At 39.9% G+C, this 249,752-nt stretch overlaps 10 protein-coding genes across 13 annotated transcripts; 5 read left to right on the forward strand and 5 right to left on the reverse strand.

The window, feature by feature from the left end:
- Positions 1-14,325: 14,325 nt before the first annotated feature.
- plg (plasminogen) lies at positions 14,326-37,572 on the forward strand. The gene is made up of 20 exons (XM_049590072.1): positions 14,326-14,392; positions 14,607-14,727; positions 17,169-17,304; positions 17,402-17,508; positions 17,809-17,923; positions 18,016-18,155; positions 20,008-20,128; positions 21,221-21,339; positions 22,904-23,066; positions 23,183-23,307; positions 23,413-23,572; positions 23,705-23,889; positions 23,974-24,122; positions 24,263-24,356; positions 32,523-32,637; positions 33,344-33,418; positions 33,518-33,658; positions 34,942-35,048; positions 35,807-35,952; positions 37,150-37,572. The coding sequence occupies exons 2-20, from the start codon at positions 14,679-14,681 to the stop codon at positions 37,309-37,311; spliced, it is 2,409 nt and encodes an 802-aa protein (XP_049446029.1). The 5' UTR covers positions 14,326-14,392; positions 14,607-14,678; the 3' UTR covers positions 37,312-37,572.
- On the reverse strand, positions 37,570-50,272 carry LOC125897045 (solute carrier family 22 member 2-like). Its single transcript, XM_049590073.1, has 12 exons — positions 49,668-50,272; positions 47,992-48,039; positions 47,721-47,824; positions 47,147-47,301; positions 45,198-45,366; positions 43,380-43,491; positions 43,127-43,227; positions 42,842-43,056; positions 39,775-39,883; positions 39,560-39,672; positions 39,116-39,215; positions 37,570-37,739 (listed from the first exon to the last, which is right to left on the reverse strand). The coding sequence occupies exons 1-12, from the start codon at positions 50,076-50,078 to the stop codon at positions 37,652-37,654; spliced, it is 1,725 nt and encodes a 574-aa protein (XP_049446030.1). The 5' UTR covers positions 50,079-50,272; the 3' UTR covers positions 37,570-37,651.
- A 1,098-nt stretch (positions 50,273-51,370) lies between these two features.
- LOC125897451 (solute carrier family 22 member 2-like) lies at positions 51,371-58,375 on the reverse strand. Its single transcript, XM_049590785.1, has 11 exons — positions 57,856-58,375; positions 57,174-57,277; positions 56,891-57,045; positions 56,611-56,779; positions 56,346-56,460; positions 55,706-55,806; positions 55,227-55,441; positions 55,036-55,144; positions 54,049-54,161; positions 52,285-52,384; positions 51,371-51,787 (listed from the first exon to the last, which is right to left on the reverse strand). The coding sequence occupies exons 1-11, from the start codon at positions 58,255-58,257 to the stop codon at positions 51,694-51,696; spliced, it is 1,677 nt and encodes a 558-aa protein (XP_049446742.1). The 5' UTR covers positions 58,258-58,375; the 3' UTR covers positions 51,371-51,693.
- Positions 58,376-60,234: 1,859 nt separating this feature from the next.
- On the reverse strand, positions 60,235-116,889 carry igf2r (insulin-like growth factor 2 receptor). Of its 2 annotated transcripts, XM_049589352.1 has the most exons (51): positions 116,668-116,889; positions 112,935-113,074; positions 104,491-104,609; positions 101,332-101,430; positions 100,119-100,251; positions 99,691-99,802; positions 99,311-99,416; positions 99,043-99,202; positions 97,448-97,637; positions 95,038-95,141; positions 94,382-94,546; positions 94,097-94,240; positions 93,668-93,823; positions 93,415-93,552; positions 92,638-92,788; positions 91,051-91,219; positions 90,784-90,899; positions 90,439-90,592; positions 90,030-90,206; positions 89,837-89,932; positions 89,582-89,683; positions 88,421-88,583; positions 88,097-88,273; positions 87,865-88,002; positions 87,472-87,650; positions 86,502-86,589; positions 85,981-86,184; positions 85,763-85,893; positions 85,071-85,174; positions 83,081-83,214; positions 82,685-82,881; positions 81,011-81,137; positions 80,707-80,838; positions 78,198-78,357; positions 76,527-76,635; positions 74,498-74,579; positions 74,031-74,164; positions 73,699-73,848; positions 73,429-73,593; positions 73,098-73,308; positions 71,920-72,072; positions 71,334-71,568; positions 70,733-70,869; positions 67,959-68,076; positions 67,371-67,517; positions 67,013-67,197; positions 65,695-65,881; positions 65,447-65,596; positions 65,278-65,347; positions 64,828-65,112; positions 60,235-64,752 (listed from the first exon to the last, which is right to left on the reverse strand). In XM_049589352.1, exons 1-51 carry the CDS (start codon positions 116,799-116,801, stop codon positions 64,594-64,596), a joined length of 7,476 nt encoding a protein of 2,491 aa, XP_049445309.1. In that variant the 5' UTR covers positions 116,802-116,889; the 3' UTR covers positions 60,235-64,593. The 2 variants fall into 2 exon arrangements, with proteins under 2 accessions (XP_049445309.1, XP_049445310.1); XM_049589353.1 differs by lacking the exon at positions 71,920-72,072.
- A 3,543-nt stretch (positions 116,890-120,432) lies between these two features.
- On the forward strand, positions 120,433-130,046 carry LOC125896634 (hatching enzyme 1.2-like). Its single transcript, XM_049589355.1, has 12 exons — positions 120,433-120,551; positions 120,632-120,685; positions 120,761-120,814; positions 120,901-120,951; positions 121,031-121,084; positions 121,162-121,208; positions 121,816-121,885; positions 122,990-123,104; positions 123,546-123,718; positions 129,082-129,163; positions 129,343-129,464; positions 129,574-130,046. The coding sequence occupies exons 1-12, from the start codon at positions 120,515-120,517 to the stop codon at positions 129,600-129,602; spliced, it is 888 nt and encodes a 295-aa protein (XP_049445312.1). The 5' UTR covers positions 120,433-120,514; the 3' UTR covers positions 129,603-130,046.
- A 396-nt stretch (positions 130,047-130,442) lies between these two features.
- ttll2 (tubulin tyrosine ligase-like family, member 2) lies at positions 130,443-135,689 on the forward strand. Its single transcript, XM_049589217.1, has 4 exons — positions 130,443-130,592; positions 131,329-131,563; positions 133,085-134,439; positions 135,119-135,689. Exons 2-4 carry the CDS (start codon positions 131,342-131,344, stop codon positions 135,423-135,425), a joined length of 1,884 nt encoding a protein of 627 aa, XP_049445174.1. The 5' UTR covers positions 130,443-130,592; positions 131,329-131,341; the 3' UTR covers positions 135,426-135,689.
- A 6-nt stretch (positions 135,690-135,695) lies between these two features.
- si:ch211-140l13.3 (uncharacterized) lies at positions 135,696-186,499 on the reverse strand. Of its 3 annotated transcripts, XM_049589213.1 has the most exons (15): positions 186,324-186,499; positions 183,444-183,799; positions 182,358-182,454; positions 166,174-166,250; positions 163,418-163,499; positions 153,405-153,531; positions 151,531-151,627; positions 149,495-150,905; positions 147,752-147,851; positions 147,003-147,132; positions 141,559-141,762; positions 138,678-138,818; positions 138,510-138,594; positions 137,550-137,670; positions 135,696-136,350 (listed from the first exon to the last, which is right to left on the reverse strand). In XM_049589213.1, the coding sequence occupies exons 2-15, from the start codon at positions 183,732-183,734 to the stop codon at positions 136,161-136,163; spliced, it is 3,153 nt and encodes a 1,050-aa protein (XP_049445170.1). In that variant the 5' UTR covers positions 183,735-183,799; positions 186,324-186,499; the 3' UTR covers positions 135,696-136,160. The 3 variants fall into 3 exon arrangements, 2 of the variants coding, with proteins under 2 accessions (XP_049445170.1, XP_049445171.1); XM_049589214.1 differs by lacking the exons at positions 183,444-183,799; positions 186,324-186,499 and having other exon boundaries at positions 166,146-166,250; positions 182,358-182,374; XR_007450290.1 differs by lacking the exons at positions 135,696-136,350; positions 137,550-137,670; positions 138,510-138,594 and adding an exon at positions 140,493-140,563 and having other exon boundaries at positions 138,771-138,818.
- gpr31 (G protein-coupled receptor 31) lies at positions 155,785-162,686 on the forward strand. Its single transcript, XM_049589215.1, has 2 exons — positions 155,785-156,656; positions 159,127-162,686. Exons 1-2 carry the CDS (start codon positions 156,081-156,083, stop codon positions 159,586-159,588), a joined length of 1,038 nt encoding a protein of 345 aa, XP_049445172.1. The 5' UTR covers positions 155,785-156,080; the 3' UTR covers positions 159,589-162,686.
- Positions 175,178-180,820, forward strand: LOC125896573 (12-(S)-hydroxy-5,8,10,14-eicosatetraenoic acid receptor-like). The gene is made up of 3 exons (XM_049589216.1): positions 175,178-175,510; positions 177,693-178,098; positions 178,800-180,820. Exons 1-3 carry the CDS (start codon positions 175,356-175,358, stop codon positions 179,265-179,267), a joined length of 1,029 nt encoding a protein of 342 aa, XP_049445173.1. The 5' UTR covers positions 175,178-175,355; the 3' UTR covers positions 179,268-180,820.
- A 3,479-nt stretch (positions 186,500-189,978) lies between the features above and the next one.
- Positions 189,979-243,372, reverse strand: msra (methionine sulfoxide reductase A). Its single transcript, XM_049589218.1, has 6 exons — positions 243,108-243,372; positions 220,645-220,713; positions 217,728-217,847; positions 210,848-210,952; positions 207,208-207,314; positions 189,979-191,533 (listed from the first exon to the last, which is right to left on the reverse strand). The coding sequence occupies exons 1-6, from the start codon at positions 243,241-243,243 to the stop codon at positions 191,369-191,371; spliced, it is 702 nt and encodes a 233-aa protein (XP_049445175.1). The 5' UTR covers positions 243,244-243,372; the 3' UTR covers positions 189,979-191,368.
- Between the last annotated feature and the right edge of the window lie 6,380 nt (positions 243,373-249,752).

The following is a 249,752-nucleotide window of genomic DNA, read 5'->3' on the forward strand; positions in this document are numbered from 1 at the left end:
CTAGACATTGACAAATACCTCACCCACGTGTCAAAGATGTTTGAAATTGAGCTGACAGTGTTCATTTTAGTTTTAAAATATGATTGGATGATTCCAGTGTCATAATGTTTTGCTGGGTTACTCTATACATGCGTCATCTATTTCCTGTCTGTCCTGACAGAGGGATCCCTTCTCAGATGTTCTTCTTGAGATGTCTTTCATTTGAGGCATAATGGAAAATGTTGCCGTTGCTACAGTAACAATATAACATAAAGTCCAGCTAGTTGCCAGGCTAATTTATACAATGAAAAATGCCATAGGTTTCGGCTAATAAAGTTAGCTTGTTGTATTTTTGGGAAAAATGTGTCCAGCAAAAGACGAGTGTTTTGTTTGTTAATCTTGTGGGTTATGATGAAGCCAACTTGAAAAGAAAAGTGTCTCTAGTAAGCCATGTTTAATGTGTGTTTTAGGTGTGTTTTGAGTCAATCAAACTTCACAACACCTCACAGAAACTTCAGCACTGACTAGTGTTTTGGAGGTGTAACTGCAGAGCAACACAGACATACCACCGTATTAATATATTATGTATTAAGGGGATGTCCTCAGGTTGACAAGTTGTGACTAGTCATATGCCTTACCTTCAGGGGGAACAATAGTTTAGAACATACAGGACAGGTATGAATCAGAAAGTGCAACTAAACTGGAACTCCTGAAAAGTGCAAATGTTGTTGCATTAACTGAGATCATTGGACGTCAGTGAGTTATCAAAATGATATCAGAGTAACTGCACTTTCTCGATGTGGACAACAGTAATCCTTTAAAAAACAAAACAAAATTACAACAACAAAACGCCACTGTATTTGACACTTTGAAGTTGTCTCCTACTATTTGATTCCCAATCCAGACACTGTTAATAATTGCTTCCCCTTGTAAATATATGGACCTCAAAACTGTTCTGAAATACAAAATAACGGAATTTTAAACATGTTATTAAAAATGTAATTAATCGCAATCAGCTACTGAAATTCCGCAACTGATGGCGATATAAAAAAATAATTGTTTGCTATGTAAAGATATAGTGGAGTAATGGCGTCCTGACCAGAGAATGAAGTCACACTACTCTGTGTGTGAACTCCGAGCTCCTTTATTTGTTGTTGTGGTAGACGGTCCGACCGCGCATGCACTGCACTCATAGCAGTTACCACTAAGGTTGGCGACTTCCGACTTCCTTCCGACTGGACTACAGTTTTTCTCTTTTTACTTGTCAAAACAAATCTTTTCTGAATCGTCTTCAAATAATCACGAATGCTGCTGCTAGGCTGTTAACCAGGTCCAAGAGGTCAACCCACATCACTTCCATTTTAGCTTCTTTACACTGGCCTCCCTTACAGGTTAAGGATTCACGTTAAGATACTTGTTCTCACATGTATAGAGCCCTCCACGGCCAGGCACCTGAATACATCAGTGATCTCCTTCATCTATATATTGTCAGTAGGTCCCTTAGGTCTTCCGAACAGGACCTACTGGCTGTCCTCCGCTCCAGACGCAAAACAAAAGGTGACCGTGCCTTTGGAGTAGTGGCTCCAACACTATGGAACTCTCTTGCATTAGGTTTATGGTCTGCAGTGTCTTAAGCAGTTTTTGAAAAACAACTAAAGACCCATCCCTTCAAAATGGCCTTCGTCCCACTCTAAATTGTCTAGTGCTTGTTTCCCAGTTGTCTGATTGCTTAATTGTATTTTGTGAAGCACTTTGTGAATTTCATTTCTGTGAAAGGGGCTATATCAAGTAAATTTAATTATCATTCATAGTCACAGCGAGTTGAGTTCTGAATTCTTGCGTTTAGGATTCATTTTGCAGGAAGCCAAACTTAATGCGGCTCTGATGTGGCAGTGAGACAATGAACAGCGAACTCTAAGGCCGCATGGCAAGGAGACAAAATGTATTTGCTTAATGTGAATCCTTGTGCCAAGGTAAGTAAAACTCTGCCGCTACCAATGAAAACTACTGTACAGATGGAGAATTACTGAATGTAAATTTATATTGCGGAAAAATTCCCACCAGAGATAGCAATAAAAATGGGTTTGCTTTGATAAAATTCACCTCTTTAAAACTTCATCTGGAGCTTTTGATCATGGGTTACAATGTAAAGCTTTGTGCTCTGCTGTGCGATACAGTAAAAACCTTCAGATAAAGCAAGAGGGGGTCAAGTTTAAATGATTTCATCAAAGATATGTGTTCCCAAGGTCAGGAATGAACCTCCATGCTAATCATACGGGTAGTTTTATGAAGATATACATGTTACAACACATATTATTACTAATTGTCTTTATATACAAATGTGTAACTCAATCACAAACTCAAGTTCTCTTACTTTTTATAAGTCATCGCAGAGGCAGAGAGTTGACTTGAGACATGGCAGTTTCCATTTTATATCTTTATTTCAATCGCAGCTCAGACATATTGTGATTACAGAGGACAGTTGATGGTGCTCGTATTGAAAAAAAAACCTGTCGATATAATAAAAACCTGTGTTAAGATCAAGGTTTCATCATGTTTTTGCCCTCACTTTGCAAGCTTTTATCAGCTATTATTTACTTGTTTTTCTACATAAACTGCTTCGATCAATTTTTTTTTACTGTCTTTTTCATCTCTGCCAATAAACAGGACAAAAGAGAAAAGAGCAAGCCCTCTCAAAATAGTCTTCATTCCTTTGATGAATAAAACTAATACAGTTTTTATATGTGGTCACCAGTTAATCTTGTCAATGCAGTTCGTATTACTACAACTAATAAAGCATTGAGTGCATGTTGACTTTTTTGTTTGACCTTTCTTTAAAAAGGATATTCTACGGAAACTGAAATGTTTTTTGTTTTTTTTTCTTCAAGGGAATTCTAGCCAAAGCATAATTACACAAACCACTGTAAAACCAACAGTTATAGAAGGTAAAAGAGTTTTATAAAAAGATAAACACAAAAGACACTTAAACACATCCTGCTGTAACATGCAGTGTACATGAATTAAAAATAATTCATTTTTTATCACACAAAGAATGACGCAGTTGCAGAAAGCAGCTATTCTCCCTTTTTTTTTAGCAGAGAAAGAGATCTCTGAATTGATGTCTGACAGCGGGATATTGATTGAGCAGCGAACCTTGAACGCCACAGAGCCCACACCTCTCACTCGCCATCTCCTGTGTGGAGTATTGTTGTGGTCCCACTTTACAGAGCAGACTGACCTTCAACTTAAAGGAACATAGAACAAAACCAATACACTGAGTCTCTCAGTGAAACAATAACGTGGGTTATTATCGCTCAGAGCATCAAGGAAAAAAATAATTGGTTCTCTTGCGTCTGGTTTTGTTTAAATGCTATTGAAACTGAAGTCCTTTGAAAGTCCATTTAAGAGATTTTACATTTAATAAAATTGTCTAATCAGAGTTTAAAGACCCTGATGAACAAAATGTGTATTTGCAGGCCAATTTAGAATCGGGTAGGGCCACATATCAAGCAAATGGATTCACACACAAATACTGTAGATTTACATACAATTATTTTGTAACATAAGCTTTGATATATATGTCACTATCAACCCTATGTCAAAAATAATTTGGCTACGCATATTGTGTTTTATTCACATTGAAGAATCTGCGGTTTGGTCTCCTACCTCGGTTTTGAGGAAAAAACTATACCTTTAGAATTGATCAGTTATCATTTATCGTTGTTATGAGATGTGCTGGGTTTTATCAGTGACAGCTTACTTCTGTGGCATAAAAACTTAAAGGGGAACACAACCCATACTGGGAATTCTAATACGTTACTTAAATGGGCAATACTAGTACTTAACACTAACTAGTAGGTTGAGAACGCTGTAACTATCCCATTAAATGTCCACTGCCATTGTGAGCAGTTCCATTAGGTTTTATTTTCACTTTCCTTACATTTAGGCACCAGTACTATGTGCTTAGGTTTAGAAAAAACATGAGTTGGCTTTAAGTAAGTACACTCATTACTAGGGATGGGTATCGTTAAGACTGTAACGGTACTGCTACTCTTACCGATACTGCTTATCGATCCGGTATTTTAACGGTACTCTTATCAATACTTTTTGAGGAAGAAAAAAACAAATTAAGATCATAAATTGCTTTATTTTCTCAATTTCTCACCATGTCAAGAAAAGAAGAGATAGGACAGTCACCATGCCGCTTTCCCCCTTATGCCGGCAATTTCACACAGCCGGCGGCATATGATATGTATCTCATGTCAATCACAGTCTGTCTCTAAACTTATGCCAGATAACGTTTCACAATTAGCACTTCTAAATATCAGGTCTCTGGCTGGCAAATCCTTCTTAATCAATGATTTTATTAACAAGCACAAACTTGATTTTATGTTTTTATCTGAAACTTGGCTAGGTCAGGAAAATAGTGCAGCAGTTTTGATTGAGACAACTTTTATTGTTTTAAATGGTGTCTTGTTGCTTTTAATGTCTCTGTAAAGCACTTTGAATTACCTTGTGTTGAATTGTGCTATACAAATAAACTTGTCTTGCCTTGCCTTGCCTTAACTCCATGTGTTGGCTGCTAGCATAATGTTACAAACCTGGACTGGACGTAAATGAACTAGCTGTGCTAGGGCAGTCAAACACTGTACATCTTTCTGTCTGAATATGATGCACTTTCGCAAGGTGTTTTGACAAATTACTAGTGTTGCCGCCCTTACAAGCAAAACATTCGTCACACTTGTGACAACACGCTGTGTCTCCATCAACTCTTGTAATGTAAAGCTACACTTTTGACTGTTTGGCTCTCTCCGCCATCGTTATCTATCTAAAGGTAGGCTACGAGCTTGATTTAGTGTATGCGCTGCCCCCCCCCACCCCCCACCCCCGCTCTCCACTCACACACAGCAGGCAGCCAGGGTGAGCGAGACAGATCGCTCGTCTTCAGGGAGAATAGCGAAAATTATGATGCAATGACGGATAATTGATGGAGTTGGTGAGATAAAGGTGATAAACACTGCCTTTTGGTTTCGCACGAAGCCCAGACTCCTGGGTTTGGTTGACCCTAATCACCTACATATGTGGACTTTGTCATTCTAAATACCAATGTTACATCAGCTGACTTCCTCCGTCGCCATATAAAAATAAACACAAACATTCAATGTGCTGATAATGGAGTTCTGAACCTGCTCATTGGAGCAGTAGGACCCTGCTAGCCCATGTCTACGAGGCTGTTTATCACTAATAACACCCATTTAATCAAGTGATGTTTGAAATGGTTGCAGTAGCCTGTCAGTACATACACCAGCACCTTTTCCCCAGCCAGGTGCCAGATTGTCAATGTTGCCTAGAAGCCTCTGCTACCCTGAACTGGTATCTGTGCCCGCCTTCATTGTTATCCTGTTCACCAACAGACTCTCGCGTTCCATTTTAAATCGGGGTTGAAACAAATTAGCTGTTGCTGCCATTCCACGCAGCCCTGAAGGGTCGTCTCCATGAGCTGGTCTCCTCCTGCTCTCTCTGACAGGTCAGCACAAGCTAACACAGCAGCAGTGGCTAACATCCAACAGCGAGCCATTAAACAGTCCCAACAAACTCACACCAACAGTGAAACAGATTGACTCTGTTGTTAAACTTATTAATAACCTTTGGGAGATGTTAGCTGTTTGATGCTAAAAGTTAGCCATGTCACCTAGAGTGTGACTCTGTTCCAGGTGCAGAGCTCACAGTTAGGCAGCAGTAGTCTCATGATAAACAGAGAGTGAGTGGCTAAGTGAATCAATACACTGCATGCAGCTCTACAATGAAATGAGATTTTACCCGTTTTAAATAGTCAAATTTAAGTAAAGGTCGTGCAGAATTCAGAGATTGGCAAAATTCTTCTAACTACTCTCCTCCCTCCTCACTCCTCCTGATGCATTTTAGGCATTGAGACATCCCTTAAGATCGCTGAAATCGCCATCCGAGTCACAAGCAGGAGGATGGGGGGCCAAAAATTCACAAATGAGAAAAGCTCTAAAATTCACATGAGGCCTCATATGCACTTGGTTTTAACATGATCTTGTTACCTCAATTGTGCCTGCGTTGTGTGCGGATTTTAATATGCAAATTAGTTGGGCAGGGCTGGCAGACTTCATAGCTTGTTTGCAAAATGAAAGCACTGAGCTTCCAATTGAAATGCATTTAAAAGGTAGGCCGCTAAGCACTACACAAGTGGATGTCCAGTATTTCTGGAGCCTGTTTCAGTTGACAACATACTCACTGGTCAAGATTTACTACCAGTGGACATACTTATAACTAGATTCAAAGTTCATTTTGCAGTTTACTGTTTAAGTACCTCAAAGAGCCACACAAACGGTCTCCTTAAAACCTTTTATTATAGTTCTGTGATGCATCATTTCATCTCTCTTCAGTGACTACAACATAAATGCTTTCATTACATTTTAAATAGAATCGACCAATGCCAACCTCTATCACACAGACATTTTTTCTTTTTCTGCTTTTTTTTATTTTTATCAAATTATGATTTCAATTTTGAACAGAATTTAGCACCTGAACTTTGAAGAAGGCAGAACAAACGTAAATATATAAAATATTATTTTGCTCTCACAATAGTAACACTGAAATTGCAGAGGTACTCCCGAGTCCCTTGAACCATCTGACCCATTATATTGTATCATGCTGTATGATAGCCATTTATTACCATTGCCTATACAGCACAAATCATCCACCAAGACTGAACAGTCTACTGTAATTGCGGATATCATCATCAATAGCTCTATTATACTTTACATCCTTGACACTCGTTCATCCATTTGTCCTCACTTTCTTTTCACATGCAGTAACAATGGGATGTCTTTTATCAGTGTAATCATCCTCTCTCCCATTTACTAATGTGTTTAACCAACACAGCTCCTTGAGTTGGTCATCAATAGCACCCTCTGCAGGCTATTACTAGGTATTACATGGGTTGTCATTTGTTCAGATTTAGCTCAGGGAAACCAGTGTGGGAGCACTGTAGTTTTTTTTATTGTTGAAGTAAGACTGAGCATGGCAGGTGACAGATACATGACAGAACATTAAGTCCATGTAGTGTAAAGCTTGTCTTTCTCTTGTAGGGCAAAAGTGCAAGAAAGGGGTTGATACAGTGCAGAGGATCATGTTTGGGTGTGGTGCATTTGTGGTTTGTTGGGAAAGGAGCATTTAGTGGGAATGTGTGCGTGTATGAGGCCATTAGATTTCATATTACAAAGAGAAAAAACATTCTTATGCAATATAACTAAATATAATACTCATAATGTTGTAAGTACTTACTAAAATGATAAATACAAAGAACCTGACAGATTCAGGAAGAGGTGGACTAGGTGGAGAGGAGGTGGGACAGTATAGTGGATTAAGTCCCTAGGCATTTGGTGTATCCCCACAGTGGAACAGGGCATGAAGCAGGTCATGCATTTTCTTTTCTTTTTTAAATTGTCTTTATGGAGCAGTGTCCTGTTTTCCAATATGAACTTCAAATCCTTTTGATTATTATTTAATTTGTCCAGCAAAGAATTTATAACAATGATAAATCTATAGAGAATTATCACCCAACTCTACTGTTCCTCTCAGGTCATTGGCATGTTTAGGCAGCTGAGTCACCAGAAGAAAATGCTCTCATTGTATATTTGTGTAAATAATGAATATGTTAGATACGTATCATATCAACATTTCTAAGATGACTTTTGTCATCAGGAGGTGATGGTGAGGAGGACGGTAGATGACATGTCACCTAGAAGTGACGCCTGCCAAGCTGCAAACCACTGTGTACCACTGTTAGAACTCAACAACACCAGCTGTTTTTTAGCAACTCTTCCTGGTGTATCTGCTGGTGTTTGTGGCACCGAACCTGGGTGTTGTTAGCGGCATATAACAGAGTTTCCCAGTGGCATGTGAGCCAATGCCAAACCTGGATAATTTTCACTGACACATCACAGCATTTCCTAGTGGCGTTTGAATCATGGAACTTGTGTGTTTTTGGCAGCACAGTGGGGCGTTTCCAAGACGTGTTTGTGGCGTCGAACCTAGGAGGGTTTTTTTTTTAACCAACACACTGCATTTCCCAGTGGCAAATGAGCCTCTGTACCTGGGTGTTTTTAACTTCCTTGTCCCTGCACGGGTGTATTAAGCCAAAATATCATCTTTTCCCAGCATAACCAAGTGATTTATGTGCGTAAACCCTAACCACACCTATATCACAGCACTGATAAAAAACATTAAGTTGCAACATATACTCTGCAAAATAATGTTTAGCTGTAACATATACATGGTTTGCAAAAACGTACTACATGACCATTTTTTCTGGTGACTGGCTTTGTTCCAGCCACTTTTAGCTCATTGTTTTGATTTCCCAGCCAAAAACTTAAGTTTCTATAGTGTTGTCTTTCAGCTACAACAGGCAGCTGTTTTCTGAAGCCAACTCATCAATTTGAGTTACAAAACACGGTAGACGAAATTAAGTGTTCCGTCAAACTGCATGTCAATGTTTTGTGCACATTACTTGTATTAGGTTGTAATCACAAGTTGCTGTTCACATAGAGTAACCTAGATTATTTATAAAAGTTCTTTATTAGCATTAGTCTGATAAAGCAATATTCTAGTAGTTTTAGGGGATACAGCCTACTGATACAGCAAGAAGTCAAAATTATTTTGTAATACAAAGCTTCAAACTGTTATTAATGAGTTGCTTAAATGCTCTGAGCAACTAGAATTACAGCCTCATGGTTATATGCCTCCGCAAACCAGTTAAGTTGCACTTGCAGTTTACATCCATGTCTGTGAGAATATGGATGCTTCGCACATCACTAATTCAGTATCTGACCAAATATCTCCCCTTCTGTTCCTGAGTTCTGACGTTGAGTAACGGCCAAAAAAGCATTTTTGTAGAAAATTACGATGTTACAGTAAAGTTGACCTTTGGGACATAAAATGTCATCACTTCATCATTTTATCCTTTTAGACATGTGTGTGAAGTTTTGTCAAAGCTAGAAAATGAATTCTTGAGTTATGGCAAAAAAACATTTTTTATGAGGTCACACTAACCTTAAACTTTGACCACCAAATTCTAATTTTAATTTTTAATTTTATATATTTTATTTATCCCCCTGAGGAGAAATTCAATTTTTTCACTCCGTTATCAATTACACACAGGTCCGAAATACACACATGCACAAACAGGACCTATACATGCACTGAGAGGCCATTTACACGTTGCCGGCTATTTTCATAAATGGACATTTCACCGTCTCCGTTTTCAAAAAGATCTTCGTTTACACTTACCCGTGTATATATACACAAGAGCACGCCAAACCTGTAGGTGGCAGTGTAATGAGAAGCTCAAGCCTTCCATGTATCCATTGTCACCATAGCAACATAGGTCTCACTTTTGACACAGGCGCAAGTTACGGCGCATACTGTGACGTCGGCTGCCTATAACTCCGTTTATCTCCGTTTATCTCAGTTTACATGCAAACGCGCAACCGGAGTTTTCCAAAATCTCCACTCTGGCCGAAGTTTTTAGAAAGACTCGTTTTCAGAGGAGGAATCTCCGTTTGCGTGTAAACGAAGGGCACAAACGAAGGAAGATGTCTCCGTTTATCAAAATCACCGTGTACGTGTAAATGGCCTCTTAGTGGAGATATGTCAGAGTTCCGCCAACCCGCAACCCCCGAGCAGTTAGGGATTCATTGCCTTGCTCAAGGGCACCTCGGCAGTGCCCAGGAGGTGAGCTGGCACCTCTCCAGCTACCAGCCCACGCTCCATATTTGGTTGGACCGGGACTTGAACAGGCAACTCTCCAATTCCCAACCCAGGTCCCTATGGACTGAGTTACTGCCGACCCAATTTACTCTTAAGTCTAAGTGGACGTTTGTGCCAACTTTGAGGAAATTCTCTAAAGCCTTTCTAAAGATATCGCATTGACGAGCATGGGATGGATGCAAGGTCACAGTGACCTTCACATTTGACCAAAAATTTTTAATCTGTTTATTGTTAAAGGGAAATTTCGGTTTATTTCAACCTGTCTCCTATCGTCCTAAATTTGTTTCAAGTGACTAGTGACATAAAATTAATAGTTAGCATGTTAGCCGTTAGCCTAGATACAGCCGGGGCGCATAGTAGCGTCAGACCTGTTAAAACGTAAGTGAACGGGCATACTTTAGTCCACTAAACAAGCTTTTTTTCCCACAAAGACCGCCTCATATCATTAGGATAAATGTCAGAGAACATATAGAAAACGACACGTAAACGTGTTGTCTTACCTTACCGGTGTGCTGCCATGTTTGTTTACCATCTAGCTCTGCTTTCCAAAGCGCGGCCGAAATATATCTCGCAAGCTCTAGATAAAGCCCAGCTGGATACTACTCCAGGTGGAGATGTCTCGTCCTCAGTCACATCCAGACCTTGAAAATAAGGCTGCAACTGGTCCCATTCCTTGCAGCAGAGGCATTCCTCTTCTGTGGGCACTGGGGCACAGCATTCACAGGTACACCACCAGTCTCCAGAGCTAAAGCCTTGCAGCAGCCATTCCTCCTCTCTTGTCCTCTACCTGTTGCGCCTCTCTCTCTCTCCTCCTCCGTTCTTCAATTTCACGAAGCTCTTCATCAGTGTATTGTGGCTCAAATAAATAAGGGCAGCCATCAAACTCTGCGAAATCAAATTCCTCCTCCAAAAAGTTGAAGTCTGGCAAAAAAATCAGCCATTATTCTATAAATCTTTCATAAAATAAATGAATAAACTTTTCAGGCTACTGTCCGGTTCTGCCTTCCAGCTGTTGCTGCTTGTTCTCGCGAGATTTCAGGCACGGTATGAGATCGTTGCTTGTTCTCGCAATATTTTGGCCACGCTTTGGAAAGCGGAGCTAGATGGTAAACAAACATGGCACCACACCGGTAAGGTAAGACAACACGTTTACGTCATTTTCTATATGTTCTCTGACATTTATCTTAACGATATGAGGTTTGTTTAGTGGACTAACTTTGCACTTGAAGGTTGCCCGCATGCACAGCTAACATGCTAACTATTATTTTTATGTCACTAGTCATTTGAAACAAATTTAGGACGATAGGAGACAGGTTGAAATAAACCGAAATTTCCCTTTGGTGGATGTTTGTGCCAAAGCTGAAGAATTCCATCAAGGTGTTCTTGAGATATCACCTTCCCAAGAATGGAACAGACGAACCGAGATAGATGTATCTATGTACAGACAACCCACAAATATAATGCCTCAGGCCACGACTGTCACCAGCGCAGAGACATAATAAAATAAAACACATATTCTCTGTAGTGTCCATATGTTTCCACAATACAACTTCAAGCTCATGAACAAACCACAGTCGGACTTCCTAAACTGGGAAATGGGACCATTCGAGGAGCATAATTTTCTGCTGACAAGTTCACCATATCAACTAAAAGGTGATGCATGTGTCAATGTTGTGTTCACGAGTGGCCAAAAGACTCAGTTCTTTCAGGTGTAAAATCTTCATCAGTGTACTGTTATCGTTTTTAATTTCTAATTATTTTTTTTGCTAATTCACAAATTACTATGGAGACGAAGTAAATACCCCATCCACCTACCAGCCTAAAGTAAAGTAAAGTAAAGTAAGTAAAAGCAGACACTGTCCCAAAAGCTACTTAACTGAAAAAATCAGGTTTAAATTGAGAATGAGGGGAATCACTGTAGTTGTCACTGATTTAATTTGGATTGTACATCTGTGTACATGATATGTGGAGCATAACAGTCACAGATGTGATACCAGTAACAACAATGTTCATATATTGAAAGCCAATCCCAACATGTAGATTGACGACCAAAAGCTTATCAAGTTTTTACCATCAGGGTCCAAAAACTCTGGATCGGCTTTTTTGGTATCATTTAAGTCCTCTCTGAAGACTTAAATTTATAAACTTACATTTGTAAACTGATTTTAGTTTTGGAAGTAGGTGGAATTGAACCCTGTACTCTCATATTGTGGGCCTGTGATTAACAAGGATGGCCTACACATGTCTCAAGACAAAATCGAAGCAGTGGTTAAGGCACCACCACCTAAGAATATTTCCCAGCTCAGAGCTTATCTTGGACTGGTGACTTATTACCACAAGCTTATCCACACTTGCTTATCCTATCTACAGTCTTGCAACCTCTGAATGCACTGTTACACACAGGAACAAAATGGAAATTGACCGAAAGCTTTGAGCAGGCCTTTCAAGAGACTAAAAGACTCATTACACCAGAAGAGGTGCTAGCACACATTGACCCACCCTTACCAATCCGACTAGCATGTGATGCCCAGGCTCCCACGCTCCCAGATGGCTCAGATAGACCAATAGCATTCGCCTCCAGAATGTTCCCTTTCTTGTCAAAAGTGTATGACATAACCGTGAAGGGATGGCCAGCCTATGGTAATGCACTGTAATGCAGCATTTTCATCACGAAAAGAGATGTTGTTAGTGTGTTATAATTCCGTCCAAGCTACATACCAGAGTGCTGAAGGAACTGCATAAGGGCCACCTGGGCACAGCGAAGATGAAAAGTCTGGCCCCTGCCTATGTGTGGTGGCCCGGAATTGATAAACAAATCGAGGACTTGACCAAGAATTGTTCAGGATGCCAAAATATCCAGCATGCACCACCATCAGCTCCTCTTCATCCATGGGAGTGGCCGTCATCACCATGGCGATGAGTACACATCGACTTTGCGGGGCCATTCATGAACTGTTTTTAATCGCCGTCAATGCACACTTGAAATTGCCAGAGGTTGTTAAAATGAAAACAACCACTTCTGAAAAGACTATAGCAGTTCTGAGAAGCATGTTTGCAAGGAATGGCATACCAGAACAGATCTGTACAGACAACAGAAGACAGTTTGTATCCGAGGAAGTTTCATGAAAAACAATGGAATAAAGCACTTTACCTCTGCTCCTCACCATCGATCCACAAACGGCTTGGCAGAGAGATTTGTGCAGACGTTCAAGAAAGCCATTAAAGCAATGGACAATGAAAATCGTCCGCTAGAGCACAAGATAGACAACTTTCTCCTTGCCTATGGTAATGCAACGCATGCAACCACTAGGCAGACTCCAACAACGCTATATCTGAACATCAAATGGGCTAATGGCAATGCAGTATGGAGAAACACTCTGTATTGACATAATAATCTGCACTGTGTAAATGCATACAATATGTGTGGAATTCATTAAAATGTTATGTTTACAGAAGGTGTAGCTTACATGTTGTTTTACAGTCACATTGTCTGGTTTGAGAGCTACAATATTCACTCAGGATTTTTTGCAACATTATTGGACTCCATGTTTTGAAACTAATTAAATAAAACTAAAGAAGAGAACTATAAAAAACATTTGCAGCTATTTTTTGTAATATTCAGTATCATTATTATAGCAAGTGATTACATGTAATTTTTTCTGTGGTAGTAATTTAAAAAAAAAGCACTTTTTTTCTCCTTTTGTCATTAGTCGCAATTTTTGTCATTTGCAGCAATTTCCCACAATAAAAATCACATAAAAATGCCGCAATTTTTATAGCAATTTATTTATTTTTTTATTTTTTAACAAAATTGGCCGCAAAGTTTTTTTACTGCAAGATCCTGGAGGGACTGAAATAGAAATACTAAAACACAGACATAATCTATTAAATGTTAATGTGCTGTATTCAAATTAAATAAACACTAATACCTAAAATAACGTGTCAACAAAAATGTTCTAGAATCAATATAAAACAAGTACTCATAGTGCAGAAAAATCAAATAGCCTCCTTAAGGAGCTTATAAACACAGAAAACTCTTATCATTAGGTTATTTAAGAATTTAAGCAAAACAGCCCTAAAATTTAAGTGGGTTTTTTTTTTTAGAAAGACATTGGCATGATTTTCTAGAATTGAGCAGTAGTAACTCTGTCCTAACACACACTGAACAGTCTAAAGTAGGTTGTTTGGTAATCACATGTTTGCAGTTGAGGACATTGGTCTCTTTTAGCTGAAGATTAACTATATATATTGATTTCATTTAATCTAGATCACATAGTATTCATCAGTAGAATGAGAATCAAGTCTGCATTAGATTTTAACATTATAAGACACATAGACACATATATTACCACTAAAGAACATGCAACCATTTGCTAATGTTATAAGTTTTATCGTTTCACAGGACATACAAGCATGCTCTGGTTGAAGTGATGAAGAGAAAAAATTGAATTGTTGATCAGAAACAAAAGGTCACTTGATATCAAAAGAGGTCAAAGCTCATAAGCAGCCTAATAAAATGCACTGGAGCTGCTGAAAAGATCCACATCAGTTCGAGAGGTCTGTGGGTGGCTCTCTCCCTGCTCCCCAACTGAAGGTGTCTCCTAACCGAAACAAGGTACGAATTAAACAGATGGTACACTTGAAAATACTCAGTAATATTCAACACATAATGGAGAGGATGATACACTGTGATATTGTTGTGTAACATTAAGCGTTCCAAAATTTCCCATAAACAAGGTTTTTGACCCGTTGCTCTTTTGCCGTCCTTGTCAAGCCAATGATTGACTAATGATTGAGCGGTCCTATTTATCTTTCCGACATGCTAAAAGGAGCCCAATAACAAACCAGGAGGTACCTCTGTGACTTTGTCGACTATGAGCTGCTAGTATAAGGGCCTCACCATGGACCTGTACAAACTAGCTTTCCTTTTGGGGGCCCTGATCTGCACTGGTAAGATATAATGGCACCTCTGAATGATAAATATGAATACTTCTACTATAACTGTCATTAAATATTCAAAAGTAAGACAATATTTTGCGTCACTGTTCTCATCAGGAAAACCCAGCCCAAATTGATTTTCATCATGTAATCAAGCCAACGTAATCAATTATTATTACTTTTTTTTAACATGCAATAATTGGTGCAATTATTCGACTGTGCAATCTTCTTAACACCTCTTTAATGTATGTAATTATTCAGCCTACAATGCACATTAATGTACATGCTTATGTCAATTCTTATTCTTATCTTTATTCTGTTGATGTATATATTGTAGTAACCATTATAGCACAGTACATATTTTATATTTCTGAAGGTAGCACAGTTTACATACAGTGTTATGTAGCACAACTCATATATCTGTATATTTTTAAACACCCAGCACAGTGAAGATACATATTTTATTATTAACATCTTAAACACCATTGTTAACACTGTAGCATGGTGCACATTTTTGTTTCTATTTTATAGTATTTTATTACTTTATATTTACAGACTTCTATTTCATACTACTATTCTTACTTCTTATAATTCTCTATTCTGTACATCAGAGCAACTGTGACAAATCACAATTTCCCCTCAGAGATTAATAAAGTATTTCAGATTCTGAAGCCAGGATGTATTGAGACAAGACTGGATATACATTAAACACATCTTGTTCACCTTTGATGTGTATACACTTAGTTTACAGTTTAGAGGCAGCTCCAAACAATGGGAAGCAGAGAGGCTGAATATCATCTAGCTAAAAGCAAATTTTGTCTCCCATCTGGATCCAGAATTTTTTTGCAACGTTTATAAAAGCAGGTCTGACGGCGTTCTGTTGGACCACTTGAGTCACCTTTTAAATTTTTAGAAGAACCCTCAGGGCTTGATATCAGATCTTCAGGGAGCAGTTCTACATTTTGTGAAATACACTGAAAACTTTGAGTTAAATAAGATTAATATCATTCATATCTGAAGCTACAGCTAGGAGATGGTTAGCCTAGCTTAGCTTTAAAATAGGAAGCAGGGCAACAGAGCTACCCTGCTGCACTTTGTATTTGAATGAGAAACAATGTGTAAGTGAGCTTCAGAGGTGCTGATAGGCACTTTTTTTTAACCTTTAGGCAGAGCCGGGCTAGCTGTTTCCTCCAGCTTACAGTTTTTGTGCTAAGCTTAGCTAACCTGCTGCTAGTGTAGCTTCATATTTAGGGCACAGACATCAAAGTCATATCAATCTTCTCATCTCACCCTCAGCAAGAAACTGAATATAAGTATCTCCCAAAACGTAAAATTATTCCTTAAATCTTCTGCATAAATTCTTAATGTTCTTTTACTACAACTGTTTTAATGCTCACTCATTCTATTTTATGTGTCATACCATGTCATTTTACAAGTTAGGCCACCAAGATAACTTCCAAATGTCTACTTAAATACTTCCCTGCTTCTGTGCTGGTGTGAACAGCCTTCAGGGTGAAATGCACAAGTTCACTGAATCCTCTTACATAATTCAAAGTCCTTGACCCTCAGACTGATGCACTTCAGAGCACAGACCTGCATGTAATAAATCCCAGAAAAAGTTTTAACAACTTTTCAAAATCAACAATTTAAAGAAAAAACAACACTTAGCCTGTAGTGAAGTGCTTTAGTGTTTTCTTACCATGTTGTGTATTTGATATGTATGACCTATAAGTGGACAGTTAGTCACTGTCACAATATTGGTCAACTCAGTCAACTTAGTAAACACTGGTTTTTCCCGGCACACTGTTACAAATAAGATAACTCAATTTCCAACTATTACTCAATTCCCGTTCATGTAACACCTCATCAGCAATTCATTCTCGCATTCATTTCATTATAAAATCTAATGCTGGCAAAATTATTAAAACATCAGTTTCTAACAACAAAACTAAGTCGACTTGTGATAGTAAATCTGAAGGCTTTTAAACATTTAATTACTTGAATCAGAAATTAATGCGGAAAACAGCAGATTAAATTACTGAACATGGAAAATCATTTAATTATCTCTTCTATCAGGTAAATTATATATGCATATTGTTAACATATGAATGAATATATGTAGGTAGTGTGTATACCTATTTGTGGTTTTATGTAGTTTTTCTTTTTATCTTTGACCCTTTATTTCATTTCAAATGTTAAATATCTGGTGAATAACTTGTGCTCTCAATTGCATCTCTCCAGTCCAAGATAGTGAAATACAGTTACAGTTATGTAACCTTGTATTACTTTACTCATTTAATTATTTCAATTATTTGAAATTAAATTATCTATTTCTTTTTTTTTTACAATTCCTCCTTTATTTCACACAACAGTCTTTCATATAAGTGATCGTGACATTTACTACTATTTAACCTCATATAGGAATTCATTTGTATTTTTGTCTGTGATTTCAGTGAGTGGTACTGAGCAGGACGGATACGCCAAAACTGAAGGAGCATGGATCCTCTCGCTGCAGAGGCGAACGTATTCGGCAAACACTGTGGCTGACTGTGCCGCCAAATGTGATGCTGAAACGTCCTTCACATGCAGGTAAGTACACAATTTGAAATTATTCTGTTTACATCACAATTTAGCCTTTACATTTAAGGCTCAGCATCCTGACCTGACACCTATTGTGTTTTCACAGGTCTTTCATATATAATGAAAAGGACCAAGAGTGTTACACAGCAGGAGCAAACTCTAAAACAGAGATTATCCTGCGCAGAAGCAGCACAGCGTTATATGAAAAAAAAAGCAAGTCCTTTTGTTTTTTTTCTGTCACATATGTGGCCTAAAGTCTTTTTTTTTTTGGTTTTGGTTTTGGTTTCCTTTGTTTGTTTCCTATGAATTTAGGAGAAAGCTCTACAAGAGTGCACATACTGTTCTCCAGTTTAGATTCTACATGATTTAGTGTCCATTACATTGTGGTTAATGTTTAGCCTTTGCTGCGTGATCAGTGATGTTTGGACCGTATCTGCAAACACAGTGAAGTGATTGAATGATCAAACATGCAATGCTGATAGTGTCCTCTGGTGTATATTTTGTTGTGTCCAGTATACCTCCTGGAGTGTGTAAATGGAATAGGAACAGATTACAGAGGAACAAAGTCCAAAACAAAAACAGGAAAGATATGTCAGAGATGGGAAGCAAAATACCCACACAGGCCCAAGTATGTATTCACGCATCATCACGTTACTCTATGCAGCTCATCGTATCCTTTCATATCTGTTCATCTAAATTTTCTCAATGTGTCTGCTGCAGCATGAGACCAGGGTTATATCCCCTAGCAGACCTTGAGTCTAACTTCTGCAGAAACCCTGATTCAGACAGCGGGGGACCCTGGTGTTACACCACTGACTCCAACACCCGCTGGGAACACTGCAATGTACCCAGCTGCACTGGTAAGACTTATTTATGTTGTATTTTTCTCATTTTTGCGTGTTTGTGTGTGATATCAATGATGTCAAGGCACAAATACAATACACCATTTCTGTGCCGTGAATCCACGGTTTTCCCTGCCTATCTAAGACAAAGGTGGACCGCCTGGGTGATTCTGGCCGCCGCCTTGGTTAAAGTGTGTGTGTGTGTGTGTGTGTGTGTGTGTGTGTGTGTGTGTGCATGGGGGGTGTTCAGATGTAGCGTCTTTCGCGCGCACAAACCCATTACTTTCAATGTAGACACGCGTTATGTGCGCTGACAACCCAAAGCGATGCCATAGCGGCACGCATTGGGCTCGACGTGCTTGTTTTTCGTCCGGCGCACAGCTCCATGGACCCGCTTCTCCCTCCGGTGTTGTGTCAGATCCCGGTTCCCCCTCGGGCTGTGTCTCTCCTACTGTTTCCCACGGAGCTCTCCCCGGTTTGAAAGGCAGAGGAAGCCTGTATGTGGAAAGACGTCACCTCTGAGATGTAGAATGTGTATTATAGAAGAGAAACACACATTTCAGGACCGCTGACTTGTATCATCAGAACATCCATGTCCTGTGATTTTCGGCCTCCTTTCATATTTAATAGAGGGGGGCGCTATAGAGTGTGCCAGGGCTGACGTCAAAACCCAGAAGTTTAGCATCGCGCTGGTTCCCGGAAGAGAAAGTGAATGTGATTTTTGCATTGCGTTTTGGATTATGTCAGAAAATAAGCTCTGTGGCTAACACAAGTTTATGATACTTACAGGTTTTGTTCAGCAAATAATCTTCACATATGAACACCTTCCATACCGCATTTGAAGCTTAAATGCGATCGCCAAAAGTAAAAAGCTAACGTTAGGCTTTAACGGACTACATGACTACTCCACGGTCGCATGACTCTTGATGTCACCGCCACTAAGCTTTCAACTGATTTCGGCCGCTTTATTTTAAAAACATTGTATAATGGGGAAATCGGACTGTTTAAGCTAAATAAGAAGCTGTAACGGCGGACTGCCAGCAGTCTCGCCTGTTCAGGGGTGATGACGTTTAATGTCCCCCACAGGGTTTGTAGTCATATTGAGCAACTTGTTAGCAACCGCCTTTTTTATGACACGTAAAAGCTTCAAAATTCACAAGTAGGGTATTTACTGATTGTTTATGTTATGTTTTATGTCATAGAACAAAACCTGAAACTCGCTTAAGCTTTTGTTAACCTCAGACCTTACTTGAGGCATTTTACCAAAATCCCATTCAAAAAACGTATTGACTTTTAGACGAGAGTGCTAAAAGCGCTAACGGAGTTCCGGGTTTACTGGCACACTCTATACCTGACAGTAATTTTCTCAGCTGTTAGGATGTGCCTGCTGTAAAGGGTAAATATAATCACAGAAGGCTGAAAATCACATGACATGTCTGTTCTGATTTAGACTCACAAGTCAGTCTTTAGACGCTTTGCTTAACTAAAGACTGATGTCTTTCTCCCTGATTTTGTGTTTAGATGGGCAGATACAATTTCAGAGTTTAAAAAAACTCCCTACGTTGCAGAACCAACAGTAAATCCGCAGGGTGGTCCTTTGGTGGCTCGCTGAACTCTTGTGCTCGTAAACATAGTCTGACTGTGTTAAAAGTTTTAAATTGTAAGTCCTTCATTTCCACAATATTGTGGACTGAGCACACGTTTGATAACTCTCTATTCTCCTACAGTAATTACAAACTGTTTCACCTTCTAATTTGAGTGTGAGTTATTCTGAAGTGTAACATTCCGTGTTTAAAGTGTGCTCACAAGTTTTGACAGTCGACCAATACAGCAGAGAAATAGTGATCAATTGATGCTTGCTCCTTTACAGAGGACTGTATACACTGCAGTGGTGAGGACTACAGAGGGAAAATATCCACTACAGAAAACGGATTCACCTGCCAACGCTGGGACTCCCAGCAACCTCACAACCACGGCTACATCCCCAGCGCGTAAGACTACAAAACAGCACATCAATCTATTCATCAAGCACAAGCAGGATTTGAAGGGATACTTTGCCAATTTTCAACTAGCTCTGTATCATCACAACGTGGCTAGTCTGTGTAAATAAACTACAGTAATCTTCCCTCCATCTTACTAGCGCCCAGATCTCCCTGCGCATCTCTCAGGTCAAATCTGCAGGATGATGCAGAACAAAAGGCTCTAGGCCTGTTGCTCGAACTACAAATTGTACTTGTTCACATGGTAAAGGTTTTCCCTGCAGGTTTTCTCCCATAAATCTTTTTATTTCAACCCATCCCACAACTTCCCCAAACTTAACCACGAAATCACTTTTTGGCAGAAAGCCCTCTTTGCAAACATCTCCTAACCTTTGTTGTGTGCCCGCCACCATGGACACTAAAAGCGGATCAAGAGAGAAAGCAGTAACCACCATCCCCAAACTCAGACACTGAAAACTAGGAGTGCTGAGTAATTATAATCAAAGATTCTTTGTTGCCTATTTATCGCCTAAAATGGCTTAAGAAACATATTTTAGTGCACTGTCTGGCTGTATTATGACAATTTGTGAATAGGAAGTGGCCACCATATTGTTTCTGGTATTGTAAAGACAGAATGACAAAACTAAGCAGTACTGAAAAATATGATTGTAAGATTCTGTTAGTGGATTGCCTGTTTCTTGCCTTAAATGTTTTCAGAAACATATTTCAGCTTACCATTTAACTATAAATCAAGATCATTTGTTACCAGCTGGCTGTCATATTGTTTCCTGTGTCAAAACAACAAGCTGGCATTGCATAATCTGCAAGCCTTTATTGGGCTGGTACGGCGCCTCTGGTTTTCTGCCTCTTGTGCAAGAGTAAATCCTTCAGCCCTTTTCCTCTGTTTTCCATTTCAAAAGTATTTGCATCTTTCTAGAGCATAGTCAGCCTAGTTTTATGAAAAGAGAATCCTTCCAGCAGTGAAATACTTCTTTAATATATAATAAATAAATGTATTCAGGAAATAAAACATTTTCTAGAAGCTAGACATTTTGTGCTAATTATTTATTCTACTGTTCCAATCATTATTTATGCTTCCTCTAGTCTTCCAGAGAAGTATCTTGAGGAGAACTATTGCAGAAACCCCGATGGAGACCCCAAACCATGGTGCTTCACCACCAGCCCATCCAAACGATGGGACTTCTGCAACATATCCCGCTGCAGTAAGTCCTTCTAAGTTTTCATTACTTCTGCCATTTCCCATTTAGGTGCTATGTAAGCAGCCATGCAGTGCATTTTGGTAGCTCCACATTACGTTTTGAGAGACAGGGTCACGTTGGAGCTCCTCATTTGTATAAAGTTGAGGTCTAGACCATGCAAATAAGAGGTGTCCTGCGCAGCTCACCACCTCTGGAAACTCCCAAAAATGTTCAAACTAACGGTTTACTGATCTAAAATGAAGACCGATTCAGCAACTGCATGGCTTTATTCTCACCTCAAATGTTTTCAGATACACATTTTGGTGAACTATTTTTGGAATAAAAGAGAAACATGAGCTGGTGTGTTAGTCTGGTTTAAAAGTTCAGACGGGCCATGAGTGAGAAGGTTCATCGATCCACCCATGAGCTTCAAGTGCTGGGAAGTGGTACGACCCCTTACATCCAAAGATGCCCCTGTGGCAATTCGATTTTCTCCAAAACCGTGGGGTGCAGTGTATGACAGACTCTCATCTACAGCATGGTTCTCCATTTCCTCTGCCCATCCACATCCACATAGTTAGACAATGCAGGATACGCACAGACATGTGAAAACCCACCATACTGGACCCCATGTGAAGGGGCATGTCTGATGGTATGACATCACTCTGCCCGTGTGGGCTCTTGTGACAAATGCCTGAAGGATAAATTAGGCATTATACCTGCACAAGCTTCCTTCACTGAGAGTCAGGATCTGAGTCATATTATTCACACATAAGAGTAAACGTGTAAAAATGTGTCTTAGCTGTGCAAATGCAGAACTACGAGGAAATGTAACTGCTAGATGCTTTATCAAGCAACATGGCAAATATAATGGCAGCTTTTAAGAATTTAAAAAGAGGTCGTATGACCACATATCCACAATGAACAATACTAATTAATATTAAATAATTAATACAAATTTGTGTTTTTACACTTTTCTTTTTCAGTCTCATTATTTTTTCATTATTCAACCTTTACTATTAAAAGACCCACTATTGGCCAAAAAAAGAAAAGAAATCTGTCTGGAACTACAAAACATCTTTGAATAAAGGTAACAGCCTATTAAGTGTAAATCAGCCCATCAACATTACAAATAGGTCTTAAAGAGCATTCATTAATCTGATTTACTACAAGGCAGCTACTCTGCACTTACCTTGTGCAGTATAATCCACGTCTTCCCAACCACATGCATCTTTGCAAAAACCTTAGTATTTAAAACTACACTGAAAGTAAAACTTATGGAGTTTTTTTGATGAAAATGCATGTGTTTGGAAAGTACTGAGTATACAACTGAATAAATGAGACTTGGATTATACTGCACGAGTTGTGTGAGAGTCTGTAAATGGATGTTCTGATAGAGTTTGCTGATCAATCAATATATTTTCCATGGTGGCATGCGAGACAAAGTTTTCTTGACAAATTCAAGGTAACAGGGCACGACTACCTAAATGTTCAATTTGCAGGTGAAATATTCCTTTAAAACGCTGCTGCTACTTCACTTGTTTCTAACTGAGTTCTGTATTTAATCCATTTCATCTTCTGCACTCAGCATCCGAGGCTCCCACCATCGTCCCAGAGTTGACCTGTGCCACCAGTGAAGGTGGAGCGTATAGAGGCACGATTGCTGTGACTGAATCTGGCAAAACCTGCCAGAGCTGGTCAGCTCAGACACCACACAAACACAACCGCACGCCAGAGAACTACCCCTGCAAGTAAGAGCTACTGTAACAGGAAAATGCAGTTTTCCTTTAAAGAGGGACTGATGGGATGCTGCCTTTACTGTTGGGTTTACCTGTTTTCATCATCATCACTGTCTGTTGTTTGTCAGAGGCCTGGAAAACAACTACTGTCGTAACCCAGACAATGAGAGGATGCCCTGGTGTTACACCACTGACGATGGAACTCGCTGGGAGTACTGCAAGGTGCCGAGCTGTGGGGATGCAGCCGGACCAGGTATAACATGATCAGAGAAGTTGATTTCTTATTACAATAATGACAGCGGTATTGAAGGTAGAAAGTATAACTGACTCATAAATTATTTGCTGTCTCTTGCTGCAGATGAGCCAGTGATCCCCCCAGAGGAGGAGGACTGCTATGAGGGGGATGGGACAAATTACCGTGGCATAACATCAGAGACAATCAGTGGAAAAAAATGTCAAAGCTGGGGCTCCATGACTCCTCACAGCCACAAAAAAACTCCACAGAACTTCCCTAAAGCGTGAGATTCAAATGGCAATAACAAGCCAGCATCGGTGGCTCCTTTCCTGGTTTAATTCTAGGAATAAAACATAAAACCGTGTAGGTTATTGGTTCCTGCCGTCCTGAAGTTCCAGGTTTTCTCTTTCAACAGGGACCTCAGGAGGAATCTGTGCAGAAACCCTGACGGAGACCGAGCTCCCTGGTGTTACACCACAGACCCCAGTGTCCGCTGGGAGTACTGCAACTTGGAGAAATGCCCCACCACTCCTTCAGTAGGCGCAACCACAACGAAACCTCCAAATCCCTCCACCCCCACCCGGACCCCACCAGAGAAAGGTAAATGATTAAACTTTTTAAATATGTACTTTATTTTGTTTTATCCCTCATTCACCAACTTGTTTTCCTCTGTTGCTGAGTTAGACTGCAAGATTGGAAATGGAGTTACGTACCGTGGTCCAACCTCTATCACTATTCTGGGCGTGACCTGCCAGGCCTGGAATGCTCAGAGCCCTCACCAACACAACAGCTTCACTCCACAATCTCACCCCACCAAGGGTCTGGAAGGAAATGTAAGTGTGTTTGTGCTCCTGTATGAACATTCTGTGCTGAAGACTTTTGAAGTGGTGATATTTCGTTTTCAATTTCATGATGCTAGTAAGTAATTATATGTTTCAAGTTAAATGATTCTCTCCTTGTGTGTCAACATCAGAGCTGCAGAAACCCAGATGGCGATGTGAACGGACCGTGGTGCTACACTACAGACAGGAACAAGAAATGGGACTACTGTCAGATCCCCGACTGCGGTATGTCAACAATATTTGTATGCAGGACATCACAGTTGGATACGAAACTCTTTAACCACATTACAATAATTCAAAAAAAAATTCACATACCATAGAACTAACATGCTGAGCCTTAATACTAAATGTATGCATGTTAACATTCTAGTTGTAATGACGGTATGATCCACTATGTAGCTGAAACAGTAAGTCATAAAATTGATTAGAAAACAGAAAAGCAATTGGCCAGTATTTTGATAATATGTTAATCTTTGTGAAAATGCCATAAATTCATTTCTTAATGAATTTAAGAAATTCATTGCACAGCACATGTTGTACTGATGAAATGTGTGGTTTGGTCTAGGCCCTAATTAACGACTAACAACAGCTTGGTTGACAATCAATATGAAAAGGATGCTGGTCAGTAAACCAAGCCCCCAGGAACAGCAGAGGGCTGTTACAATTACAACTTCCATATAATATTTTTAAATTTATCAACACTCAAAAGGATACTCTGTACTACTACTGCACATGCTCAATGGGGTCCACTATCAGTAAGGTCTTTATTATTATGGATCCCATTATTTTTCTTGGAAAAGCAGTGGGACTGTGCCTCACACTCACAGTGTGTTTACCTGCATAGTTAAGTGGAGCTATGGTTATAGCTCAACTAGGCTATTTAACTGGACTACTGTCCTTGTCCTGGTATACAAGCACGGCTGGGGAATGGATTAATTGACTCAAGTATGTCTCACTCGATAGGTGCCCCCCTTTCTTGTTAGTATTGGACCTTTCTCCATTTGACCTGACCAGACCAAACAATCGACAAACAAGTTTGCTATGTTTAGCTAGTGGCAAAAAGTATTGTAAAATATTTAACTCTTTTAGCTGACACAGCATGAACTGTGTCTCCTCATCCGTCCAAAATTGCCCAGCGCTAAATGAATGACGCCATGTTGTTCCTAACTTCTTCTGTTACGCATTTAATGCTATTCGATTTCTGGGGTCAAAGTCCAGGACAGAAACTGTGGAGCATGCACCAAGCGCCTTGGCCAGTTTGGAAACACTTGCCTGTATACATGCTGGATTATTTCAACTCCCAATCACATTATCTGGGTGTGTTAGTCAGACTTTGAGAAAAAACAATTTAGTATGATTTCAGTTGGACTAACATGTTTATGTGTATTTTAAATGTCTGTTTTTGGTCGGACTAACATAATAAATGGATTTTCCTAATGTCCTGTAAACATACTAACTGATGCGTCGGGGTTGGAGGCAGTTAGGGCAAAGAGGTCATGGTTAGTGCTAGTACTAGCAGATCACAGCACTTGCCAAGCAAAGAAGGGGGATCTAGAATAACGAGGAAGATCCAGGTAATTTTGTATCCGAAAGTCAAACTTTTTTGCTGCCACGGAAAGTTGCCACTGAGCAACTTTAATAGGAATGACACCCCCGACGCCGTATTGAGTTCTCTTTGTACAACCATGGAGTGAAGTCACTGAGCTTTCTGCCATGGCTCCACTCATCCTGAAGTGTTGCCCACTCAAGTGATGTTATGATGGTAAATAGAACATCTTAAGGTTTTGGGGAATAAGTTAAACAAAATAAGCAATTTGAAAAAAATCATCTTTGGCACCGAGAAATTGTGACTGGCAATTTTCATTATCTTCTGACACGTTTTCTTCAGGCTTATCAGTTAATCAAAAAGATATGATTAACAGAATATGGAAATAATCATTAGTTGCAGCTATTAAGTATTTTAGTAATCGAGTATTCTACTGAGTAATCCATTGATTGGGTAATCAGATAAGAAATACTCTTGCTTTATTAAATAACAACAATAAAAATTCATTCATTTTCCCTAACCACTTATCCTGTTAGGGGTTACTGGAGGCTGGAGCCTGTCACAGCGGGGTACACCCTGGACAGGTCGCCAGACTATCACAGGGCTGACACATAGGCCCTGTTTAGACGACAACGGTTTCAGAAAAAAACGGAAAAGTCTGTCCTTTGTGTTTTAAAAAACTTCTGCGTTTATATGACGATGTTATTGAAACGATCCCCGTTCACACGGAGCCGAAAAATCTACTGGAAAGCTGTAGTAGGCAGACGCCATGTGCCTGCGCTGAAGCGCCTTCCTCTACAACGTGGTGATTATAAACCAAAACAAAGAAGACACAACGGCGAAAGCATGCACAGATAACTTTGTCTGGATGGACGACGAGGTGGAGTTGCTACAGTAACAGATCTACAATTCAAATCAACAGGGTGAGCAGCACAAACAGAGCTCGGCATTGTTGTTGTGACAGTCGGCATGCCTGGTGACTGGAACCGTAATGCGCATGTGCGAAAAGTCTCCGTTTTCAGAGGAACTGCATGTTGCAAGTTTACATGACAACAGAAACGGTGCCGTTTCCAAAAAGTTGCACTCTGGAACACATTTTTAAAACGTTGCATTTTCAGGCACCCAAAACGCTGCTGTCGTGTAAACGATTGGCCAAAACGCAACTAAAGTTTACCGTTTTCGGTTGAAATCATATGAACGGGGCCATAGAGACAGACAACCATTCACACTCACATTCACACCTACGGCCAGTTTAGAGTCCCCAGTTAGCCTGCATGTCTTTGGATTGTGGGAGGAAGCCGGAGTACCCAGAGAAAACCCACACTGACACAGGGAGAACATGCAAACTCAACACAGAAGGGCCCCCCCACACTGGGTTTCAAACCAGAAACCCTGAGGCTGTGAGGCAACAATTTTAATTGCTTTAAATGTGTCTGGTAATAAGGCTCAATTTGCTACTTTTAGATTGGGGGGGGGGACATGTTATGCATCACTGTGGCGGAAGTAGGCCTGTTAGTGTTCTTGTGTGTATGTAACTATCCCAATAACAACATGAATGGAACACAGGCTTTTAGAAAGTGACTACTGCATTTAATTTCCTGTGTTTTGTTCCTGAGTTTGCTAACATTAGGCTTTGCTCAAGAATTAAAACACACAAAATAAATTCCTGCATTTAATTTATGAAAGCCTAACCAGCTGCCACATTAACTTATATTCTCAAAAATGGAAATGATTTTCTACCAGCTGTGTCGCCGCAGTGCAGGCAGTTTGTACAGATGAATGGTGGCTGGCTGTCCTCCATGTTGCTCGAAGCTCTCCCGCTCATTCGCTGGCGGGTCACCGGGTCTTAAGTCTTCTAGTGGACTTTAGCGTTGGATGAGGGGAGCTGCGGCCCTGGCAGCCTGGAGGGTTGTCCAAGGCGTTGTCAGTTGAAACTGCACTGCGCTGTATAATTTGCCATAAACAAGGTATATGCTTTTGGAGCTCTCATCTCAACTAGCAATCATATTGCTATGCTTACAGTTAATGTTACCTTCTGTCGGCCGACTCCCTTGACCCATTGCTCTCCCTTGGTATGCTGAAATGTCAACGCCATTTTGTTGTAGTAAGCTAGCTCAGCTTTACAACAGAGGCACTGTACAGAGTTTTCGTTTTGTTTCAGTTTGAACTGAACCCAAGCTATGATGCTGTTTACTCTGGTCTGTCGCTTCTCTTCCCTCTCTCCAATTAAATCTGCGCCGTCTTCACCTCACCTGTCCACAGTCGTCATCCGTGCTTCATCTTCTTCCTTTTTTTAACGGCAGCTTCCCGGGTGTTACACTACCGCCATCTGTGGAGTTACTTAACTCCTACAACGTCCAATTAAATTCTCTTCACCAGTCCTTCTTAGTAGGAAGCTGACCAGGCATCTCATGCTTTGTCCACCACCCCCAAAGCTCAATATATCCTTAATTCTTCTTCTTTGCTCTCCTTTTCTTCCACCATGTCCTTCCTCTCTTTTACATAATCTTCATATAATTAGTATGCTCTACTGTCTTTTTATATTTGATATTTATTTCGAATGTGTAAGAACAAAACTATCAAAAAAAGGACATGGACATACAAACAAGCAGACAGACAGAAATAAATTAGTATTAACTTATTACTGTAACTTACTGTCAGTGTCTAGTTACTTGGATTTACACATTCAAAGAGTAGTGGGAGGAAGTATAAACTTATTAAATCCCACCCCCAGTCATTGAGTGAAATGACACAGACAGCTTCCTTATAGATAAACCTATACCTAAGACTTTTCTAAATATACCATTGTTATTACCTTTGAAATTTGTCACACAAAAATAACTCGTGTATGAGTATATAATAGTAGTCTTACAAAAACACATCTTAGTGTATAATATAAATTATCCATGACTTACAAGTATAAACCAGTCCAAACGTATGATTTATAATACTACTGGCATTGCCTACAAGCTGGTTGGATGTTTCCCCATAGCATGAAGCGTACTCTTGAGCTGACCTCTTCTCATCCTGGTGATGACTGTCTTTTCTTTCTCATTTCCCTCTCAACTTCCCCCACTACTAACTTTACTTTGAATAGAGTATCTTCCTCTGACTTCCTGATCCCAGTGCTGCTGGCATGCTTTATTGATCTCTCTCCATACAATGCCGTTACCTTCTGATTTTAATAGCTTATTATTTGTGTCCATGACTTCTTTTTTCATAGTCTGCTTGGCAATTCTGTCAACCCTGTCACTTCCCACAGTGCCTACGTGAGCAGGAACCCACATAAATATGACCTCAGTGCCCTGTCTTCGTATTCTGCCATGTACTATTGTAGCTTCATACATGAAATCTTGACGTTACTGTTAATGCCTGACATGTTGCTCCTACTCACTCTGCTGTGTTCAACCAGTTTGACATGGTTTCTCTCTCCTTTCTAAGTAACATTGTTAAATCCTTAAAGCCTACAAATTGCCCAGTGGATATTGTCCCTCGCAAGGTGCTGAAAATGGTTTTTAACACTGTGGGGCCTAGTCTACTTTTTCTTATTAACAGTTGTCTTGGACTAGGAACTGTCCCAGCCTCCTTTAAACATGCTGTGGTCAGGCCCCTTCTTAAAAAGCCTAATCTTGACCCCTCAGTGATGTCAAATTTTAGACCTGTTTCCCATTTGCCCTTTCTTTCCAAGGTTTTAGAAAAAGTTGTTTTTAATCAATTACAGTCATTTCTGGAAAACAACTCAGTCCTTGAGAAGTTCCAGTCTGGGTTTAGGTCTCATCGCGGCACTGAGTCTGCGCTGTTAAGTACAACATATTGCACGGGCAGTGGATGCAAATCTCCGGTTGTGCTAGTGTTGACCTCTCAGCTGCCTTTGACACGGTGGACCCTCAGTCCTCCTGTCACGCCTGTGTGATTATGTTGGCATTCTACAGCACTGAAGTGGTTTGAATCATACTTATCCGGCAGAACCTTCTCTGTTATGGTTGGTGACTTGTCCTCTTCAAGTGCTCCTCTCTCCTGTATCCCACAGACAATTGGCCCTATTCTTTTTCTTTGTATATGTTGCCTCTTGGGTCAATTATAGCCAGGAACAACCTCTCCTTTCATTGTTATGCAGATGATCTGCAAATTTATCTGCCAGTGAAGCCAAACAGTCAAAGTGCGCAGAGTTCTTTGCTTTCCTGTGTGGCTGAAATTAAGCAGTGGTTGGCCCAGAATTTTCTTCACCTTAATGATGGTAAAACAGAGTGCATCATGTTTGGGGACACAGGGACGGCTGGCTTTGGAACCTTGTTTCCAACACTCAGTCAAAATGTCAGAAATCTGGGAGTGTTTTTGACTCAGACCTTCAATTCGACAAACAAATAAACAGTGTTGTCCGAACTAGTTTTTTCCAGCTTCGTCTCCTGGCCACAGTTAAAATGTTTTTAAGTCACCGCAACCTTGAAATGGCCATCCATGCTCTTATAAGCTCTAGACTGGATTACTGTAATGCTCTCTATGTTGGTGTCTCCCAGGCTTCTCTTGGTCGCCTCCAGCTGGTGCAAAATGCTGCGGCCCGTCTTTTAACCAGCACTAACAGACGAGAGCACATCACTCCTGTTCTTAAATCCCTTCACTGGCTTCCGTCAGTACAGGATTGATTTTAAAATTTTAATGTTTGTTTTAAAGCTAGTCATGGTCTAGCCCCAGTGTACTTAACTGAGCTTTTAACTGTTCGGAACCTGGTAGAGCTGATCGTCAAACCAACTTTTGCTGGAAGTGCCCAGGTCAAAATACAAACACTGGGGTGATCAAGCCTTTTCCATCGCTGCTCCCAGGCTTTGGAATAAGCTCCCTGTTGAAATGCGTTTCATTTCTGACCTGGGCCTTTTCAAATCTAGACTGAAGACATATTTATTTAGGATGGCTTTTAATACCCAGTAGTGTGGTGACTCTTTTACTTTTACTCTGTTTTACTTTATTTTATTGTATTTTATTGCTCCTATTGCTTTTATTATTTTCATTGCTTTTATTGTTTTTATTGTTGTTATTGCATCTATTTATTTTTAATTGTTTTATTTATTGCTTCTTTTGCACCTATTGTAAAGCACTTTGGTTCACCAAAAGGGTTGTTGTAAAGGGCTGTATAAATAAAGAACATTTACATTTACATTTACATGTACAGAGCAAAGACTGAATCACTGCAAACTGTAATTTGTCTTAGATTGTTTCTTTCAACTCATTCTAATGCCATCAACATGGCATACAGCTCAACTGTGTACACACTCAGGCAGTATGATGTTCGTCTCCAGATCTCTATTTTGTAACTGGGAACTACCACTGCAGAGCCTGTATTCGCTGTATCTAGGTCCTTTAACCCATCTGTAAAAACCTGCACGTAATCTTTATACTTTTTCCTGATATTTGTAAAACACACTAGATCAGCATTCTTGTTTTGTTCCCCCTTAATTTATCTCCATATCAACCACCACTGCCTCCATCATCCATACATTTTTCAAGATTTCAAGATTCTGCCTCTCATCTTTAAGATGCTTCATGATCAAGCCCTTTCCCACCTGTCTGAACTCCTTCATATCTACACACTCTCCTGTGCCCTTAGATCCTCTTCTGCAATCCAGCTCACATTACCATCTGCCTGCTTGACCAACACATTATCACTCCGACCTCGTCACATATTGATGCTTGTTGCTGGACTTTCCACGTCCAGATACGATGTGAAAGGTACCCTGGGTGCGTTGGTTGTTGATATTCTGGGACACCGTGTCAAGTTCTGCATTGTCTTCTTTCAATATACACTTCCGTTTTCACAGCAAATTTAATGTTTACACACAGTCTCTTTCAAAATAAATGCACAATGTCTGTACAACACCGCCAATTGACGATTGACAATTGATTGCTTTTTTTCTCTTTAACAACAAACATACGTGGTTAGGTTTGGGAAAAAGAACAGGCTTTTGCTTTAGAATCTTACAGGAAGCAAACACCGCTCTCTTGGGTGAAAGTCTGTGTTTGTTGAACCTATCCACCACCTCTCCCGCCTGCCCCAGTCGGATTTTCACCTCCTTAACTTTCGTCCTTGTCCCGCCCTGTTCCCCCTGATGACGCCGAGCGCAATTAAACTATAGTGGCAACAGGCCGCGTATCATGCTGACGTTAAAGGATGTCTTTTTTTGTTGGTTTCTGACATCACAAGTCACTGCCCAAGCGCCGGATTTCCACGACCTCAGAGTGAGACCAGGCTTGTTTGACTACCATGGGTTCTAGAGTCTTCAGCCATTCTGCCCACTGCCTCTTGAGCTCTCCCCCTTACAACATTCGCAATATCAACTCCCTTTCCATTTTCAAATCCCATCTGAAAACACACCTTTTCAAGCTGACATATTCAGTCGGATTAATGGAGACACGCATATGGTGACCTGCACTGTTGATGATTTTATACCTGATATTTGATATTATGCCTGTCTGCTTTTTTCTGGGGGGGTTTTTGTCAACTTTTATTGTATAAAACAGAATTGTTTGATTTTATGATCTATGGTTACATTGCTGCTTGTTTTTTTAACTGTGTCCTGTAAGGAGTCCTTGAGTGCTGCTGCATCTCCTGTCCAACCAAAAAATTTTTTTGCTCCCTTATTTTTTTTCCATCTAGCCTACAACACTCTTTTAGTTGGGTGACTTTTTCCATGTCCCCTCAGATTTTGTCATCTGTCCAAAACACAGTGGGCTGTATACAGTTGGATTAAACAGGGTCCATGTCATTGGTGATATGATACCAGTTCAACCCAATTTAATATTTGTGTTTTGCTTCTCTGGTGAGAATTCATGACTGTGAACTTTCTTTGTAGCTGGACTGGACTGTGGGACCCCGGTTGTCAAACCAAAGCGCTGTTTCGGTCGGATCGTGGGAGGATGCGTGTCTAAACCTCACTCGTGGCCCTGGCAAATCAGCCTCAGGACCAAGTGAGTAGAACAAGGGACTTACAACATATATGCAAAGTAAGATAAAAGTATTGGTAATGGGTTCCAGAGGTCACAGAGATAACCAGCATTGTCTCTAAAAGATAATCACCCAGCGATGCTGGAAAACCTAGACAATCACAACTTGGGGAACTGGTTAAATTTTTTTTTTTGGTTCATTTTTTTAGCACCTGAATTATTTTTTCTTTGAGGGGGCTGGAAATTTCAGAACAGCAGTAAATACCTTCAGATGACCTTCTGGGTTTTTCATACATCACCGGTTAATTATATTCTAGAAAAATGGATGGTTACCCTGTGTCCCTGCACAGACTGGTGGCTAACAATGACCAATATTTTGATAATGGGACTGTGGTATAATATATTTAATCTGCAAATTAAGGCTCATATTTCCCCAAGCATGATCCTCATTTATTCATATTGTTAAAATCCAAAAAAGGACCATGCACCAAATTACCAAACTAAGTGAAAAGACTGTTTAAACTGCACCAATTATAATTTTGCTTAAGCAGGAATGTGTATTCTCTTGTGATCCAACAGCCTGTTACAGCTACAGTACTGCCTTGAAATTAAAAAAAATCTCAAGGGGTTTATCTTTAAATATTGAAATAATAATTGATATTTTAAAAGGCCATATAATACCTTCTTCTGCCCTACTCTTAAATACATTCTGTGTGTCTCTTTCTACCAGTACGGGAATTCATTTCTGTGGAGGAACTCTGATTCACCCTCAGTGGGTCCTTACTGCTGCACACTGCCTGGAGAGGTCAGAGAGAAGATAAAAAAACAAAAAAAAACATCTAAAGACTAAACCTTAATAACCACCATAAGATTTGTGCATATATTAATGTGTTGTGTACTGTAGGTCCAAACGGCCGGCAGCCTACAAGATACTCCTGGGTGTCCACACGGAGAGAGCCACTGAGCCGTCGAAACAGGAGAGGAACCTGGAGAAACTGATACTGGGACCCAACGGAGCCGACATCGCCCTGCTCAAACTGCAGAGGTGAGACTGATCATCCTACTACCACTACTAATACTCGGCCAAAATAATGATACTGATACAACTATCCTTTCTGTTCTCTATTACTACCCAGTGGTGAAAAGTAATTTATTACATTTACTCAAGTACTGTACTCAAGTATAATTTTGCAGTACTAATACTTTACTTAAGCTTTTCCATTTTCTGCAACTTCTACCTCTACTCCACTACATTACATAGACAAATATTGTAATTTATACTCCACTGCATTTGTTTGATAACTTTGGTTACTTTTATTATTATCAACAAATAGATGATTATAGGTTAAAGGGACAGTTCATGTAAAAATCAAAAAGTGCTATTTATCAATGGAAATTGTTTTGGTGTGAGCTGTAGAGTGTTGGAGATATCAGCCGTAGAGATGCCCACAGCATATGTAAAGCTCTGAGTAGCCCTGCACTGACATGTTCAACTTTTCTGTATTTATCAGACTGAATATTTACAGAAGAAGGCAAAGATATCTGTCGGCTGTGACTGGTTTGAAACGTGACTCCTGTCTGACTGCTGAGCGTGGCCTCTTCCCGTGTTTGTCCTTTCAAATTAAATTCCTACATGGTCTAGTCATATAGGTTTTGATTTATTTTGACAAGGGGCAGCTCCTGATAGAGCTTCATGTTTGTTTGTTTGTTTGTTTGTTTTTTCTGCGACTAAGCAGCCAAAGAAATCTTGCAGTCTAATGATCTTTCTAGTCGACTAATGTTCAGTCAACTATTAGGGGGCAGTCCTACTTTCTACTGAACTAAACCCACCAATGCATCACTACATAGATGGAACCATGCAAGATGTAAACATAAATGGCATCAAGCTCAGCCGAGGAAGCGCTGTCTTAGTGGTGCTAGGTTAGCTAGCAGCAGATGTGCGCATCAGGCTGTACGGTGATAGGATTGGCAATTCACACCGAAACAATCTAGAGTGAAAGATAGCACTACAGATAGGAGGAAAGATATGCATTTTTGATTTTAGGGTGAACTGTCCCTTAATGAAGTATTGTAACAATTCAAATTAGCCCCAGATGCAACATAAACATGATGTAGCCTACATTTTAATACATCATATGACCCAATAATATGATATTCATTACTCTTTTAATGCTTATACTTTTGTTCTTTTGTTATATGAGTAACATTGTGAATTTGTATACTTGAAACAGAACATTTCTCTGTAGTATTCATATTTTTAAGTAGAAGATCTAAGTACTTATTTCAACACTGGTGTGTGTGTGTGTGTGTGTGTGTGTGTGTTTTCAGCCCTGCAATAATAAATGACAAAGTCCTGCCAGCTTGTCTGCCAGACAAGGACTTCATTGTTCCCAGTGGAACCGAATGTTATGTGACCGGATGGGGTGAAACTCAAGGTACAGTATGTCATGTGTATGTGTGTATCTTGTACAGCTATCTTTGTGGGAAACTGTTTAAGTTTTGGAGTGAGGTCGTTTTTAAAAGTGACTTTGGTTTTGACGTCTTGAATTTGGCATTTTGGCCATGCTATGTTGGATTTTTGAAGATGAGAATGTGAAACTGAGGAGGAGCGAGGGGTGGATCTGACTCATAGACTTTGGTGACGCATATAAACATGTTAATTTCTGCTGTAAAGTTGGGCATTTTAACATGGGAGTTTATGAGGATTGACTGGCTCAATCCAGCCAGCCTTAAGTGGCCATTTGAGGAACTGCAGTTTTTGGTACTTGCGCATTGGCTTCATCTTTCAGGCCCTGAAGTTACTGCTTGGTTTTAAGGGAATTTTTAGAGAAAGCATTGTGTTAAAAAGATCCTCACTATGTTAAAAAAAACTATGCATTCTTTATTTATACGAACTTTATTGCTTAAAGTCTAAAATAAATTAAAAAAAAAAAATAAAAATAAAACAACAGTATTTTTCTAAAAAGTCATGGTAAAAACTCAAGTGACTCTTCAAGTCGCTTGAAAGATTCTTTATGGCAAAGTGCCAAAGGTAACAAAAATACAAGAATTATCCACTGTTAAAGACAAATAATCAGATATGATCCCATATTCAAGGCAAAGTTAACATTTTAATACAATTTAAGATAACAGATTACAGATAAACTATATTCAGAAACCAGAATGTGGATAACTTTGTGGAGGTGCGTTGCAGGTACCGGAGGTGCAGGTGTCCTGAAGGAAACTGGTTTCCCTGTGATCGAGAACAAGATCTGTAATCGTCCATCATACCTCAACGGCAGAGTCAAAGACCACGAGATGTGTGCCGGAAACATTGAGGGAGGAACAGACAGCTGCCAGGTATGAAAAATTCAAAAGAACTGGGAAACATTTTAGAAAACTCTGTAGCGTGGGGTGTTGCTGTTTGCCACAGTGTCTTTGGTGATATGGTAACACTTTATTTTAAAGGTATGTCATTTTTTAATAACTCACTTCACTGGAAAGAAATATGTAATTTAATCTGAGAGGAATTCATTGGAAGTTCACCACCTGAGAACTGTGTCTATCTTTATAAAAAGTGCCAGTGATAGGAATGTCAGCTGAACATGCAAATATGTTACATTTGTTTGCAGGTGAATATGTATTTCATCATTTATGAAGAATAAAGTTTGCAATGGATTATCATCTCTGCTTGAGGATAGCAAATCTCCAACCAAACTGTCAAACTGAATTGTCGGTAATGTAGGCACCTTGTTTTGACAAGGAAGAAGACTAAGAAAGATGATTTCTCTAGATCTGCTTTTTTTTTCCTTTTAACTATTCATTGTGAGACCAACAATGTGAAAGGAGCGCAATGCTCAACTCCTGATGTAGTTATTTCTTTAATGACGTTGTATGCTCTAATTAATACAAAATTAATTCTGTTAAGAAAACTTTCAAGTATTAGGATATAACAGATCTGAAAAATGAAGTTTTACCATAATTAAAATCTAATTATTTAGAAGTAAAATCATTCAATCAAAATGTTGATTACAACTTTCCATTTCAGTATTTAGTTGTACTTATTTAAAAACTCATGGCCATGGGTCCACTGATACAATTACTGGCAGTCCCACTGGCTCCCCCATTGAAAATATTGTCGGAAGCCGACATTGCTGTCTTCGAGGGGTTGTGGCGCACTCAATTTTAAAGCGAGCTATTAATTATAAACCAGCTACTGAACTCCTGAAATTCAGTTATAACTTTTGGTTTTGGTGTGTCATTCTAAAATTTTCAGTGGCCCAACCTGGCCACCCCTGGAAAAAAATTCTGGGGGTGCCACTGGTGCATGCAAGTGGCTCCTTACCAAGCTCAGCAGTTCATTACTAAAAAGTTGTTGGAACAAATAACGATGATACCCCAAAGGGTAATACAGGACCTACGTTAGATACATCTTTTAGAAATACATCTTGAATTGTGTACTTCAATGATCTAAAACTCTCCTTCCTTCCTGTTTTGCTGGTGCTCTTTTCCACTCTCATTTTGTACCAAAAACCATCATATTTTGTCTCCCTGCAGGGTGACAGCGGTGGTCCTCTGGTGTGTAATGCCCAGAACAGGTTTGTCCTGCAGGGTGTGACATCATGGGGTCTGGGATGCGCCAATGCCATGAAACCTGGCGTCTACGCCCGAGTCTCCAAGTTCGTTGACTGGATCGACAGAACCATCAAAGCCAATTAAAAAGTATCATCCATCTTGAACAATTACAGTAGCTTCAGTCACAGAAAGTGACGGTTCATTGTGCTTTTTGCAGATAATTTAATAAGTGTGTACTGTTCTGCTCCAAAATGACAACCTAAGTTTGTTGCCTGGTGTTATCTGCTGTCAACAGGTGTTTTGTTTCTTGTGGTGGAAGCACAATAAGCAGATCGTTTTCCTGGTTTCTGGATGTAAAGGTGTGTTTTCTGTAAAAGCTGAAAAATAAAACTTAATGCAAAGGAAGTTGGAAAGTCATGCTTTATAGAAAATGTATTTAAAAACACCTAGGCTAAGGTCAAATCAATACTAGCATGCACACAAGTCACACAGTCCTTGGTTTCTTGTTGTTTCTGAGGTCTGATTTTAAAAGGTTATTCATTTGTTGGTTCTCCACGACATCCTCCTTTTTCCTAGAAACAAAAACATACATATTCTGTTTTTAGTAAATAGAAAACACTTTCTGCATTAATTTCTGCAGATCACATTAAGAATTAAAATATTTTACAGGTTAATTTATCATTAAAGGTTCTGTATACGACATTCAGAATATTAATTTATCAACAAACAACTATTTGCATTGCAATGGCATCCTGAGCAGGGCTGACGTCATGTTCCCTCTGTATGTATTTCGGGCTTCTCCATTTTTTGTTGTAGAACAGGGATACTCAACTGGCTTTGCCCGGGGGCCACTTCTACAAAATCACAAGAAGCCAAGGGGTCAGTGAATAAACAAACATTTTTTTGCTAAGAATGTTTGCTTTCCTCAGATATCTTTGCCAAGAGGCAAAGCCAGTCCTTGCAGCCCTACAAAGGTCAGGTGTACGCAGAGGTGTTTCCAGGATTTGAGGACACTGGGATGCTTTGGGTGCTGCAGCAACCTCTGTTTTTGGGTCGACAGCAGCCATGATGGCATTTTGTGTTAACTCGTGCTGCAATGTAGCCTATCTGCAACCTCTCAAATAAGAAAGAATGGATTCTTAGGAGACGTAACTGACACATTTCAAAATGACTTCATTCAACAGGACACCTGCACTATACACAGTGAGACTGTATCCCTTGCAGTCCAAACTATGGACTCTCATCTGATGGTAGGCTACCATGGATGCCAGTAGCCAAATGAAACAATATTCATTGACGATGCAATACTGTATGTAGATGAAAACATAAACATTTCGCAGTGGCATATTGTTTATTGTCCCTATGGTGTTAAGACCACAGACAGCATACGAGCAGTCTGCATAGTCCAGCCGCACTGGTATATGTTAGTTAAGTTTCTATACGCAAGCTTATAAACATCCTTGCTGCAATAAAATAATGCCACTGTACAAAATTATTTTCAACTAATATTCTTTTTTAAGACTTACTTAAATTATTCTTGAAGTCATTCAGTTTATTTCAATTTACTTTCATTATGAATTAGAAAATAATGAACTCTGTCAGCACTGTTGCCATTGTTAGCACTGCTAGCTACTAGCCACTGGCTCAGCTCCGTTCAGTTTTAGAGATGTGTCCAGCCAATCCCGTCTCAGATGTTGAATCATCGATACATTCTGAATGTCGTATAAATCTCAGTTAAAATTTTATCATAGTCAGATAAGCTTTCTAACACTTATTGGTAATCATAACACATTTATTGGCATCTCATTCCCTTGCAATTTTACTCCAAAATTAGGCATCAGTTAATTTATTAAATGACAACTGTGATGAATTGTTGGTACTTCCGTCGATTATTAATACTAATAAGAGAAATAATACAATCTATTTACCAGCTTGCAAGATTTCTCACCTATAAGGAAACTCAACATCATCAATGGTTTCAGGTAAAGGAACTCCTCTGGTTTCAGGCAGCAACAACACCAAACTTCCAGCTACCACCGCAATCACTCCTGTATGAAATAAAACAGTGACTGAATTAGTTGAAGATGGAAAAAAAAGACATCTACTATCTTTGGGCTTCATTAGTCAATATTATAACATACGTAACTAGTGGCTTTATCTCAATGTGTAGCACTGCAACATGTAAAAGCAGAAAGGTGGAAATCTTCACAAAAAGACAACAACAACTGAAACGCAACTAAAATCAAGCATTGTATCCCAGAAAGGAACAATGGCAGCATTACAAGTTAACAAAAATAAATTTCATCAGTTTAATAAATCATCAATGTAAGTGTACTTCTACAAAAATAAATCAGCAGAAGTCGAGGATTCGGCTGATTGTGTCACAACCTACCGAAGATGATGAGTGGCAGCTCCAGCCAGATTTCAGCCAGTCTGTAGAGCATGAAGGGACATATGATGCCTCCGATATCGCACAGAGTCGAGCAAATTGACACTCCCAGGCTCCTAAATCCAGTCAATCCAATCAAACAAACATTTGCAGTTACATTGTGTATTTTACAGTGTTATTGCGTCATGAATATGTAAGATAAGATAATCCGACCTCACCTGACAAACGTTGGGTAGAGCTCAGTGTTAACAAATACAACCAACTGGAAGGCAATGGTAATCCCCAACCGACCGATGCAGGCCACCACCGTCCTTAACCAGACCAAACCTGAGGCACAAAGACAAAAATGCGCTTATTTACAGTTTATACTACTCTTTAGATAGAACATCTGGGCTGAGGCATAAGTATGACATTTATTAGATGACACAGAGGGTCTATCTTATTATGCTTATATCACTGAGAATGAGACATCATTCCTTGAAGTCTATGATTCAGTCTATAATGCATTTTCTTGATAGTGAGCCTGTTTTCTTACAAACAAATGATCAAGTGACAGTGTTTATGTCACAATGGGCACTTTTCATCTGCCGTACATGCCATCTCCTCAGCCCGTTCAGTAATTTTCCACTCATCCCGCCTCATCACCACACCTACCTGCCAGTCTATCGCCTGTCCACACATTTACCACTCCTGCTGGTCTACCATGGTGGATGCCTGCTTCATAGACACTTCTTGCTAGATTGTTCTTCGCCTCCATGCAATAATTTCCAGTGTTCTTCTCCCGACTGCTTCCTGGTTATCAACCCTGCGTGTCCCTGACTCTCCTGCTTCGTCTGCTCCCCGGTAAACCACTCTGCCTTTCGTTCTCAACCACAAGCTCTGCCTCTGCCTTCCTGGTTCCTGTTCGTCTGTTTCATGCAGCTGTCCAGAAACACACCAGGAGCCTATCCCAGCTGACATTGGGCGAGAGGCGGGGTACACCCTGGACATGTCGTCAGACTATCAAAGACAGACAACCATTCACACTCACATTCACACCTACAGCCAATTTAGAGTCACCAATTAACCTGCATGTCTTTGGACTGTAGGAGGAAGCCAGAGCACCTGGAGAAAACCCACACTGACACAAGGAGAACATATAAACTCTGTGTACAAGGGCTCCCCCAACCCAGGGATTGAATCCCCCACCCCAAGTTCAAACCTGGAGCCCTCTTGCTGTGAGGCGACAATGCCAACCACTGCACCACTGTGTGTTTTAAACAGCTATCTATGCAGATTACACTTTGCTAAATGCAACAAAAAAGACACCATGATGTGCGTGTCCGATAGAGTGTGGATTAATACATTATATAAGCGTATCTGTTCTGTAAGACGTCAGACATCAAAAATGCCTCTAAAAACCCTTTCAGCAAGGATCAGCCATAACAGACGTAATCTAATGTAGCAGTAGGTCACTAGGCCAGAGACCAATCAGGGGAGACAGGAAATGGAGGAGGGGCTAATTGGCAGCAGATGTGACTGCAGGCTTCACTCTCCTCAGATTCTTTGTGTGCAATCCACTTGGCTGTGACTGTTTGATTCCCTGTGGCTCCGGTAAGCTGGACTTTTGGGGGGTTTTAGCATTGTTTTATAATCATGTTAAGGGTGACCATATTTTGATTTCCAAAAAAGAGGACACTCGGCCAGGCCACGAGATAGCCTACTTAAATGATACTCGCAGTTTACTCAAAGATGCCTTATTTTAATATATTTAAAGTTTATATGTATGGATAGAAAATTAAGTTATATTACAAAATAATATCTCTCAAAGACAGAAATTCAGATAGGCCCCTATAGACAGGGGACACATACACACACTAGAGTGTGGCTACCCGATCCAAGCCTGACGGGTCCCGACGGCAGGCCTACCCGACGGGTCGGGCCGGGTTTGGTCAAAAATGTATAAGTTGTATTCGGGCTTGGGTCGGATTCGGTCAGCTTTCAGTGAAAATGTAGTGTAAAAATAAATAAAATCCTATTGTCTGTCCTGTTTATTGCTTGGGCACTGTTATTTACGTGACAACACCTGAACATAACACACACACACACATTGGCTGTTTGTTTCTACCTCTCCCCTCGCTGGAAGTCTCGGACCTCCAGCCGCCCGCCTCCGCCTTGATTAAATGCTGAAAATAAAATAAAAGAGGGAGACAAGTTTTCCTATTTTATCTTGTTATATTTCTCCCTCTCCTCTCGCTGGAAGCGTCGGACCTCCCGCCTCCCGCTCCCATCTCAAACATGGAGATCTCCCTCTCCGCAGCTGAGCACCCACGGCACACGCCCGGCCTGTTAAATTGCCTGTAACCATAACAACTGTGTGACACAAACTCAGTGCTTTAGTAATTAATTAATGTCGGGCTCGGTTCAGGTTCGGACAGAGATATGCGGCCCGTGCCGCACTCTAACACACACACACACACACACACACGTAAAACCAGACATTATCATCAATTTATAAAAAAAACCCAAACGGGACGTGAAAAGTGGACATGTCCGGGCAAAAGAGGACGTTTGGTCAGCCTAAGTTAGCATTTTAATTGTTAGGGTACTGTAGGGGTGCATGCACCCTGAGGTATTTGTATTTTAATGATCTTAATACTGGGTCTGCCGTAACTTGTTTGTAGGAAAAATGACTGAAAAGTTGACTCATACACAAAGGTATGTAAAACATGCAGTATTTAAACATTGTAAGGTGCCCTACAAACTAAATCAACAGTGTTTTGTTTGTTTCTAGGCATAGCACTGACTGCCGTTTATTTTAGTTTAGTATTACGTGTTTTAGCCCTATTGATTTTATTGTTTTTATTGTTTAGCATAGGATTGAAGTTTGTTTAGTTTTAGAGTTTTAACATTCTGTCTTCTTGTGTTTCTAGTGCTGCAGCTGGTGGCGTCCTCCATTCACCGGTGTGGTTGGGGTGCTAGAAGTTCATTCTAGATGGTGATATGGTTTGTGGTTGCACATCTTTATTAGTGTGGTGTTTTCTTTGAAGTGTGTCAGGTTTATATTTCTTTTGAATACATAGTATACTCCCAGTGCCCTAGCAGTGAGTGGTTGGTTTCCCAGCCTTAGTATGACTGTCTGTCCTGTTGTCCTTTCTTGCCTGTGTTCTTAAAGTTTAGTTATTGAAAAATAAATGGCATGTTTATGACCCACACTGACTGTTGCAGCCTCTTTGTTGAAGCCCTGTGTGCTAGTTCTCCTTAAAGGTTACACTAAGAAGAAGAAGAAGAAGAAGTTGTTCTCACTTTCAGGAATGGCGGCAGATATGAAACAGGCGGCTCCAGCTACAATGTTGGAAGAGGCGAAGGGAATGCGCCTGCCAATGCGCTCAATAGTGAAGAGGATGAAAAAGGCAGCAGGGAACTCCACCAGGGAAGATATGAGGAAGTCGATGTAGACGTTTCCTCCATCCAGCCCCACCCGCATGATGAGGCCTTGATATACAAATGCAATGGTGAACCTAAAGAGATGGAGACAAGAAGATTCAACATCTACATTTAGGGTAATCTGTGATTTTTAATGAGTCTCACCAGTTGAACATGAGGATTAAAGTGTGTTTTCTCATAGTTGGAGTTCTGACCAGGTCCAGCAAAGAGGCAGAGGAGGATTCACCCTCATCCTCAGTCAGCGTCTGAAACGAGTAATCATGATCCAGTTGTGACATTAACATGGAATCTCACTACAAATTATTTAACTCAGTGGACCACAGAATGATGCTGAAAAGAAGTAGTCATTTCCTCTCAGGAGAATTAAGATGTTAAGCAAACGACTGAATCAATTTACCTCAAAGCTCTTGAGTGTCCTCTTGTTTTCCTTAGCTATAGCTTTAGTGATCTCCAAAGCTTTGGAAGAATTCTTCTGAGAGATGAGCCACCTTGGAGACTCTGGGACAAACCTGAAATGCAAAAAGTTTGACAGATATAAAAATCTAAGCAGCTGTTCACCAAAACATCTGCTTGTAATGGCTGACCTGAGCTTGGTCTCTTTCTTAGTCAAATGTGTTTCTTGTTGTGAAACAGGGTTGTCAAGTTTTCTTTAAAAATAACTTTTAGATATTATATGATTTTATTAAATAGCAAACAGCAAAGAAAAGAGAGGAAATGAGCGGCAGAAAGGGATGGGAACAGACATTGAATACCTGACCCGAGCCCGACAGGACACAGCGGGACCCATTGAAACCCACTGGGTTTGGACAAGGAATTACAAATAGTGCTCGGGTTCTCCCCAGTTGACATGGTGCTTCATGCTTTGCTTTCCAGTTAATATCCTTGCCCACTGACACCTTTCTTGCTATGTTGTCTTTCAGTTTGTTGTCATAGTGACACAAGGAAATGAACTCAGCAAGGCTGGACGCTCCAATGCTGCTGTTGAAACATGCAGAGTGTTTTCCTTACATCAGCTGCATTGAGCTCATGTTGGGTTTGGACATAAAAAAAAAACCCAGAATGTCTATCGTCTTGGGTCTTGGCTAAGTTACTACTTTCTTGGAACCAGGTTGGTTCAGACAGAAATATGCAGAACAAGCCACACTTAAATGGTGAACAGAATGCAACAAATGCATATCCTTCCTGAGTCATCCAACAGTTTACCAGAACTCCCTTGAGGCTCATCGTAAGTACTTCTCCATAGTCTCCCAAGAACTCCTACCACACCCAGGTTTTCGCTTTGGCGACTGCTGTAGCCTCAGCCCATCTGGCTTACCTGACTGCTGCCTCACAAGACCCCTGGGCCATCCAAGTCCAAAAGCCTTCCTTCTTCAGCTTGACAGCTTCCTTCAAAACTGGTGTTCACTAGTGGGTTCTTAGGTTGTTGCAATTACAGGCACTAGTGACCTTCCAGCCACAACTTTTAGCAGCTGCCTCCACAACGGAGTTTTTGAACATGGTCCACTTGGATTCCACATCCACAACCTTCCCCAGGATGCATGAGACATTCTTCCACAGGTGGAATATGAAGACAGAAAGGGTGTTCTGGTACATGTGCACCTACCTCTGGTACGAATACACTATGCTTGAACATGGTGTTTGTTATGGCCAATACATTATTAGCACAGAAGTCCAGTAACATAACATCACTTAGATCAGGCAAACCCTTCCTCACTCAACCCCCTCTAGATTTCTCCATTGTTGCCCATGAGAACATTGAAGTCCCCCAGCAGAACTGTAGTCCCTAGATCGTCTCCAGAACGGCACCCAGAGACTCCAAGAAGTTTGATGCATAAGCACAAACAATTGTCAGAGAATTCCTCTCAGCAACTCTGAGACACATAGAGAGAACCCCCTCATCCTCAGTTAGAACTCCAATACAGTGGCACACAGGCAGGGGCTGGTGAGTATCCCCACAACCACCTGGCAGCTTTCACCCTAAGTCTGGTCCCTGTCCTGGTACCACTCTGTCTTGGGAGACCCTACCAGGATCTTTTACCCCCAACAACACAGCTCCCAGAGTTTCAAGGACACGCAAACCACGACTCTGGGTATTGTAATATGTTTGAGTAAAACATAAAAAAGTGCAAGAGACAAGACATTGACTTCCACCAAATATATAGCCACTCCTTCCTAAACAGATACAAAACAGGAAAAACAACATAAAAGTCTTTACCAGAAGTAGGACAGGAAGAGGATCTGAGGTGCAGTGATGGCAACCTGCAGCCAGCGCCAGTCAGTGATGAAGTATGCGAGCAGGGGGAGGATAAGGAGGCCGCAACTGAAGAACATCTGGTAAACAATTCCCACCATCCTTCTGTACTCCACTCCAACAATCTCTGTGACTGACAGAAAAACAGGAAACATTCAAATTGAGTGTATTTTACTAAAAAAGAAAGCAGGCAAAGAGTGGACATAGATCTCTGCAAAAGTTGTATAGGGAAATATATGACCTGTATTTACCTCTGTCAAGGGCTGGTACCATTTGATTAAATCCTGTACATTTCTACATTTTTATATTATACACATGTAGAGACTTAAGATTGGTTAATATATGGCTGAGGTTAGGTAACTGACAGGTGCTATTTGGAGTGTTTGTTACAAAACAGAGCATGGACAAGACCAGGGACACTCAACTTGCTTTGTTTGGGGGCCAACCATGTGAAATGACAGGGTGCAAGAGGTCAGTTAATAAACAAACATTTTTTGCTGTCGATGTTTGCTGCCTCACTAGTCTTTGCCAAGAGGCAAATCCAGTCGCAACAGCCCCACATAGGTCAGGTGTACGCAAGGGTGTTTCTAGGAACTGAGGACATTCAGGGTTTGGCGTGCACCTCTGTTGGTGGGTCCAGGATCCTCCTCTGGCACTTTTCTTTTTGATAAACAAGCTTTATTTTGATGCTTTTGATGCACTCTTGCACATTATTTAGATTCAAATACATTATTTATACACACTCTTACCAAAAAATTTCAGTGTGAATCAGTTTGTTCTCATTGTGAATTAGAAAATGATTGACGGGCCAGATTTGGCCTGCAGGCTGTAAGTTGAGTATCACTGGACTAGAATGAAATGGGAGAAATCAAAATCTTAGTATTTGACTTTGTAAGAGCTAACTGCAACAACTGCAGTATGACTGAACATCACAGTCTGTTCATAATGTTTTTATCATCAAGCCAGTTACTTAGTTACAGTAAATGTAGTCATTAGCCCTGTTTCCACCGAGCAGTACGGTACGGTTCAGTTCAGTTCAGTACGCTTTTTTTCCATTTCCACTGTGAAAAGTTGTGGATAGTACTAATGGAACCGTTCCATACCGTCCCAATTTTTGGTCCCCCCTCTGTTGGTACTAAAAGGTGGAGCTGTGAACACTGCAGTCTGTTGATTGGTCAATAGCGGATGGTCACTCTGCTCAGGGCTGAGTTGTGGCACTGTTCATACCATTATTAGTAGACTAACTATAAAATGAAAGGATGTTTTGCTGCCTCTCACAGCAGCTGGAGTCGGAGAAAAAAACAACTTAATTCACTGGGCCGACTGCCAGCAACTTTTAGGGCGGAACGTTCACTTGTAATGTTACTCAATGCATGAGTGACTCCATCAGCACACCTTAAATTTCACTGTGACATCTTTGACTGTCACTTTAGTTTTTATATTACAAACACTTTTAGTAATGAGTGGATCTTTCTCACTCTGAGAAAAAAAAAGTGCTGTGGAGCGTAGTTCCTGTGGGCTCCGGCAACACTAAACCCCTGATCTTGCCTGACAAGGACTAAATGCACAAAGCTGCTATTTTTTAAATATCCCATGGAGAGAGACTTTCACTGCAGCCTGTTTTATTTTGTTCTGAAAATATCAGCGTGCAGCCTCGTTCTGGAGACAATAAACGAGGTGCAGACTGATAAAGGAGGAAATACAGTGAGTGCTGGACGGAGCAGTGAGTGACAACAACCCCACCCACGCTGAAGGGTCCTGTTAGTGGTGAGAAAGGCTAGGGTCTAGGTACCATGTCTGAAGTGTTACTTTTGGCTCCAAAGGTACCATACTGAAAGTGTTTGGTGGAAATGGGGCTGTAGAGATGCTTCAGAGGAAAATTGGTTTTAGTTAACATAAAAAGGCATCATTACGCAGCACATATGAAGCCATCCAGCCTCCTTTGGATGAAAAGCCAAGGATGGTCCTAAACACCAGGATGGTGATGTAGTTTGGAGCCATAGCCATCGCAAGCCCTGCAATCACATTCAGTAGGGTCGACACCAGGAGACTGACCTTCCTGCCAAACCTGAAGAAAGAAAGACATTAGGCGAGGTTTTCTTTCAAAATAAGAGGCTTGATTGAACATATCTTTCTGACTAAAAATACGTGATTTTAACATCATGGCCACAGTTTTATACATGTGGTACCTGTTCGCTACATTTCATGTTTAGTTTGAACATATGATGGAAAGCTTTAACATACGAAACAGAAACAGCATGTCAGTGGTCTAACATAAGCATCGGCGTGCCATAGAGACAACCAGTCATCTAAATTTGTTTGCAGTGAACTAATCCTACTTATGAGACGAATACAGCTTTTTTAAAATATTAAATGCAGCAACTCTGACAAAACAAAACGGTTTTCTGCAAGATACAGCTAAAGTCAGTACTGATGAAGGTGTATTTGTGGCAAATATGGAAGAAAAAAGATAAATCAGGGCCTCACCTGTCAGCCAAGAAACCAAAAGCAAAACTGCCAACAAGGAAGCCCACATTGAGAACAGACTGGTACATGTCCACAAACCATCCATCTGAACACACCAGGTTAAACTAAGACCCAAAGGAAAAAGGTTACATGTCTCTATATAATATATGCTCAATTATAGATTTAATTGATGAGCATTGAGAAATAGTCAGTGATTTGTATTGCTTTAGTTTTTTCGTTACCGAAATCCACCCTGTTTTTAGGCATGAATGCGTCAGATTTCTCTTCTCACCTCTGTGACAAAGGACTTCCTGCCTTCATAATCATACTCCCAGCCGTTCTTAGAAGACAAAAACAAAACATCGCATTTAACACAGCTGGTGAAAGGACTCTTACACATGAGCCTTAGAATAGAGCCATCATGATCTGACCTAATGCTCCTTCTCATGTGTGGTTCTTTACAAAAATGAACTGCAACTCTGCAAACCCTTTGATTTATGCCCTTGACTTTCTGAGAAGCTGTGCACAACACTGCCAGAGAGTTTTGTACTCATCACAAGGCCAACAAAGTACTGAATTTTACCACATGAAAGCAACAAGTACATCTTTACATAACTTCAGGGTCACGGGAGTAGACTTAACTTTTAACAGAATGAAAACCAAATCCTTGAAATGTGCTGCTTTTAAGAAATAGTTTGACATTTTGGGGGGTTTGCTTTCTTGTTGAGAGTTAGATGTGAAAATCGATTATTTCTGTTGTAAGTAAGCTAGAGTTAGCTTTGCTCAGCAGAGCGACTTGAAACTGGGAGAAACAGCTACCCTGACTCCTTCCAAGCTAAGAGTATCCACCTACCTGTCTGTACAAAAACTAAAGTGTGAACATGATAAGTCAGTCAGACAGTCAGACAGTTTTGCATTGTCTAAACGATACAGTAAATGAACTCCATTTTGATTTCTGCTGTCTTTATTGTGAACTGAGTGACACTTTGTTCAGAAAGGTGGGGATAGGGATTAAGATGATGCACAAAGACTGAGATGGCTGTTCACGTATAAAAACATATAAATAAGCCAGTTATCTGGAGAGAGTCTGGGAGAAGAGAACACAGCTTTTCATGAAGATAATCCGTAGATATTCAATAGAGCCTAATGTGAACAGTTCTTTTCAGATACTGTCAGGTCCAGGAGACCCAGGGTGGTAATCACCTATTTAATATTACCTTTTTATGACATAGTATATAGTACGACTTTGTGGTCAGAGTAAGGGGGCCAGGGGTAGGAAGTAGGGAAGGGGCCATTGCACCTCCACTTTACATCCCGGGGCCCACATTTGTTGCGCTTGCATATGTATGTTACATAGCAGTGGCTTGTAATTCCATGTGGGATGGGCTGAATGTTGGGCATGACACACACAGGGGCATTGTATTAGAGGGGAAAAGTGGGCCCCAATGGGAGGTGGGCCCCCAGAAACTGCTCATGCATGGGGCCCAGAATTTGGTTCTGCTGTCACTGAAATAAACAACATAAATGTATGACTTTATGAGGGGTTACAAGGCTTCTCTGGAGTCCCCACTAGTTGCCTGGTAACAGCTAATGGTCATGAAAGAATCTGGCACATAAGGGACTGTTCTTTACTTACAGGACAGGGTGGCTGGGGTGTGACTTTGTTAAGAGCTTACTCAGCCTCTACACCCTGTCCCCCTCATAAATAACGAACAGTCCCTGACCCCCACATTTTTTTTCCCACTTCAGTTTTTTGCACAGGTTAAACAAACAAGATATGACCAATTAATAATTAGCGTTATATCTGGACACAGCCAAGTCACCCTTGTTTCCAGTCGCCTCATCTACACAAAATGAATATTTCCCAAACCCCCCCAAAATTACTGGTTCTTTAACCGTTTTCAGTCCCTAAATAAAATCAGGAATGAAGCTGTAATCATGTATCCCAGGTGCCATCTGGGGTCTCACCTTGCATGCTGTAACTGGGAGCTCACTCAGGTCCAGTTCCTGTGTATCACATGTGACTGTTGTGTTCCAGTCCACCACGTACTGCTCACAGCTGCTGTGCTGCAGCACTCCGGAGCTGTTCACCAGAGGCACCGTCAGCCTGCGACTGTCCGCCAGGCTCCAGTTACAGGCCTGCCTCGCCTCCACCACAGCAGGGTCCCGACACCAGTGATCGGGGGCGAAGCCCTGAAACACGATACTGGCGTACACACATCCAAAAGGTACTGACCACACACATATCAAAAAAAAGATACGTTTCTGAGAACGGCCGAAATTCCCAGCCTCTTCCAGGAGGTCATCAAAGGTCGTCATTGCTGCTGTGATCCAAGTTAGAAAAAAAAAACAGGTCAGACTTTGCACTATCCACAGCATAGAATAATGCAGAATGCCAGCAGTCAGCTTTCCAGATGTTGACACTCCACCCTGTTGAAAATATTTGCAGCTGCTGTAGAGTAGAATGAAAAAAACTTGTTAGTTTTTAATAGACCTAAACAAAATAGCAGAGCAGTGATACAACAGCCGAATGAAGCCGAACTGAGCCGCAGCCAAAACTGTTTCTATTTGTGAAGTGTATCCAAAGTTATGTAACAGTGTAACTCTGTCTTGAAGGCAAGGCAGTGGTGTTGGAGGCAGTATTTACATGACTTGGAGTGAACTCTCCAAGCCCCCCAGGTCTGTTGCATTGTGCAGCATTGTGTGACTCCTAGTGGCAGGATGAAAGAAGACACAGCAGTGCACCAGGGCTGTCTCATTTTTCTACTTACAAAAACCTCATCAGAATCGCATAGATGCTGCACCGATCCTTACATCATCAGGTGACCTATTCTATACATCAAGCCTGGAAACAGACAAACAACAAAGGTCCCTATATGACACAGCCAAAGCAAAAGAATGCAATATTTAGAGCATGTGCATTTGTCTCCCCCAGTCAAAGCATGAAAGTAGAAATAAAAATGCATTACAATTCACCTGAATGCAAGAATTTAATTGTTTGACAGTTCAACTTTTCTCTAGTGGACCCCCAGACCTCCTGTTTGATATGCTTCCCCTCCCCTAGTGTTGAGTGAAACCTACGCCCTTGAGTCACTGGAAATAAAATGTATATGTCACTGCAGTTGGTGTTTGTCTTTCTGGTTAAGGTTAGGATTAAACCACACTTGCTGTTACTGTTGTAAGCGTGGACCACCATCAATCAAATATTAGTACAGTGATATTCAATTTACAGGCCAAATCTGGGCCATGGCAGGGTGCTGGCTGGCCTGCAGACCATTTCCTTATTCACAAAAACAAAAATTGATTCACACTCAAATTTTCTTGTACTTTGAGTGTAAATAAGGTGCAAGAGTGCATAAAAAAAGAGCTTGTTTATCAAAAAGAGCACCAGGAGAGGATCCCACAGACCCCCCGATAGAGGTCCGGGTTAAGCCCTGAATGTCCTCAAATCCTAAAAACGCCCCTGGGTTCACTTGATCTGTGCAAGTGTGTTGCAACTGGATTTGCCTCTTGGCAAAGACAAGTTAGAGCAGCCAATATCGACAGCAAAAAATGTTTGTTCATTGACTCAACCCTTTCCTTCTTGCCCCCCCTGGGGCAAAGCAAGTCCAGTATCCCTGTACTAGGGTTACAACTTTAAGCTGGGAAAAATGTTTCATAAAAAAATAAATAAACACCTGGAGTCCAAGTTGTGTTCAAAGAAAACTCTTTAATAATTTAATAATACATTTCTATAATAATTCTGATGATATCCTAACACTTGAGTCCACACACCCACTCTCTGTACACACATTTTACTAAGTCATCCAATGTCATTCATTACTGAGGCTTAACACAGAAACTTAACAGCTGCAGTTCATTCTCTGTGGGTCACAGACAGACACCAAAAACTTTGACAAAGCTCATTAAAAAACAAAAATCAAAGATAGGACTTGGTGTATCTACAAGCAACAATGCACACAATATAAATAAATACTTTGGTCACAGAGGGAGATTAAACAGTTGCTGGTTCTTTGTTGGTTGTGACGTCGTCGTTGGGCAGCAGGTTGTCCAGCTGCTGGCTGTTCAGTGCGGCTTTCTCTTTCACTCTGAACACACAAAACACACACACACAGTTACATGATGTACAATAGGTACAAACTTGAGTCTAATATAGAGCTGCGAGGGTTAATCGAGTAGTCAATCAACTGAAAATTGACTGACAACTTTCTTGATAATTGATTGTCCGTCAAGTGCAAGTGTTCAAATGCTAAGATTTGCTGCTTTTCTAGGTCATGTGTGACATTAAACCGAAAGTCTTTAGGTAAAAGCTGAATTATAACAAGCATTTTTCACTGTTTTTTGACATTTAGTAGACAAAAGATTAATCAATAAGTGAAGGAAATAATCTTCATGTCAGGCCGAATCTAATATACTGGCACAACATGAGAAAAATAAGCCATTATCGTCAGCATAGTGTGTCATATCCAGAATATGTATATACAGGTGTACATAGAAACAAAGACAGAAGTTTGTGCCTAAATGTGTCTTGTAAAGAATTTCATTATTTCATTTCTTGCTGCATGATTCAGCGGAGGATACTCACTTTTCTGGGAACTCGATGTCATTGATGGTGTCAGGTAGCGGCACACCTCTGGTCTCAGGAAGCAGCAGCACCAAACCACCGGCCAGGAAAGCCAAAGTGCCTGCACATCACAATCAATATATTCCTAACTAAATGAACTTTGAACTTTTACAACAGCACTGGAATAAAAGAGTTAAGTCTATTTCTGATTTGCCAGACCAGTCCAACTGAATCTGCATTTGTTTTTACATTCTGGCAAATTAAAATGAAGCCTACATCAGCAACCTCTGCCAACGGCGTCACAATGCGCTAACTCCCACTTGTTTTGCATTAGTAACAAGCAATATGAAAACATGATTAACACAATATTTTTGTTTGTGTGTTTATAAACTGTGTAATGAAGCCACCAGTGTTTGACAGGCTGTGAACAGAGGCCGACAACATGAAGGAGATCAAATTTTCAGTAGAGGTGGGAGAGGGGACAGAGCGATGTATGCTGTGTTTGTTTACTAGAAAGTTTGTGTGTTTTTTGGGGTGACGAAACAAGACATAGAAAAGCTAGTCTCTCAACATTTTGGATTTGAAGCCAACAAAAAGGGTGCCCTAACTGGCTGCAAGTGATGTGGTGCGCCATTTTGAGATGAATATTTGTCAGACGCCCTGTTTTTATTTATTCCTGACGCTCCCTTTGAAGGCACCGCAATCTACAGAGTGGGTTTTCTCCGGGTGCTCCGGTTTCCTCCCACAGTCCAAAGACACGCTGGTTGGGTTAATTGGTGACTCTAAATGTGAATGTGGGCGTGAATGGTTGTCTGTGATAGTCTGACAACCTGTCCAGGGTGTACCTCACCTTTCACTCAATGTCAGCTGGGATAGGCTATAGTCACCATGCTATCCTTAACAGAATTAGTGGTTACTGAAAATAAATGAATGAATTCAAGTGTCTGGTGAGCGAAATGACAACAACCAACTTGCTCTTGGTTATAATATGTCGTCTCTCAACCATCTTTAAGTGGTTATGTCTCCGGTCTGATCTCAAGCCAACAGCTCATATTTACATGGTTTGTTGTCATGACAAAACAGAGGTGCATATTTAACAGATTCAGTGTTGACAGAGAGCTTCGTTGTTGAGTGATGTGACATGAAAGTCTGAGGCTTGTTTGTTGTTGGGACAGTGTCAAGTGTGACACCTGGTCAAATACGGTGTACAGGTCCAGAATGGTGTCAAAACCGGTTTGAAGATTTTTACATCAGCCCAACCCTACTGAACAACACTGGTCCCAAATGGTATGTAACACGAGGTAAAAGCAGACTGATGCCTAGTTAGGACTGGATTTATTTCTCTAGGGGAGGTGGGGTGATTTTAGTATAACCTAAACTTCTCAGTGATTTAAAGCCAGTGATGGGAGTAATTTCTCATCAATTGAAGAGCTGCTTTTAATAAGCTTGTGTGAAACTCTACTTTTGCGTGAAAATGGAGTAGGTCGAGACCTTTCCAGCAATACAGATGGTCAGAAATGCGTTTGGTTGACTGATTAGTGTGGTTTCTGTGGCAGCTTTTAGGCATTTCGTCAAAATATGACAGTCGCTTTTGATGATCAGAACTAGAGCTAGATTAATAAATTGTCTAGGCTGAAATATTCATTGATATTAGCTCATTGCAGATACATCAGGAACAAAAAAGTCAAAAAGTTGATTTTCTTAGACTACAAAATGTCCTGTTTAGTTTTATCTACAATCTCTCTGATGATTGATGTTCTCACTTTGTAATAAAATAAAACCCACCAAAGATGATGAGAGGCAGCTCCAGCCAGATGACAGCCAGTCTGTAGAGCAGGAAGGGGGCGACAATGCCTCCGACATCACACAGAGTAGAGCAAACTGACACTCCCAGGTTCCTACAGGCAAAAGTAAACAACCGGTTATTCATTATGCATATTTGCACATATAGTAAATTTACTTTTCTAAACACTGTGTTGGGAAGATCCTCAAACACTCAAGATGAATTTTTCATTTTTATTGTTTGTTTTGTTTTGAAAATGCAGTCTCGGGGTCATGTCCGCACGAGGTTGTAAAACTCGTCACACACACAAAAAAACAAAACTCCTGGATGGTTGAAAAATGAAAGCTTTCATATTCTAGTGCAGTCACAGTTTGGTCTGAGGGTGTCAACAGTGCTAACAGACCAACTGTCACCTATGCATATTACATACTAACATCAATTTTAGCATAAGTCCAAGTGTTGTTGTACAAATGAGGCTATTTTAGATATTTATTTGGCACTTTGGTCCAAAGAAACCAACAATAAGTGTGCTCAACTTGTGTAGAAACCAAGCAGCAACCTCTAAGGCTGAAAAATTAGCTAACGTTGAAGTGCTAAAAACTACAGTTCCTCAAATGGCCACTTGAGGCTGGCTCCAAAAGCGAGTCAATCATCATAGACCTCCCTGTTGAAATGCTCAACTTAACAGCAGAAATAAACATGTTTACAGCCTGGTACAAAAACCGGTTCGGATCTCTATAGCTAATTTAACTTCATGACAACTGCAAGGGGACTAACTTTTTATGTTACTCACCCGTTTACATTTTATTAAGGCTTAAAGTAACGCAGCTAACTCAAGTCACTGCACCCTGTAATCTAAATATGGTCACATTTCCTCCAAAGATGGCGACGGACAAAATGCCAAACTCGTAGCTTTATGGTAGCTATGTCCATTATTCTATACAGTCTATGGTAGAAACATGACATTTTGGGAATTGCAAGTGCCTTACCTGACAAATGTTGGGTAGAGCTCAGTGTTCACAAACACCACCATCTCAAAGGCCATGGTGATGCCCAGCCGACCGATGCAGGCCACCACTGTCTTAAACCAGAACATACCTGCAAGGAAAGAAAGAACATTTAATCTGATGATATCTGAATGGCTTAGTTCCCCATCTCCACCTTTACCCTAAAAACTTACTGTCAGGGATGAGGGCGGTGATAAAGCAGGCGGCTCCAGCTACGATGTTGGCGGTGGCGAAGGGAATGCGCCTGCCGATACGTTCAATGGTGAAGAGGATGAGGAAGGCAGCAGGGAACTCCACCAAGCCGGAGATGAGGAAGTCGATGTAGACGTTTCCTCCCAGAATACCCAGCCTCATGATCAAACCCTGGTAGACCACAGCGCTGGTGAACCTGGAAGAGATGGAGGGAGGATGGTACATGTGCGCCAAGGATGGATCGTTAGATTTAAGAGTCTTTTATTACAGAGCTTTATTTCAACATACCTGCCTAAAATAGTTGTTACTACTTTGATGAACTTAAAACTGAACTTAATCTGAAGCAGATACCAACAGCAGTTAACTAATAAGGTTCGCTTTCTTTCATGAAATGAGACTTTAATTTCCAATACTATAGTTTCACTTTAGCAGTCTAACTACAAAAATAAAACATATGCACCAGTTGTAGCTGAGGATGAAAGTGTGTTTTCTCATTTTTGGAGTTCTGATCAGGTCCATGAAGGAGGCAGTGCAGGATTCGGCATTATCATCTGTCAGAGTCTGCAGGATCAAACACACATCATGAGTAATGCCACTAATAAAAATAAATAAATAAATAATATCCTGCTTTCCTCTTATTATTTCAAATGTGTCACAAGTCACATCAGTAAAGCTTTAATTCTGTCATGCATTTACATGTAACTGCTGCACATGTGAAACAGGAAAAAATGCTGTGATTTCACTTTTTTTTTTATATTTTACAGATTATTTTTGGCCATATATTAAGTTGGTTTTTTTTTAGATATTTTATGGATTTTTTTTTATATTTTACTTATTAAAAATTTACAGATAAATTTGGGAGGAAAGGAAGCTGTAAAATAAATAAATAAATAAATTGAATAAAATCAAGTGATGGGTAAAGTGTCTTTTATCTACAGGAAGTGTGTTGAGGCTTCAAATACTGTTACTGCATTTACGGCAGCAATAACAAAGTGTGTGTCCTTTCCTAAACTTTATTTTAACAGATGTATAAGTTTTGTCTGTAACTGCCCTGGTGAACTGGACAAAGTCTGGTTTCTCATTGTGTGTTTATTTGTTACCTCGATGTTCTTGGACAGCGTCATCTTGTTCTCTTTGGCCATGGCCTCAGTGATCTCCACAGCTTTGGACTTTTTATTCTGAGAGAGAAGCCATCTTGGAGACTCTGGGATAAACCTGCAAATACAAAACTTTTATGAAGCTATGACAACAATCTATATCTTGTATTGGCACATAAACATAGCAGAAGAGTGCTTCTGAATCTTCTAAAATGGTGGTTCACTTCCTGTGTGAAGCATAAATATAAGCATGAAGAGTGTTTCCTACCAGTAGTAGGACAGGAAGATGATGTAGGGGATGGTGATGGCGACCTGCAGCCAGCGCCAGTCGGTGATATAGTAGGCAAGCAGAGGGAGGATGAGGATGCCGACGCTGAAGAACATCTGGTAAATGACTCCCACTGTGCGTCTGTACTCAACTCCCACGATCTCTGTGACTGAGAGAGAAGAAGTAAAATAATGCCTGAGATGTGTTTGCAGCTTCTTTAACTTTGCCAACAAAGTCACAGCTGTAAATCTTCGCTGTAAGGTTTGATGTTTGTTCTTACTCAGCACGTATCCGGCCACCCAGCCTCCTTTCACTCCGAACCCATAGAGAGTTCTGAAAACCAGAAGAGACACGTAGTCTGGAGCCACTGCCACCAGGATTCCTGCAATCCCATTCAACAGGTTGGACATCAGGAAGCTCATCTTTCTACCAAACCTGAAGACAAAGACACAAACGTGTCATTTCGACACAAAAACATGGAAAAATAGGGTCCAGATTGGAGGGTATCAAAGAGAAAGTTAAATTAAGACAAGAAACCAGATTAAAACAAATCATAACCTTACCTGTCAGCCAAGTAACCAATGGCGATACTCCCAACCAGGAAGCCCACGTTGAGAGTGGCTTGGTACATATCCACCAACCAACTGTCTGAACACACCAGGTCAAACTGGTACAACAAACAAACAAACAAAGTCAATCATAAAATTTATTGGTCGCTTATTATTTTTCTTGGAAACTCTTAAAACAATTAAAATACTTTCTTATAGAGAGAAAGTTAGGAATTGATTGCATGTTAGAAAGTGACTTTTTTGGTGTTTTTTAAGCTCCTGATTTCCTCTACATGGATCTAAGGTTGAACAGGAGGGAATAGGTAGTTCTACACCAAGAAACAGTTGAAGAACATGGCTCCTTCTGAACCACGAGTTATTGTTTAGACATTTCTGGATTAAATAAACAAGATTCAACATGCTAATTTGTGAGTTTTAGAGGTGCTGGTGGGCGACTTTTTGAACTTAGGAGATCTCCAGGCTAGCTGTTTCCCACTAGTTCCTCTCTTTATGCTAAGCTTATAATCTTCTAGTGGGTCTTCTCGTCTAACTCTCGGACACAAAGCAAATAAGCCTAGTTAAAAGAAATGTTAAACTATTCCTTTAAAGTGACACATAGAGTACAATAAATGTTCTTCTAAAAAAATGCTACACTCCCACTAAGAAGCTGTATTCTTCCATGCTGCCTCAAACTTACCTCGGTAACAAAGGACTGTCTTCCCTCGTAATCGTACTCCCATCCTTCTCTGCAGGCCGTTGTAGGAGTTTTGCTGAGGTCCAGCTCCTCTGTGTCACAAGTGAGTGCTGTGGCGTTCCAGTCCACCACGTACTGCTCACAGGTGCTCTGCTGCATCACTCCGGAGCTGTTGACCAGAGGCACCGTCAGTCTGCGACTGTCTGCCAGGCTCCAGCCGCATGACTGCCTCATGTCCACCACGGCCGAGTCTCGACACCAGTGATCCGGGGTGAAACCCTGGAACACGATGCCGACATACACACCGGCCCAGGGCATGGACACCATGCAGAGCAGGGCGAAGATCCGCTTCTGAGAGCGGCCGAATTTCCCTGTTTCTTCCAGGATGTCATCGAAGGTGGTCATGGCTGCGGAGGTGTTTGTCTCTCGCTCAAAAACTGACAGAAAACTGACCAATTCACACACTGTACAGATTTGTCAGTGTGTAAGCTGAGCCTCCGTCTGCAGACTGACCACTAATGCCTGTCCTCTGGGTTTTTAACAGAACACGCAGGAGCAAAGGTCCACAGAAAGAGGTCATTGCCTTACGAGTATTGCAGTGGATCATTAAAAAAAATCTTTACCATCACTTTTTCAGACGTCAGACCACTGATGCCTCCAATGGACCGCCCAGGGCTTCATTATCATACTGACACCAACATGAACACATGGACACATCTGTGCAGCCTGTGTCTCTGCATCTCATGCACCTGTACATGTCATGCGTCAGTAATGCTGTTAATCAGTCAACAATTAAATGGAGTCTCTGGAAGTCTGTTAGACATGAGGATGTCAGATCTGGCTGGTAGTTTTTGATTGTGAGGAGCCAGGAAATTAATCATGTTCGTGTCAACATGCAAAGTGACATGGACATGATCCCAGTCCAAACACATGGTCCATGTAATACGACTGTTCAGTGAAGGACAGTGCTGTTTTATGTCTCAGGTCATATCTTGGAAAATCTGAACACATTTGACAAATAAAGTCATTCAAACACGTCTACTTCAAGTCTTATTCCCATTAGAACAGGTCCTAGTCAAGCCTCAAGTTATTTCAAACAAGTCCAAGTCAGTCACTGCTCATTTAAGTTCAAGTCCAGTTTTGTTTCATTCTACAAGTCACAGTCAGGTCTTAAATCCATCAAGATGAGCACAAGTCAAATCTCAAGTCCTCACAGATGAGTCCTTTGAGACTTTGATGAGTTTCAAGCTCATCAAGACAAGTGCAAGTCAAGTCTGAGGTCCTTCGAAACAGGGCCAGGTCAAGTTTTAAGTCCATAACGATGCATCCAAGTCTTGTTGCAACATCTTTGAAACAAAGTGAGTCTCAAGTCCATTGAGATGCATCCCAGTCATTTTACAATGTCTTTGAGACAGGCTGAGTCTCAAGTCTATTGAGAGAGGTTCAAGTCATGATGCAACTTTCCCAAGACAAGTCTCAAGTCCACTGAGACACATCTAAGTCATGCGGCAACTTATCCAAGACAAGGCAGGTCTCAAATCCATCCAGACACGTCCAAGTCATTTTGCAACTTCCTCAAGACAAGTCAAGTGTCAAGACCATTGAGATGTGTCCAAGTCTTATAGCAACTTCTTCAAGATGAGTCAAGTCTCAGGTCTACTGAGATGCGTCCAAGTCATGTTGCAACTTACCCGAGACAAGGCACGTTTAAAGTCCATTGAGATACGTCCAAGTCATGTTGCAACTTATCTGAAGACAAGTCAAGTCTCAAGTCCACTGAGACTCATCTAAATCATGCTGCAACTAATTTGAGACAAGGCGAGAGTCATGTCCATTTAGACGCATCCAAGTCATGTTGCAACTTATCCGAAACAAAATAAGTCTCAAGTCCATTAAGACATGTCCAAGTCATGATGCAACCTATCCGGAACAAAGCGAGAGTCATGTCCATTGGGACGAGTCCAATTAATGTTGCAACTTTCACAAGACAAATTGAGTCTCATGTCCATTGAGAAGCATCCAAGTCATGTTGCAACTTCTTCGACACAGGTCAAAGTCTCAAGTCTTTGTAAACAAGTTCATGTAAAGTCTTTCGTCCAGACAAGTCAGAATCATATATCGTCCTTCAAGACAATTCAGTCTTCTCTGAAGTCCAATGAGACAAGTCCAAGTTATGTCTGGTCCTTCTACACAATTCTAAATTCTCAAATGTTTGCGACAAGTCCAAGTTAAGGCTGTTAACTGTGTGGGGCAACTGTTGAATACAGTTTTTATTTATTGAACTTCATTTTCAGTCTCGAGGTCTCGAGTCGAGTCGAGTCTCAGGTCCTCATTTTCTCCATTTCCTCTTTCCTACAAGTCAGAGTACGTGAACCACAGCAGTGATAAACAGCAGATCTTATTTATTCAAATAATGCAATATTTTTTACATCAAGGTTTTTTTTTTAAATAGGAAAACAGGCAAAGAGCTGAAAAACATATCAGACAACATAACTTACACCAACTGAAACATAATAATGATCTCCCATAGTACTGAATCATCCCTGAAAACTTCTTGTGCTTTTTTAGTCACAATACTAACCCGACAAAAAAAGCACAAGAATGTCCATTCGTATCTTCATACAGACGAGTAGGTTCAGTACAGTACCATGCAGATAAGCCACACAAACTTTTGGTTGCTAACTACAGCAGAAACAGACTTTATGCAATGATGGGAGAAAAGAACTTCACATACTAAACGGTAGCATCTGCTTCTGTGTAATGAGGAGTGCTACGACGTCTCCTCAGGAGAGATGAGTTGATTACAAAGTGCCAAACACAGATAGATGTAGTTCAAATCTCCTTCTAACAGGATCGGGAAGTAAAAAGCTGAACGAATGTTTAAAATTAATTTTCATAAAAGTCTGTCAACAACAGGCTCGATTTCATCTCAACTCTTGCTGGATTTGTGATGATACTTCAATAATGGATATGGATTCTTGAAATTTCATTTGTGATTGCACTAATTTAAATGTTCTTTGGAAACCTGCCCTGCATACTGTGTATGAACACCTTGTTCTTTATGCTCTCAAAGGCGGATTTCATATTAAGTCGCTTCAGAATTTCAGATCAGTATCTTAGTGATATGGTTAATCCTCAAAGACCAGATTACGTGATAAATGAGATTTTAAATAAGATGTGTTCAGTGCTTAGATTCTTGATCTTTCCGGAGTCTGACGATTTGACGCAAAACATGCTTCTAATAACAGGATAACAAGTTTCTAAACACCCACAGGAAAGGGACCAGAGCATGATGTTCTCTGCTTGTAAATCATTATGGCACTCATTCATACAAAATACTTATGTTTCCAATTTCAAGACTTTATCCGTTTGTTATTTTTAATCTGTGATTTGGGTGACATCCTACAAAAACTTGTTTAACAATTTTTGTGTACAAAGCTTCAGAAATACCCTGAATGGTGACCCTTCTTTATGACTGGTGAGAGCTTTTATCATCACGTTTTGTCAATAACTTTAGTTTCTGTGGAGTAAATACTGAGAAAACCCAAAAGTGAATCAACCGTCATTCCCCTTCATGCCGTACATAATGTAATTAATGTACATAATGCAATAAATATTAATAGTGTGTGAGCGCACTGTGTTTTTTATTACAAATCAATTCATTATGTCAGTTCATTAACAGGTGCTCTCCCAAGGTTGTACATTCACCAAAAGTAAGTTTGGAAGTAATCTGTGGAACTTTAAGATTCTTCTTTTAGTTTGTGAGAATAACGTGTAAACGACAAACCTCGAAAATGTTCCATTCAAAATTTACGGATATAAGTAAATGAATGATCTGCAACTAATGAGTATTTTCATTATCAGTTAATGTATTGATCATTGTGTGATGTTTTCAAACTGCCTGTTTTCACCAACCAACAGTCTAAAAACCCAAACGTGTTTTATTTGCAACGATATGAAACAGAGAAAATCTTTACATTTGAGAGGCTGAAAACAGAAAATATATGGGATTTCTGCTCGATGATCAACTTCAACGATTAACGATGACTAATATTTTTAATGTTCTGTTTATTGAGCTTGAACGCTGTCTGCTCGCTACTCATTCCTCAAACTTGGACTGAAAAGTTAAACAAAGAAAGCCCTGAACTCCAGGCTGACTCACTCCCCCTCTGTGGCTTTCAATCACATCTCATAGTCAAATGAACTTCTTGGTCGACAACTAAGGAATCTGATGTGAGAAGTAGTTAAAAGCTTAAGAAAAAGCTAGTAAGTGGACCTTGAGTTAAGATTTTTTTTTTGTTAAATCACTATGTTAAAGGTCAAGAATGAACTTAAATGCTCATCTTAATTAATCTATGGAAAATAAATTCTTTTTTTTTTTTTTTTTGGATAAAGTTATTATCTGGCATCAAAAATTCTGTCATCAGTTTCCCCAGTGTGAGAATTTGTTAGATTCCTCTACATTTTTTGAGTTTCAGACTGCTCTGACAAAAGACATTTGAAGACGTCACCTTGGACTTTAAGAGCTTGTGATGAGTATTCTTCACATTGTATTGTACGATCCAGTGGTTCTCAACCAGGGGACCAGAGACTCCCAGAGGTCCTTGACAGAATTCCAGGTGGCTATTTTCACTTTTCAATTGATTGTAAAACTGAGTCCAGTGTGAATAAGAGTCAGTTTGATAATTCTGATCATAGATTTTACCTTCTCCATGGTCATCCCCTGAACTGTAGTGTCACCTAGGAAGTCTCACTTAAGGGGTCCTTCACATGAAAAAGGTTGAGAACCACTGGTCTAATCTATAATGAAAATAACTGTCATTAGCAGCCTGAAAAACACACCTAATATGTTGTTAACTGGTATGAAAACCAGAGAAGAATTACCTCAAAGAGCACAGACAGGTCCATCATGTGCAGTTAAAGTCACAGGAGCTAGAGTTTGACTTGTTCTGACTGGAACCATGAGAATGAAATGCCACCAAAACTATGCTGCTGTAAATGTTCGACTATTTGTGAGTTTGTAAATTCATACGTCTGCTTTCTAATTGTGTAAACTAAAAACTTCACATCAACAACTTCTTCTCTGGCTGGGACCAAAGAAAAGAACCTGCAAGTAGGACGGCACACACGTACTCTGTGTTTATACTGTGTAGGCTTACTCATCTCACTGTCAGTTTGATTTCACTCATGAAAGAATCATCACTGATAATCTCTGTTAAAACACTAGTTTGATTATTAAGCAGAAAATATGTTAAATGTAAGTCACCTGCCTGTTTCCTTGACACTTTAATGCTCATTTCTTTTCTTATCATCACATGCATTTGGCCAAAAAAACAAAGCCTGATTTCGGCACTACAAAAACTTGGCTTTACCGAGTTAAAACTTCACTTTTGATGCGGCATCATCCACAGTCACAGACCTGAATACCTAAACTGAGCCTTTAATGTACGAGAGCGTGCAAGCGGAAACACAAAATTCCCAATTTCCATACATTAGTGCCAGCGGTGGCTGTAGAAATATGGCTTTGGAGGGAGAGGAGGAGGAGGGTGGGGGGCGGGGCTTCAGAAACCAACCTAAACTAACATCTCACTTTCAACCTCCGTCCTCATCAACCGTCCATTCACACTTAAGGCCATCTCTATTTTCTCACAGAGCAGAGATTCGCACAGATAATCAGCACAGACACCCGTTTAAATAATAATAAAAACAAAACGTGTGAGCAATTCACCAGTGAAGACAACAAACAAACAAAACGTCCGTATTATAGAACATTATCCTCTATGTACAATGTCTCTGATCAAAACAAGACAAACAAATCAATCTGTCGCCGGACATGATTCATCGATGAAAACGCGAAGTGAGTTCATCGTCAGGAAGGCATCGTGCTTTCTTTTTGAGGGGAAAGAAAGAGAAACATCTGCTATTATAGCAACTGTAAACAGCAAGAAAAAGACAAACAGGTGTCTTCATTCCCTTTAGAAACAACACAAGCCGACACCTTCACTGCCCACGTCCAGGGAACTGAACCAGTTCCTCCTTTTTTTAAACTCTTTGATAGCCGTTATTCGCCCAAATACTTGTTTCACTATTGAGCTACTTGACTTACAATCTCACCACAGTTATGAAATACAGTCCTGGACATTAAAATCAAAACCAAGAATCGACTCCAAAAGTAGCTTTTCTTCTCACTGTGTGCAATGAGACATGTAGTATTATTCTCGGTTAATCAATGCTACAGTAAAGTGCTAAAGCAATGGCACAACTTTTCAAAAACTCAAAAAGAAAATAAAAATATTTCATTTACATATTTTCACTGACATGTCTCATTGAGCCAGAACGTCAAGAAAGATGAGTTCAATGCCTCTGGGGTTGATTTTAGAGTCTATATTAGATAAATGTGGAAAGACTGATAGAGAAGTAACTTAGTTCATTTCAGAATTATGACAGAAAATATGAGAAAATAGGGCGCAGGTCAAAAACAGCCTGCAGAACACTTTAAATAATCAGCTATCAATAAATAAGAAACCATGTGCTAACATCAACAGTCTGTAGACAGTGGACTGGATAGAGTCTGAGGCCGAGTAAAGGTACAGTCCAACAAAAAAATCCCAAAGAGAGGAAATGGTTTCTGCTTTCAATATGTTGTTGGTACTTCATTGTTGTTGTTATGGAGACATTCACTGAGAAAGAAGAGTTCAGATTGGTCGTGGGGGGAGGAGGAGCGGGACGGAGGAAGTGACATCACACCCTGAGGAGGTCCTCGTCACTGTCGTCCTCGTCCTGTTTCCTATTGGCTGCCGTGTTGTTACCTTCATTGAGGCCTGAGGAGCGAGGTTTGCTGCTCTTCCTCTTCTTTTCTGACTCGTCCAGGAGGCCGACCAGGTCCTCGTCGCTCTCCTCCTGAAATGAGGGAAGTCTGTGAGGTTCTGAACACCACGTTTGAAACACCTGGACAGATGCTGAGACGATGCTCACCTGAAGGAAGGGGCTGCGATGGGCCGTGGAGTGCCTGGAGAGCGCAGAGGATTTGACCACTCGCACCCCCGGGACGCTCAGCACCTCGTCCTCGCTGTCGTCCTCCTGCTCATCCAGCGAGAACGAGCGCAGGCCGTCCGTGTTCACCGGCTTGGTTGTGATGTGACCATTGCCGTGGTTGCTCTTCCCTCGGTGGGAGGACGAGGCAGTGGATGTGGGAGGGGCTTCAAGCTCCTCCATCAGCCACTCCATCTCTTCTTCTCCCCCTTCTTCGTCCATGTTGACCTGATTGGATAAAATAATACAGAGTCAGGAAAGGCAAGCGGAAGAGGAGATTTTCTGGACGCAGCATCCTTCGAAAGCAATCAACAAAGTAGCTGGCTGGAACAGCGTGTTTATCCAGAGTGTGAAAACAGAGTCAAAACTGATTCATTCATTAGACCAACACACCTTTGAGTATTTATAGGAGACTTGGTTTCCTCTCCTGCAGCAGCCGGCAACCTTCTGAATCACCAGCTCTCTGTGGGAGATGAGAGATGGGCAAAAACAGTTCAGACAGGCATTTGTGAAAATTCAACTTTCTTTAAACCTGACATTTGTTTGACGCTCTTGGTCTCACCTCCTCTCCCTCTTGTGGAGCAGGAGCCCCAGCAGACAGACAGACAGACCCACCAACAAGAGGGTCAACATCACCTCCACCGCCTGACTTCGCCTCGAGAGAACTGAAGCCTCGCCGTTGTCCTCGTCGTATGACTGTGTATCAACAGTTCTGCAAGACAATCAGGAAGGAAATCTTCAATATATTCTTAAATCTGCCTTTGCTGTCTGGAGTAAAAACTTAATTCCAGTGTAAAAGGTTTTACTCACATGAGACCACACACAGCGTCCGTGTGCCACACAAACAGATACTGGCATTCATCTGTCTCCAGCATAAACTCAGGGATGCCGATGCCTGCCAAAGGGCTGCAGTGGAACATGATGGTGGACGACACTGTTGTGGTCCTCTCCCGCCCACACGCCGAGTCCGAGGGCACCATCACATCCAGGTTTCCTCCTGATGAGAAAGCAGAGACGTTGTCAACATGCTTTTGCTAAGTTAACACTAAACACTATCTCTCAAGTTAACGTGATCATTAATGGTATGTTAGTAAGAGCATGTTTAGCACTGAGCACACATATAAATGGTTGCATATGAGCACGCTCAGTAACACTATAATTCACTAATAATTAAAATAATAATAAGAACTTCCTCTGAATTTACAGTCACATATGTTTACAGGAAACTATGGGACCCGTACAATAAAGTGTTACTAGACTCTTGTACATACTTGTGCAGGTATTTAACATGACGACAGGATTCTAATTATTTGGTTTTGTACACATCATTTCATGAGCTTAATTGTTGTAGAGGTCACCTGGTGGAAATTTTGACCAGATGAAACGAGTCCAAACTGACACAAGAGATATCCGAAAACTTCTACACAGATCTATGCAGTGTTTTACTTTACACTGTTAGCAACCAATGCTGAGGTTAGCATAACAAGTGGATTGATGTGCAAGTCTGTCACACTATGACGAGGGCAAATGCAGCAGTAGCGCTGGAAAACCCGCCCGCAGGTTCCCTGTCAGCTACAACAGCACCGAAGAGAGTTGTGTAGAAGATGAGGATGGTGTGTCGGCGTTCCACTGTTGTCGGGAACGTGAATGGAAACACATCCAACGTGTTAATGCACATTCTATAGCATCACCCAGAGGTGCCGATCCCCAGGATGATAACTCTGGCTGCTTTGAATGTTTAAATACAGCCAAGGTGGAACTAACTGAAACACTATAATAATCTAAACTCTATATCATAGGAGATGTTTTGCAGTTTCACAGCCTTTTGTGACTTGTTGCCTTTTGGAAATTGTTTGTTCAGTGCTCAAACAGTGTTGTACAGAAGTGTTTAAATGTTCCCTCAGTCCCTGGCAGGAGGATTCTCTCGGTCTTTGACATTTGCACTACTGTCCGTTCAAAATAAATAAAGGGACAGTAGTGCAAATGCCCGTTCAAAATAAATGAAATACAAACATGTTTTTATGCGTTTTGTTTTTTCCCCAACTACACCAAATCCTGACTCCTAAACCAGGTTATGAATCGAACCGTGACTTTTGTATACCACCTACTAAATATAGCAGTAAATTACCTTTGATGTAGTACTTGGCCTTGCTGGAGGAGCCAATCCTGCGTCTGTAGGGTGCGTTAAGTTTGACCTGGCAGATGTTGGCACCGAGACAGGTGGGCAGGGAGTTGTTGGTGATGCCTGACAACTGGATGTGGTAGATGTACCGATCGCCGTTGGTACGGATGTCTCCAGACGCCTGATGGTGGCTGAGAGGAGGAGGGTAAAAACAAGGGTCAACAGACCGACATAGGTAGAAAATGAAAAGGAGAAGTTCTCATTTGTGCAACAATGTGAGAAATTCATCAGTTACATGAAGAAGAGCGTACTGGGAGCAGGGAATAAGCCACAGGTGGACAGCTGGAGAGTGTGCTTGTGTTACCTGAAGTAGACCTCTCCAAGACTGAGCTTGACTCCAGTGTCAGGAACCTGTATTGTCCCATTCTCCATCACCACCTCACGCTGCTTCACCGCACATGCCAACCGAGTCTCCCAGCCAATCACAAACTCACATGAAGCCTTATCCACACTGTCGTGCAGACACAGATGGAGATGAGATGCTCTTAGCAAGGTGGCACATTGAATAGTTCAGAAAGCAACATTTAAGACTGAAAAAATATGACAAAGCAAACATTAAGGGACCAGTTCAAGCAAGTCATTTTGTGTTTAGTAAAGTACATCAACTTTGAAAAGTACATATTTTATAGAAACTGCTTTTCTGTGAATAACAACAAGTCTGCTGAGAAATGTTTGGCAGTGCGCCTCAAACAACGCCGTAACAAGAGAAAGATTAACTTAAGACAAACACTGTGTTTTGTCATTAACTGGCGTTAGAAGTCCCTGAACTATAAAGTAAATGAGTGTTACTCCAGAATGTAGTTTATTGATCAATTTACACATGGTAGTTAAGTCATGACAACAAAAGCTGTGAATGACGCAGATTTTGAACATGTACCGTGGTGTGTGTTACCTGATGAGAGCTGGGTGTCCCACAGTGGTGCCGCAGCTCAGCTGGATCACAGTCTTGGCCTTCACGCCGTTACCACAGACATCTTCACCAGATGAGTAATTGACAAAGATCTTTCCATCTGCAGAGGCAGTTTGAGACTGTGATCAATAACTTTCTATTGCACAAAATCAAACCCACAGCTGTGACAGTCACTAGTAAGAGAAAACAAGAGCTTACATAAGTGCTGCAACCTCACTGGGGCGGAAGGAAACAAAAAATATCACCTCCTTTCCATTTAAGAGGGTCTGACATTAACGGTTGCCCAAATGCCTGGGGTAAGTAAAAATAGCTGGCGGGCCAGCAGACCCTGCACAGACATGCCCGATTGGGCAAGCAGCACCGACTCGGACACGCACACATATGCCGGACAGCCTCTCAGTCCTTACCCGCTAATGTTAGGTCATGTACAACACAGGTACCACACAGAAACTTTTACAAAGGGTCACAATGTGCTTCTAGTGACTGTCAAATCGCCAGCGAAAGTTGTTTTAAATGTGGACATGGAGAGCATGCTGCCTGCTCTCATGGGACAAAGATCCTCTGAGAAGAAAGACAGATCACTCTGCTCTGCCGCCAGGAACAAACTGGGAGGCAAAGATCCTGTCTGAGGAAGAGGGTTCACTTTGCTGCAGCGTTCACCAAAACGTGTTTGTATTTTCTTTTAATAAATTGAACACACATTAAAGAACACACAAGACAAACAATACAATAAACACTGTCTAATTAAATGAAGGAAGAGGATTTTTTTTTTTTTTTTTGCCATTTTGCCTTTAATGGACAGGACAGGTAAGTGTGAAAGGGGGCGAGAGAGAGAGGGGGATGACATGCAGCAAAGGGCCACAAGCTAGATTCGAACCTGGGCCGCTGCGGCAACAGCCTTGTACATGGGGCGCCTGCTCTACCACTAAGCCACCAACGCCCCGGAAGAGGATTTTTTTTAAAGTCAAATAAAATATTGGGGATTTATGTAAAAATATACATAGAGACATATAAATAATTATATAATTGAAGATATGTAGGCTATGTTAGGTGAATACTCCTGTCAGTGACCTTGACCACTGGCACTGGCAAAAGAACTGGAGTTGGTCCCCTGACGCTGCACTGCGGCTGCCCACTGCTCCCAGTGTATACAGTAGGATGGGTCAAATGCAGAGGTCAAATGTATGTAATGTGCTGAGAAAGGACAAGAAAGAATCTTCTTCTAATAATAATTTCTTAATAACTAGGAGATAACAAAAGAATAAAGAGATTTCAAAGACTTAAAAAAATAAGGGACATGAATCAAAACAACAAGAAATGAGATATATCCCCAGTCATGCACACCCAGTTTTAATAAACTCAGTATTGTTTTTCAACACATATATTGTTTTGTCTTCATTCAGTGTAATTAGCACATACTGTTATTGCGCCACTGGTTTTGGCCGTGATGCCCCAATAAATTTGTATTTATCAAAGGCCAAAGTGAATTTGCCCTAAAAATATCTTAATTCCAGGCCTGGAATCGTGTATTTCCTCTCCTGTTTCTGTCCTCAGAGGGGCCAGTTGCAGTGTGCTGCTTTTTTATGTGCTGCTGCCTCCATCGGCTGAGCGTCTCTGTTGACGTAAGATATACGTCATGAGCGAAAATATGCACCACACAGCCAGAAAAAGAACCTCTTAGGCAGGGCAAGTAAGAATTTAGATGGGGCAAATAGATTTGAGAAGTACTTGCCCGGCATGGCAAGTAGGAAAAAACCTTAACGTCGGACCCTGATTTAATATACACTGTACATCTAACTATTAATTTAAATTTGACTCTGTTTACCTCAAAGCCTGCACTGATTTCTGTTTAAATCAGTGGTTCCCAACCTTCCCAACCGTCAAGGGAAACCTTTTCTATCATTGAGTAAACTTATGACCCCTGACTAAGTGACATGTTTAATGGATATTTCAAATTATATTCAATGCATAACAAAAACAGTACAGAAAAACTGATCAACTGTACAATTAACCTAAATTGTGAACGCAATATTTGCAGGAAATTTGTGTAAAACAAGAGATTTTGACGCAATGTAAGGCAGATTATTTCCAGTGCATTTTGCATCAGAGAGAAGTTTTCATGATATTTTTAGGAATCTTTAATATGATCCTCTGTCTGTCTTATGTTTTTTTTTTCTCTCACCACCATGCATACTTAATAGGGTTTCCCCCCAACAAATTCAGTGTCTATTTCTCCCTGACGCTCATAAGAAGAACATAGCTGTGTTCAAGTCTTCACTGTGCCCTTATCTTGTGAGATTTTTTCAAGTTTATTTCTTAAATAATAATCTAGACTTTAAAAATAACAGTTTAATTTAGTTTTCTTCGCAGAAATTAATAAAATGCTGAAATATAGGCCCGCTGTAAATTTTGTTTTTAAGTTGTTTTTTTTTACATCCCTTAAAAACTTGAAGGCCTCATGACCACCCATAATCCTTAGTGACTATAGAGGGCATTGGGCCTCCCTGTTTGGGACCCCAGGTTGGGAACCAGTGGTTCAAATCAGAGTCAGTATTCAGTTGCATTAGTATAGAACATTAGCAGTAAAATATGAAATGCATCCCCATTTGCTTTTGTTCAATTCCACTGGCATCAAAACTGTAAAATATATAGAAATGTTGACCCTAGGATATCAGAACCTTCAAGGAGATATCACTACTCGCCCTCAAAAAGACCAACATTAAGCAGACTGAAACGTGTATGACTTGGTTACCCACCAGTGTAGCTCATTTTCTGAGTATAAACTCGGCCCAGGATCTGGGTCACTCCTGCTGCTGAGCGTCGGCACACGGTTGCTTCTTCAGAACAACCTGTTAATCCACCGTGGATACCCTGACACAGGTTAATGAAGTATCTGAGGACACAGACACAGGAAAGAGTGTCATATCTCAATAAAATCAGGACACAAGAAGTAAAGGATCAAGTGCTTCAGATGGCCTTGCAAAACAAATTTTTAACTGTTCAGCAGAATGTGTTATAGGTACAAAGTAGTACTGCAATTATTAAATTAAGAAACTTTTATGCCTAAAAACCATGATAAAAGATTTGACCTGTGACCCCAAAAATGTTAATTCAGTTAGTTTCGTGTCTTTGTATATAAAGTAAAACCTCTCGATAAGATCCTCATGAATCCTCGCATTTTTTAACTATTTGCACGAACAAAACAAAACAAAAAACACTGAACAAATGTATTAATCTACATCCTATATGCCTCCTCCTACATTTTTCTGTATCAATGAGTATAAAAATCAATTTATGCACTATAAGGAGGAGATAGACATGGAGACATAGCCCATCCATGACTGAAGCCAGACTTACGAATCTCCTTGGTGGCGGAACTTCCACGGCTCAGTGAGGGACGACAGGGTTCGGAGGTCGAAGGTCTGATGCTGGCTGACCAGCTTACACTCCATCTTCACCGGTGGACAAACAGCGCTGGTACGCCACTGAAAAGTGGCTGAGCAACCCTCTGTCTCTGAGAGCAGCTGCGGAGTGCCGTGGCCCGCAGACTGGTCGCAAGTAAACAATATGGAGGACTGACGCGTTCCAGATGCTGGAAGAGAGAGAGGAAAGGCAGCATGGTTTTAGAAGAGAGGTAATAAATGCAAGACAACAAATTATTTTGAAAGGTTTGAACAAATGATAAAAAAGCCCAAGTTTTAGCATCAATAATGCACACAGGTGCTTTGAAACACATTGACAAAATGAAGCCAGCAACTGTCTGCCTGCTCTACACCACACAGATCAATGCTTGAGTCCTGAACTTCCAAAAAATCAGCTGTTTAAAGCATGAATGACAGATGTGATCTCAGTGCATGTGACTGGAGTTCACAGTGATGATTTTGTTGTATCACGCCTTCTCTCTGTGTCTTCATCTCCCTCTCCCCTGCCAAAAAGCGGTCACCTTCACTGCAGAATCCCCACTTCTTGTCCGTGTCATAGTTTGCAGTGGTGGCACACCACTTCCTGCCATCTGTCCTTTCATCTTTGGTGCACTCTGTGTATGACTTCTTCATGAATGTGAAGGGGAACACACACACCTCGCCCTCATTTGTCACTGGAGCACACAAACAAACACATAAACTACTTGTTTTCCAAGAAGTTTGATCTTACGTCATTATTATGATCCATTTTACTTCTGAGAGTCTAGAGCAATGTGTAGGTAATATCTTATTATTGTTGAAATAAAAATCTGAGCATACTGAAATATTGGTGATTGAGGATTAGGATTATTTTTTTAAACCTGGACCCTATTTTCACTTTTGGAAATTTGACCAGCAGTGACAAAACAGGCTGCAGCAAAAGGTTAGTAGACAGTTGCACACCATTAATTTACATCCAATAAAAGTGTTTGTTTTTGCCACTGACAGGCTCAGACTGTTATTGAAAGTGTCTGAAAACATTATTGAAAGCATTCCTAGAGATAGACCTTTTAGTTAAAAAATAAGATCCATTTTCTCTAACCAGAAACAGCCCAAAAGTCTCCACTGCCACACACACCAAACTCCATTTAATAAAGCAGTAATTTAATCATCATAATGCACATTTCATTTAAAGTTATCAGAAACAAAATAAAACTCACAAAAAACATTTCAGTTCATCTTTCCGATGTTTGAACAATCGTTATCTCTGGCTTGAGTGAAATAAACCCTTAATTCACACAGTTAGATGTGAAAATATGCCGCCCCTATACATGCTAAAATTACTGTTTTTTCAAATGTAGTCTAGTGGGTTTAGTGCTGATGATTTGGGGCCTGTGTCTAGTTAAACAAAAAGGATCTTACTCTTTAAAAAAAAAAGGCTGACCTCTGTAGGGATGCTTTCCGTAAGTTGTTAGACACTAAAAGTAATAATTTGAGCATGTCAGTGGCAAAAACAAGCACTTCCAGTTGATGTAAACTGACAGTAGATAATTACCCAGAGTGGTTACTTTGCAGCCTGTTTAACACTGCTGGCAGCTGCAGCAGCAGTCTCGCTCAATACTGGACCAATTTCAAAAATGGTTGTTCCAATTAGTCACTGAAAAAGATCCAAGGTCCAAAGCCTGAACCCAGGCCATAAACATGGTAAGTTTAGACCTACCTGGTGGACAGGGATCTCCCCCACCATACTGCATCAGTACGGCCTCCTCGTCGTGTTTGAAGTCCATCGTCATGGCCTTGCTGATGCCAAAGGATGAGGCCGACTTGTCTGAACCGGAACCAGACACCCGGCACACTGTGCTGTTCTTACAGGCCGGATCTGTCACTGAGCTGCAGACGTTGATGAAGTAGGTGCTGGAGCCCGCTGGTACCTAACATTTAGAGACTTAAAATTAGTATATTTTCTTTACTGTTGACCCAGAGTCTGTGTACCCTGGCTGAAAAATACCTGAAAAACTAAACACAACAACAAGCCTGTGGACGGAGCTCACCTGGACTTCACCAGAGAGGGTCGACAGGTCAAAGGTGTACTGGAGCTGGGCGTCAGTGAGCTTGCAACTGCTGGCGTTGGTGTGGGTAGCATCTGAACAGACTAAAGGAGTCGCCCACTCAAACAAATAGACACATCCCTGCAGCCTCAGCATTTGTGGAGAGCCCTGGATGAAGATATGAAAGGTTGCAGCTTTGTTAGAAAAACAGGTTGAAGTAACGGTGCATGTGTAAGTATTCTTATCATAAAGGATGTCAAAGTGCTGACTGACCAGCTCCAGGCCTCTCTGGCAGGTGAAGATGATGGTCGAAGTGTAGTTCTGTGCTGGATCGGCCGCACACTTTGTAGAGCTGTAGTAAGTGATGGACACTTCCCCAGTTGCTCTATTGATCTCAGGGCCGCTGGTAGTTCGCCCAATGTCCTTTAAGAGACACAGAGACAAAATTGGACTTTGGACATTGGACTTTTATACACGACCACCGTCCAAAATCAGTCAAACAATATGAAAGTGAGGTCAAAGTAAATGGACCTGTATCCGCCTTGTCTGACAATAACGTGAAAGAAAATGTGTGTGTCTGTGGGTGTGGTTTTGGAGTGTCTTACCACAGGCGGTCCATTATCAGGATCTATACAGACAGCAGCTCCAGGAGGGCAGGTGACCCCGGGGATGGGGTTTAGAGGCTGACAGATGTTGATGTAGAAGTCTGGAAATTCGTCAGTTTGGTCCACTGCCTCATCTGAATGGAAGACAGATACATGACAACAGTAAATCTGACTATTGTGCCTCATAAATGATGCAAGTGACTGAAAATCTAAGCTGACACGATGCACATTGTGCTGCACTTGTTCTCTGTGAATTTGATAACAGATTTAGAGCTCCATCACTGCATGCAAAAATTAAATTTCCTTAATTAGTCTCTTGAGGGGAAATTCAAGTTTTTCACTCTATTGTTATTTTACAGATTACACACACGGGCCTAAAATGTAGACACATGCACAAACAGGACCTAAACACATGCATTACTGGACAGATGTCAGACCAAGGGCACCTCAGCCCATAGCCCACTGACCTGTTGCTGTGTAGTATCCACTGACATGAATCAGAGGAGTCAGGTCTATAACAGCAGAGCCGTTCTGGACTGAACACTTTACCTGAAAAAAATTATACAAAAAGGAAAAAAAAAATGTGGGTGGCACATCTTCTAGAGTAACAGTTGTGGTGTCAAAATTTTGATTCTCAATTGAAAAATTAATCAAAATGAGCTTTTGATTTTGATCACCAAACCCAGAAGCAGGATTGGCACAATCAGAAACAACACAGTGTAGCTTTGTGGTAGCCTGCAGCTGCACTTTTCTAGGAACAATGGCCACTGCCAAAGTCGGAGATGACGGAAAACAACAGAACTGGAAAATCTCTCTCCTTCCCTGAGGTCAGCAGTTTCCACGTGAGTTATGTAAACAACAAATGCGTTGTTGACAGAAAAACTACAGTCTGCAGGCTACACAGATGAAGTTATGTAGCTTTTTGCAGGTGAGAAAATTCACCTGGTGTTGTAAAGGGCTCTTCTTTTTGATTGTGTGTTAAACAGTTTGGTCAATCGACTTGTTAAATAAATTATTGTTATTATAATTTAAGTAAATTATTTAAAATTGACTATATGAGCTCACTGTGGTACATTCCAAGAGGAATATGGCTGTTATATCACACTTTATACCATGTAGCCTATCTGTTTAAAGAACAATTTGAAAATGTAAATGAGAGCTGCCAGGGCAGAAAACCAATGATCTGTTGATTTTTAGGAATCAAGACTCAATAATCTGACAACAGAGTGCTACAGGAATAAGCTCTAAAACCTGGAAATCAGTTAGCATGTTAGCACTCCAGGATCCCTCGTCTCAAAGTCAATGGGTTTTGTTTTTGGTTAGATGCCTGAAATAAGGTCTGTGGTTACCACAAGCTATAGAGACTTTCATGTTTTGTTCTACAGCACAAAATACATCATGATATACCACAACTGATAATGTTTTAAAGATTATTTTTTCCAGGCTTTTGCCTTTAATGTACAGGACAGAGTGAAATGGTGTGAGAGAGAGAGCGGACCGCTGCAGCGAGGCATCGCCTCTGTACATGGGGCGCTGGCACTATGCACTATGCTACCGACGCCCCAACTCATAAATTTTTAAGTCTTAATGTGTCCCAAAAAAGATAGTTGCTTGCAAGTGTCTAAGTGAGAAAGTTTGTTTGTTACAGCGATTGTTTAATGCAATAATCCAAAATCCAGTGGAAATATCCCACTGGCTTTTTGTTGAGGGAACCAGAGCAATGCTAACTTCCATGTTGGCTCCGCTCAGCGCTCTATGGCAAAGCCTCCAGTAGTGAAACAAAATGTTTAAATCAAAAACTGAATTGGATCCAGACCTTAAAATCAAAAGTAAAATTGAATCGTGACACCCCTAAGTAACAGTCGTAGTCATTAGACTTCAGAAAGCCAAACTCTAAGCAGAGGAATTCAACCATTTTTATTCTATACAATGGCTGCAGAAAGTTTCCTCTGAATATTTTCTTCTTTTGATCCTCAGTTTTCAGAATTATTCTGAAAGTAGTGAGAAGATCCTACGCTTTCTACAGCACCACATAATTTCATGCCACATTCCTGTCTCCTTATAAGTATTCTGTTACCCTTGAGAAGCCTCTAGAAAGGCATTGTCATTCACCTACAGACTGCACTCAACTGGAATTAAATTTGCTCTGTCAAATGGCCAATTAAGTGCCAATATGCTAAGGAATGCTCCATATTTTTCATTTTGCTGTGTGGAAATAACTTAATATAAAAGTCACACTTCTATAAAGTCTCCTGTTATTATTTACTTTGATGAAAACCTAATAACACCACAACAATCTGTATGATTGTTCTGTAGTTACCCATGATGAAATTAGATTTTATGGAATTCACAACTTAACATTTGAGTGAATTTAATAATGAAGGCACATTCCTTCTCTTACAGCGCTGGGTGGGACAAGAGTTACCCAAAATTTTCTTTATGATGCAGGCAGGTTGTACTGAGAGTCACAGTACTACTTACTTAAAATATACTTACCGGCTCTTCGCAGACCAGGGGTGTGTGGAAAGAGAAGAAGTGTGTGCAAGTCTCAGCGTTGGAGGCGATGAGGACTGGCTCTGGCGGGGCCGAGCCCATGGAAGGTGGCCTGCACAAACACAATATTCAGATCATAGCTAAAAATGTTTTAGTGTTGACATGACTTGACATGATATTTAACTCAAAATATAGTCCAAATGTTTCATTTTTCTGGGAAAAAAACTAAATGTGAGTGAAAATATGAAGAAAAAGAAAATGACAGACTTTTCCCACTTCCAGGCTGTTAACTTCTTTTTCCAAAACATATGCAATTTGTTGGATGCACTATTCAAAGCTACTCACACTGAGTGAAGACATTTATTAAACTGCCATTCACGTGTTTTTGTTTTTCGTTATGAAGGTAACGGAAATATATCTATGTGTATGCGAAACACTACATCTAAAACCCAACAGAAGATTTTAAGAAATGTCAAACAGCAGACTTGAATAAAGTGAGTGGAGTGCAGTATTCATTAGTGTTTTTAAAGTTTTCAGTCATCTGCACCTGAACAGCAACACAGGTGTGGTTGTTCAACGTTCTTTGAAGAGGAAAGGGGACTGCAAACAATGGCACTGTGTTAACCTTACGTGGTGTGTGTTTTATAGTTGTTTAAAAAGGAGTTGTATGCGACATTCAGAGCATATCTCAGAGCATGATTCAGAGTCTGAGCCCATATTGTCTCCACAGGGCTCACAACACTGAGGTGACTGAGCCAGCAGCTTGCAACTAAGATAATCTTTAACCAAATTTAAGACTGATTTTCTTATTCAAGCACTGCAGGTTAAGTATAAAGGTGAATCCTATAAGTATGTGGTCTCGTGCAAACATAGGTTTTATGTAGGAATACTGTTATTAGATTGATTTATGTTAATATACATTTGCCAACAGGTAAATGCAAATATAAAGTAAAAAGACAGTATTAGCATCTGTGATAGGTTTAAAGATTTGTAACATCTTTAACGCAGAAGAGATTGACTAATTTTGACAAAAAGACATTAAAAGATGGAAAAATGAAATTTGGTAACATGTTTATGGTAATTAAGACCTCACAAAATATAATTCAAGACTATTTAATGACTTTAAAGGACTAATTTATACAACTGAATTCAAGACATTTAAAGACTTTTTAAAAACCTGCAGACACCCTGGCTAACAGTGCTAACAGTATGAACAGTGCTAACAGCAACAACAGTGTTAAGACGGAGGGAACAGGGGGGTGGGCGCTATGCTTCTATGACACTACCCTTCCGCCACTGTAGGTCAGTACAGCGTTATCCCAGGTAACTGTATTGGTGCAGTGCAGAGGGGCAGCCATTAGCTAGTTAGTGGGATACACACAAAAGGACGGACCATCTTCCAGAACAAAAAACAGAGAAGCTCAGACTACAACACGCACAGGGGGAGCGTGACTTCATCCTCTGCTCAGGACACCATTACCCCACTATATCTATACATAGCAAATATTGGTTTGCTGCTGTATTAATGCTCTTAATGTCACATACAGCTCCTTTATCTCCCTGAGCGCTGAGAGCTTTTCGTTCATATGAGAAGCAGGAGAAGAAAACAAAAATGTAAACAATAACCAAAAAAAAGAGGAAATCTAACAAGGGCACGGGAAAGCGAAGAAGTACCTGCAGATGAAGTTGATGATGCTGCTGTGTTTAAAGGTGGGGTTTGCTTTGCAGGGACTTCCTCCTTCATACGTCAGCTCCAGAACGTGATCCTTGTACGAAAGTTTCCTGCTCACCTGACCGCCGCTCACCGCAGTCGTGGCATCCTTAATACACACAGCTACAAGATAAAATGCAAACAAAAATTTGAGAATTTTTTACGTACCTAACTGCACAAATACAGCTGTATTTTTTTTTTTTTTTAAGATATTTTTTGGGGCTTTTTTTTTTATTTTATATATATATATATATATATATATTAGCCTTTTAAAGGGATAGTGCACCCAAAAATGAAAATTCAGCCATTATTTACTCACCCATATGCCGAGCACAGAGAAGTAGTCAGAGCTACAGGCTACAGTGAGGCTAAAAACAGAGTTCATATGACGTTTTTCAAAACAACTTTTTATGTTGCGACTGCAGCACACTTGGATCACTACGGATGAGCAGTATGGAGGTACTTTGTGGATTCAATTTTGTGTTCTTGGACGTTAGTCTGGGGTGCCGTCTACCATTAGGTGTGCTAGCTGCTCCACCCGCCGATCTCTGCAAGGGATGTGAGGACGCTAAAACTTCACCAGGGCCTCCATCGGCATATGGGTGAGTAGATAACGGCTGAATTTTCATTTTTGGGTGCACTATCCCTTTAATGTATAGGACAGACAAGCGTGAAGGGGGGAGAGAGAGAGAGGGAGTGACATGCAGCAAAGGGCCACAGGCTGGAGTCGAACCTGGGCCGCTGCGGCAACAGCCTTGTACATGGGGCGCCTGCTCTACCACTAAGCCACCAACGCCCCTACAGCTGTATTTAATACTTAAAATATAGTTTTTTTTTTAGGTAGATCGCAACATGGAAACATCTTCTTTCTAGAACCTAAATTAACAATTGCATTCAAGTGAGGCTGCGTTTTCGTTTGCAAGTTATTATGTCTTACGGGTTTCTGATTCATTCATGAGCCAGTCAACAAGAATGAGCTGAGAAACCCAGATATTTTATGAAAATTTAAGCAGTGAATATTATAAAAAATAAACTGAAAACTAATAGTGAACAGTTAAATATATTTCATGGCAATTAAATACAATTTAACTTTTGATATAAAATTGTAACTCATGAAGTATATATATAGTATATTATCAAGCACAGTAAGTTTTCACAAGGAATTTTTATAACATCCACCCTTCATATTTTCTCATCAACAACTACAGCACACTCATTTTAAATAATTAAAAAATCAAGCATATCCATCCTAATAACTGTTCATCACTGTTTATTTTAATGCAGGCTGAACATTTATAAACAGCCTTGGCCAATGCTGCAACATCTACTACAGCCCTGGTTAAATATCATTTAATCATTTGACAAGTACTGGCATTTCAGGTCTCTTATTATGTCCCAAACAGCGCTGACGCATGTGAGTGTTACATAAATTGCACAAATGACTGAGCAAGACTAAACAGTAACCAGGAGAGCAGTGAATGAATTCTTAATGGAGCCCTCTCCTCATTTGCTGTTATGGTTAGAAAATATTGTTCTAAGATAAATTAGTTTACTGGAATCTGCCAAGCTTTTGGAGGAATTACAGGCAACAGGAAATAAGCAACAGATTTTTTTTTCTGTAGCTTTTTTCCAGTGTCACCTCTGACTGAGCATACTGCAGGAGATCTATAAGCTTAAAAGATCTGTTGTTAATTTTTTTTAGTCTGTTTGGCATCACTAGTACAAAAAAAGTGATAAAATCAGTTCTGTACAGGTAGAATCAGGAATAAACAGATGCACGAATGCAAATCTGTTCTTCATGTTCGCACAAAATGGGAGAACTGGATTTCAAAGAATAATATATACATATATTAACATATTTTTAAACATCTGCATCCCTGTCAAATAAAGTGTTTCACTAGTTTGTGAAACCACCTCTGAAAATGAACTAAGCTGGAAACTGGACCACCCCATACACTACAGAGGGATGAGTTAAGTTTGATAACGTCATGTCAACTCTGACTAGTTAAAGGTTGATCTGATTGCTTGCAAAGTGATTTTTGTGTCCGCACAACTGAAGATGCTGAAAATGCAAGCAAGTGACCTGTGAGCCCCCGAGTGTCAGCTGGCTTTGCATGTCTGTCGTGTCCCAACAACACCTCTATGAAGATATTTCTCAAATTATTAAGAGGGTATGAAGCACACAGCAGAGTTGTGTACATGTTATGTTTCATAATTTATACATGAAACATTATAAAACATGAAACTGAAGGATATTTCAATTTCAGGCTGATTCATCCAGAAATATGTTGACCAAATATCATAGCATAGTGAATATATGCTCATATCAATGCCATTAAATTAATGCAAGCAAGTTTTTACCATCTTGCTGTTTGAGCAAAGAATGAAAGAAGAGGAGTGTTGATTCTTTGCATCACTGGCTCAATAATTAACACCTGAACGATGACTTGGTCACCCAGTGATTGGACGTACCGCTGTCAGCGCTGCATCCAGTGTTGGTCACGTTTCCACAGATGTTCATGCGGAACATCTTCCTGTGATCGTGGTGATCGTACACAGTGTAACCGCCTTCCTTTGTCAGGACGTTGAGATCAAACAAATGACCTGTGGGAGAGGAGAGCCATTTCACAAACTCTTACAAATACTCTTAGAAATACAAATACAACTGCTCTAGTAATGTAGTTTTTATTGTCACCAGAAAGTACAACTATAAGAGCATACTGACAACAGGTATGTATAGATACAATGTGTACAGAACTGTTTTTGAATGTCTAACCTGTAGCTGGGTTTGTGACCCTGCAGTTGTCGTGCTGGGTGCTGTCTAGAGGGCAAGCAGCAGCTGTTAACCAAAGGAAGGTGTACACACAGTTCTCGATGGCAGAGATCAGAGTAGGCCGGGAGTCCTGGATAGGAGTAAGGAACACACATGTTTATCATTTGTCTATATCTCCCGGCTGGTCTTAACACAAGAAAATATGTATATGCCCAGTTATAGGTTCAATTATAACTCAGGCCCTGTCTACACGTACACAAATATTTTTGAAAATGATTATTTTCCCCCTCTGCATGACAGTGGCAGTGGCTCAGTCCATGGGGACTTAGCTTGGGAACTGGAGGTTCGCCAGCTCAAGTCCCGCTAGACCAAGTATGGAGTGTGGACTGATAGCTGGAGAGATGCCAGTTCACCTCCTGTAGATGTGCAAGCGAACTGCCAAGGTGCTCTTGCGCAAGGTACTGAACTTGTAACTGCTCAGGGCACGGTGCTGTGGCAAGCCATGTCCCTGCATTTGATGCATTTGCCAGCGTGTGTGTTTGTTAAATATACATAAAGTAAGGTTGGGCAATGTGGAGAAAAATTCATATTTCAGTATTTGCAGGCTGAATGGCGATACACGATATATATCTCCATGTTTGGTTTTAAATGCTGGGAAATTATTCTTATTTATCAGAGAGGCTGAGGGAATGAGGGATCGAGAGACACTTTGTTGGTGTTATATACATTTTGTATATGAAACGTCTGTGTTGTCATATTTCATGTTTTTAAACGCATCTGTCACCTGCATCCAGACTCGGTCTGAATGTCACACATTACACTACAGCTGACCTGACAAAATCAAGCAGCTCTGTCTCCCACACATGCAGCTCATCACTGGGCTGCACATGTACTGCTGTAATTCATTCACCTTACAGACTGATTTAGCGTAACATGTGCATCATATATTATACAGACATCTCACTGTAGACTAATTAACAGACAGATTAAACAGACGAGGGGCTCTGTGTCTCTTAGTGTTGCTGGAGAACATGTGAGTGAGTGAGTGACTGAGTGACTGAGTGAGTGAATGAGGCGGAGCTGTGCGCACAGTGTGAGAGAGGAGATGCACACTGGCGTTTCAAAAGAACGTCGTTAAGTAACACAACTTCGTCCTATATCAATATAAATGGTTATAAATTGTTTAAACCTATATCTTGCTTGAAAATATATTGATGTATTGTACCTAGTCGTTATAACGCCCAGCCCTACATGACAGCAGAATGAAAAATGAATTTCCCCAAGGTGAGAATAAAGCATGTTATCAATATCATTATGATCTTGGTGTTACAAAATCTCATATCTTGTTCACACTAAAACATAAAAACGACTCTACGCTGACCAGTGCTAGCTCAACGCTGTTGAACTCACTTAGATATGAGGACAAAGGAGCTCACTCAAAGATTCAAGTGACACTTAACGTTTAGTTAACTAAAACTCAGTTTGCGAGAGGCCAAAAAGTGAAGGAAAATATCCGTTTTCAAAAATATCTGTATACACGTAGACAGGGCCTGAGACCTGCACTGTCAAGATGTTGTGTAGAGCACAACTTTTTAAACAACTCTTCAGACTTTAGGATACATATCTCAGTCCAACCTGTACATATATACTGTGTCTTTTAAAAGTGTTTTCCATTACCACTTTGTCTCTGTTACACTTGAAGCGGATGATGCTGCTCCTGTTGCGTCGTCCATCAGGACACAGCTGGCCGCTGGTGTACTGCAGCTTCAGGACATTTCTGTCCCACGTAGGACCAGACTCCACCTGACCCAGACTCACATATTCCTCTCCAAACTTCACACAGGACGCTGCACTGGAGGGACACTTCCATGAACCTATGACAAAGTCAGCAGAGGGTCAGCTCTGAACTTTCATTAGATATATTGTCAAGGACGTAAAGATGGATAACAGTTTCAAATTCAGTTTCAAATGCTCTCTTGCAACTTGAATTCTGATTAATCAGAGTTGGATGCTACAGTATTACTGTTTACTTAACTGAATAAAGAACACAAGTGCTCAAGCATGGACACTGACCTCCCTGCTGCACCAGCGACCTGCAGACGTTGATGTAAAATCGGTTCTTCTTGTCTTCAGTAGAGGTCTCCACCTCCCAGTTTGAAGAGTCCATAGCCAGAGGTGAGAGGTCGTACGAGTGGCCCTGACCATCACTGAGGACACAACACACATAAAGAGGGTAAACACTCTCTAAATATTTCTGAACAGCTGTTAATTATGTTATAGTAACCAGTGTTCTCCTTGGATTGACTGCCACCTACTACCTACTACCACCTACCACAACACCAAAGTCCCCTCTCAAATTATATACCTATGCATTACTTTTCAAAATCCACATGAACCACTCGTCACATCGGCATAAATCAGATCCTCTGCACAAAAAGAAAATACGTAACTTTAAAAGCTGGTTTGCCTTTTACTTCCACCATTTCCTTCTTCCAAAACAGTGGTGAACAAACCAGGAGCAAATGCTACGAGTTGAGTTTTCATTAAATTATGACTACAAATAAATCAGGATACACAAGGACAAATTGCCTCCTAGATCACTGTGAGCAGTTGCTCACCAGTGCAGGGTTCTCTCTGCATAAAATGCACCTGGGCTAACGTTACATTACATCACTTCTAGCAAACTTTCTGGAGAGCAATGAGGGCAAAACAGCATCACTGGTCTGTTTTAACCAAATATACCAATAACAAATACACCTCTCTCTCTCTCTTCTGCTTTGCTCTGTGTGTGTGGAGCAGTGGTGCGTTGATATTTGGCCTTATTTTTGGCATTAAGATTTTTTTTTTTGGCCTGGCCAGGGTTTTCTATTTCCCTAGAAAATTTACAAGAAATTTTCTAGGGAAATTTCTTGTAAATTTCTTGAAATTTCTTGAACTGCTTTAAGGTTGGCCATTACATTCTAATTGTTGTCCGTTTAGATACAAGTACTTTCCAGCAGTTGATCTTACTGTAACTGTGATGCACGGGGCAAGACATGCAAAAAAAATATTGATTCATGACCTGTGATTCCTATTTACTACTTAGTAATTCATGTTTTCCAGGTGTCTGCGGTCACTCATGAAGCTAAGCAGAAATAATGTAACTTTTAATCAACTAAAATCTAGAAATTATTTATTTAACCAGAACACTAAAAAACAAGATGGATCCTTGTAAACTTCCCTGTAGGATGTCGACTGTCATATTTAAGGGTCATTTTACCTACTCTGTCTAATGCTACAGTAGCTCACCAGTTCAAACCACTCATCTAACATATAGCTAAGTGTGTAGTAGACAGCTATCGACTAGTGTACAGGTACGCTTAAAGGGAAAGACTTTGGGGAAATGAGAAACACCTGGATGAGAAGTGTGCTGTTACGACTGCTGTCGTAATTTCTTTTTGTTTGTGTTTTGCTGCATATGTTCTCTGTGCGTATTGTTTTCTGTATGCAAATAGGTGTGTGCCATAGCCCGACGGTGATTGGTGGATTGGATCTGTCCTCGTTTGTGATTGGCTGCAGCTGAGGGCGTTCGGTTTTTAAAGGACCAAGATGGCACCTGCTTCGAGCTAGCAGGCAGACCCCAACTTCCTCCTCTCCCAACCGGCCACAGATATTGTTGTTGTAGTAAATCGTTATTGTGTTAAAGACTGTTAAATCGTAGGGGTGGACCGCCAGTTTTGTTACCCTTTTTTCTCCTGTTTATTTAGTTAGGGAGGTAAGCTTTTTGTCATTTGTTTTTTTTATTTGTTTGGTTAGGTTATTTACTTACTCCCTGGGCAGGATTGTTTTTGTTTGTTATTTTGGCCTTAGTCCACCTTGAAGCTATTATTTCAGTTAATTGTTATTTAAACATTGTAAATAAATTCGTACTATTGATCGTTCCGCACGACTTTTTCATTGTGGCTACTTGGGACTTGGGGAAGATGGGGGCCTTTCATGTCATGTCCCAGACACCCCTAGACTGGGCATAACAGTGCATAAAAAAGGAGAAGGAGGAAGAAAAAATAAGATAGAAGATTGTTACTTGTAAGAGCAGCTGGTGGTTTTGACTGGAACACAGGCCAAAGCGGTGGGCCAGTTGAACATGTAGGTACAGTCTGGAGTCTCCTTGATGAACTCTGGTGTTCCCTTGACAAGAAAATCAACACAACACACAATTAGTTCGAATCCCTAAAGTGCTTGTGTGCAATTCTGCACTTTATTTTAAGAAATGAGTCTGAAATTTTGGGGAAAGACACAAATTTTATGTCAAACTCGGAATCAGACAAGAAGCTTCAAAAAAGTACTTCCAACTTCCACCAAAGCCTTATTGTTTTGTCTGGTTAGGGATCAAACTAGTCACCAATAATCATCTCCAATAGCTTCGGGCCACAAATGCACCTAAAACTACACTGATGCAAAGATTTGGATCTGCTAGATTAAATATCAAAGCAATAAAACAGCCATTTTTGCAAACATTACTGTTCCCACTGAAATTGCACCTCATATTGCACTACATCTGTCAAAATAATCTCAACGTGATTTATTTCACATGCAGCCCTACAAAGGTCCTACAAAATTACAGCTTTATTTTACTTATTGCCTGTTGAGCAAACTTCTCTTGAGGTCTAAGTCGACAATCAACACTGGCAGAATTTATTACGTGTTCATTTTTCACAACCCAGTAAGATCTGCAGGATCAGCTGGTTTCAGTCTGTGTGTATGTGTAAAGCTCACAGGGTGCCTGTCAGGGCGGCAGGAGAAGTAGATCTCAGTGGACCGGTTGTATATCTTATGACAGCTCTCTCCATTTGTGTAGTTCAGGATGAGCTGGTCTCCCACATAACTCAGAACCTGGTTTGCCAATCCTACAAACACAAACATGAATGATGACACAATACAAACAACATTAAATATCTGAATATTCGCGCTGGTTTTGGTTGTTTCTTCTCTACCTGCAATCTTCTGATTTACACCATCCACCTGGCAGGAGGAGACAATGCCTGTGTCTTTGTGGGTGCAGATGCCTCTCTGGAGCCCCCCACAGACCGACAGGTGGTAGATGTACTTATCATTCCTGACGGGGTAATCTTGACCCTTCAGAGAGCTCAGGTTGAACTCGTAGCCACTCTTGGGGTCACGCACCCGGCAGTTGTCACCTGAGAGGACAAGTTTGGACAATGACCAAAGAGGCACATGTACTTGTCTCTCCTTCATCAGTCAATATTAATGGTTAGCACTGTCCTTTATTCAAACGTCATAATGGTCTCTGATACAATGGATTACATGATGACATCACCACAGCAGCTGTTTGATCTGATCTTAATAATTTCAGTATTTTAATCAAATTCCAAACTTGTCACATGTCAATCATCAGTGTGTTATTAGTACAGATTATCAAAAAGCAGCAGTTTTAATCTTAAAACATTGATATCAACAATTCTTGTCACTTTGTCACACACACGCGTGCTTTTACCTTGAGACTTCCTGATGGGGCAGGCCTCAGACGTCCTCCAGATGAAGACGTACTCACAACCATCTTCCCGGTCAAACATGGGGTCGCCCTAGAAAAAGGCACGTGTACACAAAGAAATCTAAGCGCCACTTTGTCAGTGATTCTACTAGTTAGTTGCATGTAACTCCAGGCTTCCTGGAAAATGCAAACAGTAAACTTAAGAGAAAATGTAACTGTGCTTGGCACCGATGCTTACAGGGGAGCTACTATTCTTTACCTAATTTTCTTCTATTCTTATCCCTTCTTTGATTTTTTTTTTACCTTCTTATTACTGCAAGTGTTAACATTACATACCTGGCTACATGTAGCTACATGCTAACGTCAGGGAAATACGTAAACTTGTTTTACAATGGTGTAAATTTCCCTCTGATTTTAGATCATATTCCTGCCGGAATATGTCTGGCTCTGTTTAAAAGCTTTTATTTGTGATTTTTCACGACCAATCAGAGCAGACTGGGCTTTTTCAGAGGGAGGGCTTAAAGAGACAGGCGCTAAAACAGAGCGTCTCAGACAGAGGGTGAATACAGGTGTTCCAGCACAGACAGTATGAGGAAAAATAAGGTGAACATTTAAGCATGTAAACATGTTCAAGTAGAAACCCACAATACAGGTATGGACCTGAAAATGAGGATAATAGGTCCTCTCTAAACCAAAATGCATCTGCTTGCATGAGCTGGGCTAAGGACAGGTAACTGGTACATAAATTAAGCAACATGACTTAAACAAACTGATACAAAATTTTGTTTTAAGAAAATAATAATTATCACCTTTAAAGTGCATGTAACGTACTGGCATGTTTGTATCAAAGAAGATCATCTTGTGATGGTGTGACCACGGGTAAGTTTGTGATAACTACCTAAATGTATCTTAACTCCCCTGGAAACAGTTCACCGCTGATAAAACTGGGAGAGGGTGGAGCTTTAATACTCACTGGTTTGTCGTCACACTGGAAGATGATGCGTGTTGAGTAGCGAGATGTTGATCCACACCGGTCTCCGTTTTGGTACACGATGCTAATTGAGCCGTCCTCTGCAGCCTGCGGGCTGGACTGGACGTAACCCAGGTTAAAACTCTTCCCATCAATCACACCACATGAACCCAAAGGACCCACTGGAGAGAAGAAAAGAACGTATTATTACAGGACAAAATTCTAGATAATTTCCCTTCGATTTTAATTTCACTCTGACTTTGTGGTTTGATATGCTGCATGTTGTTTTATTGTAGTGTTTATATTGTCTTCTTAATCAAAGGAGCCTTGTAAACCTCCTAAAATGTGTGTAAGTGTGGGTGCACTGGGTGGGGAAACATGGATGAGCATACCAACCTGGACAGTCTTTCAGAGTAGGGAGGGGTTTGCAGACGCTGATATAAAAGCTGCGTGACTTGACAGCATCTGTATGTATGGCGGTCCAGGGGCTGTCCCGGATCAGGTTCCTCAGGTCATACTCGTTACCATGGGAATCTAGATTTAACAAAAATATATTTACACAAACAAGTAAAATAAGAGGTGTTTAAGGGTTCTCGTGTAAGGCCAGTGCTTGTGTGTGTGTCCATACCAATGATCTGGCAGTCCACTGGTGCAGGGATGCAGGCCAGGGCAGTGGAGAACTCAAAGAGGACGTTGTGGACGACATGGTTGGTTAAAGAGCTCAAGTCCTCTCGAAGCAGTTTTAATGAGCCGGGGTGAGAGTCTGGGTCACACACGAAGTTAATGGTGAAGGTATCCCGAGTTGCTGATGAAGGGAAAACATTGTAATGAAAACATGGCATAAGGTGCAGACTGGAGGAAATGTTTAAAAGTTCGTAGAAGTCTGAAGTTAAACCACAGCTGATCAGAGTAAAGTGAACCAGTCGGTGTGAAAACATGACACTCTCAGTACCTGTGGGATCGTCCAGGGTTCCCTTATATGTTAGGCTAAGCAGGCCATCAGTGGAGTATTGGAGGGTCTTCTCCACCCCCACTGGGCTGATGGGTTTGCCGTCTTCCAGCTCACAGCCAGCCACGCCCTGCCCGCATTCTGCCACATCTGAGCAGATATTTACCTACAGGGTGGTGAGAGGAAGGTAGAAAAGGACACAACTTGTTTTTGCTTCAAACTATGAAAAGCTTTTTAAAAGCTTTAGAGCTGAAACAATTTGCCAATTCAACAATTTGTTGCTTGAAAGAAAGTTAATCAGAAATTATTTTGATAATCTACTCCCCCTCCGTGCTTTACAAAATGGCTATATAAGAAATCTGGTACTCCCTCATCAAGTTTTTTTTTTTTTCTTTAAATCTGAGGACCCTTTATCGTACATATCAAAAAGGTAAGGAGTCAAGCAGACTAACTGCTTCCCTGCACTGGACTGTACACTGTGCTTGTATCTGCAGGACGCTATGTCTCCTTTGGACCTTCCCTGACCATCCATGGTCTTTACCCCATAGATGCCATCTTTCAGCCTCAACCTTCCTGTGGATATTGTACAAACTGAGGCATAATTGTTCTTTCTTTCCTTAAGCTGACAGTGTGTTATCCTTTATCTGATGTTTGCTTCTCATTATTATTATTATCATTACTACTACTACTACTATCATTATTTTCTTTTTTTGTTGTCATCTTTTTTCCCTTCTCTGTCCTGTATTTCTTATGTCCGTGTTTGTGTATTATTAAAATGTTAAAAAGCTAGAAATAAAATCTATAATATGAATTATCAAATAATCATTTAAGTCATTTTTCAAAGAAAACAGCAACATTTTTCTAAACATTTTTAATTATTTATTTTTTTTTAAATTTTTTTTAAAAATATTTGTCACCTTGTCTTATATTATCGTAAACACTGTACACAGAACAATCAACCTGGGCTCTTTGCAAACTGGGATGAGCTTTTTTTAATAATTGAAAGATTTATCTCTAATTAAAGTAACTGTTAGTTGCAGTCTAAATTAAATTGTACACTGGCCATCACACGTCTGGCAGCAACACAGGTCATATCAGAGCTGATTAAAATGCATTCAAACATCACATGAGAGCTGCAGAGTGCTATCACTGTGTCTGTCTTACCAGGAAGTCCTTGCCATTCCCACTTGTCTTATATCCAGTCTTGGAGGCCAAAAGCTGAAGGTTGAACTCAAAGCCAGTGTTGGGGTCCACCACAGCACAGCTCTGAGACACAAAGACAGGTTACAGATTTTTAATCTTTCCAAATATCATATTATCTTAATCATATCAGTTTCACAGTGTAACATCTTTCTGTTTTGGTGTATTATCAGTGTGCATTAATGAGATGAGAAAATATTGTAGTATAGCTGAACTCACATTGGTCTCTGTGGTTTTGATGGCACAGGCTGCCCTGGTGTACCACTCAAAGGTGGTAGTACAGTTCTGGTACAGCAGGAACTGCAGGGGCATTGACTGCACAGTGTGGAACACAAACACAGTCACATCTCAGGTACATGACAAACATCAACAAGCCGCGCTCCACTTCACTGTGTAAGCTGCACCGACTCACCTGAGTTCCTCTGGAGCAGATCAGGTGGATAAGTGTTGTGTACGTGAGCTTCTGGCCGTCTGATATGCATTCAGAGCCGTCTGTGAACTCCAGCAGCAGGTGGTCCCGCCCCTCAATTATCGGCCCCCGCTTGGAAATACCCATGTTGCTGACTGACACAACTTCCTTCGGAGAGCCCTGAGGACAGAGGGGAAGGAAACAGCTCCTGAACATCATTTGAGCGTCAATATAGTCAGCATTCATTAGTAAAAGGTTGTGGTTGTAACATGTCTAAAATGATTTTGGTTTAGCATTTTAAAAAGTGCACTATGGAAGATTTATATGTAAAAATACAACACAAAACGTTCTTATAAGCTTCTTTTTAAGTTAAGGTGCTATTTTTCACACTTTGTTTCTAGCTGTTACAGACCTGATCAGATATGTACTTCATCTGGCAAACAGCCGCGTTGCGATCGCAGCCTGCTACAGCGTTGATAGGCCGGCATATGTTGATGTAGTACTTCTTTAGGTTCATGGGGTCGGATAGATCCATGGTCTGCCAGTTCCTACTTGAGCGTGACAAACTGGAGGCAGAAGAATATAATAAGGTGAGGTGGTTAGTTACAGTAACGTCCCATGCTGGACTGCACCAGTCTTGTTTGGTCTTTTACTCTTGAATTTGCCCTTCTAAGTCCCGCCTCTTTTCTCTCTATGCTCCAGTAAGAGTTGAGCAAACCTGGAACCTGGCAGAACCTAATATGCTTCCATGAATTACCTTGACAAGTCGTACTGCTCGAGAGTGTTGGGGTCTGTTACCAAACACTCATGAGGCCTTTCAGGACATGCGTAGGATGTATACCAGCGGAAGTTATACGTGTATTTGTCCTCAATCTAGATTTAGAAAATAATACAAGATTAGAGTTACAGGTCATACCAGTGAGGTACAAAATGTGCCTTAAACGGAGGCTAACCAAAGACTAAAGAAAATGTAGTATAAAACAACAACTACAGTATATCAGCAACATCCAGAGACACGGTTTACCTGGAACTCGGGGTATCCAGCTCCGGCTTCTGGGTCACAGAGGAAGGAGATGAGTGTGGATCTGAGAGTGCGTTCTTTGTTGTGGTACTGGGAGCCGTTACTGTACATCAGCTGGATCAGGCCATCGTAGTACGACAGACGGGAGTTTGCCTCCCCAAGACTCCATGAACTGAAGTGGCGGATGGAAGAAGTTGTCATGTCCTTGATTAACTTTACGTTACCCTTTTTTCATTTTACAGTATATACATTAGATTTAAGGTGATGCTTTTAATTCTAACACTTTGACATCTGTTTAAAATTAAAAAGAGGCCTGATATCTTTTGTTTTTGTGTCACTTATTTACCTTGTCATTTGTTCAATATCTCAAACTTCCATAAAACAGAGTACAATACAGATGTAAAATCTGGCATAAATGTGAATAATCCTCTACAAATGCTCCTCAATAAATCACAACCATTGTAAGCCTGATTGTGGCAGTAAGAATTTAGGTACAAAAAGTCATAAATCAAAAACCACCAATTTGAATTTAACAAAAACTTGTACTCCTCTAAAGGTATTTTTGACAAAACAGTTCTGGGAACTCGCTGAGAGGAGCTGCACACTGGAGAGCACCATGGAGAACTAAGAGCTTTTTTTATCTGTTAGCATTCACATCACCAACGGGAACTCTGAAGTGACGTAAGCCCGCTATTACTGTGATCAATTGTACTTTGTTTGACTTGTCAAAACTGCATTGCATTTCCACTGATGCACATATGCTCATTAGAGCCTGGACTTCATGGTCAGTCCATTTTTTTGTGTTTTCTTCCATTTTTTTTGTTAATAACTGCTGTCTGTTGTTTACATGGGTTTTTAAAAATGGTGGCTGCTGGTGCTGCATTGGCTCATGTGTTCAACCCATCAATGCACACTTCACATCACTCCAGTTTCCTGTTGAGCTGGCAGAGTACCTTCTAAGAATTCTAAGAATTATGATTGTTCCTAGTTCTTGTGGTCCAGACACACTGAAAAGTGAGGTTCTTAGAACTACGAAAATTTCCTCTGGTCTGAAAACGCCTTATTTTTCATATTTCCTGTGCAAATTTCACAGCTGAGATCCATTTCAGTGGAATATAGTAGTGACCAAATCTAGACAGAATTGCATTTCCTGTCCTTTTTTACCTGTTAAAGAAAATAACATATTTAAAGGGGACATTGATGCATGTGATGATGACTTTTAAAATCCTAGAAAAACTGTATATATTTACTTAAACTTAATAGTCTATTTTTTTTATTCATTTGAATGAATGTATGCTGTATGTAAACTTAGTAACGGTCCAGTACTTGGTAATTGATATAATTGTTCTGTGTTCAAGTTGTTCACTTTCCTTTGTATTTGAAAAGAAAAAAGAAATCCTAGAAAAATACATAAAAACATAAAAACAACATGGCTACCTGTGACAAGTTACACCGTTTTTTGAGCACATCATGGAGACTTCTGGATTGAGTCAGCTGATTGGTGATAACCTGTGTTGACACTTTAACTTACATGGTTGTGATTTACTGCAGAAATGTGTGAGTGTGCTCCTGCTTGCAGCTCCCTCTTACCTCTTTTCGACCTGGCATGCTCCGGCCTTGTCAGGACAGCCAGCAACAGTGACAGGACCACAGACGTTGATGTAGTAGTCATAGCTGCCGCTGGTCAGGTTGTAGAAGCCACCCTTTGGTTTGGTGAGTGGTGACAAGTCAAAAGAGAACCCTGTGGAGCACCAGAGGTCAGTAAGCAAAGCATTTGCTGTGATGAGATAATGGTTCATTCAAACAGCACAGAACTGTAAACGCAACAGGACAGATCATGAAGCAACCACTAGATGGCAGCACAAGAAGCCCCTTTGATGATTCACATGTATCAGCTCTCATGTGACATGAGCGTGTGACCTGCAGAGGTTAAATTGCCTGCCCCACCAGGTGGTAGAGCTGAGAGTTGAAACAACCACCGAGGAAGTTCAGTTGACTTAATTTGCTGTGATTGTAATAAATGTTTTAAAACCAAAAGAGGAATTCATGATTTGAGCAAGTACGGTTTCCTGGTTGCAATCTGTAGGTTTGGACACCTTGTATTGCCAGCATGTAACCTCGCTTTGACAGCAGAGTGACAGCAGTTTAGACTGTAGCAAAGTAACATCAGGCTACACCCAGTGCGGTCTATGTGGTTTTTTAGCTGACAAAAAAACCTTAACTGGCAGACAGCAGAGATATGTTGTATGCCTTAATTGTTTTTCCACTGATACACATTCACCACTAACCCTGCTGCTTTCTTGCCCAAGTAAAACAGTCATCAGTCAGAAACCACATTGATCAAACTCGTGTGTTTGCATGACGTACCAGCCTGAGGGTCCTCCACCTTGCAGTTGTCCCCCTGTGTCTTGGAGAGGACGCAGGCGGCAGCAGTGTACCACTCCAACTCGTAGACACATTCATCGGACGAAATGCTACGAAGGACGGGAGCGCTCTCAAGATCTCCTGCAAAGAGGGCAGGAAGAAGAAATGTTAAGAAAGACATCCCAGTCAGACAGAAATCAGAGACAAAAGACAAAGAATAAAAATGTTAGAGAAATATATTTATTGTTCAGCCTACCTGTTTTACACTTTAGGGTCAAGATAGTTTGGATCCTCGTTTTCTTATTCTTGCAAAAACTCCCCTCAGTGTACACCAATCTGATGTCATTTCCTATTTTGGTCTTCTGGGGAGATGAGAGGAAGCTGCCCAGGCTGATGGCCCCATGTTGTTTATCTGAAAGAAAGAGACACAACCAATAAACTACACTGGCCACATTTATTGCAATAAAGGAATATGATAGCGATCCACTGCAAAAGTATGGCTCTGTAATGTGTTTTTAATGGGTGAAACCATTAATGATGACTAAATGTTGAAGAATCAGGGCCAAAAAGCACTCATAAACCACCACTTACATCCCCATCACTGATTTTTTTGTGGGGAAAAAACCTGAAATAGTCTCAATCCATTAGTCTTTAGAAATCACCCATCTTTTTTTGAGACTCTTACCTACTGCACAGATGGAGGCATTCACTGGGCAGCCAGCAGCATCTCCTGTCTGGATGACTTTGTGACAGACGTTCAGGTAGAAACGGAAGTCCTGCTTTGTAGATTTAGCATCCACCACCTCCCAGTTCTCACCGACGTCTGACTCTGGTGCAGCAGAGACACAAAGGAAGGTGAAGCTTCAGCAATAAACGTTCAGTCACAACAGCATGGGAAACAAGCTATACTGAGTAATTATGACAACAACTGACGGCTTTCTTCGAGACAAATTTTGACATTTAAACTCACCGGGGTATTTTGTAAGGGGTGAAAGGTCGTAGTGTTTGTGACCATTGGTGACTCGACACAGCAGATCCTCCTTCTCCTTGACGCAGGCGAAGGCCGTCTCCCAGTCAAAATAATAAGTGCAGTCTGTCTCCCCTGAGAAAACTGGAGTCCCTCGCCCACCGTTAGCTGCAGAAAAATGAGGCAAACTGTGAATTATGGATGAACTGTGACGTGATTACAACTGTCTAACAATTCTGAAAACAAAGGGGTGAAAATGCACAAATCATTGAGTTACCTCATGAGTAACTGAATTTAAAAATGTGTAAATTTGGGTGAGAGATTCAAGAAACTCCAAATGGTGACAAATACAATATGTTGTACATATAATGTACATAATACACTACATTTTGGAAATGCGGAATCAGAGAAATGACATTAATTGTGTCCTTGTGATTCATCTTAATCTCACGGACACACTGCGCATCATGCACAGTACAACTTGTATGAACAAAACATTTACTAGGAGGACAATCTCATGACAGCAACCTATCTTCTTGCTGTCTGTAATTCTTTAAACTGCTATGAGGTGATGCCAGAGTAAAGAAAATGTTAAAATTAAATATAAAACAAAGGAATGTTTAAAAGAAATAAATGAAAAATTGGCTTCTGTGTCTTACATGCATTCTTGTTGCACTCAAAATTGATGATGGTCATTCTCTGAAAGCCAGTGGAGCATCTGGTACCATCTGGGTAGATCAGAGTCAGATCTCCATCTGAATAACTACAGATGGAAAAAAAAAAAGAAAACAGGTCAGGAAGGTGAAACAGTTGATTTTGGCTGCATTCACACCAGCGTTGCAGTGAAAACGCCACTCCTCCCATTCATCTGAATGTGGGTAATGCATATAGGCTGAGGTGGTGGGGCCGCAGGGGAGGCCTGGAAAGAAAAAGCTTTGGAGCTATGGCGATAAGTTGAAACAGATTTAAGATTTGGACAAACGCAACCCTGTGTCCTGCTGCAACGGCCAATCACATGATCAGTAATCAGACTAGAAAGATGTCCACAGTCCACAGGAACAAGTAACACAGTCTCTCTCTATCATTAAATATTATAGTGAGTAAAAAAATAAAGTATGTATTACCATCTGTACTCTCCACAAAGGAGAGCACTCATTTGGTTTGTTTGTGTGTGCGTGCACGTACTGTCTTTCGTGACAGGAAGATATGAGAAATGACAATCAAAAGGAATTCGACAGATCTTTAGAGCCAGCAAAAACAAACTCAGGGAAGACAAATACTCAGCTGCTGAGATGAGGAGACTGGCTTTCTCTACACCTGCCACTCCCCCACAAATGTGCAATTCACGTGACAATCTAACACTGCCACACAACCATGTGGCTTATTGCCAGATTTGGTGTGAATGCAGCCAAACTGGCATGGTTTGAAATTTCATCAACGAGTCATTGATGTAGATGATTGAAGATGTTTCACATGAGGTGTTTTTCTCTTTTTTCTCTGCACTGTGTTCTATGCATTTCTTGTTTTTTTTATTGGATTATCTTTCACTGACTGCTCAGTGTGCTTCCTCTTGTCATTTATCTTTTGTTGTATTTTATCTGCAAAATGACAGCACAGTTCTTTTGTCTACCTTTTTCCCCCTTTTTTTGTCATTGTCTTTTTTTCCTTAAGTTGAGGGGAGGTGCGTTTGTGTAAGCCTGTGGCTTCTTGACCTCTCCTGACACATTTCTTTCAAAAAAGTGTTCTTGGGTAATTTCTGGGACTGATAGGCTATTTACTATTCTACTTTTTCTGGATAAGAGTTAAATTTTGGGAGAAAAAAAAACCTCGTGCTACCTAAAAATTGGGGGGAAAAATCATGCTCAACAAATAATGATGAGGCATATCATGTCATTGTTTTTTTTTTTTTTTAAATCATGAGTTTGAACAGCTGTATCTGCATTCCGTCACAACACTGATGACATGCTCTGCCATTTATGACCCACTAGAAGTGTGTGGCGGTGTATTTATCTGCAGAGACTCTGCCCTCTGCCTGGATTTTCTTATTTTGTTCTTATTTTGCCCTGTTGGGGACATTTCTGGGCACAAGACGCAGGTGAGGTTGGGACTTTCTGGGTGCCAGAACGTAAGCATCAAAGAGGAAGCTATGAAAACGGTGGACATGGTGCTGAAAAAATGCAGATATAGCTACAGTGGGGCTGGCTCACACTTTCCCTGGTAACACTGCTGACAAATAGTTGTAGTAACTTCCTGCATAGTTTACCTTTAAAGCTGGCAGACAGTTAATGATATACTTCAACTTTGCATTTATAAAATCTTTAAATAACAACTCTAACATTTAATACATTAAATTAAAGACTCTAGGTTATTACAAAGCATTTGTGAAACCATGATTTTTCCTCACATAGTAGCTGCTTTTACACTGTCTGTTCAAGGCAGAAATGTGTGCCATTATTCTGCCTCACCATTCTGTATAAAAGGTGCGACCACAGAATGGAGGGACAGGGTTGTCTCAGCAGAGGTAGTAACAGCGCTGAATTAATGTCTGTGAAAAGGGACAGCCAACGGGAGGGGACAAGGGTGACGTTTTGATGACGTGTTATGTGTGTGACCCACAATCAGGAGATTTAAATATCAGCTAGAGCAGTAACCAGCTAACTGAGAAGAAAAACAGCAACCTAAAATGTCCACAAATTAGCAAAGAACGAAATCACCCACTTTGTAACAGGGATGGTAAATTATTGTTATTGCCCTGTTGTACAATTTTTATCGTTTCTAAAGTGCTGCCTAACGTGTTATATATCACACTAGAGGCTGAGGCTGTGCTATACATCACACTGGCTATGCCTCTTTTGCTCCCGCAACGCTGGCATGCATCTAAAATCACACACTTGGGCAGCATTATGCCAGCGTTGTTTACTGTAGTTCTGATTAAAAAAGCAAATCTGACACAATGAAGGGATATTGTCGCAGTGCTGTCACAGAGTTTTTGTGTAAAAAAGGCTAGTGTATGTGACTTGAAGCACCAACCAGCTGACTGACACAGACACACAGACACACACACATTACCGTAGTGTCTGGTTCTGATATTTCCCAGCCACCTTCTTGACGTCTCCAGACTTCTTCACCTGGCAGGACGATATGAACTGCTCTTGGCCACATTCATTAGTCGGGATCTCTCCACACACGTTCAGGTAGTAGACGTAGCTGTCATCCCCATCACTGGGTCCAGAGTGCGCGTAGTACGGGTGGTCTGTAGCTGCACACACAAACACAAAGTGGTATCAGAGGGTTTAGCCTGACATATTTATCCAGTGACTAATTATTGTCATCATCATCTTATTGTATGTATTTTTTGCACATGCAGGTCAGTTCAGGACTGTGACCAGTTAACACCGAAATCTGATATTGGACACATTCAAGAAATTATGTGAACAGCCACCAAAAGAAATCTAAGCAATGAACCCAAAGTGAGCACTGAGGCTTGCAGTGTGAACGTAGCCATAGATTGCGCATGAATTGTGACAATAAATGGACTAACAATATGACTAACAATGAGCTGACAAAAAACAGGAAGGTCAATTTAGCTCACTCCCATAGTTTCTTCCTCTAACAAGGCTAAAAAAAAGCACCACTATGAGCCAATCATTCTTGAAGGTTAAATATATTATCTTGAAGGAATGTTTGAGCTTTATCTGAATTTACGGATCACACTTTTAATACTACTTGGCTAACTGGGGGTTCCACTTTGTTGCTTCCATGCCTGTAGAACAAAGAAATACCTCCTTCTGTGTGCGTGTGTTCACTTCTGTAGTTTTTAAGAACCAGTTTAAGGAATGAGGACACGAGTACAAAGGTACAGCATTTTGGCTGCTAGCTACTTCCTTAAGGGGTTTAAAAAGGTAACTTCTGTATTTTTCAACTTGAACACTATTTTCCCATGATTTGTTTAAGTGACTAATGGAGTTTTGAAACTGGTCCAGTATTGGGAGACAGGGTTGCGACTGGCAGCAGTGAAACAGGCTGTAATGTAATCACTGCAACGCAATTATGCAACTTAAATGTCTTTCCACCATAAAGGCTTGCTTTTGTCACTGACAGGCTCAGATTGTTATTCTAAGTGTCTGACAATTTATGGAAAGGATCCCTACAGAGACAGATCTTTTTGTTAGTAAAATTATTTTTGTTTAACTAGAATTTAAATGGAGTTTAGTTAGTTTGGCGATAGCGGTTTCAGGGCTGTTTCTAGTTAGACAAAAAGAATCTTCCTCTGTCACAAAAGGATCTGTCTCTGTAAGGATCCTTTCAATAATGCTAGCGGACGTATATTTGCGATCCATAATTGTCCTAAGTGATTAAATTGCAGTCTGTTTCGCCGCTTCCGACTGCAGCCCGCTTGCTTAGTGCTGGACCAGTCGACAAGTTGAGCAGTGTGGTACAGCTCTCTTTGACACTGGTGAAATAAAAAGCCATTTTTCATCTTTCGTTTCTGCAGCCTTGCTACAAAATAAAGCAAATACTTCAAAATAAATAGGAAAATATAAAAAATAATTTGCGGGCCAATGTAACAATGAATTCTTTACATGTAGGTGGCTTTGTGAAATTGTCTGAGGCCTCCCTGGTGGTAGTTTGAGACCCCCTGGTTTAAAGGAAGAACTACTTACAGCTCAAGGTGAGAGGCGTTAGATCTATGGAGATGTCGTGCTGTTCACTGGTAAGTTTGCAGCTATGACTCTCCAGATAGTCTCTGTGACACGCGTACTCAGTCACCCACTCCACTTCATAACGACAGTTCGATTCGGCTGTCATTTTAGGAGGGCTGCCCTGTGAAGCCAAAGGACACTTTTAGTAAAGCAGGAATTAGTTACAGTTTTTTTAAGCACAGTAGAAAAGCACGTAGATACAAGTTTGCTGTGTGTGTGTGTAACCTACTGGATGCCTGCTTGATGGACAGACGAAAGTGATGGTGACAGCAGGATCGTGTCCATTACAGATGTCTGGAGACGAGCCCGGACTGACTTGATACTGTAACCTTAGTCTTTAGATGAGACAAAAAACAAGTGAAAAGAGTAAAAGTTTAATATCTGTCCAATAAAAGGTTACTCTCTTTATATATGTATGATGTAGACTTGTAGAGGTTGAACACAGACTTCAGAAAAAAAACTGTAGTAAATCTAAATTGTCAGTGACATAATGGAAGATTTGTCCTGACAAGACAGCAGCAAACATTCCCTACTCAGGAGGGAGGAGCAAAGTCAGGTGACTGATGCCGAGAGTCTCCCATGTATTGAACAGGAGGTCAGAATTCATACCTGTCATTTGACAGCAGCTCCAGCTGTCCAGTAGGAGAGCCCATGTTGTAGGAGCCCTGACTGGTGACCAGACAGGCTGCAGACTCCTCTGGACATGATTTGTCAGGACGGTCTGAGAAAAGAAGAGGACGGATTTGAGATAATGTGGAAGAATCAGCCAGCAGTATTGCTCAAGTTACAGTGCTGCAATGTGTCTACGTATATCTGAATACACGCCACGCCCCTACAAACCGCACCCACCACTAGTACAAGATAAACCCACCATCACGATGGTTATCAGAATCACATTCGATGATTTCTCTCGACTAAACAAGGAAAAAACCCACATACACAATTAACTCAGTATTACTAAGCACCTAATCTCAGCAATTCATTTTCTAAATCATTCATTCATCCATTCATCTCTCCACCCTCCCTCAGGTACTCACTGAGACTTCTGCAGATGTTGATGTAGAAGTCAATGCTGTCATCGCCGTCATCCACCAGATAACCATCGGTCGCTTTGATCAGAGGGTTAAGGTCATGCTTCTTACCATCCGAGTCAAACACATAGCAGGGCACCTGGAGAGAGGAGACAGTGTCATACTGGTACATAACATACTGGATACATGACCAATAACATATTGGTTAGGTACTTGGTTCCAGACAACACTGTATAGTAATTGTAGTTGATGTGCCTACATGTCATTAAAAATCTCCTCTAAGCTGTGATAAATCTGTTAATGTTATAAACTCTCAGCTAATGTGGTAACTTGTAAAGGTACAAGTAGCAATGCTGATACTTTTGGAGGGCTTTAATGTAGAGAATTTTGTAGAGAAAGTTTCCAAATTATTTAAGGATTCCAGATATGGACTTTAATTAATGGGAACTTTTGTGGTAAACCTGAGCAACTACGATTTCATAGAGACACAAAACACTTAACTCATAAGTGAAAAACTGTCAAAAATAAATAAATAAAATAATTAAATTAATTTAATTAATGATAATTAATTTGAATAAATATAAATCAAATTAAATTTAAAAATTGTGATTCTTTTGGCAAATTATTGTGATTGTGATATAAATTGCGATTTTAGTGGGAATAGTAATTTTTTCATTTGATTTTCACTGAAAAAAATTAAAAAGTGATGATGATGTGATTTTTGCTGGAGTCTGTACCAAACAAGCATGCTGCCATGCATGTAATAGGATGCTGTGACATATTTTTCCTTTATTGAAAAGTTCTATTTCCTTTGATGTGGATATTGCATATGATAATACTTTAAGTGAGGAGTACTAGTTAACACATTAATATTCATCTAACCAACAAAAACATGGGTCTGTTGCTCTTTTGCCACAGATATACTGTATGTTGTATAAGCAACTTTAATTAATGTCACACATTTTTTCAATGATTCCACATTAAACTCACACTAACAGCTCCACCATGGCAACATGTGACATGTTTCTACGCTGATAAATACATGCTATAAACTCTGTTCACACTCAAAGGAGTGGGAAGACTTTCTATTTCCTCTGTAACACCTCTCTGGCTCATTGTTTCTCATATATCACACCTTGACAGACTTGGCGGCTGTTTCTTTTTTCCTTACACATAACAAAAACCTTCTCGTCAGTGAGTCACATGTTCCACCACATACCTCTTTGTGCGGCTTGAATTTATCTTTCTTGCAGGCGGTGAACGTTCTCCACTCAAAGTAATGAACACACTGAGACACAGCAACAAACTCCGGGGTCCCCTGCAGCACACAAACAAAGGAACGAGAGTAAGACGGGTAGTTTCATCTTGATATGGGTGAATAACAACATTTCATAGCGCTGTGTAGTGAACAGCTCTGCTCTGGAGAGAGTCAAAGCCAAACAACAAAGTGTAGCATAACATGAACAATTTAACACACAGATGAATAAAGGGGAGGTTTAGCATGCATTACTTAGTTTGTTTATATTAAATACGCAATGAGGCTCTGAATTTGCTGGGAGAAATTAAACACTGATATAACTCTTCGACTTTTTGCTGTTCACATTTTATCCTTAATGTATGTAACCAAAGAATCCTGCAAGCACTTTTATTGTATTTTTTAACGATTTGGGTAATGTTGATTCCTTTGCTCAGACTAAAGAAAGTACTATGATGTTGGATGTTACAGGAACTGTGATAAATACAAATACAGATCCAATTGTCCCGGTGGTGTTTCCTTTATACTATGACGGTTTTCCTAAAATTAGAATTTAAAAAAACATCACAATATATCACCCGGTTTAGAGTATTGCAATATATTAAATTGTAATCCCTGTATTGTATCGCCAGATTCTTGCCAATACACAGCCATGGTTAAATAGGTAGTGAAGAAGACTGCAGGCAAATAAAAATGGATGTAAAAAAAATGCTGATTTTAAACTTGACTTCGCAAATGTTTCATGAAAAAATTATCTGACACCTTTTTTTAAGAACTCAAGAGTAGAGATGCACCGGTACCACTTTTTCCTTCCCGATACCGATTCCAATCCCTGAACCTTAGGTATCTGCCGATACAGAGTACTGATCCGATACCAGTGCGTAAAATAAAAATGGATGGGATATGAATTGTTGTATGTCTCAATTCCTAAAACTCTGTAAAATATTAAGAAATAAATACATAATAGTAGAATGAATGCCATAAAACTTTTTTTATTGTTATTATTATCCAGTGTTGACACAGATCAAGACACAGGTTAAAGTGCAGCCACACACTTTGGTAAAAAAGACATTTGACATGAATGCTTTTTAAACTCTGTTTCCGTTTCATTTGCCTGTAGCGTGCGTATGTGTAATGACGTGAGGCATCACATGGTATCGGATTGGTCATAGGCTGTAGTCGCTGATAACCGATACTGCATTTTAGGCAGTATCGGAAGCATTTCCAATACTGGTAGCGGTATCGGTACAACTCTACTCAAGAGCACACTCAGTGAGTTTTGGTGAGAAACATTAAATGTAGAAAGACACTTTCTGATGTCATAAAATAATATTAGGGGCTTATTACAAAATTTGAGGAAGTTCACGCTCATAATAAAGTAAAACTTAAGTATCATCAACACACTTAAAACATTACCATTTAGCCTTGAAAGTCTGATACCAAATCTAACCTGAGACACATTAAGCAAAAGGCGAAGAGTATGTCCCAGCCACTGTGCTACACTATCCAAGTCAGTTTGAGAGAGATATAGTAAATAATCTAAACATAGAAGACCTAAACATAAGGAAGCTTTTTTAATTGTTTAAGTGGTGTTGATGAAAGCTGAAGTGTTTGGGGCACCATTATCTGCTCAGATTCAACCAAATGCTTCAAAACTCATTGGAGGATGCTTCACAGTGCAGTTGGACATTGACCTGAAGCATACTGCAAAAGCAACCGAAGACATTTTTAAGGCAAAGAAGTGGAATGTTCTGCAATGGCCAAGTCATATCATCTGACCTGAATCCAAGTGAGCATGCGTTTCTCTTGCTGAAGCCAAAACTGAGGGCAAAACACTCAAAACACAAGCAGGAAGTGCAGACGGCTGCAGTAAAGGGCTGGCAGAGCATCACCAGGGAAGAAACCCAGCATCTGATGATGTCTATGTGTCCAACACTTCAGGCAGTCATTGACTGTAAAGGATTTGCAACCAAGTATTAAAACTGACTGTTTAATTGATGATTATGTTAGTTTGTCCAAATACTTATGAGCCCTTAGAGCTGGGGGACTGTGTGAAGAAATGGTTGTAATTCCTACACGGTTCATACTACATTTTTGGAAAAAAGCCTTAGATGAAAGCTGAGAGTCTGCACTTTAAGCAGGTATTCTTTGTTTCATTTAAAAACCCATTGTGGTGGTGTACAGAGCCAAAATGACGACAACTGTATCACTGTCCAAATAATTATGGACCTGACTGTATCTGCATTTGGCTCTCATCACTTCTTCTTTTCAGCATTCGATAACTTTTTGAAAAGTTTCATGAAAGCCACTTCCATTTCTCCATTTTAGACCTTGTAAACTGAAAATCTAACGCAGATCATCTTCTTCTGCTCCACTGACTTGACAGGAAATGACAATGTCAACCCATGGCTGCCCTGAAACCACAGACACAGAACTAAATAAACTAAGCAGAAATACAGAGCAGGTGACTGTCAGTGTCCTACATCATCTCTCCTCAAAGATTCACTTCCTGTCATTGCAGCTGTCAGCAGCTTCTGGTATCACCTAAATGTCATTTTAGCTTTTTTAGATTTCTTTCAACTAAAGGAAACACCTTGCACACTCGTTCGCTCTTTAATTATGCTTCATGAATGGAAATAAGAGGAGCGTTTAGTATGTAAAGCAGACACAATGGGCTTCATATATACATCAGCTAGGGACTTTAAATATAGCCTACAAGTACATATATCACACAACCTTTTAGGCTGTAAGTGCTCAAAACCAAGCAGTGCTGTTGTTGAACTGATCTGGTGCAGACACTCACAGATGCTGTTGTCGTGACTCTGACACAGCAGACAATGTAGACCAGGTGTTAGCTGACACACAGGAACAAAAGCAGCTAATACCAAATACCAATAACTGCCAATGCTCAAGGGCAACTCAGGGGTGGTAATAAGAGAGGAGCAGGTGCTCCGCTTTCACTTTTCCCACTCAGATGTATCCGGCCTGTTTGGGAATCACACTGTCAACCTTCCGGTGAACAAACCTGCGTCTCTAACCTTCAGCCCCATCTGTGTATTACCCTAAACACAGCTCCTGGAAGAGCACATTTTAAAAACATGTTCTTGGGTGTTTGAGTCTTACCATGGTTTTCCCACACTGGAAGCTGATGCTGGTCTGAATGTTGTTGTTGCTTCCTGGACATTTTTCGGTGCTGTTGTAATCCAGCACCGTGCCAGAGAGCCTCTGCAGGGACAGCTCACCTGCACATTCAAGACAAGAGAAACAGTCAGTCAATTACAGAGCATTAACCCTCCACTTTGTTTGACAGCTATGTAGAATTTGTTCTATGTCAAACACATTTCTTCGTTTTTTGGTTTTTTTTGCCAGTCAGTGTGCAGTGTAGTGTAAATCTGGGGATGTTTTAGTCCACAGATTTTGTGGCAGAGTGAGCACTCCTCACTTTCACTTTGCTCTTTGGTACAGGCTGCTGCAGACACAGAGGCAGCTGCTGGGGTGGAGGACAGACTTTGCACCGTAAAGCTCCGAGATAACTTAACCTTCTGCTGTTTGCTTAGAAGTGATGAATTTACAGCTCACAGCAACTTGATACTGCACAGTCTCTGACTTTTGTTTGACATCTAGCCTGGTAAGATCATCCTGCTGACATGAGCGCGACATTCTGTTTTGCTCTCTGTATCAGTCTGGACTTGGTGCCGCCCAAAACACTTTGCAGAAATTAAAATCCAATCGGAGCCAATCAAGGATCTGCACCGTAACTGACAACGTCAGTAGCCAATCAGAGACAGCTTGAAGTTGATGACGTAAAATGAAGGCAATGAGTGCTAACTCTAATGTTAGTAGAGAAAACACAGCAATAAGTCATGTAACAATAATCAAACAAGAACAAGAGTATGCACTTTGAAACTTTCTTGAATAAAAAGACATTTTCGCTGTTCCTCTGACTGGATTTGGCAAAAGCTTGATTTATCAATTGGCTCTGCTGGTGATGAAGAAGATGTTCCCTTGTGTTTTGTTGCGCTCACTGGCTGAGGGAGTTTGTCTGCCCACTTAAAACTGTATGGGGCTGCACTGAGGTAAGACTGATACAGAGTGTTGAGCTCACGTCATCACGGTAGTCTTAACAGGATACTTGATGTCTAATGTCAGGAAAAAATGGTTGCACATATTCAATCTGTCATTAGCGCAGTTAACTTGTTAACTATATTGTCTAAATGTCACTGTCACACTGAACGCCCTGCCGACTCCTGTTCGAACTCTCAAACTCTATGGGGAAAAAAAGCAACAAATAGTGGAATATTCCTAATGAACAGCCAACTCTAATTCACTGGTGTAATTCCGATAACAGCCCCTTCAATTACATTCATTTTCTTTACAATTATTACAGCGCAAATGGGTGGAAAGACTCAGAGGTGATGTGAATTACAAGGTGGACAAATAGATGATGCATTTATTTGAATAATTAAGTGTAGTTTTACTGCCTCTTTTAACATCTTTCCATCCTTGTCTTTTTGTTGTATGCTTCACCACCCAAGGATAACCATACAAAAATTATGTAGAGCTACATATAGACTTCCTGTTCCTAACTTTTAAGGTTTTATTTAGTGACATAAAGGTCATGGTGCCTGGCAACTACTGTCGTTTTTACCATAAAAAGATTATGAAGACATTTATCTAATAAAAATCATTTATCAATAAAAGAAAAACACACAGGCTCTTATCCTCAGACAGAGTATTGCTGAATGTCACTGTAGCAGACAGTCTGACAGACTAATGTCTTACCCACCAACCTCTACTGACCCACGCCACACACAAGATAAACCTCTGTACCATAATATCCTTCTGACCCTACTGCCAGTACACAGTCATTACTTATCATCTGAATGGAACCAGACAGCGGTGGGAAATGTTCTGCATGTGAAGAACATTTAAGACTGGAGAACTTAAATTGACAGCAGGTCAGCAAGTGAACCGACAGTGAGAATAACTGATGTCTGTAAATGTGTTACCAAATGTAAGGCTAGGACGAGCTAAAATTTGTCTCTGTCGTATCCTCAATCCGAAATGTTTCCTTATACGCACATTTTCAGTGAAGCATTTAAACTAGAAATCCCCTGTGTAATGAACTGTACTTGTGTATCTGTGACTAATTAATGACCTCATTCTCATCCATTTTGTTTGTGTTTTGGTTGCATTTTCAGTTTTCTTGTTAAAAAGAAAACCAAAAGTTTTCACCACTTTTATAAATCTCATAAGTCAGTCTGAGAGAAACTTTCATGAGCTTTTAAAGCGTTTGTGTGTGTGAGTGCTCTTTGCTCCCTCTGATATGGCAGGACTGCTATCACAAAGAGGACCATAAAGGAATGTGACTGCACAACACTGTGACCTACTAACACCAAAAGCTACTGTATGCATGGCTGAAGCGCTGCTCATGTCCCAGCCTGTTGCACTGCTTCAACCTTACCGCCTGTGATAAACACTTACAGTTATTATCTGACACAGTTTGGAACAACAGTTTGCAAGACACTGACCAAACAGATAAAGAGCAAAACAGCAAACAGCTGATTGCTCAAGCAAAATGCAAATCCTCTTTATAACCACCTCAGCAGAATATGGGTGTGTGACAGCCACCCATTCTACCGCACAAAACAAACAAAATTTAATACACTTAAATATCACACCCACACACACACACACACACACACACACACACACAAATACTCACACATTGTAGCACACTGCTGGCATTAGCAACATGTACCTATAATGGCCGCTTTCCTTAATAAACTGTGTACCTTATAAATTTGATGTTTTAATGTTAAAAGATAAACGTTGAACGTTGTCACTTTTGTCGTACACGCCAGGGTGAAGATTTTATTGTTTTTGACAGATCGTGTTAATGCTGTCTGTGACGACATTTTAAATGAGAAATGTGGTTTGGTTTTTAAGACGGAAGCCTTCCTCCCATGATGTGTTCAGACAGACGGAGATTTGAATATCCGACAGTAATTTCTGTTTGTACAGTTTCTGGCTGTGATAAATGGTGCATTTTGGTGATTTTAAACAAAAGCATACCTTTCAAACCCACTCACTGGCTTTGGTGTTCAGAGGGCATTTATCATAACTACAAAATAGAACCATTTAAAGTTGTCTGTCGCTCCTCTAAGCCAAAATAAGACATACAAGTCCCACCCCAGTGCTTAAAAAATTATTTAACATGCCTCCCCGTTTTGCACCACCTGCTCTCCCTCCCCTCATATATAACAAACGGTCCCTAAAAGTACACCAGGATTGTGTTCCCAGTATAACTAAAGTATTACAAGTAAAAATACACTTTTACAGTATGGATAATTTCAGAGTTTTATTATTAAATATACATATATATTGTGTTACAGCACTGTGTTACGATCAGAGCTGAAATGATAGTGATAAATAAAAATATTTCGTAGTTTAAACTTTTAAATTGTGACGATTTCATATTTTCCTTTGCCTCACATGACACTAAATTGATTATCTTTGGATTTCTCCCTTTTGGACTGCTGGTCAAACAAAACAAGCAATTTTGAAAACACATCTCACTATTTTATATTTTTAAAAGAAAAAAAATTAATCGAAAAAGTAAACAGATAACTAATGTATAACACAAGATAAGTGCTAGTTGTAGCCTTTATTTTGATTTTTTTTTTTTTTTAATGTGTGAACAAATGTTATCTGTTGTAACTGCCAAACGACACATTTTTTTTTTTTTTTTTTTTTACAGGCTTTAAACATTTTAAACTGAGGAATCACTAAAGACACAGATGTCAAACTGTGAGGGTGGACCATTTGTGGTTTCTGAGCAGAGTCAACCAGACAGCATAAATAAAACCTTGAGTAAGCAGTACAGACAGACAGAGAGGGAGGGAGAGCTGGTGAGTGAGCGAGTAGAGCGTGACATTTGGGTCTATTTGTGTTTGAGAGCGTTTATGCTCGATGACTCGTCCCTGTGTCATGTGATAAGTCAGCTAATACGATTAAACTGCAACTCATCTGACCATACCGCTTCTTGTTTGCAATTCTTTCACTTTCCACACGTGATCTTCCTCTTTATGAAATAACTTACTGAGTACATCTTATTAAAATAAGCTGGAAATATACCTCACACCAACAACATGAGCCTGCAGTCTTCAGTCCAGAGCCTTTATTGAGCAACACAGCTCATTGTCCTCAGAAATCTGAGTCAGATGACACTGTGTGGCTGAGAGCTACCAAACACCAATTTGTCACCGGGGGAAGGTCATGACCTCAGACTGCAGGACAAGTTGTTGTTGTGGCACTCTGAAATAACTCTGTCTGGCAGCCCTTCGTCTTCAGAAAGGTCACGGGCAAAATCGAAGACAGTGACGTAACTGAAATTGAGGCACAGCCCCCTCAATACTCAAAATCTAAGTGATCTGTAGGTATAATGTACGCCTGTTGTTTATGTTTACAGTAGCTAATGTGACATACACAGCATGCACTGTGTAATTATGACACCATGTGTAAAAAGAAAGAAAAAAGATGCTTGCATTTCTCTCCACAGGTCTTCAAAGAGTCTTTTCTTATTAAACTTCTAAAACTGCATCACAACTGTGTCTGTTAATGAATGATAACAGAAACAGCACACTGCTCCCCTGGGCTAACCAATCCTTTAATTAGTGGTTTTCAAAAACTGTGGGGCACTGCTCTCCAGGGGGGGCTCATGTGACCCTGGGGTGGAAAAATGTGGAGCAGAACTAAAGTTGAATGAATCTGATTGATGTGGAAACAATAAACAAACAAGAGGGCCTTCACGCCAGCGAGGGAAGTTAGCTAGGGACTGTACGTAATTTATGAGAGGGGATGGAGTGGTGCAAAACAGTGGAGGGCACTTCAAATCATTTTTAAAGCAGTGGGGAGGAAGTTGGTGGTAATTTTGGTAATTAATGGTAATTTTTGGGCTTTAAAACACCCTCAAAACTCCAAGCCGCCATTGGGTTTGAAAGGCATGGCTTCTTTCGAAGAGAAAAAAAAAATATATATATATATATATATCAACAAAATTACACCATTTATTGTAAAAAAACAACAACCAAAAAACCAAAAAAAAAAACAGACTTTTTTGCTGGATTTTCAATTTCTGACAGTCCTTGAACACATTGTGTGCAATAAAGGCTTCCATCAAGGAACATAATCAAATTCTGAATTATATATATTTGCTCAAAATCACTTTAAACTATGTCTCGTGACAATGACAAAGGTTTTTAAACTTTAGCATTTTGTTATTAACTTTAAACTTTCGTTGATCAAACGGCAAGTTTTTAAATTGGTATTACGTACACCTTGAGTCTGGCCACTGCTGCCACTTTTTAGTATGTTACGTTTATTTAGGAACTGAAGCTGTGGCTCAGAGGACGAGTGGGTCGTCCACCAATCAGAAGATCAGCAGTTCAATCCCCAGCTCCTCCAGTCTGCAAGTTTAAGTATCCTTGAGCAAGATACTGAACCCCAAATTGCTCCCGATGATGCTTCCATTGGTGTGCTACAAACTGAGTAGCAAGTGGCACCTTATATGGTAGCCTCAGCCACCAGTGTGTGAATGGAAAAAAAGCCCTATACAAGTGCAGGTCCATTTACCATAATTATGCAAATATATAACACCTGCTGTGTGTATGCAGAGGAGAACAGTCCCTTAATAAGTTTAATTTTGACAGCAAAGTCAAAGGAAAATACAAGCTGGAGAAATGTCTGACAAAAAAACTGATCAGTCAAACCTAAAGTCAAGACATTAAGATAAAGCATATCTTGCTCTGAGAACACTAAAAATATTAGTCTTTGAGATTCAGACACAAAGCCTTGACGTTTCATTCGCAAAATAGTGAAGTACTGTAACGTAAGACAAAGAAGATCAACACATCCTCACATTCAAGAAGCTGAACACAGCAAATGTTTTGCTTGAAAAATGACTGAAACAATTAATCAATTACCAAAATAACTATTTTTTTTTTTTCAATCACTTATTAATTGCAGCTATAACTTCCCCAAAGTTGACTCCTGTAAAGACAAAACAGGAAGTTTGTGTCCTTATAATGTTCTTTGTTTTCACTGTCGTTTTCACTGTCGATTAATCTCTTCAGATATTTCAATCAATTATCCCATCACAATTTCTGAGAGCTTGAGCTGATTTCTTCAAATGATTTGTTTTGTCTCACTGACAATCCAAAGATATGCTAGTTAAAATATAAGTCACAGAAAAGCAGCGATTACTCACATTTAAGAAGCTGGAGGCAACAAAGACTTGGCGCTTTTAGTTGATAAAAAACTGAATGAAAAAATCATATTACATTTATTCAAGGTTGCTCAACTAATTGATTCTGCTCCACTGTTTCCCCAATATTATTAAATTTAAATTTGTGTGGGGCAAGATTGCTTTTCTGCTTTCAAAGAGAAGGCATGACAGCCACTGTCGTAAATTCAGTTTAATCAATTTATGCCAGGTTAAATGGAGAACAGGGCTGTCTCTGTTCACTGAAGGTCAGGTCTGAATGGAAGGAATCAAATAAAGCTCCAATAGTGACACACAATGTTAACACAGCTTAACCACTAAATAAAAGGCCAAAAAGAAATGATACAACAGATTGGCTGAGAGCCTTAATTACTAATAAAATTACAAACTAAAAATATGTATTTACAGCACATGTGCAGCATCTGGTCTGCATAGCTGGGCACACACTATCTGGGATTTTCAGTAATATTTCCTGATCAGTGTTGCTGAATTACAGTGTTAAAGAATTCGAAGGACAATGTTTAAAGCTGCTGAGACACATCAGACCTTCCAGGACAAGAAGCCCCGTATTTTTACTCAGTGAGAAACATAGTTTTATTGAGAACACAAAAACTAAGTTAACTAAAGCTAGAAAAAATAATATATGTTTATGTTCAAGTGACAAAACCCCAAAGTGGCCAAATAAATTATGAGTCTTGTCTGTTGGGAGAAAAGCTAGTCAGTAGCTAAGCTAGCAAAGCTAGTTAGCTATGACAAATGTATATGCACTGATGATTTTCTACTGTTATTTACATTAGTATTCATTTTAGATTTGGTCTACTAGAAGTCCAGAGTCCTATCAAAGTTTTAACAGTGTGATGTGACAGGGTGACAAATTTGGTTAGGGTGAGATGACTTTTTAAATTTAACTTCTGCTTTTTGCTTTTTGTTCATCATCTGTACATCCCAAACAGTCGCATCGTAGCGCTGGCTATCTTGGTTTCATATACTCTAAATAAATCTAAGTTCGAGATTAAGTAAAACATGTTTGGATAAATAATGTTAATCTAAATAGCTCCTGCTCCAGCCTGACTTCCAGCCTGCAAGGAGGGGCTCTTGTCTGGGACAAAGATGTGGATCTTGCTGACACACAGCAGGAGCAGCAGCAGCAGATTCAGCCTCATCAGCACAGAGATCAGATCTGCTAATGTACTGATAAAGCCCTGAGAGAGTGATCCATAAAAAAAAAAAATCGCTTCACTTGGAAAACTCCTCAGCGATCATGTCAGCAACAGGACTCAGTGTTTGGCATGTCTGATGCTGGCTTTAACTACCAAAAAAAAAAAAAAATCCAACAGTAATGACAAAACGTGATTTTTTAAAAGTTGTGAACATATTTCACCTGGAAGTCTCCACAAATATGCATCTCATTTTTTTGTTCACATACACAAACATTCACCTGGGACACAAGACCAAGGACAGCTATTAACAAGATCAATAACCTTCCTCTATTTTGCCTACATGGTCGATGATTTGAACGGTCAAACAAAAGCACGTTAAAGTTGAAAACATCTGTGATCACATCACACAGACACAGACTCGATGGAGTGTACTACAAAGCACCACAGCTATATAAACAACACCTACAGTGTAGAGTTTTTCCTGCAGAGCAATTAAATGTTCTGCTTTGTGGCTGTCATATGACACACAGGATGCATCAGAGTCACATGCACCTTGCTGCTCAAAAACATGAACTAAGTAATTAAGATTTTAACAGAGCAGTATAATGGGCTGGGCGCCTTATCAGGCTGCTCAAAGGACGGTCAACATGTTGAATTCTGGCCTGCACCTGCTCTGAACACACTGCACACATAATTTATCCTGCACAACAACACTGCAGCATACAAATCTATGACAGGTTATTGTTCTATTTCCTCCTGTTACACCGAGTATGTCTCCTGTTGTGGACAAAGGTGACTCTTGCAAAACTGTATTTAAAGCTGAAACCTGCAACTTTACACAGGGTGTTGTCGCTTTGTGGAGCTGACTGAGATTATGTTCAAAGTGCAGCAAAGATGGCAGAGCTGGAAATCAGCTTGCACAGAACAAAACTGTTGTGATGTTCCTCAGGAGCAAGATGACAAGACTTTACCTGGCTTTTATTAGCAAACACCAAAACTGCACAACAGTTTACTGTGCTGTTAACTCTGGACTAGCCTCTCGTCAAGACAAATAAACACCAACTCTCACTCCCAAACAAGCAGGAAGCCAGGAAGCTTTTTGTACACCTGTGGACTGTACTCACCGACAGACTTGTCCGTTTTGGTGGTGAGGTCCCGAGCGCAGACAGCGGTGCCGGGGCCACAGCTGGTTGATGGTGAAGACTCACATAGCCTTAATGTGTAGCTGACTTTATTATCCTGGTCTATAGCCTCCCATTTATAACTGCAAGACAGCAAGGAATGGAAGAGATGAAGTAAAGAAGAAAAAGTAGATTTAAGGCAAAAATCAGACAGACACACATTGAGTCTCAGCCCTGCAGCATTGGATCAGTTTTAGTCTAGAGACTTTTTCCTTTTTGTTGACTCACTGATTTACAGAGCTGTCAACAATGATAACATTGGTAAGCGCAGAACTTAGAATTACTTTTTGATTTATATATTTTTTTAATCAATAAATTGTTCAGTCTTAAGATGTCTGAAAATAGAGAATGATGCGGTGTATGTGGTGTGTGTGCGGAGTATTCTCTAAATGATTGATTGTTGTAAAATTTAAATAATTTAATTTAATCATTTTTCAAGCAAAAATGGCAAAATTATCATCTTCCAGCGTATCGGTTTTGTCAATTTGCTGCTTTTTGTTGACTCATAAAAATAAACTGAATATATTTAGAATCTGGAGAGAAAATAAGCAATTTCAAGGTGTTATCTTGGATTTTAGGAAATTGTGACAAGTATTTTTCAATGTTATCTGACATTTAAGAGATCAAACAATTCACTGATTAATCAATAATGAAAGTAATTTTTAGCTGGAGCCCTTATGTGTTGCATTTTTGTCTTTTATGCTTGTTAATGCTTTGTCTTGTCACCTATGAATCACTTCCTACTTGCATACGAACAGACACTTAAGTTTTCCAGTGACTCTTTTGTCTCATTTTTACAAGTGTTGAGTATAAGTATATGTTTTATTGTCCTGCGTGTGCAACAGAATTAGTCACTGGTGGAACGGAACCAACTCTGATTAATAATTCTCTTATCTTTTCTGACCACTGAAAACCAAACCAAATATTCTCCTACTTCTTGAGCTGGAAGAACTCTTAAAAAACCCTCTTGGATCAGCTGGGAAATGCATCGTCACAAAGCTGAAAACAGGGCTGTTTTTCTGACACCATGAAAAGTTGACTTTCTAGAGATACATGGTTCTTACAAGGCAGCCGGGCTACAGACATATGATGATCTTATAGAATATGATGCTGTAGATTAAACTACCCAACAGTATATAAAGGAGATACAATGAGACAAACCTTGAACATCTACAGCAGTAAAATGTAACATACACATTATAATGCAGCAATGATATTAATGCAAACACATCAGACATAATAGTAAAACATAATGCTATCAATACTTTTACTTTTGATACTTTATGTACATTTTGCGAAAGTAATAGATCTGAAAACTTCCTCTACTGCTGCCAACCACTAGCTAGTTATGAATATTATCATAATAGCATGAATGAATATGTACTGAAGTATTGCGGTGACCTACTTCTGCAAATGCCAAAATAACAAAGAGCCTACATGCAGCCAGCCTGGCCTTACAGGTTAGAAGTTACCTGGTTATCATTACTGCCTGCTGCGCCTGAGTCAATATTTGAATAGCAGCTGCCTGAACAGTGCTCCACTAGCAGGAAGACAACACTGTATACAGGCAACAGCTTTTAATCCTCACTTTAGCTTTGATATAATTACACAATGTTGCTCTCTGTTTTATAGCTCCTTTATGGAAAGGCTGTCATGCCATTGTCCCTCTCTGAGTCATGTTATCTAACCAGGGCTGCAACTAAACATTATGTTAATTACCAATCAGTTGTCAGGTCAACAAAACATTTTAAATTAGACAGAAGATTTTGCTCTGATAATCTCAAGTCTAAAGTGACTTCATCAGATGTTTTGTTTTGGCCAAACAACATTTCCAAACCCCAACATATTACAGTCGAACACCTAAACTGAGAACTTCCATGGCTGAGGAAAGTTCAATCAATACTTCCGTGGTCTAGGAAAGTTCATTCAATATTTGTGAAAATGAGCTGCTCTCTCTCAAAGCTAGAAACCAGAGATGGAAGTCTCAAACTTGTGATGTCACAGGGTATAAAATCTGGAGCTGCTCCATAGACAATCAATGGGAGCCTGATTTGTGGACGCAAAAAGCATTTGTTTTCTTTTTTCTTACAGCCAAATGCGCTTTACTGCATTGTAGTGTTCTCAGTTTAGAAACAGAAGATGTTTCCACATACTCTGATCATTCCCCTTTGTGCTCTCAGTGCCATCTAGAACATCTTTCTCCATTCACTGTCTGTGAAGCAGCTCGAGATTTTATACCCTATGACAGGGGTGTCCAAACTTTGAATAGGGGCCAGATAAAACAACGTGAAAATACCTGGGGGCCAACTGATTCCCGCATCAAATGGGTTGGGGAAAAACAAGTGAGACAAATTCAACCATTTTTATCTTTTAGTGAACTATTGTTAAGGGATGCCGATCTATATGATAGCCCCATCATTTTGAAGTGAAGGGTAAAAATGTTAAGTGATCTTGCTCAATTAATCATTGTTGTCTAAAGGGCCACATATGGTAGGCCTATGTTTTAAAAGTCAAGCCGAGGGCCAATTAAAATTGGTCTGCGGGCCTGACTCTAGACATGCCTACCCTATGACATCACAAATGTTTGGATTTGGGAAAGAGTTGTTCATCTTTACTAATATTTTTGCACTGTCTTGGACCAAAGAAATAACATATAAGAATTTTGTAAATGGGTGTAGTTGCCCTTTTAACAGAGGCCATCATGCCATTGTCCCTGTCTGAGTCATGTCATGTAACTATGGCTGCAACTAACTATTGTGTTTGTTAACTTACTGATTGAGCTTTCAAATATTTCCTCCATTAATTGTTTGGTCTACAAAACACTATAAAACAGTGAGAAAAGCCTATTACAATATATTTGAGCCTAAAGTGACCTTATCACATACATTGTTTTGTCCAACCAGTATTCCCAGATCCCAGTTTATTAAATTTAATATAATGTAACACCAAGTAAATCAGCATATCACCACATTTAAGAAGCTGGAAATAACATATTTTTTGCTTAAAAATGACTTGAATGATTAACAAAATATTTTCCAATTTATCATTTGGGGCGCGAATAATCGATATATTGATTATCCGTTGCAGCTGTGCCACTGTCCTCCTCTGGGTCATGTCAGTTAAACGTTGCTAACATCTATTAGCCTGTTAGCTAGTTACATGACACTTTTCACGCAACGTTAGCAGTTAGCTACACTTAAGCTTGATAAAATTCAAAAATATAAACGTTAACGTCAACTGCTTTGACTGGAGACTATTTTGACTGCGTATTGGAACTCATTTCATTCAATAGTAAGTTATCTGAATAAAACTTAACAAGCAGCACGTTTTTTACACTCAAGACATTGATTATATTCATTCGCTGTTAGCTAGCTTACGCCGCAGAGAGCGGTCGCTGAATGTGCGAAGTTAAAAGTTGATAACGTAACTGAAACAAAGAGGCGACTGTTTGTTTATGAGCCACATTTAACAGGAGACGTTCGTATATTATAATGGGGTTGTGTGATGTGTGTGAGCATGTCTATAATAAGAAAATAATCCACTAACTGACATATTTCTTAGCTAAATCTAGCTTGTAACGTTAGATGCGTGTACATAACATGATAAGACGCTGAAAGCTGAATTTGTTGTGTTGGTAGCTGCAGTGTCAGCCAGAGGTGTGTTTGTTAGCTATTACCTGCAGAGGTCCTGGTACCACGGGCTGATGTCCTCCTCCGCTCCGGACCGGACCGACAAACATCCCAGACACAACACTAACCACACGAGCAGCTTCAGAGGGGAGCAGCGGTTAGATTTACACCGAAATGACATGTTTACCGTGGTGGATAATAGTCTGTGGAGCCCAACTAAGACGACATGATATGGCAGAGTCTGTCTGCTCTGGAGCAAATCAGTAGGAAGTGAATGCACCACATGACAAGGCATCACATGACTGTCATGATGCTGACTGATGCCGCTTTCATGGTCTGTGGGAAACTGGATGAATCAGGTTTATTGCCGAGATTTCCTTTTCTTGAGAAAGGTCTGGTGAGCGAGACTAATGGCCGAGTAGCTGTTTACATGCTAATGAAACAAGATTTTATACTTTAGAAAAAGGTAGTACCACACTGTAGAAGTTAAAGTCATACATTAAAAATGTTGCTTAAATAAAACTGCATCACAATTAGCATCGAAATATACTTAAACAAAAAAAAAATTCTTAAAGCACCAAAACTGAAAGTACAGAAGATATGAAGAGAAGTAGCCTTGATGATGTCATCAGGATTTTAAGTTTTTTAAGCAGAAAGCCTGTGTTACAAACTGAGTGTGGAGTTTGAACTGTTTCTTTTAAAATAAGATATAATGTGAGCAGAAATACAGCGTGAACAGAATCTTATATAGAAATGAATCATTGAGAAAACAAAACTAAAAGCAGTACCCAACAGAAAAAAAGGTAACAAAACATAACATCAATTAAAATAGAATTAAAGACAATTTTTCTACTTGGCTTGTGACAAAAGGCTCATTTAAAGATTTTGAAGATATTGCATACATTTATCATTTTCATAGCTTTTTTTCTTTGTTGTGTGAGGACGGAATCGCTGATAAATGTTGTTCAATTTCCTTTAAAAATCCACAGAAATGTTTTTTTCTAATAGTAAATTTACATTTGTGAATGTGAAATTTGACAAAAATAAAAATGAGATTAATTTAAAAAAAATTTTTTTGTCATAGTTATCATAGCACCAAAATACAGAATTTCTATATATATTAAATAGTAAAATCTGAGAGAATGTTGTCAGCTATTAATTTAGTAATATTTTTCCACAGCAAATTTGTACATAAATAAATAAAAACTAAATAAATAAGCAAATTTCAGGATGTAATTCACAAAAAGAGCAGGTAATCTATGGATCAGAGTTTGAACTACATGTGCATTTACCAGGCAGGGATGATCTCAATGACAACACTGTACAGTAACGTGAAGGGAAATAGTGTTTTGAAGGACTGACCTAAAATTGAGGATATTGCTGCCTCTGCTGCTACAGTTGTAACATGTCCTTACAATTCAGTTTCTCTGTCTTGTCTCCAAGGATGCTATGGCTCAGGTGGTAGAGTAGGTTGTCCACTAATCACAGGATTTGCAGTTCAGTCCTCTGGTTAAGTTGACCCAGGGCAAAACCTCACCATTACCCCTTCTAATTATTATGATGTACAGTTCAGTGTCTGCATCTTCAAGTGTTTTTTTTTCTTTCTCTTTAAAATAATATATTTAATATTTGTAAAATATTAGTGATGTCAATTCAAGTTAGAAATTGAAACACCCAAATACCAGTCATATACTCTAGTCTTAGTCACACAGAGTATGAATAATAACTATTAACTAACACACTGCCTATAAGATTAAATGTACAACATTTCCAATTGGAACATATATGTCCTCTGTCTATATGGCACCTGAATGCAGCATTAGAGATGACAAGACCAGCGCGTCATTCACCTCCTAGTGTTATGAAGTAGTCAGTTGCTCACCTACTAAAACAATAGGTATGCTGCTCTTCCAGTTATGTCCTGTATGTTCAGTGTTACCTGAACACAGCATTCCTCATGGCGCAGAGCCAAACACCTCATTGCAACAAGTGTCTTATTGCGTCCTCTAGTGGCCATATTGGACCATCACATAAACTCTCATTACTGACTGAGAGGAAAGAAGGCTGAGCTTTTTCATTTCTAGCCAGCTGTCCAAACAGTCATTGTGGGATTTTTAGGTGTTTTCCCTCAGATATATTCTCAGTCTTTATTTATTCAAGGATATCTGGATGTGTTTATCCTTCCAACTCTCTTCTCTGCATTCATTAATTTCCAAATTCCATACTTGAAAAGCTCATTAAAGAGCTGCCAGGGTGTTAGTCAAAGTATTGTTTGGAGCATTTCTGACTTGGCCGTGGTGGACAAAGTACCTGAAAGCCACATCTGACAAAAAGTTAACATTGCCTATTAAAATACTGCTTAAGTAGAAGTCTCAAAGTATCTGATATTTACTATACTGAAGTATCAAAAGTAATTTTATGATAATAAATGCAATAAAGTGGTTGAAGTCAGAGTACAATTAAATGCTGGTAATTAAAAAGAAAGTGGTCAGAATTTGGAGACTTTGGAGGTTAATGTCGTCATAGTCTGTACACCACCTTTAAAATGAAACTCTTCTTCACAACTTCAAGGATTTAAAGAACAAAATCTAGTTTTTCCTTTCCTCCCTTCCCTTCATTCATCTGTCACTCTCTTCCTCCCTACTTCCTTCCCTGCTTTGTAGTGAGAAACTAAGATGCTTAGGGGAAATGTATCGGAGTAAATGTACACATTTCATTTAGGAAACGTAGTCAAGTAAAAATGAAAGGGGGTTTCCCTACTGTAGTGGTTAGAGCACTCGTCTTCCATGCTCAAGGTCCATGCTGGGGTCTGCGTCAGCAAAGGCTCCCGCCATGGGATCAGATTCCTTAAGGATAAAGAATAACTCTGGAATCTGGGCCAAGTCCTCAACGAGGGCACGTCTCAAGCCCGTTGTAGACAGGAGGCTCCAGACAAAAAAGCATAGTCAGTCAAGTAAAAATGAAAGTTGACAGAAATGTAAAAACTCAAGCAATGCACTGATACTTCCAAAAATTCTTAAGTATAGTAATGAGGTATTTTCACTTTGTTACATCACACCACTGATGACAGGACATGCAACAAAGGGCCCATTCCAAACTCAGGGATAGTGTAAATACATAGTCAGCATCTTAGAGCCCTCAGCCACCAGAATTCCCCTCCTGAACATCTGTTTTTGATCTTTATGAGACCACATGGCTTTCACTGCTCACTACTCTCTCACAACACTTGAACATTTCTGAATGTATGAGACACATTAAAGAATTAAAAACAATAACATTTGGACTTAAAACTGATGCTAGAAAATGCCCGCTATGAACACTTCAAAGCATAGGTTCACAGTTTCCAAGTCATGTCTTACATTAACAGTCAGGTGCCTACATTGAAATGTGTTGCTCACAGTCCGTGTTCTGGCAGTCTGAGTTAGCCCAATAAAGTCTTCCACAGTTAGTCATTTTACAATAAAATCTTCTCTCTGAGTTTCCCCAGACTACAGCTTGAAACAGGCTTATCGCCAAAGCTCCAAGGAATTTATTTGCCTTGGTATTTGGTGCATTCTGTTGACATAATCAGCAAGAGAAGAGAAACAAGTGGTGTTACACTCAAGAGTCATAATATAAAATAGAAACGTACTATAAAAGTATGTATTCTAAATGAAAAATATTGACTTAAGAGTATGTAAATGTTCACAGTTTAAAGAAAGAGATGTGCAGTCTGCAAAAATAAAACTGGAGCGCCCTCTACAGTTCAGACTGCAGCTGGAAGGTCATAATCGGTGTGAAGTGATCACACCTGTTGAGGAGCCTGATGGTAACTGGATTGTCAGATCTCTGTCAGAAAGCCAGCAGAGGCTTTGGATTCACAGCTTCTGCCTTTATTGAAATTCATTGTGTTGCATGATGTGGCTTCTGGTCTTTATCTGCACGTTGACAGGTACCAACTGAAACATTCAAACTGCAGACAGCCTGCTGAACCATTAATATTATTATTATTAACTTTTTGGTTTTTTGTAGTTGTTGGTGGTGTCCCTGTACAGCCGAACCAGGAGGCCACCAGTCACGCCCCAGGTTGGTGTTCACTGGATTGATTTGCACTGTTTGAAATATACAAATTATTAATGAGGAATCATCTGATTTCTGTAGATAATGTTACTGTCACTGCTATGCATGCTGTGCCGAAGCCAGCAAAAACACAAGGTACATTGTGCAGTATATTTAATTAAATAAACATAAATTAAATGACCTTGTTACTACCTTTATTTCACTGGATTTCTCTCTGTCAGCTGGTGTCGTCCCGTTAAATGGCACCCACAATGTGACTAGTCCTGCCCCAGGTTGGTGCTCATTGGTTTTCAAGACTTGGGTTTTCTTTTGTCTTTTAAACAATGTGATTAAATTCTCTGGTTTTTATAGGTATAGTCATCCCCATGCTTAAACCACAGCAAGCCAGCGCAGAAACCTTGGAAGGTAAAATATATTCTAAATGTTAAATATAACAAAAATAAATCTATAGATGTACGGTGACTGTTTTTATCATGTCACAGAGCTACAAGAGGAATTGATTGTCCAAGAGGGAGACATGCTGATTCAGGTAAGATGGAGAACTTATTTTTTTATTTATTTATTTTTTTAAAAGCACTCTTAAAGTACCAAAGTAAATCTTTCGTCCGTCCGTCAACCCGTAATGTTGCAGCTCTTAAAGGTGCGGCTAATTCCAACTATCTTACATAGTGCTGGGAAACCTATAATATTACTATTATAATTTATCAATTGATTTTATAATTTTATATTTTAAATTAATAATATGACCCTGAACTATACCTAATGTTATCCAGTAAATGTAGTGAGGTATATAGTACATTATGTGTTTCCAAAATGTATTTAGTGGTGTAGAAAGCCTGTAAAATAGAATACAATGACAATATTAAAGTACCTCAAAAACACAGGAAATCGTGGTTGATATGAATAATTTTTAAATCTATACTGTGTGATTTTGTTTCACCTGAGTTTTGGCAGGAAGGTCTTCTAAATGTTGGCACTGCAAGATTGTATATTATGCAAGTGTTCAAACAAGTGCAGAAGTTATTAGACATTAAGATTTAATTGCTGGAAACAGGATTCAAACATCAAACTAAAGTGATTAAGAGTGTTGAAATGGTGGTAATAATATCTAACTGTTTGGCTGTCTGAACTTACAGGAGGACAGGAACGCTGTAATGACCCTGTGGGCAGAAGCCACCGTGCCTTACATCATCAGTTATGAGCTGGGTGGGTTGTTGTTGTTGTGCTCTGACACGTCCTCATACATACCAAAACAACAGAATAGGTAGATTGGCAATGACTCCCAGAACAGCATATCGGTGTATGACTGTTGGAGTGTACCTGCTACAGGTGCAAGGTTGCAGTTTGGTCAGGTTTAGGAAAGGATAATGTTTTCTCTTAAAGGGACAGTCCACTCCAAAATCAAAAGCACATGTTTTTCCTCTTAACCTGTAGTGCCGTTTATCAGTCTAAATTGTTTTGGTGTGAGTTGCCAAGTGTTGGCGATATCGACCATAGAGATGTCTGCCTTCTCTTCAGTGTAATGGAACTAGATGGCACTCTGCTTGTGGTGCTCAAAGTGCCAAAAAATACATTTGAAAAACTCAACAGCAATGTCCCTTTCCAGGAATCATGACCCAGTTAATAAAGATAATCCACATCCTTGTTGTGAGCAGTTTCATGTGGGAACTATTTTCTTTCTACTGAACTACACCCACCAACTGTGTCACAGCGCAGAAGGAAGAGTGCATCTACTCATGGACAAGAGGCTTGTGCTAGTGTCAGAGCAAGATGTTAATATTAATGGCGTCCTCCTCAAATGAGCTGTTATATTACATAGCTAAAGCTTTGGGCACCATAAGCTTAGTGCCATCTAGTTCCCCAACATTCAAGAGAAGACAGATATCTCTACAGCAGATCTCTCCAACACTCTGCATCTCTCACACCAACAATCTATAATGAACAACAGTACTACAGGTAAGAGGGAAAACATGTCTTCTTGGTTTTTGGGTGAACTGTTACTTTAAGTTAAAGTAAGTATACACTGACTTTTGGTTTCACACAGGACATGACCAGCAGTCTCCTGGGTAAAAGTCCTGTGTTTGTTTGACCTATCTGTCCACCCCGACCTCCTGCATACTCTGACTTTGTTGTTCTTTATACTGCATCCCCCGACTTCTTCTTTCAATCCCATCATGATTACGTATTGCTAATAATTAAGAATAATTAAGTATTGCACAGACGATTTGTGTTTGGACAGTAACCAGGTCTAATGTTTGACCACTGACATGCAGATGACGAAACAGTTTCAGTTTGTTTTTCCTCCAACAGCTGATCAAGAGTTTAACATCCTCACTGCCTTCAGGATGATATCAGATTTTACCTGCATTCGCTTCATACCACGCACCACGGAGCTGAACTACCTGGAGTTCAAGAATGGCAAAGGGTGAGAGACATTTCTGTTAAAGGATCAGTTCGTCCAAAATATTTAAAAAAGCATTTGTTTCTCTTATCATTAATGGTATCTTGCTGTGCAGAAAGATTCTGTTTTACTTGCCTTGATAAGCACTTTTCAAAACCCAAATTACAAAGTCCCTCAGTGGCACATTAACATCAATAAACTTTAAGATGATTATTGTTGATTTTATAATAAAGCAACCCTGGTAATGTAAGATTGAAGAAAATAAAGACCAACTAAGTAAAATTAGTAGAAAGCCTGCAACTCTGTAACAGACTGTTAGAACTGAAAAAGCCTCTTGGATGAGAGGCGAAACGGCTTCAAGAAACTTAAGTCGAGTTGCCTACGATATAGCACTTAAGACTTAAAACCTGGTCAAGTAAATCAATCAGACTTGTTTGTCTTACTGGTTTTTGTTCATCTCTCTAGCTGTGCATCCTTTGTTGGTTGCCGAGGAGGAGCCCAGGCGGTGTATTACGCCCGCTCGTGCAGCGTGGGGAACCTTTGCCATGAGATCATTCATGCTCTGGGGCTGCATCATGAACACACCCGCAAGGACCGGGATCAATACATCAATGTGCAGTGGCAGAGCATCATCCCAGGTAAACACAGTAATTCCCTGTATGAAAAATACTGTCACCAAACTGTTGGTACATTTTGCAGACTCACAACTGCACTTATGTCTTTGGCCACTTGGGGGCAGAAGTCGACACACTCAGTTCTGACACAATATTATCAAAGACGGTGGATAAACCAACCCTGCGTTCCAAATCGCATACTTCTACTATATACTTTTAGTATGTACTGCAGCTGCCCTTAAAAAGTATGTAGTGTAGTATGCAGTATGCATGCTATTGGGACACACTACATCCGCCATTACATCGCTCCCTGAACTCCGACCCTCTTGCTCACTTCCGCCGCCGTCCATAGCGCCACATTTGAATATTTTGTGTTGTTGTACTTCGGAGATGCAGCAAATCTCCTCTCGTCGAGCTCGCCAGAGTCGTGCATACCGTCGGAGGTGCCAGAGAGCTCTGTTGCTGTTATGTCGTAATGTATGTTGTTGTTTCTAATAAACTGACGTGTTCACGTAAACAGTTCCAAGCCTATTATTGAGTGACCTGTCTATTGAACTAGTCACCAGTAGGCATATTAACCCCCTTCACACATAGCTTTCTGTTGCTGGCAGATATTTGTTGTTAAATATATTCACAGCTATGCAGCTGCTGGCACTATATTCTGTCTGCACGTGAAGCAGCCTTACATTCACATTACTTTTATTTGTAGTGTAACATATTTGCACATTCTTACTATATTACTTAATATGTATTTGACTTTTACTATTTATATATTTACTAGTCTATAGTGCTCATACCTGGCCCATAGTGTATTCATATTTAGTCATATTCATTCATTATTTATACCACACTTACACCACTGCCTATACTGGTAGTCATAGTTGAACCCTAACATTGATTATACTATAATCACAATAAAGTTGAATGTTGTAACCGTGTTCTTGCAAAACTGTATGATATGTTGATATATGATATTTTTTTTTTTTTTTTTTTTTTTTTTTTTTTTTTTTTTCTTTATTAACGAGTCTTCAATCGAAACAAGTATACAGTACAGTAGCCAGGGGGTGGGCTATTACATAAATACAGAGAATAAGGTGCACAAATTATATGTTCTCATCGCTTTCTTGTTATTAGAGTCACAAATGCTTTGCAGGTACTGTTCCATTTCCTTTTGGAACACCACAAAACAGGGTTTGGAATGACTAAATTTAGCTCTGTGTATATGATATTTTCCTAATAATATTAACAAATTTATAATATACAGTTCATTCTGTTTCATACTCTTGACATCATAGATTCCAAAAAAAATATTCTTACAAAATAAAGAGAAATCTGGGACAAGCTTCAATGAGATGTACCATATTACTTCTTTCCAGAAGGTGGCAGTAAAGTGACAATGCCAAAACAGGTGAAACACAGTTTCAGGTTCAGAGTCACAGAAAGAACAGTTCACACATAAATCCTTCTTAAATTTTAACAAATTCTGTTTGGCAGGGTAGTATCTATGGATTATCTTGTAGGATATTTCTCTCACTTTATTTGTAATTAAGTATTTGTAGGGGAGATTCCATATCTGGGTCCAGTTCAAATCATTAACAATATTAGACCAGTATTGCATGACATATGGGGTAGAGGTGTTATCAGATTGAAACAGTGATCTAATAAGATAATTCCTTTTTTTAGGTGTAACGGAGAAACACATGTGCCCCACTGTCGTTAAAATTGGGTCTAAAGGAGGACAAACTGGATTTCCAGCACCTCTTAACAGAGTTAGGATACCAGAGGGAACAGCATCCATTACAATTGCAAAGTCTTTTGGGGTAATAGGAATACCATATTTTATGAGAAATTCTGTATAATTTAGCAAATTGGGTATATCGTTGAGCAGTTGGGTGACTAAAATTATGTTCTTATCAAACCATGAATTAAGGAACAGAGATTTATTTTTGTATTTGATATGTTGATTGTTCCAGATAAAACATCTATGTGGAGAGAAATTATGTTTATAGATTAACGACCATGCCAACAGGATTTGTTTATGAAAGTTGGATAAAATAAGAGGAAGTCTTTCTATTTTATAGTCACATAATAACACATACTCAAGGCCACCAATGGTAGAGAAAACAAACTTGGGTATAAAATTCCAAATGGATGTAGGATTATGTAAGAACTGCTTTATCCAGTTAATTTTAAAAGTGTTATTCAATGTAGTAAAGTCAAGAAAATTTAACCCACCAGAATCATAAGTGTTCATAATAACCGATTTTTTCACATAATGCGTCTTGTTTTTCCAGATGAAATTAAATAACAGCTTATCAATGGCACTACAAATTTGCTTATCAACAGATAGGGGAATAGCTGCATAAGTAAGACGAGACAGTCCTTCTGCTTTTGTTAACAGTATTCGACCTTTCAAGGATAAATCCCTTTGAAGCCATTGGTTTAGCTTTTTCCTTGTCTTATCAATTATCAGATCAAAATTTTCAGAGCACCTGTCTGTCTGACTTTTAACAATGGTGATTCCAAGGTAAGTGACCTTGTTTTTGACAGATATGTTGTAAACCAATGACTCGTCACAGTTCTTAAGAGGAAACAAATCACATTTCTTCAAGTTTAAGCGGAGTCCAGAGGCTGCAGAGAACAAGCCTATTGTATGGATAGCAATGGGAACTTGAGAAGCATTTTTTAAGAATAATGTGGTATCATCAGCCAGCTGACTAATTATAATTTCTCTGTCTGCAATAAAGATTCCTTTTAGCGAGCTATTTTTGATGTGTGTAGAAAGTAGTTGAGTGCATAAAATAAATAGATAAGGGATGCGGGACAACCCTGTCGGATGCCCTGCTGTAAATTGAATCTTGGGAAGTCCTGCTTTAGTCTAAGGGAGCTGTTACCATTAGCGTACAAAGTTTTAACAGCTTTAAAGAAAAAATCACCAAATTCAAATAGATTAATTGTTTGAAAAATAAAATTATGTTCCACGGTGTCAAATGCTTTATAGAAATCTAGAAAGAAAATAAAGCTATCGTCAGAGCAAAGAAAGGAGTAATCAATCAAATCTAAAACAAGACGAATATTATTAGAGATATGTCTCTTCCTCATAAAGCCTGATTGTGTCTCATCAATAATTGGATCCAAAACATTTTTAAGTCGTTTGGCAAGTACAGAAGCAAAAATCTTATAGTCAGTATTGAGTAAAGAGATAGGTCGCCAGTTATCAATAAGAAGGTGGTCTTTTTTAGGTTTCGGAATCAACGTAATCAGGCCTTGTATTAGTGTAGGAGGTAGAGCTCCTTGTTCCACACTTTCTAAAAATACCTTAAGTAGAAAAGGGGCTAAATCTTCAACAAATGTTTGATAGAATTCAGCAGAAAGCCCATCACCTCCCGGAGATTTGTTAAGTTTGAGGTGTTTAATTACACGAGTGATTTCTTGTAAAGTTATAGTTTCATCACACATCTCTTTGTCATCTTCAGTAATTTTAGTAATGTTACTCAGAGAATTAAAGAATGAAGTTGCTGACTGATGACAATATTCTGTCTTATATAGCTCACTGTAAAAGTTGGAGCAAAAGGCTGCTATTCTACTGGGATCATCAGTTATATCACCATTAATGTTAAGTTGGTGGATTAAGTTGAGCTTCCCGTGATTTCTTTCTAGATTAAAAAAATACGCCGAATTCTGTTCTCCTTCTTCGATCCATTTCTTTCTTGATCTTACAAAGGCACCTTTAGCCTTATGTAAATAGATTTCATTTAGTTTAATTTGCTCTGAGATCAAGTCAGCATGATCGCTTTCTGACATATCAGCAGGACTTTTCTGGGATAATGATATTATTTTAGAGACCACTTTCTCTTCCTCTAACCTTTGATTTTTAGAAAAGATGCTACCATATTTCCTTAAATATTGGGCTGCTTTAAATTTCAACAGTTCCCAATTGCCACCATAAACATTTTCTACATTTGCTTTATTCCAAAATTCTACTATTATTCTCTTTATGCCTAACTTAACAGTCTCATGTTTCAAAAGAGAACAATTCATGTTGATATATGATATGTTGTTGTACACGCAGCTCAGTCAGTGTGACGTAACTTCCGCTGCGCAAAGGATTGTGGGTCAGAATGACCAAAGAAGCATGCTGACATGCATACTGCGAAATATGACCGGATGTAGTAGAACATCCTGGTACTTTTGGCATACTGCATCTGACATACTATGTATTGGGACACACTAATTCTTTTTCTGGCATACTAAATAGTATGGTAGTATGGGTATTGGAACGCAGGGCAAGACGGTCCACTGCGAGTCAGTTTCCTGTATCAGTGTCACGTGGGGTTCGTGACCACCACGCCCCTTTAGGAGACTAACAGCAGGTACGGAGTCCATTGACTTCAGTGGGAGAAATGAACGTGATGACAGATTATGGCCGATTCTTTCGCCCCATAGTCACGGAAGCAGATATTGGACCCATTTATCGCAAGCCACATATCTTCAGAACATTCCGACACCAAAATGGCAAATTTCACACGGACAAATCAGGAGAAAATTTACTTTGTTCAAGACCTGTCTCTGTCTCAACAACACACACTCGCGAGATCTGGCTACAGATAGCTCCTCTCTGGTGCTGAAATCAGTGCAGTTTCACCAAAGATACTGGATTAAAAAAATATTTTTCTTCCAGCGGATGTCTTAGTTACAACATGATTGAGCTAACTGGAGTAGTTTCATGTCGTATCCGACAACGGGAGGCTTTTAACACATGACGTCTTGATGTTAGCTTAGCTGCTAGTGTTAGCTGTCCCTGTCAGCTGCAGCCACTGATGCTTTCTAGACATCGTGATTTCCCAAAACTGAATAAATACCACACATAGCAACACAAAACTGCTTTAAAAAAATGCTTTGCTAGCTCAATCATGTTGTAACTAAGATATCTGCTGGAAAAAATATTTTTTTCACGGACCGTTTCATGAGTTATTACCTATTACAGACACCGCTAACGGTTAGCCCAGCTAATCTACGATAACCAAGCGAGGTTGAGGATACTCGTCTTTGATTGGCGGTTCTCCATCGTCTTTGATTGGGCTACGGGGGACAACGCCTACTAGACCGGAAATGTATACCATTTCATACAATGGGGGTATATTGTAGGTGGGCCATCTTGTTATAATACAGTATCTTGATATTATTTAGTTTAGTTTTCAGCTAAAGGGATACATGAGCAGACAGAAAGCATTCCAACAATAAGATATATTTCACAAAAATGAGACATAAAAAGTGCTTTAGATTTCAAAGATTAGTGTGAAACATTTGAACACAGCTCCTCTGTTTTTAACATTTCCATATAACTGCAAAAGACCATGGTGTAATAAATAATTTCTGATTTAAAGGCAGAGAAAAGAACTTCAAGATGAGAAGTGGAAACACTCTGAACCTGCCGTATGACCTCGAGTCCATAATGCACTACGGAGAGTAAGTCTTCACCTTTTTTCTTGTATATAAAAATGTTTTTACATTTTATCCTACTGCAATAATTTTGTCTGTCGAAACTGGTTTAACAGGATAATATTGAGCACCAAGCTGGGGTGAACAAGATAACTTAAAAGTCCATAACACATAAATTTGGCAAATATTCTTCTGTTTCGTTGCAGGTATTTTTTCAGTCTAGATGGAAGTCCAACGATGTTGTCAAAGTACAGCGGAGTGCAGATGGGCCAGAGAACACATCTCAGCCACCTGGATATACAGAGACTGAACAAACTCTACCACTGCGGTAACATCCTCTTCACCAGACTACAGTTTCTCATCATATCTGCTCTTGTGTGTCAGTTCAAGCAGACAGGAGGTATTCCATCAATACAAAGACGTGTTTTTTGTTTCAGACGAGCGGATGAAATCGATGCATGGATGATATCAGTGAGCGGGCTCCCTCTTGGTTAACCTGCATTTGCTGTGATATTTAATAAAATCATAAAACCCTTGCTCTGTTTGCTGGTTTTTCATACCTGCCAGCCCAAATACATCAAATTAAACCATACAGCTGAAAAAATTGTATTGCTGTGATGTAAATTTCAAAACAAATTACAGTAAAGGCGCAGACATTGTTTCAACATTGGGGGGACACATGACATGAGGGGTTTGGGCGTCCTCTGCAAGAATGTTTTTAGCACTAATTTGTGACTTTTGTGCGTTAAATTATGGTGCAAATGCATAAACTGTATAAATATATAAATATGTCCATATTCAGAGCTGATCTTAATATTCTACCCTCATGTATGTACATAGGAAGGAGGAAAAAAATAGTAGTACTGCTCAATATAATGCAACTTTAACTATGACCTCATTAATATAGTGTATAGTAGTATAGTATAATAGTATAATTTACAAGTTTTTAACTGTCACTAAAACCTGATCATAAACTCATCATAAACAAAACTGGAAAAGCAGAATTTATGGTAGAGCTGTTGAGTTGAATTACAATAGATTGGACAGATGTGCCTGTTTTAGTGTATGTGTGTATTTTAACCCAAGCAGCTAAACCTAAAATGTACAGATCTTTAGGGCATTTTTAGGATTGCATAACATTCCTCAGAGTATTAAGTGACTGCAATGGTTTATTATGTCTACAATAGCAGCAGGCATACACAGAACTAGCAGTAGGCATTCGTTCCTCTTAACAACCATTGTCCTTGCCTCCTGTACATAAACCTGTCTGACAGACAACCTACAGTGTGAGCCGGCTGGTGTGAGATTCTCTGTGTTGTCTGTAGGAGGAGCTAAGAGAACAGACTGACTGTTGTGCACTATGCAAGAGTCACAAGGAAAGACTCACCATCTACCATTCACTCACCTGGCAGACAGAAAATAAGGCTGTAAGTTAATGTGTGAGCAGCATTTAAAGGTAGGACAGATCACTTTTTTTCTAACATTCTAAACTCCTAATATGTTGACATCTATTCTTATTCTAGTATTGCACATTTTAGTGTCTTCTCCATTAATTTATCCTTCTCAATTTGAAAAAAACATGTAAATCTGTTTCTTGCATTACTCAAATTTTGACATTTTATTGGAAACTTCTTGAGGAGATATCTGTGTTTATCATTATTTTCTGCAGTAGTGTTTTTTGGCTTGTAGAAATAATTACTATTATGTGTGTGTGCGTACATTTATTAATCTTAATCAGTCTGAAATGCAGCACTTTTCCTCTAAATGTGTTCAGGTAATGAAATGACAAAGTTTAATTTGCTTGTTAGAAAGCTGGCACACTGAAACCGTGTGTAATCCCTCCGTCTGTGCAGACAAAGTGTCAGGTTTATTTGGGCTTCTCAGATTTACCATGTAAATGCTCTAGCTCACACACAAACACGGTTCTGATTACAAATGAACAGTTGAACTGTTCATTTGTAATTATTTCCATTTGGACTGGCTTTATTTCTCTCGGGACGTGGGGTGATTTTAACTTTACTTGCACTGGTCAGTATGATGTCAATATGTCTTTAATGTCTCAGTGTTGAGATTTGAGTTATGACTCAGAAAGGGGGTGCGATTTCTGACTAAAATCCATCTCATGCAGCAACTCTGAAAGCTCTGATATCATTGACACACGTTTCTCTTCTATGTACCTGCTGTATCTCCAGTTTAGGATGCTGCATGGCTGCGGCCCTGGTGTTCAGACTACATGACAGAGGACCAGAGGTGGTGAGGGAGGTGCTTCTGGAGCGAGGATGGGAGGAATATGACCAAGAAGAACAGGAGGAGGAAGACTGGAACCTCTACTGGCGGGGCTCTGCATTTCGCAACTCAGAATATCACAACCTGTTGCCATGGCAGCGCCTCAACCACCATCCCAAGACCGCTGGCATCACACGCAAGGTGATGATGGTCACTTTCCTTTATCCTCATTATAATGTAAAATCCATCGGAAGTATCTAGGTATATGTTACCTGGATCAGGACAAACACGTGTAAATGCAAGGTGTAACTGCAGAACACACTCGATTTTAATGAGATCAGCCAGGCAACATACAGTACGGAGGTGGTCACATTGTGATCAGATCTCAGCCAGGTGTCAATGCAATCTGTGCAGTGACCACGTCCTTAAGAAAAAAAAGCCGGCCAGAAAGTTGAAAGGTCACCAAATTCAGCCTTCTCTTGCCATCTTAAAGGGGACCAGTTACTATGCTTTTCCTTAGTTCCTGTCACATATACATTATAATGTTACAATGTTCGAAGTTCATATTAAACATTGCCAAAGATAAACGGATGTAAAATTCAGGTCTAAACTGTTCTGATTACTCTGTTTCCAGCAGATTCTTTCTATTTTTGAGAGAAGCTGACGTCAGCTGGTGACAGATTTCTGTGTACAGTAATCTGTTCCAGGCACACTACTGTAAGGGCCGTTTCATAGTTGATGCACACAAAGAGAGCAAGCGACGTGAGCAACGCACTTTCTTTCATAGTCAACACATTGAACCAGGCGACACGGGCGACAATTGAAATGCAATACATCGCTTGTGCAGTAAGGGGTAGCAGAGTCACTGGTGCATTCCGGCTAGCTAGTGCTGCTGTAGCTAGCTAGTACTGCTATTTTATTAGAGTGCAGTGCAGTAGAACTGTCATATAAATGGGGGTGTGCCCGTACGAGTTCAAGTTTTTCCTCCTCGCCCGCCATATTTCATGCCTGCTTCTTCCGTCAATAACAAATAGTGGTTAATTTCAAGTACGTTGCTTGAATTATCATCCCCGCTAGCAACGCATGGTATTACATGCGTCGCTGCATCGTGTATCACAAAAATGGACAACACATTTTGACACACAAGCACGCATCATGGCGGCCAATGCGTCTCGAAGACTGACCAATCAGGGCAGAGTGGGCTATTTCAGTAGGGGGGCTTCAAGAGACAGGTGCTAAAACAGAGCGCCTCAATAGAGAGTGAATACCAATGCTTCATCAGACAGTACGATGAAACACTGAAGCATGTAAACATATTCCAGTAGATACCCATAATACAAGTCTGAACCTGAAAATGACCATAAAAGGTTCCCTTTAAGGAAACCAGCAAGTAGAGCAGTAGCTGGCAAGTCGTCCCTCTAAAAGGGGCTCAGAAATAAATGATGTCCATTCATAGAATCATTTCCTTGAACCAGAATGTACAATGTCTATTAACAAATCTGCCAGCCCAATTAACTAATTTGTATTTTGGGATCTGATCATGGCGTGAGCACAATCGAGATAACGGGGTGTAAATGCAAAGACCCACTGATCAGATCAGAAGTCATTATCCAGATACCGATAACATGTTTATACCATGTGTAAACTGAGACTTTGCAACTACCACATCAAAAAAGTTCAAATAATCTCACTCTAAAAGAATGATCTGTCTTTTTTGTTAAGGATTACTTGGCACGCAACCTGAGGAGAATGAGAGCCACATTTGGTTCATCTCTTTATGACTTCAGTCCAACTGCCTTCATCCTCCCCAACGACTACACCCGATTCCTGTCTGAATACAACAAGCTGCGTCTGACCAAAGGACCATCAGTCTACTGGATTTGTAAGCCTGTGGATCTCTCCAGAGGCAGAGGGATCTTCATCTTTGAGGATATTAAGGACTTGGTTTATGACTGCCCCGTGATCGTACAGAGGTACATCTGTAACCCTCTGCTGATCTCCGGCTACAAGTTTGACCTGAGGATCTATGCGTGTGTAAAGAGCTTCCATCCGCTGACTGTTTACATCCATCAAGAAGGCCTGGTGCGCTTCGCCACTGAGAAGTACAACCTGTCATCTCTGCATAATCTGTACGCTCATCTCACCAACACCAGCATCAATAAGTTTGGCCCCTTCTACAAGACTGAGAAAGAGCGAGTGGGCCAAGGATGCAAGTGGACCATGAGCAAGTTTAGGCATTTTCTCCACAGCCAAGACATCAATGAGCTTCTTCTGTGGCAGAGAATCAGCAACATCGTCACTCTGACCCTCCTCACCATCGCTTCCTCTGTCCCCTCATGTCCAAACTGTGTGGAGCTGTTTGGCTTTGACATCCTGATTGACGTCAAGTTTAAACCTTGGCTGCTGGAGGTCAACTACAGCCCTGCATTGACTCTGGACTGCCAAGCAGATATTACTGTGAAGAAAGGGCTAATCAGCGATCTGATTGACTTGATGAACTATACATTGATTGACAGTTTGAGAGAGAAGGCTTATCAGAGACAAGGGTACAAGCAGCCTTGTTTTGATGCTAACCACCCCTCCAAGTTAAAAGAAACCAAATTTCAGAAGCAAAGGAGTGGTAGCCAGTCCTCTCAGATACTCCCTCTAATAAAAACTCATCACCAGCCTAAAAAGATGAGCCTAAGACGATCCAGACAACATGCTTTTGTAGCCGAATACCAAAGACATCTTCCCCCTGTTGACTTAAACAAGATATATGCCACCAGCAGCAGAATAGTTAACACCACAGTCAACAAAACCCACACCAAAAAGACCTTAAACATGATACTCGGCCCGCATTCAAGGACAAACGTGTCAGCTGTAAACAGACAGACGGTTCCAGCTCCTGCACCGTGGCTGACAGACAACAGGAGTCTCCATGTGTCTGAGGTTACAAACCATGACAACACTGAAACAGAAGCTGAGATAGAGCTCTCAGGAGAGACAGACGTTTCCTCTTTGATACAAGATATCCCGGTCAACGGGGTGGGACTCAGATGCCCGGCTGTGTCCTGCAAGCTCCCTAACATTTACAGGTATATACGGTGCTGTTGTAGAAATTCCGTGTAGTAATGCTTGTCTGCAAGAAAGATCTTCACCTGTATTAAAGAGACATTTTAATCAAGTATGCATTAATGAATTAAAATCTAGGGATGACCCTGAATAGTTAACTAATTGATGATTCGATCTAAGCAGCCTGATTCCGCTGCCAATCTCACCGTAGAATTGTCGCTGCCTCAGAAAATGTGGTTATAAAACAAAGGATCATTCCATTTCAAGCTATACAGGGGTGCTGAGTGTCTTTTTTCCCAAATAATTGCTTGCTATCTTCCAGTAAATCATGATACATGTAGCCTCTTTTGGTATAAATGTGTTAATCAGAGCAATCACTGTCAAAATCAGCAGGGGGCGGTGTGTAGAAACATCTGTTTGTGGCTTACATCTTCTACCCCTATTGAAATCACTATTATTATTACATCATTCTTGGTTTAAGTGTTGACTTTTCATTTTTCTTGACTAAAATGTTATTTGGAAGCTTGTCCAAAGACCAAATGTTGGGCATTATGCTGAGAAGACATTTCATGGCTTGAAAATTGTGAATTAAGTGTCCTGATTCAAACAGCTATTGGCTGGTATTTTGTGTAAAGAAACTGGCTTTTCAAAAAGTCCACTGATTTTATACCATAACAAACAAATGTTGTGATTGTTTCACAGTGGGAATCACAGACCAGTAAGGATGGAGAGATCCACAGCACTGAATGGACAACATATCCCTCCGCTCAGAGTTGGAGACTTCATTCGGACATTCCCTTTTAATGCGGCCACTCTGAGGGCCTCACAGCATGAACTGGATGTTAAGATAGTCATACAGGAGCTACACAAGCTCACTGCTCAGCTGGCTACAATGGGCAGGAAGTTGAAGAGAAAACAGGCGGAGATAGGTGGTGAGGAAGATTTTGATTCACTGTTGTGGGGGCCAAAGGACCCTCCGCTGCTCAGTCAATGCTTCAAACCCACTTGAGAGGCGTTTCATTCTTTTTGGATTTGTTGCTAAGCCCTGACTTTTTTCCTTAGATTTTCTTGTCAGTTTCTTTTACATCTAAGAAAGTGTAACATATCACACCTGAACGCCAAAGTATTTTCTCAGGAAAAGTCTTCCAGACACTCAGGGGTGAATTCCCAAAAGGTTTGTGTGGCTGCTCAACCTGTGCAAATAAAAAGAAAAGCACCCGCAAAGAGTAATGCACACCTAACTCCGCTGCAAAGCAAATAGCGTCTCTGTTTAAATAAGTAAATATGCATTAATGTGGTGCTAAAGTTGATCCTTTTAATGCAAATGAGGCTCAGTGATCAATGCTAATAGCTACATGCAGTTACAGTGAAAACTGTTATCATCTTCAGAGAGTTGGGGTAACTTTCTAGCAATCAAGCCATCTTCTTTTACAGTACAAGGGTGTTTCTTTACGAATTCCCCCTTAGTGTTTACAACAGCATGTGGAAAAGTGCTCATAATTGTATAGAATCATTGTGAAACCACTTGTCAGTCATTCTTTTAAAGTAATAGTAATGCATTACTTGCTACATGAGGATAAAATACAAAGTTAGATCTACAATGTAAAAACATCTCTAATTTCTGATCACTGGTTTACTGATCACTGTTTGGACCATATTGCAAAAGGTTATTTCCTACCAATACTATATCCCTGAACACACACACCATTCTCCATCTCACACTTACAAATATAAATATACACATTCATTTAAAATGTCTGATGGTAACTTTGTCCTTTGCCTTGATGCGTACTCTGCCTGATGCGTACTTGGTTTCCTGTCGTCCACTGGGGTAGATGGTCTTAACTGTCCCATCAGGATATTCTCTTCTCTTGTACTGGGAGGTGTGGATCTCTCTCTGACCATTGGGGAATTCGACCATCTTTTCACCTGACCTGGATGAGAGGATGATCCAGACAGAAGAATGAACAAACTACTTCTTTAAAGGGAAAGTTCTGTATTTTTCAGCCTGGACCCTATTTTCCTGTGTTTTTGTGTCTAAGTGACTAATGGGAACAACAATTTATGAAACTGGTCCAGTTTTGAACAAAACTGCGGCAGGCAGCTGCGGCAAAACAGGCTGCAATGTAATCACTTGGGGGCAATTGTGCACCATCAATTTACATCCACTAAAAGTGCTTGTTTTGCCCACTAACAGGCTCAAAATATTATACTAATTGTCTGACAACAGTATTAAGGATTGCTACAGAGATGGACCTTTTTCGTGGAAAAGTAAGATTCTTTTTGTTAAACCAGAAACAGCCCAAAAAATGCCATCGTCCAACCGACCAAACTCCATTTAAAAACTAATTTTATCATCGTAAAACACACTTCATTCAAAGTCAACACAAGCAAAATGAAACTCACAAAACCATCTTAGATCGTCTTTTTCCACTGTTCCAAAAATCACTAACTCTGGTTTGGTTGAAATAAACCCTTGATTCACCTAGTTAGACATGACAATATGCTGGCTCTGTACACACTAAAATTATTGTTTATTTAAATGGAGTCTGGTGGGTTTGGTGATGGCAATTCTAGGGCTGTTTCTGGGTCAACAGAAACAAGTTATTGTTGCTTAACATACTGTTATGGCGATACTCCACATTCAATCATAAAGGAAAACATTACAAATATATAATTTTAAAAATTATTTTCATCTGCATAAACCCCACTGACCTAGCGATTATTACATTGACATGTTGAGATTACATTCTCATACTATGTGGCCATACTTTGTTCAAAGCCAGTTTATTTTAAATTCTAGTGGAGAGCTCAGAGTTTCCAAACATACTAAATATGGAAAATTTTACGTGTGTAGAAAATTATGCAAAAAACAGAGACTAAAGAATATGACACTGTCAGACAGTGACGATCAAGTTGATTTTTCCATCCTCTCAACCATGCGTTAAGATTTTTATATCAAAATTCCATTGTGTCCTCTTACTGATTACCTCATGGTGTAGTAATATTGTTTATTTATTTATGAGGATACCTGTTAGCTGCCACTTCAGTGACAGTCTAGTCAGTCTAAGTTTTCTGACCCTGCAGACACCCTGAAGCTGATTCTAAAACAAAGCACCGACTTCAGTCTTACGGTGAACGCTGAACGATGGTGCCATCAGAGTAGATTGTCCTCTCGCTGCCGTCAGGCTCCAAATACTTGATGGTCTGGTCTGGAAATAAGATCTCTCTCTTCCCCCCAGGGTGTCGCTTCTCTGTTACAAAAGGAGACATATTATAAATGAAAGACTATACTATGAGCTGTAGACATAACTGGAGTCTGTAAACTTTTTCAATTTTCTGTCAGAGATGTTAACCAACAGTAATAAAACGTTTTACCTGATATGTACTGTTGTCAGTGTGCCAGTCTGTCAGTAAATCATAATCAGAGAGATATGAGATTTAACTCAAGTATGAATTAAATTATTTGTAAATATGTCTTCTATATTATCATTATATCTATATTTTGAAAACTGTCGATATTAAACCAATAAGTGATATTTTTTGTCGCAATTAAGTTGAAATGATGAACTTATTAGCAAGCAGTTGCTTTTTTTTTTTTTTTACACTTTTGGGGTCATGTGTCTGCCCACCTGATAAATGATAATGAATGTTAGTCCAATACTTACTCTCTTAAAACTCTATTTTGGTCTCCACCAACGCCTAAATGAAATATTTGGCTTTTTAGCTAATAAATGCTCAACTATGTTCACCAGCTAGTCGCTAACTGTGTCTGCCTGATGTTTGCTGCTGAGCAGATGGTGAACAGAGGGGATTTTACAACTTGTTAACTGACAACAGCTGCCTGCTATGGCTATAAAATAACGTTATGAGAGCAGTGATAGTGAACCAAAACAGTACAGTTACAATCTAGACAGATAAACAATGAGCTGAGACTATAAAGATGCACAGAGCCACAAAGGGGATCTCCAGATACAGGTGAAAATCACAATGAGAGACTTCTTCACATTGTCACTTGATACATTGCTATTATAAAAATACAACTTATGGCCCCTTAAAGGTGAGGAATATATAATATAGATTTTTCTCCTACCAATCTGCTTGTTGGGGAAGTGAAGGACCTCCAGACCACTTGGGTGGGTGGTATGTGTTGTCTGTGAACCAGCGTAGTAATAAACCTGTAACACACGTGCATGATCTTAGTGATACAAATAAAGAATAAAGACATCAACATCATTGATCAGGCGGCCACAGAGCTCACCACTTTCCCATCTTCCAAAATGTGCTTGATGTCTCCATTGAAGAATGTGACTGTTTTTGTCTTCTGGTCTGCAGAGGTAACTTTCCTTGTCCCGTTACTGAGAGTCACCAAGCTGCACCCGTTAGAGAGAAGCTGCTCCGTCTCAGGAGATAAAGAAATTGTTATCAGTACAAAATTATCAAAATAGTGACAAGTATCATGCAGTTTTCAATTTAAATCTCATTTCTACAAGCCGCATTAGCAAGTAATCATGAGCTTGATTGATTGATTGATTGAAAACATACATCTTAAATACGAAAATAAGTTTATTAGGCGTATTTATTTGAAATATTATCCCTATCACCCCAAATTATTTCCACACATGGTAGTAAGCCTTGAAGATAGGATGGTAAAATCAAGTTTAGGCAGTGACAGAACTGGCACAGGGAGCATATCGACTTGCACTTCATCAACATGTAATGAGGTTAGTCAGCGCTTTGACACCATCTTTTGTCCGTCCTCATAAATTATTGCCAGGGTGCTTAAAGACCACTTAATGGTGTATTATATACTTGAATAATTTGATACCAATGAGATTTACACAGCATTAAAATGAAATGGACTAATGGGCCATAGCTCTGAGTGCTTGAGGCTGCTATTTATCTAAATGTCAACACTTCTGTAGATATGAAGTGTTCACAGATATGTTTTGAAATGGACTGTATTTCTTCACAATACAACACACCTGAGATATTATGATAAAAGTATATTGAAAGGGAAAACAGTTCAGGGTGGATTATACTGAAAAAGTGGATTTGACTATGTGGGATTTGTGACCTAAATAGAAGACCAGTGGTGGAACAAGTATTCAGATCCTCTATTTAAGTAAAAGTACTAAAACTCCAAGTACAAGTCCACTGGACATGAAGGGTATGAAAAAATGTAATCCCAAAAGTAACTAAAGCTGTTAGAAAAATATAGCGGCACAAAAGTACAATATTTGCCTGAGATGTGGTGAAGTGGAAGTATCAAACTGCATAAAATAGAAAAACTTAAGTAAAGTACAAGTGCCACAATGATCCTCATCTGGCTGCTTCTCTTGCCTCTTACTATTCCCACCATGCTCAAGAACTTCGACTGCTGCAACAGCCACAGCCATAATGCAGTTTGATAGGTTCTCAGAATTGTTCCCAAAACTCTGTTATAGTGCATGTCGTAAGATGACTGAAATGACAAGAAATGGGCATACGAGCGAAAAATGATTAATCCCGAACCGTTCTGTGTTACTGGAAAATTTTTTGTAAGGGCATGTTCATGTCATGTTGTTCTCTCTTAAATAATTGTGAGCTGTGAACATGTGGCAACACAGTGCTGAGTGAGCATGTTTTCGATGTCATCACATCCAATGCTGTGTCACTCTCGTTTATGCAACACACAGTTCACACAACATTACAGTGAAAGAGGAAGTAGCCAGATTCTTAAGGAAAAGTACTAAAACAACATCGTAAAGATACGGCCACAAGTAAAAGTCATGCGGTGAGGGGTGTCGGTGGATTAGTGGAGCAGGCGCCCCATGAATAAGGCTGCTGCTGCAGCGGTCTGGGTTCGAGTCCAACCTGTGGCCCTTTGCTGCATGTCGTCCCCTCTCTCTCTCTCTCTCTCTCTCCCCCTTTCACACTTCTAAACTTAAATTTCCCATTAAATCCGTATTAACAAGAGGCAGAATAAAATAAAATAAATCCAATTAAACAACATATTTGCTGCCACAGAGTAATTCTGTGAACTGATAAGGAATGACCAGTGTGTGTGTGTTTCTGTAAGTTATTTCTAACTTACTCAGAACGCTGCTCTGTCACTTTCTGACCCGCCCCACCTGACCTGCGGGTTGCTTGTCAACACACGCATCACTGTTGGCAGGTGTATAAGTAAACAAACAACAACAACCACAAAGATTATTCAGTTTCATATTACATTTGTGGGAAGTTATTACAGTTTAGATTTTCACCTTCCCACATATGTAATAATTTCCTGCAAATGTAATAGTTATTACATTTGCGGAAAATGTTACATTTGTAGTGGGCAGCTGCTATTACGTGTGTGGGAAATTTATTACATTTGAGGGATTATTACATTCAAAGCTGCAGATCTGCATTACATTTGTGGTTTATTACGTTTGAGGGCTGTTATTACGTTTGCGGGTGTAACACGTGGTGAGAACTTTTGTCAGAGGATGTAAGTTTAATCCGGAAACTATGAATAATGTCCCCTGTGACTGTACTATAATGTATCATTAGATTATAACTCATGCATTAATATGAAAGCAGGGATTTTACTGTTGGAGTTAGTTTAAGTAGAGCTTATTTTGATCCATTAAGTCATGTTTATATTCATTATGGACAAAACTGATTATTTTCACTATTAATCGGTTGAGCCATGAGCCCAAAGTGACGCCTTCACAATGTGTGTTTTGTCCAACCAACAGTACAATGTTTAACATTAATAAAAATAAATTGAGTAGTTTAAAGTAAAAGCAGCAATTCCTCACATTCATGAAGCTTGAACCACATAAAGTTTTCCCAGGAAACACCGTTTGTACGATTATCAAAATAACTGCCAATCAATTTTCTGTCAATTGACAAATCATTGCAGCTGGACTTGTATAAACTGTCATGTTGTTTGATTATTTTATAAGCTCTTTGTGTGTTTTGTATGCAAAAATCTTAATTTGACAAGTAACTAGTAACTTAAAAAAATGTAAACAGTACAATATTTGCTACTGAGATGTATAATATGGCATGAAAAGTAAAGACTCAAGCAAAGTACAAGTACCTCAAGTTTCTACTTAAGTACAGTACTTGAGTAAAAGTACTTAGTTACATTCCACCACTACAGTATATTTTACCTCCATCTGTCCCTCCAGGTGTTCAGTTTGTGTTTGTGCAGTACATTGATTGGCCACGGAGCGGCACTGTGGCGTAACTGTTAGTGTCTTCCTCAGCTCAGCATACTCGCTGATCAGCTCCTCCAGCTGGTGTCGAACTGCGGACCAATCACTCTCTTTCTGTTTGAACTGCTGATGAAGCACCTCCATCTGCTGCCTGAGGGCCTGCACACACACACACACACACACACACACAGAGCCAGAATACAAACACACTATATAATCCTGTGCACGTAGCTCTGTATGTGACTCATAGGTTCACTTGAAGAAGTGGGAGTATGTTTGTAAATGTTTGCACAGATTTACGCCACTCTGTGTTTAACTGCTCTGCATCACACCTGATGACAACTGTCTCCATCGGATAAACAAGAAAAAGTTTCAAGGAAATTAAAGTCAAAACGAATGTGTCAACTGTGAGTGTTTTCCAGGTGTGGATAAACGGTTCCCTGAACTACTTAGAACCTGTTAAGACCTGGCGTTAACGTGTGTTTCAGTGATTCGAACACAAGTAGACAGCCGAGACGTATCACTGTTCACACCTGTGCCTGTCATGCGTCTTCAGCTGAACACTTGTGTTCAGATTTCATTACTGCCACGCACACAAATATCACAGCCACACTTTTGCTAGCTGCTCTGTAGCATGCTTTCTAGTCACGTTAGCATTTGTGTCAGTAGAGCTGGAGATATCGCTGTCAACAGAAATCAATGTCTCCTTCCATAGGGCAAAACAAGGGATGGTCCTCGCATTAGGACATATTGATGTTTACACTACAAAAGATAAGTGGTCAAATGCGTCCCAGACCACCTTGGCAGTGATTTAAGTTCAAAGTGGGTTGACCCCAACATTAACCTAGGGTTTGCTGGCCCTGCTCCGGAACCGGGTTATCCCCAGTTTTGCAGGATTAACCCCTAAAAATGGACTTAAACAACAGAATTTTAGATTAACATGAGCTTCGTGTTCCAACAGACATTTGACCCAGGGATAGCAGAAGTGCAGTGTGAATTGTATTGCCCTGGGCTAACAATGTGTGTGTGAAAATAAGTTAGCTAGGCTAAGAGTTGACTATGGGTATGGATAGCCCTGGGCTAAGTCCATGCTCTGCTGTTTATTGACCTCACATGAATGTATTTTGATTCAATTTTGTCTAATCGCATTATTGTCTAAAATTATCACAATTCTTTGGTCCGGTCCAGTAATGCTGCAGTTTTAGGGGGGAAAAAAAGGTATCCTCAACATGTGACAAGTGCTACTAACTTGCTTAATTTTGTTCCAATTAACAAGAAACAAAATACATATTGACGTGATTTAATAAGACATTGTTTTTGTTGAAACTGTTTTAGAGAGGTGTTGATTGATTCTTTATGATCATTTGCTCCACACACAGGTGTTTCCGTTACTCAGCCTACCTTCACTGATATTAATTGGCTTGACAAAATAATAGACACACCTTTCAGTATCACGCAACACAGTTCAGCAGCACCACCACCTGCAGCCTCGAAAATGATCATACAGTGGGGAAAAAAAACACCAGTAACAGAAACGTGGACGTGCTGAACATCTGAGAGGAAGATTTCTACATCTTCACGATGATTATTCATTCGTTCGTGATTTGCGTAACATAAAAGCTGACTCAGTCTTTTCCCATGAACTCATGACATTCAAAGACATGATGTGAATCTATTGTCACCCGCTGTTGCTGCCTAGTTACGAAATATAGCTATAGTTTTTTCTGGTAAGTACTTAAAACCTTCACAAGCACCCTGCAACCCTTTAAAGGTCTCTGGAAAACAACTTAACCTGCAGCCTTATCTCTCTTGTTCTTTACAAAGACACTGTTTGCATTGTACTCTGTTGGTATGTCGGTAAGTTTCTATGGCAGACAAATAAGAGCTGCCTCTACCACGCCCCCTGACACAGTTTCATAGCGGCGTTTATAATCGTTTCCTGTATGACAAGTAGAAGAACGACATCAGAGAAAAACAGGCAGCAACTTGTCCAAATACTTAAGGCAATTAATGGGAAATTATGTGCTGCACACACTTGCCAGAGGGTGAATCGTCAGTTTAATTTTCAGTACGAGGATTAACACTAACACCTTTCTAGTTTCTGGGGAAATTCAACATAAGTCATATAGTGCTGCATCACGTCCCTGCAGCACCCTGATTCACATTCATGAAACCATCTGTAATAATTGCACAATCTATTGTTGTCCACTGGAAGTAGGTTTCACATTTACTAATGCTGGTATTGAAAGGCTGAAGTGGTACTTGAAAGTATTGTTGAAGTGCTACCATTAAAAAGCTTATCTAAATCAAAATGCAAATGACAATGCAACACTGGTGGTACCAGTTCTGCAACATGCACGCTGTAGGTGTGGGTGGTATTCATGACTTCAGGAAATACTGCAAGGAGCCTTTCACAAATGCCAGGTAGTAAGTTATTACAGAGTTATGGCTCTGACATAGCTAAGTGTCATTTTCCAAGGAAGCATTTGACCTCCAATCTGTCACGTGAGTTGCAATCAAATGTGTGTATGCAACTTGGGGGGAGGGGTGATGTTGTGAAACAGGCCAATGATGTCATGAGAAACACTTGGGCCGTTTGTGAAGCAACACTGTGGCATAACAGCTGCCAAATCAATATTTTTGCAGCTTGGAGAACATGCACGCCTTGTTTTATCTTTTTATTACTGTCAACAAAACCTGTTAAGACCGAAACCAAAAATGAATTTAACCTACTAACAAGTATGTGTTGCTACAGCCTGGTACAGGTCATGTGCCAAAGAACTCCAGTGTTGGAGGTAGGGAACACTGAGTATAAACTATAGACTGCATAATAAAGATGGATGATGGGACAGCTCCCCAAAAGTAAGGCCAAAACATCTCCATTTGCCCCTTTGGCGCCTGGCTCCAGTATAGGTCAAAACCCTGCCCCCTCAGAACTAAAAAATCCATGTACACATCAGTTAAAGTCTGTGTAAAGCAAATTCTGCTATTTTCTTCTAAACATATTAAATAGGTCATAAAAGTATTCCTCAAAATGTGTAAAATAGCCTTTCAACCATTTACAATTGAATTGTGGAGCTAGGCTTCTGTGTTTCTAGGTTTCTGTTTTCTGGATTTAGTGGGCGGGCCTTAAATCATAGCCGCGTTACGTAACGGAGCTATCCCTGCTACAAACACGCCTCCTGAGGCTGTAGCAATATAAATACACACTCTTGTACAGTAGGTGGCGGTATGCACCTGGAAGTTGTTTGCGATCCGCCAATAAATTGAGAGAAGAAGAAGAAGCAGATGTTTGTAAAGTCTATAAACACAATGATTGAACGAACATTACTATTTCTGTGTGCACGTTTTTTAATAATAACATGGTTATCGTAGCTTAGCTGTGCTAACCGTTAGCTGTTAGTCGTTAGCCATTAGCCGTTAGCGGCGTCTGTAATAACTCAATAAACGGTCCGTGAAAAAAGTATTTTTTCCAGCGGATGTCTTAGTTACAACATGATTGAGCTAGCAAAGCAGTTTTGTGTTGCTATGTGTGGTATTTATTCAGTTTTGGGAAATCACGATGTCTAGAGAGCATCAGTGGCTGCTGCTAACAGTGACAGCTAACACTAGCAGCAACGCTAACATCAGGACGTCATCTGTTAAAAGCCTCCCGTTGTCTGATATGACATGAAACTACTCCAGTTAGCTCAATCATGTTGTAACTAAGACATCTGCTGGAAAAAATATTTTCAGTCAGTGGAGCCGAACCGACACTCTCCCTTCCTGGACTACACCCTCCCGTTCCGCCCGCTGGTGCGGGGTTACGTTCACGTACAGTACACGGAAGGTGCTTCCCTCTTGCGAGTTGGTGTGGCCTGAATGGCTGCAGCCTGGAGTCATGAGACACAAGAGGCTGCAGACATACCCCTCCAGACACGCCCCCAGCGTTTCACAGCAGAGAGAAGTGCTTGCTTTTCCATTATTTTGAGAGCTAATTTTATAGACTTAGCGATTTTTGTAATCTTTCAAATTTGGCTCTTTGATTAATGACACATATTTTGGTGATGTGACAAACTTATAACACATTTTTTGCTGCTTTACACGGACTTTAAACTCTCCCAAAGACAGTTTGTTGTCATTTCAGGTAGATTTTCTCATTCTGATATATTTTAAACAGTTTTTTAAAGTCCATTCCATCCATCCATTTTCATCCGCTTATCCGGGGCCGTGTCACCGGAGCAGCAAGCCAAGCAAAGCACCCCAGATGTCCCTCTCCCCAGCAACGCTTTCCAGCTCCTCCTGGGGGACCCCAAGGCGTTCCCAGACCAGATAATATATGTAACCCCCCAGCGTGTTCTGGGTCTGCCCGGGGCCTCCTACCAAGAAGATCATGGGGCCTGGTCGGGCTCAGCCCAAAAAAATAACATGAAACCAACACCCCATGGGCACACTATGCGCAGGGACAGAAATCAAGGTCTGGTGCATTGTGTGCCGGGTAGCAGGAATGGGCGGTGCCTCAAGTGTACTGATACCTGGCGTCAAGGACTGTTTTTTCAAGTTCTCTTTGAATTAGTTATTTGATGTTACAAAAAGTGTTGGTTGTTTGGGTGTCTGATGTCATGATCGACAGCTGGGTGTGCCAATCGATTTGCTTGCAATCAATGGCGGTGTTTGTGATTGGTTGGACGAGTGTATGGGCAGGAACTCAATGCCATTAAGATCTTTACTGTGCGGACTCTTGATGTGTTCCATGGGAAGTCAGAATTTTCAAGTTCCCACTCAGAAATTTCAACTCAAACATCCCCTGAAGTTGGATTTTTTCATCTCGAAAAGCTGGAAGAACCTATCCAACCCTGACCTCAAAATCCAATATGGCTGCTCCACACATCAACAGTAGTGACAGCTGTAGAAATATACTGTTTGTTAGCACTTATACAGTATCTTACTTGTGTCACACTAAATCAGTCATACACACAGTCCTGTCCAACTTCTATCTGTGGCCATGTTGCTACAGTGTTTGTATATGCAAAATACAGTGTATTAGTTCTTATAAACTGGAATTGCTAACAGTGGCTAATCAGGCTTGAATGGATATTGCTTACAACATCTGGGTTTTTGCAAATTGTTGTACTGGACTGTCATTAACTCGGGTGTGAGGTCACTTCCAGCTCCAACTTCCAACATCTGAAGCAAACAGAACGCAGCATCTGGCTCCAAATGACATCACCAATGTAAAATTATATTTTGGCTTCATTTTTGTACAGTGGGAGGCAGTGGAGACGTGTTGTCCATTTTTATATACAGGATATGGTGGAAATGATCCTATTTTATATTGAAGCTAGAATCAAATCCAAACAGTCTACTCCTAACCCATATTGTCTGACATAAAGTCGCATTTCCTCCTGCTAAAAACCGACCTGGACTTCACTGGTTTCCAGTTTGTGCAGACTGTGTTGATTTCTCATGTGCTGATTCGCTTCTGTGTCCGAGAGGACGTCATCGCCTCTGCAGGGCCTCTTCAGTTTATCACTCTGATCTAGTTTTTCTCTGCATGTAAACAGAGCAATTTAGGATTTATACGAAGCATTAGAAACAATAAAACAAGACCAAGAGTCTACAGTTCATCAAGTTCACCACCTTAGTTTAGCATGTTAGTGTGATAGCATTTGCTTATTTGCACTGAACACAAAGTACAGCTGAGGCTGATTGGAATAATGTTAGGTTTGCAGGTATTTTCGGTCACACAAATTAAACACTTGACCTGATAATGGTGCTCAATAAAAGGTTGTGGGATCACAAAGTTATTAAAAGTCAGGCAACATGAGTGTCTGTACCAAATGTCAAGGCAATACATCTAATAGTTAAACAGGGACATTCGAGCACTGCAGTGTCAAGAAAACTTCTATTATTGCTGCTGAAACAGGACAAAATGTAGAGTACTAGCATTTTGTTATCTTATTGATTTGTGTGCGTGCGTTCTATAGAAAGAAATACGATGATAAGCCAGAAAGGAAGTTTAAGCTGACACTGTGCTTTACTGATAAAAAATGGCAGAAACCTACTTCCTGAGCCAAGGCAGTGCCGCTTAGATGTGGCAGATTGAGATGAGGTGATACAGTAACATGTGACAAAAACAGAAAAGAAAAAAACAGAAGCTGTTTTTTACCTTAGAAGTCCTCTTGATGTTTGTGCCATTTTTGTTACATCTGTACCATCAGATTTTCTTTCTGGTCTCAGTGACCGTATAGTCATCCTTTTCTGACCTCCTAATATGAAACAATTACACAGAAGAGACTTTTAAGATGCAGAATTATGGTAATTATCTGTAAACTTTGAGGTTTTGTATCCTTAACACAAACAAGTGAAAGTAGCAGCAAACAAAACATTATTGAGTGAAACTGGACTTCAAGAATATGTTCACAATATCGCATGTGACTTTAAGGTTCAGAAAAACTTTTTAACATATTTTTTTGCATATAATGAGGACTGGATTTTGTTTCATATTTTCATATTCAAAACTCTACACTTGCCAGACCACTAGTCTCCTCTGAGGACAAAGAGCCTCTAACAACCCCACCTGTAATGTCTGATGATGTATTCTCTCTGGTCCCATCCTCTATGTAACTGCACCCCAGGTGTGTTGGGTCTGGTCACAAAATTACCAAAAGTGCACTGAAAACACTGAGGATGGTGCACTTAAAAAATAGAGTCCTGTATGCGCTTTGCAGTGGTGTAAAGTGACTAAGTACATTTACTCAAGTACTGTACTGTAAGTACAGTTTTGAGGTACTAGTTCTTTACTTCAGTAAAATTCAAGTACCTCAGAAGTTCGAGAGGTAAAAATTGTATTTTTTTACTTCACTACATTTGTCTCACTGCTACAGTTACTTTGCTTTCCAGATTATTTAAAGATATAATCAAGAAAGGACTATGATGTCATATTAGAGATTAAACTACCCAACAGTATATAGAGTAGTTTATAAAGTAGAGATTACATTCTGCCAGGGGTGTTGGCTCGAGTCACATGACGTGGACTCGAATCACACATTTGATGACTTTATCAAAAAAAAAAAAAAAAAAAAAAGATTTGAAACTTGACTTGACTTGACTTTAATACCAATGATATGTGACTTCACTTGGACTTGAAACTTTTGACTTGAAAACACTTGATACCTCCCCCAAGCCAATTTGAGACTTAGAGTTTTAGACATTTTTCCAGTGTTAGATGAGTTAAATACAGCAAGACAGGACAGAAGCATAAAAAATCATTAAGTTCAGTCACAACTGTTTTGACGAACTCATCTTTACAAATAAAATACAATTTTTAAAAGCATTCATGATTTTGGTAAACTTAATAAATAATTATTCTTTTGTTAATGTGGCATTACATTTGGGGAAGGGATGACTATGACTTGTGTAGGACTCAAAACTCAAAGTTAAGAATATTGGACTTGACTTGGGACTTGTCAATCTTAACTTGGGACTTGACTCAGATTTGCCTGTCTTGACTTGAGACTTACTTGTGACTTGCAAAACAATGACTTGGTCCCACCTCTGCATTCTGCATGATGAGTACTTTTACTTTTGGTACTTTAAGTGTATTTTTGTGGTAATACTTATGTACTTTTACTTTGGTAAAATGTTGAATGGAGGACTTCTAATTTGAATAGAGGGTTTTTTCACTGTGGTATTGCTTTTACTTGAGTACAAGATCAGAGTATGGCATACGGAGTCAATATCAGTATGTCAATATTCATTGATAATAGATAAAAACACTAATTAAAAGAACTGAATCGTGGAGGAAGCACTAAAAAATGAATTTTGATCCATGAAAATTATTTTAAGATGCAGATTCAGTGAAAAATATGAAAACCAGACCTGAATAACGTGTCATATATGTCAAAATTACCATTAGAATAATCCTGAGTTTTATCATCTTTGTTGGAGATGGAAGAAGAGGACTGCTGATGGGGCCCTAATCCAGATCCAAGACACTGGTCCTGTTTTTGGCTCCCCGGGAACATCCATTCCTCATCAGCCTCGCTGCCATAATCATCCTCTGAAAGGTTTAAATGGGAATCCTGGAGGCCAAGGCAGGGAGGAGGGGATGGGAGCTTGGGAAACTGGTGACACTGGGATGGTGGGTTATCGTCATCCTCACTGCCACTACCACTACCAGTGGTGCTTCTTTTAGTGGAATGCATGGGAAATGTACTGAGCTCCAGAGGTGTCGGGACTTGACTTGTGTTGCTTGGCACACAAAGACAAAATGCTGCTGTTGTTGTCCTAACTTGTTTCTGACCGTTGACCAAGTTTGAGCCTGCGCTGCTTCCTGGTCTCGACTTGTTGCACTGGCAGAGATGAAAATGTGTTTTTGTTTCATCACAGCCTGTGGATAGAGTTTCCATGTTAAAGCTTGAGACTCTCTCCATGTGGTCGCTCACGGTCTTAAAACTAACAATAACTTCCTGATTTCTCCTGGTCCGGGGGGACACTCTGTTGTCCCTAAAACAGGGGGAAATGTTGAAATGTATGTTGTTCTGCTGCAGGGGTTGTTCCCATAGATTGTCTGAGGTGGCACTACATGAGCTCACAGCCATTTGTCCATGAGGTGCTGTGAATTCAAACAGACCTTTCACCTCCTCTTCTTCAACAATCTTTCCTGCAGTTTCACCCATGTTTTCCATTTCTTGGTGCTTCAGCCTCTTTTCTCTGAAAGACTTGCCAACGGAGGGTGTCGGCTCAGACAGTGATGGATTAATTCTGCATTCTGTCTTTCTTAAATGAGGGTTATCAATGTTTTCTTTTTCTTCCAAATGGAATTCTTCTCTTGACTTTCCTTCATGTAGCTGTCTAAGTTCCTCTTCCCTGTCAATTACTGCAGGAGTATCAGTGATCTGTTGTCCTTCCAAAGGTGGAGTTTCAGGTTGGGGCATGAAAGGAGTGTTGGCGTAAGTTTGCTCTTGGCCGCAGACCAGAGAAAAGACATCAGCCTGAGGCTGGATCTCTGGTGTCTGAGAATTACATGAACCAGAACTAAGGTCTTGTAAAGTCCCAAACTCTCGGCTATGCTCAGGCTGAAAGTTCAGAGACTGGAAGGTTTCAAGCTGCGTTCCGTCATCTTTAAAGACCGTAGAAGGGGCAGAGGAGCGTCTCTGGATGTCGGAGGTTAACTTCCTGCTGGGCTGCTGCAGGCTGAGGGAAGCCCTCCTCCGGACCTCCTGCTGATCAGTGACCTTCAAATTATTTCTGTCCATCCTGGAAATGCCCTCATCCTCCTGCATGTAGTGACATCTCTCTGTCGTCATCCCACTGCGGTTCTGAAAGAATAAAGACTGATTAAAGAAAACTCCTCAGAGAGACATGCATGACATTTGATAGAACACATTTCAGCCATTTCCCTATGTGGGCTACCTTAAATTTTATTGGAGGAGTAAAACTGGTTATGTACAGCTTGCAATAATTTGCCAGTCAAAAGTTAAGCTGGATTCCAATGGATTGTCCCTTCCTCCCCAATTCATATGATTTGTGATCAAAATGGCAATAGTAGGCTCAACACAGGATGGCGCCATAAAAGAAAACTATGACCGACAAAATGACATTTCAGTTCATTACAACTCGACTAAAAATGTTTTTCCTTTTTGTCTTATTACATGGTCATAGCTCTGTTCTGTAGGCCTTATATGAGCTGTTAAATATGTCGAAATATTAGTTAAGACTTTTTATGTTAATGTAATGCTATCCAAACAAACTGTATTCCATATTTTTAGAACAGCAATGCAAATATATGTATATATCCTGTCATTCTTTGTGTTTGGTGATTTGATGTTTCTTCTTGTTTTTGTTGTTTGTTATGTAGCTGAAGGTCATCTAGGTGAAGTTTAATATGCCAAGACACTATGCCACAGTACAGTACTCTATATACTATACTATTATGTAATTTACCTGCAGCTGTTTTGGCTCAGAGATTTCATGCACTTTCAGATGTTCCTCTACACGCTCCCCGAAGGTCTCTTCCTCCCTCAAAGCAGATCTGATCAGCCTTGGTGCCAGAAAAAAGAACAACTAAATTATACTTGGAAATATAAGTAAAAGAAAACAATCAAATAATATCAAAGAAGAGGAGACCTAGTATGCTCATTTTGGTAAATGGACCTGCACATTCAAACAGGTTTCATACACCCCTCAGGGCTCAACAATAAGGATTGCCCAATTGCCCGGGGCAAGTAAAACTCACGGTCAGGCATGTAAACTAACAACTCACTTGTTGTTGTTGCTAAAAATAGTACAAGTTAATAACTAATTGATAAAATAAATGTATTTTAAAACGTGCTCTTCGGCTCTGATGCAGCGGTCTCTCTGCCTGAAGTCACAGCCACACGCTGTGTAATAATGTCCTGCCCACAGCCCCCATTGATATTATTTTGCGCGACGGACACTTCATATAATAACATAACAATATACTATTTATGGTGTTATGTCATTGTGTCATTTCTGTCTCTACACGGTCACACGTTAACAATTCTCCTCTGCTCTCTGTATCGCGCACGGTGGAATTCCGCCACACACACAGGTGAGCACGCTAGAGCGGCTCGGGCCGCATTTTCCTGACCAAACCTGACCCCGAGCCCGGTGCAGTTTGTCAGCTGACAAAGTTATTGTTATGGACAGTGTGTAAATAACCACCAACAGACTGCTGTTACGCACAGACAAACATGCTGCACTCCGAGCAGTGTAGCACGGCACTCCTGCTGAGCTTGTGTTGCGTTCAGGCGTTGTCACGTAAATAACAACTTCCAACATTTAAATAGGTCATAGCACAAAACATGACAAGCATGTCATGTGACTTTTTACTTTTATTATATTAATACAATTGTATGTTCCTAAATCTTGAGACACCTCATATGTAAGCTAGACAGACGTTTCACCTGCTCATTACTGTGCACACATGTACTGTATGTACTTAGTCCTAGAGAGCCCTTCTGGTGCCAGTAGATACATAGAAACATCCCAGCAGGCTGTGCTTTGCAAGCATACAAAAAACTTTCACGCATGTGAAAATTATTTTTCATGTGTGTGCTTCACCTCCACTGCTACAACTCCATCCTAGGGGAAACACTGCTGTGTGCGTTTTGTGCAACAGGTGGATGTGGTAGTCTACTGGTAGAGTAGAGAGAGAGCTAAGTAGCGTTGAAGTACAGTAGAGCAGGGCAGAGAGATGGAAGCAAAGTATATTAAACCTGCAGAACTGGAGAGAGGGGTGAAAAATAAATAGAGGTGGGCATGGCTCAAATAGGGCGCAAAATTATAGACAGAGAATGATTGACACATTTTTCACTTTAAGCCCTGACACTGTCATATTTGTGTAGGAATTAAGCTACAATACATGACGTATGTTGTTTTAATTAATAAATACACTGTGAATAAAGATTACATAACATGAAAATAACTGCAGTCTTTGTTATTTGATAGCTGCTTAAATTAAACAATTTTCATAGGGCAAGTAAAAACTGACTTTGGGCAAGTAGATCTCTGACCAACTTGCCTGACTGGGCAAGTGAAAAAAAACCTTAGCGTTGAACCCTGCCCCTAAAAACAAGAAAGCCACACGACCCTCTATAAGGCTTTGGGGATTTTTGTGGGGGTCAGGACCCCCAGGTTGGGAATCACTGATATATCTGATAGAAAATATGGAAAGTTCCCCTTTAAGATAACAAAGAAGTGGGACACATGTTCTGCCTTATAGTATGTACAGTCCAAGTAGGTTTACACGTAACAAATGAAAAGCCTCCAGAGTTGTAGGCCAGCCGTCTGAGTACCTGTCTTCAGGGTCAGCAGAGAGGCTGACTGGGTCCTGGTCTCCATCTCTGTGCACAGTCTGGTGAGTCCCTGTGGTGGTAGGTGAGTGCCTTTGCTGTGTTGTCTCTTCTTTGGATCTAAATATATCTGAATGGTAGACATGAAGGCAGGACAAACTTTAAAGGGACAGTTCACCCCAACATCAAAAATAGCCATTTTCCTCTTCCCTGCAGTGCTATTTATCAATCTAGATTGTTTTGATGTGAGTTGCCGAGTGTTGGAGATATCGGCTGTAGAGATGTCTGCCTTCTCTCTGATATAATGGAATAAGATGGCACTGGGCTTGTGGTGTTCAAAGTGCCAAAAATACATTTGAAAAACTCAACAGCAATGTCTCTTTCCAGAAATCTACTGCAAATAAGAGATTTTTATTTTTTTTTATTTTGAGGTGAACCTTCTCTTTATGATACAATATTTTAAGGCAGAGAAAGGAGTGAATCTCCAGGATAGGAGGTGAAGGAAAGCTTCGCTGTGTGCAAGCTGGAAATCAAAAGTATGTGACTGGATGAGTGCCAAACATCTCAGCCTCCTGTGAGATAGTATGGATGACAGTGTGAGAAAAATTCTACACCACTGTGAGTTATAACAGCAGGTACAACTTTACAGTAAGTGTTAGTGGGTCACAGGTTGGCTTGACAAACTGAGTATAGTGATCTGATTGTTATTTTGACTGACAGATTTTCCTCTGACGCTGCAAAGCTACACTTCTCGGAGTCTTGCTCTATTTAAATATTCACAATAATCATAATCATAATCATTTGGGTCCTGTGGGTTGCGAGGTGGGGTACAAGCACGTCCTAGAGACACTTGATCAGATCTGGATCTGGGGAATTCAGAGGCCAGGTTGGTGCCTTGAGTTTAGTTCTTCGGGCCATTCCTGAGTGTGGCATGGTGTATTTTCCTGCAGGGGGAGCCACCGCTATCGGGGGGTCCCATTGCCATGAGGGGGTTAATTTGTTCCGCAACAGTGTTTGGGTGGGTGGAGCATGTAAGGTGGCATCAATTAATTACACCTTGATCCACTGCATAGTTGACTGAGTAACCCAACATACAATTAAATCATTGTCTGAGGAGGGAGCACAGGAGAGGAATGGGAGGTCAAGGATCAGTTAAAAAAAAAAAGAGCAGCACAGAAAAGATACTCATCTGACAAGGCCAAGTCTGAGACAAGATAGATTAAATCAAGGATCACTCAGTGTAAATCTAACTAGATCAAAGCAAACAAATTCAGATACCTTATCCAGCAATAAAGCAGTAAAACTTTTCTGTGACTCGGACAGCAAACAAAATAGACACGAAGATTTATAATTCAGGCACTATAACTGTGCTAATTAGGTTAACATTTCTCAGACCTAATCGTGTGTAAAGGTGGCCTTTACAGTAAATCATGAACCTGATCTGAAAAAAGGTCATGTCCTCGCCACATTTCTAAAACGTGTCTCAAACTTATGAGCTTGTCTGGACTTGTAGCTGAAGTGGAGAAGGAGTTTGAAGCATGCAAAGTTCGAGGCATGCACAGCGTATAGCGAGTGTGAGGCCTAGGGCTAACCCCTTTTCCCCCTCCCTGAAAGAAATCCTCCTCCCTTAGGACGCAACATTCCATGCAAACTCATTTACTTTTCCTTACATAGTAGAAACCACTGACAGCAGCACTATGTCAATCTCCTCATGCATTCATGTACATCTATCATCAATTCCCAGGGATCCACATCTGCGTACTCTGAGGAGAATATCGCTCTGAATATCCCCTTACATTTTTAGCATGTGTGGAGGAGACGTACAGTTTAAAACGGTGACACTGAGCCAGAGAGCAAAGAGCTGAGACACCCCAAAGCTGCCATTCATGAGAAACTGTAAGTCACACAGTAGCTTCTGGGATTTACTGAAGCTCTCAGAGTAGCAAAATGGTTAATTCTCACAGTTTGTGCCAGGAAATAGCAGTATGCTTTGCAAGAAAAGTTTCCATAATGTTTTTTTTCCTTATATGACTGGCTGTCTGTCAAATGTCATATCAGCTTGAGCTATCAGTATGTGACTGTTCTGACTTGGTTCACACAGAGGGCTTGTCAGGGCTCAACACGGCATGCAAGTCTTTGATCGAATTGCATCACTTAAAGAAATATCTCCACCTCTGTGTTTGAAGTTTAACCTTAGTTAAGAGTCTTACTTTCCTGTTAAGAAATAGAGCTTGGGTTATTTGTATTTTAAATGCTACAGCTTGGTCTTGGCCCTTGTCAGTGCCACAGGTCCCACAGTGGAAAAGCAGCAGGGTGAGTCACCTCCCCGGGCTATAAAAGGCGGAGCTACAAGCACAGGGCTGAACTGCAAGTCAAACTCAAAAAAGGCGTCACCCATTTGCTCTGCACACTGAGCAGAATCACTTCCAGACCTGATACTGACTCTCACAAAAACAGGACACTCAAAACTGAATGACTTTGGAGACCAGGAACACACACAAGGACTGAGAGAATTTAAAACCTGAAGGAGGAATACGACTGAAGACGCTGAAGAAACTTGTTTGGCAGGTTTTTTTCCTTGTGATTGTTGGGTGAGACTCCACGTGTGAAGTGATTGCCTTGTTAGTTTAGAGAAGATAACTTTGCTCTTTGTGTTGAGCTTGTAATTAATATTTACTCATGTCTCAGCTAGAGTATTTGACTGCTCCGATGACAAACCAAACTTACCAACATATTGAGGACTGCGAGGCCTCAAACAGGGCACTGTATAAATTCTATGCAGCTGTCATGATTGTGATATTCATTCTGGCTTTGCCTCTGAATGCATCTGTCATCCACCTCTTCATATTCAAGCTGAAATTCTGGAAATCCAACAGCAACAACATCTTCCTTTTCAATCTGGTGTTGGCTGACATCCTCCTGCTCTTCTGTTTGCCCATAAAGGCGAATAACTATATCCATGGGGAGAGGAGAAGTGAGAATGACACCGTTTGCAAAGCAATGCTCTTCATGTTGTTTTTAAACCGAGGAGCTAGCATTGCCTTTCTGACAGTGACTTCCATTGATCGATATTTTAACGTGGTACACCCTGGTCGAAAGAATCTCCTGCGAGCTCTGAAGAAATCTCCTCACATCTCGATCCTCATCTGGCTGCTTCTCCTACCTCTTACTATTCCTACCATGCTCAAGAACTTCGACTGCTGCAACAGCCACAGCCGTAATGAAGATGACAAAAAAGAGGATGCCTTGATTAAGGTAATGTTTCCATGCTGAATGTGTGATTTGTGTAAATTGTCACTGTGCATTTCTCCCTAAGTTTGATAGGTTCTCAGAATTGTTCCCAAAACTCTGTTATAGTGCATGTCATAAGATGACTGAAATGACAAGAAATGGGCATACGAGCGGAAAATGATTCATCCCGAACCGTTCTGCGTTACTGGAAATTTTTTTGTAAGGGCATGTTCATGTCATATTGTTCTCTCTTAAATAATTGTGAGCTGTGACCATGTGGCAACACAGTGCTGAGTGAGCACGTTTTCGATGTCATCACATCCAATGCTGTGTCACTCTCGTTTATGCAACACACAGTTCACACAACATTACAGTGAAAGAGGAAGTAGCCAGATTCTTAAGGAAAAGTACTAAAACAACATCATAAACATACGGTTACAAGTAAAAGTCATGCGGTGAGAACTTTTGTCAGAGGATGTCAGTTTAATCTGGAAAATGTACTTTAAGTATTTAAGTACTGTTATTTTATGCCAACAGTTACTCAGCCTGAAGTAACCGAGAGGCTAATGATGTTAAAAATAAGAAAATGACAGAATATATTTAATTAAGTTGATGAAAGGCCTAATCAGAAATGAAGTATGTGGGACCATGGCATCCTCCCAGAGAGAACAGAGTATACCTGAGGTTATCTCATTCAACAAGCGCCACTCAGATAGAGCCTGTTTCCAGAGCTATTTTTGCACTGACACAGCATTGCTTTAGTTGAGGCGTGTTAAACCTGGAGTATGTCAAATTGCACCACACATGACAAGGCTGTAGTTTGGAAAAGATATGTGCGTGTTGAAACCACAACAATAATATTGTCATAAAAAAAAGGATTTAATGCAGGACGAAGTACCTCGTGTAAGAAAATAGTGTATGACATGAAAGAAAGTCAACTGTCTTTGTACAGTAGAGACTGTGTTTATACCACAGTCCCTTGCTTATATCCTAGTCTCTATATACAGACTCTACATTCAGTGAATGTAGAGTCTGTGGGCAAACCCTAGAGATCTTGCCTCCAGAAGAAGAGCGGAAGAGCCCTGGTTTCCGGTGCTAGGCTGTTTGTAGTCTGCGTGATATTGACCAATCACGTTTGAGCCGGCTGCAGTTGTTGCCAGGTTAAACGGTCTGTGCAGTGAACTAACGAGGCGGAACATAATTGGCGTCACTGCAAACTCTGAATCCATCGCAATGGTTCAGCATATTTACTTATATATAAATGGAAGTCAGAAACGGAAATTCGCCTCATCCGCCCAAATCAAACCGGAATGCCAAAAAATCAGGGGTCTGCCCCCCAGAGGCTGTATCACCGTCTGCCGGAAGTCAGATGCCGAATACAGCCGATGGGTTCAGAGAATGCTTATATCCTCATCCATTATTTGCAGTCACTTTAAGTTTCTCTGGTGAACTAGTACAGAAGAATAAATACTGTTGGCTACTTTTACAAACACCTGTCCCGTGGTGAAAAGTAAGTAGATTTACTAGTGCTGTATTTAAGTACAATTTTGAAGAATAATTTGCATTTTATTTTACTTAATACTTCTACTCCGTTATATTTAAGAGAGGAATGTTTCACTTTTTACTCCACATCATTAATAGTTACTTCATAAATTAAAGGGACAGTTCACCCCAAAATCAAAAATCCATATTTTTCCTCTTACCTGTGGTGCTGTTTATCTGTCTAGATTGTTTTGGTCTGAGTTGCTGGGTGTTGGAGATATCGGCTGTAGAGATGACTGCCTTCTCTCTAATGTAATGAAAAGAGATGGCACTTGGTTTTCTGGTGCTCAAAGTGCCAAAAAATACAATGGAAGAACTCAACAGCAATGTCTCTTTCCAGAAATCATGACCTAGGTGCTCAAGACAATCAACAGACCTTGTTGTGAGCAGTTTCATGTAGGAACTATTTTCTATCCACCACACTACACCTGCCAACTGTATCACTGCGCAGAAGGAAGCCTGCATCTACTGCTAGCTCACCTAGCACCAATGAGCTAGCTAACATTACAGTATTACACCTCGTGCTGTCAAGAGCACAAGTCACTCGTCCATATGTAGATGCACTCTTCCTTCTGCACAGTTGGTGGGTGTAGTTTGGTAGAAAGAACCAGTTCCTAAAGGAAACCAGTTACAACAAGGTCTGTGGATTATCTTGGGTCACCGGGTCATGATTTCTGGAAAAAGATGTTGCTGTTTAGTTTTTCAAATATATTCTTTTGGCGCTTTGAGCACCACAAGCCGAGTGCCATCTAGTTCCATTACATTGGCGAGAAGACCAACATCTCTGTCCCTTTAAGATTTTACATAAAAAAGACGTATATTTAGAATGTTGGTTTAACAGCTTACCTGTCCTGATGTACAAATTGCAGGGACATAATGGCTAAACAATCGAGAACAAGAATTTGTCCGTGATGTATATAAAAATAATGTTGATCCTTTTTTCTGATTTAAGGATGTGGTGGACAGTTTGCGAGAAGTGGTCTTCTTTACCCAGATTCTCATCCCCTTCGTCATCCTGGTCTACTGCACAGTGCACATTGTCAACCGGCTCAGAAAAAAAACAGTCGGGGATACGACCAAGCTGAGGAGAGCTGTCATTCTAGTGACCTCTGTCATGGTGGTCTTTTCCCTCTGCTTCCTCCCTTGCACCATAGCCAGGATGGTTCTGCTGATAGCGCGGGTCCAAGAGTGGCCAGAGGCCATGGAGGATAAAGCTGCTGTGGCCTTTGACGGCCTCATGGTCCTCTCCTACATGGACTGTCTGCTGGATCCACTAGTGTACTGCTTCTGCAGCACCAAGTTTAAAGCTCTTTACCTCAACAATTATTTCCCGTTTTTAGTAAAAGAAGTTCCGGTGCCATTAGAAAGTTCAACAGGGAACACATCGCAACCTCGACGAAATAATGTCATTTAAAATTCATGGAAAACAGAGGCTGTCTCTCTGTGTGGTGACACCTGACCCACCTAAAAGAATTCTGCCTGAGACTGACTTGTCCCAAAAATGTACATACTTTATGAAAGGGGACTCTGAAGGTAATCTCAATAAACAGATATCTGTATATGTATAAAGAATCTGGAGGCAACAGCACAAAATGTTGGTATTGGAAGGGCTCTGATTTCCGTTTGTACCACGTTGGAGTGGGCTTTGGTTGCCTGCAGGTGAACAGTCTATGTTGAGAGTATAAGAAGCTGAGGGCACTGGCCAAAATGCAATCTCAGAACCCACTGGCTATCGTATCCTATTTTTTTTTAGCTTTTTTTGTAAATGTATCTGCATTCATACTGTATGTAGATATCTGACTATAAAGATTCATCCAAATGTCCATCCAACTCCATTCTCGCATCTCAAGTTGCTAATCAAACTGTCAACATGGCCGGAGCATGCAGGAGGAAGTGCTGGCCTAGATCTCTGTTATCTAGATATCTGCTGGCTGCATGGGAACCCCCAAAATACTTGCTGTTGGCCCCAGAGGCTAAATCTTCATCAGACCAATAGCTTGTGGGTTCTGAGATTGCTCTGAATGTAAAGTGGGCTATGAAGACAATACCTACAGTAATTATTTAAGTTTCTATTTGTATTGATTCTAAAACAGAAATAATATGGAGGCCGAGATGTAAATAGGAAGTGCAGTTACAGATCTTCCAAAGTGCGTCATGTGTTATTCAGCATTGTGGCTATACTGTAGTGGTAAGTCAACATATAGTCTCCTACTAATCTAGAATATATTAATGTTGGTGGATTTTCAGTAAAACATAAGGCTTTTTTTTTAAAGAGGAATGCTCCTCAGCCAAAGTATGCACATCTGTATTTCTTTCTTTCTTGGACAGCGAGTAGTTATGACCATTGAACATTCCTTTCAAGTGTTTCAAGTGCGAAAAAAGAACAGAATGTGATCCTTGAAATCATACCAATCTCACACAACCTTTATCTGAGCTTCCTCAGCCTGAAAGCATTAGTGTTTAATGTTTAATCAATTATAGTTAAAAATATATATAAAACCATGTCCTCATAAATGTTTAAATCTAGTCAAATACATTCCCTATGAAGCTGTAAATGGGGAGAAGTTCCAAACTAAGGGAACCAATATTTCTTTTGACAGAAGTCAGAGACAGTATTCACAAACATGGACTCTTTTAGCAGTATCAAATGTGTGCATGGTACTGAGCCCCAAATAGGCAGATATTAGGCCATGGTCAGCCCCCTATTGCATAATATTTAAGGCCAATATGGGGGAGCTGATCATTAATGCTGATTTACTATAGATTTTAATAACTGTTTATACTGTATGTAGAGAATAATGGGTTTAATTATACTGTACAATATGTTTTGTCTGGGTGATTTAAAGATTCCACATTGACAACCATTAATCCAGTACACAAATGAATCAAACATGTAGCGTTTCTCTCACAACATAAATCATCAATCATGTCTTTAATCAGAACAAACAATACTTCCCATAAGTCATCTGGGTGATCTCACTCAGTTTGGTGATGTCATCACTAGTAACAGTACAGTGAGTGAGGTTATGTCTGCTGTTGCTGTCTGGCTATAGATAGATCGCTTACTCATTTAAGGAGTCAACTGGCTCGGGGTCTGACGACTCTGGGGCTTAGCTTTAAAGTAAATGTTACTCATCTGTGTGTTAAAGATGCATCACTGTGTATCACAAAATTGCATAAAACTGTGATTGCTTTGTATTTGTCACAGCTTCGTTTGACATAGTGACAGACTACAACAATACAATGAGCCATTTGTGCTGTGGGACAATATTGAACTTCCTTTTTCCAAGTTGAACTCATCATAAAATCTAAGTGTGTTTTATTTGTTAAGACAAGTTTGTCAAAACAAGTGTGATTTAACTTTATCATAAAAAAGTAGTGCTGACATTGTACTTTCATAGCATGTAGCACTTATGAACAGTAACCCACCACAACAATTCATTTTCTATGTTTCTGTTCTGTCTTGTATTTAATGAATCGCAGTCGAGTTGCAAGTATTTTTGATTTTACCAAGTAGGGTCTAAGGTCATCACATTTGAGACTCGAGTCCAAGCCATGTGACACAGGTCCACACCTCTGCTGTACACACAACCTGTTTGGCTTTGCAAATGTTACATCTGCACAACTGACAATGAGTTAACTCTAAGTGAATGAAAACAAGGTAAATATTTACAGAGTAAACAGAGTAATGTGTCTTAAGGTCATGAATAGTGTGAACAGAGTTTGTCTGTCAATACATACGCTTCATTCTTGTTTGTAATATTTTATCCACAGTAACTAAGTATGTTTGTACCAATTGGCCAAATAACAAGTAGGACACAATGTATTTTTGGTTTTTTTTTGCGCTCGGATACCTCTTCTTTACTGTCACTAATTGTTAAACTAAAAAAAAAAACAGCTTTAACCACCAACATCTACAAAGCGAGATATGTGTGCTAAAGTTCATTGATAGTTTCTTTTAAAATTTGGGACGCAGGTGTTTAATGGCTCAAGCACTTGCGAGTAATGACAAGTCATCCTGACATGAATGCAGCATTAGTGCACCTGTATAAATAATTGTGTTTTTGTTGCAAATGGAAATAGATACTGATAATACTACTGACGTTAACTTTTAGGTTTATATGCCCCTATGAAAAACATTTAATATAAAAGAAGTGCATCTGAGTGCATCTTCCGAATTCATATGATAATTATATGTAATACATTTACATGAGTTCCAATAACTATGGTTTAAACATGTTATAGGTTGGGGTTTTTATTAAAAGAGTTCCAATAAATGCTTTAAAGTCATACCCTCCACCATCACTCAACTATCTAAAGTTGTCGACAGGAATGTTTGATCTTTGGTAAGAGAAATGTGTAGCAGATCAAAGATTACATTCAGAGATGGACACAACTAAACATTTCATGACTCAATTTTACAAGGGGCATTGTGTAAATATTTGTCCTTTTTGTGTTTTTACTACTGGTGTAATATGTAAATGTATAAATATACTTTTATCTTTGAGTACATTTGTGCTGTCTGATCCTTCATTGTCGTCCTGCTCAGAAAATTATGCTGATGTGAGCCTTGAAATATCCTGAATTAATTTGATGGTCTCGATTTCTAATGAATGTGTTTGAAGCTTGATATCCAACAGCACCTCTGCGCTGAGAACGCAGCTGTCACACAAACATTCCCATGAAGTGCAGATATGAGTCAATACGCATTTAAGCAATCTTGAAACTTCTGTGCTGGGATAAGGAGTGGGTGTGGTGTTGATTACTTGCTCTTTCGTGTTTGAAAAGCAAAGCTATTAATAAAAGGAGGGCAAACAGATTCAGTAGTTGCTACAAAGCTCTCTAGAATGTACATTTTTGGAGGTAAATGTAGAAAAGGTAAAAGAGGTAAAGAAAAGAGGTAAATGTTTGATACACTAAAGTGAAAATTAAGTCTGTAAGGTGACTTCAGTACACTGCAAATCAGCTTATGTTGGCCTTATGACACAACACATATAACACGAAGGATAACAATGAAACAAAAAAGGGAGGATTTCCTCTAAGAAAATGCACCAGCCACTTGCATATTTTACCAGAATTAGTAGTGTTTCTTCTGTGACTTCTCCAAGTCACTTAAGTCTGAACTTTTGAAATACGGTCTACAACAGGACTCTACATGTTAATATGAAATGTGGGTCAGATAAGATCGGTTGTTTCGTCTGTGTAAATAGAGACATAGTGTTGACACGATAGCTCGTTCTTACCCTGGCTGGGACATGTGGGGGCAGGACGATCCTCACGCCTCCTTCCATCTGATGGAGGAGATGACATTGGCAAAACTGGGAGCTTTGGTGCCACACACAAACCCAAGAGAAGGAAAGACAGGACAGGGATGAGGATGAGAGGAAGCATGTGAGGGGAAAAACGAGATGTTTCTTATTATAGTGATAGACTTATCAGAGCTGATACCGTTTGACCTATTGTAGCTGCCAAAAACAATGTTTTGCTGTTCAGGAACTTTACATAACTCTTTTTTAAATTATACAACATACATCATGTTAGCGTGAAAAGCTCTCTGAATCACCTCAGATCTATTCTACATATAAATGGATACAGCGCTGCAGTATAAACCATGATGTATTTTCAAAACTAGATCAGATGACTAACACAAAAAAAATGCATGTTAATCTAATCCAGCTTGCATAAGATATTTTTCCATTATCCATGTTTACAAAGTGTTTCCTCTAATATTTCCAGGCCTGGTGATGAGAGAGATATCAATTGTTAGTCTGTTTTGGAGAAATACAAAGATATTTGTTTAAAGAAGTCTCAGAGGAGCATCTGGTTAATGTTTCATTAATTGTTTCACTCTTTGGTTTGACTGATTTTTAGGCCACTTGGGGGCAGAAGAACTGTACAACAAGCTGACAGACACCCATCCTTCAGTGTAATGCATGTTCACACAGATTAAATGAACTAACTCGTTTACATTGATTTCTTTAGTTGATGTTTTTTTGCTTTCTTTTTTTTTTTTTTTTAATTAAAGCCTTGCAATCATCATTTACTTGCAGATATTTCCCAAGACTGGCTGGATGGTTCACTTCGATGTGTCATTTCAAATTCTTTGACAATGTGGCTGACGTTGTGACTTGTTTTTTCGGACGTGGTGGGCACAACTTGCCAAAAAAGGTGCGAATTTTTCCATTGTAATCTGTCCTGAATTGTTCATAACACAAATGAACTGGCTGGGTTGTCTGAATCAAAGTCTGTTCCCCCATAGAATGTTGTGCTGTTGTTCAAATGCAAAGAAAAAGGTTTGGTTCAGATTAGGAAGGGGGAAACACATAGACGGGGAAACCATCTTTGACACAACACCGGCATGCCCGGTGCCATAAATCCTCGGTTGCCATTAGGGCTGGGTACCAGTACTCAATACCTTGAAGGTGTCAATCAAAATAACCCAGTACCAAATAGTATTGAAACGCCTCCAGTCAAACAATAACTGCTTTTGATCGTCCAACTACAAGCTGTTGATCAGTCCCATCAAAGTCACACTAATACCAAAATGTGTGATGTGTGATGCTAATGGTTAGCTCTGCTACTGCTTGTGTACAGCCAGGCGAACTCTCAGAACTGTTTCTAGCATGGAGTTCACACTCCCACAGCAGCAGCTGCAACCCATGCAGTCTGTTGTGTGGTGAAGTCAAGCGCGGTGTGGCAGTTCAGCGTGCTGAGATGCCAGCACAATGTCCAAATTATGGCTATACTACAGGACAATCAATTCACAATTTGGGTATCAAATAAGGTACTCTATTGGTACCGGTACCACTTTGCGGTATGGTATGGTAATTTCTTTAAATGACTCTCAGCCCTGACTGCCGTAAAACACAGCATGTGATTGTCGTTTACAGTCACAAGAGCAAACGTTCATTAGCTGCAAACTTCTATTGCGTTAATGCACAACACTGCCAACCTTGACATTTTATCACCTGTTGATTTGGTCTTCACCAACTTTCTAGAAAGAGCCCGGTCTTACTCCAAAGCCGCTGAAATCCGGTGTTTGGGCAGTGAATTGCGGCATCAGAAACCAACAAAAAAGTCCTTTAATATCGGCAAGATACGTGGCCAGTTGCCGTTATAGTTTAACAGCGCCGATGGAGTTAGAGGGAGATGCAGTGGGACAAGGATGAATGTTGAGGAGGTGAAAGTCCGATTGGGGCAGGCAGGAGGGGTGGTGGATGGATCCAACAAACACCGACTTTCACCCGAGAGACTGGTGTTAAGATTCTGAAGCCAAACCCTGTTCTTTTTTCCTAAACTTAACCATGTGTTTTTGTTGCCTAAACCAGACTTCATGTTTTTGTTGTTGAAGGACAAAAAACGTCAATTTGCGGTATTGTACCGACGTAGTGCATTTATTTTGAAAGCAACTGCATGTAAGAGACTGTATGTTGGCACGGTGCAGAATGTCAACAGCCAACTCACCCAGGGTACCTTGCACATCGTATGTGGACGTCGAAAGTCCATGACCAAACGTCAATATGTGACGAGGTCGAAGTGAGAATGTGGTGCTAGAAACATATCTGAATCTTAAACTTACTCTGTCTGTGTGCTGTTTTGTGCTGGGTAGGCAGTGTACAGTGGGTTAGTCACAGCTTGTTTGCTGAAAACAGGTGAAAGCTGCTTCAAGAGACAGACTTGTTTGAGGTGAGAGAAAATCCTAAAAGAAATGTGCTGTAAAAGCAAAACAACCAACAGAATGAGCCAAAAAAACACTCTGTAAAGCGGTACAGTTGGGACCCGTTTCACATCGGATATCTGATTTATTGTTAATATGACAAATACTGATTAATCAAACCTTAATGCAAGAAAGCAATACAGCTGCGGCATAAAAGATTCTTTAATTTAAAATATATTAATTATACAGTATTTTATAGACTTTCTGTCGAACTCTTCTTTATTAATTTGAAAGAGTCGTGATCAAATACTCACAGAAAACACTTTACCAGTCATAAAGTACCTTCTCAGAGCTTGTGGCAGTCAGCACGGGCAACAAGCCAATCCATCGCATGGGCACACAGGCAGGAAATATCAAACCTTCAAGAGAGACCGAGAGAAAGATAAAAAGCGAGAGTAGGAGAAAGAATCAGATTAGAATGTGAAATAAGCCAATGTCCAAGAGACAGTGTGCGTGTGGCAGGAAAGACAAGATGAGTCCAAACCATTGCCCTGAAATGCTTCTTGGCATTTCCTTTCATATCTATTCTGATAAATCTAAGAGACATTTCTTCCAGAGCACCTTGCTCTAAGTGCGGATAAAGTAAACCACTGAGTGTGTGTATACTGTTGCCATCATCACTGGTGCTGTGAGATATGTCAGTGGATTACTGCCGAAACCTGACGAATGAAAAAAAGTGTGTGCAGGAAATCACAGAGGTAGAAAGAGATAGTTTGTAGATGCTTGAAATGAAGAAAAGATAATTTCTTGAGTGCATCTTATCTGAACAGAGACAGGCTATGGACAGCTCTGTGTGCGTGTTACGCAGTACATAATGCAAGATACATAGTTGAGCTCGCGTGGTTCTCCTTTTAACATGGACTAATCTGTCTTTTACACGAGTTCCCACACACACAGTTTGCTCAACGCAGAGTGTAATATTGTGAGGGTTATGTCAAACATTTTCCATCCTACAAAGCACCTAACTACGATACGCAGGAATACATTGGAATGCAAACAAAACCCATGTTCTGACCCAGCACATCACGCTCTGATATCTTCTCCCATGCGTGAGATTTGTAAACTCAAGTCCTGCAAGACTGAAGAGAAGAGATGCACAACCTTTAAAGTCACATCTGCTCCACCGAATGAAAATCTGCTTAAAGATTGCAGGCCAACCCCCTTGAGAAACTCTATGAGTCAGCTTACCGTAACTAATTAAGGGCTGCCAACAACACTGTCTCTAACCTCAATCATGTCCTCAAAAGTAAATACAAAATGTTATCATCAAATTGAAGAGACTGGGATTTCATAAGGTTAAGCAATGCTAAAATTAAATGTAGAGCTTCATACCAGATCAAATGTACGTTGAAAGGTATTGAACAAATTGTCTTTGGTGATTATGTTTTGTTAAATGTGTTAAATATTTATCTGTTGAAAATGTAGCTGCTGTGATGTAACAAAATAATTTAGAACTCATATTGGCGCCATCAGAACTTTTGATCAAAGATTTTCTAAATTTAGTTCAACCACAAAGCTGAACAGATAATTGAGGTAGTGCGCACTACGACTGAGAGCACAGCCTCGAAAATAGTGGCCTTGATCTGGTGTTGGTCTTTGGTGTGAAAGCAGAGTAAGGGCGCATTCATACTGGCACTATTTGGTCCACTTTAAAGGAACCCTGGTCCGCTTTCACAGATAGTTCGATTTGTTTGGAGTGGTGTGAATGCTCATTCAAACTCTGGTACGGTGCTTGAAAACTGGGGGCCTCGGTTCACTTGCAAATGAACCCTGGTGCGGTTTGCTTACAGTGTGAAATGCAAACGCACTATCCAGCGAACCAAAGAGAGGAAGTGATGTAATGCGCAGTGCATTTTGGGTAGAAAAAAAAACAGAGCCAACAGCGCGAACCGAAAGAAGCAGAGGTAAGAAAAGAAAATGTTGGAAAATGTCTCATGGGCAGACGTGAGGAGATACAGGTGCTTACTGATATATGGTCAGTGGACTATGTATCACAGTTATCAAGCTGGCTGAAGGGGGTGGATTTCTGTTTTAGGTCCTGGCCAATCGATGAGCCAGGTTTTCTTCTTCCTCATGCTTTTTTTCTTCCTGGTCAGTGGTCGTTTAGGGCAATACTGCCCGCAAATGAGCAGCTGTTGTAACTGCATGACGTTGTCCAGCAATTTGGTCCGCTTTAAAAAGTGCAGTGTGAAAGTGAACCGAACCAAATGAAGGTGTGAAATTTTTCGGCATTCCCCGCCCAATCAAACCGAGTCCCCCGGACTATCCTGGTGTGAATGCGCCCTAAGAGGACTTAACTACATGGTCCAAATTGGAAATGACGACCATATAGACAAGTCTGCTTTTATACCAAACTGGAGTAGTATACAACACAGCTCTATATAGGATAATTTAGTGTTACCAGCTGTTGCTGGCTGTTTATATAGCTTATATAATGCTGCTGTGAGGCAAAAATATTTAAAATATGCTTACGATGTGAGAAAATGATTTTAACCCGTAGAAACTGTTTTTCATTAGTAAGGCTGGGCAACATGGTTGAAATGATCACAATATAATCAAGGTTATTTCAGGACATCGAAGAATATCGCAATCTGGCAAATGCATGCAAAAAATCTAATATAAAATATTCATATGTGTAAAACAAAGACATCAAAATTTAATATGTTAACTCCACCAGAAAGCAACAGAAAAGTTAATATACTTCAGAAGACAAAGCTTCATTGCCATGTCGTTTTCCATTTGTGAAATATAAATGTAAAAAAAAGTTTATACAGAGGAAATAGGAAAATAGGAACACCCTACAATACAATACCATAAAAAAAACAATAGCCTATAAATATAATTAAACAATAGCTCACAACAGGCTGTGCTATGTTGTAATATGGCCATAACATATCACTGCCTGACGTGACCTATTGCTTTTATAAAACAGCTACCAAGTATGACAATATGAAAATTATAAACACATTTCAATTTAAACCATTTTTTACAAACAAATTCAGAACACATTCATAAAGAACTCTTACAGGCCTTCCTAGCTGCCTGCACAAAGTGCACAAGGCACTGGCTATGCGATTTACCAGCTTCTTCTTTTTTTTTTTTTTTTTTTTTTTTAGATCATAGATATATTTCATCATTTGGCTACAGTATGTATTTATATAAATCTGTATATTGCCATTATTGTGCAACCACTGAAAAACTTTCCTGCTTGTGGGCTTGCTCTTTTTGTTAGGTAGATGTGCGTCACTTGCTGTGGGGAGGACGTTGCTCTACTTTCTTTTGGTTATGGTCACCAAGAACTCATTTTTTTCCATTTCATTGACCTCATTTTTAAATATCTCTGCATGTCGTCTTTCAGGTTCAGCAGATTTTACCCCAGAAACATGCCCTTCTTAATTCACTACCCTGTTTAGCTTAGGCCACCACAAAGGTCAAAGGTTGACTTTAAAGGTTTCTCATCCATTGTTGAGAATTGGGCTAATCATGTCCTTCCAAAAAATGCCCCTTAAATTATAACTTATCAATACACTAATTTAGTTACTGGGCTGAAAAAATATTTTAGAAGTATTTATGTGAATGAAATAAATATGATTTATAAAATATTTTGATTGTTCTCATTTTCTTATCTTCTTAACTTGTCCTGAGCCAGAAAACAACCTTGTCCCTGACAATTCACAACAATTAAATGTGTTAGAGGGCTTCAATATCTAAAACTAACAGTACTGTATGTACTGATAACATCAGTGTAAAAATGTACTGCTATAATCATCTTTGTTTTATAATATATTTTTGTGAAAATGTTAGCCCTTAACAGATGTGTCCCAGATATTTTGTCAACTCCGTCTGATTTCTACAAAAACATAATTTAGGTCAGATCAGGTATAAAAGGGGATAGCTATACCCTAAGGACTCCGGTCTCACTTCCTGGTTTCCAAAAAGAAATGCTGCTCAAGTACTGGTAAGCTTTTTATTTTTTGATAAATTCACTAATCAATACCGCTATCAGGAGTGTCTAAACCATAACAGGTCAACTCTGCAGCTCTCCAAAATCAAAACTAAAAAAGAATTATGGTTTAAAAATGATTTTTTTGTTTAGAATTAAGGAAACTCTTAGCAGCTTTAAAAAATAAAATAAAATACCCCTTTTAAATATTAAATCATTGGGATGGTGGCCCATTGCAAGTTATGACAGTCAAGACTTTGATCTTTTGAATAATCTTTCCCAGCTTAATTTAAAGAGGCAACAGATAGCATCTTTTCCTAAGTATATCATTATGAAAATAATGTGGGTTGCACAGGGTAGTGGCCACAGTAAAATCAGACTATCAGCGTTTACATAGGTTACTTAGTGGCTCTGCAATCTTTGCAATAAGCTTCTGCAATCGGGGGCAAAATTTCGTGGAAAAAATCTGCTTTACGGCAGGAAACGTGTCATGTATTGCAAAACTGGTCGGTCAGCCAATCAGGGACTAGAGCCGGTCCTTATGAGGAGTTAGGCATGAGATAGTTGAGTCACGAGCTCAATGGCAGACGGACAAAGTTTGGAGACAAGTGAAAAACGGCCTAGCAAAAGAAAACGAGCTCCTCTGTCTGAGGAGGCAAAGAAGAGCAAAAAGGAGAGTGATAAGAGGAAAAACAGAGTAAACCTCAGTCAGGCGTTCAAGAGATGGAGGGAGCTCCGTGACCAAAGAGGCTTCAAAACTGATGTCCAGCTAGCTTTCTTTCTAATGGATCAGTAAGTAACACGGCTAAATGTTAGCTAGACGAGAGAGGACTGTACTGTACTGGCTGCTAGTTAATTCCTAGCTGGCCAGCATCGCAAATCGCCGCAACCAGGGACTGGGTAGTGAGTGTTGTTCAGCTGACATCCTCGTTGCCATTCTATGGCAGCACTCGGACAGTGATACATTTGTTTTTTCTTCAGATAAATCTGATAATTGTTGCTCGGTCTCTTTACTCATTTATTTAGTATAGTGTCCACACACCTTCTCATTCTACATATACATAGAGGTATTGATTATCTCTGATCCCCACAGTCAATTTGGTCGTTGCGACAGTGCGAGCAACACCGCTGACGCTAGGTGGTGCCAAGCTAAAAAAAAAACCCGAATCCTATCTGTTGCCTCTTTAAGAGTAAATATAAAAAAATAAGTAAGGTTTTGTCTTAATTCTCAAGAATGAGTGCTCTACATTGTAGAAGCTAGCTAGCTAGCTAACTAGTGCTGTATATCAAATCGCGTACTTCTGTACTTACACTTGATATATTAAGCACATAACTGCGTTCACACTGAGAAGTATGGAAAAATGCAGTGCACTATGAGTATCCGGATGGTGCACTCAAAACGGTCAAGAAGTGGAGTGTGGAACTATGGACACTTCTCACCCTCAATGGTCGCCATTTTGGCTACATAGCGGAAGGGGAGGGACCACTTTTCAAACTGGAAATGGTGGCCGAGAACTGTGCGACCGTGGACGTCGCTGTATTGTACAAATATACATGTATTTTTTGCACTAAACACTACTATACTGTTGTCAGGTATAAGCCAGCAGTATGTTTGTTGGGTTAATTTAGCAGTCTGTAATGCTTTGGTACTGCAAACAATAACACTTTTGAGTACATTTTAAGGCCATAGTTTGTGGTGTGATTGTATTATGTTGTAAGATGTTCCCACAACATATTAGACTTTTTTTCACAAAGACACAAGGCTACAAGAACAAGCAACATTCAGTGCTATTAAAATGTTTCTGTGAAGCAGATAAATCCACTAAAGAGCACATGTTATCAATTCTCAGATAATTCTATGAATTGCACATGCTTCTATCCCACTTTGCTATTTGTGTTTGGGTTACTTATCTACACTATGCATCTGTTTCTTACTTCCTTTTGCTGTTGTCGCACTTCAGTTTCTATAAAATACAAACAGAAGTCTATCATTTGTTATCTTGATGCTTCAAAATGTACAAGTGTTGTTATCCATCTCTCTACCTTTAAAGGGGGTTTGAAGATGATACCTGTAGGCGAATAGTTGGAATCATTGTGTCATTTTAAACAGTAACAGTACGCAACGTGTCTGTGGCAGGAAGGCAATGTTGCAATAATTATTAAAAGAGGCACTGTTGTGGTCAGAGGTGCAATACACCAAGTGTCTAAATGTGCTTACTGTGTTTAGACATGTGGTTTGTTGCAGAATCTATGCGGCATTGCTCTTTTGTGCAATATAACACTTTGTCTGGGAGAGAGCGTGACAAAGTGGTAAAACTTTGTCATGCTCACAGAGTTCACTTTCAGCAGACAGAACAAGCAGTTTGAAAGAAAATTTCTGTCTGTCAAGGTTTCTCTAAGACAACTACATGGTGCAATGTATAAATAAAGTTGAATCCCAGGACTGGAACTTACATTACATTAACAATGTTTTAGTCTTCATTATCTTATAAAGATTATTTGGCAAAAGGTGTAAAAGGGTATTTGAGTCAAACTAGAGAAACCTTCAACACCTCAGAGGGTTGAGAAATCACTTCAACGCTGTTTGCAAATCGGTACTTATAGTTCTTCCCTAAAACCAGCTTCTACCATGTTTCAAAGAAGATGTGATTGAGAAAGATGACTTCAACCATAGCTTCATGTCACTGCAATTTAGACATGATTGATGATAGATACTAGCCTGGTTCCAGACCATAGACCCCGCCCACTCAACTGAGTAGGCTTGCATCTCTGGTCTGGCATACTTGAATGAATTTGCGATTTATCTCGTCCAAACGCTGGACGGACCAATGAATGCCGAGGGTCAGCGCCACGCTGATGTCAAACTGTACACCGGTGGGTAACTGGTGAGGATAGCAACAATGGCGACCGCTACAGATCCTACAGACCACATTAACGATGCTATCGAGGTATTTCGCCACTACTCGTGTTAATGGAGGACCAAATTAAGGAAGCTGCTAAACTGGATTTAACAGCGATGCAGCTGGGCGTGCACGACGACGGAGACATTTTAAACGGGCAATGCTCGCTTGTTTTCGGCACCCCCGAGGCATGGATACTAATGATGTCAGATTCTGGGTGAGTCGTTGATCTCTATTGATTGGTTAGGGAAAAAATCTAATTCCCTCCCCCTTGTAAATCGCCTTCAATGGAAGCCATGTCAGACTGAAGGTTCTGGGGGCTTCAGTCTGACACTCAGGCTAGATAGATACTTCAACTGAACTGCTGAGTATACTACTGACTAATATATTTCCCAGAAATATTAACTAAGAATGGAGAAAAAACTACGTTCAATTAAAAGTCACATCCAGTCATATGAATTTGACTTAACTTAATCAATGTAATTTAATTTCTTCATTATGAATACACAAGCATCATTTCCTGCTGCACTTTTTTTCTGGTTTAAAGGAAAACAGCCAAATGATTATTTTATATCAATTACTCAAACTGTGTTATGTTGAATTGCCTTCAGTGAACTAAGAATCTAAAAACGGGGAAGTCTTGAGGAATTGAAGTAACTGGGGCTGTTCTCAACAACAAAAACTATATACAAACATCTCACGCAACTCATGAATTATAATCCAAGTCTTATTTATTACTACTCTCTCATTTAGTAAATAGTCAGTCCTTTCTAGAGGGGAAGTAAATAGAAAGTGAAGCTTTAGGCCCAGCCACATCAAACCGACATCTAAGAACTAGTAGTGACAAAGGGCCAATGTTGCATCGCCTAACATCGCTTGGGTCTAAACCAAAAAGTTGCACCTGAGCACTCTGCATAGACTAAAGCAAACGGCCAACTAGCATGTATGTTCTGTGCCTGCATGAGAGGAAATAACTTTCCATAAGAGCAGGTTGGTGGTCTGTATTTGTCATTAAAAACAGGAAACTAGAAGACCAACAGGAATGTTGAAAGAACAAAGGATATTTACTGTGAGCTGGCGAACAACAACACAAACCATCATGAACCTTTTCTGTTAAAGAACTCAATGGTTTCAAACATAGACTTAGCTAATATAACAAGTTTATTTTGATCTCATGTCCTCTTGACTTTAGCTGTTTGTTTGCTCTCCTCACTAACGTTCCTCTTCTCATGGAGTGAGCTGAACTGCCAATCAGAGTGATCACTGACGGGCTCCGCCGTCTCTGACGCCGATTCAACATAATTGGCCAAAACAAAAAAGTCAACAAAGACCAACTAGTGCCAACAGTGCAGGACAAACCGCGAAAACTAGGGCTCCAGATGCTCACCGACAGCCCGACAGTAACCAGCGACCACCGGTCAGCTTGGTACAGTATGTCAGAGTCCTTTTCTAAAATCTCTTCAAAAGAACATGGGAGCGACTGATCTGCAACTACTTCAATCAGTTAGTTTATCTGTGTTATTGTGCGACTCTGCTGAACCTGGACTAACCCTTTACAATACACACGATCACCTATGACTTAAACTCATAAAGACTGTGTTTTTGGATTCTTCGTTCAACGGAGGCATGCCAGAATTCAGTGTAACATTTAGTGATAAACAAATGGTCATTTAGGGGGTGAAGTTGACCTTTAACCTCATCCCCATTTATCATAATTTACACTTGAAGGCACTAATGAACCTTCTGTGATCAAAATGAACGTACATGCAGTACTAACTATATTCTATACAAGCTTTTTGTTTTTATAGTTCTTTGTCCTTCTGTCTATATAACATCAACATGATCTTGTACCAACAGAACTCTATAATTAACTCTGTCATTTTCCTTAAAGAAACAGTTTCTAAGTCCTGTTGTCACCATATCCAAAAATAAAGCCAGACATGTGCAGGCATGATGGTTTTGTTAGGACAGCCAGCTGAGGAATTTCACAAGCATTTCTCTTCCTGGAAAACACCTTGAATGGACTTTCCAGTTCTAACTGTGTATGTGATACAGAAACTGAAACGCCTTCTCTTATAAGTCACCTGCTTCAACGAAATTTTGCTTTAAAATGTTTTAAGAAGGCGTTGAAACCAGTGTCCTCTATGCTGTGAATCTGAGTCAGTTAAACCCATCTCTTTAAACCACACCTCCAGCCTACAACTACTTCTTCCTCTCTGAAGAATCAGAAGCAGCCTCACATAAAAAGGGCTAACACACTCACTGAGACAGGGTGTTTTCTCTCCTCTATATTCAGCGCTTTTTTTTTCCTTTTCAGTTCATGCTGTCTCCTCAGCATGTTTTGGCACAGCCAGCCAGGTCATGATAGAGCTCCAGAATCACTGTAAGGCTCTCAGAAGGGGACTGTTGAATTTGACGGATCAGAGTGAGAAGGGGAATCGGTGCCTGAGGAGAGAAGATTCCGAGTCAGAGGCAGCTACAACCACCTCCAAAACAAAGGATTTAACTTTATGATGCCTGCCTGGAAACACTTTTAACCCTTATCTTTCCTACTGCTTTTGTGTTACATTAAATAGGACTACTTTGACTACTGTAAAAGTAGTGCTGCTTTCAAGACGGTTATGTTCAGCCAGCGAAACATGTCTACAAATTCAACGATTGACCACTGCAAAGCACCCACTAATGTCACATACCAAATCCTCTCCTGGGTGATGGCTGGAGAGTTCGTGCTGGGTCTGCCGCTCAACCTGTCGGTCCTCTACATCTTCATCTTCAGGTATGAGAAAACACAATCTCTCTATCACTGCCCTTTGCCCTATTTTCTGAAAGTGCTCAAAAGCAGTATGTAGATTAGAGTGGTCAGTGAGAATTCAGAGAAAGCATTCAGAGATGGAAACTTTCAACTTTCAGCCAAAAAGTTGAACGTGATAATTAATGTATGCACGACTCATCGGCTGAGAATTTCCACATGCCTCACTGGGTGATTTAAACCTTGATAACACAAGAGGGTCAATAAGGTCACTTGGCAGCAGCCTTAATAAGTCAGGATGATTTTAAGCTACTACTACTAGATGGTGGTGGTGAGCATTTCACCCGCTGTGATCAGTTTAAGTTGTGTCTTAATTCAGTGAATGACCTCATACATTTTTAGTACCACTGTAGTTTCATGACTGCTAGGAAGAAATCCTAAAAGATGCATGCTCACACCAGTGAGTCGAAGGGGAGGCAGTGAGAACATCCTGTTTGAATTCTCATGTGTTGGCAAAATCTGTTTATTAACAGGGAATTTTACTGATGGAAAACACTGACCTTATCTACAAACTTACACACATTCCCAAAGTGGGTCTTTTAGGTTGTATAGGGTTCATGCACCTAATTTCAAATTGCTGTAATAAGACAAAAACTATCTGAAATGCTGTGGTGATTTCAAAATCCAAATTCAGGATGCTACTTTAAGATGAAAAACATGTGTAGTGATGTTAGTTCTTTTTATAGTTACATCACTTGTGAACCAAATCATATTAACCCCTGGTGAATTCTTCTTTTTCACTGAGTGTTTTTTAAACAAGAGGAGCTGTGTGTGTGCTAATCTTGGCCCAGTTGTTCATAAGTAATCTGATCGGATTTTGGATTGGATCAAATCTTGAAAATGTGCTGTTTAAAAGAAGATATTGATTCTGAAATTGGACTAGTTCACTCGGTCTTGGTTTTGATCTGGATCAAACCGTCAGTATGTGTTGCTCAAAACGTTATATAGGATTGGGACACCTCAAACTAGAAAGCCAGGATCATCCTGATTCCGGCAGAAGGGTGGATTCATGGTGCATTCAAGGAACAAAATGTAATAAAATGTTTAAATTTGTCAAATATATATATACATTTATTTATATATTTGAACTGGATTGCTACCTAGAGTATTAAGCCTTTCAGTAAAGTAAATTTTGACCCCATGAAATAATCCCCTAAATAGCTGTAAATATCGAACAAAAATTACTTAACTTAAACTTTCATGTGTCACTATATTAGAGCCCGACCTATACTATATTTTTGAGGTGGATGCCAATACTGATATTAGGGAGTAAAAAAAGTCCGATACTGATATATCAGCCAATATCACATATACATTATATATAATTACAAAAACACAAATATTTTACAGTTTAGCAATAAACTTTACTATTATAAATGACATCAGTGTACTGAAACAGTAGACCTCAATGGTGGTTTAATAATTATAAACTATCCTAAGTGTCTTTTTGCTGCATTATGTTCCGTAAAAAACAAACAAACAAACAAAAAAACAATTAAAAATAAAAAGCACCGATACTGATATATCTGTGACGGGCTAGTATTGGCTGATTTTATCGTCAGGCTCTATACTTTATTTTAACTACAATGACAATGTTTAATGTAGTGTCTAAACATTGCATCCCCATGCTGTTTTCTGTCTCTTTAAATAAAAGCACATCAATGTGGCCCTATTCAACCTGTTGTTCTTTACATAGCTAGTAGCCTACACTGTGATCCTAGATACAAAGACAGAAAACATGGCATGTCCAAATCTGGATCACTGTTATACAGATTAAAGGTTTTGAACAACTAGGCCAGATAAACAGATAGACGTATGGCATGTGGAACATTCTGTGCTGTAGATAAAGAGTATCTCTGACAGTGCTGAAAAGGCAGAGAGTTTTCTCTTTGGAACCATTGTCTGTTTCCATCACTGAAATATACGAAGCACAAAGAAAAGCAGTGGCATTTATGAAATACTAAGAAATAAAAGATAAAGGATTAGGCATGGTGAGTCAGTCTGATAAGTGAATAGTCACACACACAGAGGCACGCTGAGATTCTGATCGGGGTCACAGACTTTCCGCTCTGTTATGATTACTCTTGCTGCAGAGTACACTTTGCAACTGTGAAGCAAATAACTGTTTTGTCATTTACTTCCTCTTTAGGTTCAAATTCTGGAAGAACAAAAGTGTCTTCCTGTTCAATATTGTGGTTGCTGACTTCTTGCTGGTGGCGTGTCTTCCTGCCAAGGTCTACCATTACTATCATGGCCAGAGACGCAGCCCGAATAAAGTGCTGTGCAAGACAATGCTGTTTATGCTGTTTCTCAACCGAGGGGCCAGTATCGCCTTCCTCATCACCCTCTCCCTCGACCGCTACTTCAACGTGGTACATCTTGGGAGGAGGAATTTTGTCAAGGTGCTGAAGAAAAGTCCTCAGATCTCCATCATCATATGGCTCCTCTTGCTGCCCCTCACCATCCCCACTATGGTTAACACCTTTGAGTGTTGCAACAGCCACGGCCGCAAAGTCGAGACTTTTTCTCATGATGTGACAGACACCTTCAGAGAGGTATTGTTATGGTTACTTTTGCTCTGATTCAGATATTGCAGTAGTGATAGCTGTAAATATTTTGGTGACTGTGACATGGAAACCAAAGAGGCTTTAATCATCACAATGGGGTCATAAATAATAGCCCAATTTAAACCAACCCTGCCGAAGCTAACCGCTTTCAACACTTACTAAGAACTAGAGTTATTTACCCTTTCTCATACCTGCACGCAGACTTCCCATAAAGCTGACAGCCATTACAGTTTAATAGCTTTAATGGTTAATCTAATTCCCCTAGTTCCCTGAATAACAGCTTGCCACAGGCAGCATAAACAAACCTGTCTGGGCATCACAGCATCTTAAACTCTTAAAATGTTATATTTTGTGTGACGAGTCCATTAACTGGCATGTCGATCAACAGAAAAATTTAAATTCAAATTTAATGCAAAAATCCACTCCCAGATGTGATTATTTGTTGGTTTTCTTTACTGTACAGTATCTTTGTGTTTTGGGCTGTTGCTTAGACAAAACAAGACAAGTGAAGACTTGAAGATAAGAGTTTGAGATGACTAGGACTGCTGAGGAGTAAAATTGAGATATGAGTCAGAAAGTTCAGCACCTAACAAATAATCTTTGATTAAGGGTTATGGATAACTAACTCTGTCAACTGTCTGTATGAGGTATCACACTCATAGTCGCTTTTCTTTTCTTTTCTTTTCAAGGTGGTCTACTTCACCCAGATCATCATCCCCTTCATTATCCTCATCTACTGCACGGTGCGCATTGTCCACCGGCTGAGGAGGAAGACAGTCGGGGAAAAGACAAAACTGAGGAGAGCTGTGTGTGTGGTCATGTCTGTTGTCGTTGTCTTCTCCATCTGTTTCCTGCCCAGCACCATAGCCAGAGCAGTGCTGCTGGGTGTCAGGCTGAAGGAAATGCAGACCACAGAGGACGTCGTGGTGCAGGTCTACGACAGCCTCATGGTTTTGTCTTATATTGACTGCCTGCTGGACCCGCTGGTCTACTGCTTCTGCCACTCAGGGTTTAAAGATGCTTACATATCCGTCTTCTGTCCCTCGTGTATTCAGAAGAAACTGAAAAATACTGACTTTGGTTTAGGAACGACGACGACGACGACGCTTACGCATTCTGGAGGCAGAAAAATTTCAATGCCAATATTAGAGACATGATTGGTCCACCCACACAGGTGCTTTCAGCTAACCTGAAAGATTAGACTCTTCTCTAAAAGTGTTGACTGGAGTCCGCCCACTGCCCCACCTCCACCACAGAGTAACTCATCTCTGGGTTTAACTACCATCTTATCAAAAAAAGCACTGATATAAATGCAACTTGTGCTCATGCTGGAGCTGTGTTTGGTTATTTTGGGGCGCAGATATTCCACTCTGTATGCATGCACGCTTCTTTATGTGTCATCTGCTGAAATATTTCGCATTGTAATGCCCTTAAGTTTTTAATATCCTTCTATTAGAGTTAGAGAGACTGTTTTTCCACACATTTCAAGAACAAGTCATTGCGAGTTAAAGTTTAATGCTTTCGATTGTTCACTGCACATAAATAACAGAAGACAGGCGCAACAAAACAAAGTAGTCAGAGAATAAGTCAGGGAGGTGCCAGTTAAGACTGAATAGATGTACATACAGTCCTGTGGAAATGGTTGGTCGGGGCTTTCAGTACATTAACAGGGACTAGAAGTAGGAATCTCCACACACCTCGCAATTCTGTTCCAAGGATTCAATTTATTTTCCCTGTGTGTGTCCACTTGCTACTGTTAAAACATAGTGTATTTGTAATGCTCCATTATTACATTTAAACAGATGAATTTACTTACAATATATTTTATCAATACAAGATAATGCAGCTTGTATTAAGCTGTAGTAATACTGCTTTTAAGCCAGACTGTGCCGGACGTACTGTATCCATCTGCGGTTGCTCAAGCTCAGCCCTTCTGACCAAACCTAAAGAACTAGCCTAGCTGTGAACGTAAACACAACACACTTGTTTTATGTCTATTACTATTCACTGGCAATTTGGTTTAGTCAAAAGGATGGCACAGCCAGGCCTTGCAAAATTGTTACAGGTGATCATAATGCCAAGAGTTGGGTTTTAAATTTCCGGTTATTGACAATGATTGATAATGCTGGTGTCTGAATACCCAGAGTTACGGTGCTAGAAACTTGTAAGGATAACCAGAAGAAAAACTGGGCCTGGGTTAGCATTTGCACCAAACGTCAGGTGACTGGTAAATTGTCCAAATATGTAGAAATTCCCCCACCCCCCACTGCTGCCTGATTTAATGTAAAATGTAATTTGCAAAATCATGTATAAGGGTGTAACACAATGAGCTAGATGTAAATTTACTTTTCAGCTGCATGCTTTAAATACTACAACTTAAATATATATTTTTATATCATTTTTTACTTTAATGTATTTAGGCATTTTAAATTATTTGGATTTCATTTAAACCAGGTGTTCAGATGATACAGCATTTCCTTTGTGATTAAATTTTACTGCGTATGATGGCTGCTGCAACAACTGCAAAGTAGTACAGTACAGTATAGACTGTACAGTGTTTGCAGAGATTCATCACTCAGGAAACGCTATATCTGTAAGTTTATCACCAGTACCTCAAACCAGTTGTACCTGTCCTCACTGTGAGACATATTGTGAACTTTAACCTGTTTTCTACCATTAATCAAAGATGTATATAAACATTTCAATACCTCACAGTTGCTCCTTGCAGTTTTTGGAAGGCATTTTGTTTTAGAGTTGTATTCATACTTCCCACCTACAAATGTTGTGTAACTAATTATTCATGTTGCTGCCTCTTATAACGAGAGTAAACCTGGCGTGTGTACATTCTGGTGTTTAAAGGAGGTTAAAAAATGATGTCCAACAGTGTGGACTGCAGAAACCTGGGAGGAAACTGTCCTCATTCACACTGTAAACAATTCTGCAACATTGATTATCAAAATTGAATCATTTGTATAAGACTGAACTACTAACTGCAGGACTCTGTATATTGTTGCTGTAAATAAACCAAGCACAGATGATACCGTTACCACAAGTGCACCGTGGTAGTTTTACAGAGTCTGAAAGAGAGGGGTGTTGTACTTTCCCAGCAAAACATGACCGAAAGATGGAGACATCTGATAGCTACAAGATGTGCAATGCACAAACATGCAAAGCTCTTTTTGTAAAACCATGTTCCTCTTTTTCTAATGGCGTAACGTTACGCCAAACAAGCACAAAAAGCGACACATATCCTAATCCCCTATCCAAATCCCTTTTGTACCCTCCTACATCAGTTGCAAATTCCAAAAAATCCAGTCACACTTTAACCCTGAAGTAATCTGCAATAGGTCAATTATACCTCCATTTCTGTGTGTCTTGTGTCTGAGACCCTTTTTTTTTAATCCTTTTTTTCTATTATGCCTGAAGCATTTCGAGATGTGTGTTCTTTGCTGTGGGCAGGCTGTGTAGATGTTGCAACAGGAGAGCTGGTTTTGGCTGTCAAGTTGAGGCTCGCAGCCTCAGAGCAGGAACATTACAGCAGCAAAAACAACAACAGAGAGCATAAGTACGAAAACAAAGATAAACAAACCCTGAACCCAGAAAAACACTGAACATCAGTGTTATTGCTGCCACCTTCTTTGCAGATTGGCTCCACGCCCTGTCTGCTTTTTAAAAGCCTGTAATGGCTTAATGTCTCAGAGTGAATGCAGTATTAAGGAATTTAGCTCATAAAGACAAGTGACGTGTTGAGCTGGAAATCTCATGAATTTAGGGCAAGGAGAGAAAGGGTAACAACAGTCTTCATGTTGTCGTTTTAATTAGACAGTTCCATCTTCATTATGGGCACTGGCCAAACTAAAAGATCACAATGCACATCAAACACACTCCTCCCAAATATGGTTCCTGTGGTTTTAGGTAGTTTTTTTTACACGCTGTGTGTGTTCAAGTGTTTATTTTTCTGATAAGTTTGGTTATAACTAGTCATTTGATGCTGTAAAAAGTGGGTTTGATGTCATGATTGCAGGAAGAAGGGGAGATGTGTTGTCTATTTTATGCACAGTCATTGCTTCCTACACAGTATTTAGTGCCAATGTACATGCCTTAACTAAGAAAAGGCTCAAATGCAAAGACCATTCTCGAGATTTAACAAATCAATATTGGATCATTAAAACAAAAAACGCAATTTATCAGAAAATCGACTTCTTAATCCAGCCTTAAACGGGAGGGTGTCCTTTCCCAACACTGACCTGTTCCTAGTAGTGCCAGCAGGCTACTGTGCTCCTGTAGCACCTTGCGGATCTGCTCAATTTGCTGCTGAACCACTTCACATGGATGATCTGGTGCCTGCCAACACATAAACATTAACAGCTAGACCAGTAGAAGAAAACAGAACATGTTCCAATAACTGTGGGAGGCAGATACTTCAGGAGAAGCAATAATCTGTTCTACTGCTATCTAGTGGCAAGACAAGAACTAATACAAGTGGGCATGGCTGATTACTTGAACAGTATTGAGTAAAATATATTCCCAACAAATATCATTTATCAAAAGGAAAATGCTCAATCGGATTGGGATCTGGGGAATTTGGGGGTCAGTTTGACACCTTGAGCTCTTTGTCATGTTCCTCGGGCCATTCCTGAGCCGTTTTTTGTAGTGTAGCATGATGCATTGTCCTGCTGGGAGGGCACTGCAATCAGGGAGTGCCCTTGCCATGATGAGGTGGAGGGTGTGGTCTTAAACGGTATTTGGACTTGTGGTGCATGTCAAGTGGCATCCAAAGGAATGCCAGGACCCAGGGTCTCCCAGCAGATCATTGCATTGTAATGAGATAATCAATGTTATTCAATTCACCTGTCACTGGTTTTAATGTTGTGACTGATCGGTGTGTAAATATATGTTCAGTGATGGACTCCTGTGGATGTACAATGATGAACATGCACAAAAAGAAAGCAAAGGCCAGTCTACACAGATCAACCAGAATCTGCACACAAGAACCTGCTGTGATAATATGCCTGTGAATTCATGCATGCTGACACCTAAATAAACTTGAGAACTGAGAATTTGGGTGTCATTTTTATTCACAGTCCTATACTTAGCTGCAGCCTGAATGAAAACAGGTTCGTTTGGGCTGTATTACGTTCTAGTTCACTAAGGCTTATGTTCAGAAATAGCTGTCAGCTTCTTCTGCAACTCATTTCTACTCTTTCCCCTTAGAAACTGACACCTCTATTTCAAACTTAACTGTAAATATAGAGAGAAATAAAAAATAACTACAACCAAAAAAAGAGGAGTAATCAATGAGCTTTTGCGCAATACAGGAAAGCAATACTTACTTGTTGAGTAGTCTGATTCGTGGTGTGAAAGGCATCCCAGTTGGCAGCAGTTGGCTGGTAGGGTCCACTTGGGATAGCATCCTCAGGGCTCAGGTGAGAGGAAAGGTCAGGGTGAGTGTTGCCCACCACTGGTTCACCCTGACAGCCTAAAGAGGGCAGTCTGTTGTCTTGGTGCTCCACCCCACTGATTCCAGAAGTGGGTGAGATAGGTGCAGGAGACTGAACTGACTGAAATGAGTCTTTGCATGTGCTCTGGTGTGTTCTTTTCATGGGTAATTCAGCAGACATCATTGCAAAACACTCAGTTGGTTTGATTTCGCTTTATACCCTGCTTGTCTTCATCTGAGCGTCGTCATCTGCAAAATGTATCACGAGTGGATTATAAAAACACAAAAATGCCACAGTGCAATGAGAATGAACTAAAACGGGTTTACTTTACTGAAAAGAATGACTTTACCTTGCTCTGAAATAATATCTGTTTGCATATGAGACTCACTTTAAAAAGTGGGGCAAAGCACTGGGACCTGAGAATACATACCGTAAAACTTAAATTAAAAGCCTAGTCTCAATTATAGGCGGCCCCTTTTACTGGCCCGGTGTGGCTCAAATTATGTGTTCATTCCTCAATTACCTTGTAAGTTATTCATATTCCTTTAGTCCGTTAAGGGTCCTCAGATCAAAACAATCAAAAGGGTTTTTCATAAAAAATTACTCTCTCTCATGCGCTGTCTGTCAGAGCTAGATCAAATGAATGATTATCTGAAGCCTAATTTTTATACAAGTCATATTCATACTGGTTTGAATAAACAATTTGATTGTATTTCCTGATCTTTGCTGAGCAACAGCTTTGTGTGAAAGGAATTTAAGGCCTGTCCCAAATATAGGCCCTGTATGGCAAGCCGTTTTAACATTTAATCGCTAGACTTGATATTCATTGCTGATATCTGCAACATAATTTTGCCTAGTCAAAACTCTTATTCAAGATATCTGTAATTCGATTTTGCCTAGTCAAAACTACAGTTACAGATATCTGTAATTCAGTTTTGACTAGTAAGATTCAAACTATTTTTGCCATTCATGTGTATGGGGTTTGTCATTATAGATATCTCAATGTAGTTGCGGATATCTGCAATTGTTATTGCGGATATCTGCAACTGAATTGTGGATATCTGTAATTCCAGTTTGAGATATCTACAATTTAATTTTGACTAGTCATAATTCAAGTTCAAGATATCTTTAATTATCATCAATTGAAGATATCTACATGGTCCTTTCTAGATACCTTGAATTGAGTTTCAGATAGTCAAAATGACGTTGTAGATATCTTGAATTCGAATTATGACTAGTCAAAATGACGTTATAGATATCCACAACTGAATTATGACTAGTCAAAATGACGTTATAGATATCTGCATCTGAATTATGACTAGTCAAAATGACATTGTAGATATCTGTAACTGAATTATGACTAGTCAAAATGACGTTATAGATATCTGCATCTGAATTATGACTAGTCAAAATGACGTTATAGATATCCGCAACTGAATTATGACTAGTCAAAATGACATTGTAGATATCTGTAACTGAATTATGACTAGTCAAAATGACGTTGTAGATATCCGCAACTGAATTATGACTAGTCAAAATGACGTTGTAGATATCTACAACGTCATTTTGACTAGTCAAAATGGAATTATAGATAGTCATAATGTAATTGTAGATATCTATAATGACAAACCCCATACACATGAATGGCAAAAATAGTTTGAATCTTACTAGTCAAAACTGAATTACAGATATCTGTAACTGTAGTTTTGACTAGTCAGAATGACGTCATAGATATCTGTAATTCAGTTTTGACTAGTCAAAATGACGTTATAGATATCTGTAATTCAGTTTTGACTAGTCAGAATGACGTTACAGATATCTTAAAATTAAAATTCATACAAGTCACAATGGCATTACTACTAGTCAAAATGACGTCATAGATATCTATAATGGTAATTCCGGATAGTCGGACTTAGTGATTAAATGTTAAAACGGCTTGCCATAGGCCCTGTTGATTTCAGAGATTTAAGCAAATAATAGCCAGTGCTAGTAATTAAAGTTTTATGGTGGGCTGAAAGTAAAAGTCACTCTCTGTTAACTAAATGTGTCTGACATTTATGTGCATTTTAAAATCAGCATAAATAACTAGTCTTACCTCCTTCCCTTGCTAGCCTTGTCTTTAACTCACTGATCTTTCTCATAGGTTTATTTCACCAATATAGTCTAAAGTTAAAGAACCACAGTGCCAGTGGCCAAGACTGTGGGATATGTGGTTAAATGCAAAATAAATAAATAAATAAATAAATAAATAAATAATCATAATTTTATCTTTGTTAAAATGAGGTTAATGTTGGTTGTGTTGGTAAGTAAGATACCAATTTGATTTCTTACTTGAGGTCGTGTCTGTGTGGCTAGATAAGATACTCTATAAGTGACAGACCTCCCGTTTTTTCAAACACTGGCATTTAGTTTATTAATCTTTCAGAGAGAAATGCTTTATGAATTGAATATATTAATTTTAATAATCAATTAAAAAGTCTCAAATGTCTAAAAATGATGACTTACTTGTTCAAACACTGCCCTGTCACTGTAGTTTCTACCAACACCAAACTAACTTACACCCAAAAATCTATAACTTTACCGCAAACTAGCTTAATATTAATATAATTAATTAACCCTACAACTTTCATCTGACACCTCTTTAAATAAATAACCTAATAATTTCTCCACTCGGATAAGTTAGAATATCAACAAACAGTGAAAGACGACATTTTTGTAAAATGGCGTACATTTTATTAGCCGTTAAATTAAGCTAACGTCAGTTAACGTTACCTGCCGTCCTGGGTCAAGCTGAGCAGAGTTAACCGTTGACGAAACTTAGGCGTTGCTACAGTTACTGAGCATCATCATCATCATCATCATTATGGCTTCCGTCACAGCACGCGCCTCGCGTAACAATTAAATTTAATTAACGCTAAATTTAGACAATTCTCCCTAAAAACTCTGTCTGCATTTATAGTAATGTTCATTTCTCGAGGTGGAATAAGAGCACAAACATTCACCTTAGTGTCACAGCAGGTGTACAGGCGGCGATAAAAGTAACTTCCGGTAAGACCTTTCAAAATAAGTCGCTAGTAACGAGTTTTAAAATATGGATTTAATCGGTATTAATACATTATGCAGTCGTGGAAAAGTAATAATACTCTATTGCAAGTAAAAGTCCTGCATTCTAGATGGGGGAAACCAGGAATGAAGCTAATTGTGTAGTGCCTTTTAGATAATGAATACTGACCAATTTACCTCTGTGAGAAACATAGACATCTCTGATTTTTTATGCTTCTTTTGTGCTCAAAAATAATTTTTCTGTGTTTCAGAATTTAAATATGTGAGCAATAGGGTACCTTGCAAAATACACAGAGATATTTGTTTGATTGTACTTTGTTAAAATTAGGTCTACGTGATGGTATGACTAGACAAACCGAAGTCTGTTAGTAGTACTTTAGCAGGACATCATGTTTATTACACCTGGACTGTTTCTTTGTATTAATTCTTACTTGTCTGGCTCCTCACATCCTGCACTGGTTTATGTTACCTCATTGAGCTTGAGCCATGTGTGCATCCTTTAAATACACCACATGATGGCAGCATAGTCATGTGGTGTTGTAACCAGGGGCAGATTCAGGGACAGGCCCAATGTTAAATGGGATAAATTGAACAAGTGATGGTGTTGAAAGACAATAATGCGTTGGCTGTGTATTCTGTTTGTAGAGTATGATATTTAGAGCACATTCTTAATGCTTCATTTCCTCAAATAAGCACATATTTCCTGTGCAGTTCTGTTCATCAGTCACACATTCTGATCACATTTTAGTCCAGCTGGATTGATGATCACAGTCAGAGTCACTACTTGGCCAGAGATGTGCAAAAAAACGGTGCTGGATTCTTCTGGTTCTTAAGGACATACAGTAGTAATCTTTCCACCTGCCTGGATGCAAATCGGAAAACCTTCAGTGTGGGAGGGGTCACACTGACGTATATTGAGCCAAAATTGTCCTTTTTATTAAAAATGGGATCCAGTCCAGCTGATGTCATTCTCATATGATATGACAGTACACTGCAAAGTGAAATTTCTTTGAGCACACATCTGTTATAGAATGTAAACAGTTTATTGAAAGACAAAATTTAGAAATATTGAATATTTGTACAGAATCTGAGCATTTATCAGCGGCATTCCAAAAATAGTGGTCAGGTTTGGTTTTGAAAAGCCGGTCAGGTCCTGGTCCTGCAGTCTGCATCATGGAGGCGGTCCAGCGCAGCAGAGATCCAAGGTGGAGCTCTGCCATTTCGAAAAGAGACCGATCTTGCCTTTTTTTTTTTTTGACTCTGTGATGGTGATGCCAAGCTTTGGAGGGCTTGGCACCAAACACACTCTCCTCCTGCTGGTGTGTGTGTGCATATGTGTGCGTGTTTGTGTGCTGTACCATCAAAACACACATATACTGTACAAAACACACATGCCTGCAAATTAACAGTGATGACAGATGAGTCACGGACTGGGACATTACTTCAGGCAAAGATCAGAAGAAGGAGGTCATCCAAATACAGCACACACACACAAACCATAAAAGCGCAAACACAAATATATGAACATGATTTTCATTAAAAAAAAGAAGAAAAAAAAAACAGTTGCTCACATTGTCCGCTGCAAATTCAGTTCTCTGTGCATTGACTAAATCCCTAAAAGCTCCTCTCTATTAATCAAAATTAGATAATTTGTGTTTTTCAATGCCTTAAAATGGCTCAGATGTAACTCTACACCTTTGCCTTATTTAGTATGCACAGAAGTACAAATATGCAAATTACTCAATGGGATTGGTTCCTGAGGTTTGTTACATAGCAAACCCTGGCTGTCTGAATTTGTGTTTTCAAGACTGTCATTGGTGCACTGCAGTTCTGAGGCAAAAACTTTTCTGGGTTTTCTGTTGCCTGTGACCAGTATTTTCCCAAGACTGCCTGAAAGATGGAGTGTCACTTACGGAGCAACATTTCACCCACCACATATCCAGCCACAAGCTTCATTAGTCCTTGTAGCTGCAGCTGTCCACAATTAAAACCCAATTGTGGTTGTTTGGCCAGTGCAGGGCTGCAGCCAACCTCTGCGGCCATGTAAGGCTCACCTTTGGTATAGTGTATTTCCTGGAGCTTCATGTTGTTGAGTTGTTGGTCGTAGTAGCCGAGGTGTTTCAAACCAGAGGTTTGAGGATGTGATTTTTTGCAGTGAAGAGTTTTAGTCTGAATACCTGCAGCAACAGTGTTTTTGTCATCTTTCCTCCCAACAAAATAAAAATAATGGGAATATTTCCAGCCGCTAATGTAAGCATTCCCAACTAGCTTGCTGCTTTATGACGTGCATGTGCAGTGCGACGATTACTTAAATGAGTTCGCTGATGTGACTGTTGTATTTAAAGTTAGTAGTGATGTGATAACAAAACTAACGTTGTAACAAGTTGTTTGGTTTTGGAGTAATTGTGATATAACTGAAATTTCATTTGTAATTAGCTACAATATTTGTTAATGGCAAAAGTATTATTATTACTGTAACGCATTATTAGTGACGCGTTATTGGTAACTGTAACATACTACTAGTAATGCATTATAGCCCAACACTGGTTGATACACAGCCCACATTTTTAGTGGGTCTATCTTCAACAAGGTCGAAAACTTTTTTTATTCTTTATTTTGATCTGCTTTAACAAATCCATGAGATAAGGCAGACTTTGTAATGATAGAATCCAGAATTTCTTAAATTCAGCTATTCACATGTTCTTTAAAAAACTTGTTGCTGCCATTTTCTCCGTCTCTCATTGTGTGAGAGTGGGTGAAAATGCCGTCCAAGGTCTTACACAATGTAGTAAAGCCCTCCAATGTAATGTCCATATTTCCAGTATTTCCACCTTGGAACCACAGCATACCAATGACAGTCTCAACAACACGGATTCAGACTTCCAGGGTTTCGGCAAAACAAAGGGTATCATAGGAGAAGCAATATCATGTCAGAGCTGCCGATTGGGAATGAGGTTTATTTAACCCTATGATAACGTACGACAATGTAGTCAAGCAAAAAGCTAATGTTATTACCGTTTACAAGCAGAGGTTTGTGTGTTTGATGAGAGGAGTTGAAGGTTAGCAGGTACACTGAAGCGGCAGGCGAGCAACTGGGGGCGGGATCAATTTGCATATTCATATTTCCATGCATTTTAAATGAGACACAGGTGTAGAGTTACATCCAGTCATTTAAGGCATGAAGGGATGTTTGTCACAGAAAAAACTAACATGTAATTTTGATGAGATGGATTTTTAGGGATTTAATCAATACCTGCAGAGGACCTTTAAATGATCCGTGAGTCGATGGAATATTATTGAGGTTCATTTACTGTACTATTTTTTACTCTGAATGAATTCGGGCATTAGGGAAGACACTGAAGACTCCTGATTTCAGAAGCTTTTATTCATCCACAAACTTCTAAAAAATAAACTGCATGAGTTTCAAAGTTAAACTCAAATAAACATCATTTATAAAGCAACCTGAGCATCAAAAACATGTTGTTTTTTTTACCTGCAGCTATAATTCAAAACAGTCACCAAAATGAAACCTAAGATTTCATGTCAGAAAAAAATAGAGAAATGTGGACTCAAACACACCAAATTTAATCCTTAATGAATACATTTTTTGCTGAGACTGTGTAGGAGTTTACCACTTTTCCACTAGATTTCATGAGGTAACCTAAACACTTTCATATATCTAACATATGAAATTGTACTGCATGTATCGAGGAGCATATTTTGTTGAATCCAGGTAACATGCTTACATTTTGAGGCACTGGTATGTTCACTATAAGCCTTTATCTGCATCTACACTGCAGTTTATGCTTCATGTCACTAAGTTACATTAGGAAGAAATCTGCATTATTGTTATTCTTTCAGCGCAAACTGAACTACAGATTTTGATCACAGTTTCTTTTCAGAGATGGAGCAGTCAGGTTCATGAGAAATGAGGTCGTAGTTCTGAGAGATAATCAGGTTCACAGGGTTAAGATAGTATAAATATCAGACCGATGCCCCTTTATGCATACAATATAGAAAAACCTAATAGTTTTACATTTAAAGGAGCTCTATACAATATTCAGAACATTGATATAGCAGTAACTAACTGCTATATAGTTGAGTAGTGGCATCCTGAGCAGAGAATGAAATGGGACGGGATCACGGGCGGCACGGGCGTAACATTTTAACGTGTTATGCATGCAACCCACCAGGGGAGATTTAACAAGTACCTGTCAGTGATTACAGCTAAGTAAAAGAAGAAGACCAGTGGCTGTAAATATCCGCACATTGGGAAAATGATGAGATCCCAGAGCTTCTATCCCTCCAAGCACAGGATGAGATCAGCTGCCATGTAACAGGGACGGTAAATGATTGTTCTTGTCATGTTAATGCCATTGCTGACGCTGCTGTGTTACATGTCACGGCTCTTCTGATTCCGCTATGCCAGGATGCAGTGTATAAACACACACTAGAGAGGAATGATGGCGCCGTTGTTAGGTAAGAACATTCGTAGCGGCCCCATGGTGTGATATCTGTGCAAAAAGGGCAACAATTTGTGTTGTTAGCAATGTTAGCCTCTAGCCTCAAGCTCGGCTTCCTCCATGTTGAGAGCCATGTTTAGACAACCTCTGAATCATAGATGCACTCCAAATATGGTATAGAGCTCCTTTAAAACACAAAGCCTTTTGACTCTGAAAGCATTTTCAAAAGCACTCCAACACTACATCCTTACTGATGGCAATGGTTCTTGCCGGTCATTGGGCTATCTAAGCCTAATTCTTGATTCCTATTGGACAGGAGACTCCTGTCCCTCCGAGACCACAGTATCCATCAGGGTTTTTACTCAGGTACTGCTGGTGGTAATCCTCCGCATAGTAGAATGGCTTGGCTTCAGCTATTTCTGTCGTGATCGGACCAAAGCCTTCCTCTGTTAGCACCTGAAAGAAGCAGCAACAAAGACACACAATTTATGGATTTACAAGGAAATAAACAAGATTAAACAAATGCAGTTATTGAAACAAAGACAATTAAAGAACAGAGAGACCAGAGAGTGATCTATGTGGGAATCAGTGTTTGCAGCGACAACAAAGAACATAGCAGGAATATGCCAAGGACAACAGAACAAGAAGAAGTAGGTCTGGAAAATCCAAGGGACTTCAGATGATTTAGAAATAACAGCCCTCCGCCCTGTCTGTGTTTGATGCAGCACATTCGTACATAATTAAGTCTTTTGTTTTAGTTGAATTTAGTAACATTATCCCCTTAATATAATTTCAAGGTTTCGTTTTTGTTACACGTCACCAAAGAATGGGGCGAAAAACCCAGATTGACCATGAGAAGGAGCTCTCTGTTTTCTAGTACTTCTAAAGTTTGGGTCGATGACAGCGTGTGTCAGTCAGGTCTGAGTTTAGGTGACTTTCAACCAAAATGTTAAAGTTGAATCTTGACTGGGACAGAATAGAAAAAAGGTATGGAAAAACAAAAATCTTGAAACCGTGCCAATTTGCAAGAGACTGATATTATCACATGACCTCTATGTTCGGCGAAATGTGGTAGGTAATTTGCAGTGGAATATTTTGCCGGATTCAAACTGGATTAAAATCACAGACAACCTCTGCAAGTATTACTATTAGTCCCCAGGTGATACTAGTCCTGTGTGAATATGGCTTATGGTGGGAAATGAAGGTCTGGAGTGTTTCTTTTTGAGCCGCCCCTCAATTTTGGATTGTGAGTGAAAACAAGTTCAGATATCACAAAAAATTGTATCCACCCGTATTTATTTGTATCCTATTTTTCCTGGTTCCTGTGGTTTGTCCGCATTAAACCAATTTCTCCACAAACATCAAGGCCTCAAACTGCAAAGTACTTATAGTGGGGAAAGGGAAGAAATGTGTCTAATGTGCTTATGAAAGACACGTGTAGCTCCAGACGGAGCGTACCTTTAAAAAAACAAACAAAGAAAAAAAAACAACAAAACGCACACACTCATATTCACAGTGGAATCAGTTGGTGATGATGACACCTTCTCTTCCTTGTGATATAAATAACTCAACCAGATGGCATGTGGGTAAAATAAAAGACAAAAGAGATGAACAGCAAGCATGAAAAGACACACACACACACACACATACACACATGAAACTTTTATTCCTGATGGAGGGGTGTTCAGGCATGTTTACAGCACAGCTTGATCATACCATGGGTGGTGAAGGAGCTTAATTTGAATCGACATTTACATGTTTAGGCTTTTATCTGCAAAGCTGCTGTTCTTCCGCCTGAAATGACAGCTACCCAAATGCAAAGCCTCTGAAGCGACTACACCAGGTTTTTGGTAATTATCCCATTGGACACCCTAAATATTAACAACACAGAACCTTCCTTCAGGTGCTTAAACATCATCGGTATACTTATATAAAACAGGAACGTTGGTGGTTGTAGGATCCAAGCGTGATGATAAAAGTTCAGCCATCGAGCTGTTTCTACGTTCCTTTGGTTAAAATTTCATGTGAATGCTTCATTTACTCGCTCAGCACTCAGGTTAAATATTTAATAACTGGACGCTCCATTTAATTTTGAGTATTCAGCTGCATCACAATCACATCATCACAATCCCAATAATTCACTGCCTAATTATATGTTTCATGTCTTGTGATTATGGAGCAGTTTTGGCTTGCTAATTAACAGAGATGGCTTATATACTGCAAAAATATTAAAACTGGTGCACAACTGAAGCAACATTATCTTGGTACTAATGGAGGGATCCATGTGGCTTAAAGGTTACTGCCAGTTGTTAAAATGAAATGTGAGCCACCTTTCTGTGCAATGATCTCAACTTTAATTGGTGAAAAAAAAGTTTTTTATTGTTCTATTAAAGTGACTCAGCATTCAACTGACAGCATTTTATGAACTTGTAATGTGTGCTTTTATTTGGTGCCTTTAAACTTGCTTTGTCTTGCATTCTTATGTAAATCAAAAATAATTTGACCACCACAGGCACCAAGCACATAACTGATCAGCCTACTGTAAATATATAATCAATCATATCCATCATATCACAGGGTGGATGACACCAACTGGTAAAAAAAAAAAGCCATTTAATTAATGCCCCACACATCATCTAACCACAGTGTTTACCTCACTCAACACATCCATCATCTCTCCCTCCACTCCTCCATCCTGTATTCTGTGAACAGCCAGAGAACCAGAGGTCATGCAGGCTTCTGAGGCCCAATCGCTAGCCTTTCCTCTAGGCTGTAGGTTCACTCCTAGCTCCAGACACATGGAGACCCTGCAAGCTGCACTGTTTTAAACCAGTATTACCACTTCGTGGTTGTATGCCTCCACAAACCAGTCAATTTTCACCTACAGTTTACATCCATGTCTGTTTCAGTGTGGGCACCCAAGATTAGTGTAACCACTTCAGTATCTGACCAAATGTCTCCCCTTCTGTTCCTGCGATATGATGCTGAGTAATGGCCAGAACATGATGATGTCACAGAGAAGTGTGAATTTTGTCATGGCCAAAAACATGTATTGCGAGGTCACAGTGACCTTGACCTTTAACCACCAAAATCTAATCAGTTCATCGTCGAGTCCAAGTTAACATTTGTGCCAAATTTGAAAAAAATCCTTCAAGGTGTTCTTGAAATATGACGTTTGCAGGAATGAGGAGGTCATAGTGATCTTGACCTTTGACCAACAAAATCTAATCAGTTTATGACTGAGTCCAAGTGGACAATCTAAATATGAAGAGAGCCTCTCAAGGTGTTCTTGAGAGTGAGAAGAAAGAATGGGATGTACAGTCAACCCAAAGCCAATACTTTAAGTTAATTTCAAGAGTCAAGGTTGGATTTACTGTCATTGGCTACGGTTACATGATGGCTTCTCATTCGGAATGAAATGAATCTGAATGAAATCATTCGGAATTAAAGTGGAGTAAAAAATTAAAGTGTTTCCAGGTAGTTTACATGGGAAATATTAATTCCGAATGAGGGTTTACATGGGAAATCAGTTCAATTGCCTTTATTCAGGTCTGCGCAAGGTCTGGGGCAGGGAAGGTTTCTGACTGGATAGGGGGCGGGGTGGATGTTACGTGTTTACGTTTACCGGAAGAAAACACTGTAGTCTTCGCTCTGGATAACAAGATGCTTGACGACGCCATTCTTAGTGCCTTTTTCGGGCATGTTTTGCTTATATTCTTAAAGCAGCAGTACGACAACAACCTTGCTCTGCTAATGCTTCGTCTGTTGAGCAGGAGAAGGGAGGCAGAAGACCGTGCTGTGGCGAATGGAAACCGGTGAGTGCAACGAGTCCGACTGCTCTAGCTCAGCCCGTTGCTATGCAGCCCGTTGCTATGCGCGCTATATACGTCATCGCACCAGAAGGGCAAGGAAACGAGCATGTGCAGAAAGACCGGAATGAACTTAAAGAGGAATGAGTGTATACATGCACACAAAATTCTTTCATTTGGAATGACAAACGGAATAAACCACCCCCGTTAATCGGATTTAATTTTCAATCGGAATGACCATTTTTCAATTGGAATGACCGTTTACATGACCACTTTTAATCGGAATGGCCGTTCATTCCGATTAAAAGTGGAATTAAATTGTCCATATAAACGTACTGACTGTTCTGCTACAAGCAGTTTGTTTCAGTTGAAAACTCTGTTGCTATAGCAACCCCTATGGTTACACAGTTTAGTCAAAGACCGTTGATAAACCGAGACGGCCCACTTTAGATTAATTTCCCGTATCTGTGTCACGTGGGTTTAGCCACTGCCTCTCCTCCTAAAGGAGACTACATGCAGTCCTGAGTCCATTCATTCCAGTAGGAGAGGTAAATGTGATATCAGATTATGATGGTTTCTTTCACCTAAAGTCACTTAAGTAAATATCGGACCCATTTTTTAAAAGCCCTAACCCTTCTAGACATTCTGACACTGAAATGGCATTTTCTTCAGACAGACAAATCAGAGACATGTCTCTGTTTTAGCAACATACTCTCGCTAGTACGGATGTTTGTGTACAAGGTATCCATGACAATTCACAAAGCTGATCGTAAGTAGACAAGACATTGTGTGTCGCAAACCATAATAAAACCCTCATGGAGACGGATATACCCAATGCGCTGTATACATGTCCAAAAAATACCACTAACACCTGAATAATATTAGCATATCCCATGTCATAATCTGAAAATGCTACCTTCAGGAACAAGGCCTAATTCAGAATATCCAAACAGAATATACTGTTTACATGACCTGTATCAAACTCTGATTATTGTAATTTTTGGTATAATAGTGGAATATTACTATGCATGTAGATATACCAAATGTTACTCTACAGTAAATCAGTTGGTCCACCACTCTGGTTGACACTGAAATATCTCAACAACTATCGGATCGATTACCATACATTTTAGTACCGATATCCATGGTGCCCAGACAATGAATCCCTCTGACTTTGGGGATCCTCCGACTGAGGTCGACATTTGTGATTTTGAGTGAAATTCTTTGACAAATATTAAATGGACTGCCATGGAATTTTGTGCCCACATTCATGTTACCCTCAAGATGAACTGTAGTAGCCTAACTTTGGTGATCCTTTGACCTCTCTCCTAGCGCCACCATCAGGCCAAAACCTTAGTTTGTCTGATGCTCTGATTTGCGACCAAATACCTTAAAAACGAAGGACATTCTCATCAGCTTAAGATGGTTAAAGTAGAAAACAAGATACCTGCTAAATATCTCTTTACACAGCTTCACCTTTGCTTCCAGCACAAATCTCAAAGGCCAACTTACTGGAAGTATGTTTATTACCAAACATATTTTGTCTTTTGTCATATCTAATAAAAGAAAACAGGACTGTTAATGACAGTACAAATTCATATGCAACACCTACAGGCAAAGCAAAGACCAGCAGTATCAAAGCAGAATGTGAAAATGGCAAAAGCGTGACTGCATCATTTTGCAGACAGGTTCCACATTAAACGCTACAAATCTGTGTTTTGAATGCTCTCTCAGTTAGAGAAGAATTAACTCTCCGGGGAAATACTAAAAAGTTCTCTGTTTATTTTTAGTACAAAGAAACAATCAGACTTAAAGCGGTGCAGAGTAATTTCACACATTGGTGCCTCTAATAGTTAGTGAGAGGTAATTGTTTGAAAACCATTTTAACTTCATTGACGTCAGCACTCGGAAGTTGTTAAAGAAGATGTCAGCAAACAAACCCAGAGGGCCTGCGATGATGTTGCTATAACGGAAAATACTAAAGAGACAAAAGATCTAACGTTTGCGAGTTTAGCTTTTAATGGACAGAGCGTTTGCTCCCTGCTGTTTGATTCATCACTTCCTGCACTGACACCACAATTTAATTTGAGTGAGTAGGGTGGAGGTGCAACACAGCAGTTAGTCGGAATGGGACTCTCGTCTCTGTTGCAGCTGCACTTTGTGATTAAGACTGGAAACATACAGTAGGCACATTTATGTACACAGAACCCTTCAAGCACAGAGGTAAAATAAAGAATTAAAATATACTTTACAAAACCAAAATAGTCATTAAGCAAAGAAATAAGGCCGTACTAAGGTGCAGAAATAAACTGCTGCCCAAAAAACAAAAGGTTTTTAACCCTGACTTCAAACAAAACATTCATTTTTGGTACATAAATAGAAATCAAGCTAGTGCCTGATGGCCTGAGAGGTCTGGAAAGTTTCTAACAAAAGCAGATCAGAGCTGTGTTTTATTTCTGAACCATTCAATGCTTTATAAACAAGGAAGAATATTTTAAAGTCAATCAATACAGCTGAAATGCACTGCAAACTGCAGGTAGCATCATTCCGCAGTCCCTGAATGTCACATGAATCTCAAAATCAACAAAGCACCATGTTGTTTTCGTCTGTCCTGTTTTGCCACACAAAGAAAAAAGTGGGACACAGTTTTACTTTTCAGCCCCAAGCAACAACAAAGCCAGAGCACCTGAGCTACATGAGGCAAAGCTTCCTGGGAAGCATGTTTTTGTTTTGTTTTTTAATGGAAGTCAATGATGGCTGGGGCTAAAACTTGCATTCTGCACTGAGTTTAAATATACATTATGCAGGATTTCCCCAAAAATAATGTATGGAGTCATACAGAAGTAATCCCTCTCAATCATCACTTATGACCCACTAGAAGTGTGTGGTGGTGTATTTTTCCGCAGAGACTCTGCCCTCTGCCTGTATGTCCTTAATTTCTTGTTATACGCTTATGGGCGTGTACCCCACAGCAATCAGCTGAGGTCGGGGCTTTACTAAAAGGTAGGTACCAGACCATAAGCAGCTGGGGTTGGTTCAACAGCAGTGTCTCTTTCCTGAAATCATGACCCAGTTACTCAAAATAATTAACAGACTTTGCTGTGAGTAGTTTCATGTGGGAACTATTTTTTTGTACTGAAATACCCCTCAACTGCACAGAAGGAAGTGTGCATCTACTGGTAGCTCACCTGGCACCACTGAGCTAGCTAGCGTTACAGCTCAACAGAGGAGAATGCCGTTAATGTTTACATCTTGTGCTGTCACAAGCACGAGCATCTCGTCCATGAGCAGATGCACTCTTCCTTCTGCATGGTAATATGGTTGGCAGGTGTAGTTTGGTAGTAGGCTGGGTATTGATACTTAACACCTTTAAAGTGCTGCCCAAAATAACCCAGCACCAAGTACTATTGAAACGTCCCTGGTTAAACAGTGCCTGCATTCAACTCTTTTTGCACTCTTTTTGTACTGGGGGTCTTATCACAGACTGTCTCGTCCCCCACCAAATCAGCAAACTTTCTGTTGCTGCCTTCTCCAGATCCACTGTCCTGGTGAACAGTCAGTCAACATCTGTCCGGTTAGCAACACCGCAGCAATGGGATAAACGGTCCCAACAAACTCACACCAATACCAAAATGGCTTGACTCTGTAGTTAAACACATTGATAACAATAATCTAAAGTTAGCCGTGTGATGCTAACAGTTTGCCCTACCACTGTTTGTGTACAGGCAGTCTCTCACACCTGTCCCCATAGCGGAGCTCTCACTTACACAGCAGCAGCTACAGTCTGTGGTGTAGTGAAGTCGCGTGTGGTGCATCTGGTAGAGTTAGCAGTTAAACATGCTAAGATGCCCCAAAAGTGTTTGTCAGTTTGGCTATAACACACAGCTTCTACTTACATCACAGGTACCAAAAGAACTACAATTATAGTATGATTATCACTTTAAAGGTACTAGCATTGGTACTGATATTGTAATTTTTTACACAATATCCAGCCAACGTAGGATGGAAATAGTTTCGACATGAAACTGAACACAACAAGATCTGAGGATTATCTTGAGGAACCAGGTCATGACTTCTGGAATGAGACATTACTATTTGCTTTCAAGCACTTTGCCATTTAGTTCCATTATATTTAAGAGAAGGCGGACATCTTTACGACCGGAATCTCCAACATTCAGCAACTCACACCAAAACAGTCTAGACTGATAAACCGCACTACAGGCAAGAGGAAAAACATGTATTTTTGATATTGAAGTGAACCATCCCTTAAAGGATGATCATAGAAATGAATTATGGAGCAGGAGTGTTTTTGACAAAGTTCTTTCAATGTTTTAATGTGTTTTTGACATGTTCTTTATCTGGGTCACTACTGGAATCCACCATAAATGCTGTGAATCCAAACTGACGGCGGCTGCTCTCAATAAAAGAAACAACCTTTTCAGACCCTACAGGGGGAACTATTTAATATTAAAAGAGTTTAGTGGACTATTCCTTTACAATAATGGATACAAGCACACACAGTTGGCTTCAGGTAGCTTTAAGCTCAAAATATGGGCACTGACGTCCATCCTCCGCTACCTGTGATGTACCCAAAATGGCTGCATTTTCAGTGGTGCTGGTCTTGTGGCATCCTAAACCATCCTCTCTGCCTTTTCAGTGTTTCAGTGTGTGTTTGTTTGGGCAGGTCCTGCTGCTGTGTTAGCAGCCTGCTATAGATGCATAATTCACATCCATTAATTTGCATGTCAGAGAAGTAGATTTCTCATTTGAAATGCAAATACCTTGACTGCTCTGGTAAAGCAGTGAAAACGTGAACAATACTGATAAGCACCCACGAGACAGGGAGAGGAAGGGAAAAAAAAGGTGAAGCTGGCACGTTAAAAGCGCTAGAGAGGGATTTCATAGACAAAAAAGGAGAGGAGAAGAGAAGAAAGAGGAAAGACAAGCAGCTGATTTGTGTTTAGAAGTAGATATATGAGTGTTCATGAAAAGAAAATGTAGCCAGAGAGGTGTATCGAGAGGGAGAGAGATGCCAGAACAATGAGTACACACTGCTTTAGCACCCACCAAGCGAGCACACGTTATTACATAAAGCAAGCACGCAAGTACACACACACACACACACACACACACACACTGTTACCACTTCCACCTGCCATTTTAGACGCAGTGCACACCCTAATGATGGGTAGGAGGCAAGAGAAGAAAAGGGAGGCTCCTTTCATGCTGCAGACAACTGCCAGCCGCCTGCAAGGTAATTTTCTGCAGTGCTGTTGTACTTCTCACACACACACACACACACACACACACACTCACACACACCAAATTCCCCAATCACTCTGTGTGAACAATACAATCAAGCCAGGCAGCATAGAGAACATAGTCAATACCCTGACACCAAATTAACCAGACTCTTCTCTCTCTTTTTATCACCACTCCTGGCCTAAGCCTTCTCTCCTCTATCACTCTTCCACTCTTCCATTTCTCATATTTGCATGTTTAAAACATGGCTGGAAAAGAAGAAGAAGACATTATTTGACTCTGGGGATCAGAGTGGGTATTAATAAAAATTCAGGAAGTGTCTGGGAGGTGTGTCCTGGGAAAATCTCTCTGTGCTGTGATGCATTTTACATGTTGGGTTTGTTTGGAATGGGGAGAGAAGAAGTGTGGGTAGTTGGCACCAGCGTCCACAGCCACCAGCATCCATAGCCACCATGGCTGCAGGGACAAAGAGAAAGAACGCCACCTACAAAGACTTCAACAGGAAGGAGGAGGACTCCACCCAAGATTTTTTGGGGAGCAAAGATTCATTAAAATTTTAGAGATGGTGTTGTAGGAATGCATGCAAAGTCAATGTACGGAGGTGAAAGCTGCATCTACACTCAACAGAGGGGAAGGAAAACACTGAATTATTGAAACGTCTTCGTCTTTTTGGCACAGAAATGTTGAAGCTTTGTGTAAAACATCAGATACACAGGACTTCAGATCAAATCTATAGCTATGGATATATATTTTTAAAAAAAACCTTAATCAAAACATAATCTGAACACAGTGTATGTGTGTGTGTGTGTGTGTGTGTGTGTGTGTGTGTGTGTGTGTGTGCGCGTGTGTGTGCACGTTAGTTTTGCAACTAAAGCGTTTTTTTTGTGGAGGACAGATTTAAGGCCCAGATGGTTTGGCATGGAGTGTGTTTGCTGTAGGCCAACTGCTCACACACACACACACACACACACACACACACACACACACACACACACACACACACACAGATGGGAGAGAGTGGGGGAGGCAATTTGGTGAGAAAAAAATGAGAGGAAACAAAATCGAGAAAGACTGATAGAAAGATGAGGTGGTTAGATGAAGGGAATCTATCAATCTATCGAGCGATCTATATCTATGACTATAAATATACACGCATGAACACACACACACACACACACACACACACACACACACACACACACACACACAGCTACGTGTTCTCTCTGCATTGAGAAAATCACACCCAATGCTTTTCTGTTACCAGTTTTAGCAAACGGATTGTCCTTCAAAGGTATACAGACTGTTCACTAACAAGAATAAAAGCCTCCAGACTATGGGTGGAAAATGGAAATATTCACCCTGGGATGACTCTATATAACCTACTGTGTCAACAAATTTAAAAGGGTTAATCCTCTTAGGAGCAGGACGGTGCCCAACAAGTGTCTGTTACATTATTATATGTGTGTAAGTGGAAATTTTGATGTGTTCAGACAGAAAGCAAAGCTAATTTTTCACCTTGCATCACTTGCGCACAATTCACCGCTGGACCATTTGTGGTTAGTAGTAGTTGTACAAAATGGTTGTACAGGTGTATGTTAGCTGAAAGCTGTTATGAATCTCCATGTTAGGTGAAGATATGAAAATTAGGAAAATTTCTTGTCCCAGTTATCATGGCCAAAATAATTGCAATTGACCGTTTGCTAGGCCCCGCCCCTTTGCGGCTGTCCGCCAAGCTGTCGGAGTAAGCATGGAACCCACACTGTCAGTAACTGCACTCCCTGATGCAATATGATCACATTTTTGGAAAACTGAAATAGTGATTCCAGAGAAAAGCAGACAGAGGGGTCTACAGTCTGTGTTTGAAGGATATATCCAGGATGTCAAACTGACTCAGCAGCAACAACAGGTTAAAAAGACAAAAATATAGATAGCCGAACTATAGGCTACAGATCACAGTGTAAAAGTGAACCACCACATCACTGCTGATCGCCACAGAAGACAATGAATATAAAGGGAAACTTTGCTGATATTGAACCAGCTGTGTGGCATCACAGTGTCTGCAGATGAACGGTGTTTGGCTTCGCCCCCGTGCCACGACCAGCGGTCAGACCTTTGCTGCTGGACTGTTGGGGAGCTCCGGGGAAAGGCACATAACGTTCATCTGCGCACAATGTGATGACACAGAGCTGGTTCAATATCAGCAAAGTCTCCCTGCTTCCCTTCACTGGTTCTTGTACAGCAGGGTTGGTCTTTATTCACTGTTATAATCATTAAAAAGCAAAAGCAGCATGTGTATACATTCAGTAGGCTATATCTTCAGTAGCTAGCTAGCTAACCCTACACTTTTCAGGGTTTGATTTTGGTTTTGGAACAGGGAAGAAACGTATATCTTTTTCCAACCTCTGCAGGTAACGTGTATCATTAATACACAATTACACAACATAATGCACAACATTTAGCTCCAAATCTACAAAACCAGGAATGAAAGGAAATCTGAAACGACTGCATTAGAGTCAATGGAGCACAGCTGTGTTGTTGTCGGACCGTGGTCTGAGCCGGCCTGATGCTATGTTATGACTGGCCAGTCTGTCTGGGGGCGGGACTTAGCAAAGGGTCATTTCACAATATTATACTGATACTCATCAAAACATGCTTAAAACTCTTAAAATGGCCCTGAAACATACTGGAATCACTTTACCTTTCATTTTGTTCGGAAACAAATATTTCTAATGTATCATCACACCACCTTTTTTGGTGAAAAACAAGCAAACAAACTTAAAAAGCCGGACTTTTCAACTTTTTGAAATGGCATCATATCTTTTGATATGAAATATTACAATGCTTGTTTAAGCTCTTTTGCATTTCTTTAAGGTTGGTGCGTATGCCACCTGTTTGTGAGTCTCTTTTATTGTTGGTTGTCCATCAGTATCTTTGGGTGCTGCTGGACATGACAATCGTAATTATCCCGATAATGGGAATTCACCATGATCAACTTATTGTGAATGTTTTTTATTGTGAGTAGCGATAAAATCATATATCGTCCCATCACTACTTCAGTCTCTCTTCTCTTCCCTCTCATCAATTTAGGGTTATGAAGCACATTTTTTGCTTAAGCTTAAAGAGCTGCTTGACTCTATTTGCGTCTTTACTGACTTTGTATGCAATCACACTGCCTCTAAATTTTGCTTCATGTCTGTAGAGCAATATGAGAAAGAAACACCACAAAATAACCAAAAACAGTTGATTCTCTGGAGACCATGGACATCTACTGTACAGCAATCTGCCTGGTAGATTTTGATGTTTGCCTGATGGTGCTGGACAGTAACCAGAACTACAGGGATTCATCCTCTGTGGACCAAAGAAATCCAATCCAGATATTAATTTGTGATATCTTGTTTGAGCTCGTACAGATCAGTCCTCCAAGGAGCACAAAGTGAATTTCTCACCAAATTGCTGTTTGAGTTTCAATCTTGTTTATTTGATGCTATGATTCTTTTGTCATGTTGCTCGAGCTCATTCTGCCTCTTCCTTCAGCTTTGTACTGTATTGTGTTGTACTGCGTTTTTGTTTCCCAATAGCATCCTCTTTGGACAGCGCACGGCCAATGTGACATAACACGTTTCATCATATGCAAGAGGGAACAAAAGCACACTTGCACGCGTCAGCTACTTCTCCAGTTTATGTCCACTAAATAGCCTCCCTGGGCCCTGAAACATCCTGCACACATAACAAGCTGTATGATATTAATTTTACAATTATCTTAACATTAAGATACTTTTGGGAAACAAGCTGCTGGTATTTGGAGCCTTGGGAAATCACTGCAAAGATAATCTGACATGGAGGCTATGAAACCGACCAGGTTTGAAGCAGTTGTATGAACATTCTAAGCCTCTTTCAGACGTGCACACCTTTACATTAATCTGATGACAGTTTAATACGACGGCCTCATGTCTCAATAAGCCAAGGTCACTTTTACATAAAAGTCACAATGATAATCTTGGACAATCGGACCTGTAATATTTCTGTCTCATTTTTAGCATGGAATACTTCTGAATTAAATGCTGTCAGATCAACTTAAAGACCACAGCAGCACAGAGAGAGAAGCCTTCTATGATCACTGTAGTAAATTCAATATCCCAATCATCATCTCTTATGTTCAAATCAGTACATAACAAAACACTGTGGAAGAACCAGATTTTAGGTTGATGAGGAGATCGATACCTTCTTAGAGCCACAATAGTAATCACGCCTGTCCATATTTTTTAATTTCATGACAAATATGCAATAATTTAATATCCAGTAAAACACTTGACACACCCTGTCATTCAGTGGTTGTGCATGTCGGACTTTAAATTATGAAACTGATGTGGAAATATTTGAATGGATTCACTGTGAAAGTTGCTCACCCTCTGAACAGTCGTGAATTAAGACTTAAGACGGCAAAAGAAGTTTCATCCAAGAACCATCCATGATGTAACCTGCAAAAGGGGAAAAAATATCTTCCAAGCTATAATGACATCATTAACTCACCACTCAAATATGCTAGCTTTGTCTCTTTCTGTACATGTATCGTCTGAGCGACGCCTGAAGGCCCAAACACACCAAACCCACATCGGAGAACTAGCAGCTACGAGAGCCCCCTGATGTGTTGCCTCATGTCGCTGTGTCTAGGCCAAAAAAGTTGCACAGGAACACACCAAACCGCTGGCCAACAAGCACATGTTCTGCACCTGCATGAGAAGACATATCTCTCCCTACCAGCAGATGACAGTCACCTATAATTGCCATTCGAAAAGGGAAACTGGAAGATCGTCTTGGCGCTAGTTAGCCAGTTAGCACATTATCAACACAATGTAGTGCTGAAAGAACAGAACATATCGACCATGTGCCAGTCAACAATAACACAAACAATCATGAAACGTTTGTGCCAAAGAGCTCAATAGCTAAAGAAAAACAATCATACCTCATATAACAAGTTTGTTTCGACCTCACTCCCTCAAGACTTAAGCTCTTTGTTTACATTCCTCACTTTTGTTTCTCTTCTCCTGCACTGAGCTGAACTGCCAATCAGAGTGATTTTATTTACCAACAGGCTCCACTGTGCTGATGCCAATTCAACAGGCTGAATCACCAGAAAAAATGCCAACTAGCACCAATGAGGACGGCAGACCCTCACCAACAGCCCAACTTTGACCAGTGGCCGACCGTCGGCTTCGTGTGACATGGTCTTTAAGTGACATTAATGTCAAACACACCTAAGTCAATTTTAAAGAACACTTCATTCCCCAAATGATTATTTCTAGCTAAATTACTCACCCGTTAAATGACGTTAAATACGTTGTTTTCCTAACATGCCTCCACAGCGAACGAGGTGAACATTAGTGATAAAATGAAGGGGGGCCACCTTTAACAACAGCAAGACAATATCAAAACATCCCAAACACATGCATTTTCACTAAAACTGTATATAACAGTTCTGCATTAACAGCCCAGGCGTACTAATCAACTGTGCATCAGTTTATACTAAAGTGTTTTATATTGTAAGGTTTTACTAAAAATGCATGTGTTTGGGAAGTACTGAGTACTGGAGCGTGGACTGGTGGCTGGAGAGGTGCCAGTTCACCTCCTGGGCACTGTTGAGGTGCCCCTGAGCAAGGCACCGAACCCCCCCAACCGCTCAGAGCGCCTGTCATGGGCAGCCCACTCTGACATCTCTCCACTTAGTGCATGTATAGGTCCAGTTTGTGCATGTGTGTGTCTTTCGGACCTTTGTGTAATTGACAAACAGAGTGAAAAATTGAATTTCCCCTCGGGATTAATAAAGTATATAAAATTTAAAAAAATAATAATTAAAAATTACAGTTGGATAAATGAGACATTTATACTGCACTAGTTGTGTGAGTGTTTGTAAACGGATGTTTTGATATTGTTTTGCTGTTAAATGTGGACCCCTAAGACTTGAATTCATCGAGAATATTCTCCAGTTTTGGATTCTTCGTTCACCGTGGAGGAATACAAAAAATAACAAAGTTCTCTTCCTGAATTCAACGTTACACAGGGTGAGTAACTAATATATAAATGATCATTTGGGAGATGAAGGACTCCTCTAACATCTCGATGAAGCCAGAAATATTACATATTAAATGTCTGAAAAGGGCTTTAATCTATATCTATATCACTATATCTGTCCCTTTTTTCCAAATGGGGAATATTTTGTACTTATTGGTGGCTATAAATTAAAAGTGAGGGCATCACTGAAGCGATTACAATATCCAAAATACCCCTACTTGTCTACAGAAAAGAGCAGTAATGGTTTCTACTATAGTTGCAAATCCATTCAGGTGCTTGAACCCAGGAACCAGGTTTTTTTTTTTTTTTGCTCAACACATCAGCTCGTGTTTCCATTAGGTCACCAACACAGTGTTTGATGTGTTCAGAGGACTTCAGCAGTGATGGAGGCTAAAACAAATAAATTTAAGAGACAAATCCTGTTAAAAGAAACAAGGTTTTTGTGAGAAAAGGAGGAATGAATAAGGGAAAGAAAAAGTGACTCTAATGAAGACCAGACTACACTAGAATAGAATAGAATAGAATAGAATAGAAAAGAATAGAATAGAGTAACCTCCTCCTCGTCAGTTTCCATGGCAACAAGCCCTGTTGGTGGGATAGTGGTGCAGAAGTCTCAGCAGGAGAGAGTTCAACAGAGGGAGTGTGTGAAGATCTTTTGTGTGTGCGTGCATGCGTGCGTGCGTGTGTGTGTGTGTGTGTTGCTTTAAAAAGCATATGGACATGTATGGCAAATGTTATACACACAAACACACAAGAACACACACACACACACACACACACACACGCACACAGATCCTTTATATTTCAGTATTCATCTGCTGACGACAAAAGCATCTGTGAGTGTTTCTGACACAAACCGAGAGACTGGAGGGATGGGCAGCAGAGGAGGCTGCTGGGAAATGGAGTTAGAGAAAAAGATAAGGACAGAAGAATGGAGGGAGCACACATGATGGAGGGATTTAAGGCTGACGGATAAATAGATGTGTGCACCTTCTGGTATTGATCCTTGGAGGCCAAAGCTTCCTCGAGCTGCTGCTTTGTGTCGACGTAGATGGCTGAGCGGTAAGGCGTCCCAACATCGTTCCCCTGTCGCATCCCTAAACACACACACACACAAATGTGAGTTCAACATTTCAGGATTTCAGCTGACGTGTGGAGCCTAAGTCCTCTTCAGTACTTGGCTGAGGCAACATCACATCATCTGAAAACAACAGCTGACAGCATTTTCCAAAAATATAACTCGTCTGTCTTGACAGAACTGAATGTTGTTGTTTTTTGACTGAACTGATCATTTCATCACGTATTCCTTTCATCATTTCAATGTCAGCTTGTCAGCCTGTCAACCACAATGTCTGGTTAGCTCAAAGGTTTCAGCCACTCGAGTGGTGCGACTCTAGAGATGGCAAGGCGTGTCAGTCAATCTGTCAATCCCACACTTTGGTCAAAAAGTGGATTGTTTTTGTTACAGAGTATACATCCTAATGAGTTTTGGTGACCTCATGACTTTCAATGCTGCGCAACTTGCAGGTCAAAAATTTCACATTTAAACCCATCACAGATTACTACTGACATATCAGGTACGATTGATTTGCATCATCCCTGAGCAGAGTTTCCCCCCTCTCCACTCCACTGCCACTCAGCTTTCACATTAGTAATGTTGTTGTGCACTAGAGTGCACATGCGTCATCATCTATGACATGATATTTGTTTATGCTGTTGCTACAGTGTTTAAAAGTGCACCAGTCACAAGATCCCAAGCCAAAACAATGGAGTCAACCTTTGTATCATGCCAACTTAACATGACCCTTAATCACAACCAGCTTTTCAAGTGGATCAGGGTAAAGGGCTGCATTGGGACTGGGTCCCGCTGGGTTCCGTGGGACCCAACGCAAATATTGCGGGAGCGGGTGGTTTGGACTTTGCTGCAGGCGGGAATGGGCGGCTAAAAAAAACCACTGCGGGATCTTGGTGCACATGCATAAGCGTTTCCACTCTATATTTATTCATAAATGGACAAATATGCCCTGAACCAGCTTTCATACCAATTTGCCGCTTGATCCACCTGTCTTTCTGTCTGTCAGCTCCATCTGTCATGAGACAAACATGAAAGAAGACGTGCAGTTTATTGTGCTTCACCGGCGACGAGCTGTCATTACGCGCGACTATTATGCACGTCTGCGCGCTCTTTATAACTCACTGTGTGAACCTATGTTGCATAATAAAGATTTGCCCCCTCCTAATTTTTAACCGCCCCCTCAGTAACTTCATCCTGGCGCCAGGCCTGCCTTAACCTCAATCACTGCGTGATTATATAAAGGTAGAAAAATAGCCTAAATAAATACAGAGGAGGAGAATAGAATATGAAACAGCCTTTATTTCATTAAAAACTAAATGAAAACAACGAAATAGGAGCGCTATTCTTGACCAGTGCGTCAAAAGACACGCAGGCCAGGAGAACGAAACAAACAACCCCATGAATCTCTTTATTAATAGCCTATAAAATGACGTGTTTTCTCCTGCAGGATGGGAGAAGACACAAAATCAGCGATCTCTATTATTCTGCGGGCATAAATTAGAGTTTTGTGGGTGCAGGCGGGAGTGGACATACACATTGCGGGAGCGGGCAGGAGTGTAATACTCACGTTGCGGTTGCGGGCGGTAATGGTCAGAAACCCGCTCCGCGGGTAGGAGCGGGTTGAGCGGGTTGAAGAAAACAGTCCCGTGCAGGGCTCTAGATCAGGGCACAGATCAATGAACTGTGCCAGTGCCTACTCAAACAATCTGGACTCTGGGGTCAATTGTACTTGGATCTGGACCCCTAATGTGAAAGCCTTGTTAACAGCTATTTCTGTACTTCCCACAGACTGTCCATAAAGATGGACGACATGACAGCTCCCCAAAAGTGAAGCTGAAACATCTCGATCACCCCCTGGTGGCTGGCTGCAGTTAGGTCATAAAGTCCACCCTCTCCATGTGAGTGGATAGGACATGGACCAAACTAAAAACACATCAAATAGTTTTTTTCCTTAAGATGGTTTCTGTCGGTTAAAGTAGTTTTTATCACACTGCTGTATGTTCAAGTGTTTGATTGTTTGATAAGCTTGGTTTTAATTAGTTATTTAATGCTACAAAACGGGGACTTTACAACATGATTGACAACTGTGTCAGCCAATTGGTGGGCTCGCATTCAGTTGCGCTGTTCACAATCGGTCACACTGGCGTTTGAGCGGAAAACTTGATACTGCAGAGATCACTGCTGTGCAGACTCCGTATGATGTCACCAGAGCAATATGGCAGTGACTGGATATCCGCGATATTTTAGCTCTCTACCTCTGTACAATCGGGGTGAGTAGAGATGCATCGTCCATCTTTATATACAGTCTATGGTACGTGCTGACATCAGCATGCTAAAACATAATGTAACATTCTGAGATAGCATGTTAAAATGCTATTGTGCTAAGAGTTACATGATAACATTTTAATCTCTCATCCAGAAGGCTTCAAGAAAAAAGCTAAAACATGAATCTAAAATAAGTCCCGTTCAGTGTTCCCCCATTATTCAGCACTTCCAGTTAAACATTTCATATGATTAACATGTTAAGAAGCTAACTATAACATGTTAAGATTGTCTCAGTTAGCATGTCAGCCATCGCATTTAGCAACATTTGGCATTTCAGGTTGAAAACATACTAACATCAGCACGTTAACATGTTGTTTATCACGTAACTTTTAGCAAGTCATAATTTTAACATGCTAATTTAGGTAAGGCCATTAAGAAGTCGGTAATTAGTTTCATTCATATCCCTTTAATCCAAAATTCAGTGTTGATCTTAACGTCTTCCTTATGTTTACGCAATGACCTTGATGACAACGAATCTTCACGTATATATGAAATATTACATGCTTAACTGTCAGCATGTTAACACCCTATATTGCATTGTAGTAAAACAACAACAAAAATTGCTAATTTTAGCATATTAGTATGCTAATGCCAGCTGTGCTTCAAGGAGATGGCTAATTATAGCTTGCTAACAAGCTAACGTTACTGTAATGTCCTAAATTGGCCACCAGACAAAATGTGTTTTTGTTTTAAATTAGGTGACATCATGGCTTTGTTTTGGGCCACCCTTGGACCAAACTTTACATATACATGAATAACAACCTTTTCTATTTTTTATCCATCCATCCATCCATCCATCCATCCATTTTGTTTTTTTGGTGTGTGGTGACCATTGTCTCACATCTAGCATAGCAATAGACTGTTAGTTTTCCCAAAGATAAATGGGTACACTGCAAGAAACAAATGAGATGAGTTAAAACAAATATGATTTCATCTTAGCACAGCAGCCTCTGTAACACTGTTTCTGATCAGGTCAATGAAATCTGGATTGGTGCTGGGTAACAAAATTGCCTCATTAAAATCACAGAAAAAGGATGCTAAACAGTCATTTAAGTTTCATCCAGTCTGAGGAAACAAACGTGTCAACAAAATGACAAATAAGTTTTCCAACAGGTATCAAAGCTCTTTTTTAGGCACACTTTAATTCTGTTAATCAATAAATACAGACTCTTCATTCTCCTTTCGGTGTTCAGTTAGAGTATGAAAGTGTTTGTGGCTGAGAGGTTGTACCTTGAGTCGGGTTGTGGCTCTCCCAGAAAACTTTAAGGAGGTTGGCAAAGCTGATCTTCTCTGGGTGGTAGACAACTCTCACCACCTCGGTGTGGCCTGTCTTACCTGTAAAATACAACATCTGTGAGTTCATGTGTCACATAGGGTTCAACTGATGAATCAGTTCACTTGAGGTCCCTCCAATTTACAGCTTAAAAACATTTTTTCTATTGCAGATATTTGTATTCTGAGATGTTTACCTTAAAAGTAAAGATGCCAGTTCATACAATTTTCACCTGCCCATTATATGAAAATGACCATTAAACAATTTTGAGGGTTGAATATAAAGGGGGTTGCTTAAGGAGACTTTTCTTGCAGTCAAATCAAGGTAACCTTAACTCACTTTTTCCAAACCTTTAACCAATCAAGTAGTCGTCAGCAGTTATGAGACTGTAAATGTTTTAACTTTCCATTGTAAGACTGTTTAAGGACTTCCTGGTTGAAGAAGTCCTTAAACAGTCCTAAAAGCCCTAATGGTCGACAGCTCCAGAACAAGAGGATAAGTGGACCTTGAGAACACACTGTTCCGTCTGTTCTGCTGTTTCCAAGGTCAAAAATAAACTGTCAAGCTTTTAAAACTTCTCACAACCAAGACCTCCTGAAAGAGCTCGGAATAATGGAAAGTTCTTCAGCTTCATGACACCTGATGAAGACTGTGTGATTCAACTAAAGGCTCTGGAACAACTGAGCATGTGGATTGTTTTGTCGACTGCTTTTTTCAAGGTCAAAACTTCACTGTCAAGCTTGAGATACTTGTAGATTTTTTTTTAAAATTAAGTATACGCCTGAAAAGCCAAAATACAGGTATTGTCCTTGAAAAGTCCACATTAGTCCAAAGATGATTATAATGTTCAACCATAACAAACGATCACTCCTGAAGACAGACAGACAGACAGCAGCTGGTGCTGGTAATGAGTGTGACCCATTACGCTGCACCTCATCTTCCTCCCGTCTCTTATTCCACCTCCACTCCCATCTCTCTCTCTCTCTCCGTCTTATTACTTTTTTAATATCAGGAGTTATGGATTCCTACAGTAGATATTGGCGAACAGAGACAAAGCAGCGGTCGATATTAAATTAATGCCTCGCCAGGACAATCTCGCAGGAATAAATTCATCTCGGACAAGACAGGAAATAATGTAGTGGCTGAAACCAGAGCAGAGAGTGAAGCTGCAGAGTTGTTGTCCAGATAATGTACATTTAACTGTAAAAATTTCATTATGTCACTATTTCAACATGAACTGTGTGTTTGATCGTTAACCACAGAAGACAATAACTTCTAAAGCAACAAACGCATATATAAATACAGAGGTGGAATATAAAAATGTTAATTTACTCCAGTGCAATTTATTTGAATATTTCTATTTTATGCTACTTTATACTTCTACTTCACTACATTCCAGAGGAAAATATTGTACTTATACATTTGTTTTACACTTTTTTCTTGACAGAAATAAAAAAAATGTAAAAAGTATTGCTTTCGCTTTATTTGTTCGTGATTAAAACAACCACAGCTACTCTAGATATTTCCAGCAGATATGTCGCAGCACGTTTTAGAAGCATCAGAAAATTACATGCCTCAATTATTTTTGACAGAGCTGCAGGCCAGCAGCTCATTGCACAGAGCAGATCGATTCCTCCTACTAACAGGCATTGTGCGTGAAATGTAGTTATGATGTAATTATGAGGATGAATATATTTTAAATAACTAAAACACAGCCTCAAATCTTTGATCCAAGTCATTCCTAACTGGACTTAACTAACTCTGTTTTGGTATGACACCATGCAATGGACGGAACAAAACCGCTTTAATGTATCATGACTTATCGGGTATGGAATTCATCTACAGATGATCCAGTCCAAAATGAGATCAAACTTTTCAATATATGTCAGTTTCTGACCCAAGACAAAGGCCGAAATGTTGCCTGTAACAAACAGTAAGACGTGTTTTTTTAGCCAGACTTTTCTGGAAAACGTGCGGCCCTACAGCCGGTGAGGAGTCAGCAGTCAATGACACTATAAAACATTCAATAAAACAGGTTTTTTTAACAACTGTGAATCATTACAACCATAAGAGGTCCTTGAGCATACAGTGATAAATGTGCACACAAAATACAAGATTGATTGGTCTCACGAAATTTGAGATTAGCTGCGGACAAACGGATACACACACATGCACACACACAACTAAACACATGATCCCCTTGAGGCTCACACCCGGCGAAGGTAACTAGAAAGGCACATGGAGAGCACAGACCTACCCCAAGGCCAAATGCCCTATCTTGCAACGTCAAAGCTGCAACATACAACATTCAGAGCATTAATACAGCAGCAAACAACTATTTGCCATGTAAAGACATAGTAAAGTGGATGTTAATCCCAGTGAACACTGTGAGCTCTGTCAACACTGTTGCCATTGTCAGCATCACACTGCTAGCAGTCCCCATTTCAGCTCAGTCACCTTCATGTTTGTGATGTCCGAGTTGAGGCAGTACCAGCTCAGGCTATGGACGTAGTACAGTATATAGCAAGTTTAACAAAGGGAAAAAAAAAAAAAAACGTATGTGCTCTGTGATTTGGATCCTCTCCAAAATTAAATGGTTTCTTCGTTGGCCCATGCTTCACCCTTCCATCAAGTTTCAAGAAAATCAGGGCAGTACTTTTTCTGTAATCCTGCCGACAAACAGACTAACAAACAAACTGAACCAAAACATGACCTCCTTGTCGGAGGTAATAATAACATAATATTGACTGTGAAAGGAGCCATCCTTCATAATGAGTCTCCATCCACAATTTTTCCTTTCAACCACCACACCCAGCATCCTGCAGACTGACACTACTGGAAAGTCACTCCTAGGAAGTTATAAAAACTCCTCCCTGCAGGCCCTGTCAGCCTTCTCCCTCAAACCATATTTTATTTGGTTAATATGTCATGGGTTGTTTTGCATTGAATTTGTATTAGACTACTATGGTTACTATGGTTTTAATTCAATCCTTAAAAAACATACATATATACATATAGGAAGGTGGCTTTGAGACAAGAGCTGCCAATGAGAAAAAATAAGTTAAGAGTAAAATCTAGTAAATACAGGTAGGTTTTTGTTTTTATCAAACAGTAGAAACATGCAAATTTATTCAGCACATGTCATCCTACACTGTAAATATTGAACCAACAATAAATATTTTCTGCAGAGGTGTGAAGAGCACTTCATTTAGCCAAGTGTCATCTTTCAGTGCTCTGCCAAGATACTGTGCTCATGACATAAACATATTCAGCAGTTCAAACTAGGTTCAAATCTAGTTGTTGTTACAACATTTTTTGGCACAGTGAGATCAGATAAGTTTGTGCAAGTGAGACCATCTCTTCATCAGTTTCGGTGTAAAGTCTGACCAATGTTCAAATACAGAGATATAGGAAGGTAGGAATATGATGAAATACAAATGTGTATTACAACAACTCTCATTCAAAGGATATTCAGAGTGTACATATAACATTGATGCAGTTTACAGGTACAGTATATTACATCTATATAACATGTAGACTTACAGAGTGTTGGTCTCGTTACAAAAAAGACGAAGGACTAGAGAACTAGAAGGGTTTGGAAAGTGTGATATGTGTGCATAACATACTCAACCATGACTCCAAGCCCCGCTGATAAATTGACCTGAGTTTTGTGAACTGCTCCTCCTCTGCTGAAAATACTCCATAACAGACAAACCACACACTCAGCCTGTGTTCTCACCCACTGCAAATGTATTCATGTGTTATTTTGTCCAGATTCACTGCGAAAGGCATGCAAGAGAAATATAAAGAAACTGGCTCACCTGCTGCTTCCTGGAGATATTCGATTCATTACATAGGACTGCAACCTACATGTATTTTTATAAGTATCTTTAAAATACTTTTTAAGTTGAAACACTTTTTAGTTAACCTAAAAATTAGTTCATAAATACCAATCACAATTGTTATGACAGACCTTTTCAAATCCAAATTATTATAGCTGTTTAGTTCAATAGACGCCCATGTGGTAGTGCCCAGGGTTTATTAATTAACTTAGAGACTCAAATATATTAAGCAGCATCGAGAGGTAAGATAAGCTTTTATTGATCCGAGAGGGGAAATTTGGTTGTTGCAGCAGCAAAAGAACAGCAATAGTGAAGAAAGAAATAGAACTAAATGGTATGGAGGTATATATATAAAAAAAAAGGTATGTAAAAAAACCAAAAAAAGATATAATAAAAATAAAAATAGAAACCTATACAAGAACATATGGAGATATAAACTGCAAGGCAAAGTAACAGTGGTGTGGGTTAAGATTGAGACTACTATGTTGGGCTGTTGTTGGACTGAAAGAGCTGTATGCCTCATCATTTTCTGTTGAGAACTGTCAACTACAGCTGTACTGTTTTCTTTTTAATGAACCACAACAACAAAACCTAAAGAAGTCTTCAATGTGTGACATCTGAGTCATAAGCCCCTTTTACACTGCCAGATTTTCCACGAATGTTGGGCTGTTTTGCCGGCAAGCTGCGAGCATTTAGACACACAGAGCCGGATTGGCGAGTTGATCCGAGGTGCCCAATTTTCCGCTTTGTAGGAAAAGATTGAAAAAATTGTTAAAATTAAATTAGGGAACTGATCACAGATGTATTGTCTCTGTGTGTTTTTACATGTATTGTTGCTTTAATTTGCAGCTATGATTTAATAAAGCTGACATGTCATGACAGTCAAGCACCCCCCCTGCCTGTTCTGAATTACACCCATTCTCATCTGGTTACCCTACGCATGTGCGAGCCATAAACAGGAAACAGCTGATAGCAGGAATTAGCGAGCAGCTAGCAGCAAGAGGGAAACACAAACCTGACAGACACTGTAAAGATGAGAAACTCGGGAGACAAGGTATTGCGTGCCCTCCTTGCCCTCGTAAACAATGAGGCCATCAACCGTCAGATGACGGGGACGATGAAGGACAGACCGACTTACGAGAGAAGGCACAGAGCTCCCAAAGGAGCTCCCGAAGGACTGATTAGCCGCGGCTTCCCTCCCACATCACTGTTTACGTCACACACTGAGCTACATGTTTTGTTACTTGCTCATGCCCCCCATTGCCCCGAAAAAGGCGCATTCTGTATAAACAAAAGTAGGTAGGTGGCATTTTGCTGCACTCCCCAATTTTGTTTTTATACTGCCAATGCTGAAAGAAGACTGATTGGGCTTTCCTGCAAATTTGCACAATTCCTATCTAAAAAGGGCTAAAGAAGCAGCATGCATTGGCTGAAATGCGATCTCAGAACTCATCAACTTATCGTCTTACGACAATTTGGCTTTTTTTTTTTTTTTGGCTTCTTATCAAACTCTCCAACTTTCATAAGCAAGCTCTTTTATGTCGGTCCCTTCTCCATAAGCACAATTATTCTCCTCACAAATGTATTCTATAGAACAATGCCAATATTACATATAGAAATAAGTCCATGGTACTTTGAACAATGGTTTAGAACTAACAACGACACTCTGTGAAACAACTATTTGACAATGATGGACTTTTCTATCCATATAATGATTTTAAAAAGAGGTATAGTATTCCTGTCCCCCAACATGAGTATAATACTGTAGTAAATGCCCTGCCAACTGGCATTATATCCTTATCCCGCTGCAACTCAAATCTATATGGTAATATTACTACAGCCAATTACAGTGTTCCATTTCTGACAAAAAATTTAACAATACTTTAATTATAATACATTCACTTATTCTGACAACAGTACCACCTGCTAAATATAAATGGACAGACCAGACTTTTGATGGTAAAATATGGAATACTGTACTTACTATGTGCTTTAATATGTGCTGCCCAAAAAAATCAAAGAGTTGCTTTTTAAAATTATACATAGGTATTATCCAGTAAAAAAATAAAAGTAAAAATAAAATGACAAATGTACCTTCTGTAACAATATGGTAGAAACATTAGAACACTTATTATTTCAGTGTGTGCATGGGACTGTCTTTGTCTTCACTTGGATATCCAAAGACATTTTGGGAAGACCATTTCACTCAAAGAACCTGATTTGTCAATAGTATTAAAAATACAAATTTCTCCAAGAATGAACAGTATGTCATTAATTTGCTGATTACTTTCCCTAAATTTTACATTAAAAAAATTAAAAACTTAAAGAAATTGCCCTGCTTTCAAAAAATCTGATCTAGATACATATCTTCAAACAATATCAAACTTAAAAGTATGTAATAACAAAATAACCAGAACTTAAAGTATGCAAATCTTACAATTTTACCTAATAAGATAACCCCGTGTGTGTTCATGTGTGTTCTTTTATTTTGTCTGTGTGGTTTTGTACATTTGCATCGCCATAACTGAAGTTTGTACTTATTTGTGTCATTGTTTTCATTTGTAATTTTTGGCCATTACTCGATCACTGAATGCACTGTGTTAAAACTGTTGATAAAAAGTTAAACAACAGACAGTTATTTGTTTATGTTAAAGTTTTAGAGGGATAAAACTAAGTTAGAAAGAAAGAGAAACAGGTGGTGATGCAGGTCTAATGATGGACTCACTCTGTACTGGCTGGCTGGAGGAATCACTGGGAGGTCTGGACACAGATCACACAGAAATACACAAACACACATACACACACAAACGCAGTCTGCTCAGAGTGGTCAAGCTTCAATAGCAGCCTCATCCATGCCCCAGTATAATAGGGCCTGGGGGAAATGATTCACTCTGCTGTTTATGTGTGTCTTGTTTTCCGCAGTCTATTGACTCTCAGTAGACAACACACTGCCCAGTACACTACGTGTGAGTGTATGTTTGAGTGCAGAAGCTACCTGTGCAGACTTCCCTGTAGGTGGGGTTAGGTGTGTATCCTCCTGCGTAGCCCACTTGGGTGGAATAAACTCCTTTTTGTCTCCAAAACTTCCTCTCCGCTCCCCAGAAACAGCCCATACCTTCAGGAGAAGGAAACAGAACTTTGATGAACAACAGCCGTTAATATCCATCTATTTCAACAGACAACATGGACTGTGTGTGAGTATTCACTTTGCCTTAGAGCTGCAACTATTAGGCAATTAATCGATTGGTCAATTAAGTGGAAATTAATCAGCAACTATTGTGACAATCGGAGGCGTTCACTGTGGCCTCTGAGAAACTGTGTATTCCACTTTTTCCTGGACTTAATGATTGATCAGTTAATCAAAAAAATAATCTGCAGATGAATCGATAATGAATTTTATCACTGAATTACTGCTTACTGCCCTTTACTTTCTGTTTAAAGAGAAAACACACACAAAGGTCCAAATGTGGTCAGCAAAACAGTGACACACACAGGGGCCCTATTTTACACCCAGTGCAAAGCGGCGCACAGTGCAGTGCAACTGTCATCGCAGTTGTCATTTTCATGGCCAATGCTAACATTGTGTAAGCAGCAGATTTACTCGTGTGCATCTGTACGCCCATGGATGAGCAGGTCATTAGACAAGGTGTGGTCAGATGCATTGTTATTTTGAGGCAGCAGATACTGATTGCGTCATTGACCATCAAAAACCTGATCTACAGTCAGAATGGCGCAGTCTTTTCCTGCCCTATTTAAAAGAGACATTATTTAGATAGTAAGGTGCATCCATATAGGTGGGTCCACAAGGTATTTACAATGCTTGTTACACATACAGGGACATGCTGTTGTGTTACTGGTGGATGAAATACTACATCATTAATGAGGGAAATACTTATTACTTTCTCTAAAATGTGAACGGAGTAGGGTGGGAATCACCAGCGGCCCCACTATATGATGTTATCACAATACTTAAGTCAAAGTATAATATTATTGCAATTTTAAACATGTTGCCATGTGGTGAGTATTGCAATAACATATTTTGTCATATATTGTGATTTATTACCTTTTCTCAACTGCTAATTATGTCCCCCGAGGAAAATTTGATCAACATCTGTTTTAACTAATAAGACAAAGTCTCAGTCTGTTCGTTTCGCTTCAATCATTCATATTGAAGCAAAATGTATCTAGTGGACTGTAAAAGCAAATCATTTTATCATTTTAGTAGGCTGCCAAAAGATTATTATGTATTTGTAGTATTAATAATTTCTTTAGTAAAAAAAAAAAAAAAAAATTTCAATACTTGGCATCCGCACCAATACAATGTCGCCATGCTAAAAATATTGTGGTACTATGCTGTATTGATTTTTTCCACCTCTAGAACAGAGCAGAGCTGCTGTCCACTGCTGCACCAAAGCAGACTTCCAATTAAGACAGATGCTGTGCACATTTATGCACAAGGATCAGCGTAACTTCATTTTTCAGAAGCTAAAAGTTGAGTTCTGTTTCCTCTGTCATGTTTATAACTACAGGTTTTTGTTTTGCTGCTTCAGTGTGCCATAATATTTGCCACAGTGACATTATACTGCTCTTACAGAATTACTCTCAGCAGAAAACTGCTTGCTTCTCCAATGTGCCGGATCCGCAAGTGTGTCAGCTGCAGGCGCACCTGGCTTTTAAAGGGAATGGGAGATGAAATTCTGATTGGTTTGATTCATGTTATGCCCAAAACACACCTATGATTATTTAAGGGACTAAACACAATCCCTTTGCCTTTGAAATGCGCCTTACTCTGGCCCAGAGTAAGGCGCATTTCAATAGCAAAACCCATTTTACACTGCCTGCTCACACCTCCCGTATGCCGCCTCCCTGTGCTGTATACAACGTGCAATTGCAGAAATGGGAACACAGTGGTCTTGCCTCGGAGCCGGGAACGGAGGTAGTAACAGAGCCAAAACAACTTTTTTTCTCTGCAGGCAGTCTGCAGGGTGGGATTCATGGGTGGTATGGGTGTGCTGTTTTGACAACGTGTTATGCGTTTAAAAGCAGCTGTTAGCACATAGCACATCGTCAAAGAAGAAGAACAGCGGATGAAAATGTCCACAAATTGGGAAAACAGTGAGGTCTGGTAGCTCCTTACTCTCTGATAAGAGAATGAGATCAGCTGCTGTATAACAGGAATGGTAAATGATTGTTTTAGCCACGTTATGCCATTCTTACTGTTTACGAAGCTCTTCCAACGCATTATATGTCACACTAGAGGCCGACACTACTGCGTTACATGTCACGTGTGTCATGCCTCTTTTATTGTTTGATTTCAGGAATGAGGTGTATAACCTCACACTGGATTAGGGAAAAAGTCACTGTTGTTCTGTTCTGTGTTAAAAGGCAAAAGGGGTATTAAAAAATTACCTTGTTGCGGCCCTGTAGCACAATCTCCTTGTAAACAGGGTTTAAAAGTAGAAGTGTATACACCTTAAATGCACTTGGACCATGCACTTTAGATCATGAGCTATAGATTGTTTAAATAGAGAGTTCAGTCTTGAGCTAGAATTAGTTGTTAGATTTATACATAATGACTTGATTTAAGTTAAATTAGCTAAACTAGCATGATAGTAGCTAATATAAGCTAGCTTAGCAAAATAAACCATCATGTAAATTTTACTTCATGACAGGATGCAGGTTTGTTTTACCTAGGAAGGCAAAGGCATGACCAATCCTACTCTGCCCAGGTTTGCCTCTGATTGCCTAACCCTGCCCAATCTGACTCTTGCCAAACCAACCAACAATGGCAACGAGCACTAGCCAATCAGAGGGAGAGTACAGTTTCCATTTTAAGAAAAACAAATGACTATCAGGTATAACCAAACAGCCTTCATTTTCTGGTATGTTGTTTTGACCAAACAGACACTCACCAAATATGGCCATCTCTGTCCCCTCGGGAAACGGCGGAACAGTCCTGTTGCCGTTCACATCATGTTTGGCTGCATGAGAAAGAGAGACAAAATAAGAGCCTATGAACATTTAAGTAATCGGGGAAATAAGAACTAAAGTGGCCTGTACATGGCAAATATTAGCAGGATGACGAAATGCCTCTTTGATTTCAGTGTACTCAAACTGCAAGGGACTGCTCATCAATTTTTAGTACAACTGTATCCCATATGCACCTTCCAGCCACCCTGAACACGCTGAAGGGATTACATATCTCATCTGGCCTGGGAACGCCTAGAAGGTCCCCCAGGAGGAGCTGGAAAGTGTTGTTGGCGAAAGGGACATCTGGGGTAGAGCACGGCTCTGGCTGCGTTTTCCTAACTGAACCCGACCTGAGTTCGAGACAGTTATAACCGAGCTTGTCCCAACTCCGACAGACTTTCTGATTTTTAAGTCCGAACCCACCCAAGCCTGACGCAGTTTCTTCTTCATTATCACCTGCATTGATGACTAAATTGAAATACCTCCAAAAGTTTTGTCTAGCATCCTCCATTTTCTTTAGTTCAGTCTGAATATTTACCATCCTGGCTGAAATGTAATTATTGGCCTGTGTTGTGTTCGTAAATAACAAAATCCAGCACTTGAATAGGCCATAGCACAAGACAACAGCATGTCAAGTGTGCCAAACCCGAGCCGAATCTGACCAAAATTTATTTTAATTTCTTTGCTTGACCTGCTGCCCCTGCAACCCGGCCCCGGATGTGGATGAAAATGGATGGATGGATGTTCAGTGTCATGTAGTCAACATGTAATGTCTAAGTCCTTCGATCCTTTATTTTATAAAAGTAGAAATACCAGAGTCTACAAATACTCCATTACAAGTCTGACTTAAAAATGTTCCATAAGTAAAACTAAAAAAGATATCATCGGCAAAATGTACTTGGATTATAAAAATAAAAGTATTCATAATGTAGAGTGGCTTCTTTCAGAGTTTTTACAGAATAGTTTATTATTCAGATTTTATCACTGATGAATACATTTAAACATGAGTGGATTACGTGACAATGGGCTCCTGGGTACAGATATGCAAAAGGCCCCGACCACCTCTTCTCTCGTTGTTATTTTGTGTCTCATTGTGGTTATTATATGTTTACATGTAGCCATTTTATGTCCTTCTGTAGTTTTTTTTTGCCTGATTTCATTGTTATTTTATCTCATACTGCAGTTCCTTTGCATATTTTTATGGACTTTTTGCGTCTCTTCCCTGTCAGTACAGGCCCAGTAGGCCTGTTCAGTGATCCATCCATGCATGAAAGAGCTTTTCAATGTTGTAGTTCATCAATGTGAAGCCAAGTTTAGATACTTTGAGTACTATTGGGTAGATTAGTAGTGTAGTTTTACAGTACACCATATCATGTAAGCATATCTTATATTTTTTTTTCATGTAGAAAGTAGTATAAAGGGCATGAAATTGAAACACTCAAATTATGTAGGCTACAATTTGTCATAATTATTCTTAAGCACAGTACTTGACGTATAGTACTTGGTTTCATTCTACCACTGCCTGTGTGAACATTTACCAGACCAAAGCCAAAATGCAAATACTCTAGTGTAGTTACATTCCTCAGTGGGAGTCGACAGAAAGGCAGTGAGCTAAAATTGTTATGGAGCTCAGCTGACAATAATTTAGGCTAAATGACAACCAATCTTTTGTGTCAGTGTCTATTTCAATTGTTTGAGTTGCATAAAAGATCCGTTTTCTCAACAGAATTGTTCTTTTCTCTGACGAGAAGCTTCTGAAACAGCATGAAGGCTGCTCAGGATCTCATTTCTCTCTCTACTCTTCATTCAGATCTGTCTGTAGGTTTTTTAAAATGGACACTAACATCCTCCCACACTGCTCTGACAAGATTTCCAAACAGCATTCCATACAATATTTATTTGAATTTAAAAAATGTTTTTCATAAGACTCAATTACCAAAAAACAAAAAAATACAGTACTGAATTCACCTGACACACACACACACACACACACACACCAAACACGCAGACACACACACACACACACAGTGACCCACTTAAACAGTGGCGAACAGCTCTGCATAACTTCGTAGCAGCTGCATTCACTCCAATCAACATAGAGCCAGAGGTGCACGAGGACCCATTTGAGGCCACCCAGCCACCTGGCTGAGCTAACACGCATTAGCGTTAGCATGCCGGAGGGTGTGTGTGTGTGTGTGTGTGTGTACAGATGGCTTGCTGTACAATGCTGTGGGGGAGGGAGATTAAAATAAATGGGATGGGGTAGAATGAGAATGAACTCAACATCTGGATCCCTCCTTGCGCCCTCCCCCTTCTTTACACACACACAAACACACACACACACACACACACACACACACACACAGAAACACAAGCACAGTCTTTATGCATGGAAGCATAATTGTTGTGTGGGGCAGCATGCCTATAGACAAAAGCAGCCAGATGGATAATGCCAACCAATCAGCAGTCTGTCCGTCCCCCCCCCCCAACACACACACACACACACACACACACACACGCACGCTCACACACACAAATCATATTTCGTGAGGCAGACTTCATCTTGTCAATCAGTATAGATTGTACATTCTTTATCACAGATCATGTTGACTTGGTACACACACACACACACACACACACCATCTAAAGTCGTCCTTGTTTGCCTGATTACACGAGCAGCCTTTCATCCCGCTCAAAGACAGCACGTGTCGGTACGACTGTCTGACAGACTGACAGGCATCTTCAGAGACACATTCTCATCGTCTTCTATATTCTGATGGAGGAAGATTTTGGAGCGCTGGAGCCATTTTCACATCGTGATTGGTTGGGTGCAGCAGCAGCTCCTCACTTTCAGTCCCTTTACAGTCCCTACTGTTCATTTAGCTTCCTGTCTCACAGTGTTCCTGATGTCAGTGCTGTCAGGTCGCTTTGGATTCACAGCAAAAAGTGCTACAGAGTCGTCCCATCAATTTTCATTTAAAGAAAAATAAATAAATTTGTCTAACCCTGTGATGGAGCTCAAAAAAATATGAAATAAAATTGAACTTAAATAGCATGTTTCATACTTCACTAGAGATGAAAAGGTGCAAAAAAGTAGATATATTAAAAACATAAAATTGTTAAAGGTAAATAGAAACAAAGAAATATGTACTGTATAACAGACATGAGAATAAAATAAAAATTCATTAATTAAATAAAATAATGCAAATAGCAACATTACAGCAATATAATATTTCAGTATTTTTACATGTATAATGTTTTGCAAATTTTATCAAATGTGGGAGAAACTATTTGGTTCTTGACCATATATTGTGTGTTTTATTAGATATTTTACGAAATTGTTTTCTTTGATTGGATGACCATAACATCAGTGTAATATGATTGTGCCTTAATATACAACACCCTGATCCTTTTATCATGTTAGCCATGTGATGAATAAGAGCCTTTCGAGAGCTTTCATATCTCCATGATTCCAAAATGAAAAAAATTAGGATCCTGTATCTGAGCACTGGTACAGATAATCTTCTTCTTCCTCCTCCTCCTCCTCTCACATTATCTTCTGTGTGCGTTAGTAATGGCTGCCTTCCGGGACCAGCAAAGGCATGTTCATTACTGGCTACACAGGCGCGCACGCACACACACACACACACACACACACACACACTGAGAGATAAACAATTTAAATGTAAATGTCAGTGGGGAAAGACAATAAGTCCAGACAGAATACTAATGAGTCTAACAGCTGTGTGTGTGTGTGTGTGTGTGTGTGTGTGCGTGTGCATGTATGCATAGCGGGCGTGATTAAAAATAAAACAAAAGCCTGGAAGCAGAAGAGGCAGATCAGCTGGCTGTCACCTATTTCCTACTGTACCTCTAAACACATCCATGCTCTGAGATGTACACACTTTGATATTAACTGATTATATCACACACACATACACACACACACACAAACACACAAACACACAGGCCTTTAAAAGGTGGGGATCGGCCAAAATGTCCTCACTTTGCACAAATGTCCTCACTCTGTCACTAAAATACATCTTTTGGTCCTCACAATGTAGCATGTACAAGTACATACAAACATAAACACACACACACACACACACACACACACACACACACACGCACTTGTACAGCTTTTGTAAAAATCAGAATAAGAGCAGAAGAAACTACAATGTTTTTGATCAATATTTACTGGTGAATCAGCACTTGTTATATAGGGGTAGCACTAATTTAGTCATACATAATTGAGAAAAAAAATATTTAAGTTATAAACTGGCTCTGCAGCTTTCCTGACTTAATTTTGACTCTGCAAAAAATAAAATAAATTTGTATGTGTTCCCACAGAACCGATACACAAGTTTTTGGATTTGTTCTGCACTTGCAAATGAGTCACTCAAAGCCATTTAACCTGTTTTTTTTTTTTTTTTTGTACGTATTTTCACAACTCCTGTGCAGGATTTGTTGGTTTGAGTTTTGTGAGAACAACTGACCTGAGGGTTGGACTACGAAACAAGTTCGACAGATCAAGGCTTTCCTTGCCTGAGCTGGCTCAACAAACCATAAAGCCTCAGTCAGACATACCAGATACCACGAAGGTGGTTAACAACTAGCTCTATTAACCCAGGCTTTCTGCTTCAGGCTCTGTGCACGTTCCCATAAAACAAGTCAAATTACTTGTTCAGCGCATCATTTGACTCTGATCTGATCCGTGACCGCCTACCACCGCCTTTACAGAATATAAAAATGAATACAGTTAAGCGAAAAACTACTATTTCAATTGACGCAAGCTGGCAGTATATTATTAATTGTGTGAATTCACAGTTTAGTGTATTTATTTTACCACTCAGTTTATTTCTAATATGACAGCTGCACATCCTACAGCTCTTTTAACTTGATGCAGCAGATTTACGCGTTATACTTAAGGACTGCATTTACTGTCCCATAATACGTGGAAATCATTTTTGGATTTTATGCAAATAAAAATGAAATGTATTTTAGTGGTTGAATATTGTCAGTGATAAATAACAATTGACTTTTTTTTTTCTTTTTTTTTTTTTAAATTAGAGCTACATTAGCTGTAACATAACAGTGGTGTGAAACGGACTTCAGCAAATCAGGACCACACATAAAAACATAATCCAAACTGGTAACTAGGGCTGTAGACAACCAAAGAAAATCTTGGTCGACTAAAGTTGTACATAATCTTCAACTAATCAATTAGTCGTGGGAAAAAAAAAATCTGCATTTTTACTTCTGTGGTGGTGTGTCTGTGTCATTCTGCAGTTATATCTCCAAAACATTAGTCAGCAGTCGAGGACTGTGTTAAATGCTGTAAAGTTTAGTTCAAATCAAACTTTATTGAAACACACATTAAATATGGCTTAATAAAGACAATTTCAAACACAAGTACGCCAATTGGCTTCACAATAAGTTGCAGAACTGACAGACAAACACTTGTCTTTATCTGGACACATTTCCCCCATCAATACAACATGCTAACGTTATTTGCACAAGTCTATGGCATTTTATATTGTATAAATTAGCCTAGCATCTAGCGATCTTTTCCTCTTCTCATATAAAACCAGGGACAACAGCAACATTTAACAAAGGTAAGGACACTCAATGTGGCTCCATTACAGCTCACAAGATTCACTGACAAAACAACTGTCTTATACTAAACACATTTTCCAAGCAAATACAACATGCTAACGTTATTAGCACCAGCCTATGGCATTTTACATGGTATACATTAGCCCAGCGACGAGCGGAGATTTCCTCTGTTCATATGAAATAAATCCAGAAGTATAAATCCCTGAAGGATAAATCACATACATGACTTAAAATGCTATTTTAGTGGAAGCTTTTCTGTCTTCACAATTTATTGTTTCTTATCTGTGAAACACAAGTAAATACAAGCTTCGTTTCCACTGAGGGAAAAGGTGTCAGTATACAGAAACAGACAGGAGGAGGTCTGCGTCACTGCGATGCTGAGTGTGAGGGTGGGCGAGTTCAACTTTCTGTCAACAACGGGGGTGTTTCACAGGTAACTTAGCCTGCCCTGAGTTAAAACAGGCAACTACTTGCAATGCACCATTCTGTAATACTGCCGGTTCACACCAATGCAACTAGATGAGATGGTGTATCATCTCTGTGCAACAACTCTCTGTACTTCTGTTCTGATTTCCAGCTTTTCAGTAATATATTGTGGCTGAATATAATTTGTAGCTTCGTAAAATATGAATGAGGATAGTGATAGTGAGATACTGGCTGCAGTTGTAGTTATAGTGACGAAACAGCAAAAAACAGAAACAAAACGAGTATCAGATGGACTGTTGTCACAATTGATATACCATAATAACATCAATAACCAGCGCCAATTACTCAGTTAGTAAAAATGTGTGTGTGTTGGCATCAGCCAGCAGCATCAGCGACTCACAGTCCAACACCGTGAGGACACACTGTGAGGACAGAAACATAGGGCTTGGCGGGGATGTAGCACCTGCCGCAGCAAGAGAACATGCCGTCTGCGGTCATTTTGACTCGTCCAGCAGACTTTACTACAAGCCGACATGCTGTTAAGACAAGCGATGTGTTTGTCTAAAACCAGCTACTGGAGAATTGAGCAGCTAATTTGCAGGTGACACCATCAACGGTGGCAGTCGAGCTCAGACTGGCCTGTTCACGCCGCTGCAACTTTTCTCTGCAACGTTCTAAAAGGGCTTCATTTCATCGTGAATCATTGGTTTGAATTGGGCTTAACATTACTGCTCAATAAGTTCTATCAAGTGCATTTATAACGTATTCTTTCGGCTGAGAATCTGTATCGCTCATATATTGACATTGACTATCGAGTGGCTCTATCCTACAGAGCAGTGAAAAGAGCTTTTTAGCCGATTTTAAGGTTCAATGTTCAAGTCGAGTTTAAAGTCATCAAATTTTTGTGTCTTAAGTTTGAATTGAGTCCAAGTCATGTTACTTGAGTCCACACCTCTTCTGGTTAACATAAATCTTGTTTGTTTATTACCTACACAAACTGTTATCAACACATAAGGCTAAAATGAGGGATAAATCATTTCCCAAACACAAGGAGGAAAGAGATAGAAAATGAGTACCTTTTCAAAAACATTCATTAATATTCTACAGTTATCTTTTCCTTCACACACACATACACCCACACACACACACACGCACACACATTCTGTATATACAGAGGTATTTTTCTGGAAAGTAATTATTCAGTGCGGCACTCCTTTGAAATGCCTGTTCTTATGGTCGCTTTTATCTCACTGGGAATGATAACAACGCTTCTTGTTGATTAATTGAATTCATATTCTTGCATGAGGTTGAATGCAAACAATGTGTGTGTGTGTGTGTGTGTGTGTGTGTGTATGAGATTCGAGACCATGGGATTCCTGCATTTTCACAGCATTGGTTAACCTTGCATTAGCACTCTAAGCAGACTAAAGAAACAAAAACACTGAGGATGAGCATAGAGAATTACACGAAACATACTGTTTCTCAAACTTGTGTTTTCAAGTAAAAAGAGTAAAAAATATTTTGAGCTTTTTTTCGTTTGGCGTCTTGTTTCCATGAGCAAAATGGTGTTTATTTCAACTACATAAAAGGCAGTTTCTGACTGGTTTGTGCAGGCAACTAATTTTCTTTTATTTGGCGGTAAAGAGCAATGAACGAGGTTAGAAAGCACTTCAGGACACTTCACATCAAACAGCCAGCCACTTCATTTTAGGTACGTGTGTAGTGCATGTGTGTGTGTAACCAGCCTGCCTCCCAGTCTCTTCTACAGCTCCAAAAATCCTGTCACTATAATAAGCCTGATCACTGAACAGGCCTATATCCATGGTGACATCTGTGACACACACACACACACACACACACACACGCACACACACCCCATTAGTGCTGCTCTATTTCAGCTCAGGCCTACATGCGTGTGAAGGCAGGCGGAGCTGCTCCAGAATCAGCACTCTGTTTTATCCTCACATCCTTCATCACTTTTTAATTTTCTGTAGTGAAACCTCGGATGATGATAAAACGCACAAGATAACAGTAAAATAAACAGGTCAGCACTGAATTTATTGTTGCAAAATGACAATGCAGCCTTCTGTATCACTACAAGGACTTTGATTCTTTAAACTCGTATCCTTCAGATTTACATCAGTTAAGATAAATGCCTCTGTAGAGAAAGTTTCACTACATTTTGCCAAGATAACAACCAGAAGACAAAGTATCGTTACGTCATCCTGCACACAGAGCTGACTGAGATGCTGAGTCAGGCTCGTGCGTCACAGTCTTAGATTGTGTAGCACTCCTTTTTTTTTACTTCTTTTTTTAAACTTTTTTCCATCCATTGTTCACCAGAAGCATAATGTATGAGCACAATGGCTGTGGTGAGAACAAACTTTAAATTTACACAGGAAGATTTCAGAGAATTCAAAGGAAATGTCATAAAGGTCGAAACTGGGATGTTCCAATTACATTGTCAGCTTCTTACAAAAATATCTACACAGGAAGCCTTCAGGCACAGCATTATGTGTGGGTCAGAGGGATCAGAGGCCTTCACACAATCACCATAGCAATACACGGAAAATGTACGAAAATAAACTTGAATTACGAGAATTAAGGTCAAGTATCGAAACCTTCCTTTAGGAGCAGTACATAACAAACTGAATCATGACGAAGATTTCTGTGCCTCCTTTCTAAGCCAGATTATGTGCATAGTAAGTATGCAGCTGAGAGAAAAAGATAGCATGACAGTAACATGTGAAAGTGAGGCTGCTGTGACCAGAGCAGAGTATGAAGTTAAATATGGCAGTGCAATGAGTGAACAACTGAGGCTATTTGTCACTGAATCGATGCTATGATCTATCTATATCTATCTATATCTATAATCTATGCTCCTCAAGACACAACCTGAGTTCATGTGTTTTGTTTGCCATCTGCTGATTAAAGTGAAGGAGGTTAGCCCCAAAGTTAGTGAGTGAAGTTAGCCACACACTGGTAACTGACCAGGCTCCCTTAAAGTGGACTGTTAAGGCGGACTGGCTATTCTCAATGCAGTGACAATGTTAGTCGCCTTTAAACAGAAAATGGAGTAATGTCTAGCTGCAGAAGTGTTTCGTGAGAAGGGAGACAATTATTGATCCCAACTCCCAACTATTTTGCTAGATGTAACTGTTATTTAGTGTTAAATTACTGTTGTTGGATTAGGTTTTATGTACTATGTGAATAAAAGCTAATTTGTTAGTAGTGTTTTTTTAATTCATATTTATACATCGACGTTAACTTGAAACTGTTAAGAGGTAATACATTTTTAAGCTTTGTTTTGTGCTTTATTTTGGGCAAAAAGTATCGGCTCAGGCACCATTTCGACACCAGTACCATTTTCAAAGTATTGCTTTGGCACTGGTATCATATAAAATCCAAAACAATACCCAACCCTTGCAAAAGACAAACACGCAACAAACAACTGAAATCCTGTGTAGACATGGAGCTAAATTGATACCTCACTCCCCAAATTATCATTTCTATATCAATAACTCACCCGGTGTTACACTGAATTTAGGAGGAAAACTTTGTTAAAATTCAAAACATTTCCGCATTAACACCACAGACACGCGATTTGTCCATGCCTGAGACTGTTGATATGAAAGTGTTTGGGAAGTACTGAGCATATGACTGGATAAATTGGACTGGACTTGGATTATACTGCACAAGTTGTGTGATAGTCTGTAAATGGATATAAAGATAAAGTTATAGCTTTGCTGTTGTTGACCGTGGACCCCTATGACTTCGTTCACCAAGAACTGTCTCTGTTTTGGGTTCTTAATTCACAGTGGAGGCATGCAAGAAAAGCAAAGTTTTCTTTGCAAATTCAATGTAACACGGGGCGAATCACTGAAATACAAATGATCATTTTTGGGGTGAGTTATTCCTTTAAGTCCCGAAACATCAGGATGCCCAGTGGCCTTTATCATCTGTCAACTGTCTCTTGGCAACTCTTTCTGAAGAATCGATTAATTATTTTGTCTGTAAATGGTCAGAAAATAGCCAAAAAATCTCATCCAGAACTTCCCAAATTAACACCTTAACATTATTTCTTTTGGGAATAACTAATTGATTATTTGAATAATCATGCATGAAATTTACTGGAACTCTTTCAGTAGCAAATCAGATTACTTCTATTGAATGTCTGCCAACCACAACACACCACAGAATGACGACTGAGCAAACTCTACTGACACAAAACATTACATGCACTCGAAAGCCACAGAAAAAAAATAAGAAAAAGGACGCTGAGTAAGATGACTGATATTCTACATGGACATGTATTCATATGATATGATGTGTGCTCACTGGTATACTGTATATCTGAAACAACTATCTATGTCTGTGATTCTGAACATGCTAAAGACAGCAGGCTAACATTCTCAAAATCACACTGACAGTGAGTTTTCCTGGATAAGCAGTGCAGCTGTGACACGTTATGCCGACTAAAATATCTTGCTGTAGGTACTGAATGTATTTTCACAATCAATATCAGCAAAATACAAGTGAATATCACAACGGTGATTTTCTGGCTCTGCTACCTGTTTTTGTCTCCCTATTTGCTGGAAATTAAAGGCCAAGAGACCAGACCTGGGGACTCTCGATGCTGCCCTGAGCCTGGAGAGGCGCTACAACCTGGCCTGAACGTCCAGGGCTCCCCCCTACTCCTCCCCCTGGAGCTCCAGACCTGACAGTGATAAATGAAACACTGCAGCTAATGTCTGGCTAGGGGATATTGGAGAGTCTACACACACACACACACACACACACACACACACACACACACACACACACACACACACACAAAAAGATTGCCTCAACTGCAGTGCAATTAAATCTACAAAGTAACCTCCCCCCACCTTCTCCTCCTCCTGTGTCTCTCTCTCTCTGATTGCCTGGTTTCTTCATCTTCCTCCTGCTCCCCCCTTTTCTTATCATCCTCCCTCCTCCACCCATCTTTCTCTCTCTCTCTCTCTCTTTCCATTTATTTCTCCCCGCTACAGTGTTCCTCCCTCCCTCCATCCGAGCCTCTCAATCAGCTCCTCTGATTGCCATCATCGTTTTTATTACTGCCCATCATTACAACCATCAGTGTTATCCTTATTGTTCTGCTGCTGACAGCCTTCTGTGCTCGTCTCACAACACACAGCGCGTCTCAAGGAAGATGTGCTTGAATATTTTAAAGGTTTTATGTTTGAAAAACAAACTGCTTCATGGGCTTCAATGAGCTTTAGACACAATGGCCAAGGTTGTTGTTGAGGAGATGCTTCCGCTTATATGTAATTAGCCCAAAAAAATGAAGGTTGTACATATTGGATTTACATTGTCGAGACCAGAGTTTCTCCTGGGAAACTGCTTAGCAAGAGCATTAAGCTGGCAATAAAATACAAGTTTAGCTGGTCAGTAAATGTACAACCATTTACTGTATCTTTAAATCGATGCTTAAAGTAAAAACACGTGTCCAGCTGGAGATAGTAAAACCTCAAAGTAGAGGTGCCAGTGTTGGTGTTCTTTCCCTGTTTTGGTCTGTTAGGATCCAGACTGCCCTCAGATCTCTTTTTTGAAAACAGATTACAATGGGTTTGGGTAGGTTTTACATGGTTTGTTCCACACCAGATCCCAGATTTGACCCTTAAAGCCAAGCTCAAACTACACGAGTTTTTGGCCGATCTATCCCTGTTTCACCCCTCCCCACAATCGGAGGAGAAATCTACAGAAGATTATCTGGTGATGTGACAGGTTTACAGATCCACTTATAAACCTCCTGAACTGCTCACAGACTCATCAGAGCTGCCCTGATCATTTCAAACATATCTCATTTTTTAGATTTGAAAATCAGAACGATTGCCGTTGTTAACAAAATTACCAAACCATCCCTCTTCAGCTGAGTCCCAGGCACTGTTGGAAGATTTTTTTTAGCTTTCTAATGATATCAGTGTTGCCTTTGTTCTCCAAATAATAACCAAAATATGTCAAATTACATAATGACTGTCACCAAGTCACGATTTTGAGAAAAAGACTCTCAGTTTTTAATATGGTGGCCAAAAAGATGCGTGGCAGAGCCTTTTAAACTGGGGGCACATGCTGTACTCCAGGGGCTGTATTAGGGTGAAAAATACATAGAAAAGCTCAGGGATACTTTTATTTTATAGCCATTGAAGTAACAAAAAAAAGGCATACCCAACAACAGATTATATGTTGGAAGAACCGTGGTACGTTTAGTGAATGAAGTTAGCAAACACAGTTAGCAATGGACTTCACACAGAAATAATCACAACTTGAATGAATATTTCAAGAAAACCCTTTTTTTTACTTTTTTGTTTGGTCGAATCTTACAGACTACAGGAATAGACAATAATGGATAATCAGACTTATTGAAACAAACCATGTCCGCATTAAAATCCATGAATTGCCTATTGATTAAGTCTATGATTACGTCAATATAAATAATAATGTCCTTATAAGACGGTAAAACCCATTGACTACTTATTCAATATTCAATTATTATTGATAATATGTCACATTGAAATGTAATTGTAATTGTTAAGAACTGTACTAATTGAACATTATCCATATTTTCCATAGTTTCTCCTTTTACTTACCACCAAATCACATGGTTTAATGGGAAACTTATTCCGAAATTATTCAGAAACTGCTGACTGAAGTGTCACCACATCTCTGCGAGGATTCATGTTTATGAATGACGGTGTGTGATAGCCTGATGCAAGATATATTTTTGTGGTCACAAAATGCTCTGACAATATAGAACTATCTCCCACACTACACCTTCTTCACCTTGTAAATGTATAAGAAAGGTGTGTTTCCTGCTCTGCTGGTCTTTTCTTCATCTTCTCTAAACCTTTGAAACACTTGATTGACAGCTATGTGTGTAGTAGAGTGGTGCCTTCTATGTGTGTGAGTGTGTGTGTGTGTGTATCGATCAGTCAGAACCATTAGTAGTGAGGCTGTGTGTGTGTGTGTGTGTGTGTGTGTGTGTGTGTGTGTGTGTGTGTGTGTGTGTGTATGTGTAGGTATATGTGTGTGTGTGTGTGTGTAGGTATATGTGCGTGTGTGTGTGTGTGTGTGTGTGTGTGTGTGTGTGTGTGTGTGTGGTGTAGAATGGTGTGGTGCTGTGAATAGTACTTAATGCACTTTGCACTTAAAAAGATGGCGGACTGACAGTCCTTTCAGACACAGAATCACCGTGTACATCTATATATTAAAGTAATGGCTTTTTGAATTCACACATAAATGTACTGTAGGTCTATACAGTGAACAATGTTGCTGTAGAATAGTAAGGGTCACAGTGCTCATGAGATATTTGGCACACTAGATTAGTCATCTTTAGTAAATGAAGGGAGAGGTTGTTTACTGCAACATGTATAAAGAGTTTTATTAACATCAATACATTTAGTTGAGCTGTTGAGCTGTTGAGCAGGCTGCTCTTCATCCAGCTGTGTACATTATTGTCTCTTGGCTCCTGTGTTTAATATTAAAACTACAGCTAAACTATAAGGCACTTTAGTATTGCTATGTTTAGCAGGTAGAGGAGGAACTGATGCAACATTGTAAAAGTACTCACAAGTTAAAGTCCTACACTGAAAATCTTATGTAGATAAAAGTAAAGTAGTAACATTTTACTGATAATTCTGTTCTTTTACTTATATGACATTTTAAATCCAGGACGTTTACTTAACCACAGTCGGTTGAACAAAGTGATGCAAACCATGAATATGTTACATTTGCATGTTTCACATAATATCAACATTCCTAAAGTGACAAAGTACATGAGCTGATTTTGTGATTGGGAGGTGGAGGGGATGGTGGATGGCCTGACTTCTAGGTGAGACACCTGCCAAGCCATAGACCGCTGTTTGAGACCAGCAAACAACAATAATGTTTGTTTTTAGATAACACTTGGCTCAATGTAAGTGGCACCAAACGTGGATGTTTTTTAGCAGCATATCACAGCATTTCCATGCGATTTCCAGCATTTCTAGCACTGTCATGTCTGCTGCATAACGATGTTTAAACCATCGCTTCTAAGACCCTGTGCAATTTACATACTCTGTGCAATATCCCATATCTTATTATACTGTGTACATATTGTAAATAGTCTTGTGTACAGTAATTCAACTTAGTGCCTTTATATATATGTATATATATATATATATATATACATATATATACATACAATTTTATATTTTTAGATCTTTAATTTTCTTTATTCAAGCAAACCCTCCTTTTTCTGTCTGTGCTTTGAGCTGCTGTGACACATGAATTTCCCAAGTGTGGGAATAATAAAGTTTATCTTCTCTTCTCTTATCTTATCTTCTGGCACTGAACCTGAGTGGGTTTTTTTACAGACAAATTGCTGTGTTTCCAGGTGGCATTTGAGAAGTGAAGTTTTAACATACACACTATAAAATAAAATACAACTGTAGCGAACATTCTTTCAATAGCTGGGTTGTTAACTTTTTAGATGATAGTATTTCCACTTGGAGTTGGAGTACAGTTCACCCCAAATAAAAGATATATTTTTTCCTCCTATCTGTGGTTCTATTTATCAATCTAGGTTGTTTTGGTGTGAGTTCCCGTGTGATAGAGATAGTGGCCATAGAGATACCTGCCTTCCCCTGAATATAATGGAACTAGATATCACTCGCTTTGTGGTGCTCAAAGCGCCAAAAAATACATTTGAAAAACTCAACAGCAATGTCTCTTTGCAGACATCATGACTCATTTACTCAAGATAATCCACAGACCTTGTTGTGGGCAGTTTCACATAGGAACTATTTTCTTTCTACCAAACTACTCCCTCCAACCTACTGCTAGCTCACCTAGCACCGCTGAGCCAGCTCACGTTACAGCTCTGCTGAGGGGGATGCCATTAATGTTTACATGTCGTGTTGTGACGAGCACAAGCCTGTTATCGATGAGTAGATGCACATTTCCTTCTGCACTGTGCTTCAGTTGGCAGGTGCAGTTTGGTAAGAAAAAAATATACATATATTTTGGATTTTCTGGATGTGGTGAACTATCCTGTAAGTAAGGCATCTCTTCCATCCACTACTACCCCCTTTACATCTAGCATAATCCTAATTAAATCAGATAGAACAACATTAAAACTGAATATCAGAGTGACAACACAGTTAACCTTTCAGCCTCAGTCTGTCTTGTGTCTCCTCTCCATCTCTCATTCAGTGTCGAACTATAGCTCTGTCTCATCTATTATGTGTCTCACATTCTCCCCTAAACGCCCGTCATTTCGCCCGTCAAGGTTATCAGGACACCGTGTAAACAACAAGGAGCTCTGCTGATGGAATCACACACACACACACACACACACACACTTTCATTCACTTGCATCCCTCTGTGTTGTCGTGGTAACCGCTATGACAGAGGTAAGATGGACTGAGGAGCACCTGAACCTGATAACGCTGCACAGTCACTCAACATGTACAAGGGACATGATGGACGGACTGATACGGGTTTACAGCACCGGCTTCACCTGGATTCACCTCATCTGGTAAACTACATGGTCACAAGTATGTGGACACCAGAGACTTACACCAATGTGATTGCTGGACAGTGGTGGAGGAAGACTTTATATCATTTATTTATAAATGAAAGTATTAATACAACACTGTGAAAACTGTTTGTTACAAATTCTGCAGTGAAAATGTTACTTAAGGAAAATTATGTGTTGTATACTGTAAAATACAGGCTACTTCTTATATTAAAAGTAAATGAATCAGGTCAGAAAAATCTTCCCTAGGACTGTCATACTATTACAATGATATCACTGAATTATTATGATTTACACATTAATTTAAAAACAGGATTTTACTGTTGTAGTTGGTCACGGTGGAGCTCATTTTGATCTATTTACTAATGATTTTTATATAATGAATTAATCTGCTGATTATTTTCTCCCTTGATGGATTATTGTTTGTAAAAATAGTGAGAGATGCCATCACATTTACTCAGAGGAGGGAAACTTATACTGCAGAGATCGCAGACTCTGGCTCAAAATAACGTCACCAAAGCAAGGTGGCAGCAGCTATATCCAACATATTTTAGCTTCATTTCTGTACAGTCGAGGTAGGTGGAGATGCGTCGTCCATCTTTATGTAGAGTCTATAATTTGAACATCTACACTTCCAAGACAACTGGGCGAACTTTGTCTGCTGATAAAAGACAGATATTCCAAAAGCTCCATAACAGCTGAGGCAAGATAATCCAAAATGATGTCTTTAAATTGCTTATTTGTCTGAGACATCTTAATCCATGAGTGTTTAATTCACAATACTATGTGTCAAGGAAAAAGCAGACACACACATTTAAGAAGCTGCAACAAAGAAATGCATGGTATCTTTTACTAAATAAATGACTCTAAGGATTTGTTCATTACCGCAATTATGGTAATTTCTTTAAAGGTCAACTGTCTTTCATGTCATAAACTAGACCATTTTTGTCTATCATTGTCCAGTCCTTTTTGGCTTTGATTCTGAGGTGCAAAAACAAAACAGAGCAATGAGTATTTCCAGTTAAAAACACTGATACAGTTCTTCACCAGCTGAACCTAACTGTGCTAACTGTTAATTGGACTACAGCTGGAGCTGCTGTGGGCTGTTTATATGTAGAGGACCAAAACAGCTGGTCGAAGGGTTTTTGGCTTCAGCTGAGCTGCTGCGTTCAGCTCACAGTGTGTGGTGCCAAGAAACAACTTTTTGACTCTTTCAAATCAAATTGAGTCCCAGTCTAATTAGTATAATATCACTCCTGATATTTATGTCAAATATTCCCTGTAACAAGTTCCATAAAAATAAGCTGCAACAATAATGATTTACACCTACACGTACACCTGCTAATTAAAAGACCAGCTGCTGGATGTCTGAGTGCATCTGCATGAGGCTGTGATGAGGGTGACATTAACTTCTTCATTAAGCTTTCCGTTTCACTTTTTCCTTTCTAAGTGTGTGACAGTGTGGAGGGGGAGGGGTTTAGTCTAATGTCAGCAGTATTAACGTCCAGGTAATGTCAGAATACAAAGAACAAGCCTAAGATTCTTAAAAAGCTCTTAAAAGGCCTTATTTAGAAACAATTAACCACTGAAAAATGGGTACATTTCAGGCTATACTGTATGAGATCAGACTTGTAAAGCACCTTTGATACTTATCAGCCTGATTTACCAACAAAAACATTGATTTTTTAAATTATTCTGCCGTTATTACACCTTTATAAGCAACTAGGGCTCGTGACAACAGACATCTACTCTTTATCATTAATTCAATCATAACTTACTTTGTATTTAAACTCTTTTTTTGGTTTGTTTTTTGTTTCATCTTCTTTAAGAAACAGCGTCAACAGCCACGTCTTTGCAGATCTGTGGTGCTGTAGTTCAGACAGACAGTCACACGGATCAAAATTTCATTTACTGGAAACCACTCTAATGATAGATTCATTTAAAGAGACATGTGCTTGTTTTTCTTGAGAGGCCACTATGTTTGAATAGTTGTTGTTTTATTGTGGATTTTTGTATTATATGATTTATTTGTTGCATTTTAAATGTGTTTTGATACCTTAGCCAGGTCTTCCTGGTTAAATGAAGGTTAAGTGAAAATAAGAAAATTAAATAAAAAAAGACATTTTTCCAGCAAAAATGCCAAGTATGTGCAGGTTCTAGCTTGTCAAATGGGCGAATATCTTGCTTTTCCTTTGTCATACATGATGGCAAACACAATATATTAGGGCATATCGTAGGACAGACTATTGGTGCTTTCACAAAATATTCACACGATGCAGCCTTTTAAACCAGGAAAAGACAACATTTACAGTATGACCATAGCCTATTTTCAAAATCTAAGACGATACCTTGTCTCTTATCATGAAACCGATACAGTATCAATAAATTGGCTATCCCTATTTGCAGCCCTCGTTGAAAGCATTTTTTCGTATCTAATGTCTGCACGACTTTTATCACTACTTATGTGTCAGTTATCCACAATGTAGATAAAGTGACATGACTGAAGCATTCTAAAGTGGCAATCTATTTGAAATCATATTTCAATGTTCTTAGTTTCACTAGGATATCGAATCTAGATTGAAATTTTGAACCCTTTCTGTATGATTCTATAATCTAGGATCTATAATCAAAATCCTCCAAACAGCTAATAAATGGACCGTATGGTGAGATTATATTGTCAACTGCTGTTTCCAAGGTCGAGAAAGAACTTTCAATCTCTACTTTATAGCCAATGTGAAAGAGAACTCCTTAAAGAGTAATGGAAGATCTCATTTTTGCTGACCTCTGGTGGTTTAACTTTTCATCTCTCTGCAATGATGTACAGGTGTACTTCACAACATTGTGACATCACTTTTGGGTGTGGCTACAGGTGCAACAGAGCTCATTTCTGACCCCAACTACCTAACTACTGTTTCCAAGGTCAAGAGGCAACTTTCAGTCACATCTATCACCCTGTTTGCACAGGTCTGAATCTAAAACCGCTCCGATTCAACTCTGACTGCGTAAAAATATTCATGTGGTCAAACAATATGGAAACAACTGCTTTGGGTCTTAAGTTAAGGCTTCTGGCCCGGCTTGGCCTGCTTCATATTCTTTGGGTCAGTTAAAAAAAACAAAAAACGATCACATTAACAAAAAGGCATACCGAACGTCTGCATTTTAACCCGTATATAAAGGTTCCGCCCTTATATTGACAGGAAACCCTATCGCCAAAACACTTAAACAATGATCAAACTGATGTAGTCAAAGATGTCCAAGTATTCAAACACAAACCTCGTGCTTGGCGCAGGGTTGGCCTTCCTCTGGCTGCTAGTGGACGCTTCGAGGTCAAATGTCCATTCTTGTCCAGTTCAGACACGTTGTTTTGTTCTTCAAATAAATACAAATACTTTGCTTCCATCGAAATTACAGGTCGACTTATCGGATTTTGTGGTCACGCTACACTTTGTCTCCGAAACCTGGTCGGGTCCGATGGCTCCAATGCGGAATATCGTTCAAAAAGAGGAAAAACGCTGGTTTTGTTTTGTGGTTTCCAAAGCCCTTTCAGAAGCTGAGTTTTTGGTCTATTGAAAGTACTTTTTCTCTCTCGTCTTTTCGGAGCCGAAGCAGAGCTTGTCCCCATCCACCACCACCACCACCACCACCACGCCTGGACATTTCTTGATTTCCTCTGGCGCTGCAGCCCTGAGCCAGACAGACAAAGGAGGGGAAGCCCTGCCAAGTCTCTCCACTGCAGGCATGGCTTTTTCCTTTCCTCTCTGCTCCCTTGCTCTTTCTTCGTCTCTCTCGATTGTGGCAGCGTTCCCGAGAAGCTTTGGCGATGCTCCAGCATGTCTGCCACTCCGTCTGAACCTTTCCATCCATCCATCCATCCATCCATCCATCCCAATCGTCCCTTTCGCGATGGACCCCCGCCCTCCTAACCCACATCCTCCTTCCCTGTCCAACCCCCTCCAGTCCGAAAAACACTGAACACACTTTGGGTAAATCAGTCCAAACAGACTCTAAAAGACTCAAACATCTGACATCTTCCTATTTCTCTCTGTCTCTTTAACACTGAACCCAAATGCCACTGAGTCGATATCTTCCCCACGCAACCTTTACACTTACTACTTACTACTGTCATCTTTCTCTTTTCAATGTTAGAGGGTGGTGAGTGTGTGTGTGTGTGTGTGTGTGTGTGTGTGTGTGTGCGAGTATGTCTGAGTGTGTGTCTTGTGTCTTTTGTTCAGTGCCAGTGCAGATCTATTCATCATGTGCCAAGACTCAGCGCCCTCACTTGTAGTGAAGAGGGGGCAGGTTGGTGCCAACTGCCCCGACTGCCAACTTGGTGCTGCTGTCGGTCTGTTTGCACACACAAAAAACTCCCTATCTCACAAACACACACTTTTGTTTAAACCATTTACATGTTAGAGTGACAATTATCCTTCAGAAAAAATAAATAAATCAACAGATGCATGGATTATGAAAAGCAAATACTGATATTTACGAATTAAAGCTGCTAATACCTGATATTTATTGCCTTTTTCAGTGTATTCAAATTAAGGCCAAGCAATATTTTAATATTATATTTATAGACTTTATACGATCATGTCGATATGTCATTTTATTTTACAATATTTGTATGTCTAAATTATTGGTTCTGACTGTAATGAAAAACGTATGAATGTAGAATTGTGCACCACCCTTATACATTTCATTATGGCTTGGATGTGATTTTGCAGATATTTCCATATCATGATTTGATGCCACTAGACACTAGAGGACTTTAAAAAGAGTATTTGTAAAGAGTTAAGTCTGACACCCTCACACATCTAAAAGACAGTTTGAGTTTTAAATCACAGACAATAAGAATCTTAAAAGACTGAAGATCTTGCAGAGTCACTATTTGCAGAACTACAGGTAGATGCCTTTTGAAATTATTTCCAATCCTGCTCCTGGTGGAAAATATCATGCCAAACTCCCTTTAACAAATACGACATTTTGACAATTCCTTTGTGTCAGCAAAAACACATTACTCTCCAAAAGCAAAATAAAAGGCAACAGTATCCTTGTCAATTTGGCATCAATATAATCTATAAAGAAACTATAATTCCGTACAAAATTGAAATTTTGGATTTTGTTGCCTTGACTTGTTACCAGCCTCCATTTGTTAGCCATGCTGTTTTAGTGGGAACTGTGGGAACGAGAGATGAACCAGTTCAAAACTTAATTTGTCTTACTAAAATAAGGGCCGGCGAGTGGATCAGATACACCCTGAATTGAACGTGGACTCTCATTCACTCAACAACTCTAAGAGTTTCTCCTCATTTTTCACAGTACAAGAGAATTCAGACTTGTTCACATGCTTGCGCCTTCCCGGAGTTCCCTCCCTGTCTACCCACTGGAGAGAGCGCACCTATTTGTCGTTCACATGTTGACATCATTGAATTTAAGTATTTGCATAAGCAAAGGTTAAATATTTGGGATAATATTAAACATGTTTGATTTTGTCAGAACATCAAGACAAGGTATGGCATACTGAAGGGGGAGTACCACCAATATTTAGAATTTCAATATGTTATTTCTCTGGCTGTTTAGCTGTAAAATGAGAGGGTTGCTCCGGGTGGTGGGCAGTGCTTGGTTCTTTCGTCAACTATTTCCTTTATTTTACAGCTATGCAGTACACTATTATGCAGTAACAGAATCTCATTTCATATTAGATCAGCACTTCCTGGTTTGACAGTTTGACCACAGTTCAGGTGCCGTGACTGACACGATTGACAGCTGCATTAGAGACTCCTTGGTTCTGATCGGTTGTTTTTGGTGCACCGTTGTCAATTCTGGCAAGTCCCATTAGAAGAAATAGGGAGAAGAGGAGGCACATGATTTCTTTTTTTTTTTTTTTTACAGGTTATCTGTCTCATGTAATTCTTTCAATATACAGTAACTTCAGCAAATATGACACAAAGTTATTTTCATAAAAGTTACCAACTGGACCTTTAAGAGGACCTTATAGTGAGATTACTTTGTTCAGTGCAAGGATGGTCAAGAATGAACTGTCAATCTCCATTTTGGGTGCAAAATAGAAATTTGAGCATCAGCAGTTTCCTGACAACTGGATAAACCTGCTGGGGAACACTGTGTTAAACCATACAAAGCTCCACAACAGCTACTGAACTGGCTTCTCTGGTAAGGTAGTTTGTGAGCTGCTATTTGCAATGTCACTTATGAACTGTCAGTCTCAATAATCTATGTGGTTTAGTCACAAATTTATCAGCCAGTATACAGACCTAAAATGTGTGAAAGGTGCTGGCAGTGAATCACTTGGATCAGTGCAACCCTAGTTTAGTAATGGTGTGGAAACAGCAGCAGGAGGGGGAATTGAAAGGAGTCAAAGAGGAATACCACTGTACAAAATGAACAAGTTGTATTCTTACAAGTATACAACACAATATCAGGGTTAATTCTCATACATTTCAATACACGTAGAGGCGTTTTTAACTAAGTATTTTGGTTAATATTTACAGTTTTCAAGAGGCAGACTGATTAACGCATGCGCAGTGTCAGCACCTTACTGTAGATGGTAGCAGCAGGTGCTAACGGCTAAATTTACAGTAAACGCTATTTAATTAGTTTAGTACATCTTTATAACTGATTCTGTTTCCGTCATACACAGAAGGCTACACTGCAAGCGTTACCCTGAGTTAACCACAACGACAAATAAACCAGCAAACTGTTCCTGTTAGCTCGCTACATCACGTCGGTGTGCCATAAAGTTATATCATACTTGCTACAGAAGCTAACATGCTAAAGCTAGCTTACCGGAGACTTTGATAGCGTCAGTCCGGCCGGGGAGCGCTTCCTGCGGGGTGGGCATCTGAGCTTTAGAGGCCATCTCTCCCATCCTACTGTTGACAAAATGACGCCAAACCAGACGCAGCCTGGAGGAGGAGACCATTGAACCACCACCAGCAGCACCGACACACTCCTGCTCCACACTGGGGGTTAGCACAGTTAGCTAATGCTACATAACAGTGATGTTATCTAACGTCAACACAGGGCTTGTGTAATGCCAAGGTGCCAACGTGTTACTCAACACGGACCATAAACACAACACCATGTGTGAAGATATACCAAGTACACTTAAAATATGATGTAAAGCACCTGTCACCCAAGAACAAATATGAATATTATGATCATAACTTCTTACTATTTTACTTGTACACCTTGAACAAATGCTATTGCTGCAATAAACTGCTGTACAATAAACAACACATACATGTGGAACTTTGTTTCTGTCACTGTTGTCACATTGGTGCCATCTGTGGCTGTTTTTAATTAGACTGCCCTAAAGTGAGACAAGTATTTTGCTCATAGTCTCACTGTTGCTGAGCTGCAAGTGCAACATTGGTGCAATAATTCAGCTACAGTAATACTCTGTGCAATTATTCAACTGTGCAATCTTCCCACTCTTGAATGTATATTTAGCATTTGTTGCACATATTGTGTATATTTCTTATTCTTATTTCTACCTATGTATATATATTGTGTCGTACATTGTAGTATTATACACATACTTTTTTATTTCTATCTTTACAGACTAGTTTTACACATTGTAATTTAGCATAAGGCACATATTTTTAACATATTTTTTACACACTTTATTACACATATACGCATTATACAAATTTATATTTTTGAATATTTTACATAGTGGTGTTAACATTGTAGCGTATTGCACATACTTTATTTTTATATTTTTACACGCTACATACTTTATACTTTGTTTTTGCTTTTATAATTTCTCTACGCTTTACATCAGTATTCCTGATTCTGAAAGTTTTAGAATGAGTTTATGCAAAATCACAATTACATCACAACCTGTTTGTTTTTACCTACAACTGTAATGTTGGGTTCAAGTGCTGGGAAAAAAAATCTGGGACATGCATCTAAATTCTTCTCATTTCCTTAAAAAAACAGAAAAAAAAACCTATGAGAACAGTTTGGCATGTGTGACACAAGGTGTGAAAGTTATATCAACAGCAGGCCCTAGAACTAAAGTTACACATTCACCATGTTTAATGTGGACTATTGATTAATCTATGTAACTTTATAAGTGGAAAGCCATTTTTTAACCCAGTATATCAGAGATAGTTTGGCCCACAATCTTTATCCCAGTAGTTTCACCATAATCAGTTTGAGGCACGTTCTCTGTCTTATGTAACTTTACATATACAGCAACGGGTTGCATAGGGTTGAATGGAAAAAACTCACATCTTTGGACGGTCATGTCCTAACTTGTGATTTTGTCAACACGTTTGATGCAATCAACACCAAGTTCCTTCTGTTTTATTCTTCCTTTTTGTGGTGATGTTTCCTGGTAGTAACTACACATCCTTCCAGCTATTAGCCATGATTATTAAACAAAACGGGTTATTAGGAAAGTCAGGAGACTGTTAAATTTCCATTACCCTACTTACTAATGCCATTTCCCTTATTCACTGTACTTAAAGAGTAACTTAAGTATTTTTCAACCTGGAGCCTATGTTCCTATGTTTTTGTCTCTAAGTGACTAATGGGAGCAGCAGTTTTTAAAACTGGTCCAGTATTGAGCGAGAGGGCTGCAACCGAAAGCTGCAAAACAGGTTCCAGCCACATGGGGCAATCAAGCATCATCAGTGTACGTCCACTGAAAGTGCTTGTTTTTGTTTGCTGACAGGCTCAGTTCATTAATCTAAGGGCGCATTTACACCAGGATAGTCCGGGGGACTCTGTTGAATTGGGCGGGGAATGCCGAAAAATTTCACACCTTTATTTGGTTCGGTTCACTTTCACACTGCACTTTTTAAAGCGGACCAAACTGCCTGGGCAACGTCACACAGCTGCTCGTTTGGGGGTGGTATTGCCCGAAACGACCACTGATCAGGAAGAAAAAAGCATGAGGAAGAAGAAAACCTGGCTCGTAGATTGGCCAGGACCGAAAACGGAAATCCCTCCCCTTCAGCTGGCTTGATAACTGCAATATATAGTCCTCTGACCATATATCAGTAAGTGCCTGCACCTCCTCACTACTGCCCATGAGACATTTTCCAACTTTTTCTTTTTTTACTTCTGCTTCTCCCGGTTTGCGCTGTTGGATTCTTTCTTTTTCCAACCAAAATCCACTGCGCTCTATGTCACTTCCTCTCTTTGGTTCACTGGATGGTCTGTTTGCATTTCCCCCTGTAAGCGAGCCAGGGTTCACTTCCAAGTGAACCAAGACCCCCAATTGTCAAGCGGACCAGGGTTTGAAAGGGGGCGTTCACACCACTCCAAACGAACCGAACGATCCATGGAAGTGGACCAGGGTTTGTTTAAGGCAGACCAAATAGCGCCAGTGTGGTCAACCTTTTTGTTAGGAAGTAAGTTCTCATTGTTTAAACAGATATCACCAAGACCACAATTTGACAGAAACAAAATGAAACTTTTCACTGTTCCAACAATCATCAGCTCTGGTTTGGTTGAAATAAACCCAGTGAGATGTAAAATATGCTGGTTGTATAAACGCCAAAATGGAGTCTGGTTGGTTAGGCGATGGTGATGGTGATTTCGGATCTGTATGTGATTAAACAGAAACGATCTTATTCCTTAACAAAAAAAAAATGTTTATCTCTGTAGGGATCATTTCCATGATGTTGACAAACAAAAACAAGCACCTTTAGCCGGCGCACATTGAGGGTGGACAAATGCCCCAAGTCGTTATAGCAGTCTGTTTCACGGCTGCTGGCTGCAGCACTCTTTCTCAATACTGGACCAGTTTAAAAAAAACTGTTGTTCCCATTTGTCATTTAGACACAAAAAAACATGTGAAAATAGGGTCCAAGTCAAAAATACAGAAGTCACCCTTTAATGTAAATGTAGGAGTAAAGGGCTTTCAGTCAGTCAAGGTTTCTGTTAAAACCAAAACATCATATAATATTAAATTAGATGAAACCAAATGATCTTATGGTAAAAAAAAATACTGTAAATGTGAACAATATGAATATATGACAATGTACATGATGATCACAAGCGTGTACGTGGTTGGCTGGAGAAAATGAGGCTCTTTAAGATGGAGGCCACTGATTATTTCATGGTTTGCGGCAGTAATGGTGCAGTCAAATGAGTGCACAGCAGCCCCCCATCAGTCTACTGGTTCCCAGTATACCCTGGGTGGGTGGGGGGAGGGCTGGCGAAGGGGGGGGACAGATGACAAGCCATATGGAAGAACCCAGGAGGAAACGCTGCTCGTGTTGGAAGAAAATATTAATTTCAGGGACTGATTGTGGCTTGTATGAAGGTGAGGATCATTTATAATTCAGGAGGTTTGTGCACACATTCACATTCCAGCAAAAAGGACAGGAGCTGTAGGGGAGATGGAGCACATGCAGGTTAACGTCTGAGATGTTTTAGGGGCAGTGGGGGCATGTAAGGAAGTACATTTAGTCAAGTAGTGTGCTTTGAGTACAATTTTGATGTGAGTATTTTATGCTTCTGCTTAGATTTATCTGGCATGTTGTCACACTTAAATTGCAATCAGTGTTCTCATAGATCCAATATGAAGACAAGCATTGAGCCCTGACTATATGGCCAAAAGTATGTGGACACTCATCCACCTTTTTGCACCTTTGATAGGGGCTGTTTCATGGTTAAAGCCCTTTAAAAAGCAGGTTAAGGCCTGTGTTTTTTGGGAAGAGGTGTTCAGCAGTTGCATCTGGGTTTAATGCTCAAGGATCCACACATACTTTTCATTTTAATGTAGCTCTGTTTGTTGCTTTGCAGAGTGAAATGATGAAATCACCATATTTAATGACAGTTTAGTTCAGAGTCAGATGGATGTTTCAGTAGGCTAGGCTGGTGAGGCAGATGCTCTCACTCTTCCTCTCCCCCCTCCATCCTCAGAAGAGGATGAAAAGCAGAGGGAGAGGACAGAGCTGGAAAGCTGGAGCCCAGGATGTAAAAACCTGGCTTCATCCGACTCCCTCTCTTTCAGAGGACCACCCCCTCCCTTTCTCCTCTCTCCCTCTGACTGCGCCCAACTTCTCTCCCTCCATCCTTCCATTCAGCTACTGTATCCACCTCCTGACTGCACCCAGCACACACAAAACCTGATTTTCTAAAGGGGTTCAGGATATTGCTTGGCTCCGGTGCTCATCTGGGTTTGGACTATTTGAGTTATTCTGCAGAGAGAGAGAGAGAGAGAAAACACAATCGTTTTTTTGTTTTTTTTTTTCAATTCAGCCGCAGAAGAAGGACGGTCCGACCTCCGCATCCCCCGCAACATCCCTCCGCATCCTCAGCATCCCTGCATGGACCTCCAGAGGAGAGCACCGCGGACCGGGCTGCGCACGCGAATCAAGCCGGGTTAAAGCGTTCTAACATCGGACGAAGAGACCCTCGTGCACCGGGGTGTTTTATGGAGGTCTTGCCTGCTCCATTAAATGTAAAAAAAAAAAAAAAAGAAAGAAAAAAGATAAAAAAATAGAAAGCTGCGCCGTTTATCCTGCGCCCTGCTGCTCAAAGGTATTGTTCGGTTTTCCCACACACATGTTCAACCTTTATTCATTTTAATCCTGCTTTTATTTCAGGCCTTGTGTTTTTTTTCTAACCCTCCATCAGCTCCTTTCATCTGCGCTAAATGTGCTCCTGCAGCAGCCGCAGTGTGCTGTCGCGCTCTGCGGAACTTCTTATTCCTGCCTCTTTCTTATATACCAGAAAATGCTGCACACAGGACACACACCCAAATACTACCTAAAATGCATCTGTGATATTTTCCTCTAATAGTGCATGGTGGATTATGGTGGTCATGGTGCTTTAACACTGCAGCATTGTTATTCATCATGTCATTTATTATGATGTAATGTGCTGGGCCTATAGAAATATTCATTAATGGTTAAATATAATGTGAGGATTTTAATATATTGTGTGCACCCGAGTACTGTAGAATTTTACAGGCTCTAACACACACACGCCCGACCCCCACAAAGGCAGCCATCCCCCCCCTCCTCCTCTCCTCCCCTCCCCTCTGCATTTTAGCCTACATGAGCTATCTGGGTCATTAGCATTTCAGCGGTTAATGAGGCTGCAGATGGGTCCTCTCCTCTGCCGGAGAGCCGTTGAGCACCACAGATGCTGCTGCACCCATCTGCAGCAACCAAATTAGAAAATAGAAAATTACAAAGAAAAAAAAGAAAGAAGAGTGCAACATGACATGATGTTTTTGGAGCTGACAGGGTCTGTGTGCTCATGGGGGATGAGGAATAAAATCGCAGCAGCAGCAGCAGCAGCAGCAGCAGCTTCCTCCCCTGCAGCTGTGTCATTAATGCAGTGGTGTATAAGAACGTGCATTATGGCTACTGCTGCTGGATAATGGAGGATAATGCTTTAATGGTCCGCAGTGCTGCTTAAAGGACCATGCCGGTGTTTGTCCCCCCCCCCCCACTGCATATCCTTACATCACTTTGAATCATTTTCCTCTGCATGCTGCATTATTTCAGTTTTTTCTTTTCCATATGTGTCTTCCAGGATTGCTTTCCACTCATTTCACTATGGTATGGAAATCATACTGCAGAGACTTCAAACAGACTGCTTTTGCTGGGGTCCAAATTGCATTAGCATTGTGTGATATGCAGGTAGAAGTGTTGGGAATCTCAAACCAGGATACATCTGAGAGGATGTCTAATGTAGAAAACAATGGATTTCATAAAATAACATTACTTTTTTTTATTCTCATGAAATACTGGAAACTCTAACCTCTTCAGGTCTCTGGAAATCCTTAAAATGAAGCAATCTGAGAGGACGGATCGGCTGAATTGCTCACAAATCAACTTTAACATGACTATAATCTGTGAAATATGATGGCGAGCAGACATTACTTTGATTTAGGGGTTTGAAAAGCCTCCCCCAAGAAGGTGAGAATCTTGGCCTTAAGTCTCTGCAAATCGATTGTCATACCCAAATCAGAAATGAATGGCAACCAGAGGCCAATGCATGGATTGTGCAAAAACACAAATTTTAAACATGCAAAATGCTGATAGTCAGCGTAGTGCTGTCAGTTCTGTTGCTGGCTCGAAGCTGGCCCAGCATGCGGCCTGTTGTGTGGAGGTCAGCAGGACATCCTTTACAGTTTATCTCAGGGCGACATCAGTTCACTCATCTACACACACACACACACACACACACACACACACACTCATACCTATATTATTACGGCATCTTTAACTCTCCTGAGCTGCTTGTCTGTGTTTGGACTGCAGGAGGAGACAGAGCACTGCAGGAAAAGAACACGGGGGGGGGGGGGGGGGGCCCAGCATCTTTAATACATTATGTACTGTAAGTAACTGTAGTCAGGATAATCACAATATGCAGGAAATCAGCATCTGTGTTATTATAACTGCTGCAGTCGGTGTAATTCCTTGGCGTAGTCAGTGTACATGATGTATATATTTT

The sequence above is a fragment of the Epinephelus fuscoguttatus genome, linkage group LG11 (assembly GCF_011397635.1).
Source record: "Epinephelus fuscoguttatus linkage group LG11, E.fuscoguttatus.final_Chr_v1".
NCBI lineage: Eukaryota > Metazoa > Chordata > Actinopteri > Perciformes > Serranidae > Epinephelus > Epinephelus fuscoguttatus.

Coding starts and splice junctions, on each gene's coding strand:
- plg (XM_049590072.1), top strand. CDS start 14,679: ATGGACCTGTACAAACTAGCTTTCCTTTTGGGGGCCCTGATCTGCACT. Junction 17,509..17,808: donor AGCGTTATATGAAAAAAAAA/GCAAGTCCTTTT, acceptor TGTTGTGTCCAG/TATACCTCCTGGAGTGTGTA. Junction 24,123..24,262: donor CCAAGGGTCTGGAAGGAAAT/GTAAGTGTGTTT, acceptor TGTCAACATCAG/AGCTGCAGAAACCCAGATGG.
- LOC125897045 (XM_049590073.1), bottom strand. CDS start 50,078: ATGCTGTGGATAGTGCAAAGTCTGACCTGTTTTTTTTTTCTAACTTGG. Junction 39,216..39,559: donor GCTGCCACTCATCATCTTCG/GTAGGTTGTGAC, acceptor TATTTCATACAG/GAGTGATTGCGGTGGTAGCT. Junction 37,740..39,115: donor GATGTTGAGTTTCCTTATAG/GTGAGAAATCTT, acceptor TTTTGTTTCTAG/GAAAAAGGAGGATGTCGTGG.
- LOC125897451 (XM_049590785.1), bottom strand. CDS start 58,257: ATGACCACCTTCGATGACATCCTGGAAGAAACAGGGAAATTCGGCCGC. Junction 55,442..55,705: donor TTCATCCTCAGCTACAACTG/GTGCATATGTTT, acceptor CATCTCTTCCAG/GTTCACCAGCGCTGTGGTCT. Junction 55,145..55,226: donor CACCGCCCTCATCCCTGACA/GTAAGTTTTTAG, acceptor CTTTCCTTGCAG/GTATGTTCTGGTTTAAGACA.
- igf2r (XM_049589352.1), bottom strand. CDS start 116,801: ATGTCATTTCGGTGTAAATCTAACCGCTGCTCCCCTCTGAAGCTGCTC. Junction 89,684..89,836: donor TCAAAACCACAGAGACCAAT/GTGAGTTCAGCT, acceptor TTTGTGTCTCAG/AGCTGTGCTGTGGTGGACCC. Junction 85,894..85,980: donor TGTAAATCAGAAGATTGCAG/GTAGAGAAGAAA, acceptor TTGTGTTTGTAG/GATTGGCAAACCAGGTTCTG.
- LOC125896634 (XM_049589355.1), top strand. CDS start 120,515: ATGATGTGGCTTCTGGTCTTTATCTGCACGTTGACAG. Junction 120,952..121,030: donor TGTGACTAGTCCTGCCCCAG/GTTGGTGCTCAT, acceptor TGGTTTTTATAG/GTATAGTCATCCCCATGCTT. Junction 129,465..129,573: donor GAACAAACTCTACCACTGCG/GTAACATCCTCT, acceptor TTTTTGTTTCAG/ACGAGCGGATGAAATCGATG.
- ttll2 (XM_049589217.1), top strand. CDS start 131,342: ATGGCTGCGGCCCTGGTGTTCAGACTACATGACAGAGGACCAGAGGTG. Junction 131,564..133,084: donor CCGCTGGCATCACACGCAAG/GTGATGATGGTC, acceptor TTTTTTGTTAAG/GATTACTTGGCACGCAACCT. Junction 134,440..135,118: donor AAGCTCCCTAACATTTACAG/GTATATACGGTG, acceptor ATTGTTTCACAG/TGGGAATCACAGACCAGTAA.
- gpr31 (XM_049589215.1), top strand. CDS start 156,081: ATGTCTCAGCTAGAGTATTTGACTGCTCCGATGACAAACCAAACTTAC. Junction 156,657..159,126: donor AAGAGGATGCCTTGATTAAG/GTAATGTTTCCA, acceptor TTCTGATTTAAG/GATGTGGTGGACAGTTTGCG.
- LOC125896573 (XM_049589216.1), top strand. CDS start 175,356: ATGTTCAGCCAGCGAAACATGTCTACAAATTCAACGATTGACCACTGC. Junction 175,511..177,692: donor CTCTACATCTTCATCTTCAG/GTATGAGAAAAC, acceptor CTTCCTCTTTAG/GTTCAAATTCTGGAAGAACA. Junction 178,099..178,799: donor TGACAGACACCTTCAGAGAG/GTATTGTTATGG, acceptor TTTCTTTTCAAG/GTGGTCTACTTCACCCAGAT.
- si:ch211-140l13.3 (XM_049589213.1), bottom strand. CDS start 183,734: ATGATGTCTGCTGAATTACCCATGAAAAGAACACACCAGAGCACATGC. Junction 182,455..183,443: donor CGAATCAGACTACTCAACAA/GTAAGTATTGCT, acceptor ATGTGTTGGCAG/GCACCAGATCATCCATGTGA. Junction 147,133..147,751: donor ACATCAAGAGGACTTCTAAG/GTAAAAAACAGC, acceptor GTTTACATGCAG/AGAAAAACTAGATCAGAGTG.
- msra (XM_049589218.1), bottom strand. CDS start 243,243: ATGGTCTCCTCCTCCAGGCTGCGTCTGGTTTGGCGTCATTTTGTCAAC. Junction 217,848..220,644: donor GACAGAGATGGCCATATTTG/GTGAGTGTCTGT, acceptor CTTCTCCTGAAG/GTATGGGCTGTTTCTGGGGA. Junction 207,315..210,847: donor GAGCCACAACCCGACTCAAG/GTACAACCTCTC, acceptor GTGTGTGTTTAG/GGATGCGACAGGGGAACGAT.